Source organism: Macaca fascicularis, chromosome 15, assembly GCF_037993035.2.
Source record: "Macaca fascicularis isolate 582-1 chromosome 15, T2T-MFA8v1.1".
Taxonomy (NCBI): Eukaryota; Metazoa; Chordata; class Mammalia; order Primates; family Cercopithecidae; genus Macaca; species Macaca fascicularis.
Window position 1 is genome coordinate 63,166,622 of NC_088389.1, and position 288,358 is coordinate 63,454,979.

Genomic DNA, 288,358 nt, shown 5'->3' on the forward strand with positions numbered 1-288,358 from the left:
AAAATGTTTGGCATGTTTTGGGGACAGTGAGTAAATTAGTTGGAGTCTGAAGGGCTCAGCATGATAAATAATTGAAGGTAAATCTGGGGACAGATTCCGGAGCCCTGAAAGCAGTCCATGTTAAGGAGTCTTAATGGCAATAAGGAACTGTGGAAGTTTTCAGATAAAGGAATGTTTTGATCAACTGCTTCTTATGAGGTTAATTGGGTCCCTGGGTGCAGGATGGATGGGGCAGAGGCTGTGGGCAGAGATGTCAGGAGTGACATGATGAAGGTCTGGGCAGGGCAGAGGTATGGAACTGAGTGGGGAGCATTAATGGGAAAGCAGGTCCCAATAGGGAAGTGGCTAACTTGGTGACCGACCAGAGGTAGGGGCTGGGAAAAAGGCAAGGGGAAAGGATGGGGTCATAAATCAAGAATCTGTGAAATTGCCAGAACCATTAGTTTGAGGGCTTTAGGGGAGCTCAGGTGATTGCCAGGAGACAGAAGATTTAGGATATGTCCAGAAACTAGAAGTGTATAACCTGCCATGATCCCTGGTGGACTGAACAAAGTGGGGTGGGCAACAGGAATAAAAGACAAGAGACAAAAGAGTATATTTGGAAGAAGGGGTCAGGGCACTTTGCCTCTAGTGGACAAGTGCCCTGAGCTTTACATAGCCCTTCGTATTTATTAGGCAAAAGAGATAGTGAGAAAGGGGGGGGTGATTGTCGGGTAATTGTCAGTCGGAGGTTTGGTTCACAACAGGCTTGCGAGACTCCATCATTTGAACAATAAGTGCTATATTTCTTAGATAACTTCAAGGAGCCCTGCACCAGGGAGTGATGTCCATCAGCAAACCTTTTGGTGGCAGGTGCATCCTACATTCATGATAAACAGTTTGCTGTTTGATCATATAGCCTCCAGTGGAATGCTGAGTTGGCCATGATCCCTTTGGCCTTTTCGACTCCCAACAGAAGTGTGTACAGGAGAGAGTGGGACCACAGATGGAGACTAGAGAGGGAAGGACTGAGGCCTAAATCTTGGAGGATGGCTATATGCGAAGGAAGTAGAGGGGTGGGTCAGAGAGATTGGGGAGAGTTCAGTTAGAGCTGGGTGATGGAAGTCAAGGAGAGTTTGCAGAAGGAAGGAGTGACTAGCAGAAAGGTGAAGAATGAGAGCTGAGCAGATGCTCTTGGCCATCAAGTTCCCTGGTCACCTTGGTGAGACATATCAGTGAATGCTAGGAGTGGAAATCAGTTTGCACTAGGTTGAGGGGTGGAAGCATAGTGGACATCTGTTGGTTCTGTCTGCCTACATCCAAATTCCCTTTGTTCTGATACCAGCACTCCAACATTCCTTTGGGGAACCATTCTTCCTCATTTTCAGTTTTATGGTCTAGACTGAGCAGACCACCCCCAGGTGACCCAGGCCTGGCCAATTAGAACATCCCATTCCCTGCCCAAATGATTGGTTTGGGAATGGACAAGTGAGTCAAACTAGGCTCATGAGACTCAATTCCAGGACTGTTACTAGAATCTTAGAGAAAGAGTTACTCTTTCTGCTGGAGCTGACAAGCAGGCAAAGTGTAAGCTTGGAGCTTCTTGTGGTCATCTTGTCATCAAGAGGAGAGATTGAGAATGAGAATGAGGTCAACATGGAGGAACGCAGAGAGTGAGAAAGACAACGTCCTATTGGTATCATCGAGGACCTGGATTCAGCCATGCTTGAAGTGAAAGATCTACTTCTATACTTTTCAGCTCTGTGAACAAATAAATGCTATTTCTTTTTTCCCTTAAGACAATTTTGAGTTGGCCGGGCGCGGTGGCTCAAGCCTGTAATCCCAGCACTTTGGGAGGCCGAGACGGGCAGATCACAAGGTCAGGAGATCGAGACCATCCTGGCTAACACGGCGAAACCCCGTCTCTACTAAAAACACAAAAAATTAGCCGGGCGAGGTGGCGGCGCCTGTGGTCCCAGCTACTCGGGAGGCTGAGGCAGGAGAATGGCGTGAACCCGGGAGGCAGAGCTTGCAGTGAGCTGAGATCTGGCCACTGCACTCCAGCCTGGGCGACAGAGCGAGACTCCGTCTCAAAAAAAAAAAAAAAAAAAAAAAAAAGACAATTTTGAGTTGTGTTTCTGTCATAAAGAATTCTGCCTAATCTAAGCCAGGCACAATGGCTCACGCCTATAATCCCAGCACTTTGGGAGGCCGAGGTGGGTGGACTATTTGAGGTCAGGAGTTCGAGACCAGCTTGGACAACATTGTAAGAACCTGTCTCCACTAAAAATACAAAAATTAGCCAGACATGGTAGTGCGCACATGTAATTCCAGCTACTCAGGAGGCTGAGGTAGGAAAATCGCTTGAATCCAGGAGGTGGAGGTTGCAGTAAGCCGAGATAATGCTGCTGCACTCCAGCCTGGGTGACAGCGTGAGACTGTCTCAAAGAAAAAAAAAGAATTTTGCCTAATATAGAATGAGAAGTGAGGGCAAATTTAAATGTAGAAGACATTAGAAAAGTTTGTGGCCAGGTGCCGTGGCTCACACCTATAATCCCAACACTTTGGGAGGCTGAGGAGGGTGGATCACCTGAGGTTGGGAGTTTGAGACCAGCCTGACCAACATAAAGAAACCCTGTCTCTACTAAAAATACAAAATTAGCTGGGCGTGGTGGCGCATGCCTATAATCCCAGCTAACTTGGGAGGCTGAGGCAGGAGAATCACTTGAACCCAGGAGGCGGAGGTTATGGTGAGCCGAGATCACACCATTGCATTCCAGTCTGGGCAACAAGAGTGAAACTCTGTCTCAAAAAAAAAGTTTGCAATGAGGGCTGGACACAGTGGCTTATTCCTATAATCCCAGCACTTTGGCAGGCTGGGGCGGGCAGATCACTTGAGGCCAGGAGTTTAAGATCAGCCTGGCCAACATGGCAAAAACCCACTTTTACTAAAAATCCAAAAATTAGCCGGACATGGTGGCATGTGCCTGTAGTCCCAGCTATTGGAGAGGCTGAGGCATGAGAATTGCTTGAACCTGAGAGGTGGAGGTTGCAGTGAGCTGAGATCATCCCACTGCACTCCTGCCTGGGTAAAGAAAAAAAAGAAAGGGGAAAGGAGGAAAGGAGGGAGAGCTGTGGCTGGAGAGGGCTCTAAGGTTGGGGTTATGTTTAGGTATGAGAGACTTGAATGCTTGAACACAGTTGTATGCTGAAGATAGAAGTTGAAGTTATAGAAGAAGGAGAGATGGTGGAAAGGATGGGCTAAGGAGGAAGGATTTTAGAGGCAGAGATAAGGCTGAGGACAACTCTGAGGGACTCAATTGCTCCAGTAAAGTGAAAACCAGTAGAAAAGAGAGGAGAGGTTTAGAACCACCAAGGGGAAGCTCAATAGACAATGGCCAAGAAAAACCTAGAAGGACTGTATTGTTCTAGTCAGGGTTCTCCAGAGAAACAGAATCAATAGAAGATGCATAATATGTATACATGTATATATATTCATATGCTGGGGAACAAAATATCACGGATTGGGTGGCTTAAATAGCAGAAATTAATTTTCTCACTGTACTAGAGGTTAGAAGTTCAAGATTAAGGTTCCAGCTGATTTGGTTTCTAGTGAGGGCTCTCTTGTTGATTTGCAGATGGCCACCTTCACTCTGTCCTCACATGGCCTTTTCTCTTCTGTCTCTTATAAGGGCACTAATAGTATTGGATCAGGGCTCCACCCCATATTACCTCATTTAACTTAATTAGTTCCTTAGAGGCCTCTACTCCAAATATAGCCACACTTGGGGTTAGGGCTTCAACATGAATTTCTGAGGGGACACAAATACATAATCCATAGTAATGTGTATACCTCTGTGAAGGTGTATCTACATACATGTAGGCACACATACATGTATCTACATGCATGTAGGCACACATACGTGTATCTACATGCAAGTAGGCACATACAGTATCTACATGCATGCAGGCACATATATGTTTACACGCATACATGCAGGCACACACATGTATATACACATGTACGCACGTGTACCTACACATACACACATACATGTACACACATGTATACATGCATGCATACACATACATACATGCACATGTGCACAAACACACATGCACACATGTGTGTATGTATATGCACATACGTGTATACAAACATGCACATACACATATGCATATGCACATACATTTATATATACATGTAGTATATATGTATCTGTATATGAATACATGCATGCACATGTATATACGCATACATGTATGCATACATAGATGTACATGCATGTATGTAGACATATGTATATACACGTGCATGTATATATACATACATATATACATGCATGTATACGCACATGCATATATGCATGCATGCACACATACATACCTGTATACATACATGTATGCATGCATATGCATGCATGTATATGTATATGCATATACACGCATGTATATGTATATGCATATACATGTAGGTATATATACATACACACATGTATATATACATACACATACACATATGTATATATACATACACATACAGACATGTATATATACATACACCTACATTCACATATATGTGTATACATACACCTATGTACATATATGTATACATACATACATAGAGAGAGACTGAGAGTGAGACAGATAAAGAGGGGCACAGGCACAGAGATTTGTTTCAAGGAATTGACTCACATGATTGTGGAGCCTGGCAAGTCCAGAATCTGCAGGCTAGGCCAGCAGGCTGAAGTCCCAGGAAAGAGTCAATGTTGCAGTTCAAGTCCGAAAGCAGTCGTCTGGCAGAATTCCTTTTTTTACAGGGAAGTCAGTCTTTTTTATTTTTTTCTTCTTTTTTAAAATCAAAGCCTTTGGCTGGGTGTGGTGGTTCATGCCTGTAATCCCAGCACTTGGGAGGCCAAGGTGGGTGGATCACTTGAGGTCAGGAGTTTGAGGCCAGCCTGGGAAACATGGAGAAACTCTGTCTCCACTAAAAAATACAAAAATTAGCCGGGCACGGTGGTGGGCACCTGTGATCCCAGAGACTTTAGAGGCTGAGGCTCAAGAATCGCTTGAACTGAGGAGGCGGATTTTCAGTGAGCCGAGATCACACTATTGCCACAGAGTGAGACTCCGTCTCAAAAGAAAAAAAATTAAAGCCTTTGACTGATTGGATGAGTTCTGCTTACATTACAGAGGATGAACTGCTTTACTCAGAGTTTACTGATTTAAATGTTAATCTTTAAAAAAAAAAAACCTTTGGCCGGATGTGGTTGTTCATGCCTGTAATCCCAGCACTTTGTAGGGCTGAGGGGGGCAGATCACTTGAGGTCAGGAATTCAAGACCAGCCTGGCCAATATGGTGAAACCCTGTTTCTACTAAACATACAAAAATTAGTTGGGCGTGGTAGTGGGCGCCTGTTGGGAGACTGAGGCAGGAGAATCACTTGAACCTGGGACGCAGAGGTTGCAGTGAGCCAAGACCATGCCATTGCACTCCAGCCTGGGCAACAAAAACCAAAGTCTGTCCTCAAAAAAATTAGCCATGCATGGTGGTGAATGCCTGTAATCCCAGCTACTTGGGAGCTGAGGCAGGGAGAAATGCTTGAACCCGGGAGGCAAAGGTTGCAGTGAGCCGAAATCATGCCGCTGCACTCCAGTCTGAGTGACAGAGCGAGACTCTGTCTCAAAAATAAATAAATAAATAAATAAATAAATAAATAAATAAATAAGTCTTCATAGGAAAACCTAGAATAATGTTTAAAATTTTTAAATTTTTGGCCAGCTGCGGTGACCCAGGCCTGTAATCCCAGCAATTTGGGAGGCCGAGGCAGGCAGATCACCTGAGGTCAGGAGTTCGAGAGCAGCCTGACCAATATGGTGAAACTCCATCTCTTCTAAAAATACAAAACTTAGCTGGGCAAGGTGGTGTGCACCTGTAGTCCCAGCTACTCAGGAGGCTGAGGCAGGAGAATCGCTTGAACCTGGGAGGCAGGGGTTGAAGCGAGCCGAGATCACACCACTACACTCCAGCCTGAGCGATAGAGTGAGATTCTGTCTCAAAAATAAAAATTAAAATTAAAAAAGTAAAATTTTTAAATTTTTAATTTTAATTTCTTTGTATTTATTTATTTATTTATATTATTATTACATTTTTTTGAGATAGAGTCTCGCTCTGTCACCCAGGCTGGAGTGCAGTGGTGTGATCTAGGCTTACTGCCAGCTCTGCCTCCTGTGTTCACGCCATTCTCCCACCTCAGCCTCCCGAGTAGCTGGGACTACAGGTGCCCGCCACCACGCCCGGCTAATTTTGTTTTTGTATTTTTAGTAGAGACGGGGTTTCACCGTGTTAGCCAGGATAGTCTCGATCTCCTGACCTCGTGATCCGCCCACCTTGGCTTCCCAAAGTGCTGGGATTACAGGCGTGAGCCACTGCGCTTGGCCTGTATTTATTTTTCATTTTTGTGGGTACATATTAGATGCGTTTATTTATGGGTACATGAGGTGTTTTGATACAGGCATGCAATACATAATAATCACATCAGGGTCAATGGGGTATCCATCCCCACAAGCATTTATCCTTTGTGTTATAAACAATCCAGTTATACTTTTAGTTATTTTTAAATGTACTATTAAATTATTTTTGACTGTAGTCATACTGTTGTGCTAGCAAATACTAAGTCTTATTCATTCTTTTTTTATTTAAAAATAGAGATGGGTCTCCCTATGTTGCCCAGGCTTGTCTCAAACTCCTGGGCTCAAGCGATCCTCACCCCTTGGCCTCCCAGAGTGCTGGGATTACAGATGTGAGTCACCACACCTGGCCTACTCATTCTACTTTTTTGGTACCCATTAACCATTCCCACTTCCTCCCTTCCTCCTCCCCCTACAACCCTTCCCAGTCTCTGGTAATCATCCCTCTACTGTCTATCTCCATGAGTTCAATTGTTTTGATTTTTAGCTCCCACAAATAAGAGAAAACATGCTGTTTGTATTATTTATTTATTTATTTATTTTGAGACAGAGTCTTACTCTGTCGCCCAGGCTGGAGTACAATGTCTCAATCTTGGCTCACTGCAAACTCCGCCTCCTGGGTTCGAGCAATTTCCCTGCCTCAGCCTCTTGAGTAGCTGGGATTATAGGCATGCACCACCATACGTGGCTAATTTTTGTATTTTTAGTACAGACGGGTTTTCATCATGTTGACCAGGCTGGTCTCGAACTCCTGACCTCAGGTGATCCACCTGCCTCGTTCTCCCAAAGTGCTGGAATTACAGGCGTGAGCTACCACGCCCAGCCCAAAGTTTGTATTTCTGTGACTGCCTTTTTTAACTTAATGACCTCCAGCTCCATCTACATTGTTGCAAATGACAGGATCGCATTCTTTTTTTATGGTGAATAGTACTGCATTGTGTATATGTACCACATTCCCTTTATCCATTTGTCTGTTGATGGACACTTAGGTTGCTTCCAAGTTTTGGCTATTGTGAATAACGCTGCAATAAACAGGAGTGCAGATATTTTTTTATCTACTGATTTCTTTTCTTTTGGGTATATCAAGGAGTGGAACTGATTGATCATATGGCAGTTCTGTTTTTGCTTTTTTGAGGTACCTCCAAAGTGTTGTCTATAGAGACTGTACTAATTTACATTCCCACTAACAATGTCTCAGGGTTCCCTTTTCTCCACATCCTCACCAGTGTTTGTTTTTGTCTGTCTTTTGGATAAAAGCCATTCTGATTAGGAATTAGATGATATCTCACTGTAGTTTTGATTTGTATTTCTCTGGTGATCAATGATGTTAAGCACCTTTTCATATACCTGTTTCCCATTTGTATGTCTTCTTTTTTTTTTTTTTTTTTTTTTTTGAGATGGAGTCTCACACTATCGCCCAGGCTGGGGTGAAGTGGCATGATCTCAGCTTACTGCAACCTCCTCCTCCCAGGTTCAAGTGATTCTCCTGCCTCAGCCTCCCGAGTAGCTAGGATTATAGGCATACGCTACCATGCCTGGCTAATTTTTGTATTTTTAGTAGAGACAGGGTTTCACTATGTTGGCTAGGCTGGTCTTGAACTCCTGACCTCGTGATCCGCCTGCCTCAGCCTCCCAAAGTGCTGGGATTATAGGCGTGAGCCACCGCGCCTGGCCTGCATGTCTTCTTTTGAGAAATGTCTATTCAGATCTTTCACCCATTTTTAATTGGATTATTAGATTTTTTTCCTATAGAGTTGTTTGAGTTTCTTATATATTCTCCTTAGTCCCTTGTCAGATGGGTGGTTCTGCAAATATTTTATCCCATTCTGTGAGTTGTCTCTTCATTTCATTTTGTTGATTGTTTCCTTTGCTGTACAGAAGCTTTTTAACTTGATGTGTCCATTTTTGCTTTGGTTGCTTGTGCTTGTGGGCTTTTACTCAAGAAATCTTCGCCCAGTCCAATGTCCTGAAGAGTTTCCCCAGTGTTTTCTTGTAGTAATTTCATAGTTTGAGGCCTCAGATTTAAGTCTTTCATCCATTTTGATTTGATTTTTGTATACGGTGAGAGATAGGGATCTAGTTTCATTCTGCTGCATATGGATATCCAGTTTTCCTAGCAGTATTTATTGAAGAGACCATCCTTTCCCCAGTGTATTTTCTTGGCACTTTTGTCAAAAATGAGTTTACTGCAGATGTATGGATTTATTTCTGGGTTCTCTATTCTGTTCCACTGGTCTATGTATCTGTTTTAATGCCAGTACTATCCATTTTGGTTACATTTGGTTATAGTGTAGATTAAGTCCAATGTTTGTTGATTGGCTTTCTGTCTGGAAGATCGGTCTGGTGCTAAAAGTTGGGTGAAGTCGCCAGCTCTTATTGTATTGGGGTCTATCACTCTCTTTAACACTAGTGAATTGGTTTATATTAATTTTATCTGGGTGCTCCAGTGTTAGGTGCATACATATTTGCAATTGTTATATCCTCTTACTGAATTGACCCATTTATCATCATATAGTGGCCTTCTTTTTCTCTTCTTATAGTTTTTGTCTTGAAACCTATTTTGTCTAAGTATAGCTACTCCTGCTCTTTTCTGGGTTTCCATTGGCATGGAATATCTTTTTCCATCCCTTTATTTTCAGTCTGTGTGTGTCTTTTGCTTGTTTGTTTGTTTTAGATGGATTCTCACTCTGTTGCCCAGGCTGGAGTGTGCAGTGGCATGATCTTGGCTCACTGCAACCTCTGCCTCCCAGGCTCAACCAATTCTCATGCCTCAGCCTCCCGAGTACCTAGGATTACGGGCATGTGCCACCGTGCCTGGATAATTTTTTATATTTTTAGTAGACACGGGGTTTCACCATGTTGACCAGGCTGGTCTCAAACTCCTGACCTCAAGCAGTCCGCCCGCCTCGGCCTCCCAAAGTGCTGGGATTACAGGCGTGAGCCACCGCACCTTTTGATTGGTGATAGGGTTTGGCTCTGCGTTCCCACCCAAATCTCATGTTGAATTGTGATCTCCCATGTTGGAGGAGAGGCCCAGTGGGGGACGATTGGATCAAGGGGTGGACTTCCCCCTTGCTGTTCTCATGATAGTGAATGAGTTCTCATTAGATGGTTGTTTCAAAAGCGTGCAGCACCTTCCACTTTGTTCTTTCTCTTCCTCCTGCTCCACCATGGTCAGAAGTGCTTGTTTCCCTTTCACCTTCTGCCATGATTTTAAGTTTCCCGAGGTCTCCCAGCCATGCTTCCTGTACAGCCTGAGGAACTGTGAGTCAATTAAACCTATTTTCTTCATAAATTACCCAGTTTCAGGTAGATCTTTATAGCAGTATGAGTACAGACTAACAAAAGTGATGAGTTTAGTCCCTTAACATTCAGTGTTATGCCGGGCATGGTGGCTCACGCCTGTAATCCCAGCATTTTGGGAGTCAGAGGTGGGCAGATCACAAGGTCAGGAGCTCGAGACCATCCTGGCTAACACGGTGAAACCCTGGCTCTACTAAAAGTACAAAAAATTATCCGGGCGTGGTGGCACACACCTGTAGTCCCAGCTACTCAGGAGACTGAGGCAGGAGAATCACCTGAACCTGGGAGGCAGAGGTTGCAGTGAGCTGAGATCGTGCCCTTGCACTCCAGCCTGGGCGACAGAGACAGACTCTGTCTCAAAAAAATAAATAAATAAAAATAAAAATAAAATTCAATGTTCTTATTGATAAGTAAGGACTTACTCCTGCCTGTTTGTTATTTGTTTTCTGGTTGTTTTGTGGTCTTCTCTTCCTTCTTTTCTTCCTTCCTGTCTTCCTTTTAGTGAAGGTAATTTTCTCTATGGCATGATTTAATTTCTTGCTTTTTATTTTTTGTGTATCCGTTGTATGTTTTCTGATTTCATATTATCCCGAGGCTTGCAAATACTTTTAACCCATTATTTTAAGCTGATAACAACTTAACACTGTTTGCATAAACAAATAAACTTACAAGCAAAAAGAAAACTAATAAAAACTCTACACTTTAACTTTGTCCCGGCCGGGCGCGGTGGCTCAAGCCTGTAATCCCAGCACTTTGGGAGGCCGAGACGGGCGGATCACGAGGTCAGGAGATCGAGACCATCCTGGCGAACACGGTGAAACCCCGTCTTTACTAAAAAATACAAAAAAACTAGCCGGGCGAGGTGGCGGGCGCCTGTAGTCCCAGCTACTCGGGAGGCTGAGGCGGAAGAATGGCGTAAACCCGGGAGGCGGAGCTTGCAGTGAGCTGAGATCCGGCCACTGCACTCCAGCCTGGGCGACAGAGCCAGACTCCATCTGAAAAAAAACAAAACAAAACAAAACAAAACAAAAAAAACTTTGTCCCTCTGCTTTTTTTTTTTTTTTTTTGAGACAAAGTCTCACTCTGTCGCCCAGGCTGGAGTGCCAGTAGCACAATTCTGGCTCACTGCAACCTCAGTCTCCTGGGTTCAAGTGATTCTCCTGCCTCAGCCTCCTAAGTAGCTGGGATTACAGGCGTGCGCCACCATGCCCAGCTAATTTTTGCATTTTTAGTAGACATGAGGGTTTCACCCTATTGGCCAGGCTGGTCTCGAACTCCTGACCTCAGGTGATCTGCCTGCCTCAGCCTCCCAAAGTGCTGGGATTACAGGTATGAGCCACCGCACCTGGCCTGTCCCTCTGCTTTTTAACCTTTTTTTTTTTTTTTTTGAGACAGAGTCTCATTCTGTTGCCCGGACTGGAGTGTATTGGTGTGATTTCTGCTCATTGCAACCTCTGCCCTCTGGGTTCAAATGATTCTCCTGCCTCGGCCTCTGGAGTAGCTAGGACTACAGGCATGAGCCACTGCACCCAGCCTGTTTGGGAAAGTATTTCTCCTTCATGTGTGAAGGATATTTTCTCCAGACATTCTAGGGTAATTTTTTTTTCCCTTCAGCACTTTAGATATGTCATGCCACTCTTTCCTGTGGCCTGTAATGTTTCCACTGAAAAATCTGCTGCCAGAAGTATTGGAGCTCCCTTTTATGTTATTTGTTTTCTCTTGATGCTTTTAGGATCCTTTCTTTGTCCTTGACCTTTGGGAGTTTGATTATTAAGTGCCTTGAGGCAGTTTTCTTTGGGTTAAATCTGCTTGGTGTTCTATAACCTTCTTGTAGTTGAATATTGACATTCTCTAGGTTTGGGAAGTTCTCTGTTATTATCCCTTTGAATAAACTTTCTACCGCTTTCTCTTTCTCTACCTCCTCTTTAATGCCAATAACTGTTAGATTTGCCCTTTTGAGGCCTTTTTCTAGATCTTGTAGGTGTGCTTCAATTTTTGTTGTTGTTGTTTGTTTGAGACAGAGTTTCACTCTGCCACCTAGGCTGGAGTGCAGTGGTGCGATCTCAGCTCACTGCAACCTCCACCTCCCAGGTTCAAGTGATTCTCCTGCCTCAGCCTCCCGAGTAGCTGGGATTACAGGCATATGCTACCATGCCTGGCTAATTTTTGTATTTTTAGTAGAGACAAGATTTCACCATGTTGGCCAGGCTGGTCTTGAACTTCTGATCTCAGGTGATCTGCCCACCTCAACTTCCCAAAATGTTGGGATTATAGGCATCAGCCACTGTGCCCAGCTGTGCTTCATTTTTATTCCTTTTTTTTGTCTCCTCTGACTGTATATTTTCTTTTCTTTTTTTGAGACACTCTCTTTCTCGCCCAGGCTGGAATGCAGTGGTGCAATCTCAGCTCACTGCAAACTGCCTCCCTGGTTGAAGTGATTCTCATGCCTCAGCCTCCTGAGTAGCTGGGAGTACAGACGTGCACCACCATGCCCGGCTAATTTTTCTGTATTTTTAGTAGAGACAGGGTTTTGCCATGTTGGCCAGGCTGGTTTCAAACTCCTGGCCTCAAGTGATCTACCCGACTCGACCTCCCAAAGTGCTGGGATTACAGGCATGAGCCATTGTGCCCAGCCAAGTTTTAATTATTCTTATAATTTATTTACATTTATTGTAATTATTCTTACTTTATAATTTATTATTATAAAAGCAGAAATTCTGAAGTTGAAAAATACAATTGACAACTTAAGAATGCATCAGAGTCTATTAATAGCAGAATTGATCAAGCAGAAGAATTAGTGAGCTTCAAGACAAGCTATTTGAAAATACAGAGGCCGGGCACAGTGGTCCATGCCTATAATTCCAGCACTCTGGGAGGCCCAGGCGGGTGGATCACTTGAGGCCAGGAGTTTGAGACCAGCCTGGCCAACACGGTGAAACCCCGTCTCTACTAAAAATACAAAAAATTAGCCAGGCATGGTTGTGGGTGCCTGTAATCCCAGCTACTCAGGAGGCTGAGGCAGGAGAATTGCTTAAGTCAGGGAGGTGGAGGCTGCAGTGAGCTGAGATTGCGCCACTGCACTCCAGCCTGGGCAACAAGAGCAAAACTCCATCTCCAAAAAATAATAATAATAATAATAATAATAAAAACTTCTTTTAGGGCCGGGTGTGGTGGCTCACGCCTGTAATCCCAGCACTTTGGGAGACTGAGGCAAGCGGATTACCTGAGGCCGGGAGTTCGAGACCAGCCTGACCAACATGAAGAAACCCTGTCTCTACTAAAAATACAAAATTAGCTGGGTCTGCTGGCGCACGCCTGTAATCCCAGCTACTTGGGAGGCTGAGGCAGGAGAATCACTTGAACCTGGGAGGCAGAGGTTGCGGTGAGCTGAGATTGCGCCATTTAGATCAGCTTGTTGCTTGGGCATGGGCAGCTTGGGCAACGAGAGTGAAACTCTGTCTCAAAAAAAAAAATTCTTTTAAATTATTTTGGTCTCTGTTAAATTTATCTGATAGAATTCTGAATTCCTTCTCTATGTTATCTTGAATTTTGTTGCATTTCCTCAAAACAGCTATTTTGAATTCACTGTCTGAAAGGTCACATATCTCTGTTTCTCCAGGATTGGTCCCTGGTGCCTTAATGTTTGTTTGATGAGGTCATGTTTTCTTGGACGGTCTTGATGTTTATGGATGTTTGTCAGTGTTTGGGCATTGAAGGGTTAGGTATTTATTGCAGTGTTTGCAGTCTGGGGTTGTTTGAACCCGTTCTTCTTGGGAAGGCTTTCCAAGTCTTTGAAAGGATTTGGGTGTTGTGATCTAAGCCACATCTGCATTAGGGTGCACCCTACGCCCAGTAATGCTGTGGTTCTTGCAGACTCATAGAAATACCATCTTGGTGGTCATGGATAAGCTCTGAAAGAATTCTCTGGATTCCTAGGCAGGGGCTCTTGTTCTCTTCCCTTACCTTCCCCCAAACATATGGAGTCTCTGTGTGTTGAACTGCCTGGAGCTGGGGTGGAGTGACACAAGCATCTCTGTGGCCACCAGCACTGGAACTGCTCTGGGTCAGACCTGAAGCCAGCACAGCCCTGGGGCTTACCCAAGGCCCTCTGTAACCACTACCAAGCTACCGCCTATGTTTGTTCAAGGCCCTAGGGCTCTTCAATCAGCAGGTTGTAAAGCTAGTCAGGCTTCTGTTTTTCCCTTTAGGGCAGTGAGTTCCCCCAGGCCCTGGGTAGATCCAGAGAGGTGTCCTATTGCACTGCTGTGTCACACAGTTCTTCCCACTCTTCCCTCCCCTTTCCATAAGCAGAGGAGCCTCACCCCATAGCCACCACTACAAGCCCACAGGGAGTACTGCCAGGCTACCACTGATGTTCAGTTAAGACCCAAGTGCTCCTTTTTCTTATATATTTATTTCTTGAGACAGAGTCTCTCTCTTTGGCCCAGGCTGGAGTGCAGTGACGTGATCTCGGCTCACTGCATCCCCTGCCTCCCAGGTTCAAGCGATTCTCTTGCCTAAGCCTCCTGAGTAGCTGGGATTACAGGCAAGTGCCACCACACCCAGTTGATTTTTGTATTTTTAGTAGAGACAGGGTTTCATGATGTTGCCCAGGCTGGCCTTGAACTCCTGACCTCAAGTGATCCACTACCTTGGGCTCCCAAAGGGCTAGGATTACAGGCGTGAGCTACCGCGACCAGCCCCAAGTGCTCTTCAGTTAGCTGTGGTGAATGCTGCCAGGCCTGGCCTGGGACTCACTCTTCAGGGCAGTGGGCTTCCCTCTGGCCCAGTGTAGGTTCAGAAATGACATTTAAGAGTCAAGGCCGGGAATTGGGGAACCTAAGAGCCTGCTTGGTGCTCTACCCCGCTGTGGCCAAGCTGGTACCTAAGGTGCAGGACAAAGTCCCCTTTACTTTTCCTTCTGCTTCTCTCAAGCAGAAGGAATCTCCCCCTGGGGCCACCACAGCTGGGAATGTGCTGGGTCTCACCAGCAGCCAGTGCGTCTCTGAGTCTCACCCAAGGCGCACAGCTTACTACCTGGGTGTCGCTGCTGGCTTTTCAGGGCCCAAAGGCTCTTTAATCAGCAGGTGATGAATCCTGCCTGGATTGGATTCTTCCCTTCAAGGCAGTAGGTTCCCTTCTGGCCCAGGGTATGTCTAGAAATGTGTAAGGACTGGGGCCTGGAATGGAGGCTTTCTGACTCTGACTAGTGCCCTATCCTACTGTGGCTGAGCTGATATCCAAGATGCAAGACAGAGTCCTCTTTAGTTTTCCCTCCTGTCCCCAAGCAGAAGGAAGAGTTTTCTTTTGTAGCTGTGAGCTGTCCTGCCTGGGGTCGGAGAAGGGGTGATGCAAGCACTCCCTTAACCAGCTGGCTGGTATCTCAGTAGGTTGCATGCCCCCCAAGTCCAGTGGCTCTGAGCCCAGTTCAGCACCAGGACTCGCCTAGGAATTGTAATCTTTGTGGCCTTCAAGTTCACTCAGGGCCCCAGAGCACTGGTGAGGCTTGCCGAAACTCAAGCTGCAGCTGCTGGCTGGACAATTCCCCTCTGGCTTGGGCCAGTGCAAATGCTTCCTCTGTGGTCAGGCAGCAGCAGAGTATAGTCTGGTTCTGTGACAGGGCAGCACTGAGTTCAATGCAAAGCCTCACAATCACCGGGCTCTCCTTCCCCAAGCTCACATATAGAACTCCATGCTATGTGGCTGCTGGAGGATGCTGGCAGCATGGGTAATTCAAGATTGTCTTTCCTACCCTCTTCAGTGCCTCTTTTGGCAATATGAAGTCAAAACCAGGCACTGTGAGTGCTCACATGATTTTTGGTTCCTATGAAGGTGCTCCCCTTGTGTATATAGTTGTCGAACTTGGTTTTCCTGCAGAGGGAAGACTGGTGGAGCCCTCTATCCAGCCATCTTGCTCTGCCCCCTCAATTTATTTATTTGCGTCATTAATGGCAGGTAGAAAATAAATCAATAAAATAATAAAAAATAAAATAACAGCCGGGCACAGTGGCTTATGCCTGTAATCCCAGCAATTAAGGAGGCAGAGGCATGAGGAAAGCTTGAGCCCAGGAATTTGAGACCTGCCTGAGCAACATAGTGAGACCCCATTCTCCACAAAAAAAGAAAAAGACTAAAATAAAATAAAATACAAATTTAAAAATAGGCTGGGCACAATGGCTCACACCTGTAATCCCAGCACTTTGGGAGGCCGAGGTCAGCAGATCACTTGAGGTCAGCAATTCGAGACCAGCCTGGCCAATATAGTGAAACCCCATCTCTACTAAAAATAGAAAAATTAGCCAGGCATGGTGATGGGTCCCAGCTACTCAGGAGGCTGAAGCAGGAGAATCCTTGAACCCGGGAGGCGGAGGTTGCAGTGAGCCTGAGATCATGCCACTGCACTATAGCCTGCACTATAGTCCTGAGCAGGACTCCATCTCAAAAAAAAAAAAAAAAATTAAAAAATATGGAATAATGTCTGACTAGCTCTCTAGGTACCATGCTCTAGCCAAGTTGACACATAAAATTAACCATCACAGGCCGGGCGAGGTGGTTCACGCCTGTAATCCCAGCCCTTTGGGAGGCTGAGGCGGGAGGATCACCTGAGGTCAGGAGTTTGAGAGAGCCTAGCAAACATGGCGAAACCCCATCTCTACTAAAAGTACAAAAATTAGCCGGATGTTGTAGCGGGTGCCTGTAGTCCCAGCTACTCAGGAGGCTGAGGCAGGAGAATTGCTTGAACCCGGGAGGCAGAGGTTGCAGTGAGCCGAGATCATGTCACTGCACTCTAGCCTGGGTGACAAGAGCGAGACGCCGCCTCAAAAAAAAAAAAAAAAAAAAAAAAAAAAAAAAAAAAAAAAGAAGAAGGTCCGGGTGCAGTGGTTCACGCCTGTAATCCCAGCACTTTGGGAGGCCGAGGCAGGCGGATCATGAGGTCAGGATTCGAGACCAGCCCGGCCAACATGGTGAAAACCCGTCTCTACTAAAATACAAAAATTGGCTGGGAGTAGTAGTGCGCGTGCCTGTAGTCCCAGCTACTGGGGAGGCTAAGGCAGGAGAATGGCTTGAACCCAGGAGGCGGAGGTTGCAGTGAGCCACTGCACTCCAGCCTGGGTGACAGAGCAAGACTCTGTCTCAAAAAAAAAAAAAAAAAAAAAAGAAATTAACCATCATAAAAATGATTCCATTTGAGACCATTTGAATGCAGAGTGAGCCCCGCCAACAGGTCTGAGACTCTGAGAAGAGAAAAAGTCCAAGGGGTGTAGGTCTGGGATTGAAAAAGAGGCTAGCCAGGACTTCCAGGACAGTAGAGGCTGAGGGAGAGAATAGTGGGTAGGGAGCCCCTGGCCTGGGTGGGGTGACAGGGATGAGGAGAGCACTTGACAGCCTATCAGGAAAGAGCCCTGGATTCTCAGGGAGACAGAGATTAACCTGTGTAGAATTCCTCCTCAGCACTCTCCCAGGGCAGATCAAGGGCCACACAATTATTTCTGAAGGGTACTGGGTGAGAGATTAAGACAGAGTTCCCACCTTTTAAAGCAACAAATGCCGGGCACAGTGACTCACGCCTGTAATCCCAGCACTTTGGGAGACCGAGGTGGGAGGATTGCTTGAGCCCTGGAGTTCAAGACCAGCCTGGGAAACAAAGTGAGACCACATCACCACAAAAAATTAAAAAACAAACAAAAAAACCTCCCCACGTGTGGTGGCAAGCACCTGCAGTCCCAGCCACTCAGGAGGCCGAGGCGGGAGGATCCCTTGAGTCCAGGAGTTTGAGGTTGCAGTGAGCTATGATTTCACCACTGCCCTCCAGCCTGGATGAGAGAGTGAGATTCCATCTCAACAACAACAACATCGAAAAAGCAAAAATTGATCTGAGCTAGGAGAAAGGCAATAATCAATGCTTATAAATTACTGTATGATAGATGCTGGCGGTGATAGGGTATAGGGAGGTGGCCAGGGCAGCAGAGGGCAAGCACTGAAAAGATAGAAGAGAGGCTAGTCATATGTAATTGGGAAGCCCCAGAAAAGTGATTTTTGTTGGGATCCTAAAGGGCTACACACTAAGAATAAAGGTGGAAATAGACTAAAGCCTAATTTTGAATCATATAATGCCTCGATTGAATTAAAGCAATCCAGGCTTTCTAGTGCCCTTAGTCTAGCTGCTTGCCAAATGCAAAAGTAGATTCTTTTTTTTTTTTTTTGAGACGGAGTTTCACTCTTGTCACCTAGAATGGAGTACAGTGGCATGATCTTGGCTCACTGCAACCTCTGCCTCCCGTGTTCAAGCGATTTTCCTGCCTCTCAGCCTCCCAAGTAGCTGGGATTACAGGCATGTGCCACCATGCCCTGCTAATTTTGTATTTTTAGTGGAGACGGGGTTTCACCATGTTGGTCAGACTGGCTGGTCTCAAACTCCTGACCTTGGGTGATCCACCTGCTTCGGCCTCCCAAAATGCTGGGATTACAGGCGTGAGCCACCACCCCTGGCCTTATTATTATTTTTTACATTAGAAACGGGGTCTCACTTTATTGCCTAGACTGGCTTCAAACTCCTGGGCTCAGGTGATCCTTCTGCCTCAGTCTTCTGAAGTGTTGGGATTACAGGCATGAGCCACTGTGCCCGGCCAGGATATGTTTCTTTCTTCTCACTTTACTGGCCTCTCTTTTATCCCCAGTCCCTCAGACTCATATTCCTGGAGAAAGTTCTCAATGTAGTTGGCTTACTAGAAACAATTGTAAGGAACCTCCAACTTTCCCACAAATGAGACACAAACTACCGTAGCTGCATGGGCAAATACAGTAGCCAAGTAACCTTGCCTCCCCTGTTCCTTCTGCCTCCTTTTCTGAGCCTTGCCCAGATCACCTTTTCCTTCCTGGCCATGAGGTTCCTCTCTTAGACCTGGGACGGGTCCTCACCTGCTTTTGCGGAAGACCTGAGGGAAGCGGGTGCTGGAGGAGCTTGATGCTTCACAGCTCTGAGCAGATGTTTACCTGCTGATCTAGCAGATGCCTGAGAGGTGACCACAGGGGTACAGAATAGGGGACAGACATCGCCTTGGTCGGTGCCTGGGAGGGGCCTCAATTCCACCCACCAGGGGTTCCTTTCCAGCCCCTGTTGGATACCTCCAATGACATAGTGGCCCTGAGTTTCCACTCACTGGGAGCAGCCCTACCCTAGGATCTCCACCTTCAGGGCCAAGCATGGACTGGAACACTAAGAAGGAAACAACAGGCCATCTTCCTCTCTTTCTCTCATTAAATTGTGAATAATAATGCATTTACTTATTCTCCCACTTAAAATGTTGTTTAAATCCTTTGAAGAATCTTGCAAGGTAGCTTGGCTAGACAGCAGGCAGGACAGTCCAGTGCCTCTGGTGGGGGAGCCAGGGTCTTCCACTCGCCTGTCTTTTGGTCCAGCAAGAAGGCATTTGGATTGATGGTGTAGTCCTTTGTCTGGACATCGCTGGCAGTGGTGACACCCCCACATACAAACACCTTGCTGTCTCCAATGGAGCATATAGCATGGGACACATCCAAGGGGCAGTTGTTGGGCAAGAGAGGCACTGAGGTGGTCGTCTTGCTGGCCTTCACTTTCTGCAGATTGATTTCCACGCTCTGCCGGTGGCTGTGCACGCAGAGGATGTTGTCCTGTTGGAAAGAGAGCAGGGGCCGGTGGTTGAACTCAATGGGGAAGGTGATACATTGGACGACGTCCCCAGTGCTAGTGTCAAAGCAGTCCACCACCCCGACCCGGGAGATATAACCTTTCACCAAGCACCGTCCAGTGACAATGTACAGATGCCGGTCACCTTTGGTGATCACGGCGGTGCCATCCATGGGGATGCTCATCTTTCCTGCCAGGCACCAGACTTCCTTCCGCTCATCATAGCGATAGATGTTGGAGACATACCGCCTTGGGGCAATGCTCCCGCCCACTGAGTACACCGTCCCCCCACAGGTCACCATGGTGTGGAAGACAAGCCCGATGGGCAGGTCGGGCAACTTGGTCCAGGAGTTGTCATCCATGTCATACCGCCAGGCTGTCTTCAGCCCTGAAATCTGCTCAGTGGTGCCACCAGAAATGTAGATGTAGCGACCAGCAGAGGTGGCACTAAGTGCTGCTGCCCGATAGGGCATGTCTGAGAGCTTCATCCACAGGTTCTCCTGGATGATATAGGCAAACACTCCATCATTGAACTGGCCGTGGGCCTTCTGGCCACCAAGGATGACCACTGAATCAAGCAGGGCCCCTTTCCGCTGGTAGACCAGCAGGCTGCATGGCCGCTCCTGCTTGCGGTCCATCAGGACATTCTCAATCAGGGTTGCATGGGATGAGCTGTTCTCCATGCCCACCAGCTTGTTGCTGGCAAACACCAGTGTCTTGTTGGAGACGGCATTGAGATTGATGTAATTGAAGAACTTCTTGAAATACTTCTCCCGCTCCTCCTTCCGGAAGTACACCCAATTGATAAGTGCGCTGAGAGCCTGGTCTTCATTGAGCACGTGAAGGTTTTCATCACGGAGCAGGCGGCCGAAGATAACAGGGGGACAGCGCATGAAGTGCATGGAGCCCTCAGGACTGGCCCAGTAGTGGAAGTTGTCGCGAATGCCTGAGTAAGCTAAGTCTGATACCTCTTTGAGCTCAAACAGCTCGGCCAAGAAGAGGTAGCGCAAGCAGTTGGCACGGCGGATGGACTTAATAAGGAAGTCGTTGCAGTGAACTCGAAGGCGTGGTGTGTTGAAATACTGAGCCCCACGAAGCAGCTCCTCCACGTTTTGCTCGGAGATCACCACCTTGCCGCTATAGAAGTAGTCCAGAAGCTGGTCCACTGTGACCGGGCTCAGATAACTGGAGTCAATGGTGATGAAAAGCTCATCGGTGGTCTTCATGTCATTGCTGGAGATGAGGCTCCTCACCAGCGGGGAGACAGCAGCCAGCACGTTGCGATGTGCAAAGAAGACGTGGTGGTCCACGCTCAGGGCCATGTCCCAGTACTCTTTGCGTTTCCTCTGTCTGTTCAGGTTCTGCAGCACGAAGCTGTTGTAGTTTTTCTCGGTGAATTCCAATTTCATGGTGCTTCTTGTTGGTTGAAACAGATCAGCAGCAGGTACTGGAGAACAGACTTTCTCAGGCCTTTGGGATTCAGATTGATGGTTGTTTGCAGAGCGGTTGACCAGGGAGAAGAGAGGGTGGGTGAGAGGATGATGTCATAGAATGAATGAGGTCATCACAATGCAGGCCTCCCTGAGGCCTGTCTCAGAGGCACTGGGCCTTCCTCCCCTCTGATCTCTCCAACCTGCCAAGACCACATACCTTAGCAGGACCTAAAGCCCTGGGCCCAGAGCTCAGGAGGAACCTCAGGGATGGGCAGCAACTTGCAGCTGGGACTTTCAAACCACAGTTCAAGGCTTCTGGAATGTTAGAGCCAGTCTGGGTGGGACAGTGGGGAGCAGTTTGTGTAGGAGAGATAAGGGGAGGTGGGGAAAGGGAAGAGATATCAGACCTTCTGGAAGAATCCTCCCATTTCGAGGGAAACTGAGACCCAGAGAAGAGAAGGCACTTGTCCAAAATCACATAGCCAGTTGGAAGCAGAGCAGGGCTCAGAACTTGAGTAACCTGGCATTTTTCCTACCCTTCCGGAAGCTCCTGACTACCCAGATTTCCCCAATCTCTGACTCTCAAGTCTCCAAGCACTCTTCCTGCCGAGGCTCCTGGGCATCAGAGAAAAGCTCTGTTCTTTGGCCTCTGACCTTGGTGGCCATGGACATCATTCTCCTTCAAAATAGAGAGGTGGAGGCCGCTCCCTGGAGCAGGGACGCAGGAGTTAACCACAAACGGGGGCATGGGAGGGTCTTTAAAGCCCGGATGATTTCAGCTCCATGGCAAACTAGAATATTCCCCCCACATTTCCAGGTGTCCAGTTGGAAATTGTTGGGGGCTTCAGTGGGTCAGCTTTCTCCATCAAGGGAGGACTTGAGCGAGTTGCTCGGACTTTCTAAACCTCAGTTTCCTCCTCTGTGAGATGGAACTAATATTTGATAGTAGTACCCGCTTCAAAGATTATTATGAGTTTATTTCTATTTTTATTTTTTTGAGACAGTGTCTCGCTCTGTCACCCAGGTTGGAGGGCAGTGGTGCGATCTCAGCTTGAAACTGCCTTTGCAAAATTATGACCGAGACAGTGAAAGAGATTGAACTTAACTGACTCCATCTTGCTTCTAACCTCCAAGCTGTCCTTGTTCATTCCTTGGCAAAGGCTGAACTAACTTTGGGAGAAACCTCTATATATAGTTTATAGTTTAAACAAAGACAGCCCTTTCCCAAAGCAGACCTCCTTCTTGCCTGGGGACTAGATTGCCTTTGTAGGACTAACATTAGCCACAAGATTAGAAATTATGGTTTAGGAGTCATGTAGCTGGAGGCTACAAGATTCTAACCTTCCCTAAACTAAGACCAGTGCTTGAGATTCTTTTTTCTTTCTTTCTTTCTTTTTTTTTTTCTAGACAGAGTTTTGCTCTTGTTGCCCAGGCTAGAGTGCAATGGTGTGATCTCAGCTCACCACAACCTCCAACTCCCAGGTTCAAGCGTTTCTTTTGCCTCAGCCTCCTGAGTAGCTGAGATTACAGGCATGCACCACCACACCCGGCTAATTTTGTATTTTTAGTAGAGATGGGGTTTCTCCATATTGGTCATGCTGGTCTCGAACTCCCAACCTCAGGTGATCCACCTGCCTTGGCCTCCCAAAGTGCTGGGATTATAGGCGTGCGCCACCATGCCCGGCCAGTGCTTGAGATATTTTGCAGATCCTGCACTTGATGGATCAGCTGGCACCACTCAGATCGATAAACTGGCTCATCTGATCTTGTGGCCCCTGGACCCAAGAACTGATTCAGCCCAAAAAAACAGCTCCGACTCCCTATGATTTCATCTCTGACCAATCAGCAGCACTCCTGGCTCACTGGCTTCCCCCTACCCACCAACTTATCCTTAAAAACTCTGCTCCCCCAATGCTCCTGGAGACTGATTTGAGTAATAATAAAACTCCAGGCCAGGCGCGGTGGCTCATGCCTGTAATCCTAGCACTTTGGGAAGCCAAGGCAGGCGGATCACCTGAGGTTAGGGGTTCGAGACCAGCCTGGCCAACATGGTGAAACCCCGTCTCTACTAAAAATACAAAAATTAGCCGGGAGTGGTGGTGCATGCCTGCAATGCCTATAATCCCAGCTACTCAGGAGACTGAGGCAGCAGAATCGCTTGAACCCAGGAGTCGGAGGTTGCAGTGCGCAGAGATCGCACCATTGCACTCCAACCTGTGGGCGACAGAGTGAGACTCCATCTCAAAAAGAAAAAAAAAAAAACCAAAAAACAAAAAATAAAACCCTCTAGTCTCACGTACAGCCGGCTCTGTGTGAATTACTCTTTCTCTATTGCAATTCTCCTGTCTTTTATTACCCACCCACCCCCCACACCCTCCTGTAGCTGAGATTACAAGCGCCTGTCACCATGCCCAGCTAAGTTTTGTAATTTTAGTAGAGACGGGGTTTCACCATGTTGGCCAAGCTGGTCTCGAACCCCTGACCTCAGGTGATCCGCCCGCCTCGGCCTCTCAAAGTGTTGGGATTATAGGCGTGAACCACCGCGCCCGGCCTATTATTAGAGTTTAAATGAGAAAAGGACTGGAGAGTAATGGGCTCGTCATAAAGCTCAATGAATACTAGCTGCCGTTTTCTTACTCATATTACACGAGTTCGCCCAGCTCCGGCGTTCGTGGCTGCTACCTTCACAAAAACTTGTGGTCGTCGTGGTTCTGGTTTTGCGGTAGCTGGTGAGGCTGTGGCTCCCTCGCGTCTCTTCTGGGCCGGCCGCCCGAGTCCAGTCCAGCCACGCGGTGGCGCTGGAGGGCCGTCCCCGCCCCCGAGCGCACGGCCTCTGCGCCAGGCACCACCCCAACTCCTTTCCAGGATGGAAAAGAGGCGCGGGGCGTCCCCTTTTTCGCTTTGCCTCTACGCGCCACCGTACAGAGGCGGCAGCGCCGTGCAGTCCACCGCGACCCTGGAATTCAAACGGCAGGATCGGGGGCCTCAGCCTGGCAGGATTCATTAGATCTCCCCAGACACACACCTGTCCCCACTTTGCAGATGGGGACGCTGAGCCCCCAACGGAGTCGCGCCCTCCAGAGGCCAGCAGACTGTCTCCGAATCCCAGCAACAGCTAGGGGGATTCCTGATACCTGCGAGTCCTTTGCGGGGAGAGAGGAGGGTGCCCGCAGACTCGGACAGATTCCTGGCCGGCGTGGGGCTCCCGGAGTCCTGTGGGGCGTCTGTGGCACTGCTATTCGTGCAAGGAGGAGATAAGGGCCAGCTGGAGCGCCGCGGGCGGGAGGGAGGCTGCGGCAAAAGAGCCCATTGCCCCACCCGCACCAGTCTTTGGGAAGAGACCCTAGAGAAGGGCCTGGACTTGCATCTCGCCCAGGCATTCTCGAGAAGGTTCAGGAAGGAGTTGCCTCTCTGATCTCCCCCAATCTGGGTCCAAGCCCCACTCTAGACCCTCGGGCCGTTCTCAGCGCCCCTCCCAGGAAATTTCGGTGTCAGCCTCGGGAATCTGAGCCGTTCCAGCTCTTTCCCTCCCTGGCTTAGTCATATTCTCATTCTCATTGCCTCCCTCCCTCGTCCTTTCATTCCAGACTAGCCTTTTCCTTATTATTAGATTTGGTGACTTGAAAATTATTTGAAAATACCCCCACACAATTTTTTTTTTTTTTTTTTTTTTTTTTTTTTTTTGAGATGGTCTGGTTCTGTTCCCCAGGCTGGAGTGCAGTGGCCCGATCTCGGCTCACTGGAACCTCCACCTCCTGGGTTCAAGCAATTTCTTGCCTCAACCTCCCGAGTAGCTGGGATTACAGGCGCCCGCCACCACGCCTGTCTAACTTTTGTATTTTTAGTAGAGATGGAGTTTCACCATCTTGGCCAGGCTGGTCTTGAACTCCTGACCTCGTGATCCACCCACCTTGGCCTCCCAAAGTGCTGGGATTACAGGCGTGAGCCACCATGCCTGGCCAAAAATACCCTTTCAAACGCTCACACCTGGCCAAAAATACCCTTTTAAACTGAATTTGTCCACCTTCCCACCTGAATGGGATAGAGAGGATATGATACATGCACAAGGTGAAGAACTTGTTTTCCCCATTGGAAGAAGACTTCAATTTCAGCCTCCTCCTCCGGAGACCAGTCTCCCTGGGAGAATAATTAAGCTTGTAATGCCTCTTCAGCCCTTACCTTCTGCGAAGCAGCAGCAACTTGGGTGAAGGATGAGGCCTCTTGGTGCTGCTGCCAGACACCTTCTGGCTCCCATGGACATGCAGGCTGGCAGACCTCGCCTCCTGGGGCATCTTCACCCAGGAGCAGGGGGTGGGTGGGTCAGACCCTGCTGCTTCATACCTCCTTTGCCCTCTACCCTGCCCTCCCGCCTGCAAGCTTCAGCCTTGGGAGCATTTCAGTGGAGGAGGTGGCCATGCCTGTTTGTTTTTGTTTCGGGTTCCAGAGCACCAAGGCAGGAATGAGCTCTCTCATCAGACACTTCCAGCATTAAGTTGGGTCTGGAGGTGTCATGGGGACCTGAGAGAACTGATAGACCTAACTCCATGTGACAGACCTCGTACAGGTGGGTAAATTGAGGCCCAGGGAGAGGAAGAGGCTTGCACCCAGAGATCTTCTTCCTCCGCCCTCTGGCTACAAAGGAGAGCCGCAGTTTGGTTTGTCCTTGTTCTTTTTGGACTGTGAGGCTTGCCGTCTTCAAGAAATCCTTAAAAGTGAGATTAGTGACCACCTGCTCAGCCAGCTTCAGTGTCTGGCATTTCTTTGGCCCAGGAAAGCTCGCCGGTTCAGCTTTTTCCTTAATCCAGCCAACTGTGGGAACAAACTCCAGCCCACAGAGGCGGGCTGCATTCTGGCTTACATCACCTGGGTGTGTGTGTGTGTGTATTGGGGTGGGGGGCTGACCTGAGGAGCCACCAAGACATTCATTGGCTGGCAGCTTGCCAGGTGGGGCCAGAAAAGGATCTCAGCAGGGTCTCTTCACCCACGGTCAGCTTCCTGCCAGGATCCACATTTTCTGTTCAGTGTCTCCCGTTAGGACGAGACGATATGATTCTAATCTTTGGGTACCATCAGCTGGTATATCAGTTTATTTGGAAGCCCTGAAGAAAATGAGGGGCATACTTTAAAGATATACAGATTTGGGCTGGAGCTAGAAAACTCAGGAACATTCAAGAATATTCTCAGCATCTCCTTCTCTTTTGTACCTCCAATAACTGGCTTCTTTGCTTCTATGTATTTCCCATTCATAACTTGGCTTGCAAGTAGCTTGGTTTGCCATGGCCCTAATTCCAACTCATGGCATCCTTATTTTTTTCAGTTCCACTGGTAAATTCTCTCCACAATTCTTAGCTGAAATTCCCAGTCCATGGCCAGCCTGGTGATTGGCTGCCGTTGGATCCAGTGTCCACTCTAGTCTAATCACTTCTGTGCTGGTGGGTCACATGGCTTAAAACTTGGCCACTTAAGCAACACAGTCCACAGGGAATGGATTGCAGGTATTCTGGGATTAATCAAGAGAGGGATTCAGAGTCATGGATTGTCTCAGCCACCGAGAATCAGGTATAAATCACATTGGAGGAGGATATTACACAAAAAGATTTTATTGTCTTCCTAGTCAATATCCCCGGCGAAATTAGAGGCATAGCTTGAGACTGGTCACAGTGCAATACAGACCCTCAGGAGCTGCTTTGAGGACTGGCCTGCCCAGATGCCTGCGGTTAAGCCAGCAGCCCCCTCACTCCCGCCCCTGCCATCTTGACAGACGGAGCTGCCATGGTTTCAGGGACACTTGGCAGGGCATCTGGGTTGGTCCCTCCCACATGGACCTTGTAAAGTTGCTATTCAGGGGAACCTGGTATCGTTTCAGGCAAAACACAGAACCATATTAGCATTTCTAAGCCCCCTACCCCGGCCATCTCCCTGGAACATTTGGGCTTGTCGCACATTCCAGGAGGGAGCAGCAGCACAGCTGCAGCCACAGCTGCCAGGAACAGGCCTGGGCTCCCGCCCTGTGTGGGGGGAGGGCAGAGGGTGGAGGGCTTCCTCTGGGGGCTCTGAGTAAACTCACCCTCACTCCACCTCTCTGACTTCATCCATCCAAGGCTGCTTGGCCAAGAGCCCAGGCAGGGTGAGGGGCTGTCTCCCAGCCCAGGCCTGGGCTGCCTAGCAGAGGTGGGGGAGGGAGAGCTTCAGGCCTAGCCCAACTCTCCAGAAACCAGGGGTAGCCTGCTGAGCTCTGAAATGCCAGAAGTTTAAGAAAAGAGGGAAGGGGACAAGAGGTGGTGGTAGTGGTACTTTGCTATTTAAAGGTAGAAGAATGCAAGGAAGTAAAGCTTTTTTTCTCCATTTGTTCTTTGGCGACCCCATTGGAGAATTCCAGAAGGCACGCAGGATGACATCATGTTTTACAACTGAGAAATCTCAGTAATTCTGTAAAATGGAGCCCCTGCCTGCTCCATGTTCCTGATGGAAGCTGCTTTATATTTACGTGCTTAAAGCTGTATTTTATGTCACATTTAAATGAGGGTTTAATAATCTTAATTATCTACCAAAAGTAGATTACGGCGTATGAAGATCACATAAAATGAACTTCACTTCTCAGCATCACAAACATTTGGAATACAAAAGTCCAGGGATGGATATTAGAAGTAAGAAAAGTACAAAAGAAGTTTGCTTAAAAATAACAAAAAATTTTAAAAACGGATTCCCCCCTCCCCCCAATCCAAATAATCGTGGTCTAGGTAACGAGATCGGGATAAACGCTTCCTTTGCTCACTCCTGTAGTAAGAATGAGCTCAAGCAGAACTGTATGCCCAAGTGTGTGTACCAGAAACACTCACATGCATCACACACACAAGCACATACACCCACAGGGACAGACGCACAGCCGGGTTTTGGTTGTTCTAGGCACTTCATATCCACGTTCTTAAGTCTGCCACCTTCCCATTACATTTAACAAGTTACTTCTTTGGTGGCAGGACGTTTTCTTCGAAGAAGCCCTCGTTGACAACATTCCCTGCTGGGAAGTATCTGGCCACCACGAAGGAGGATCCGTCACTTGCGGACGCCTTTCCCACGCCCATCTTCTTTGTGTTCTTCCATACCATGGCCGTGAAGTGTCCTGCAGGGGAACGGGCAGAGGGAGAGGGACACGGCTGAATTAGCAGAGCCTGAAGAAGGATGTGGCAAGGGATTGTTGAACCCCTGTACCATCTTGCCAGGCTCAGGTTAGCATGGTCTTCACAGACCCCCTGCAGGGAAAGGAGAGGCAAAACGCTCTGACTGCCTGACTTCTTCTTTTTTTTTCTTTCCCAAGATGGAGTCTCGCTCTGTCGCCCAGGCCAGAGTGCAGTGGCGTGATCTTGGCTCACTACAATCGCCGCCTCCTGGGTTCGAGTGATTCTCCTGCCTCAGCCTCCCAAGTAGCTGGGACTAGAGGTGCATGCCACCACGCCCAGCTAATTTTTTTGTATTTTTAGTAGAGATAAGGATTCACCATGGTCTCGAACTCCTGACCTCAGGTGATTCACCTGCCTCAGTCTCCCAGTGCTGGGATTACAGGCGTGAGCCACCGTGCCTGGCCAGACTGCCTGACTTCTAAAGCAGGTCCTTTCCATCAGCCACACTGACCTTACCCACCTCACCACCTTCCAACAGTCTCCCAGAGATCATGACAAAGCCCAGTGGCCCCAACAATTAGGATGCCACTTTACCTAGTGCCTGTGTTTAACTCTGTCCCCAAGCTGCAATCTCGAAGCTCTCCGGTGATCCCCTTTTGTCTTCATCTTACTGGACACCTGATGAACACTTCCTACTCTTCTCCTTTTCAAGGCACCCCTCCCCCTTTTGGTTTCTAGGATGCCACAGTCTCTTGCCATTCCTCCTGTCTCACTGCCTCCTCTTCCTCCTCCTCACCCTCACTTATAGATATTGAAGGACCTGCACTTCCCAGGGCTTAATCCTGGGCTTTTTTCTTTTCCCTTTAAGCTCTCTTTAGGGAATTTCGTCTTTCCCTGGCTCCCAAATTTATTTCTCCAGCTCAAATCTCTGCTCTGTGTTCCAGACATAACTAATTACTGGACATTTCCACATGGATGACTCATAGGCATCTCAGATTTAACCTTTCCAAACCTCACTCCCAGTTTTTGTCCCCCTAGATTTATTCCTCTCCCAGTCCTCCCATCTCCATCAGCGGTACCTCTGTGCACACACTGCCACGGGGAGTCTGCATTCCTCCCTCTCCTTCCTTTCCCCCACAACAACCTAGCATTCAGTCTTGAAGAATCCAACTCTAAAATGCATCTCAGGTCCACCCACTCCCAAACCCTTGGTCCCAACTGCAAACTTCTCTCACATGGACCATTGCAATAGCCTCCTGACTGGTTCTATGGCGTCCACCTTGGCCCCTCAAATTCATTTTCTTTTTTTTTTTTTTTTTTGAGACGGAGTCTTACTCTGTCACCCAGGCTGGAGTGCAGTGTCATGATCTCAGCTCACTGCAACCTCTGCCTCCTGGGTTTAAGTGATCCTCCCACCTCAGCTTCCTGAGTAGCTGGGACTACAGGTATGCGCCACCACGCCCAGCTATTTTATTTTATTTTTTTTGTATTTTTAGTAGAGACAAGGTTTTACCATATTGTCCAGGCTGGTGTTGAACTCCTGACCTCAGGTGCTCTGCCCACCTCGGCCTCCCAAACTGCTGGGATTACAGGTGTGAGCCTCATTTTCTACTTAGTATTCAGAGTGACCATTTTGAGATATAAATCATATCTGTTTACTTCCCTGCTTAACAGTCCTTCACTCGAGCCCCAGTCCACCTAGAATGAAAGTGAATCCTTTGGTGCAGTGGCCTCCTCTCCATTCCTTGAACACACCAGGGTGTGTCCCACCACAGAGCCCTTGCACATTTCTTTTCTTCTCTTTTCCTTCTTTCTTCTTCTCTTTTTTCTCTCCCTCCTTCCCTCCTTCCCTTTCTCTTCTCTTTTTCTCTTCTCTTCTCTTCTTTCTGACAGGATCTCTGTCATCTAGGCTGGATGGAGTTCAGTGGCGCGATCATAGCTTACTGCAGCTTCTACCTCCAGGGCTCAGGAGACCCTCCCACCTCAGCTTCCTGAGTAGCTGGGACCACAGGCACATGCTGCCACTGCCAGATCATTTTTCAAAAATTATTTGTAAAGCCAGGCACCATGACTCATGCCTGTAATCCCAGCACTTTGGGAGGCCAAGATGGGTGGACCATCTGAGGTTGGGAGTTCGAGACCAGCCTGACCAACACGGAGAAACCCATCTCTACTAAAAATACAAAATTAGCCAGGCGCGGTGGCATGTGCCTGTAATCCCAGCAACTCAGGAAGGCTGAGGCAGGAGAATCACTTGAACCCAGGAGGCCGAGGTTATGGTGAGCCGAGATGGTGCCACTACACTCCAGCCTGGGCAACAAGAGCAAAACTAGGTCTCAAAAAAAAAAAAAAAAATATATATATATATATATATATAAAATATATATATATATACACACACACACACACATATTACATATATTTGTAGAGACAGGGTTTCCCTATGTTGCCTAGGCCGATCTTGAACTCCTGGGCTCAAGTGATCCTCCTGCCTTGGTTTCCCAAAGTGCTGAGATTACAGGTATGATCCATCACGCCTGGCCAATACACTCTTCTGATGACCAACAACTTCTTGTCCCTTGGTCTTAGCCTAAATATCACTTGTTCAAAGAAGTCATTTGCAAACACCCTTTTATTTATTTTTGAGACGGAGTCTCACTGTTGCCCAGATTGGAGTGCAGTGGTATGGTCTCAGTTCACTGCAACCTCTGCCTCCTGCGTTCAAGCAATTCTCCTGCCTCAGCCTCCCAAGTAGCTAGGATTACAGGTGCACACCACCATGCCCGGCTAATTTTTGTATTTTTAGTAGAGACAGGTTTTACCATATTGGTCAGGCTGGTCTTGAACTCCTGACCTCAGGTGATTCACCCGCCTTGGCCCAGCCAAGTTTTGGTATTACAGGTGTGAACCACCATGCCCAGCCTGTAAACACCCTTTAATTTACTGAACATCTCCCTCCCAAGACATTCTTACCACACTGTTTTTTTCCCCTACATACCATTCTTCCCATTTGTGTGATGCATTTGCTTGATTATTTGTTTACTGTTTGGCTCCTTCACCAGACTATGAGTCCATATGGGCAGAGGCCAAGTTTGTTTTAGTCACCAAAATACACCCAGTACCTTGGCATAACCTGGCACATGGAAAGTGTAAAATAAACGTTTGAAAGAATGAGTGGAATCGATGAATAAAAGTAATATAGAAGATCCATCTCGGACTCCAGTTCTGCCTTCACTGGAAGTACAGCCTTCTATGTTTTGAGCTTTTTGAGATTTCGACACATTGCAGCCTCGTTCAAATCCTTCTGCTCTGAGCCAAACATCTCAGTTCCTTTTCAAGCTACTTGCTCCAGCTCCAGACACCACCAGGTCTTGCTGAGCCCTATTAGCATCAGTCTCCCATTTCTCAGACTGCCTGTCCTTTCCTCTCTGGTCTTTTCAAGCTACGAATATAGCTTAGCTTCCAAATCTCCTCCCATTTGGGAGTCAAAGAGTTGATGCTGTAATGCATTCCTTGCTCAATGATCATAAATTTTTTTTTTTTTTTTTTTTTTTTTTTTTGAGACGGAGTCTGGCTCTGTCGCCCAGGCTGGAGTGCAGTGGCCGGATCTCAGCTCACTGCAAGCTCCGCCTCCCGGGTTTACGCCATTCTCCTGCCTCAGCCTCCCGAGTAGCTGGGACTACAGGCGCCCGCCACTGCGCCCGGCTAGTTTTTTGTATTTTTTTAATAGAGACGGGGTTTCACCGCGTTAGCCAGGATGGTCTCGATCTCCTGACCTCGTGATCCGCCCGTCTCGGCCTCCCAAAGTGCTGGGATTACAGGCTTGAGTTTTTTTTTTTTTTTTTGAGACAGAGTCTCACTCTATTGTCTAGGCTGAAGTGCAGTGGCACGATCTCAGCTCACTGCAACTTCTGCCTCCTGTGTTCAAGTGATTCTCGTGCCTCAGCCTCCTGAGTAGCTGGGACTACAGGTGAGTACCACCACGCCCAGCTAATTTTTGTATCTTTAGTAGAGATGGGGTTTTGCCATGTTGGCCAGGCTGGTCTCAAACTCCTGATCTCAAGTGATCTGCCTGCCTCAGCCTCCCAAAGTGTTGGGATTACGGGCGTGAGCCACCGTGCCTCGCATAAATTCTTATTTGTTGGGGAATAGAGGCAGGGTGTTCATCTCTTCCATCTTTATGGTTTAGCATTTACAGAGATCAATGAGACATTTGTTTTCTGTGTCACAGGATAACATTCATTTGCTAAAGCAACACTGAAGAGATTGCTCTCTCCTAAATATCTGGCTTATGATTGAGCAAGCTATGTGAGGGCAGGTGCCACATCTGTTTTACTGATCACCATACACCTAGTGTTTAGCACTGGGCCTGGCACATAGTAGATGCTCAATAAATATTTGATGAAGAAAGGAAGAAACAGAGGGAGGGAGGGAGGAGGAAAATCATGATGAGAGTAGCTAAGATTCCCATAGGGTGGTTAAGAAAGAAAAAGGGCAACCACTTCACACCCCGTAGGATGGTTATTATAAAAAACAGAAACAAAAATAATAGACTATAACAAGTTTTGGCAAGGAAGTGGAGAAACTGGAACTGTTGTGCACTGCTGATGGGAATGTAAAATGGCACAGCTGCTCTGGAAGACGGTACGGCAGTTCCTCAAAAAATTAAACATAGAATTGCAATGTGACTTAGCGATTCCACTTCTAGGTATATACCCAAAAGTACTGAAAGCAGGGATTCAGATATTTATACACCCATGCTCCCAGCAGAGAGGTTAAATGATTGGCCCAAAGTCACACAGCCCGGCCGGGCGCAGTGGCTCACGCCTGTTTTCCCAGCACTGTGGGAGGTTGAGGTGGGTGGATCACTTGAGGTCAGGAGTTCGAGACCACCCTGGCCAACGTGATGAAACCCCATCTCTACTAAAAATAGAAAAATTAGCCAGGTATGGTGGCGCACGCCTGTAATCCTAGCTCCTGGGGAGGCTGAGGCAGAAGAATTGCTTGAACCTGGGAGGCGGAGGTTGCAATGAGCCAAGACTGCGCCATTACACTCCAGCCTGGGTAACAGAGTGAGACACCATCTCAAAAAAAAAAAAAAAAAAAAAAAAAAAAAAAAACCCATAAAGTCACACAGCCCAAGTATCCATCAACAAATGAAAGGATAAGCAAAATGTGGGATATATATATATATATATATATATATGTATATATGTGTGTATATATATGTATATATGTGTGTGTGTGTATAATAGAATATTATTCAGCTTTAAAAAGGAATTCTGAGGCCGGGCATAGTGGCTCATGCCTGTAATCCTAGCACTTTGGGAAACTAAGGGGGGTGGATCACCTGGGGTCAGGAGTTTGAGACTAGCTGGGTCAATGTGGTAAAACCACGTCTCTACTAAAAATACAAAAATTAGCTGGGTGTGGTGGTGGGTGCTTGTAACCCCAGCTACTTGGGAGGCTGAGGCAGGAGAGTCGCTTGAACCTGGGAAGCAGAGGTTGCAGTGGGCCAAGACTATACCACTACACTCCAGCCTGGGCGACAGAGTGAGGCTCCATCTCAAAATAATAAAAAATAAAAAAATAAAAAGGAGGCTGAGTGTGGTGGATCACGTCTGTAATCCCAGCACTTTGAGAGGTCAAGGTGGGCAGATCAAGAGGTCAGGAGTTCGAGACCAGCCTGGCCAACATAGTGAAACCCCATCTCTACCAAAAAAAAAAAAAAAAAAAATTAGCTGGGCATGATGGCGGGTGTCTGTAATCCCAGCTACTTGGGAGGCTGAGGCAGGATAATCTCTTGAACCCGGGAGGCAGAGGTTGCAGTGAGCCAAGATGAGGCCATTACACTCCAGCCTGGGCAACAGTGTGAGACTCCTTCTCAAACAAAATAAAATAAAAAGGAATTCTGACACGTGCTCTAATATGGGTAAACCTTGAAAACATGAAGCTAAGTGAAATAAGCCAGACACAAATGGACAAATACTGTATGATTCCATTTATATGAGGTAGCTAGAATAGTTACAACCAAAAGCAGAACAATGGTTGGGGTGGGGTGGGTGGGGATGGTTTCCGGATGAAACTTATTCTCATAAGGAGTGCGCAACCTAGATCCCTTGCATGAGGAATTCATAATAGGGTTTGTGCTCCTATGAGAATCTAATGCCACTGCTGATCTGACAGGAGGCGGAGCTCAAGCAGTAATCTCACTCGCCCACTGCTCACCTCCTGCTGTGCGGCCCAGTTCTTAACAGGCCATGGGCCCATACAGGTCCACCGCCCAGGAGTTGGGGACCCCTGGTCTAAGGGTTACTGAGTTTTAATCTGTGAAGATGAAAATAATTCTAGAGCTGGATGGTGGTGATGATTGCATAACAGTGTAAATGTATTTAATGCCACTGAATCGTACACCTAAAATGGTTAAAATGGTAAATTTTCAGTTATATATGCTTTACCACAATTTCTTTTTTTTTTTCTTTTTGTTTTTTTTAATACATGGCTTCACTCTGTTGCCCAGGCTGGAGTGCAGTGGTGCAATCGTGGTTCACTGCAACCTCAACCTCCTTGGCTCAAGCAATCCTCCTACCTCCTACCTCAGCCGCCTGAGTAACCAGGACCACAGGCACATGCCACTGCACCCAGCTAGTTTTTTAATTTTTAATTTTTTTTTTTTTTTTTTTTTGAGATGGAGTCTCGCTCTGTCACCCAGGCTGGTCTTGAACTCCCAACCTCAGGTGATCCGCCCACCTCAGCCTCCCAAAGTGCTGGGATTACAGGGATGAGCCACGGTGCCCGGCCTAGTTTTTAAATTTTTTTGTAGAGACGGGATCTTGCCATATTGTCCAGGCTGGTCTTGAGCTCCTGGACTGAAGGGATCCTCTTGCCTTGGCCTCCCAAAGTACTGGAGTTACAGGCATAAGTCACCACATCTAGCCTATTTTACTAAAAAATTAAAAAACGAAAGTGGGAGAGAGAGGAAGAGACTGGTGTCCACACTCTTCTAATTCTTTAGGGAAGAGACAAAGTCGGTGCTTCCCATTGCATCCTGTATATGGTAAGGACTGAAATAAATGTTTGTGGATTAAATTCTATTTTTTCCCCTATAGTTAAACTTCTTTTAAAACTTTTTTTTTTTTTTTTTTTTTTTGAGACAGAATCTCACTCTGTTGCCCAGGCTGGAGTGCAGTGGCATGATCTCATCTCACTGCAACCTCCACCTCCTGGGTTCAAGTGATTCTCCTGCCTCAGCCTCCTGAGTAGCTGGGATTACAGGTGCACACCACCACACCCAGCTAATTTTTGTATTTTTGGTAGAGATGAGGTTTCGCCATATTGGCCTGGGTGGTCTTGAACTCCTGACCTCAAGTGATCCACCTGCCTTGGCCTCCCAAAGCACTAGGATTACAGGCATGAGCCACCATGCCTGGCCATTTAAAACATTAAAAAATTTAGCTATAATTTATTTGTCTGCATTCGCAGAGGACTGAAAGTTACTAAATTGTTTATGAAAATAATCAAATGTAAACACGAATCTAGTTGACATGATACAATTGAAGAATGAAAAGAAAACAAACCCTAAGTACAATTATGCATATTTGCCACTATCTTTAAACTTGTATTAACTGCTGTTTAATAAGCTCTGGTTTCCACCCAGAATAGAGGATAAAGACTGCTTGCCTATTTGCCCTTGGCTCTTCATACATTTGGGTCACAGCTCCAGGCTCTCGGCAGTCTGGTGTCCCTACTTCTACAGCCATTTCCAAAGGCTCAAGTCCTTTCTTACACTAGCCTGCTCTCACAGGAGACCACATGCTTGGGCCATTGACCCTCCCACTCTCTCTGTCTCCCAGAAAAGGAAGAAGCTGCCATTTATCCACTGGTTGCCAAGAAAATAATTAGGCACAAAGTGCACATCAGCAGCACAAGTGCCTGTGGCAGCCTTTTCCAAGCTGATGAGGCTAAGCAATCTTTTTTCTTGCGGGGGTGGTTTCTGTCTGCACAGAGGGAATTAAGCTATGGGTATTCAGAGATGAAGTAAATGACACAACTTCCTTAGCAACCATCAAATACACACTGGTTGCTAACTCTAGTCCACTAACGAAGGTTCCTTTTTGTTTTTCCTAAAGGGATGACATCTTCTTTCCTGCTGTGAATCAAACTTCCTAGAATATATCTTTGAAAAACACACTAAATATGTCACAGTATATCCTCGCAAGGGAATAATGTGCAGAGGTAAGAAAGAATGAACGAGCACTTTTTGTATGATATGGCACACTCTCTGACAAGCATAAAACAGGTCATATACTCTGACACCAGAGTGCAGAAAAGGGAAGAGAACATTTATACACACACGCTGGCGTAAGCACAGGATAACTCCGGAATGATTCACAGGAAACTGGTATCTCTGGTTGTCTCTTGGGAGTGAAAGTGCTAGGGGTCAGGGCTGGAAAGAAAACTTTTCACCTTCGATAGCTCCCAATGTTCATATCATATAAAAATATTATTCATCAGGAGGCTAAGTGGGAAAATTGCGTGAACCTGGAAGGTGGAGGTTGCAGTGAGCCAAGATTGCGCCACTGCACTCCAGCCTGGGCAATGGAGTGAGACTCTGTCTCAAAGGAAAAAAAAAAAAAAAAAAAAATATATATATATATATATATATATATAAAATTCATTCAGAATAAGCATACATAATAAAACATAAATAAACATAATATAATTTAAACAGAATATATCAAAGTAATGATAAGATATTATTTCTCTTCACTCAGCACACTGCAGTGACTGACCAGCATCCTTCACCAGCATCCTTCATCACAAGATGCTGGCCTGGGTGGGGTTGGATTATAGGGTATTTCTTTCTTTTTTTTTTTTTTGGAGACAGTCTCACTCTGTCACCCAGACAGGAGTGCAGTGGTGGGATCTTGGCTCACCACAACCTCCACCTCCAGGATTCAAGCAGTTCTCGTGTCTTAGCATCCCGAGTAGCTGAGATTACAGGCATGCATCACCACACTCGGCTAATTTTTGTATTTTTAGTAGAGATGGGGTTTCACCATGTTGGCCAGGCTGATCTTGAACTCCTGACCTCAAATGATCTGCTTGCCTCGGCCTCCCAAAGTGTAGGGATTACAGGTGTGAACAACTGCACCTGGCCAAAGGGTATTTCAAAGGCTCTTTCACCTACAACAAGGACTCAGGTCAGGGAATCCATGAACAGAGATGCAGCAAGGAGGAGTTGCAGACAGGGTCTGGGGGAGGCTGAGGCAGGATGGGCATGAAGATCTTTAAGGGTCTTGCAAGCCCCCAGTATGACACCACCCAAAATCTCATTCCTGTCTTAGGATCAGGCTCTGTCTGCCCCCAGGCACTGCCTGTTGGTACCTGGAACAGCACAAGGGCTGGCTGCTCTGGGATTTTCCTCTTTAGCAATGGGAGGTGTAGGGCAATGAGTGAAATGAGTAGTCAGTGATCATGGAAAGTTGGGCTCTGACTCTTGTGAGAGTCCTGTCTTGGAGTGGGAGTGGTGGAAAAAGCATCATATCAGGGACAGAAGGCATGAGAAAGGCTGCTTCCCTTTTCTAGGCCTCAGTTTCTTCCTCTCCAAAATGGGTAGAATAAAGCCCCATTTTTTTTTTTTTTTTTTTTTTTTTGAGACAGAGTCTCGTCCTTGTTGCCCAGGCTGGAGTGGGCAATCTCCACTCACGGCAACCTCTGCCTCCCAGGTTCAAGTGATTCTCCTGCCTCAGCCTCCTGAGTAGCTGGGATTACAGACACCTGCCACCACACCTGGCTTTTTTTTTTTTTTTTTTTTTGCATTTTCAGTAGAGACAGGGTTTCACCATGTTGGCCAGGCTAGTCTTGAACTTCTGACCTCAGGTGATCCACCCGCCTTGGCCTCCCAAAGTGTTAGGATTACAGGTGTGAGCCACCACGCCCGGCCTGTGGAGGCACTTTCTAATTACCACGTGGTGCACACACACACACACAGTGCTAGTTAATAACTTGCTCGGACACGTGTCCGATTGCTCAAGAATCTTGCTCATGGGAAAAGCAAACCCAGAAGCTATGAAATAAGAAGTCTTCTGGACATCATCTCTATTAAAAGAAGACAAGGTCCTGCCTACACATCCTTAATCAATAGCAGGAACTTGTTACTGGTCCCTCCCCACACTCTTAGATATCCTTGCCCTAGAATCACCTGTTCACACTCAAAGCCCTGCCAGCCCGGCCTGGAGTCCTGCAGGGGTTAATGGAGGGGAGGAATGCCTCAGCAGATGCTTCTGCCTCTGCCCCAGAGTCCCAGGAACAACGCAACACAACATGGTTGCAGAAACCCCCACCCTGAAGGGCAGGCAGCAAACCACAGGAAACGGTGACTGGCGCTGAGAACCTGTCACTTCCTGCTTCTGGAGCACCCCTCTAGAGGGTGGAAGGCCTCAAGGCTCTACTTGTGGGTGGGACAGATGGGGTAGGAGGAACGAGGTGAGCAGAGTCCCTTTCTCTGTTTTCCTGGTGCCTTCTGGTCAGAGAAACTCCCGCCCCCTTCTAACACCATCCTGGGCCCCAGGCGGCTCTGAGTCGGTTTTGAGGAAAGACAAGGAGACTGGTGAGCCCAGCAAAAGGCAGAGGGAGCCCAGGGCACAGGGCGGCTGCCCAGAGGGACCCTGGGGCACAGGGCAGCTGCCCGGAGCTTTTGTCAGGGGAGGCCTATGGGAAGGGAACATGGACGCACGGAAGGTTCCTCCCTACACTTGAATCACCAGCTCTCAGGATATCCCTTAGAAGCCACCTTCTCCCTCTCCCCTGGGAAGAGGGGACAGGAATTGACTCAAGTCCACACAGCAAAGGGTGCCAGAGCTGAGACTAGATCCAGGTTCTCTGCACCCCAAGCTCCTCAACTGCAAACTAGAGCAGAAAGGGGAAGGGAGAAAGCCAGGGAGACCGCGAGGGTGGGGGAAGGGTGTGGGGTGTGGAGGGAGGAGTGCCAGCAGCTTGAGCCTTCTCCTGATGGCCCCAGGGAGCCATGACAATTGAATCAGGAGAGCATCAGGGGCAGAGACAATTTTAGAAGTATTGAGGCTGCTGGAGAGCAGGATGGATGGCAGAAAACAAGACTAGACACAAGGTGACCAGTTCAGGAATGAAGCTCCAAGCAGCTTTGGAAATCCAGTCTCCTATGACACACTCCAGGAATGGGAAGAGCTCTGAGCTGATGGGGCAGGATTCAGCAGCTGGGGGCTCACAGAGGGAGCAGAGCACGTAGCAGGGGGAAGCTGGAGATGTAATGGGAAAAGGAGAGCTTTGGTCTGTGGTCAAGGTCAATCCAGAGAAACATGGAAGAGGTTAAACAGGAAGGAAAGGGTTGATTTTTTTAGAGGGCTGGTTCGTCTCTGAAGTCAGACACCCAACCTGCATTGCTGCCCAGGGCCAGGCCCCTGGTGAGACCCTGCCACTCACCAGTCCCCGAGGTGAAGCCAGGCTGCTGGAAGTTATAGTTCTTGATTTCACTGTACCATCTATCAGCCACCTCCTTTCCTGTGTGGAAATGACATTGTTCTAAAACTCAGCCACAAAATCCACCCACTCCCTATTGCCTGCATCTCCTCCCATTAGCCCCAAGCCACCTATCCAGCAATTAGACATCTGAGAAAGCCCCAGTCAGCTGATGCATCCTGGATGCTGCTTTGCAGACTCCTAGGGACTCCTGCCCATGAGCATGGCCAGGCTGAAGAGTGGGCCTTCTGAGGGGCTGGGAAGAGCACTGGCCTGGGGTCAGGGAACCTGCACCTATCCCCCCACAACCCACACACACTGACTTGCTGTGTAATCCTGGGCAAAGCCTTCCCTCTCTGGGTCTCAGTACAATGAAAAGTTTGAAGGCAATACACTGCAAGGGCCTTCTGATGATGCTCCGAGTTTCTAGGAGACTATACTGTTATCTCACCCCATGTGCAGCTCTTGAAACATCCATAGTTGGAAAGACAATCAGGCTGGTAAGCCAAGGATCTCCACTGTGGGCAGGAGGGCCCTCACCTGGGGCATCCACCGTTCCCACAGGTGTTCATATGGGCAGGCGTTTCCCTGGGAGCTGATGCTCTCCCGGCCAGAGCCAGGAGTGGGGACCTCAGAGCAGTCAGTCTCAAATGTGTGCAAGAATCTTGTTAACGGGCAGATTCCGATTCAGTAGGTCTAGGGAGGGACCTAGGATTCTGCATTTCTGCTCCCAGATGCTACTGCTGATCCATGTTCCACACATCAGCCTCACCTGGAGAGCATTTAACAAATACTAATGCCTGGGTCCTTCCTCAGACCAACTGTGTCTGTCTCTGGAGGACAGACTCAGGCATTTTTTTTTGTTGTTGTTTGTTTGTTTTTTCTGAGACAGAGTTTTGCTCTTGTTGCCCAGGCCAGAGTGCAACGGCATGATCTCAGCTCACAGCAACCTCCGCCTCCCGGGTTCAAGCGATTCTCCTGCCTCAGCCTCCTGAGTAGCTGGGATTACAGGCATGCGCCACCACACCCGGCTAATTTTTGTATTTTTAGTACAGATGGGGTTTCTCCATGTTGGTCATGCTGGTCTCGAACCCCTGACCTCAGGTGATCAACCTGCCTCGGCCTCCCAAAGTGCTGGGATTGCAGGCATGAGCTACTGTGCCTGGCCTGGTATTTTTTTTAAAGTTTCACAAAAGATTCCAATGTGCGGACACAGTAGGGAACCACTGGCTCAGAGACCACCTACCCAACCCCCTCTTTGTAGAGACGGGAAACTGGGGGCAGAGGAGGGAGGGACCTGCTTAAGGCTCCCAAGGGAGCCCATGCAAGGCTGGGATGGACCGTGTCTCCTGAATGCCCACCTTCCTGTCCTATGCCCTTCTCCCGAGGCCCATCAAGGGCCACAGCCTGGGCTTGGGAAGGAGCCTGCAGGCTGAGGGCGCAGCTTCGGAGGGAGGGGTGAGTAGGGGGTTCCCCAGGAGCTCACACATGCCTCCCAGTGGGGGTGCCAAGGACCATGCTGCACAGGAGCCCTGGCTTAGGCTGCCCTAGGGAAACCAAGAGCACTCGGGGGAACTCCCAGGAATGTGAGGCGGGGGAGGGAGTGAGTCATTCTCCCACTGGTGTTTGGAGAAAGCTTCAGAGATCCAGATAGCTCTCCAATATTCTTCCTAAAAAGCCACATCAGGGCTGTCAGGGTCAGAGGGTCAGAAAGCTCAAGAATGTCCGGGCGGCGCGGTGGGATCATTCCAGATTGAGACCTTGCATGGAGACGTTGTCTTTTCCATTATTTTTTTTTTTTCCAAAATGGAAAAAGCTCTATTGCTTTTCTTCTATTACAAAAGTAATACACCAGCACTACTGGTAGTGTATCACCAGTACAGTAGGAAAGTAAAATTTCTCGGGAAGAAAATAACATTTCTCGGTAGCTGGGGATGCTCTGGTGCCCACAGAATCAGGCTGAGATTCTGTACAAAAGCGGTCTGTCTCCCCAGCCCCCAATCCTTGGCCGGGGAGCTTCTCCGAAAGTGGGGGCCTGGTCAGTCTGACTCATCTCTGTGTCCCTGGCACCCGGCACAGGCCTGGCACTGAGCCAGCCATCAGAGACCTTGTGGTGAACTGAAGTCAGCCTGGGAGCAGATTCAGAGAGCTCTGGTTTTCCTTTCCTTTCCTAGGCCTGTGGCTACACCGCGAGGGTGCTGGAGCCAGGAGGCATTTGAGGAGGACTTGTCCTTCTTCCAACTCCCACAGAGAGGAGAGAAGCTGAAAATGTGACCCACCTGTCTGATCGTAGGATGCCCATGCGAGGTTCTCCCCACACTGGCCGCGGCTGGACTCTGGGCTGTGCTTGAGGATCCTCGTGCTGGCCAGGGCTTCAGAATACCTGCAGAGTCCACAGTGCCTCCTCAGAGCAGGTGCAGTTCAGAGAACCCCCAAAGTATGTGCCCCAAGCTAGTGTGGCTGAGTTTCCTTCCCTGCCCAGGGCTCGCAGAGGAGCTAGAGGAACACCACTCCTGCATGACTGCTGAGCCTCCCAGCAGTCCCATTCCACAGAGGAGCAAGTCGAGGCTCAGAGGAACAAAGGGACCTGCTCAGGAGAGTGACAGAGTGGTTATTCAAGTGTGGTTGTATCTGATCCCAAAACCTGGTCCCCGAAACCATGTGGGGCCCCCCTAACCTTTTTTTTTTTTTTTTTGAGATCTTGTCTCACTCTGTCACCCAGGCTGGAGTGCAGTGGCATGATCTTGGTTTACTTGGTTCACTTGGTTCACTGCAACCTCCACCTCCCGGGTTCAAGCGATTCTCCTGCCTCAGCCTCCCGAGTAGCTGGGACTACAGGCACCCACCACCACACCTGGCTAATTTTTGTATTTTTAGTAGAGACAGTTTCACCATGTTGGCCAGGCTGGTCTTGAACTCCTGACCTCAGGTGATCCGCCCGCTTCGGCCTCTCAAAGTGCTGAAATTACAGGTGTGAGCCACTGTGCCTGGCCACAGGGCCCCTTTGTGACTGCAGCAGTGGCACATGAAGGGCCCAAGTCACCCGGATGTGCTAGGGGACTCACTGTTGAGCCTCCCGGTTGAGCTTCTTGCAGAGCTTCAGTGGGGGGACGCCATGCTTCTGCCGATACTCATTGTGGGCCTTCAGGACCTCATTATGAAACTGTTTGGAAGCTGGAATGATTGCAAAATGGAGAATGGCTCAGTGCAGAGAAAACACTCACCAAAAGTGTAATGGCATGCTGAAAGCAACACCCAGCTCAAACCTCAGGCCATGTGGATGGGCTGCTGCTCCCCTCCAACACCTGGCACCCCAGCCAAGTGGCCCTGCTCCACGCCACTGCTCACCTTACCTGGCATTGTGCTCCATATCTCTGCACATCTAAAGCCCATGGATCATGTGGGGCCTTATGGGCCATGTTAGGGATTTGGGTCTTTATCCAAGGCAATGGGGAAGCCACTGAAAGGGAGCAGGGCAGTGAGCTCCATGTGTTTCTCAGAGACCCTGCTGGCTGCTAAGTGGAGGATGCACAGAAACACAGAGCAGATTTGGGGACCTGGACAGTCAGCAATAGGACTTCGGAAGTAAAATATCTGAAGGAGACCGGGTATCTCAGGCTGGATCTAGGGAGAGCAGAAGGGACTGGAATGGGCCAGAGCTGGGAGTCCAGAAAGAGGCCTCCTGGCTGGGGAGGAAGGCACCTATGCTGGGTGGGTGAAGCCAAGGAGACAGAGGGACAGACAAAGAGACAAGGGAAGGACAGCCCTGGGGAAGCAGAGTGTGAGGGTGAGTTTTAGGTGCCAACTTGACTGAATTAAGGAATACCTCGAGAATTGGTAAAGCATTATTTTGGGGTGTGTTTGTAGGGGTGTTTCCAGAGGAGACTGGTGTGTGAGTCTGAGTGGGGAAGATCCACTCTCAACGTGGGTGGGTGTCATCCAATCAGACAACCTGGGGACCCACACAGAAACCTACTGCAGCGGCAGAGCCACCGCAGAGTCCCCACTAGGACAGTGCCTAATGGAGCTGCAGAAGTGCAGCCACCCCAAGACCCCAGAACTGTGGAGCTACCAGCATGCAACATGGGCCTGGGAAGGCTGAAAGCATGAGGCTTCGACCTGAGAGAGCTGAAGCCGGACAGCCCTAAGCCTTGGGGGTGGGGCTGCCTGAGGCCCTGGGGCCCAACTCCCACCCAGTGTGCCCAGGAGGCAGGAGATGGAATCAGAGGGGATTATTCTCCAGCCTTAAGATTGAATGTTTTCCCTACTGTGTTGTGGACTTACTTGGGACCAGTTACCTTCTTTCCTATTTCTCCCTTTTGGAATGAGAACGTCTATCCTATGCCTGTCCCACCACTGTATTTTGGAGTAGATAAGTTGTTTTGATTTCACAGGCTCACAGCTGGAAGGAATATGTCTCTGGGTGAATTGTGCCTTAAATCTCACCTGTATCTAATTTAGATGAGACTTTGGACTTTGAGTTGGTGCCAGAACAAGTTAAGACTTGGGGCTATTGGGATGGAATGAATATATTTTGTATGTGGGGAGGACATGAGTTTTGGGGAGCCACGGGCAGAATGCTTTGGTTTGAACGTCCCCTCCAAAACTCATGCTAAAATTTAATTGTCAGTGTAACAGTGTTGAGGAGTGAGATCTTTAAGAGGTGATTAGAGGGCATTCTCACAGGACTGGGCTCCTGGTAAAAGAATGAGTTTGGCCCAGCCTTCTCCCTGTCTTGACTGCTTACTTGCCCTTCTGCTTTTCCATGGGATAATGCAGCATGAGGGCTTCATCAGATGCCAGTGTCATGCTCTTGGACTTCCCAGCCTCCAGAACTGTGGGCCAAATAAACGGTTTTTTAATAAATTACCCAGTGTGTGGTATTCTTTTATAGCAGCAGAAAATGGACTAAGACACAGAATAGGAGAAGAGTGTAGCAAAGAAAGTGGAGGTGGTGGGAGGGTGAGTGGTATGATCAGCAGGCCCAGGGCTGCAGTGGGGAAGAGGTGAAGCCCATGCCCAATTAGGTCATGATCTCAGAAAGGGCAAAGTCAAGGAGGCTGTGGTTAGGGAGAGAATAAGTAGGTGAAGCCAAAAGCAAGCCAGATCAATAGTGAACAGAAGCCATACCAATTTGGATCTGAAATGATCCCCATCCATCCATCCATCCATCCATCCATCCATCCATCCATCCACCCACCATCCTCCATCCATCCATCCAATATCTTCCATTCATCTGTCCATCCACCATTCATCCAACATCCTCCATCCATCCACCCATCCACCTAATATCTTCCATACATCTATCCATGCAACATTGTCATCCATCTAACATTACCCATTCATCCAGCATCATTCATCCATACATCTACCATTCATCCAAGGCCCATTCATCTATCCTCCATTTACCTGTTCATCTGCTCTCTGAGTGCTTCCCCTATGCCATGTCCCATATCGTGTGCTAAGGGTCCAGAGACAAGTCAGTCACATGTTGCTCTCAAAGAGCTCACATACAGAAGGCAGGCAGCCTTGTAAACAGACACTAGCCATGTGATAGGTGTCAAGATGCAGGTAAGCATAGATGCAAAAGGAACTTGGAGATTAACCTAACATGGGATCAGGAAGGAGGCAACTCCCAATATGAGGCCCCAGAAATGTCTGAACAGGGGCCAGCCAGCCAGGCTATGATGAAGACACCGAGCACCTTACTCAGGAATCTGAGAGTTCCCTTCTGTGGAAATGGGGGTGAGTTGGATGGGTTCTGAGTGAGGGCCACAGAAGGCCCTTCTGCTGAACTGGTCCCATCAGGCCACAGCCTGTCCCTCAAAGACTGGCTGTGGGTAGTGGCAGGAAGGGTGTGAACCATAAAGGAAGTGCCCCGCTCTTCCTCTACCCCAGGTCACCTTCACCAGTGCCTTTCTCCTACTCTGCTGCCTTTCACCCAAGGCTGAGGAGATGATGCAACAGGGAGTCCTCGTCCCTTTTCTCATAGCCAGATCTCCCATGTCTCCTGGGCCCTCAAGTCAAATCCCATGGAATTTCTGAGGGGACGTAAGGGAAAGAAGACCCAGGGCTTGCCTTCAGGGGGTTTGGGGGCTGCAGACCCAGGAGCTACAGACCCAGGAGGGGAAGGTAACTGCAGGTCACACCTGCATGGTGGAGCTGTCCACCGGCCTTCTGAGAAAGAGGAAGTAGACTGTTAGATAAAGAGTACGTGGACCAAGCTCTAGAACTTGGGCTCATTAAGGCTGTCCAGTGAGGTCCAGTCACAGTAATGTGGGCAGGGCAGGGATATGGGGGCTCTGAACCCCGGGATTGTGAGGTTTTGGTTACCAGGCAGAGGTGGGGAGACCTGGAGGTGGAAACTGATCATGGGGACAGGCGTTAAGGCAGAGGGCGGAGCTACAACCTGAAGTATCAGGACTTCCTGGCCAACAGGCGGACCAAGCCCTTGTCAATAGGAAAAACAAAGATTTCAGGTCTGCGGTGGAGAGGAGAAAAGCCAGAGGTGTTGTTTAACGTGTATAGAGTTTCAGTTTGGCAATATGAAAAAGCTGTGGGGCTCTGGTGCATAGCAATGTAAATATACTTAACTCTACAGAACTGCACACTTAAAAATGGTGAAGATGATACATTTTATATTATGCATTTTTACCATGATAAAAAGATTTCAGGGTTAGCATGTTAATGTGGTATTTGGGATAAGGAGTCAGAGAGGCTTTTAAAGAATATCTCACAGGGAAATGCCAGGGGCGATGGCAACTCATGGGACCCCGCTGGGGGTCTCATTGACCAGTTTAAGAAGAGTTAGCTGGGTAGCATGGCCTCCGGGAACCCAAGGGTTCTTGGGCCATGGGCTGCTTCCCCGGCCTGGTCCCTGCTTTGTGCAAGAGACAGTGGTGATTTGAGGTGTGTTGAGGCTGGAAAGGGGGTTTAACGAGGAATTGGTACAAGGATGGGGAATGTTCAGCCTGGAGAGGATCAGCATCTGGAGGACACACTGGAGGCCCCTGATGAATTCTGGGGCCCTGAGGGAAAGCTGGGGCCAGTGGGTAGAAAGGCAGGATGACAGATTTCAGCTCAGTCTAAGAAAGATCTTTCCTAGTTAAAGCTTCTGACAACCTAAAGGAGCTACCTCACAAGGTAGTGAGCTCTCTGCCACTGAAGGAATTCAAGCAGGTGAGCCCCTCTTGGAGGGTCTCAGGCCCTGAGTCAGAGGACCTTCAAGTCCCTTCCAATCCTGAGATCCTATAACATCCCGCTGGGGTAGGAGAGAGAGGAGACAAGATGAACAACTGACCCCAGACGTGCAGGAGTTTCCCAAACAAGCTTCTCTCAGGAGACACTGATCAGAACGAGTGCGTGTGCAGGCAAGGGCCCATATAGGTGACACCGCCAAGGTGACGGGGGTCCCCATCCGAGTGGCAGGGTTGTCCAGGCCCATCCTAAAGTCCCTTCTAGCTCCCATGTCCCGGACAGGCCCCGGTGGGTCTCGTGGGACACCACGGAAGATGCATGAGGCTGAGTGGCACGTGCAGTGGTGACCACAGATGCGTCAGGGAAAGGAGGGCTCCCTGGAGGAGGTGTTCCTGGCTCAGGAAGCATGAATGGAGGAGGCAAACAGCAGAGAAAGAGCCAGGGTGAAGGGACCACGTGTATCCTGGGGCTTTGAAGAGGAGGGGGAGACAGGGGAGTGGGTGGCTCGCTAAGGGGAAGCCAGTTGAAAGGCAGCCTGAGTGCTGGGGTCAGTTTGCACTGGATCCCATAGTGCTGGAGGCCCTTAAGTTTCCTTGGCAGAGAGGGACATATAAGGCTGCTAAAAACTAGGTCACTGCACTCCCAGAATGTGGGAAGTAAAAAGAAACAAAAGTGAAAGTTCCTGTGTCCAAGCAAAGCTCAGTGCCCAGAAGCTGCAGCTAGGCACTGTGTCCGCCAGTGCCAGGCCCCTGAGCCAGGGTTCTCTGGAAGCGGCCAGGAGGCCTTTCTGGTAATCGGTGGCGGGGAGCCCTCTCTCACCACTCCTGGCAACCACACCTTGGGCAGCCCCAGGAGTCCCCTCCCACCGAGGCAACCAGTCCTAGCCCAGGTGGCTCCTCTGAGAGGGCTGCCGCCCCAGGGAGGCAAAGTTATCAGTGGCAGCCACACCTAGCAAGAAGCACACCCCACCCCCACCGAGAAAAACCCAAGAATACAGATAAACATAAGGAGAAAAAAGTTAGAGAAAAGCTGTCCACCTCCCAGTTAGGCAGGGAGAGCCCTCCCAGCCACCCTACGATGGGGGATGGGCAGGGATGAAGTCCTCATTGTGTAGGAGGGTAAACTGAGGCTGGAAAGTCCACACGGCCTCAGAGTGCCAAGCCTGAGGTCGGAGGAAGTTGCAGGCCCACCCATCCCAGGCCTGCTTTCTCCCACTCTCTGGGCATGTGCTGGGCCTACGCATGATCTTATTTCTTGCCATCTTCTGTGGGAGCTGCCATGGCCTTACCCATGTTTTTTTCTTTCTAATTAGGAAACTGAGGCTTGAGAAGGGAAGTTACCCGCCCAAATTGCCACAACTAGTCCAGATCCTATGCAAAGCCCTGTCCTAAGCCCCCATCCCTCCTCAGGGTCACGGGAGACAAAGGGAATGACGGAAAGAGACGGGGTGACTGAGGAGGCCTGGGAGGGGGATCAGACTCAAGGACAGCTGAGGAAAGCAGTAGAAGAAAATAGACAGGGGTGGCAGCTGCCTTCAGATCTCTGAATTGAGCAAAGGAGAGGAAGGAAGAGAAGAGAAGAACGAAGACTTCTCAAGAGCCTCCTCCGTGCCAAGCCCTTTTCCAGCACACCTGGCTGAGGGGTCCCGGGGGAAACCAGGGACTGTGGAGTGCAGGTTACCAGGGTGCCAGACTTGGGGCTTAAAAGAAAGGTCAGAGCTGCTAAAAGGAGGCAGGAGCTGCCTGGGCCCGGCTCCCCAGGGCTGAGGGAAGGGGCTGAGCTGTCTCTGCTGGGGTGGAGGGTATAGATGTCCTAGGTGGGACTGCACTGGGTTCTGGAAGGTCCTTCTGGAGGCCAAGCCTCTACTGCTGGAGGCTCTGTAAAGATTCTGAGGACAAAACAAAAAGCCATGCGTGGTGACTCATGCCTGTGGTCCCAGACTGAGATGGGAGGATCCCTTGAGCCCAGGAGATCAAGGCTGCAGTAAGCCATGATCACACAACTGCACTCCAGCTGGGGTGACAGAGCAAGACCTTGTCTCAAAAGAAAAAAAAAAGATTCTGAGGTGTACGCCTCTCCTCTACCATTTAAACTTTTGGTTGAGACAGGCTCTTCCCTCAGCATCTTCCTCCTCTCCCGAGGCCTCCCTGAGCCCAGCCTGACTCACTCCTGGGCCCTCTCCAGGCTCCTCATGAAAGAGCCGGTGACTGTCAGGGCCCAGGGCAGGAACTGTGAACAGGCCCCTCCGCCCCCTTGGCAAAACGCTGGAAAGAAACCTGGTTCCACCTTGGGGGCAAAGCTGGTTTTGCTTGTTTATCAGGAAGAAAGAATAAAAAGTTGGCAGTTTAAGGAAAAAATAAAGAACGGATTTCAGCTGGGTAACTCCTGCTCTTTAAGCCGGTTCTGGGAATTTCAACAGCCAAATCCCCGCTCTGCCTGGTATTGGCCATGCGATCTTGGACACGCTGCTTCAACACTCTGTGCCTCCTTTCCCCATACATAAAATGGGAGCAGCAGTATTTAACCCTCACTACAGCCTAGTGTAGTGCAGTGGACAGTGTAGTGAGGGTGAAATGAGTTCATCTATGTTAATGCTTTCGAACTGTTCTGGAATATAACGAACAGTTATTAAATGCCAACTGTAATTATTATTATTACCATTGGACAGGGACAGAAAGCTTTTGGGCTTTGGCTTTGGAAGAACCTGTTCCTGCTCCTTCCGGGTCAGGTCCCCTCCTGTCCTGCCTTTACATTGACGTTTGATGGCCTTTTTCAGCCCCTCTGAGCTTGGCTATTTGCCAAGTGAATGAGTGAGTGAACAAATGAATGAGGTTCGCACTTCAGCACAGTGAAGGCGGGACAGGATTCCTCTCTTCATTACAGATGAGGAAACTGGGCTCTTTGGATGGTGGGGGACATGCGGATTGTCCAAGGCCACACAGAGTCCATATTAGAGCTGGGTGTAAGAATACCCCTCCCTTTACCCCCTCCCCCGCTCCAAATCTCCCACACTTTCCACTTTACATATTGCTTCCTCTTTCCCAAATGGCAAGAATGATGTCTATGAGGAGTTGCTCAATTGCTTACGGGAACAAGGCATCCCCTCCCCCCAAGCATTAGCCTCCCCTAGGCTGTCCCTCTCCATAGAAAGTGGTTGTAATTGAAGGGGAGGCAGCTGTTGTCCAGCCCTGCCTGCCTACTGTCACTCAGGCACATCCCTGCCCCTCTGGGCCCCAGGTTCCCCATCTGTGTGTGAAGGAAGGATGACATCTGTGGTTTTCATAATGTCTTCAAAGCAGGGAAACACTTCCTTGGAAGGAAATCTTCAATAAAAGCAACAGATGAAAATGAAACTGCTGGGGTTGGCCTGGTCCACACAGCCTCTCCCTGCAGAGGCCTGAGGGTCTTACTCAGTAGAAAACTCCTGGGCTCGTTGGTCCCTAAAGGCCTGTCTGCTCTGATTTCCTCTGGTGCTAGGTGGATGGAGGGACACTAATATTCTTAGAGCTGATGGAGGCTGCGCGGAAGTCCCCACCGGGCTAGAGTTCAGGCTGGCAGGGAGCAGGGTGTCAGGGCAAGTGGTCAGTGTGGGAGAGAGGACAGGACACAGTAGGGGAGTCAGAGAGCTGAGTTCAAATTCATTGGTTTGCTTACTGGTCAGTGTGTGAGCTTGGGCAAGGTACTGAACCTCTGTAAATCTATAGAATGAGGTGATAATAACTGCCTGGCAGTGCTGTCACAAATATGGTAACATAGAAAATACTGAGCTCTTTGCCTGGGATGCAGTTGAAGATTAATCATTGGTGTCACCAGTATTAGGGACAGGAGGCTTCCACTGAGCCCACGGTCATTGCCTTTCTCTTCCCCACCACACTTGCTGCACACCAAGTCCCAGCAGAGAAACCAGGGCTGGGAGCAGGACCCGGGAGTCTTTGAGCACTGGGTCAAGCGTCTTCTGGAATTTCAGCTGTGCCAGCTGTGTGATGATTTACAATAATGCCCGTTATGCCAGGCAGCTCTGGGGTGTATCTGAGGTTAATGATGAAAAAGAGACTGGCTTCTGGGCAGTGAGGAGGAAACTGAGGCCCAGAAGGGGCAGGGACGGATTCCTTATGATGGTCTTTACAGAAGCACACAGAGCCCCTGTGAGTGCCACCTGCCCTGTGGACACAGACAGCAGCCCTGGGCTGATGGCCTGGAACTTCAAGGTTGGGCTTGCATTGAAGGCCCATTGGGCACTGGGTCACCCAGAAAAGTCATTTTCTTTTAGGGACCCTAGGAGAGCCAGATATTAATACTATTCTGGGGGCTCTCGGCTTTCCAGTTGGGGTGGGGGAGATAAATTCAATGCACCTGACTGTGAGGGAGAAAGGCCTGGGTCAGAATTCTGCAAGGTCCCTGGGTGTATATGTGTGTATTAGAGGTGGAGGTGGCCTCTGACTCAACCAGTTCTAACCTGCTTTCTGCCACTGGCCCCCTCCTCTCCTGAGTAAAAAGTAATCTTCCTCTGAAACCTGCCCAACCCTGCATCTCCAGACATAGAAGCCATCACCCCGTCGTGCAGGCCTCTGAGCCTTCCCTCTGCTTCACAGTAAGTTGTCATCAAGTCTGCCCAAGGCCACCAAATCACAAATCCATCCCATCCTCCTCTCCAGCCTCCATCCTGCCCTGGATGCCTCTATCATCTCCTGTCTGTGTGACTGCAGCAGTCTCCCTCATTCTCCCTCCACCTTCTCTCCATCCATCCGATCCACCCTACACCCTGGCAAAGCTCTAGTCCCGCTGCTTTCAGATCAGTGCCTTTCCATGGCACCCCAGGTTCTGTAAGATGAAGTCTAAATTCCCAAGACCCTCTGGGATTTGACCACCTCCTCCAGGAACCCTCACCGGCTCCCATGCGGTGCAGTCTCCTCACCTTGAGCTCCCACCGCCCTTCACCAGCACCTATCTTGTGGTTTGGATCATTTCCCACCTCTTACTCAAGCCAGATAGTGCCTGTCTATCCCCTACATAGCTTTATGTATTCCTTTCACAATCCAAGTGGATGCACGCCCCAGCACTGGGTCCACAGCTTGATACAGAGCTGCTAGACAGTGCAAAGGAAAGATGGAGGAAGGGACGGACAGATAGAAGAATAGGCACACAGCTGAATATGAGCAGTTCTGGAAAACCATGCCTTACATAAGACACTGGAAACAACTGATTAAGATGTAGCCTAGGCTGGGCACGCTTGTAATTCCAGCACTTTGGGAGGCCGAGGTAGGCAGATCACGAGGTCAGGAGTTCGAGGCCAGCCTGACCAACATGGTGAAACCCCGTCTCTACTAAAAATACAAAAGTTAGCTGGGCGTGGTGGCACGCACCTGTAATCCCAAGCTACTCAGGAGGCTGAGGCAGAAGAATCGCTTGAACCCAGGAGGCGGAGGTTGCAGTGAGCTGAGATCGCACCATTGCACTCCAGCCTGGGCAACAGAACGAGACTCTGTCTAGGAAAGAAAAAAAAAAAAAGTAGCTTAAGGGAATTTGTGGATTTTCTCCTGAATCTACAGAGAAAGGAGTTGATTTCCCAAGTAGATATCTCGAAAGACTTGCTCTCATCTGCCATACTTTTGCCTCATCACCACCTGTCATCCTGTTAACTAAATGGCAACCCATTATATCACCTTTCCATACCGTGAAGAACCCCAGGGCTCATACGGCCACCCTCACTGTACAGACGGGGAGGACCAGAGGGAAGGAGGCTTGCTCAGAATCACACAGCCAGTGATTGACTGGGCCAGGACTGAAAGCCAGACCTGCCTCTACAGCCTAGGAAGGCTGGTTAGGACCAAGGCCAGGGAAAGCCACTTGCTCCCAGCGCTGGCATCTCCTGAGTCCAGATCTTGGAGGACAGATCCTAGAAGGGACCTAGCATTACTCATCTGAGGTGGACAATCCGGATGAAGCAGGACTTCTGAATCCCGTTCAACAGCTATTCCCTAAGAGCCTCCTGTGAGGCAGGAGCAATGCTGAGATAAACACGGCCCCCGGCAGCCAGGGGTGAGGACCCGGCGGCGGGAAGCAGGTCTGTGGCTCAACTCTTGTCCCCGGCACACTGCAGGAAGGGCTGCAGCGAGGAAAACACCAGGTTGGGCGCTCCCTCCCGGGGGAGGGGGAATCACGGATGGGCTCCAGCCCAGCAGCTGAGCCTAGTGGGGTGGGGGGGCTTTTCAGGCTGAGAGTGGGGGTGGTGAACGCCCGGCAAGGAAACCCAGGGAAAGGTACCTGTGCACCAGCCTCTGGACAGCTCTAGTGTAGGGCGCAGGTAAGGGGTGGGGACCCACTCCCAGGGGCCTGAAGGCAGGACTGGAGTGTGTCCTTTCACTGAGGACAATGGTGAGGAAGGTGTTAGGGAGCGACAGGAGGAGAGCTGCGCTGTAGAAAGTTCATCCAGACAGCCACAGTAGAGAGGATGGGGTGCCCCAGGAGAAAGGGAGCCAGACCGAGTCTAGCACACGGGGAGCCCGGTACTGCGCGGGTGCTCAGGAGAGGAGGAACAACAAACAGATGAGGGGGATGCTCAGGGTTGTCCTCGGGACAGCCGAGCGGGGCAAAATGCTTTGCAGCGAGAGCGGTTGTCACACTTTGGTGACTTTTCCAACTCTAACTCTGGCCTCCTGAAACAAAGCAGAAGCCACGCCTTGGCGGGCTGCGGCGCGCAGCCCCTCAGGGTCGGGAAGCCCTTCTTGGCGCGATCCCCGGTTCTCCGGCGGGGGCCTCCTCGGGCTCCCCTTCCCCCCCGGGTTCCCCGGAAACCGCGCCGGGGCGCTCCCCCCGCGCGCCCTCCACCCGCACCCCGGGCTCCCGCACTCCCCAGGACCTGGCTTGCGGCGGGCGAGGGAGACGGCGAGGTCCGGGAGCGCTGGGCTCCGAACCATTCCTCAGCGGGCGCGCCCGCAGGCTCACCTGACTTGCCCATGGCCGGCTCCGCGCGCTCCTCGCTCCCGGCGGCTGCGCTGCACTGCGCTCCCCCGGCCCAGCGCCGCCCCGGAGCCCAGAACCGGGCTGATGCTGCGGCCCCTCCTCCGGCGCCGCCCGGCCCCCGCCTTATAAGGAGCGACAGCTGAGGGCGGAGGCGCCCGGGGCCATCCCGCCGGCCGCCTGGAGAGCTCGCCCCGGGGAAGCAGCGCCGCGACTGTCGAGGGCTCCCCGGATGCGGCCGCAGGGTTTAAGCCTCCTGGATCCCACTTGGAGCTGTCCCCTCCTGAGGCGCGTGGGGAAGCCCGCGCCTGCTGGGCTCCGGGTGGCTGCTCTGCGCCGACGCGCGGCGAGGGCAGAGGGGCTCACGGTCGCGGCACGAGGGGCGTTCCGGCCGGCGCCACCAGGGGGCGGCCTCTCCCTGCCGCGGCCTGACCCGACACACGCAGCCCCGGGGTGTGCCCCCATCTCGGGTGTGCCCCCATCTCCGGTGACCCCGGGCTCCGGAGGGCAGCTGGTCCGGGGAGGGCGACGCTCCTCTCCCAGGACACGCCCTCTACTGCCAGTCGGGGTGGAAGCGCAGCCGCCTCTGACCTGTCCACTTGCCCCTCATTGCCTCCCAGACCAAGCCAGTTCCCCACCCCTGCAGTCTGGCCCTAGACCTGTCTCCCCAACGCCCCCACCTTTTCCCCATACTCCAGTCAAACTAGATTTCTTGTCATCCCCCAAACATGTTCTGGGATTTCCCACGTCCCTGCCTTTCCTCAGGCCGTCCCTCCGCCAGGAGTGCTGGCCCTGGAGCCACCATTCCAGTGCTGCTCATCCCTCAAGGTCGGCCGGTCTTTCCAACTGCCAGGTGCCCTGACCATGGGGGCAGCACACACCAGGTATTGGGGAGACATGGTCCCACCCATGGCCCCTGCCCCGTGGGAGAAGAGCACTTACTTGACCGCACAGCCCAAGTCACCTGTACCAGACTTCCGGCAGACGCTCCTTTCTGGGGAAGGGGCTCAATACATTCCAAATGAAGGAAGCGACTTTTAAGGCTTTTCAATCAACGGGCACTGAAGTGAACTGGCCCACTGATGATAAGGCTAGAATTTGTAATACCAACGGCTTCCGAATGCCCCGCAGGGCAATGGCTGGGCACTGTGCTCTCTATTCCTTTCCCCATGTCAGGCAAATACATCTACTGTATTTTAGTACAGTCATGAGTAATGACATTTCAGTCAATGCCAGACCACATATACCATGCTAGTCCCAAGAGAGTATGATACCATATTTTTACTATGTTTCTATGTTTAGATCTGTTTATATACGCAAATTTTTACCTTTGTGTTACAATCGCCTACAGTATTCAGTACAGTGACATACTGTGTATGTTTGTAGCCCAGGAGCAACAGGCTACACTATATAGCCTTGGCGCACAGTAAGCTACAGCATTTAGGTTTGTGTAAGTACACTCTGATGTTTGCACAACGAAATCACCCAATGACACATTGCTTTTTTTTTTTTTTTTTTTTTTTTTTTTTTTTTTTTGAGACGGAGTCTTGCTCTGTCACCCGGGCTGGAGTGCAGTGGCCGGATCTCAGCTCACTGCAAGCTCCGCCTCCCGGGTTCACGCCATTCTCCTGCCTCAGCCTCCCGAGTAGCTGGGACTACAGGCGCCCGCCACCTCGCCCGGCTAGCTTTTTGTATTTTTTAGTAGAGACGGGGTTTCACCGTGTTAGCCAGGATGGTCTCGATCTCCTGACCTTGTGATCCGCCCGTCTCAGCCTCCCAAAGTGCTGGGATTACAGGCTTGAGCCACCGCGCCCGGCTTCTTTTTGTTTTTTTTTAAATGGAGTCCTGCTCTGTCGCCCAGACTGGAGTACAGTGGTGTGATCTGGGCTCACTGAAACCTCCACCTCCTGGGTTCAAGTGATTCTCCTGCCTCAGTCTCCTGAGTAGCTGGGATTACAGGTGCTTGCCACCATGCCCAACTAATTTTTGTATTTTTAGTAGAGATGGGGTTTCACTATGTTGGCCAGGCTGGTCTTGAACTCCTGACCTCAAGTGATCCACCCACCTTGGCCTCCCAAAGTGCTGGGATTACAGGCACGAGTCACTGTGCCTGGCCTGCTCCGCTATTAATCAGATGTTTGACCTTGAAGAAGTCATTCAATTTTCTGAAGCCTCCGTTACATCAACTGTAAATGGTGTTAATATTAATAATACTATTTGCCTCACAGACAGGTTGTGAGAATTCCGTGAGATACTTCATTTAAAGCACATGGTAGTATACTTACGTGACAGAAATCCTTAGACAGTCTTGAGGAAGTGGTCCAGGAAAATTCTTGGGCATTCTTGGTCATTTGTCACAAGATAATTCTTTCAGTGGAAGCTGTCAATAAGAGTGTGATACACAAGGCTCAAGCTGTTTCAATCCCATGAGATAACAGATGTGAGATATAACAGAGCATGGGCTATTTGCTAGATTTTACGTGTTGCTGATTTGTAATATTATAGTCCTGTTAATGTATAGAGCAAATTAACCTCTCAGTGCTCCAAATGGGAAAGAAAAGCTAGTTGTTATCTCTAGCAATCTTGGATAAATAGGATGAAGATAGGAAGGTGGAAAGAAGAGAAGCAGTGACTAGGTCATGTCCATGGAGCTAAGCTGCAGGTGAGCCTCTGATTCTCTGATTGTACCCTCTTCTTCTTCTTCTTCTTTTTTTTTTTTTTTTGCTGCAGGTGAGCCTCTGATTCTCTGATTGTACCCTCTTCTTCTTCTTCTTCTTTTTTTTTTTTTTTCCTGAGACAGAGCCTTACTCTGTCCGCCCAGGCTGGAGTGCAGTGGGGTCATCTCAGCTCACTGCAACCTCTGCGCCTTGAGTTCAAGCGATTCTCCTGCCTCAGCCTCCTGAGTAAGCTAGGACTACAGGCATGGGCTACCACACCCGGCTTAATATGGTATTTTTAGTAGAGACAGGCTTTTGCCATGTTGGCTAGGCTGGTCTTGAACTCCTGACTTCAAGTGATCTGCCCGCCTTGGCCTCTCAAAGTGTTGGGATTACAGGCGTGAGCAATTGCACCCGGCCTTGTACCCCTTTCCTAAGAGGGGAATATCTGACTCTGCCCAGAGGGTTGAAACCTGTAAGGAAATAAGATTTGCCATCAAAGGACTGAGAAAAACGTATAGACAGTAACTTCTTATAACTTAATACTTCCTTGACTTGAAAATAAAGGGATTTTAATGAAAAACTCCTTCTTATTGGCCAGGCAGGATGGCTCATGCCTGTAATCCCAGTGCCATAGGAGTCCAAGGTGGGAGGATTGCTTGGGGCCAGGAGTTCAAGACCAGCCTGGACAACATGGCAAGACCTTTATCTCTACAAGAAATTAAAAATAAATAGCTGGGTGTGGTGCATACACCTGTAGTCCCTGCTACTCAGGAGGATGAAGTGGGAGGATGGCTTGAGCCCAGGAGCTCAAGCCTGCAGTGAATTCTGATCATGCTACTGCACTCCAGGCTGGGTAATGGAGTGAGACCCCCGTCTCTAAAAAAAAAAAAAAAATTTAGAAAGTCTCTCTCTCTCTCTCTTTTTTTTTTTTTTTTTTTAAATTTGAGATGGAGTCTTGCTTTGTCACCCAGGCTGGAGTGCGGTGGCATGATTTTGGCTCATTGCAACCTCTGCCTCCCTGGTTCAAGCTATTCTCCTGTCTCAGCCTCCTGAGTAGCTGGGATTACAGGTGCTCGCCACCATCCCGGGCTAATTTTTGTATTTTTCGTAGAGACAGAGTTTCACCGTATTGGTCAAGCTGGTCTCAAATTCCTGATCTCAGGTGATCTACTTGCCTTGGCCTCCCAAAGTGCTGAGATTACAGGTGTGAGCCACTGGGCCCAGTCAAAAAGTCTTTTCTTATTGACATCTTTTTCTTAGAATTCTGAATCTTATATGCATTGACTTACAAAAATAGTCTATTACCTAATTTGGAGTCTGGAGGGAGAAGATTCTCCCCTGATGTCTGATTTTAAAAATTTCCCTAAAATGGCCTGAAACATGAGAGATGGTTAATCTTTTTTTTTTTTTTTTTTTTTTTGTTTATTTATTTATTTTTGAGATGGAGTCTTTCTCTGTCTCCCAGGCTGGTGTGCAGTGGCATGGTCTCAACTCACTGCAACCTCTGCCTCCCAGGTTCAAGCGATTCTCCTGCCTCAGTCTCTCGAGTAGCTGGGATTATAGACCTTTCAGGCATGTGCCATCATGCTTGGCTAATTTTTGTATTTTTAGTAGAGACAGGGTTTCACCATGTTGGGCAGCCTGTTCTCAAACTCCTGACCTCTGGTAATACGCCTGCCTCGGCCTCCCAAAGTGCTGGGATGACAGGTGTGAGCCACTGCGCCCAGCCAGTTAGTAAATCTTAAATATTATTATGTTACTTATTTAAAAAGAGAAAAGTAAAGCACTGAACTAAAGGAGCTAGACAACAAAAAATAAATGAAAGGAGAGAAACATAAAGAAATATTGAATGAATGCTGAAGTGTTTAGGGGTAAAATGTATTGATGTTTGCAACTTACTTTGAAATCCATAAAAAATTAAATGGATTCAACTTACTTTGAAACACAGAAAAAGTAAGATGGATGGACAGAAGAATAAATGGATAAATAGAAGCAAATACAGGAAAATGTTTCTATAATAAGATTGCTATAAGATGTTTAAAATTGACTAAAGCAGTTAATGTAGATAAAAACAAAAAATTATATAGTAGAAAACAGATAAAGAGCATGATTGAGAACTATAACCTAGAGCTGGAAGCCATATCAAATAGATGTATCACTACAAAATCAAATAAATAAAAAAGTCTAAAAGAAAACTCAAATGTACCACATTAGTAATAAAAAGCGGATGTAATCTTTTTTTTTAGAAGCGTTCAGAAAAAACATATAAACAACTGTTCACTAATAATTTTCCTTAATTGGGCAATTTTCTAACAAAATACAAATTATTAATATTTAAGAAGAGGAACCACCCTGGCCGATATGGTGAAACCCCGCCTCTACTAAAAATGCAAAAAATAGCTGGGCATGGTGGCATGCACCTGTCAGTCCCAGCTACTCGGCAGGCTGAGTCAGAAGAATCGCTTGAACCCAGGAGGCGGAGATTGCAGTGAGCCGAGATCGCGCCATTGTACCCAGCCTGGACAACAAGAATAAAACTCTGTCTCAAAAACAAAACAAAACAAAACCAAAAAAAAAGAAAAAGCCCAAAACCAAAAATACAAAAAATTAGGCGGGCCTGGTGGCACACACCTGTAGTCCCAGCTATTCAGGATGCTGAGGCAGGAGAATCACTTGAACCCGGAAGGCGGAAGGTTGCAGTGAGCCAAGATCACGCCACTGCACTCCAGCCTGGGCGGCAGAGAGAGACAACGTCTCAAAAATAAATAAATAAATAACACAATAAAATAAAATAAAATAAAATGAAAACTAGCTGGGCATAGTGACATGTGCTGATAGTCCCAGCTATTTGGAAGGCTGAAGCAGGAGGATTGCTTAAGCCGGGAGTTGGAGGTTGCAGTAAGCCCAGATTGCACCACTGCACTCCAGCCAGGATGACAGAGTGAGATTGTCTCAGGGGGAAGGAAAAAAAAGAAATATATTCACAATATTAATAACTCAAAGAAAAAATATACTGTAAATGGATACTGGAATATATTTGATACAATTGAGTATTTATTACTGAGTTTTAAAAAAACTCTTATTTTCCCATAGCAGAATAAAGAGAAGTCCCTTGAAACTAACAGTAAAACATGGTATGCTGAAAGCATATGTCATGCTTCACAATAAAACAATGAAGGCATCCCCATTAAAATCCAGAACACACCAAGGTTTCTTGCAGTCCCCACTGCTGTTCAATATTGTTCTGGGAGTTCTAGCCAAAACTAGAGCAACAAGAAGAAATAAGAGGTATCTTATTTCTTTAAAAAAGAAAAAGCAAAGTTTTCATTATGACTTCTCCCTGGAAAAACCTCAGAAAATCCAATAAATATAAATTAATATTAATTTTTAAATGACAGCCGGGGGGGTACAAAAAATTTTTAAAAATCAATTGCTTTATTACATACTATCAATAACCAGTTGGAATATGTCATGGGGGAAACATTTACAATAGCAACCACAACAGCAGGTTTCAAAGTCATCCAATACGGGCTTATTTCACAAACACATGACCAAATCCACTTTATCATGAGGACTCTCTGCTCTGCTCACACATGGCCAGACTGGGCCATTGTAGGAAGAACATGAGCACTCGCCATGACGACACGTGCCTGCTTTGGGGCAGCTTCCTGATGATGAAGAAGGTGAGCTGGATCCAGGCGTCCACCTTCCCCCTACTCCCCCTCCTTTTGGGGTCAGAGCCCAGCCCTCCACTTCAGAGCCAGCAAATCCTGGGCAGAAGGAAGTTTCTACAATAGCCTGCACTAGTGCACTGCAGTTCTGCTCTAGGCTGTTGGCTAGAAGAGTGCCAGCAAGAAGGGGGACAAGAAGGGGCAGGGGGCCTGGACTGCTTTCTTGGGTTGCACAGGGCTGAGGAATTCTTAGGCAGCTGGGTGGAGGCACTGGCAAATGTGGGCTTGATAAAGGGCTGTGAGAGGAAGACGGAGAGGAATTGAGGAGGCTGAGCAAGGTCAGGAAGGAGCCTTCAGCAGAACATGGTCCAAAGGGTTAAGCCGAGAGCCCTTTCTCCAACATGGGTGATGCAACCTGCTGAGTGCTCTCCTTGGTGTCACCCAAGCCTGTTGTGCTGAGTATCTTCTTTTTGCTCCACTTCCTTCCTTATTTCCACTCTCTGCCCTGATCTCTGCCCCAGAAGGCTGACCTGTATGACTACCAGCACAGGCTCCCTGGTCCTTGGGTTTTCACTTGGGTTCCCAGTGGGAGTTGTGGGAGGAGACCCGAGGGAGAGAAGCAATGGCTTCTCCATTAGGCTTAGGGGTTAGAGGTGCTAAAAGCTCCACTTTGAGGCCCAGCGTGTTGTGCTATGCCGTGTGGTTTCCCTACATCCTGCCCACACCTTTATAAATAGCCCCTTTATTAAACTTTCCTCCAATTAATCCTAATTTGGGTGGACCATTCATTTTCCTGCTGGGACCCTGACCAATATAAATGGTTAGTCTTCTCCTTCTCCTTCTCTTTTTTTTTTTCAAATGAGACATGGTCTTACTCAGTTGCCCAGGCTGGAGTACAGCGGCATGATCTTGGCTACTGCAGCCTCGACCAGGTTCAAGTGATTCTCCCACCTCCGCCTCCCAAGTAGCTGGGACCACAGGCACATGCCACCATGCCTTTGTATTTTTTGTAGAGATGGGGTTTTGCCATGTTGCTTAGGCTTGTCTTGAACCCCTGAGCTCAAGTGATCTGCCTGCCTCAGCCTCCCAAAGTGCTGGGATTACAGGCATGAGCCATCGCGCCTGGCCTAAGTGGTTACACTTCTGTTTGGCAAAGCAACTGCTTGCATCTGCAGTGGAGTTCAGTGGGAGATTGGTCTGGAGAAGATAGGGAGGTGGTCCTTAGGAAAAGACCCAACCCCTGATTACCTGGCGGGTTCTGGCCAAGATAGGGCTTTCACCTATGAACCTTTAGGCAAGGAAGTACCACCCAGTAGACAACATCCCAAATATGAAACCCTTTCCCTGAATTTCTCCACACAGGGCAGTGAGGTAACCACCTCCTCCCCATTGCAGACAGAGGAGGGATTACATAGAGAGATAGATACGTACATAGAGAGAGAGATAGATACGTACAGAGAAGGCTCTAGAAGGATTCCGCACTCATTTGTAGAGGCAGGGAGAGGAAGGTGTGGGATTTTTTTTTCCTTTTATATTTCCAAGTACTTGGGGGAGCGTGCGTATGTAACTTTTACAAGGAAAAAACAATAGAGTGAACTTCATTTTGGAATAATGGAAGAGTGGGTGGAGCCAGGGGACAGAGTGTTAGCGTGCTTCCCCCTGTGAGGCTTCCTTCCCTACCCTCTCTACCATCAGCCTAATGCCCTGAGGCTGGGCTCTGGAATGAAACTCAGCCTTAGACTTGGCATTCGCTCTCTGTGTGAGGCATTTTGCTTTGGGCCGGGAGACATGGTGAAAAGCACTCCTTAAACTGTTCTAGAAAGTGAGCTGGTGAGCTGTGTCAGTTACTTTTATGATTCCGGGTGCTCCTTGGACCTGTTTGCTCAGACCCACCCAAGCTTGCCTGGCCTTGGGCCTGTTTCACTTTGCTCACCTTCTGGTGTCTACCTTCATGGCAACTTCCTGCACGGCCAGTTCCATTTCTGAGAAGTACAAATCCTGCCCGGCTGCCTTGTGCCAGGGAAAGCCCAGACCTGGCCTCTGGCCGTGGCTTCACCTTGACTCCCTGTGTGACCACAGCTTAGCCCCTGTGCTCTCAGTTTCCCTCTGTGTGCACTGTGGAAATCTGCCCTCCAGCCCCAAGATTGCTGGACTGCTGAAAGGACTGGCTCGTTCCTGGGAATGACCCCTCTGCCTTCACTTTCCCTCAGCTGGCAAAGTGTACAACGCAAGCCTCTTCCGCAGCTGGGAGGCAGGGAAGGAAAGGCCCCTGCAGCAGGGCCTCCTGTCCCTCTGAGAATAAGAGCACTCTCTGTGGGAGTGTGTGGGCCTGACTCTCATCAGCCCAAGGCTGAAAGAGAAGCACTGAATCAAATGAAGTAAAGTGCAGTTTCTTCAGTGACGACCAGTGTTGCTGGTGGGTTTAACTTTCTTCCCACAGTGGAGCTGAAAGAGACCCTGGCTGAACTCTAAGGGTGGGGACCAGGCCTAGGGGAACCCTGGCCCCCAGCCTGGCTCAGTTATTGTTTCCTCAGGAGAGTTCAGGATGCTCACAGGACGGAGGGAAGCACTGCCTAATAATGAGATCAGGGGATGGTCTTGAAGGTCTTGTGGCACTGAAGTTTGGGGCACACAATCCTTTGCAGGCTAGAGCTATCCGGGCTGGTCAGTGTAGCTGGAAGGGCAAGGGCAGAGCCTTAGGATGCCACTGTGGCCTGGCATTCAAGCTGGGCACGTCGGATCTGCCTTATACCTCCCCACACCACGCCCCTCGCACGTCAGCCCTGCTGTTCTACCCCTGGAACGGACCTGGACTCTGTCATTTCTGCACCTTTGCTCAAGCTGTACCTCCTACTTAGAATGCCTTTCTCAAAGCCATCTGGCAAAGCCTCCTGATTTCTTCCAGGCCTGGTGCAAACCAACCCTCTTTTCGAGGGCTTGCGTCTTCCCCCTTGTTAGATGCTCTCTCCCCCAGCTTATACCTCCCACAGCAGGTTGCCTGTACAATTTAATCACCTTCTCCAACCTGTCCTGTAAACACCTTGCATTTTTTCTTGAGATGGGTTCTTGCTATGTTGACCAGGCTGGGAACATCTACTTCTCTAATAAAAAATCTTGTCAGTCCTGGCTGTTGTCCTATCCTGAAGAGAAAAGACCTCTATGGTAGACTGTATTATTCAAAATACTTACCGTCCCTCCCCCAACACACACAAAACACCATGGGAAGACTGTACGTCCCCACCCTTTGAGCTCTGGAGTGTCCATGTGACTTGCTTTGGCCAGTAAAACGTAGGAAGAAATGACAGCATCACTTCTAAGCAGAGACTTCAGGGCCAGCTTGTGGTCCTCTATGTCTCTTTTCTCCCCTTTGTGAGGACACCGGAATGGGTCTGGAGTGAAGATAGCATCAGGCGTGGCAGCTGACCCACAATGGACATCTGAAGGGAACAAAATAGAAGCCTCTGTTGTAAGCCACTGAAGTTTTGGGGACTTAGCGTAAGCTGATTGGTACCATTTCTCTGGTCCCATCAGCAGCTCTCCACCTCCATGTTCCCATGGTCTCCCTGCCCCAAGTGTACCCTGGAACTGGAACATCAGGACCAGCACGGTGGGAAGAACTGCCTACTATGCTCCTGGGTCTTGGAAGGCCTGAAGCTCTCTCTGTCCTGAAAGCTGAAACCTGGGGTCTTTGTATTTGACTTTGTGTCACTGCCTGCCCTCTGGTCTGACCAACTGTGTCCTAACTGGCCTGCTCTCCCAGGGCCCTTGGCTTGGGATAATAGCACTCTATTACTTTTTTTTTTTTTTTTTTTTGAGACGGGGTCTCACTCTGTCTCAGGTATGAGACAAGTTGGTGTGCAGTGGTGCAATCTCGGCTCACTGCAACCTCCACCTCCCAGATTCAAGTGATTCTCCAGCCTCAGCCTCCCGAGTATATGGGACCACAGACATGTGCCACCACACCCGGCTAATTTCCATGACTTCTCATCCCAGAACAAAGGACACAGCTCACCTAAGAGTGATCAGTGGTTTCATTTTTGAATGTTGACATTGCTTAGAAGCATGCATGATCATATAAAAATTATTTTTATTAAAATAGAAAAGCTTTCCAGTATATTGCATTAAAGACATTTATACAGAAAAAAGGCAATTGCAACAGACATGCTACATCAGCACTGACATATTCTGAAAGCTTTAAGTGCCCATTTTTCAGCAACATTTGGGTATAATACACATATCCCTATGTATTGCAGAGGGTACATATAATACTGAAAAAATACTTCATGTAAAATCTAAGTTCATGTGCATACACACAAGAAGTATAACATCAAATAGCTTATTTCAAACTGTGAAACACATTCAAAGTATTCAATTTCTTAGACAACATGCAGACATTTTGATACTCAGCTTGACACTTTTAAATATATAAACCACAATTCTTTATACTTCTGTATCAAAAAAGAAAGACAGAACACTTATCTACATTGTGCATATCACAAAAAGCAAATGTGTTTTCACGAACGGAAAGTACTGGGATAACACACATGATTGTCATTTTACAAATATGGCTATTCACCTTCTTCATAATAAAATAGAAATATAATGTATTATTTACATGAACTACTCATTATTTCACTTTTTGGCAATTATATAAGTAGCAGCAATTGGTTTAAAGATTGATGTTTAAAAACTCTACATTTAACTCGGATGAATACCGATGAATATATATCTGGTTAATATAAAAATTGCATAATGCAAGATGCTTTGATACAATGTCACTTCTCCCTTTCACAAAAGTTATAGACACAAATCTGTGACCAGTGAGCCTGTCGCTTACAACACATAATTATATGAGTGTCATTTAATCAGCTTGCTTTTGCATAAGACAGTAGTTGGGGTTCTGAATTAAATTTCTGTAATTTCATGCAAATTTGCCTGATAATTTACATAAAAATTTCAAAGATGCTTTATCTATATTTCATATTCTCTAATGGCAGTGGCTCTTCACTGGGACCCCTAGCTTCTAGACAGAGTAGGTCATTATCTGTAAACAAAACAAACGCAATGGGAACCTTAATACTTCAAAAATAACTCTGAAATGAGGTTTGTGAACCTGATAGTAAAGTGAGTCATCTTTGTAAAAAGTGGTCATCTCATTTTCCAGAGATAAATTTGCTTTTGAGTGGGGGGCCCCATCTGATGAGGAAATGGAAATCATGCAGCAGTGGCCTACCAGGAAGACACGTTCTCTTTTCACTAGTATTTGGAACAACACATTTTAACATTTGTAAAAACAAAACAAAAATCCTACTGATACTGGCGAATTAAAAAAAAAAATACTGTGTGGTGAATAGAGGTGACATGTGCCTTTCCTTGGCCACTATTCAACTACAAACCAGCAGTCCTGAATGTCTTTCTCAAGGCAGGAGAGTGAGATGGAGGAGCATTCTGCACCTTCCGTGGGCAGTCAGTTATACGTCCAGAACAAGTGCAAGGCAAGGCCCAGGCTGAGGGGAAGGAGGAAGGAGTGGTAAGAAGGCCTGGCCCTGACACCAGCTGATGGCACACTGCTGGAGACCTGTACCTGGGAAATGATGAGGGCAGAGAGAGGGACATGGGACGCCAAAGTCGGACTGTCAGAGTTGATAAGGGACTCAATCTTCTCTGCTTCTTTATTGCAGGCTTCGATCTGTGAGGAGAAACAAGGTTCTTTTAATATAAAACCACAGAACATTTTCAACGTCAAGCCAGACAAATTCCACATGTATCCTAAAAGTAGCGTGGCCTCAGATGGCATTTACTTTCTCTTTGTCCTTCTGTTCTTATCCTAAGTAACATTTTATTATAGTTTTAGTTTATTACATAAATGTAGCAGCATTAATGGAAATCAAACCAGAAAAGAAATAATTGGCCGTGTGTGGTGGCTCATGCCTGTAATCCTAGCACTTTGGGAGGCCAAGGTGGGAGGATAGCTTGAGCCTCGGAGTTCGAGACCAGCCTGGGCAATGTAGCAAGACCTCATCTCAAAGAAAAGAAGAAAAAAGAAAAGAGAAAGACAAGAAATAACCCACAATGCCACTGCCCTAATCAATCAACTGTTTTCATTTTTCCACACCTGTTACTCACACCTCTTACCCACATTTAGACTTTATCCTTACATGGTTAATTAGGGTCACAGGGAATACAATTTTAATGTCCATTGAAACATGAAAAGGAAAACAATTGGACTAGATGAGTTTCTAGTGATTCACAGACTGCTTGCATTCATTCCCTTCCCTTGAGCCCTCACTGCCTTTGATGTTGAAACTTGGGTCTACATGAGTGGGGTTCTACATGTCTCTAGACTGATGAAGAAACAATGGAGCCCACAAGACCAGCTCTGATGGGATCTTCCTCCACAGTGGGCACACAGCTCTCAGGAGACTGGAGTCTATTCTGGCTTTATCACTGCATGACTTGTGCCAGTTACTTCCCTGGCTTGGGCCTCAGCTGACTCGTCTGTACAATGGGTAGATTAGAGACAGTGATTTCTCGGACCCCGTCCAGCTGTGCACACTCCCAGTCGCAGTATCTTAATCCCTCTCCTACCCTGGTGCCTCTGCATCCCACTGTCAAATGTGCACCAGGTCTCAGCCACTGGCAAAGTGCTCAGTCCTTTAAAGACTGCTTTGCTTTTCTCCCTCCTGCCCCGTTGAACTTCCCAAATGCCTCCACTCCCTCACCCATGATCCTTCCTCGGTCCTAGTTTGTAACCACCCCCTCCTAGGTGCACCAAACTTGAAAGTGACAAGATGGCTTCACAACATGTGCTGAACCCACCTGCAGAGCTTTTGGATAGTGATCGACAGGAACGATCAGGATCACAATTTCTGATTCAATGCTGAAGTATCCAAACACATCACACTGTGGGACAGACACGTGCATGCGGATTTTCTGAAGTATTTCCAGAACTGTTATTGGCTTTTTATTTGTTACCTGGAAAGAGAAAACATGCTATTACCTGAAAAAAAGAAGAATTCCTATGACTGCCTAAGCTCCCTTGCTTTGGGCTACCAGCTAAGGAGGCTCTTTTGACCACACAGCCCTCAGCGGAAGGCCCAACCACAGCTTTGCTAGGCCAAATTCTGACTCTCTAGTCCACCACAATGGGGTTTTGCTTGACCGAGAAGCTCTGTAGTGAAGATAAATACTCTCACCAGAAACACTTTTTTAAAAAGTGACTGTTCTGAGGTAGAGGTCACAGGGTTTTTAAAAATACAGGTGTAATCAAAATGGGGATAAATCTCTAGGTTGTGGCAAGTGTTGGGTGCAACACTTCTGGAGCCCTGTGATGGTGCAGAAAAGAGAAAGGGCAGAACTATGCAGGGAATGGGCATGGCTCCAGAAGGTCCCCTCAGGAGTCACGGGGACTGGTGTGAGGGGAGGCGACCTCAAAACCACCTGGGCACCCACCAGTCTCTGGCTACCTGGCTCTGCCTGCAGCCCCACCTATGCTTACTGTGCCAGCAGGGACCTTTTCTGAGAAAGGCTCAGGTTGACTGTGATGTGCACAGCCAGGGTGTAGAGGGGAGGAACATGGGCTTGGGAGTCAGCCAGCCTGGGTGCAAACCCTCGTCCTACTGATTAAGGGCTATATGGCCCTGGGAAAGTTGCTTTTCTGAAGATTAGTTTCTTTATCTATGAATGAGGACAACACATCCTACTCTCTAGGATTACTGAGAGGCTTAGCAGTAAGATTTCAATAGCATCTGCATATAAAGCAATTTACCTTGGCAATAGTATCCAGTTTTTCTTTGTCAAATAAAACTCTTAACATCCCAGCACATAATGGGCAACAAGCACCTGTATAACAGAAACCATTTTATGTGTGTTCAGAATTAGAAACAAATAGAATTGAAAATCCTTAGTGAAATGTCCAGCCCTTCATTTTGGGGAGGAGAGTTACAGTGTCCTTCCCAAAGACTGTACCTTTATATAAGTTCCTTGACCAACCTGGGGTCCTCTCATCTCTACATTTACCAAAATCCTTCCTCTACCCCTGCTTTTCATCCTTCACCACTCCTCGGAGTGAGAAGGTTGTGGTGCGGATAGCACAGAGAGAGCTGGCTTTTCAAGAGACCTGGGGACTGATCCTGCTCTACCTCAAAACTCACTATGTGATTCTGGGCAAATGCTTCTGCCGGGCCTTGCTTCCCTGTCTGCAAAACAAGGGAGTTGGTGTTTCAGGGGTTCCATGAGTGTTTGATTCAAATTTTATTTATTTATTTTTTTTTGAGACGGAGTCTTGCTCTGTCGCCCAGGCTGGAGTGCAGTGGTGCAATCTCGGCTCACTGCAAGCTCCGCCTCCTGGGTTCAAGGCATTCTCCTGCCTCAGCCTCTGGAGTAGCTGGGACTACAGGCGCCCGCCACCACACCCGGCTAATTTTTTTGCATTTTTAGTAGAGACAGGGTTTCACCATGTTAGACAGGATGGTTTGAATCTCCTGACCTCGTGATCCGCCAGCCTCAGCCTCCCAAAGTGCTGGGATTACAGGCGTGAGCCACCACACCCAGCCGATTCAAATTCAGTTTTAAAAATTATTTTAAACTGTTAAAACCCATAACAGAATATGGCATAATAAAATATAATACTATGCCATATTTTAACACAACAGAGATTTAACCAATCCATTAGGAGCCTCTCTACCCTGGGTCCCTCCAATTCCCCTTCATTTCGTGTCATCGTACTTGCTGCCATCTGGTTTAGTGCGGATTTGCATGGCAACTTGTGTTTGGTCTGTCACCTCCCTCAGAACATGGTCTCCAGGAGGAAAAGGGCTTTTTCTTACCGCTGTGTCTCCAGTGCTGAGAGGAGCATCTGGCACATAGTGAAAGCTAAGTAAACATTTGATGAATTAACGGATGGAGGAATGAAGCTGTTAGACTCCAGATTAACCTGTTCTGTGCAGACTTGGAATAAAGTCCCTTCTGCTACTTCTGTTTGACGGAAGAGTGTGAGATTGTAAGGTAAGCTGTTTTAAAAAACGTACTACTAAAAGCAGTCTGTAGGAAACGAAACTTTTCTGATTATATGCAACTAAAACAATTAAATTAGATGCTAAGGCCAATCTAAGACAACAACTGTCTTCTATTTCTCTCAATGTCAAAAGTTTGTGTTCATCAAAACTACTTTATTCATTAATTAGTAATTCATTATTCATTAATAAGTAAACTATGCATTTAATAACCCTAATTTTCATAATTGAATACTGCTTTATCTGTTTATATATTGGTGTTTGGTGTAAGATTTAGCTTGAGGCAAGGCTGCTGTATTGTTTTACAATAGCAGGACACCGGATGATATCTAAGGCAAGCCCTAGTTTTTTAAGGTCAACCCAAAGTAGTGAGTATGATCAGCATAAGAATCTCGTCAAGACTTTCTGAAAAACGTAAATGAACTAGTCAGCTCTCTTCTCAATGACTCACTCTCTGGAGGCGGATAAGCAAATCTTCCCAGTCCTCCCCTGTCCACCCCGATACTGCCAGCCTACCCGGTGGGATGATGGGTTTGCATCCAGCTGCCGAGAGCGAAGGACACTTGACAGAAGCACACTCAGCAACGGAGCTGTGCTCTGAGAGGACCCCGACGGCCTGGCAGTCCCCATAGTAATCGACCGCCACGCGATCCGAGTAGGCAGCACATACGCTGCTGTAGGTCTCACCATTGTGCCCACAAACGGGCTCAGTTGCTCTGCAAAAGGGCTGGGGCAAACAAATCACATTTAGCCTGGAAATGTCTATGGTGTACCTTTCCCAACCAAGAGTACACAGCATGCTTCCCTATTTTCAGGAAGGGAGAAAGACACAGGTATAAATTATGCGGACCTCTTAAGCTCCTGAGGTGGGCTAAATGCTGGGGTGGGGGCGGTGGGGTGGGGAGCAACATGGGTGTCTCCAGACGAACTCAAAGATTACTTTTCTCAGCCTCTCTGGGATCTGGGTGCTCATGTGAAATGATAAGAGATAAAAATCTTCTTTCCTGCCACCTCTCTCCGCTGTACCCAGACTTCTATTAGTATCCCAGAAGTGCCTCTTTGAAGACAACCAGATCAATCTTCATGCTAATGCAGAGGTCTTATCATTTCATGCTGGGTATGGGATAAGGAGAGGGAGGAGTAGAGGGAGCAGTAGGATAGACAGACTCTGGAGCCAACAGGTAGGTCAGGAATAGATCAGAGAAAAATCACAGCCAGGAGGAGGGAACAAGTAGGAGGAGAAGACTGAGAATTCAGGGTAGACGGGATCAATGCAAACGGCACAGAGGCTCTGAGAGAAAACAAGCATGTTTCAGGGAGACATTATGACGGAATTTTTCTAACCATGAAGACCAGAGAACGTGAAGCAATCATCTCAAGTGTTAGTTGGTTGTGGGCAGGAGATGCTGGGCCCAAAGCGGGGCCCCAGGGAGAGGGGCAAGCATAAAATCAGTGGTACATGTGAGAAACCTCAAAAGGAATTGTCCTTTTTTATTTTTTTTCTTTTTTTTTTTTAGACGGAGTCTTGCTCTGTTGCCCAGGCTGGAGTGCAATGGCATGATCTCAGCTCACTGCAACCTCTGCCTCCCGGGTTCAAGCAATTCTCCTGCCTCTGCCTCCTGAGTAGCTGGGATTACAGGCGTGTGCCATCATGCCCAGATAATTTTTGTATTTTTAGTAGAGATGGCATTTCACCATGTTGGTCAAGCTGGTCTTGAACTCCTGACCTTGTGATCTGCCTGCCTCAGCCTCCCAAAGTGCTGAGATTACAGGCGTGAGCCACGGCACCCGGCCCAGTTTTTTTCCTTAAAACATGAATGCAGATTCCACAAACCTAAAAGACTGAGAGATAAGCTGATGTAAAAAGACATTAAGTCTTAGAGAAAATTTCAATCACTTTTCAGTACCTTGGGAGGTGGAACCAATGTGGGAAGAATGGGAAAACTTTTCTTGGTTTTTGACTCACATTCTTCCTGCTTTGTTTCTTAGTGAGGGCCCAGAGAACTATGAGAAGAATGATGTTGACCATGCCAGGGGTGTGAAACTTTTAAGTTCTTTTCCTAGGAGTGGGCTGCAAGAAGCCATTCTCTGTTCTTGATTGTACACCAGTTGTGCAAAGGTACACACACTAGCAAGATAGCTTCCGGAGTTAGGAGAAGGAGCCAGTCTTCCTTTTTAGTGGGGTACTGGGTGCTATAGATTTGACAAGATTCACAGAAGACTCTCAGCTGGTCTTACTGTTGATTCATCTGTCAAAGATCATAAACCAATTTTATCCCTAGTGTACTTTGTTTTGTCAGCCAAAGCACTGTACCTGGCAGGGGCCTTTGTAAGAGAGGCTTTTTCCTCTTTGGTATAAAGTGCAGAGATTGTTGTGCTCCATGTGGTCTGTGTCACAAACAGGATCTTGGATCTGGTCACACGCGAGCTGTCTTGGTACACACTCATATTGGCTACATCCAAATTTATCAAAAGTCGTCAGGCAGACCTGTGGTTTGGGTATGCACCTGAAAAAGATGAATGCTGCACCATGAACCAATGTAGGGAGGGACTGTGGTGGGGCTAGCAAAGCACTAGATGAGGCATAGGAGGCTGAAGAGAGAGCAAGACATGAATTGGGGCAGTCCTGTCTCCAAAGAGCACATGTAAGTGGGAGAGTCGAGCCTGTATATAAAGTAGGCTAAAAGGTAGAAAAGATGTGCACAAAGCTCGTGGGGATGAGTCATTCTCATCTGGGGAGCCTGAAGAAAGCATGGGGAGGAGGCAGTGTTCTAGCTGGAGCCTGGGGGTGAAGGGGGCAGCACGGGCTTGCCAGGCTGAGACAGCAGCCGTGAACACAGGTGTGATGCTCAAGGAATGTGGTGCTGGAGAAATGGCAGGTGACCCAGAGGGCAGGAGCCAAGGAGGCACAGACAGACCTATAGCAGAAGGGCCATGATATGAGGCCAACAGACAGGCTAGAGCCTGAGGCTGGAGGCCTTGCATTCAATAACAAATGAAACACTTCCAGGGACTTAACTTCCTGCTTGGCTAATATGAGTCAATCTTAAGAAAAGACCTCACTCTATGTCCTAAAATAATTCAGGTTTTTGTGCCTACAAGACTGAGGAGCTGATACTGGCTGGTTGCAAATGACTGAGAGAATGCCACCATGAAGCTGGTCTTTCCTAGTAAGATGAGGACCTTGCTTCATTCTCAATTCCTGAGCTCCTTCAGAGGGGCTAGGGATGGTGACTCTTTTCTTCTTTAGGCTTTTTTCTGCTTTCCTAATTTTTATAAAGGGTTTACATAACTTTCTATAAGAAGATAAGACCCATGAAAATGTTTAGCTTTCACTGGGTATTTTAAGTACTAAGATATATAAATACTAGTTTATAAAATATAAGAGGAAGCATACAATAGCTAGTGTTATTTTAATTTCAAAGGAAATGATTTATACTCTTTTTAGGGCTAACCTCCTGCACCAAAATCACCACCACCACCACTATGCATGAAATGGTTTGAAATTACAATGCACTTAGTCATGGTTTTATGGAAATTTAAAATATTTGAAGAGAAATAATGGAAAATAATATTTAGAACTTCATTACCTATTAATATGCAAGGGATGAGAAACAGGATTATCAGGAGAAATTTGGTAATTTTGAGAGAAAAAGCTTGATCAATTTGAGTATATGGAAATAAGAGGATCATAAAAAAAGGTTGAGAATCTGGGGGCAAATAAAAGTAAACGTGAGCAGTACAGAGACTTGATCTGTCTCGCTTGTTGCTATGTCCTAATATTTAGAAAAATGCCTGGAACATCAGTAGATACTTGATGGATGAATACAATTCTTTCTTTTTTTAACTATTATTATTATTTGAGACAGAGTCTTGCTCTGTCACCCGGGCTGGAGGGCAGTGGCATGATCTCAGCTCGCTGCAACCTCTGCCTCCCGGGTTCAAGTGATTCTCCTGCCTCAGCCTCCTGAGTAGCCAGAATTACAGGTGTGTGCCACCATGTCTGGCTAATTTTTGTATTTTTAGTAGAGATGGTGCTTCATCATGTTCGCCAGGCTGGTCTTGAACTTCTGGCCTCAAGTGATCCACCCACCTCTGCCTCCCAAAATGCTGGGATTATAGGCGTGAGCCACTGTGCCCAGCCACAATTAATTATCTTTTGAACAGATAATACGAGGCCATGGTGAAACTTAAAAAGTACTAAATGGTACACAGTGAAAAATAGGCCTCCCTTCTACTCTTGTGTCCCAGACACCTAGTTCCCCTTCCTAGAGGAACCACTATTACCAATTTCTTTCTTTTAGTGTTTTTTTTTTTTTTTTGAAATGGAGTCTTGCTCTGTCACCCAGGCTGGAGTACAGTGGCACCATCTTGGCTTACTGCAGCCGCTGTCTCCTGGGTTCAAGCAATTCTACTGCCTCAGCCTCCCGAGTAGCTGGGACTACAGGGGGGAGCCACCATGTCCAGCTAATTTTTGGTAGAGACAGGGTTTCACCACATTGCCCGGGCTGGTCTCGAACTCCTGAGCTCAAGCGATCTGCCTGCCTCGGCTTCCCAAAGTGCTGGGATTTCAGGTGTGAGCTATCACTTTCTTATTTATCCTTACAGATATATCTCATGTAAGGATAAGCATTTATATGTGCTGATCCAAAGGGTATGTGCATTTAAAACTGCAAATTTGGCCAAACTACCCTCCACAGAGGATGTAGCAATCCTCCTCCAGCTCCCTCTTGTATGAAAACAGCTATTTCCCTATATTATGTTACCAAACTTTAGCTTTGCCAGTCTGACAGATGAAAAGTGGTATACAATTGTAGTTTTAATTTAATTTACATTTCTCTTAATATGAGGAGGGTTAAGCATTGTGGCAGATTGTCTAGATGTTTATCAAATTCACTTCACTTTCTTCCTGGGTATGTATCTAAATTATATCTCCCAGTCTCCCTGGAATTCATTATGGCCAACAGACTGAGTTCTAGACAATGGAATGTGGTTAGAAGTAGTGATGAATGTTACTTTTAGATGTGGCCTATTAAAGCTTCTTAAGAGCAATCCCCACTATCCCCCTTCTCTTATCTGCTGCCCAAATGCAGAAGACCCAGAAGAGGACTGTGAGGCTGTAGGAGAAGACAGAGTCACTATATGGAAGGATCCCATGTCTCTGAATGATCACACGGAAAGCCACCTGCTGAATAAACAAATGGGTTCTATGTAATTATCTACTCTGTGAAATTATTGGTATTTTGGAATTTGTATACAGTTGCTAGAATTACTTACCCTAACAAATAAAAGTACCTTTTCAAATGTTTAAGAACCATTTGGATTTCTTTTTTTATGTTTATGTCCTTGGTCCATTTTTCTATTAGGTTATTGATCTCTGTCCATTTTGATATTAGGTTGATCTTTCTCAAATTGATTTGCAGGGGCTCTTTATATTACAAGGACATCAGCGCTTTCTCTGTGATATTCCTTCCAGTGTGTCATTTGTCTGTTACCATGCAGAAAATTTTGAGGTTCATGTAACTAATTTTTCAATCTTGTATATACTCAGGAAGGCCTTCCCACTTTGACATTTATTTTTATTGTTTTATTATAAAAGCAGGACAACCTTATTCAGAAAGGCTAGCCAATGCAGAAAACAATGAACAAATATTAAAACAATCCTCAATTCTACCTCCCAACACAACCTGTATTATTCTTTCAGCTTATTTCCTATGCGTTGCATCCTATCTTCTTTCCGTAGAAACTTTCTTGGATTAGTTTCATTGTATAAACTTTGGCAGATGGATGACTAATTCTTTGCCATTTCTTTTAACACATGAGAAAATCTCCCCCTCCCTCCATATTACACCAGGGTTTTCAGGATGGAGAAGCAGCAATTGCTTAGGAAAGCACTGTGGCATTGGAATGTGTACTGTTCAGGTCATTCAGGTAAGCCAGTAAACACTCTGCTTCCAGAAGGCTGTAACCTAAGGGTCAGCAAGACTCCTGCCCTGGTGGCTGCCACATGCAGAAATCCATCATTAAGGCTGAGGCAACTGTCTTCTGAGCTCAAGTGAGGAAACAGTAGAGAAAGGAGCTCAAAACAAATACTTTCAAATAGTAGTGAAGTTGCATTTCCAGAGATATCTCATGTCCAACTTCTAAAATGGATGCATATAACTAGAAGAAAATTTCCCTTGACTATCAGGTGACAGCTACTAATAAAAATACACCCTTTCCTCTCATCTCTTCTGCTACCTCTCCTTATTTTACATTTTCTGTTTCAGTCTTACAGAACTGCTTTAGTGCCCAACAGACACCATGCTATGGAGATAACATGGAGATAACAATGTTACGGAGATAACATTTCCAGCAGCCACGACTCTTGTTAGTCTGCCTTCACCACCACCACCTTTTCTCTACTGCAAACCTTGCCTGCAATCTCTTACTCATCTTTCTAGATTCAGCTACGTATCACAATATCTAGAGGCTCCCCCAGAACCTTGCCCAGGCTGCATTAACTGCCCTACTTCTGGGCTCCCAAGAGCAGCACCTTCTCAAGCAGCTTTACATGGCTCTCTTTCCCTCCAGACTCCAAACTCTTCAGGGCAGAGATGATTTCTTAATTTACCTTTGGGTTTTCACTGTCTGGTATATGGTAGATGCTTTGTAAGTACTAGCCTTCAGTTGAATAAAATAAGAAGCCATTTGACTTACCTTTGGTTTTTTTGGCAGGGATTAGGATTACATGGATCCTTTGACATGCATGATCCAAACTCAAACTGATGGTCTTGGAGGCCCACACAGCGAGCAATGCAGGCACTGGGGTAAGTGCGCCCATTCTGCCCACATACGGGGACAAACTGATCTGCACAGTTACAGGGCAGACCTGAGGAGAGGAAACAGCCTCAAAAATATGTATGTGTATATTTCCCCTCCCCTTATATGTTCCCCTCCCCTTGTATTTCCTTGTTAAGGCAAATCATGAGCAATCATGTGAAGGTCTCATGTTAAAATAGAATTGTAAATTAAGTCAGGAAAAACCTCTCGTATCTCTGACAGTGTTTTTAAAGACAGCAATGCTCTGAATAGCTTGTCTGCAAGATGCCTTTCCTTTGTCCTTTTTATTGCCAGCTAGTTGAGGGCTTCTAGACCTTGATCCCAGATAGAGACCCCTATTAACAAGGCTAGAGGTAGGGAAAGTAAAGACTGTTTCTCCCGATTTGGCATATAAAATCTAGAATTTAGATGTTTGAAGTCTGGTGTGGGTATTTCTTGAATGCTAAAGGCTCATACCAAGCATAAGAAAGAGTGGGCTGGGCACAGTGGCTCACACCTGTAATCCCAGCACTTTAGGAGGCTGAGGTGGGTGGATCACCTGAGGTCGGGAGTTTGAGACCAGCCTGACCAACATGGAGAAATGCTGTCTCTACTAAAAATACAAAATTAGAAGGGTGTGGTGGTGCATGCCTGTAATTCTAGCTACTTGGGAGGCTGAGGCAGGAGAATCACTTGAACTGAGGAGGCGGAGGTTGCAGTGAGCCGAGATCACGCCATTGCACTCCAGCCTGGGCAACAAGAAGAAAGTTCCTTCTCAGAAAAAAAAAAAAAAAAGAAAGAGTGAAGGTTGTATGTTCCTTCCACTCTCATGTCCAAGATGGTAACTTGGAAAATTATTGTAATTTTAAGACTTACAAATTGTTATGAACATCTTTCTCTGAGTCATATTTGGAGTGGGACACTGGGTCCCAAGAAATGTGGCACAGTTATGGGTCAGTAAAATTTCCTTAGTCTGTTAGCTCAACAGTCATTGACTTATTTATCCCAGGACACCATGGGCCACACACTATAGGAAACAGGGGTCTTGCTAGTTGTAAAGCTCAACTTCTAAAAACATTTAGACATTAACAAAAAAATTAAAAAAGTCTTCCTTGTAAATCCTTTGCTTATTCTTTATCCCCATATCCCTCTATGGTTTCTCTAAGCAGAATGAATAGTCCTCGCTTGAGCAGGGCAAAGGTTAATAATAAAGGATGATGATAATAAAGCAGTGAAGGCTGGGGTAGAGTTCGTCCTACCTCTACTTCCTTACCAGTCTGCCATTCACTTCTTATTTCTGATCCCCTTTTTATTTCCAATGGGCTGGAAGTACAAGGTTGGTAAATCCTTACTCTCCTCTCCTCCACTTCTCCTCCACCCAGCCCCTACCCCTCTCCGCATGTAATACTAATTCTGGGGAAAGAAGAATCAAGTTGCCACTGCAGCAGCATGAAATGGGGGCAAGGACAACTACCTAGTAACTTTTAACCCACAACCAAAGGTATTTTAGATCTAGGAAAAAGCAGATATCAAGATAAACCAGCAGACTGTGCTGTTGCTATTGGCAACAATAGCTTCACAAGAGGAAAGCATCCCATCTCACTAGCCTTTTCACTTACTTATGTTGGTGTAAGAATAATAAGAGCAGCAAAGCATAGGAAAGTCAAGAAAGTAATATTCTGGGATATTATTGTTTGTGGGAGTCTAGAGGAAGAAGTAAGCTAAGGTAGGCTGAGGAAGAAGGTGCTAAGAAACAAACTGAGAACATGCATGGACATTTTAGATCATAGCGGTAGGGGTAAATGGGGTATTTTATCAGGTAGAAAAGTTCAGTTTAATTAAACCCATTCCAATCACTGGCTCTGTTCTTTTTGACTCATGAAATTCCAGAACATTAGTGCTAAGGACCCTAAGACACCATTTAGTATAATACCTTCAATTCATAGAGGAAGAAACTAAGATCCAGGGAGGAAAAGCATCTTGCCCTTAGATTCTGTATTGATTTTATTGTGTACACTTGCAGTTAAGACTGGAGAAGCTGCCTTGAAGGGAAAAATGTGTGCAAAGAAATGATGGACCCTGAGGACAGACTCTGGGCGATCACAGTCACCTGTGAAGGTACGACGGTCATCTTCTGAACTGTGCTCACTGAGGCAAAGGCGGGTGGAACACACCAAATTGCCAGCAAAACAAGAACAGACATTGCAGTCAATGCTAAAGGATGTTCCATGACCTGAGAGAAAGAGAAAGAAAATGTTGATCTATATCACGCATTGAGAAATAGAGCACATATTACAATTTTAATAGTTCAACAAGTTTTAAAATGGAAATTCCTTTTTTTTTTTTTTTTTGAGACAGGGTCTCATTCTATAGCCCAGGCTGGAGTGCACTGGCGTGATTCCAGCTCACTGCAACCTCTGCTTCCCAGACTCAGGTGATCCTCCCACCTCAGCTTCCCAAGCAGCTGGGACTATAGGTGTACACCACCACATCTGGATATTTTTCGTATTTTTTGTAGAGACAGGGTTTCACTATGTTGTCCAGGCTGGTCTTGAATGCCTAGGTTCATGCCATCTGCCTGCCCCGGCCTACCAAAGTTCTGGGATAACAAGCCTGAGCCACTGTGCCCAGCCAAACATTCTTGAAAGATGACTTCTGAATGTACCAACTAGAGTAAAATCTGTGGTATTTATATTTTCATACTTGCCTCCTAGTGTATTTCTCCAAGCCCCTGAAGTGCTGGTCTTACCAGGCTGCTCCCTATCCTCTAAGAATGTTTCTGGCTGCCCCTTCTGCTTTGAAAGCTTGTATCTTCAGGGCCAGACCTGATGCCATCTTTGGATCAAAGACTCTTCTGATGCCCTAGCAGGAATGCCCAGCTCCCAGAAGAGCACTTGGTCTGCAACTTTTTTTGGCTCAAATTCTCTCATCTTAACACGTAAAGCATGATCTCATCCCTCATCCCAGTTTCAGCTCCATAAGGCACGAGTATGCTCGTTTGTACGGAATAGGTATTTAGTCAGTGAAATGTTACAGAAGGAATGAATCTGTCCTGATATTTTCTGTTATACAAAGTACCTACCCTTACAGTTTAGTCGAGCAGAATATGGATTAAGAGATAAATACCTGACTTGGTCTAAGGCAGAAATTTGAGAGCTAATTTTAGCCAAGAGCACTCTTCTTTTTAATCAAATCTCACACAGCAGAGTAAACCAAATAGCATATAAAAGCTGAACTACTATGGTTGAAGGGGTAGGGGATGGGAGTAGAAATGGGGTAGCAGAGTGAGCTTGTGGGGAGGGAACAGATCCTCAAAAGTGGTGCTTTCTCACAATTGTTTGAAATCATATATTGACACGAACAGCTGTTGGGGCTACAAGCAAAAGATGGTTAAGGAAGCAGTGGAGTCTAAGATTTTTAGGGAAGGTGGTCAAAGTACTTTTTAATGTACTTTTTTCCCAAAAGGAAAGGGGGTCAAAGTACTTTTTAATGTACTTTTTTCCCAAACTCGTAACAGTGTAGTGCCTGTACCCACTTGCTTTCCATGATGTCAAAATCTGAGTTTCACTTCTGGTGAAGTGAGGGTGGGGTGGGGTATAACTGAGGAAAGGGTTGGGGGAAGATTACCTGTGTCCTTTCCTGTGAAGGGTAAGGGATCTGGAGTCAACTAGACCTGGAGCAGAATCCAGCTTTGGTCATTTACTAGCTGGGTGACCTCTTTAAGCATCAGTTTCCTCATCTATGCAGTAAGGGTAATACAGGTATTATTGCCTATATCAAAGTGTAACTTGGAGGATTTAATGAGATAATATAAGGCAAGACTTAGCTTTGTGTTTAGCACATGATTAGAATTCAATAAATATTAATTATTATTAGCCATTAGCCCCTTCTTGAAAAGACTTCTAAAGACTTCCTTAGAAGTCCTAGTGCTCTGTATAGTTTGAAAAATACTGCCCTGGAGTATCTGATATGCAGACCTTACTCTTTGGTCAGAATCTATCCAATATTCTTCCTACAAAGTAAAAATAACTAATCTCATATTAAAAACAAAACAGAGCTTAAGACTCACTTTTTCTTTTTCCTCCAACAATACAAGACTTCTGGAGGTCTATACAGTGCATTTCCATACAGTTTTCTAAGAGTCCACTTTGTCCACATGAACAGATTTTATAACAACCAACTTCCCCTGCAGATGATGGCACCTGGATTAGTGTCCCTTGACGGACAATGAAATCAGAAGCTTCTCCCAGTTTGCAACCTGTACAAACAAAAATTAGCTGAGAGAGATGGTACTGTTTTATGACATTGTTTTATAACATTAGATATACACTTGACAAAAGTCTTATAGGTACTAAATCACTATTAAAGATTATGTAATAGAATTTTCATCAAATTAAGGAATTGCTTTGGTTCATTGTCCAAAAGCATACCTCTCAAATGAAAATTCCATATTCTGGAGGATGGTGGTGATTACAGATCTGTACCCCAAAGTTACCTATCATTCAGAATAAAAGTGCTGTAAGATATGTAACTTTTTACTTTTGGGGGCTAGTAAAAAATATTTAAAAATCACAGATATTTTAAAAAATGGAATAGGGAAACTAACAGTATATATATATATATATATATTTTTTTTTTTTTTTTTTTTTGAGATGGAGTGTTGCTCTGTTGCCCAGGCTGGAGTGCAGTGGCACGATCTTGGCTCAGTGCAACTTCTGCCTCTCGGGTTCAAGTGATTCTTCTGCCTTAGCCTCCCAAGCAGCTGGGAATACAGGCGTGTGCCACCACACCCGGCTAATTTTTGTACCTGAATAATTTTTGTATTTGTAGTAGAGACAGGGTTATACCATACTGGCCAGCCTGGTTTCAAACTCCTGACCTCATGATCCTCCTACCTCAGCCTCCCAAAGTGCTGGGATTACAGGCGTGAGCCACCGCACCTGGCCAGTATTTTTACAATAATATTGTTCAGAAGAACTTTTAGTGATGGAAAATAAGTACACCTTAAATTCAAGGAAAAACTGAATATTTGGGTGGGCTTATGGAAAGCCCATTTTCTATCTTATTATATGATGGGTTTTCTGAGTTTAATGAAACAAGAGGATTCACAGTGCCCCGCCCCTGAATTGAATTCTATATTTAAATAATATGAAATACAGATGTCACCATTTTAAGTAACTATATCTTATTTTCTTGCCAAAGAAAATACTGATCAACTTATAATGTAAGGGTAAATGGACAGAAAATACTATCTTGAAATTTAAAACCGTCCAACATTTCCAATTTTGATAAGATTTATTACAACTCTATAGCCGATATATTACAGTATTACATATATATTATAGATAATACTTTGAGACATCATGCTTATTTCTTCTTTTGCTTTATTTTACTTTAAAAATATTTTAAGGCCGGGTGCGGTGGCTCATGCCTGTAATCCCAGCACTTTGGGATGCTGAGGTGGGTAGATCACCCGAGGTCAGGAGTTCGAAACCAGCCTGGACAACATGGTGAAACCTTGTCTCTACTAAAAATGCAAAAATTAGCTGGGCATGGTGGTGGGTGCCTGTAATCCTAGCTACTTGGGAGGCTGAGGCAGGAGAATTGCTTCAGTTCAGGAGGCGGAGGTTGCAGTGAGCCGAGATAGCGCCATTACACTCTAGCCTGGGTAACAAGAGTGAAACTCTGTCTCAAAAAAAAAAAAAAACTTTAAAAAAAATCTTGATTCTAACATGATAAAGAAACATTCTCAATTGGGAAATAGATAAAAAGAAGCAAAATGTTGCAAGAACTATATTCTAAAGGGATTGACAGAAAGATAGACTATCAAAATTCCATGGGATAAAAATCCTTCAGCCTTAAAGTTATAAACATTTCAACAAAACATTAATCTTTATGGAGATAGCTATACATTCTATTGAATATGCTATTCCTCTATATACTAAAACAAAGAAACGAAAAAACATGAACAACGTAGAGTATATTTTTTCAAACATTACCACATAGAAGAGAAAGTACAAAAAGCTGGTCTGAGCTTCTTTTCTTTCATAGTCTAGAACCCTGCAACTCATTATAAGAGTGAAGTTTTAGACTGTTATTATTAGTTTACAATTTAAATAACAACTGAAAATTACAAGTGTCTTTTTCTGCTTACATCAATAATGTTTAATGAGAAAATCTCAAACATTATAGAAAAACATAATATAGAACATGAAGTCCCTTATAATCTCACTCCAAAGATAACCCCTATATTACAGAAGGAGCAGGATTGAAAAAAAGAAAGATAGCTCCTATAAAAAAACACTAGCAGCACCTATCCATCCTCTTCTCACACCCACCTACCTCTTACCTTGAACACAAGAGTATGGAAGACAGGGATCTCCAGATGGACATCCTTTTCGGTTTACTTCACAGAGCTCATTGGCAGGGCAAGGATTTGGGTTACAGGGATGAGTTACTTCTTCTACAATGTTACCTAAAGTACTTGGCCCTGAAAAAACCAAAACAGATTAGTTTAACCAACCTAAAAGAGTAAGAGAGAATTGTAAATTATCTGAATTAATTATGGCTGGAATAAATGAAGAGCTCATGAGCATAAAGGCCTGATTCTACCAAGCTATTAAAACACCGAGATTCTTTCATTTGTGAAATGATAAATTTAGCATAAACATACGTTCATTCATTTTTTAAAAAAATTTATTAGGATCTACAATATTCCAGGCAAGGTTCTAGGTGCTGGAGATACAGTGATGAACAAAATAGACAAGTCTCTAACACAGAGTTTACATCTAGTAGAGAAACAGACAATAAATATACTATGTATGAGCCAGGCACAGTGGCTCACGCCTGTAATCCCAGCACTTTGGGGGCTGAGGCGGGCGGATAACCGGAGGCCAGGAGTTTGAGACCAGCCTGGCCAACATGGTGAAACCCCATCTCTACTAAAATATAAAAAGTAGCTGGGCATGGTAGCGGGTGCCTGTAATCCTAGCTACTCAGGAGGCTGAGGCAGGAGAATTGCTTGAACCCGGGAGGCAGACGTTGCAGTGGGCCGAGATCACATCACTGCACTCCGCTTGGGAGACAGAATGGGACTCTCTTAAAAAAAAAAAAATCCAAAAAAACAAAACAAAACAAAAAACCCAAATTCAGCTGGGCGTGGTGGCATGTGCCAGCTAGTTGGGAGGCTAAGGGAGGAGAGTGGCCTGAACCCAGGAAGCAGAGTCTGCAATGAGCTGAGATTGTTCTAATGCACAACAGCCTGGGCAACAGAGTCAGACTCCATCTCAAAAAAAAAAAAAAAAATATATATATATATATACACACACACACATACATATATATGCTAGGTATGTATATGTGTATATATAAACAAATAATTAAATCAGAAAATTATAAGTAATAAGTAGTGTCAGGGGATAGAAAGTGATAGGTATATTTTGGATAGGGTAGTCAAATAAGGTGTCTAAGAGGGATAATTTAGCGTGTTTTATCATAAATGAGAATTTATTATGGTAATATGTATGGACTCCAAACCATGATTATATTTAACTTTAGAAATCATGGCCAAGGAAGAGTCTCACTTGATATAAATTATGTATATTTAAACAGATATTTAATTTTCCTCCCATTGATATAGTTTCCTTCTACACAAATATTTTCCTGCTGTAATAGAATCTAGAATTATAAATAAGTGTTGCTTACTTGATTTTAGGCCAGACTCATACTCTATGACTAACAGAGGTATAAGGCCCCTTGGAGTTCATCTCATTTTGCCTAATTATTTCATAAATAGGGAAGCTGAGGCTCAAAGAAGTGATCTGCTCAAAGTCACAAAGGTCTAAATTCCAGTGTAAGGCTCTCTTTTTTGCTATATTGGTCACAAAGTTTAAGGGACACACTTTGTTGGTCTTGAGAAAATATGGCAAATACTACCAGCTACGAATCTAGCACATACTTTTCTCTCCCCAATTACTAAAAGATCTCCAATTTTACTTAGGGCAGCAATGGGCCCACAGCTAAAAAAATAATCTTTCTCAGTTTTCCTTACAAGTAGGGGTAGGCAGTGTGACTAGGGAGAAGTTGTTTGCTCTCTCCCTTTCTTTTTACCATCTGGAACTAGAATATGGTGGCCAGAACTCCAGTAGCCATGTTATGATGACAAAGTATATGAAGTAATCTTGATGATGGAAGCTAAATGCTAAGGATGGTGGAGAAGGATAAAAGGAGCCTGGATTCCTGATGATGAAGCCCTAGACTATTTGTTTCTGGGCTTTCTTTTACTTCTATTTGTTCTGCTTTTTGTTAATCCTATCTAATACAGGAAAACAAAGCAAGTAGGAGCTGACTTCACTGTCTGCCTCTGCAGCCAGCTCATGGCACAGATGCCCCCTGGTGGCAGCCTGAACACCTCCCTTATCTTAACTACTGAGTGTGTAGGAGTTCTACTTGTCATCCCCTGGTTTCCACCATGTATTTGTCTCACTGCCAAGAAGCTGAGCTCCAGCTCCCGGATCCCTCAATGAGACAGCAACATGCTCTTCTAGCTCTTGGCAGGAGTACTTGGCAGAGAAAAACTGAAGCAGTGAGATAAGTTCCATTTTTACATATTAAGCTAAACTATCTTTTTTTTTTTTTTTCTCTAGACGGAGTCTTGCTCTGTCGCCCAGGCTGGAGTGCAGTGGCGCGATCTCTGCTCACTGCAAGCTCTGCCTCCTGGGTTCACGACATTCTCCTGCCTCAGCCTCCCGAGTAGCTGGGACTACAGGTGCCCACCACCATGCCCGGCTAATTTTTTTTGCATTTTTAGTAGAGACGGTGTTTCACCGTGTTAGCCAGGATGGTCTCGATCTTCTGACCTCGTGATCCGCCTGCCTCGGCCTCCCAAAGTGCTGGGATTACAGGCTTGAACCACCGTGCCTGGCCTAGACTATCGTTTTTTATACCCTGTTGGGTGAGTAAGTCCAAGCCAATTCCTGGCTCTCATCCACTGATACTCTGATAACAAAAAGCTGATAGTCTCTGGGGGGAAATTCCACTTTCTAGTCATTATTATGGTGAGAAGTCAGCATGATATGGAGGTGGTTATCTGAGAATGCTGGCCCTCTGAGTCACTGCTTAGAATTCCTGACTGACAACAGTTCATACTTCCTCAGACTGATAGAATCACTTCTGCTTACATGTTTTAAGACAACAATTCTTTCCTGGGCCAAAAAGGCCAAGCAAACAAGAGTCTGTGATTGAGATGGTATCACTGAACCCCATGTCCTCAACAGATAAATGCTCATCCAAAACAAATAGTAAAACAAATAGTTGGAAGAGAGAAGTATTTGAAATCTAAAAACACACATACAAAAAAGTACTTACTGAGGTATGTATCCAAAGGTATACAATTCTTCAGATCATCTGTAGGTGACAGAAGCTCACAAATACTTTCAGCTGTGTGGTCTTCAGGGAATTTGTTCTGATCTCCACATTTTTTAAGAATCTCCACACAATCTGATCTTGAAAAAAAATGCACATAAATTTAGAGCTTGAGGAACCTCCTCATGTTGTCTAGTTAGCATCACTTTTTTCTGAAGCTTTCCAGAAAGTGAGTTGTCATAACTTAACATGTTTCATAATTGGTTAAGTATGGCAAAAGAGAACAGGAGTCACAGTAGAGCTCAGGTTGAATAATAAATTCAAAGCATCCCTAACTTTCTGTTGTCTGAGACCAAAGCCCTTACTCAAATTGTATACTTCTTTGTACTGTTACTACAAGCAATGTGGCTTTTCAATATCTTTGAAAGGAAATTAAACGAAGCTAGTCTGATTTACTCCCTGCAAAAATCATATATCCTCACTTCTAGGACCTTATGCTTGCTTGTTTGCTTGCTTGCCTCTTTTCTCCTTCCTTTCCTTATCTAAGTCTCTTTTTAGTTATCAACATTAGCATCTGGCCTATAACAACTGGAAAGTCCACTTACTTTAAAATGTTCTTAGTCTTCAATAGGGATTTGACTCCTACAAGTTTTCTGTGCTAAGAGTCTACATATTGCCCTCTTGTTGCCTCTTGCTTGTCATCTAATTGTTATACCTCAGTATTTCCCCATCAGGTTATCCCCAAGCCAAGTCAGAGAATAGACTGGACTCTGTTTAAGGTTGAAATTGTTGAGGTACCCAGCAGCACTGAGCCACACACCAACAGCTGAGGGACTGGATATTAACTTGGTTTTGGAAAACTTTTGGAAAAAAAGATGTGTGAGGAACCATGGGCAGATTACTATGTGTTAAATGCTTTTGGTTTCACCCACTATAGCAGCTCCCATCTTTACTTGATCCTAGATTTCCTAAGCAAAATAAACTCCTTAAGAAGAGCAAAGTTGGCTGGGCGCAGTGGCTCACGCCTGTAATCCCAGCACTTAGGGAGGCCGAGGCGGGTGGATCACGAGGTCAAGAGATCGAGACCATCCTGGCCAGCATGGTAAAACCCCATCTCTACTAAGAATACAAACATTAGCTGGGCGTGTAAGACCCAGCTACTTGGGAGGCTGAGGCAGAAGAATTGCTTGAACCTGGGAGGTGGGGGTTGCAGTGAGCTGAGATCATGCCACTGCACTCCAGCCTAGAGACAGAGTAAGACTCCATCTCAAAAAAAAAAAAAAAAAAAAAAAAAAAAAAGAGCAAAGTCTAACAGAATATAAGACAAGTACACAAATTAACATATAAAAATAGAATTGTGCATTAGAGGCATTTAATAAATGTTTCATGAACCAAGTTCCATAAGAGAAGTACAAATAAAGGTCTATAGGAATCTGTAGTAAGGATAAATTATTTTCAGCTGGAGAAATCTGGGAAGATTCTATGGGAATGTCTGGTATTTCAGAGGAGACAAGGACAGCCAGCAGGTGGTGATGAGGGGAGCAGTATTTCAACTAGAGGAGGAAAAAGTAGGAAAGCATTTGACTTATGGGGGTGACAGGCAAAGGAAGTGGAGAGAGAGAAAATTCTATGGAGAGGCTCTGGCGAGAGATCATGGAGGGTCTGAACTAAAGCTGGAGAATCATTAGGATGAAAGAAACTTACTTGCAAATAATACTTCCCCGGGATTTACTATGACAAGGTTTAATCTGCAGTGAACAAGCTATTGCTTTCCACATCTCTGGCTGGCACTTTTTAATATCGAGAACAGGTATATTGATAAATGGCATCTTGATGCTTCCTTTCTCCCACAACTTCATATCATTCATGGCTCCTTGATCTGACTGTGCATTACAACTCCTGAAAAGTTCCGTTGGCCTAAAGAGAAAAAAGTCCAGAAAGAATCAAGAGGCAATTATTTTCTAGAGAGAAGCAATGAGTAAAATCCTACTCATTTAAGCATCATAAAAATCTGGTGTTTTTAAGAAAGCACATACAACCCATGAAGGGATAGCTTTGACCGTATGAAGATTAAGTGTAGACACTAGCATTAAACTCTGATTGCATGTTTTCTTTTTAACAGATTCTTGTGAGGCAGTTTAAAACTTCACAATGCTCCAAAGAGGACTATTATCCCCAGACTGTCCCATTTCATTTCATAAAATAAATATTATGAGGCCAACTTTTTTAAATGGTGACATAATTTACAAAAACTAAATGCACTGATTTTATGGGTACAGCTTGATGTGCTTTGACAAATGTGTACATCCATAAGCACATCTAAATCAATTAAGGAACACATCCAACATTTCAGCCAGTTCCCTTGTGCCACTGTTGACTTAATGCCTCCCTGCTGACTGTAACTTAGAGGCCATAACTATTTATACTTATATCACCATACATTAATTTTGCCTATTCTAGGCTGGGTACAGTGGCTCACACCTGCAATCCTAGCACTTTGTGAGGCCAAGGCAGGAAGATAGGTTGAGCTCAGGAGTTTGAGATCAGTCTGGGCAACACAGCAAGATTTCATCTCTACTTTAAAAAAAAAAAAAATTAGCTGGTGTGATGGCATGCCTCTAGTTCCAGCTACTCAGGAGCCTGAGGCAGGAGAGCCCAGGAATTCGAGGCCAGCCTGGGCAATATGGCAATACCCCATCTTGAAAAGAGTTTAAGCAAATTTTATAGTAGTTATCAAGTTATTTAAAATTATAACAAACCCATTACATGTTAATATAAGTATTATTTTTATGAAAAATAACTCTTTTCCAAAGTAAACATTAGCGAGAAGAATAGGACTGTTTTACAGTTTTGCAAATCTCTGTAATGTCTGGCTTAATAGAACTCAGGTGGATTTTCATACCTGCTTCTGCATTCAATCTGTTGCTGTATTACATGTTGTATAGCCACTGGAAATTTGTTTGTTGTTGTTGTTTTTGAGACAGGTTCTCACTTTGTCACCCAGGCTGGAGTGCAGTGGCATGATCACAGCTCACTGCAGCCTTGACCTCCTGGGCTTAGATGATCCTCCCACCTCAGTCTCCCAAGTAGCTGGGACTACAGGCACCCACCACCACACCTGGTTAATTTTTGTATTTTCTTTATTGCCATGTTGCCTAGGCTGGTCTCAAACTCCTGGGCCCAAGCGATCTGCTCACCTTGGCCTCTCAGAGTGCTGGGATTATAGGTGTGAGCCACCGTGCCTGGCCTAGAACATTTTTATCACTCTATAAAGTACCCTTGTGCCCCCCTCTAGTCAATCCCTGATTCCAGCAGAGGAAAGGATATTCTGATCTTTATTACCATAGATTACATTTGCCTATTCTTGGATCTCATGTGTCAAGAATGTATTTTGTGTTGGGCTTTTTTTCTCAACATAAGATTCATCCATTGCTATCCCATTGTTTGGATGCACCACAATGTTATATTCTTTCATTCTCCTGATAGATGTTTTGGGTCCTCTCCCCCATTTTTCGGGCTATTATGAATAAGGGTACCAGACAGGTCTTTATTTGGACATATGTTTTCATGTCTCTGGGGTAAATGCTTCAGGATAAAATTGTTAGGTCATAGATCTAACTTTTGAAGAAACTGAACAAAAGCTCCAAAGTCCTTAAACTATCTTCTACTCCCAGTAGTAACATACTATAAGAATTCTACTTGCTTCAATATGCTTCATATGCTTACCAGTCTTTTAATTTCAGGCATTCTTGTGAGGGTGAGGAGGCATTGAATTGCTATTTTAATTTGCATTTTGCCATGACTAATAATAATGAACCCTTTAATGTACTAGATGGCTATTTCCTTTAAACTTTTTTAATGGACAAAAATTATATATGTATTGTGTGCAACATAATATATATAAATATGACACATGTGGAATGGCTAAATTAAGCTAATTAAAATATGCATTACCTCACATACTTATCTCTTTTTTTGTGGTGAGAATATTTAACATCTACTGTCTTGGCACCTTTCAAGTATACAACTCACTGCTAACTATAGTTACCATGTTGTATAATAGATCTCTTGAACTTATTCCTTTTGTCTAAATAAAATTTTGTGTCCTTTGACTAACATTTCCCCAATCCTCTCCCCTCCCTCTTCCCTCTTCCCTCTCCTCCTCCTGCACCACCCTCTCCAGCCACCCTCTGGTAACCACTATTCTATTCTCTGCTTCCATGAGTTTGATTTTTTTAGATTCCACATATAAGTGAGATCGTGCAGTATTTGTCTTTCTGCATCTGGCTTATTTTATTTAATGTCCTCCAGGTTCATTCATATTGTTGCAAAAGACAGGATTTCCTTCTTTATAAAGGCTGAATAGGATTCCACACTGTATATATACCACATATTCTTTATCCATTCATTCATTGATGAATACAGGTTTATTTCATATCTTGGCTATTGTAAATAATGTTGCAGTGAATGTGGGAGTGAAATATCTATTCAATACGCTGATTTCCTTTCCTTTAGATATGTACCTAGTAGTGGAATTGCTGGATCATATGGTACCTTCTATCTTTAATTTTTTGAGGACCCTCCATACCATTTCCCACAATGGCTGTACTAACTCACATTTCCATCAACAGTGTCCAAGACTTCCCTTTTCTCCATATCCTTGCTAACAACTGTTATCTTCCATCTTTTTGATAATAGCCATTTTAACATGTGTGAAGGGATAGCTCATTGTGGTTTTAATTTGTATTTCCCTGATAATTAGTGATGTTGAACATCTTTTCATATACTTGATTAAATGGCCATTTTGATGTCCTTCTTTGGTAAAGGGTCTGTGAAAGTTTTTTGCACAATTTTTTCTTCTTTTTTTTTTTTTTTTTTTTGAGATGGAGTCTTGCTCTGTCACCCAGGCTGGAGTGCAGTGGCATGATCTTGGCTCACTGCAACTTTCATCTCCTGGGTTCAAGCGATTCTCCTGTCTCAGCCTCCCATGCAGCTGGGACTACTGTTGCCTGCCACCACGCCAAGCTATTTTTAAAAAATATTTTTAGTAGAGACGGGGTTTCACCATGTTGGCCAGGCTGGCCTTGAACTCCTGACCTCAAGTGGTTCACCTGCCTCAGCCTCCCAGAGTTGGGATTACAGGCGTGAGCCACCGCGCTTGGCCTTTTTTTGCACAATTTTAAAATTGAGTTGTTTTACTTTTTATATGAGGTTGTAGGAGTTACTTATATATTCTGGATACAAGTTCTTTGACAAATATGTGTGTGTGTGCGCGCGTGTGTGTGTATGCACACACCTGTGCATGATATGTTGAACATTCCCTCTCAAGTCTATGACTTGCCCCTTCAAGTTTTAAATGTTGTCTTTTGGCAAACAAAAGATTTTACTGTTGAAGTCTAATTCATTTTTTTCTTCTAAAATTGTATATTTTGTGTCCTGTCTACAAAACGTTTGCCCGCACCAAGTTTGTGAAGATGTTCTTCTATGAGCTTTATATTTTTAGTTTTTATGTTTAGTTCTATGATCTGGAAGCAATTTTTGTGTAGGGTGTGAAACACACGTTGAGCTTCTTTTTTTTCCCCCTCCATAAAGATATTCAATTATTCTAGTATTATTTGTTGAAAAGATGTTTCTATTTTTTTATTTTATGTTATTTTTTCTTTTTTTGAGACGGAGATTTTGCTCTGTTGCCCAGGTGGAGTGCAGTGGCACAATCTCGACTCACTGCAACCTCCATCTCCTGGATGCAAGCGATTCTCCTGCCTCAGCCTCCCGAGTAGCTGGGATTACAGGCACCCGACACCACACCCGGCTAGTTTTTGTATTTTTAGTAGAGATGAGGTTTCACCATGTTGGCCAGGCTGGTCTTGAACTCTTGACCTCAGGTGATCCACCCACCCCTGCTTCCCAAAGTGCCATTACAGGTGTGAGCCACCATACCCAGCCTTTTTTTTTTTTTTTTTGAGACAGGGTCTCACTCCGTCACCCAGGTTGGAGTGCAGTGGCATGACCTTGGCTCACTGCAACCTCCACCTCCCAGGCTCAAGCCATCCTCCCACCTCAGACTCCTGAGCATCTGGGACTACAGGTGCGCACCACCACACCTGGCTAATTTTTTTTTTTTTTAAGACAGAGTTTAGTTCTTGTTGCCCAGACTGGAGTGCAATGATGTGATTTCAGCTCACTGCAACCTCTGCCTCCCAGGTTCAAGCGATTCTCCTGCCTCAGCCTCCCAAGTAGCCGGGATTACAGGGGCCTGCCACCATGCCTAGCTAATTTTTTTTTTTTTTTTTTGTATTTTTAGTAAAGACGGGGTTTCACCATGTTGGTCAGGCTGGTCTCGAACTCCTGACCTCAGGTGATCCACCTGCCTCGGCCTCCCAAAGTGCTAGGATTACAGGCGTGAGCCACTGTGCCCAGCCAATATTTTGTATTTTTGATTGAGATGGTGTTTCACCTTGTTGCCCAGGCTGGTCTCGAACTCCTGAGTTCAGGCATTCCAACTGCCTCAGCTTCCCAAACTGCTGGGATTATAGGTGTGAACCACCATGCCTGGTTGAAAAGATGTTTATTTTTGTATTGAATTGCCTTGCTGCTCTTGTTGAAAATAGTTTACTATACTTGAATTGAATTTCCTAATCTTTTATTGAGGATTTTGGCATCTCTGAGTGACACAAGACTATAGTTATCTTGTTTTTAATGTCCATGTCAGTTTTGGTATCAAGGTAACGCTAGCCTCATAAGAGGAGTTGGGATATGTTATCTGTTTCCTGAAAAATTATTGCATAATTTTTTCCTTATGTGTTTGGTAAGCATTACCAGTAACACCAGAAGTTTTCTTTGTGTGAAGATTTATAATTACAAATTCAATTTCTCTAACAGTTATAAGAATAGTCCTAATTTGTATTTCTTCTTGTGTTAGTTTTGGTTTTTAAGGAATGCATCCATTTCATCTAAATTGTAGGATTTACTAGCATAAAGTTGTTCATAGTATTCCTTTTTTGAGAGGGTCTCACTCTGTTGCCTAGGCTGAAGTGTGATGGTGTGATCTTGGCTTACTGCAACCTCTGCCCCCCGGGTTCAAGCATTTCCTTTGTGATTTCTTCTTTGTAGCACAGATTATTTAGAAGCATATGTTTAATTACCAAATATTTGGGAAGATTTCAATATAGTTTATTTTTATTGATTTCCAATTTGATTCTGCTGTGTTCAGAAAATACACTTTTTATGATTTTCATCTTCTGACAGTGGTTGAGACTTGCTTTTTAACCCAGCATATGTTGTTCAAATCCTCTATATCCTTACTGATTTTTTTCCATTTGTTCTATTAGTGAGGGAGAGGTGTTAACATTTCTGAATATGATTGAATATTTCTCTCTCTTTAGGGTTTACTTCTGTTTTTAAGTATTTTGAGTATATGTACCTATCTGACATTCGGTGCATATATATTTATGTTAATTGTATCTTCATGATAAATTGAACTTTTATCATTATAAGGTGATACTCTTTATCTCCAATACTATTCTTTGTCTTTCCAACAACCTCTGCCTTTCAACTGATGTTTTTAGTTCATTTACATTTATGTAATTATTGATACAGTTGGGTTTAAGTCTCTATCATTTTGCTGTGGTTTTCAATTTGTCTCCTTTTTCTTTCTGTCTTCTTTTGGATGGATCAAGTATTATTTTAGTGTTCCATTTCATATTTCCTATTAGCTTCTAAGCTATACCTCTTTGTGTTGTGTTTTAAATTAGTGGTTGCTCTACGCATAATATATGTCCATTATTTATTATAGTTTTCCTTGAATTAATACTATATAATGTCACAAATAATGTAAGAAACTTATAACGGTATAATTATTTACCTCTCTCATCCTTTTTGCTACTGTCGTATATCATATATTTTACTTCTATGTATAAATTCCACAATACAGTGTTATTATTTTTGCTTTAACCAATTACTTTTGAAAAATAAGATATAAAAGAAAAAAAGAAAAAGAAAATAAAGAAAAAATATTTTTCATGTTTACTGGCATTTACCAATCCCAGTGCTCTATAGGTCTGAGTTTTCATGTGGTATTTTCCTTCAGACTGAAGAATTTCTTGTAGTGAGAGGCTGCTGGCAGAAAATTCTGAGTTTTTTTTTTTTTTTTGGTTTGTTTTTTGGTAATATCTAGAAATACCTTTATTTTTGAAGAATATTTTCACTAAATGTAAGATTTTTTTTTTCCTGAGTACTTTAAGGATACTATTTGGGACACTACTTGATGGTCTTTGGTTCTCCACTGTTTCTAAAAGGAAGTCACTTGTCATTTTTATTGTTATTCCACCATATGTAAAGTGTCTTTTTTTCTCCCTTTGGTTGCTTTAACTATTTCTCTTTGCCTCTGGTTTTCAACAGTTTGACTATGCTGTGCTAGGTGTGTCTCTCTTTGTATTTATCTGGCTTGGGGTTTACTAACGTTTCCCAAAAAGTGGGTTAATGTATTTGATCATATTTGGAAAACTTTCAGCCAAGGTTTAATCAAATATTTTTCTGCTCCTTTCTTTCCTTTCCTTCTGGGTTACTACCAGAGATGTTATATCACTTATTCTCTCTGTGCTTTGGTTTAGATAATTTCTATTGAGCGATCTCTGAGGTCACTGACCTTTTTCTTCTGCTGTGTCTATTTTCCATTCCCTACAATAAATTTATTTTAGATATTGCATTTCTCAGTTTCAGAGTTTCCATGTGGTTTTTTTTTAGCACTTCCATATCTCACCTATATCTATCTTTACCTGTAGATCTTTCAACATATCATAATTAGATTCTTATCTGCTAATTCCAATAGTTGGGTCACCAATGGGTATGATTGTTTTTTCTCTTAACTATGGGTCATATTTCCTATTTTTCTCATTTCTAGTAATTTTTGATTGTATAATGGACATTATGCACGATACTTTGTGGGATTTAGGATTTTGTTACCTTTGGAGGAATGCTGTTTTCACACCAGCAGGCAGTTAAATTACTGACAAATACCTCCTTCTGGAGGCAGTTTCAGGTTTTGTTAAGGTTTTTCAGCTTTACCTTTAGCTCTTGGATGTTGTATGTACTCCCAAGGTTTGGCCCTTATGGGGTTTACCAGGCCCTTCTAACTTGGCATGATCTGAATTCTAAATTGTCTGCCCAGCAAATGCTAACTGCTATAATCTATGTTCACCTTCCCCTGGGTTCCTTGTAGTCTCATCCTGCAAAAGTACCATTTAGGAGTCAGCCAAGGACTTAAAGGGAGTCTGTTCATGGATTTTGGGACATTTCTTTTTGTGGTTCCCTCCCTTGTGCGATTTTTTCCCTTTAATATCTAGCCTCTCTGGCAGGACCAAACTCTGGTATCTCACTCCTTAGGCCAAGACTGCTGTTTTCTGCTTGAACTCTACTTCCCATGAAAGGAAACTGAAAGTGCCTATGAGGAAGAAGAGGACAAATGTGGCTTTTGCTCAGTGTGGTTTCTATCTTTCAAGAGATGTTGGCCGCTCGTGGTGGCTCACGCCTGTAATCCTAGCACTTTGGGAGGCCAAGGCGGGCAGATCGCTTGAGGTCAGGGGTTCGAAACCAGCCTGGCCAACATGGTGAAGCCCCATCTCTACTAAAAATACAAAAAAAAAAAAAAAAAAATTAGCTGGGCATGGTGGCAGGTGCATGTAATCCCAGGTACTTGGGAGGCTGAGGCAAGGGAATTAATTACTTGAACCCAGAGGTAGAGGTTGCAGTGAGCCAAGATCACGCCACTGGGTGATCATGCCTGGGTGACAGAGTGAGACTCTGTCTCAAAAAAAAAAAAAAAAAGAAAGAAAGATGTAGACCCTCCTGTTTTTGATCAGTCTCCAATACCTTCAAAACAACTGTTCTTTTATATTTCATAATTGGTATTGGTAGGGCTGTTATTCTCATACAAGCTACTCCACCATTACTAGAAACCAGAACAGAACTATGTGCCAAAGTTTAACTAGCAAACATTTCAGATGTACTCAATCTCTAAATCAGGTATTTACTGGCTAATACTCTATCACCAGTTTTAAAGCTATCAAAAGATAAGATGTGTGTTAGCTTGAAGTAAACACCATCTGACAAAAATATCTAGAACTTCCTTCTGGCCCAACTGAATGACTCTCTTCCCTTTTGCCCTCTTTATTTCTGGGTTGTAACTTATAAAACCAGCCACCTCTTCTTTAGTAACTCTCTCTCTCTCATTTCTATATGGAGTTCTCTCATTTTGTGCTTCCGGTGCCCTTTTCTGTTTTCTTCGGTTTCTTCAACCATTAACTGTTGATATGCTCCAAGGTTCAGTTCTTGCCCCCTTATTTTTCTAATGGTACTTGATACCCCAGGAAAACATCTATTTGAATTGCTTTTGTAAAGAAATATTTTTGTATGAAACAGGGGACTCACAGAGAAGGAACCTCAACCATTCTCAAGGTCCTTTAAAGTAAATTGTTTAAAAGTGAACATTTGGATGACCAAATCGTTCACAATAATTTATTCTACAATGAATTACTTCCACTGGTGGTACAGTAGAAGGGAGAGGGGACTGACGGCAGAAGAGATTCTTTGAATTCCAGAAGCTTGAGGTATCTCTAGATTGGAAGGGACTTTGTAATAGTGTTTCCTTTCCCAGAGGTGACTTACCAGATGGAATATTGCATTTAAAGATGAAATCATAAAGAAATATGACTTTCTTTTAACCCAACAGGAACAAAATCAGAATAAAGTGGTATTTCACTTATTTATAATTAGTGATAAAATATTTCTATTCCATGTATAATAATTTGTCCTACCTGTTGTTAAAATTAGTACAGTAAGTAAGGTTTCTACAGCCCAACTGGCAAGGTTCCCGGACATCTGCTAAACAGGTCAACATGGACACTTCCACTGGATTATATTCACAAAAGCGATCAAACTCCTGCCAACTCTGTGTATTTCCCCAGCTCATGCTGTAAAGTTTAGTGCAGAGTTCCCTGAAACAAGAGCACAAATGCAGAAGCAGACATGATCCAACCAAGTAAATATTTGATTTGCATAAAACTAAAACTCTATGAACTATATACTTTGGAATATATGTGAGAAAAAAAGTAAAAAAACCAAATGACTATTTCCTAGAAAATAGAGCCAGAAAAAATGATTGCTTTCCATGGAAAACAGGCTTCTTTTATCGTCTACCTTTTCTCTTTTTGTCAAGGTTGCTAGAAATCTCAGTGCCAAATTTAATGTTCAATTACAGTATTTGTGCATCCTTAATTGCTGGCACAATTATTTCCCCCTATATCTTTCTGATTTCTTTTTTACTTTTACTTAAAGCACATGGTTTTGCCTCCACAAAGATATATTCCCTTATATTTATGTTCAGTCACAGAAGGTAAAACTAGGACATGGTCCTCTGATTTGTTTTAAGAAGCATGATAGACTTAGGGTACATTAGTTTCTTCTTGAAAAACTATACAAAAGCCATTTATATTCCCTAAAATATTCCAAAGCCTCTATATACTATTGTAATTAATACACGATATTCTTATTTTTAGTACTCAATGATTACAAAGCAACTTAAGTATGTGTATACAGCTAAAACATTTGTACCATTTCTAAAGTGCTCTCACACATGATATTCATTCATTTCATTTATGAAATACATGTTTACAATATAATTTTCATATTATTGAAATATATAAAACTGTAAGTAAAAATTCATTCACCTTATATTTTATTTGACTGTCATATTTACCCCTATGATGAAGATATCTTTACTTTTACATTTGTTCATTCACCTCACCAATGTTTATTGAGCGTCTATCTTGTGTGAGGGCCTATTCAAAGCACTGGAAATACAACGGTGAATAAAACAGACAAGGTCCCTGCTATCAGGGAGGCTTACACATTATGGGAATAAGGAAGCTGCAATCAAGTTACATCAGGTACCTTGATCTGGAAACTTTCCTTTTTCTAGTCCTTAACTTGCTTTCTTTCTTTTTTGTTTTGTTTATGGAGACAGAGTCTCACTCTGTCACCCAGTCTGGAGTGTAGTGGCGTGATCTCGGCTGACTGCAGCCTCTGCCTCCTGGGTTCGAGTGACTCTAGTGCCTCAGCCTCCCAAGTAGCTGGGATTATAGGCATCTGTCACCACACCTGGCTAATTTGTGTGTGTGTGTGTGTGTGTGTGTGTATGTGTGTGTATTTTTAGTAGAGATGGGGTTTTGCCATGTTGACCAGGCTGGTCTGGAACTCTTGACCTCAGGTGATCCACCTGCCTCACCCTGGAATTACAGGCATGAGTCACTGCACCTGGCTAGTCCTTAACTTTCTATAGGTTAGGTATCCCTCATCTGAAATGCTTGGGACCCAAATTTTGGATTTTTTTTTTAAATTTTAGAATACTTGTATATACCTAATGAGATATTTTGGGGCTATGACCCAAGTCTAAACACGACATTAATTTATGTTCATATATACCTTATACACATAGCCTGAAGGTAATTTTATACAATATTTTAAATAATTTTGCACATGATATAAAGTTTTGACTGCATTTTGACTGCGACCCATCACATGAGGTCAGGTGTGGAATTTTCCACTTGTGGTGTCATGTCAGCACTCAAAAAATTTCAGATTTTGGAGCATTTTGGTTTTCAGATTTTTGGATTAAGGGTGGTCAATCTGTATTTGCCTTGGACAGGTTATTTAACATCTCATTGTTAGTTTCTTAAGTGTAAAAGAAAAATTACATAAATTTCTCCAATTATCTCCTAAGGTTTTATGAAGATGAAATCTGATGAAAATGAAAGCCTTCAGCAAACCATAAAACCCTGTATCAAGTTTAGAGAGAGGAAAAAGCCTTCCTTACTGAAGCTCTTTTGGGACAACACAGCCATTCCAATCTCTAGTGACTCTATGTAGGTATAAACATTTTTGTGGGCATTCAAAGAAATACTCAGCATCCCTCCCATAAATATATTTATTAACTTCTATAAGCAACCCAATTTCCTTAATTACAAGCCTAATTTAATTTCCCTTTAAGCCTTTTTGTTAATTTTCTTTGGATATTTTTCAGGTTTTTCATGTCTTTATTTATTTGGAGACAGAGTCTCGCTCTTTTTCCTGTCTTTAATTAATTAATTAATTTATTTTGAGATGGAGTCTCACTGCATCACCCAGGCTGGAGTGCAGTGGCGCAATCTCAGCTCACTGCAACCTCTGCCTCCCAGGTTCAAGTGATTCTCCTGCCTCAGCCTCTCAAGCAGCTGGAATTACAGACATGTGCCACCACGTCCGCTAATTTTTGTATGTTTTTTAGTAGAGACAGGGTTTCACCATATTGGCCAGGCTGGTCTCAAACTCCTGACCTCAGGTGATCCCCTGCCTCGGTCTCCTGAAGTGTTGGGATTACAGGCACGAGCCACTGCGCCTGACCTTCATGTCTTTAAAAAAATTTGCCAAAGTTTGATTGACAGTTACTAAAGTTTGATAAGCTATTCCAGGCAAAATTTTTTGCTAAAAGTCCATCCAATTTAGAAACCACAGGAAATATTGTTTTACTCCTGGTATTTTATATTCATTTCAGGATATCCTAGTAACATGGGGTCCCTTTTTACCCCAAATATCTCTAATAAAGCACATTTCTATTGTACCTGTGTTCGACCATGATCTTAGTTATCTCCATTTGTTTTTGTCTCTAGACTGCAATTCCTACATCCTATATTTGTATTGTTAATTTTTCATCCCTAAGTGTATCACCCAGATGAATGCCAATATGCTACCACCTAACTCTGGTTATAAGTGTTAACCCAGGTTATCCACCAATATAATAAAAAGTTCGAAGTTTCATAATTTAATAAAGAGAATGTCCCTTAGATGTCAGATCAAAACATCTTCTAAACTGTAAGTTTACTTAATGATCTCTATAAGGATAGAATTCATCTACTGCATCATCCTAAATATTTATTACCCTGACAATGCTAATCCTCCACACCCCAAAATGCTGTGCTAAAAGCACTCAATATACAGAACAATGTTTTGTATATGGTACACAATGCTCAATACACATTTCTTGGATGAAAGAATATTTTATATTTTCTAAATGCTAAGCCTATACCATGTAAGAATATAACACGTTTGCTAGGCTTAAAATCATTAATTAAAATGCCATTTTCTACTGATTTTAGTAAAGGAAAATGAAATACTAACCTACATGTTGACGTGTTTGCTTTAGAACAACAATGCAATTTAGCCCCATCAAGGCCCGTAGAGGGAGGAGGGTGTACAGTGACTCCAGGGTGAACAGATTGTGAGCTTTCAAGAAAACACTGCCAAAGAGGATCTTGAGGCAAGGGCTGGGTCTTACAACCCTCGATGAGACCATCAACAATCTCCATTTCCGTTTTCTTGGACATCAGAATTCTCTTGCAGGCATTTTGGCAAGCGTGGTCTTCAGCTCTGTCACAGCAATATAAACCTATATTTTCAGAATATAAGTGGCTTAATTAGCTGTTTGTTTTTATTATACTTTCAGTTCTGGGATACATGTGCAGAATGTGCAGATTTGTTACATAGGTATACAGGTGCCATGGTGGTTTGCTGAACCCATCAACCCGTCATCTATGTTAGGTATTTCTCCTAATGCTATCCCTCCCCTAGCCCCCCACTCCCTGACAGGCCCTGGTGTGTGATGTTCCCCTTCCTGTGTCCATGTGGTCTCATAGTTCAACTCCCACTTATGAGTGAGAACATGCAGTATTTTGTTTTCTGTTCTTGTGTTAGTTTGCTGAGAATGATAGTTTCCAGCTTCATCCATGTCCCTGCAAAGGACATGAACTCATCCTTTTTTTATGGCTGCATAGTATTCCATGGTGTGTATGTGCCACATTTTCTTTATTCAGTCTATCACTGATGGGCATTTGGGTTGGTTCTAAGTCTTTGCTACTGTGAATAGTGCTGCAACAAACATAAATGTGCGTTTTTTTTTTTTTTTTTTTGGTCATGCTCTGCTTAGCACAGAACATGGCAGTATAGTGGAAGCCATTACTACTACTCTTAGTTATATGTCAGTATTTGCAGAATACAGGCCCTACCAAATTCTCTCTCTATTACTTTGCAGTGTAGCAAAAAGGTGAGGAGCTAAAGGTGGACAAGGTATCTATTACCAGAATTCACCACTGTCCCCAGTCATGGGATCTTTAGCACCATCCTTACAAAAATGAAAGACTATCCTACACCTAAGAAGTTCTCACAGGAGAGGTATTTGACATTCTTAGAAAAGGTATTGTAGATCAAGCTGGAATTATTTCCTGCTAGAAACAATTACCTAAAAGGGATTATGTTCTTGACATGAGAGAAATGATTAATTTTTATAGCAGCAAACACAAACACCATATTGAGAGGTGAAGCCAGCTGGGCTTCTGGGTGGGGTAGGGACTTGGAGAACTTTTCTGTCTAGCTAAAGGTTTGTAAACGCACCAATCAGCGCTCTGTAAAATGGACCAAGCAGCAGGACCTGGCGGGGCCAAATAAGGAAATAAAAGCTGGCCACCTGAGCCAGCAGCAGCAACCTGCTTGGGTCCCCTTCTATGGTGTGGAATCTTTGTTCTTTCGCTCTTCACAATAAATCTTGCTGCTGCTCATACTTTGGGTCCGCACTACCTTTATGAGCTGTAACACTCACTGCGAAGGTTTGCAGCTTCACTCCTGAAGTCAGTGAGACCACAAACCCACTGGGAGGAACAAGCAACTCTAGATGCCACCTTTCAGAGCTGTAACGCTCACTGCAAAGGTCTGTGGCTTCACTCTTGAAGTCAGCGAGACCAAGAAGCCACCGGAAGGAACCAATTCCGGACACAATATTTCATCACATTCCAGGACCACATAAAGCTTTTATGTATCTTATGCTAATTAATCTATGTTATAATGTAAATAATACAGTAGCGACCTCTGACAAGGTATCAGTTTGGCTCTGCCTTTAATTTTCTCAAAGAATCGGAAATGAAAAAACACTTTCAACCATACTACAGAATTCAGAAGGGCTTCTTTGAAGTAGTTTTCTTTGACTTTGGAAGAAATCTGTGCATATCTGTTTGGCGCCTTCTTTTCCAGATTCCTCTGTATTGGCAAAGACGGAGATGATTGTTCTACCCTTAAAACCTCTTTCGGCTTTTTTATTGAGCTGCCATCTCCTTAGCTCCAGCAGTACCTCTGTATAGACTAAATGTCAGAGAGCACAGATCTGCCTTTAAAACAAATGAAGGTTATTGGGGCAATGCTTCATCCTCTGATTTTGACCACACGGCTACACCACAGGATGTCAAAAGCCATTAGAGTTCTGATTTAGATGGTGGCCAAGCAAGGCACACAGTACTGCCTTTGAGTTACAAAAAACAAGTCTTTCTTTCTTTTTGTCTTTTTTTTTTCCCACCCCCTGAGGCAGGGTCTTGCTTTTTTGCCCTGGCTGGAGTGCAGTGATGCGATGATGGCTCACTGCAACCTTGAACTCCTGGGCTCAAGCAATCCTACAGCTTCAGCCTCCTGAGGAGCTGGGTGTGCCACCACACCCAGCTAATTATTACTATTTTTTTTGTAGAGCTGGATTCTCGCTTTGTTACCTAGGCTGGTCTCAAACTCTTGGCCTCAAGTGATTCTCCTGCCTCAGCATCACAAAGCACTGAGATTACAGACGTAAGCCACAGAGTCTCTTTCAATATCCCAGTGTAAATCAAAACATTGACATCTTATATATCAGCCTTTGGTCAGTTTGGTCAATCAGTTTTTATAAATCTGATCACCTCTAGGTGAAGAAAATGGATTCCAGGATGTACAAAGCTGAGACTCTGAAGAGCCATATCAGGTGCAGTTTCATCAGGAGGCCCTGATTTTTAAAAGATATCAGGCTGTCTTCTCATTTTTATGACTTTTTAATTACAAAAGTAATAATTGCTCATTGGCAAAAATTCAAACACTATGGAAAATACATAAAGTGAAACAATTAGGTATAAACTAAAAATGTATCACACTATATTTTTAGTTCTGTGATTTACTTTTTTTTTTTTTTTTTTGAGACGGAGTCTTGCTCTGTTGCCCAGGCTGGAGTGCTGTGGTGCAATCTTGGCTCAATGCAACCTCCACCTCCAAGGTTCAATCAATTCTCCTGCCTCAGCCTCCTGAGTAGCTGGGATTATAGGCACGTGCCACTACACCTGGCTGATTTTTGTATTTTTAGTAGAGACAGGGTTTCACCACATTGGTCAGGTTGTGCTCAAACTCCTGACCTCAGGTGATCTGCCCACCTCAGCCTCCCAAAGTGCTGGGATTACAGGCATGAGCCACTGTGCCTGGCCTTTTTGTTTTGTTTTGTTTTAGAAAGGTCTCTCTCTGTCATCCAGACTGGAGTGCAGTGGCGGGATCTTGGCTCACTGCAACCTCAGCCTCGCAGATTCATGCGATTCTCCAGCCTCAGCCTCCCAAGTAGCTGGGATCACGAGTGTGTGAACCTGGCTAATTTTTGCATTTTCTGTAGAGACAGAGTTTCACCATGTTGCCCAGGCTGGTTTCAAACTCCTGAGCTCAAAACGATCTGCCTGTCTTGGCCTCCCAAAGTGTTGGGATTACAGGCGTGAGCCACCACACTCAGCCTTGGACTTCTTTCTATGTAAGAAGTCCTTTTTTCGTTGGATGCCAAGTTTTTATTATTCTATAGGTATGCCATAATTTATTTAATCAATTTTAATCAATACTGTATTGATGGATATTTGGGTTGTTTGTAATTTTTCTCTATTATACCAGCATTGTAGTGAACATCATTTATATGCATATATATATATATTTTTGCAAATTTGTATAAGTTTTCTTGTGAGATAAGTTGTGAGAAGTGGAACTGCTAGATCAAAAGCTTATGATAATTTGAAATACTCATGGTCATTACCTAACTTCTCTCCAAAAAACCCGTATCAGTGAACTCTCCCACCCTCAGAATTGAGAATTCCTGTTTCCTCATACCCTCTACGGTCTCATCTTTCTTGGCCCCTTTTGGCTGTGATGATATTCTTCAATCTGCCAAATCTAAATACCAAAGGAAGTCTGATATTTCTCAAATGACCCAGACTGCAGATATCTGCAAGAACATATCACTTCTTTGTACACTCTTTTACCAAAGATTGAAATGAGAAGAATATGTCCCTTTTACTTACTATCTGTTGGGTTCCTCATTGGATAAGATTGAGTATAATTGTTCACACAATGTATTAATTGTGGACTAATAGAGGCACAATAATTTTCCACTGCTTTGATCTGAGATGGACCAGGAGAAGAGTCTGTTCGAAAAATGGCTTGACAGTATTCTCGGCAGTTTGTGTGATGACCTGCATAACTGCAACAAACCGAGCCCACTATGGAGAAAAAAAGAGAAGGCACTGAAATGAAAACAGCTTTTTCTTAACGTTAAATCATCCTCATAATGATGGAACAATATGTCTTTCTAAATTTGAGAAATAAAACTATGCCACAGAATATGAACACTTAAAATCGGCACTTCTGTATGTTTAATCATGGGGACATTCAAGTGCTCACTAGTATAAGAAAGTCATTATTTATCAACTTACAGTCTGTAGTCCAGCGGTTCTCTACAGGAACAGTACCACACCCCACAAGGAGTTGGACTACGACTGGCATTTAGTACATGGGGGTTAGGGCTGCTAAATGTCTTGTAACGCACAGGACAGTCTCAAACAACAAACACTGTCTCTCAAAATGCCAAGAGTGCCCATGTTGAAAACCAGTGAAGCAGTGTCTTTCTGTGTTAGATTTGTAGAGGTTTATAAACACAAAGCAAAGCAAAACCAAACCAAACCAAAATAAAACAAAACCCCAAATCCCTCACATTTATAAAACAGGGCCAGTAAAAACTAAGTGATGAAAGGATCATTTAATAAATCTGACATTTATATAACTGTGTATCTTGAAACAAAATCCCAAAAGTTCTATACAGTTTGAACATCTATCTGTAAGAGTATGCCTAAATTGAGATAGACTTCATCTCACAATTGATATGACCTGCTTCAACACTGAAAAGAAAACTCATTTGAAATAAATATTACTCTGGATTTATGTATTAAAACAATTAATGGGCTGCCATTGAAGGTATTTTGGGAGACCTAGATGAGTACCTGGGGGTGCAGATGTGGGATCTGTAATGGACAAGAACAAGAACCCCTCACAGGAATCTAAGGGAGTCTGTGGGAGGCTGAAGGGAGAGGTAGAGGTATGGCAGGAAGAGGTTAAGAGAAAGCAGGGGGGTCGGGTGCTATGGCTCACACCTATAATCCCAGTACTTTGGAAGTCCAGGAGTTTGAGGCCTGCCTGGGCAAAATGTTGAAACCCCATCTATACTAAAAATACAAAAATTAGCTGGGCGCGGTGGCATGTGCTTGTGGTCCCAACTACTAGGGAGGTTGAGGTGGAAGGATGGTTTGAGCCCAGGAGGTGGAGGTTGCAGTCAGCCAAGATCTCGCCACCACACTCTAGCCTCAGTAACACAGCCAAACCTTTTCTCAAAAAGAAAAAAGGAGGGAGAGAGAGAGAGAGAGAGAGAGAGAGAGAGAAATCAGGGAGGAAATTCTTGATAATTATTAGGGATTGATGTGGAGGAACCAGAATCAGGTTTCCGGTGAATTCCAAAGACCAATGAGTAGGGAGTTCAGGTGACTTCCAGAAATAATGATAATGATAATAATAATAAAGTCATAATCGAAGAAACTGAACTTGGACTGAACTGATATACGACAAGCCTCAGTTTCCCAGACCAGGAAACTATTCCATACCTACTGTACCACCTCTTTTAAACTTGCAACTACTACCAAACTTATTATGTTTATTGCCAAAGAGTTCATTTTCTTCACAAAGAACACTTTTTTTTTTTTTTTTTTTGAGACAGAGTCTCGCTCTGTCGCCCAGGCTGGAGTGCAGTGGTGTGATCTTGGCTTACTGTAACCTCCACCTCCTGGGTTCAAGCGATTCTCCTGCCTCAGCCTCTCTAGTAGCTGGGATTACAGGCACATGCCACTACACCCAGCTAATTTTTATATTTTTAGTAGAGATGGGTTTTCACCATATCGGCCAGGCTGGTCTCGAACTCCTGACCTCAAGGGATCCACCCATCTCTGCCTCCCAAAGTGCTGGGGTTATAGGCGTGAGCCACAGCGCCTGGCCAAAGAACAATGATTAATGGCCACATTTATCACTATAAACCTCAGTGAGGATACACTGGGGGTGGTGGTGGGGAATAGTGAGGACATGTAAGAATAGACATACAGGAATAGGACAAGATGCCTATCTTCTGATTCTTCCAATCGGCTGGCTTTTTCACCAGTGTGGGAGGACATAAGATTATATGCCTGAGACCACCTGGAAAATCTTGACCTAAGCCCCAGTCAGAAAGGATAGAAGATAAAGTACAGACAGCAAATGTTTCTTATTATCCTTCAATATACTTCCCTGCTGAGCTAAAGAACTCTTTGTTCCTTACATGTGTTTTCCCATCTCTAACTGCGCTCACTATTCCCTTCACCTGTAAGCCCTTCCTCCAATCTCCATTTCCTCCATTCTCTGCTGTTCACATCTTACCCATCCTTCACGGCCTGGATCAGCTACCAACTCCATGAAGCCACCTCTAAGTACCCCTGCAAAATATGATCCCTTCTCTCTGAACTCCTGCAGCACTTTATCCAGTGACACTATTTCATATCCTACCATATCCCAGGGTTCTTTGTGTACAGGTCGTGTCCTCCACAGATGTGTGTCTGCCCCACACTGACCAAGTACTCAATCAACGTCTGCTGAATAAACTGAGACACAGCACTCGGCAAGTGCTACATTACATAGCGTGGGTGTACTTAACTTCTGAAAATGGGCCTATTTATTGGGTTGTGATCATCCTCTAGCACATAGAGCTTTAGTCTCTGCATTGCAGATCTACAGTTAGGACATGGGAATTGTTATAATACATGAATGACCTAAATACACCATGGGAAACAGTCTATCGGAATCCTGCTGTGCACATTGCTTCAGATGGCTAATTATATCTTTGGACTGCTTGTACAACCATTGACAAATATACTTACTTTCATTTCTGCTAATGCAACTGAAAAGAGCATTCTGTAAATTAAAGAAAAATAAACAGAAATTAACAACCAGACAGAATTTGTAATTTAATTCCACTTTATGGTTACATGGAAATCATGATATTAAAACTATTTATTCTCTAAATCCAAGACTGAAAACACAGAAGTTATGAAATGATAACCTGGTAAAAAGGGAAACCATCTTCCAACATATATCAGGATCAAGATGACTACTCGGAGCCATAAGCTGACCAGTTATAGCAAACCAAGTTTATATAAAGCTGTGTGTGTGTGGGGTTGGAGGCGCTACAAAGTATTAATCTTAATTATTCCTTGCAGGATATAAAAAACTTTCCAGAAAATAATCTAATAAATGACATCTAGGGAAATATATATTTCATGTAACCACTGCATTTTAGATTTGAAAGGACTTTAGACATTATCTCTACTTGTTCTCAAACATGGCTGTACACCGGAATCACCTGAGTTTCCTAGACCTTACCCTAGACTACAGATTCAGAATCTAGGGGTGAGGCACAGAAATCCAAATTTTAAACAAGACTTCAAACATGGTTTTTTTATAGCCATCCTGGGACCAGAGTTTGGGAATCTATCATTTTGCAGATGAAGAAACTGTTTCCTCAGCAGGGAAGAGACCCGACCCAGGTAACAGAAAAAGTCAAAAGCAGAGTTTGAGACTATAATTAGTGTCTCTAGAGTGCGTATTGTTCAGAAGACATACCCAGTATTAAAGTCAACGTAAAGAAAATAAAATCCAAAACAAGACAAAAATGAAAAACTTATACAAAGCCATTTGGATATTTAGGGCTTGTCAGCTATGATTAATATCAATCACAATGGGAAGATAATGACTTCCTAAAAGAAATAATATGGGCATAAATTACAGGCAGAATAAAATCAAGCACACCCTTATTGTTGAAACAAGATGATTTTGCCTTTTTTTTTTGTATTTTGTATTTTTTAGTAGAGACGGGGTTTCACCGTGTTAGCCAGGATGGTCTCGATCTCCTGACCTCGTGATCCGTCCGTCTCGGCCTCCCGATTTTGGCTTTTAATTGCAGCCAAATTGCAAGCTGTCTAGGTGATAGGGATTTGTTAAAGGATCAGCTACTGGCATTTAAAACCTAGCTTCAAAGATCCCTCTATGTAGCTTTGTGAAGCTGTATTCATTCATTGTCTCTGCTAAATAATACTCCATTGTAGGAATATGCCACACTTGATTTAACAATTTAAGGCAAAACAAAATAAAACAGAAAACCCTGGGCCTCATAGATAAGGGTTCCTGAATTCACCCAATATGAATTCTTTCTGCTGGAGACTCCATCAAGCAATATAACAGGAGTGAAAAAGTAAATATTCTTAGTGTTCATTAACGATGATCTTGTTTATATCTCTCTTCATTCATGTTTCCTTGTTTTAGTGTGACTTTTCAGTTATCCATTATCAATAACTCTCTATTTAAATGGATTCACTAGACTCAGGAACACTTATAAAATGATCTAAATCAGTATTAAAAAGTAGTCAGCTACCAGCCGGCCGAGGTGGCTCACACCTGTAATCCCAGCACTTTGGGAGGCCGAGGTGGGTGGGTCGCCTGAGGTTGGGAGTTTGAGACCAGCCTGACAAACATGGAGAAACCCTGTCTTTACTGAAAATACAAAATTATCCGGGTGTGGTGGTATACGCCTGTAATCCCAGCTACTCGGGAGGCTGAGGCAGGAGAATCGCTTGAACCCGGGAGGCGGAGGTTGCGGTGAGCCAAGATTGGGCCAATGCACTCCAGCCTGGGCAACAACAGCGAAACTCTGTCTCAAAAAAAAATAAAAAATTAAAAAAAAATAAATAAAAAAATAAAAAATAAAATAAAAAAATAAAGGCCGGGCGTGGTGGCTCAAGCCTGTAATCCCAGCACTTTGGGAGGCCGAGACAGGCGGATCACGAGGTCAGGAGATCGAGACCATCCTGGCTGACACGGTGAAACCCCATCTCTACTAAAAAATACAAAAAAACTAGCCGGGCGAGGTGGCGGGCGCCTGTAGTCCCAGCTACTCGGGAGGCTGAGGCAGGAGAATGGCATGAACCTGGGAGGCGGAGCTTGCAGTGAGCCAAGATCACACCACTGCACTCCAGCCCGGGCGGCAGAGCGAGACTCTGTCTCAAAAAAAAATAAAAAATAAAAAATAAAAAATAAAAAAATTAAAAAAAGGTAGTCGGTCATCAACTTTCTAGCCCTCTTTGACTGGATGAATACAACTCTCATTGCTCTTTTCTTTCTAATAAGATGTTTGTTCCCTTTGGTTTGGCTTTTTTTGAGCTGGTACCTGAATAAATATGTTTGATATCTTGGTGGCTGTCTTGGGTTGCATGGCCTGATTTTCTAGTATTTGACATTTTTCTAGTTATTTTTAAAGTTTCCACAGAAGTGGTTTTCAACCAGGGGTGATTTTGCTTCCCATGGTACATTTGGCAGTGCCTGAAGACATTTTTGGTTGTCACACTGAGGGGTAGGGAGTGCCAGGAGGCCAGGGACACTGCTAAGCATCCTACACTGCACAGGACAGTCTCCCTCCCCCAAAACATTATCCAGACCAAAATGCCAATGGTGCCAAGACTGATAAACTCTGCTCTAGAGACTTACACATTTGTTCAACCTGGATGTTTAAAAAACTGACCTTACAAATAAATGTCACTCAGCCTATGGATCACTTAGCTTCAGAGAGAGATACTACTAAAGGAGGCAAATCCTGCGAAATGTCAAAAATCATCTAGTACAACTTCCTTATTTAACAGAAGCCAGAGACCAAGGCCTAGAAAGGGGAAATACTTACAGACAATAGCTTTTACTTACAAACAGGGGCTGGCAAACTATAGCACACAAGCCAAATCTTGCCTGCCACCTGTTTTTGGAAATAAAGTTTTTATTGGAACACAGACATGCCCATTCATTTACATACTTTTAAAATTGTAATTTTTCATTTACATACTTTTTTAAATTAAAAAATTTTTAAGACACAGGATTTTGCTATGTTACCCAGGTTGGCCTCCACCCTGCTGCCTCCCAAGTACCTGGGACTACAGGTGCATGCCAAGCTCATTTACATATTTTATATGGCTACCTCACACGTTGAGTACACTTCTATGGCAAAGTTGCAGAGACAGAGAGTGAATGATCTCCAAGCCTAAAATATTTGCTATCTGGCCCTTTACAGAAAAAGTCTCCCAACACCTGAAGAAAAAGGAAAACAGCACAGTTGCTTCCCTTGATGTCACATCCAGAGTTCAGAGATGTTCTTCAAGCATCTCTTATTTCTCTTGATGTTCATTAATAGACCTTTCATGCCTAAGTTTACCTGAATTTGTTGAACTAAAAATCTTGTATATTTTCAGATGGCAGCATCATGTGAAAACTACCATTAACTACTAACATTTTAGTGTTAATAAATACCATCTTACCTCTTCACCCATTTTAAGGTTTAAAAGAATGTTCCTTCATTCCAGTTATCCAGCAATTGATGAATAAATTCTGTTAAACCTATCATGATTTAATAGACTGATCATATCTCCCTCTTTGCTGAATGACTCCTAAATTTACTACATGTAACTCTACCTTTTTACCGCTTTAACTACTGCTGATTAGTCTGACAGGGCTTAGGACATACACATAATGAGTTATAGGATTAACTTAATAGTTTCTTCATTTCTTAAGTCAGCCTGTCTTGAAGTCTTAGCTAGTCAATTTTTAAGTCTTTCAAAAGTCTGCCATCTGACTTTTGAAAGGTAACTTTCTGACTTTTGGAGGTAACTGAGGGTTCGTATTCACTACTAGGGAGTCTCTTTTCACCTGCTTACTAATGCCACACCCAATGTGCCCCCATATAACAGATCCCTCCCCTACTCATGTTACTCAAGAATAGGTCAAAACTATAGCGGTGTGGAGGTGAGGATCTACCATAACCTCAAAGACACAAAGAACATGCCAGCATACTGGAGTTGACAGGGTCTCAAGAGAACTTCAAATCCAAAAGCTGTCACTATCTAGTCAGAGAGCCAGATATGCACAGCAAGCAAAGGGCAGAGCCAGAACTGGAACCCAGACTGCCCTGCCAGTGCTCTTCCATGACACTGCACCGAGAATAGTCTGGATTGTTTTTCTCAATGCAACCAATGCAAGGTTGAATGTTTGTTCACAGAGTAATCTATTTAACCAGTCCCCTATTTTTAAAGTCAGTACCTTAAATTGTAACCAAAAAAGGTCACCATTTTCTTGAGGTTAATATTATTTTCCTTAAAAATATTTTGATCCTAAAAAAAAAAAACTTGTTCCTAAAATCTTTCCTGTGGTAGCTGCTCTCAATAACTAGTTCCCTGCCCTACTCTCACTATTAAATTCCTGAATATTTGACAATTAGTACTCCCAAGCTGGTAGATGTCAGCTCCAATATATTACTACATAGGGGTGTGTCAGGATGGATTCAGGAAGAGGGAATTCCAGGTAGAACAAGCCCTTTGATCCAGTGTTGGGAGCATATGAACTGTGGGCAAACCTGGCAGAAAAACAGAGTAAATCAAAGTTGAGGGAGCCCTATGTGATCCTTCATGCCATACTGGTTTTCCTTTTGGTGGGGAAGAGCCTTTGGGTGCGCCTGGGTGGTAGACTCTGCTGGTCCAACCTCTAGCCCAGAAGTTCGCTTTGCAATTTATTTTCTGCCTCTTCAGTGACCCTTTTCTACTGATTTTAAAAATAGGAAACTGGTTAAATAGATTAATCTATGAACAAACATTCAACCTTGCTTTGGCTGCATTCAGAAGAGAGAATTCCAAATAGTCCATTACAATACAGTGAGACAAGACTATTCTCACAATGCAGTGTCATGGAAGAGCACTGGTAGGGCAGTCTGGGTTCTAGCCTTGGCTCTGCCCTTTGGTGCTATGTATATTTGGCTGTCCAGTTGGATTTGGCTTTTGGACTTGAAAAAAATGGTTCATTCCTCCATTTGTCCACTTGTTTCAATCCTTTCTCTGTCCACTGCCCTTTTACTACTGGCTACTCCAGCTCTCTCTCATTTTCATCAATGATAAGGATGATGACAACAAAACACTCATCATATGAATCTTGTAAAAAAATTGCAGATTTGAATTTTGGATGATTTAGTTACTTTTGGACAAAGACCAAACAGAGAACATTTTATTAACTGTTATGTTAATGTTTTATATGCCCAGTACTTTCTACTTAACTAGGTTACTAGTTAAAAGTAAAGGGGCTACTTTGTTTCTAAGGCCTCAATAATAGAAATCTGTTTCCTTTTCACAGATGGGTTGAAATTTTTTCCAGTTTAAAGTTTTGCATTTCATACAAGAAATCTAGCTCATGAAATGCTAAGTAGGAGAGGTTAAATATAACTGATCTTTAAAAACATCAATGTTTTTAAGCCTCTACAAGGTGTGTTTTCCTTGTGGATACCATGACTGGCAAAAAGTATAGGAGACTAGAATATGTAAAGGAGTTTAATGTCATGACTTGGATATATCACTAAACAAGTGATTCTTAAATTTCTTCAGCCTTCCAAGTGATGTGTCATTTCAATAGATATGCAAATAACAATGAACACCCAAAACAGAAATGAGCTTTATAGGTCAGACTGCTCAGAAAAATTTGCTCATTATCACCACAGGGCACCCAACCAGCTGGAAGCAAATTCACTGGCAAGTAACATCTGCAGAGAAACACAAGGTCTAGAAGAGAGCCTAGCACAGAGTATGTGCTTGTGGTGAACTAACTGCAGTAATGGCCCCAATTTTTCACGTTTCCTTTTATCTGTTTCTTGTACACTAACTCTGGCCTTAGCCATGTGACTTCCCTTGCTTTGGCCTAGTGGACACTAGCAAGCTTGAAGCAAGCAGTTGCCCAAACTACACTTGCATGTTTCCACTTTCTCTCTTGGACTCCTGCCACCACCACGGGAACATGCCTGAGCTAGTCTGCTAGAGGGAGGGGAAAACATGGAGATCTGAGCTGACTTAGCCAAGGGCATCCTAAAGCAGGCAGCCCCAGGCTGACCTGCCATCTGATTGCAGATGGATGAGTGCGCCCAGCTGGAATCAGCTAAGCCTGGCCAGAGCAGAACTGCCTAGTAAGCCCTTAGATTTGTGAGAAATAATAAATTGTTACTGTTTTAAGCTATGGAGTTTTGGGATGGCTTACTATACAACATTATTGGGATAATAGATAGTACTCAGAATGACAACATTCTCCACAGTACAGTAGAGAATGAGCACTTTCTCCATGCATTCCAAGAGTATAAAACATTCACACAGGGTTTCCACATAAAGCTGATACACTGTGTTACAAAGAACCTTGAATAATTCTGTTCTCCAGAGTGGGAAAAAGTCTATAAAATTTTTCTATCTGTAAAAGTAGTGACTGCAGCACTTTGTTACAGGCAACAGCTTTCTGTTCATCATTTAAGTCTTACCTGCTCTGTGAAGGCTTCCCCATTTCCCTAGGCAGGGTTTTTTTTTCCTCCAGGCTTCAATATATTTTGTACAGACTTCTAGCAATGTACTTGTCTCACTGTATTGTAATGGACTATTTGGATTTCTCTCTTCCCATGTACTAACTATCAGCTTCTTGCAGACTAAATCCTTTCATTTTTGTACCCTGAGAACAATGCCTGATACATATTAAATATATTGGTTCACTGTGTATCAGTTCAATGAATGTTAAGTGAATGAATGACAGAGACAAAGATAATTATATGAACTCTGTCCCAGGAACTCAGGGGTTAGTATAAAAAAGAGACATGTAAATATAGTTATGCTATAGAGCGACAAATGCTATAATAAAGCATGCAAAGGGCTTAGAAGTAGTGATCGGTTTTGTGTGTGGAGAGAAGAATGGGCAGGAAAGGCTTTAAAGCGGTGCCATTTAAACCAGGATTTAAGGCAAAGGTTACTCTAGTTCAATAGAGGTAGTGATGTTCTGGGACCAGCTTTTTTTTTGTGGGGGGTAGTTGTGGAGAAAAATCTGGATTTGTAGTATTTGCTGATGTTCACGGTGCAAATACCTCCACCCACGGCTGATTTTAAGTTACAAGCTAGCTTGCAAAATCCCTGAATATTTAACAAGCAGTACTCCCTAGCAGGTAGGGAGCTGGTATTGCCAGCTCCAATATACTACACTTTTTGTTCCAAGATTCAGAAGAAGGAATTCCAGGTAGAACAAACAATTCGTACAACTACAACTATCAAATAAAACAACAGGGTCAATCTGGGAATCTATAAGCAGCATGCTGCTTAAGTGTAACAGAGAGAAGAATCAGGAGCTAGACTGAGAAAAGCTTGGGATACTGGGCTGAAGAGCATGCGCTGTGTTCTACAGGGAAGCAACTGAAGGGTTTAAGGAAGGTGGTGACATGGATCAAATTTGGTCTTTAAAGAGATGAATCTAGAAGTGGATATAGTAGATAAGAGGAGAAATTAAGACACAGGAAAACTAGTTTGGCAGCTATTATAGGCATCCAGAAAAGTGGCAGAAAGACCTGAGCTAAGGCAATACCTGAGGATCTGGAAGGGAGACTGATTTTAGGTATATTTAGAAGGCAACTCTTTAGGCTTGAGAGTCAGTAATTGGTAGGAGGTGATGAGAAAGATGAAACAGTAGACAATACCTCTTAGGCATTTAAGTTGATGTGCTTGGAAGGATCGTATTGGTACAACCAAACAAGAAATGCAAGAAAAATCATAAGTTTTATTTTGGTATGTGTGTGTATGTGTGTGTGTGCGTCTGTCTGTGTGTGTGTGTGTGTTGCTGCTTAGGGATGGAAGGGAGGGAAGGGAAGGCAGAAAAGGTGGAGGAAGTAATAATCAATTTGGTTGATTTGAAATCAATCAATTTTGGTTTGATTGTTGTTCCAAGGGAACATCAAAAGTACATGTATCCAATAGTGTTCAGGAGCTCAGAAAAACGAGTTAGCAATGAAAATTCTGAAGTTGTCAGCATATAGGAACAATTAAATCTATGGGAGATGAGACTGCTTAAGGGGAAAACCTTGGCCACTTAAGATGAGACCAGGTCACAATCTAATCTGATTTGATCAAATTTCCCTTTTGGAATGATCTCATTCAGGTGACTTCTGAAAAGAATGAACTAGAAAAGGAAATACACTAGCAGCAAGGAGACTAAATAGGAGTTACTCCCCTCCCCAAACTACAAAACAAATATGACAAACCAAAACAACATACAAAGTTTTATACTATCTTAAGCCAGTACTGCAGGACCTAATAGGTTTCGCTCTTTTTGGAGCTCATCAGCTGCAGGTAACGGCTCAAATCTACTCTGATACAGTATACCTGTATAGCATTTTACCATTTATAAAGCCTCTCATTCATAGTCTTCTATTTACTATATCCTGGCAATCTTTGAAGTTGCCTCAGCATAAACTAAAAGATGCTTTACTTTTAGGTCCTGAGGGCTTTGCTGGGGCAAAGTACCACACGATTCCTTTTGTTAAAATCCCTAAAAGCTGACTGGGCAAGGAACAAAACTGTCCATAGCCTAGGCTGTCGTCTGCCACAACCAGATGGTCTCCTCTATTCTTAGAACCACTGTAGCACAGATCCAATCATACTGAAGCTTAGGAGGCTTCTAGCTGTCCAGAGAATCCTGTTGGTCCTGACATCCCTGCTCCTCTTATCTCTAATTTGGGCTGTTTTTTCATCCCTTTTCCTTTATGCTTCTGGTAGTAAATCTAGAATCAAAGTTAATTTGAAAGAAAAAGAAACAAAATAAAATTAATAGATACACAGAAATCTTTAAGCAGAACATTTTACTGTGACATTTCCTGAGGAAACAGCATACAGTCTGGGTAGGCATACATAAATATACACCAAACACTGGCATCCAGGGACAGAACAAAGTGTATAGTAAACTACCATTTGTGGTAAAGGAGGGTAGAGGATGACTATACATATATATATTTACTTTTATATGCAGAAAATATCTCTAGTAACTTTAGGAACTGGATGGCTGTGGGAAAGATAGTTTATTATATACCATTTTGAATTTTGAACAATGTGAACATCCCCAAAATAAAATTTCACACATACCTGCACCATTCTATACATTTAGCTGTGTACTGATAGGTGGGGCTAGCAGAAGACAGAATCCTCAGAGTCTTAATTTTAGCATTCTCACAGAACCAGAGCCCCATGGCAGAACAATATTTTAGCTGTATTGGCAACTGTTTAGTTTAAAACTTAACTGCCTTAAGATTGAAAAAAAAGTTAGTCCTCACAAAAATACCCGCTACTAACTTTCCTTCATAGTTTCTCACCTTCCTTAATGAAATAACATCAAAAAAATGTATTGAAGAAAGCTAGCAAAGAAAAGAGAGACATGAAAATGACATTTCGGAAAATACAAAGAAAAGCCTAGAGAAGAATCTGAGAAAGAAGGAAGAAACAAGTAAAAGATATAAAAAGTATGATGGCAAATTTGTAGCACTGTACTTCAGTGGCTCACACAGCAAATGGAAAGCATTTATATTTATGGCCATCATGTTAAGAGAATGGCAGGCAAGGTCTGCCATTAAAGGTATAAAATGGATTTACAAACCTCAAACTAAAATTTATCTCATCAGTTTATAGCCATTGCCAGTCTCTGGGAATTTATCAGCCTCATATTACCTTAATGAAGCTTATTCTGACATTCAAGGAAGAAAATAACCATCAACAACCAAAAAAATTTTTAAATCATAATTTTGGTAGCTAGAAGAAAATGTTCACAGCCAACATGTGAACGAAGACTATGCAAAAAGAATCTACACTGTATTTCACACCCCCTGAAAAACACGAATTCGTTTTTACTTTAGTTCTAATCAGCCAGTGTGCACAAGTATGGCTATTCCTATGGTTTACAGCCAGCATCTGTTCTGACTACTGGTGCCTATGTAACTACAGTTGCTGAATACTTTGAATATCATCTCTGGTTCTATCTTCACAACACATTCACGAACCCCATGTGGCCTAACCAATACTTTCAGGTGGGTTAAAGGACAAAGCCTGTGAAAATGCAGAGAACCTAGAACTGAGCATGTCCACAATACTTGAACATGCCCATAAAGGAGTTATCAAGCTAATGGTTGATTTGGGTAGCTCCTACAGGCCAGGGTTTGGTGACCCCACAATCAAAACAAATGTGATTCTCAAAAGAAGTACTCTTAAGTAGCGAATGATGTATTATTTCTTAGGTATTCATCAGAATAAGAGAGCTATGGAGTTGGAAGAGAGATCATCAAATCTCCTATCTGTTGCAAAAATCCCCTTCATATGATGAATCCAGGTAAGTCTTTTTTTTTTTTTTTTTTGAGACGGAGTCTCGCTCTGTCGCCCAGGCTGGAGTGCAGTGGCCTGATCTCAGCTCACTGCAAGCTCCGCCTCCCGGGTTCACGCCATTCTCCTGGCTCAGCCTCCCGAGTAGCTGGGACCACAGGCGCCTGCCAGCTCGCCCAGCTAGTTTTTTGTATTTTTTAGTAGAGACGGGGTTTCACTGTGTTAGCCAGGATGGTCTCGATCTCCTGACCTTGTGATCCACCCGTCTCAGCCTCCCAAAGTGCTGGGATTACAGGCTTGAGCCACCGCGCCCGGCCCCCAGGTAAGTCTTTACTTGAACATTTCCAGTGAGAGGAAGTTCTCTGTTTCTGGAATATCTCATTCCATTTTGATCAATTTCAGATCAGTATCTGGCTCCTTCTTTTCTAGTTCCCTAAAGAAACTCCGCTCTCTAATTTTTTCAAAAGAATAGATTATTTTAGATTCTATTAGATTCTAAAAGATTATATTCTCTTTCAAAACCCAGCTTTCTATTCTTTTTATACTTTCTCTTCTATGGAGCTCTCACTCACTCCGAGGTTCAAGGGTTACTTCAAGGTTGACTGTGGGCATGATAATTCTCCTCATCTTTAGTCTGGATTCCTAATCACCTCTGAGATATGGGTCTTTACATTAAAAGACCCTAACACACCATATGCTTCAATTTCTTCAAATTCCTTTCACAACATAAATGCTACTGCTGCTATGTTTTAATTCTTTCTTAAAAATCCAGTGATACATTACTATTGTTTTAAAAATCTGTGTCCTAATTTACCCACTTTCTATTTTCACATTCTCTTTTGCATCTCAAATAATTTTCTGTCTGAAGTAGATATTTCAGAACTTCCTTTACAGAGAACTTCTAGAAAGGGTCCACTAATGGCAATTCTAGAATAGAATTGAAACAGCTTAATTTTGCCTCTTTCTTGAAATATATTTTTGCTGGATATAGAATGCTAGATTGATAGTTACTTTCTTTCAGAACCATTTAGGAATCATTCTACTGTCTTCTGGCTTCCTCTGTTGCTACTGGGAAATCAGTCGTTGGTCTTCTTTGAAGACAATGCCTTTTTTTCTGACTACTTTTAAAATCTTTGGCTATGATGTCTGTCTATAATATGTGGATTTTTTTCCCCTTTGATCCTGCTGGGTATTTGTAGGGCTTCTTTAAACCCTGCTCCTGCCCATCCTATTTATTTTTCTCCTAGTACTCCAATTAGAGAGGATTTTCTCACTCTATCCTTCCTGTGTCCTAAACTATTTTTCAGCCTCATGTCCTTCTTTCTTTTCCATATAATTTCTTTAGCTCTATCTTCCAATTTACTAACTTTCTTTGCTGTACCTAAACTATTACAACATCCATCCATTGTGTTTGTATTTCAATTATACTGTTCTGGAAATTCTCTTTGATTCTTTTTCAAGTATGCTTGCTCTTCTTCTTCTTCTTTTTTTTTTTTTGCAACCTCCACCTCCCAGGTTCAAGTGATTCTCCTGCTTCAGCCTCCCAAATACCTGGAATTACAGGTGTGCACCACCACACCTGGCTAATTTTTGCATTTTTACTAGAGACAGGGTTTCATTATGTTAGCCAAGCTGGTCTCAAACGCCTAACGTCAGGTGATCCACCCGCCTTAGCCTCCCAAAGTGCTGGGATTACACGTGTGAGCTACCGTACCTGGCCTGCTCTTCATATTTGTAAACCTATTTTATTTCTTAAACATATTAAACATTTTAGTCTGCATCTGATAATTTCTATATCTGAAGTATCTTTAGGTCTGATTCTGTTCACCATTGTTCCTGTTGGCTTTTATTTGACGAATCATGTTTTCTGGTGAGTTCTGTGACTTTTTTATTGTGAACTGCTTATTTTCCTTAGGACTTTATCTGTGGAAATCCCAAGAGGTCTGAAATACAAGATCAGTTCCTCCAGACAGAATCTGTGTTACCTTTTCTCAAGCATCTAAGGGCCACTACCATTTCAAAACCACTTGAAATAAAATTCTCAGCTTGAGGTTTTATAAACACTCACTTGATATAAATTTGGGCTGCAAACTCATGTGAAGACCAGCTTAGAGTTATGAATTTTCAATGGAGGTAAGATTAATGTTGGAGAGAAACAGTTTTCCTTGCAGACCCCCCTGGAAAGGGAGATGAGCATATTTCCTGGTCACCCTAATACTAAGTGTATAGTCCCTTTGGAATCCCAAATTTATTGGTGGGAAGGGGAGGGGATTTCAATCAGATTTTCCACCTTCAATCAGAACCCAGGATTTGTCTCCTGACTTCTGAGCCTCATGAAGCTAAAAGCTACAAAAATTGATTCAGCAAATGCCCTCAAAGCTAATGCCTTCTTTACTGCTCTTACTTCTCTGGATTCCTGCCTTCATTTAGTTTTTGGCTTGAGCATTCCATATTTTCTTTCTAGCAAATTCATCTAGCATTTTAAGTTATTTTCACCTGGAGGATTGGTCCAGGTACCAAGTCTGCTCTATTGCCAGAAAGAGAAGTTTTAACTAGTACCTTTAAGTATAGAAGAATAGTAAATGAATGCCAGGAAACTAAGCTTAAAAGATTAGATTATGTCCCTGAATATTATCTATATTCAATCCATCATAACAAATCTTGCTGATGGATTCTGCCTTTGAATCTCTGATTTATTCTTGAATATTTGACTCTATTACTATTATCCTAGTCTGGGATTTATTGTCTCTTTTTAGCTAAGCTAGAGAGGTTTGTGGGATCTAAAACCTAGCCTGCACAGGATTATGAGTTTAAGTTTTCTAAAATATTGGCTTTGTTATTTGTTATATATTGGTCTCCTTTTAAGAACCTTCATCATCACCCTCTCATTAATAATGAGTTGAGCCTCAAAATGCCATCTTTTCAGGATTTGGTCCCACTTTACCTGTCCGAGCACAGATTTGCAGACCAAAATAGGTCTGTCTTCTCTTTTCCTCCCGCATAAGCCATGTGCATTTCTGACAACATACCTTTGATCCACAGTCTTAGGTCTTTAGGTCTTTTTTTTCTGAAACGGAGTCTCGCTCTGTCTCCCAGGCTGGAGTGCAGTGGCACGAACTCGGCTCATTGCAAGCTTTGCCTCCCGGGTTCAGGCCATTCTCCTGCCTCCATCTCCGGAGTAGCTGGGACTACAGGTACCTGCCACCAAGCCCGGCTAAATTTTTTATATTTTTTAGTAGAGACGGGGTTTCACTGTGTTAGCCAGGATGGTCTCAATCTCCTGACCTCATGATCCGCCCGCCTCAGCCTCCCAAAGTGCTGGGATTACAGGCGTGAGCCACCGCGCCCGGCCAGGTCTTTAGGTCTTTACCCAAATTATACCAATCCTTTCAGGCCTCTCTCATTTGTAACTTTTTTCCTGATAACTCCAAACATTCTTGCTCTGCTTTCTTATTTCCCAGAGCACTTATGTGTGCAGTATATATTTTAATTAGCCTGACTCAATTAGATATAATTCTTTAGTATTTGGAGTTATGCTAAAAGTTGCTTAATCAGAATTCTAAACTAAGTCTGATTCCGGTTAATGCTCTAATATATAAAACTCTTGGTATTCCACAGGTACTTGTTAATTTGCATACGAAAAACATAGACTATAAAATCAGATGTAACAATGCTTTACATTAAACTGGTTTATCTTAGGTTAGCTAGAACAAGACAAAATCTTAAATGGCATTAAAATTTTAAAGCTTTATTTAAGTAAATTTCTTAGCAAATCCCCTCAAAAGGAACTCTAAAACAGCTTACCAAAAAAAAAAGAAAAACATTAGCTCCTACAAATGTAATTACTCATTATCTGAAACTCAAATCAAACTATACATAAAACCACTCTCTGGGGTAAATGCTACCCTTAAAATTGCAAGCCTATGGAAATGGCTTATACATCTACAAGTTCATCTCAGGGACCATTCCAGTGTTAAGGAAAAGATATTAAAAGCCTAGTTTATAAATTATTCTGATGTTGATAAACAACCAGTCCAGTTAAAATAGGCTATATTACACCAAATTTACCCAATTCACTTTGTAACAAATCGTTTTTATGTCTAGACTAGACTTCAACAATCATGACAGTGACTGTTATATGAGGTTTATAATGCAGAACCCTTTCTGCATTAAAGTACTCTTATCTCTACTTTCGTTTCTAAATAATGTGTAAGAAATCAAATTGAGTCTTATATTGAAGAATTTGTGGGATCAACTCTTAATATAAAAACAAAAGAACCCTTCTGCCATACAGATTTTTGGAAAATGGTTGCTTAATTCTAGGCCAAATTAGGGAAGATAGAGAAAAGTAAACTATTCTTAGTATTTCTATCATAGGACAGTTTGTCTCTCTTACCTTTCCTGTCTCGTCCTTCATCAACACATACTGGCAGACTTCCTAGGGCAATGCAGAAATCCAGACAAGAGAAGGAAGCACACTAAAATAATGGAGGACAGGCTATGGAACATGGACAGTGTCAGACATCATGTAGGAGAAAAGAAGGAATTATCACAGTTAGCCACTTTGTTCAAGAGAAACTAAAACTGGTTATTTCAAAGATAGAGAGATAAGAAAATAAAGATCTTTTACTTCTCTGTAGCAGGGCTCCTTTCAGTAAGAACAGAGGAAAGCTATAATTTGGAAATTTGTCTTCAGAGGAATAGATATAACTTAGCAAACAGTACAAAGGGAAAAAAGATAAATAAGACTGTCCAGTTTAAAAATAAGAGAGACAGGCTTTGAGAGAAAAAAAAAAAAAAACAAAAAAAAAACACTATAACCTAGTAGTTAAGAAAGTTATTCTATCTTCTTCAAGAAAACACAGCAATAGGAATCCCAATGTTTGTATATAAAAATGGTGCATGAGATATATGCACTTAAGTATCCTTAATTACACAGCCTTACACTATGAAAAACAGTAATATTGTCACATTTAAGAACAGAGTTCTAGAAAATGAACAAAGTAGCCCCAATGAGGAGGTTTTTTCATATCAGGGACAATCTTCTGCACATATTTGTATGGTGTAAAATACTTCCGCTATACCCCTGCCTTAATATCTACCCCATCTAGATACCAGTGTTAGAAATCCCACCATTGAGAGGAGAGTCCTTCAGATTTAATAGAGCTTTTGTAACTTAGTATTTTTTCCCCAAATGCAAGATTCTAGGAAAGTCTGAGCTATTCACACTAGCCCTGTGATTTTCTTTCATTACTTTTCTTTATGATTAGAGGTAGTTTATAGAAATGAATACCACCTGGATGGGTCAAGAGATAGGAGATGGGACAAAAGAGAACATGAAACCTGAGAAAAACTATTTCACAAGCTTGGATACAACTAGTTGCTTTGTTATGAAAATATTATAGGTTAAATCCTTTGTATGTGAGATTTAGGCATTTCTTTAAAATTAATACTTCATTTCAACAAAAATCAACTAAAACCAAAACATTTCCAAAAACAGTAAATGACATTTTTGTCAATGCTAAATTTTCTGTAAGGTAAAAGGGAAGTTGTATAAAAATAAATTCATTTAAAAAATTTAAGTAATTTTGTTAATTCTGATAACATCTGAATAGGCTATCTACATTTGTTAAATAAAATGCATACCTCATATTCTTTTCTGCAAACTTTGGAAATATCATTCTTTGAAGATGCCTAAAAACCAACAAATTTCTCCATTAATTTATTATACATGCTATTCAGCACAGGACAAAAAGAACACAAATTAGCATATGTTAATTACTGATACAGTATCCTTTATTTCATCAAGGAAAACCTTATGTTTGAATATTTTAAAGTCCCTAAAATACAATAAACAAATTTCATGCAATTTCTTAAAACGAACATCATCCCTAGGGCTACTCAATATTCTAGAGCTTTGCTCTAACTTTTATGGCTTTAATCTCACATAATAACACAGTCCTTTTGTTATTTCAGAAACTAGATGTCTTTGAAGGAAATTGTAAATCAGGACTTTTTTTTTTTTTTTAGCTGAATTCCACTCTGTAGCAAATTTTCTTGTGAAGTTCTGCCAGGGCACCTACATTTTGCTTTTTCTTTAACTCTTCACATTCTAAACTTTTAATCTGAACTCGCTGAGTATATGATGGAGGGGGCAACTAAATAGGGAAGAGGTACTATGCCAGGCATTTAACAAGTTATTTTTGTGTAAGTCTCTTAACAAGTTTATAAAGAAGATACTAACCCCTCTACAGATGAGGAAACTGGTGCTTAGAGAAGTAGGAAGTTATTTACCATATTTAAATATATACTTTCTATATAAAAGAAGCCAAAAAAAAAAATTCTGCTGAGGGGAGGTTGTTTTTCCACATGAGTCAGTCTCTATTCCAGAGCTGTGGGCTCTGGTTCCTTGCTCCATTCTTCCTGTTCTATCACCTAGGCCCGTGCAATTTAGAATAGGCCAGCTGATGAGGACAGGGAGAGCAAGAAGAATGGGCGAGCAACCGTTTCACAACTCACTAAACCCATTATACTTCAAATCCTCTGCAACTCAGCTTCACCTCAATGCCTGGAGGACAGCAGCAGACAGCTAGGTCATGTGCTGCCCAGACTGTTGGTCAGGCTATAGGATAGTCATCTCTGTGAAAGTGAAGGCGATACCATATCTCATATACTCTTGTCCAGAGATAAGACCCTAGAAGAAGAAAATAAGAGAAGGCTTTCCAACTGTGGTTTCAGTTCCATCTAATCATTTCTAGTTTCCCAATTAAGTTTATTCCTGCCACTTGCAGTAGAGGAAACAGGAGGCTAGTATTTCCTCTCTGAGAAACCACTACTAAAATATGCGAAGTGAGGACAAACTCAGGCACGTAATTGGGGCAGAACTATATCAAATCAAAAATAAGTAATAACTCATTGTAGGAGTCACATTCATCTTAGGAGCAGAGAAGGGATATAAGAACACACTTAGGGTAAAGCCATGATGAAACAGAGAAAAGAAGATGAAAAAATAAGCCAACTGTGTCAAATGTTCTAATCCAAGCATACCCTAAATTTACCCAGCCATTTAGAGTCACTCAGATTGACTCAGCATGATTGCAGGCAAAGTATGGAAGACTTAAAAATCATATAATATTGTTTTTTGCATGGCAGAGACAAGGAAAGATAAGAAAGAATAAAAGAAGGATGAGGCCATATGCAGCAGTCATAAATAAAACAGCAAGTCTAAAAGGAAATGGTCTATACAACAAATGCTAAATTTGCAGTTTTTGTGGGTTACCTCTGCAAAGCTAGGAGGTGGGCAAGGCCCAAGACGTATGCACAGCTAAAACCAAACTGCACTCCATGATGCTTGAGAGCCTCACTGCCCAGTGTTACCTGCTTGCATGCCTGTCGACACTCCAAGGCAATAGCCAGTTCACAGCAGCCTAAGCCAACCCAGCCATCAGACTTCTTAAACACACCTTAAAAACAAAATGTTTAAATGTTTTGGTCATAAGTAGCAATAAAAACAAATAGCATGCCAGATGTTTCATGGCTACTACTAAAAGTTAAAGCAGGTATCCATAAGAAAACTGGTTCAGACAGCAGGGCCTCAAAATTATTAAGGACCTCCCTTTACTCTTACTTCTACTATCAGTCTCTTTCAAAGTCCCTCACAGCATAATTATCAAGTCCTTTGTTTTTTCTCTTTTCCCTCCCACCCTAAATGCTCTTTAAGTCATTCTCACTCTTGAGTAGGTAACATCTTTACCAGAGGACATACAAGGGAAGAAAAGCAAGGAAGAGGGCTTTCTTACTGTTAGACTGTTGATAAGAGGCAAAGGTTTTAATTTAACTTAAGCAAACTAACAAGAAAGGGCACGAGTATTACTGTATTCAAAACAGTAAATACCTAGAATAGCATAAAATTCATGATCCTGTTTAAAAACTGATACTTAGTAAATGGGGCAATTTTTGTGAGTCAGGTATATCTGGCTTTCATGGGCACATTTAATCATGGGGCAAAATGATTATGTATTATGCTGGTTCAATTTATGTTCAGCAGTGACTCTTCCAACCAAATTATTGTGAAACTAAAAGATGATAAAATCATAAAAAGTATTCTAATTTTTTTTTGAGACAGAGTCTCACTCTGTCGCCCAGGCTGGAGTACAGTGGCGCGACCTTGGCTCACTGTAACCTCCGCCTCCCAGGTTCAAGCAATTCTTCTGCTTCAGCCTCCCGAGTAGCTGGGACTACAGGCGTTTGCCACCATGCCCAGCTAATTTTTGTATTTTTAGTAGAGATAGGGTTTCACCACATTGACCAGGCTGGTCTTGAACTCCTGACCTCAGATAATGTGCTTGCCTTGACCTCCCGAACTGCTAGGATTACAGGTGTAAGCAACCATGCCCGGGCTTCTAATTTGCTTTTGCAATCATAAATGTCAATGAATTATTCCTAAGGTAAAAGTAGGAGATACGGCCGGGCTCAGTGGCTCCTGCCTGCAATCCCAGCACTTTGGGAGGCCAAAGCGGGCAGATCACTTGAGGTCAGGAGATCAAGACCAGCCTGGCCAACATGGTGAAACCCTATCTCTACTAAAAATTCAAAAATTAGGGGGGCATAAGTAGTGCATGCCTGTAGTCCAAACTACTCGGGAGGTTGAGGTGGGAGAACTGCTTGAACCCAGGAGGTGGAGGCTGCAGCGAGCCGAGATTGCACCACTGCACTCCAGCCTGGGCAACACCAAGACTGTCTCAAAAAAACAAAAAACCAAAACAACAACAACAAAAGGCTGGGTGTGGTGGCTCACACCTGTAATCCCAGCACTTTGGGAAGCCGAGGTGGGTGGATCACTTGAGGTCAGGAGTTCGAGATCAGCCTGACCAACATAGTGAAACCTCGTCTCCACTAAAAATACAAAATTAGCCAGACATGGTGGTGCATGCCTGTAATCACAGCTACTTGGGAGGCTGAGGCAGGAGAATTGCTTGAACCCGGGAGGCAGAGGTTGCAGTGAGCTGAGATTGTACCACTGTACTCCAGCCTGGGCAACAAGAGCAAACCTCCACCTCAAAAAAAAAAAAAAAAAACAGTAGGAGATACAAGAAATAATTATGAAAAGAGAAAAGTCTTATACTTGTAGGAATGCTGCAAATTCCTCCTTATTTCTTTTAAAATTGCCTTATGCTGCTTCTATGTAATACATAAATTTGGGAATCTATATCTGAAGTAAGTTAGATTATTATTTATATTTGAAAAAAATGTCAGGGATTCAAGGCAATAAGTAACATAGTTCTGCAAATGAAACTAAGACTTCACAAAACAAATAGAAGCATTCTGCTAAAAAGTAAAACAAAGCAAATAAATGGTTCACAGATAGACAAAGCTCTCAAAATATAATCAACTACCCCAATTATAAAAATTGACTAAAAATACTGCATATTATAAACTTATCTCTATGTGTCTTAAAGGTACAAATGGTAACAAATTCACATCTAGCCTCATTGCCTAGTATAGTTTCTTTTAAATCTTTGCTGCTTGCTATTCAGGTTCCTCACACGTTGGAAAGAATTTTAAATGGAATCAACGTAGGTCATAAACTCTGTGACGTGTTATATCATAATGAAGTATGCTGCTGTATCCAGGTATCCAGTGGCCTCTTAGAAAATATTAACTTATTCAACAAGCATTTATATTTACTGAGCTCTTACTATGTACAAGGTACTCTGTTAGGTGTTATGTGGGCTATGAAATTATGAAATAAATAAAATATATGATTTATCCTATTAGGGAGATTACAGTTTGTTAGCAAGTGTGTGTGTGTGTGTGTGTGTGTGTGTGTGTGTGTGTGTGTGTGTGTAGGATGCTGGGTGCAGGGATAACTAGGAGACAGGCAAGGAGTTGGGCAATTTCAGGAAGGCAACCTGTTTGAAATACCAACTTTAAACAGTGTGATAGCCTCTAGAATTCAGAGATACATGAGGTATACTTTTTTTTTTCCCAAGAATTTGGCTCTATCCAGGGCTAGAAATGGGCTGTAATCCTGGGAGATCATGAGTGCCAGGCTAGAGAGTTTGGGCTTTATTCTGAGGGAAGTGAATATCCCCTGAGAAATTATTTTTGAAGAGGATAGGAAAGAAAGATATAATGTGTTGAAACATCAGTTATAAGGTTATTATAATATTCTATCCCAAGAGTGTAAAAATACAGACTTGAACTAGAAATAGAGAGAACAAGTGTAATTTTGCAAGGGGAGAGTCAATGGAACTAGAAAGAACAAGGAGTAAAATATAACTTGAGGGTTTCCAGTCTAGTATCATTCACAACAGGTGCAGTTATGAGTTTGAGCTTGGATTTGTGCTTCAGATGGCACCTGGATGCAGAGATCCAGGTAGAGATATCTACAAAGATATCTAGAGGTTACAAACAATGATTTAGATTTGAGAATTACCTTCTCAGAGCTGATTAGTTAACAGTTCTGGGAAGGAATGAGATTACTAAGGTGAATGTGAAGACAGAAGGGAAGAAGACCACACACAGAAATAACCATAGTCCTTATGGCTCCATCTGCAAAAAAAAAAAAAAAAAAAAAAAAAAAAAAAAAAAAAAAAAAAGGTAAAGCAGAATAGATTCTGATGCCAAAGTGGAGTCATAAGGAGGTAGTAACCAATAATATCAAGTGTTTCAAGAAAGTCAAAGAGAGTAGTACTGAGAAAGAGCCCTAAGATCTAGGAACCAAGAGATCCTGGTAATCTTTCAAATACTAGTTTCAGTAGAATGGCAGAAGTGGAGACAGGAGAACAAAGTTAAGGATTGAGTGAATGAGAATAAATTACATATTTGAAAATTTGGGCTGGACATGGTGGGTCATGCCTGTAATCTCAGCATTTTGGGAGGCTAAGGCAGGATGATCACTTGAGGCCAGGAGTTCAAGACCAGCCTGGGCAACACACTAAGAAAAAAAAAAAAAAAATTAGGTTTTGAAGGGAAGGAGAGGATAGAAACTCCAGAGTATAAATTAGGTTCCAGGACAATGACACCAATTTTACACTCACACAGTAAGTTTTTAAAATTAAGTGCTAAATTTACACTTCTTTTTTTTTTTTTTTTTTGAGACAGAGTCTCGCTCTGTCACCCAGGCTGGAGTGCAGTGGCCGGATCTCAGCTCACTGCAAGCTCCGCCTCCAGGGTTTACGCCATTCTCCTGACTCAGCCTCCCGAGTAGCTGGGACTGCAGGCGCCGGTCACCTCGCCCGGCTAGTTTTTTGTATTTTTTAGTAGAGACAGGGTTTCACCGTGTTAGCCAGGATGGTCTCGATCTCCTGACCTCATGATCCACCCGTCTTGGCCTCCTAAAGTGCTGGGATTACAGGCTTGAGCCACCGCACCCGGCCTAAATTTACACTTCTATTGCTTACCTGGCAAAGATGAATTCATACAACTCCAAATTTCAACCTAAAAGTGTAACCAACAAAAGGCTTTTATGTAGATAACCAGTTCCTAAATATGACAATTAATTTCTACAGAAATTATGTACAGCTATTTTGATTATGGCTATGTCTATATAGTCAAAGTTCTAGAACTATATGTACATCAATCAGCTATTCGGGGGGAACAAAGCTGAGATACAGAAATATTCCTTGTTCTTTTCTCATCTGAGAGCATTAAGGATGAGTCTAGTTACTCAGGATACTTATTAGAATCACTGTTTCCAAGCATATAGACAAAACTAAAGACTAAAGGGAATGTGTCAATCAGAACTATTTAATCATCAACTTATTTTCCCTTTCACATAATACAAGCCACCATATCTAAAGAGGCTCTTGCAAACAAGCTCACACTTTCTTGGTCTGGCACATGAGCATCCCAAACACTGAGGATAGCCCAAGTATTAGAGACATTTTAAGTTACCTGATTCAGACAGGTAAGCAATATATCTATAGTATGTCAGAAAATTGAAAGATAATAAATCATATATTTTCCCTTACCCCAAATTCAACTTTCCAAAATCAAAATAAATATTTAGTTATTATATTTTCATAAAATTAGTCAAACTATAATAATAAATAAAATTCTAAATTCCAGATTTTTTTTTTTTTTTTTTTTTGAGATGGAGTCTTACTCTGCTGCCCAGGCTGGAGTGCAGTGACACTGCAATGACGCTATCTTGGCTCACTGCAACCTCCGCCTCCTGGGTTCAAGCAATTCTCCTGCCTCAGCCTCCGGAGTAGCTGGGACTACAGGCGTGTGCCACCATGTCTGGCTTATTTTTGTATTTTTAGTAGAGACGGAGTTTCACCATGCTGGCCAGGCTGGTCTCGATCTCCTGACCTCAGGTGATCCACCCGCCTCAGCCTCCCAAAGTGCTGGGATTACAGGCGTGAGCCACTGCGCCCGACCCCAGATAAAATACTATAATGAAATTTAAAGACATGAACACGTTTATATTTAAGATTGTTTTTAGATCTATATCATAGGATAATAAAAGATGAAAAACAATATTCTATCTAGCAATTTACATGAAGATTTTTTTTGAAGTACTTAAGTTAAACCTAACATTTTGACCACAAATTCCAATCACATTAAAAAATTTGCTAACTCTGAAAGTAATTCATTGGATAGTTTCATTTAGACAGAAGCTTCTACAGTTAAGTTACAATAAGACTTACCATTGTCTCTGGGCAATAATCTGGGGCTCGCTGCAACAGATGTTTTAGTCGGGATTCACTTTTTGAGGAGAAAATCTATTTGGAAAAAAAAAAAAAAAAGGTTTTGTGGCATTTTTCTATAAGAAATAAGAAGAGGTAAAACTTATTATCCTCTAGATTTATCAGTTGTCTAAAATATTTTCCAACTTCCTTTTTATTTATTTTATTTATTTTTTTAAGACAGAGTCCCATTCTATTGCCCAGGCTGGGGTGCAGTGGTGTGATCTCAGCTCACTGAAACCTCCACTTCACAGGCTGAAGCGATTCTCCAGCCTCAGCCTCCCAAGTAGCTGGGACCTCGGGCATGAGCCACCAACGCCTGGCTAATTTCTGTATTTTTTTGTAGAGACAGGGTTTCACCATGTTGCCTGGGCTGGTCTCGAACTCCTGAGCTCAAAGCGATCCGCCTGCCTCAGCCTCCCAAAGTGCTGGGACCATACGCATGAGCCACCATGCCCGGCTCCTTTTATAAGTGGAAAACCTTTAGAATGATCTAAGTTAGGTAACATTTCTTAAAAAGTGTTGATTAGTTTCGAAAATAAGCAAGAAAAGTCCAAATACAGCAAGTCGAGACCCTTTTCTATTGACCAAAAAAAGTGGAGAAACCCAGGCTACCAACCTGTTTAGAGGCTGGGGGTTAGAGAGTGAGACAAGGAAGTAAAAAAAGATAAGTTTATTCTAAACTGTTCTGTAAATTGCTTTTAGTCAACTGATAACAATGAAAAACAGACTGTCATCAAACCCGTGATACTGGTGAAGATAAACTTTGTAAACAGCATTATGGCACATAAGTTCTCCATAAAATGCTGTAAGATAGAAACAAATTTTTTTTTTTTTTTTAATTGATGCTGATGAGCTGACAAAGGTTCACTCACCAAGCTAAATGGCTCACTTCCAAACAGGATGTTATGCAATTACAATATGGTGTTTCAGTAAATAATAAATCATTACACATATCAGACAGACCTTCATGATTACCTGCAAATAGCTGAGACGGTAAAATCCATGAATGCTATGGACAATGAAAAAGGATTTATCTCCAGTTAGCTTATTTATTAGCAATTTTCCTCCAAAACTACCAACTACATTTAAGAAGTGAAAAGAGATAGAATATCACTATTTTGCAACCCCTAGTGAATTAATGCATTTAGACAATTATCACAAAGACTGTTAGCATCACAAAAAGAGACATTTTGGGGGGAAGACTTAAACAAAACTAAGCCTCTGGATCTGTCTCCTAAGGTAGCTGTTAGCCACGTGTGGGTATTTAAACTTAAATCAAGTAAAATTAAATAAAATTAAAAATTAAAGTTCCTCAGTATCTTTAAGCACATTTCAAGTGTTCACCTGGCACATGTGGCTAGTGGATACCATATAGGTCTAGAATATTTTCATCATTGTAGAAAGAGCCATTGGATAGCTCTGCTCTAAATCTAACTGCGGAAACACAGAGGAAAGAGGAAAACGTTAAATGACACCGGGGGATGTGAGTAGCAAAGTTTGGACTATGGGAAACTCTATAGGACAAATGACCAAATTAATTCATCAAATACATTGCAAGGAGAAACGTACAGTTCAAAAGATATTTAAAAAACATATAACCAACTTCAATATATATATATCACTTGAATTCTGATCCAAACTAAAAAACTTTATAAAATAATTAAGAAATCTGAATAACTAGATTTTTGAATATTACCTTTTCAAAGAAGTAAAAACAGTATTGTGGTTATCTCTTTTTTAAATGACTTATCATTTGTAGCTCCAAACGGAAAATTTATGTATCAAATAATATGACAATTGAGATTTTGCTGCTACATAAATTTGCCTCAATATAGTGGGGAAAGTAAAAAGAGAGAATTAAATGAAACACAACTGGTCATGACTTAATAATGTTGAAGCTGAATATGGGGGTTTATTACACTTTTCTCTCTACCTTTGTATATACTTAAAGTTTTCTATTATAAAAAGATAAAAGGAAGAGTGAAAGAAAAGAAAAATCGATTGAAAAAGACAAAAATGAAAGATAAAGAATGAAAAAGAGAAAGAGGAAGAAAAAATGAAAGATATGGCATTGGTAGCAGACTAGGAAAAAGCACAGGGAAGGCTACGCTCTCTCACTCGTACCTTCTTTCTGCAATTCCATCTCCCCTCAACAACAACAACAACAACAAAGCGCAAAAAAACTACAAGCACTTGAAACAGGTTAGAACAATGAAAAGAATATGGAACTGAGAGTTGGAAATATACTCTGAATACCGTTGGGCAAACTACTTGGCCTCACAGTAGGTAGTTATATCCTGGTGGCTAAGGGTATGGCTTTGTAATCAGACACATTTGAGTCTGAGTCCCTGTTCCTTAAGTTATTGGCTAGGGCCTTGGTAAGTTATTTAAGTCTTCTATATTTCAATTTCTTTACTTATAATATACAAATAATGACAATACCTCTTTCAAGGGCTGGGTGTAAGAATTAAATGAAATAATGCATGTAAACAGATATAGTAAAGGGCATGACACTTAGGGAAAAGTGTAAAATAAAATTTAGGTCACAGTTTCTGGTTTCCTGAATAGCTAATAAGTAAAATTTAAAAGTTAGATAATTTATTGGGTCCCTTCTGTCTCTAAAATTATGATTCTATAAAGGCAAATGAATTAAACTGATAAACATATACTTATTAGGAATACATTTAGCTTAAAGAAACCAGCACGTACTATGTAAACTTTCAGATAATAAGGTAGACTTGAATATAAAGTAACTTTTTGTGCTAAACAACTAGTAATCACACTTAAAAAGAAAGACGAATCCTTATTCAGAATACATACTAGAATACATACTATAATTATACAAATCATCTCCGAGCAAAAAATTTAATAACCAAACTTGTATGCCACTCAAGGCAGAAGTTATCAGATCCTAGGGTTTACAATCTTGAATTTTGAGAAGTTTTTTACCCATACTTATCTCCTTTCTCTGTCATAACTCATTTTTCCTTTGTTTTCAAACAAGTAAAAATGTTTCATCTTGAAACAAATCATTACTTCCTGCACTTACTGACTTTAACAGCTTTTTCCTTTCATTGTATCCATTTCTTCACCAATCAACTCAAAAATATTAACTAATCAGTTTGCATGAGCAGGGACATGAGTACAACATAGGCAAATAAGACATGATCCCTATATTCAAGGAATTCATAATATATACAGGTAAGACATATGCAAAAACTGAATATATTTTTGTAAGTCTGAAAAATTACATAACTATAAATATTTTTATTAAAAAATTTTTAATGATTACAGTGTGACTTTTAGCTCCGCTGCTCCATTCGATCTAGAAATATTTATTGAGAGTTTTGAGTGTTAGATACTGTTCTAACTGTTCTAAGCACCAAGTAATTCATCATAAACAAAGCAAACAAAAATCCCTGCTGCAGGGAGATGTTTTTAGAATCTCCACTAACTGGCTTTTTAAAAAACAAACAAACAAACAAAAACTAAGGGTCTTTTCTCAGATCTCAAACTCCTTGACTTTTCTTTGGCATCTGACACTTGTTGACAGTTTCACTGTAAACCATCACATGTATTTTGCTGAATATTATAAGCCACCAGCCCTGACTTCTTATCTAAATTCAAATTCCAAAAGTTTTAATTCCAAATCCCTATCTTCACATAGTGGTTTTCTTTTTTTTTTTTTGAGACGAAGTCTCGCTCTGTCACCCAGGCTGGAGTGCAGTGGCCGGATCTCAGCTCACTGCAAGCTCCGCCCTCCCGGGTTCACGCCATTCTCCTGCCTCAGCCTCCCGAGTAGCTGGGACTACAGGCGCCCACCACCTCGCCCAGCTAGTTTTTTGTATTTTTTAGTAGAGACGGGGTTTCACCATGTTAGCCAGGATGGTCTCGATCTCCTGACCTCGTGATCCGCCTGTTTCGGCCTCCCAAAGTGCTGGGATTACAGGCTTGAGCCACCGCGCCCGGCCCACATAGTGGTTTTCATGATAATTCAACAGATCACCTTCTCCTCAAACCAAATCTTTTCCCTAACCTCCTAGAGTCATCAAGAATGCTGTTTACTCAGTTCAAAATCAAAATGTCATGAAGACTCCATCCTGTCTGCATTCCCTACTGGTTGAAGAAATAATGATTCCTCACTCACAGCATTTCCTTCTCTTTGAAGTGAGCTCTATGAGTTTTAACAGCCCTGGTCTCTCTCCACACCCCTGATAACACTTCTCCCATGATCAGGATGGTTGACTCAGCTGACCACTGAATTTGGTAGGAGAAAGTAAACATATGTAACACAGCCCTTACCTCTCCTCTCTGGGAGTAAGTATAATTCTGTCACTTAGTGTGTGCCTAGAGATAAAAGTCACATTCGACATCTGTGTAACTAGTAATAAAAGTAATATTTTTGGATCTATCTCCCTTATTTCTCAATTAGTTACAAACTTGGTTGGGGAAGAATGTTCTTTATTAGGGTGATTATAGTATTCAATTAATTTGCTAAGTTATAGAATTTCTAATATTCCAGATTTTAAGAAATTAGACCTTGCCTGCTGCTGGTGCCTCATTACAAGATACCTCCTAAAAATCATTCACCCTATAGAACATCAGTAGAAAAAGCAAGAAACAAAGTGAAAAGTCAGGTAAGCCATGTTTCCCAAAGTAGCAGAGCTACTTTAAAAGCTTCCTTATGATATCATCAAGGGGCCATTTTTGCTTTAAAAAGCTATTCTTCTGGCAGTAAATGTGCAGCAAACCTAATTTGCAACAGTGATTTGACATGTCACTGAATTCTCTAGTAGCCATTTAGATGAACTGAATCAGTGTCATGTCTTATAAGCAGACCATATCTTGCAAAATCTTTCTACGTCTACATTATTATTGCTTATGAGAAGTTATAGTCCCAGTTAAGTAGTTCTCTCAGTTTTAAAAATAATAAGATCCAGGTTATTACTTGAAGACTCCTCTAAAAGATGATTGAGACTATTATTTCTGGAGTGCTAAGGCTAGACATACATGACCAAGACTGAAAGAAAGGTAGGACTTTATGAATGGGTAGTGCTTCAGTGGAACTTTCATAAACAGGTTCAACCAGAAAAATTCAAACCTACAGACAACTTTTAAGAATAGTACAATGAATACCTACATGGTCTTCATCAAGATGCACCCATCCTTAACACTGTGCAACATTTGCTTTAATTCTCTCTATATATACACAAATTATTATTACACAGTATTATTTTGAAGGACTATGTTAGAATTTGTTATAGACATTATGTTCATTCATTTCTAAATCCTAGCATGTATCTCCTAAGAACAAGGACACCATCATACCCAACCACAATATAATCACCAAATTCAGAACCACAGTATTGGTATAATACTATTATTTAATATCCAATCTATATTCATATTTTACCAATTTATCCTGATAATGTCCTTTATAGCAATTTTCTTTCATTCCAGGATCCAATCCAGGATCGCATATTGCATTTTGTTGTCACATCTCTTTAGTTTCCTTTAATCTGTAACAGCTTCTTAGCCTTTATTTTTTTTTAGCATTTTATTTTATTTTATTTTGCATTTTCTTTTTATTATGCTTTAAGTTCTAGGGTACATGTGCACAATGTGTAGGTTTGTTACATATGTATACATGTGTCATGTTGGTGTGCTGCACCCATTAACTAGTCATTCTTTGTTTTTGTAACACTGACATTTTTAAAGAGTACACATTGATGTTTTGAGGAATATTCCTCAAACTGGGTTTGCCCAATTATTTCTTCATAATTCAAATTACACATTTTTGGCAGGAATTCTATAATATTTTCCTTCTCAGTGTATCACGTCAGGAGACAGTTACTTTGCCCCATTATTGGTGATGTGAACCCTGGACAATTAATTAAGGTACTATACAACAGACTTCTCCAAAAACAATTATACTTAATAAATAGTGGTATAACTAGTAGCCTCTATAATTTTATTTATTTATTTTTATTTTTTTAGAGACAGGGGTCTTGCTATGTTGTCCTGGCTGGTCCTGAACCCCTGGCCTTAAGCAATCTTCCCACCCTGGTCTCCCAAAGTGCTGGGATTACAGGCATGAACCACTGTGTCTGGTTGCCTCTGTAATTATTATGCAATCTTACCTGTTCACATACATCACGGCACATTTGGTTATCCTTTGAATGATTACAACACAATGCACCTAGGGAGAAAAAAATAAACATCAAATGTTCCACTGTTAAACAAGATGACTAAGCTAATTCAGATGGTTACACAAACCATTTATTCGGTAGATTATTATTATCATTACTCATTTTAACTCAACAAACCTTTACTGAGCACCTATTACAAGTAAAGGACAGTGTTAGGTTTGAGGACATGGTCCCTGTCCTCAAGAAGCTTGCAGTCTAACAGGGGAGACTGTCATGTAATAATAATAGCTACTATTTAGTGTGTGCTTTCTATGTCCCAGAATTTGAGTAAGTTTGTTGTATGCATTTTCTTTCTTTTTTTTTTTTTTTGAGATGGAGTCTCGCTCTGTTGCCCAGGCTGGAGTGCAGTAGCGCGATCTTGGCTCACTGCAAGCTCTGCCTCCCGGATTCACGCCATTCTCCTGCCTCAGCCTTCCAAGTAGCTGGGACTATAGGCACCCACCACCACGCCCGGCTGATTTTTTGTATTTTTAGTAGAGACACGGTTTGACCGTGTTAGCCAGGATGGTCTCGATCTCCTGACCTCGTGATCCACCCGCCTCAGCCTCCCAAAGTGCTGGAATCACACGCGTGAGCTACCGCGCCCAGCTATTTTTTCTTATCTAATCCTTACAATTACCATATGGACTAGAGCTATTATTAAACCAATAATAAAAAGTCAACTGATAAAAAGATAGTGAATTTTGTTTTGAGCATGTGAATCTGAGGTTCCTATAGAATATCCTGGTGGAAATTCCAGTAAAGTCAGAAATTCAGGCCTGGAATTCAGGTAAAGCCAAGCCTAAAGATCCAAATTTGGAACTCATCAACATAAAGGAGTATATGGAAATGAATGCTATTGTCTAGGGAGAGTTTCTAGTGAGAAGAGAATATAGCACCAGATTCTAAAGAAGAGCAACATCTGAGATATGGCAAGAAAGGAAAGAGACTGAGATGGAAGAGTCAGAAAGATAGGTTAACCATGAGAGTGGCATCAGAGGAGAAGGAATAGTGTCATGCACCACAAGAGTCAAGTTAGACGGAAGAATGAAAAAAGGAAATGGGTTTACTAATTAGCTTTACAGGCACTTTCTATGGAACTGGTAGAAGTGAATGATATTAAGGTATAAACCACAGGTGAGGAAGTACAGACATCAAAAATAGAGTCATAAGAAGTCTAGTGGCGATGGGAAGGAAAAAGAGTAGTAATTATACAAAGATGCAAGGTTACAAGTTTTCCCCCTTTTTCAGAGTGGAAAAGACTTTACCTTCTTTACAGACAGAAAAGAGCAGTAGAGAGCTAATGTTCCTCTGACAGAACAAGTCTCAAGAGGACTCCAAAGGGGGTAAAACCAAGTGTATATGAGAAGGCACTATCCCTGGAAAGAAACAGGGAATATTTCTTCTTCCAAGATATTTATTAACTTAAAAAATTTTATGAGCAACTTAAGTACTAGGCATTGATCATTCATTGAAAAAAAACATAAGTCTCTGGCCTCTTGAAGATTACATTAAAGAGCAGATATTAAACTATATATGTATCCACACACACACACATATATGGAGACAGAGAGAGAGAATATGAATGTGAAATGGTGGTAAATGTTATGGTAATAATAAAGCCGGTTAAAGAGTAAGGAGGATGTGTGTGTGGGAGTGAGTAGGTATTTTATAGGGCAGGCTAGGAAGGCTTCACTGAAAAGATGTCACTCAAGCAGATACCTTAAAGTAAGGGAACAAGCCACAATGAATTTTCCAAAAGGCGGAAACAGCAAGTGCAAAGTTTCTGGTGTGTTCAAAGAAGAGCAAAGAGTGTGGCTAGAAAAGAATGACTGAACGGTAGAGTAGGACATAATGCAATGAGAGAGGGGGACCAGATCATACAGGTCTCTATAGGCCATCGTTAAGAACTTTGGCTTTTACTCTGAGAAGGATGGAAAACCACTAACGGGTTCTGAGCAGTATGTCATAATCAGAATAACATTTTAAAAAGACCACTCTGGTTCCTGTGTTAAAAATATAATACATAGGACTAAGGGAGGAAACACTAATAAGCTATTGCAGTAGTCTTGACAAGAGACTGTAGTGTCTTCAACGAGGGTGGAAGCAGTGGAGATGGTATTAAGTAGTCCGAATCTGGATATATTATGACTATAAAGCTGACAGGATATGCTAATGGATTGGAAGTGAAACATGGAAGAAAAAGAATTAAGAACGACTCTAAGGTTTTTGGTCCAAGAAAGTGGGAAAACACAAATATCTAGAAATACCATTAACTGAAATGGAAAAGACTAAGGGAGGAGATCTCAGAGAGACAGAGAGATGATTAGAAATTCAGTTTTAGATATAATTTTGAGATGCCTATTATATATCTAAAAGAATATACTGAGTAGGGAGTTGAATATATGAGTTCGAGAAGACTCCAAACTGGAGATGGGAATTTGGGAGTCACACTATGTAGATGATATTTAAAGCCACGATGGCATCTGGGAGCGACGGGATCTGAGAACTGAGCACTGCATTCCATCCTTCAGAGACAGGTGACAGTGATCAATGTATGTGAAGATAATTAAGAGAAAGAATGGTATCCAAAAAGCCAAATAAAATGTTTCAAGAAGATGTTAACCATGTTAGACACTGCTATCAAGTAAAGAGGATTTCAAACTGATCACAGTATTTGGCAATGTGAAAGATACTGATGATGACCTTAAATAAGTGTCATCAATGTGAAATAAAGGGCAAAAGCCTGACTGAAGTGAGTTCAAGAGAGAATTCAAGAAAAGAAAATACAGACAATTCTTTTGAGGAATTCTACTTTTGAGCAGTTGTAGAACGTTGTATAATCAATAATCTGACTGGCCTTTCTCCCTGGTTCCTGGGAGGGAGACTCTAAATCATCGGAATTTCCTGAGTAATAGGAGTGCCTCTGTCATGCTAATAAGGTGACCCACGGTCTCACCTATCAAGCTTGCCCAAACGGTGGCCCATGTAGCCCAGGCCCAGCTTTGAATGTGGTTCAACACAAATTGGTAAACTTTCTTAAAACTTTTTTTTTTTTTGCAGCTCATTAGCTATCATTAGTGTTAGTGTGTTTCATGTGTGGCACAAGACAATTCTTCCAACGTGGCTCAGGGAAGCCAAAAGATTAGACACCCCTGACCTAAATAAATAGTTTCAGGATGGCTGGCAACACTAGAAAGAACAGCCACGTGTTTAAAGAGCTGGTGGGGCTTTTAGACACATGGTATCAATCTGACCTCCCAACTTCCAGGGATTGAAGGGGGACTGCAGATTGATCTCAACCATATGACCAATAATTCAATCAAGTAAGCCTATGTAATGAAACCCCAATCAAAACTCTGGACATAGAAGCTCAGTGGAGCTTTTCTGGTTGAACACATTGATGTACTGGGAAGATGATGCATCTGATTCCACAAGAGGACACAGAAGCTCTGCATTCCCTCCTAGATTTTACCCTATGACGCTCTTTATTTGGCTGGTCCTCCTGAATCGTACCCTTTATATTAAAACCATTATTTAAAGTATAGTGCTTCCCAGGGTTCTGTGAGTTGGTCTAGCAAATTATTGAACCTGAGGGGGTCATGGGAACCCTGGATTTATAGCCAGTTGGTCAAAAGTGTGGGTGGCCTGGGGACCCTTGAACTGAAACTAGTGTCTGGAGTAAGGGCAATCTTGTTGGGGGCCATGCCCTTTAACTTGAGGGATAGATGCTGATTCTGGGTGGCAGAACTGAATTATATTATATTATATCCAGTTGGAAGTAAAACAGAATATAGAGAAACGAGGTGGTTCCTAGAAGAGTATGTGGATTTTAAAAAGAGGCATTGTGTTTAGGAATAGGGATACAATAGTGAACAAAAGTTATGCTCTCTAACTTCACCCAGGTTACCATTTGGTAGTAGGACAAAATCTAGACAAGAGTAAAGAATTCAAGGACACCGATAAATTAACAGGGAAATTGACAGCATCTCATTTTCTCAGTGAAATAGTGATTAGATCTGAAAATAAATAGGGCTGAGATAAGGTTGGGGGCTTGGGTTGAAATTATAGAGATCTGAAACAGTCACTTTGGAAAACAGAGAAAGGAAACAACTATAAATATGTTTCTCAAACCTGTGTTCAAAACAACACTGCTTCATCAACTTAGAGAAAGAAATGTCAAATTAGAGAAAAGGAAAAAGGTTGCCAAGCAGCATTATGGCTCCAGAGGAATTAATAAATTGGCTATAGTGATAATCATCAGAGGCATGTAACTATTGTAGAGCGCAGAAGACTGAAAAGAGGATAGAGTTGGAATGGTCAGCAGCTGTCTAGAATTGGCAAGTCAAAAGACACAGGAGGGAAAAATACTACATTTCAGGCAGGTAGATCTGGTACAATGGTTTAAAACACCCGTTTTTATATTTATATATATTTAACCTGTGTGTCTGTGGTGTGTATGCAACATAATCCTCTCTTCAAATGAAATCTATACAACTTCAGTACACATATTAGATAAAAGTAATTGGTATTGAGGAGAAATGAATGAATAAACAAATGAATAAAAGAAGTCCTCTTCAGATCTTACCAACCAGGTTTCTAAGTTTGAAATTGGAAATCATTTTTCCATAAAACAATGACAGGGTCTAGGATGTTACTGCCATATTACTATAGTTTAGTTTCATAAAAGACTGTTGTGGGGCTGGCTTTTTTTTTTTTTTTTTTTTTGAGACTGCCTTTCTAACACTATTTCTATGTCAAAACGTGTCTTGAAGTTCTAAACATTTGGTTTACAAAATTCTGAAGAACACATAAAAATTTCACTACATTTCAGAAGGAAAAAAATGTAACTTGATTGCAGTAAGTTTGTAGTTACTTTCTATGAAGGGCTAACACAAAGGAGGACTGAAGCACTCATGAGGGTTTGTTTTCTTTTCTTTTTTTTTTGAGAGTCTCGTGCTGTCACCCAGGCTGGAGTGGTGCCATCTTGGCTCACTACAACCTCCACCTTCAAGTGATTCTTGTGCCTCAGCCTCCCAAGTATTAATCGCTGGGATTACAGGAGTGTACCACCGTGCCTGGCTAACTGTTGTATTTTTAGTAGAGATGGGGTTTTGCCATGTTGTCTGGGCTGGTCTTGAACTTCCGGCCTCAAGTGATCCGCCCGCCTTGGCCTCCCAAAGTGCTGGGATTACAGGCATGAGCCACCACACCTGGCCGAAGCTTTCTTATAACAACTCCTCTGCAATGCCACACCAAACTACATCCATCTCCTAAGACTCTGCTATGTCTCTACCCTCATTAGATTGGGAGGATAGTCAGGAAAAAAGGCTCTCCTGAGTGACACTGATGCGCTCTTTCGAAGAGCTCTAGAAGTTCGCACTTTCTACTAGTAGCCTCTAACACAAAGGTCATATGAGGGCAGAAAATCCTGCTGGTGGTAAGCAAAGACAATTCAGGATAACATATGGTCCCAATAAACAGAAAAAGGCTCAGCAAAAAGTAAACAATCAGGCAGAGAGGAGTCTGATTTGGGCCTAGGGATTTTTGAAAAACAGTTTCTCAGAGCAAAGGTCTATTTAGAACAGAAACACAAAATGTGTTATAATTAAAACGCAACTAGCAGTTTTTTTTATAGCAGAGGTTTTACTAAAATATAACTATAAAAGCCTTTTTTCCTATTTAATGGTGAAGGTCAAATTTATAGGGGAGTATCCCTCAAAGTTAAGTTTTTAAAACAATTCTTTTTTCATTTAAAAAACCTCAAAAATTTGGAAAACAAGAAGAAAAAGAAAAATTATATTTCCACTGTCCTGCCACAACATCTGTTGACATTTTGGCATATATTCCTTCTAGTCTTTCCAAAAGACTTTTTGATACTTCTGACAAAATGAGATGAAAGGGGGCAGCCTAAAGTCTTCTGGTAGTAACTCCTCTCCCTCTCCCAACCAAACGTTCTTCTATAACAGCGTATGTCTTCCCTTGAGAGGATTGCCACTCTCCCCTGCCACGAACAGGACAGGGGACCTCTGCTCCATCACATTTTCTACACTCTCTTCTTACCCTTAGCCATTATTGTATCAGCACACATTTTTCTTTCTTTGAAATAGTAAAAGCTTATTAGAATATTTAACATTGCATATTTTTCAAGAAATAAATGTCTACAAATAGGCATCCATTCATATGATTTTGTTATGAATGGGAGAAGAATTCAAATGCAATTAATGTGAAAATTAAGGGTCTATCTTTTTCAGAGCAACTAAAAGGGATTAATTGGGTCATTCAACATTACAGTACAAAAAAACAAAACAAAACAAAACTCTGCCAGGCCTAATGCGTTCTATAAGAGAAGATAATGAGTTCTAGATATATTCTGGGTTTATAATTTGATCCTAATACATTCTTCAGGAATAATAGTTTAAAACTCTGCTTATTCTCGTAAAGTGGAATTGAACAGATAAAGATGGAACAGTTCAAAATAAAATGTGACACTGCTATGATGAAAATAAAAAACACAGTGTTATCCTCATTAAAGACAACAGTATGAGTGTCGTATCTTGCATTCTTATTCCAAAAGTCTGTGATTATAAAATTAATAAAAATTAAAAATTGATTACTAAAGGCCACATTTTTTGGGCTTAAAAAGGTATTAGTGTAGCCTGAAAATAAGCAAGCAGAATTATCCAATAATTAGAAACATCAAGTTTCAGCTGCTGGTTTTGGCCATGTGTATACTAAAGACAGGCAAGTAAGCAGGAAGCACATGCTCCAGCCACATGCAGAAAAACGCAGCTTCTAAAGCCAACTAGCTTTAAAAAAACAAATATACACCCTAATCCAAAACTAAGAAACATCCATAGAATTATAAGATTTTTGAAGTTAAAAGGGATTTTGCCACAGATGTCTCACAAAAGCTATAATTCAGTTGGCTAATGAAAAGCCATTCGTGTTTCCTTAAAAAAAAAAAAAAAAAAAAAGAGATTCCCTCTAACGTCTTCCTAAAGAACAACTAAAACAGTGTGTTAAATATGTGTGTATAAATATATGTGTATAAATATATATACACACACATATACATACATAGATGTGTGTGCGTGCACATGCATTGTGTATTACACACTTCAGGAGAAAAAACTAAATCTGAGTTGATACTGGAAAAAGGTCATTCTGAATTTTAAAAATTAATTTAAAAATATTTTTTAATGTAAAATCTTATTTTTAATCAAATATTTATTTTCAAAACAACTTGGAAAACGACAATCACTTAAAAAACATTTAAATGAGAACTGCAACTTTAACTTATAAATACATTCATGCAATTGTCACATTTAACCCTTTAAAAATATACATGTGGGTATATCTGCATGTCAGATATACTGCATGGCAGATAAAGTATACAGTCAGCCGAGGAAGAGCCAAATAGTGAGAGGATTACCCACATACCCACCACCTCGATTCAACATTGCTAACTTCTTGTCATACTGCCGTATCTATCTGTATGTATGTATGGATAAATACATATTTTGTTTTTTTCCCGAATCATTTGCAAGTTACAGATATCCTTCTCCACTGCTTGCCTCATATTGCACTGCTGCATCAGCCAATTATATTAAGTCAATTGTAGTACCAATATGACTGCCAGATTACTTTTTTTAACAGACCTTTCATGACATCACTTTTCTAATCAAGGGCCTACAATGGCTTCCTGCTATTCCAATTCTAAAATTTCAAAGTCTTTCTCTAGACTTCCCTTCCCTAAACTTCTATTACTTTTAGCAAAGAAAATCTACACTTACCTAGAACACAGTCCTCTGACTGAAATGCTTGATGCCCACTTCCTGCTGACTCCAAACATATTGCAAGGCTTAACTACCGTCTTAATTCTTAGTAAGCCTTTCTTCTCCAACAACTCTAGGCCTTGTTGATGTTTTTTGTTATTTAAGGCCCTACTATTCTAGTGAGAGTTGGAAACTTTAACACTTAACTCTTCTCTAATCATTTCATGTGGGTTCTCTTGGTATCCCCAGATTGACTGTAAGCTTCTTGGTACAATTAGCACAGTGCTCAGCTCAAAAATTAGATTCATTGATTAATAAGGAATAATGGAAGTCCCAGCCAGAGCAAATAGACAAGAGAAAGAAATCAAGGGCATCCAAATTGGTAAAGAGGAAGTCAAGCTGTTGCTGTTTGTTGACTATATGTTCGTATACCTAGAAAACCCTAAAGACTCATCCAAAAAGCTCCTAGATCTGATAAATGAATTCAATAGTTTCAGGATACAAAATCAAGGTATAAAATCAGTAGCATTGCTATACACCAACAGTGACCACTCTGAGAATCAAATCAAGAACTCAACCTCTTTTATAATAGCTGCAAAAAATAAAACAAAATACTTAGGAATATACCTAACCAAGGAGGTGAAAGACTTCTACAAGGAAAACTACAAAACACTGCTGAAAGAAATCACAGACAACACAAACAAATGGAAACATATCCTATGCTCATGGATGGGTAGAATCAATATTCTCAAAATGACCATACTGCCACAAGCAATAGACAAATTCAATGCAATTCCCATCAAAATACCATCATCATTCTTCACAGAACTAGAAAAAAACAATTCTAGTTCCTAAAATTTCAATTTCAATCCTAAAATTCATATGGAAGTTTCGAATTATACTATAAGGCTGTAGTCACCAAAACAGTATGGTACTGGTATAAAAATAGGCACACAAGAACAGAATACAGAACCCAGAAATAAACCCAAATACTTACAGCCAACTGATCTTTGATAAAACAAACAAAAACGTAAAGTGGGGAAAGGGCATCCTACTCAACAAATAGTGCTGGGATAATTGGCAAACTCTATATAGAAGAATGAAACTGGATTCTCGTCTCTCACCTCATACAAAAATCAACTCAAGACTGATCAAAGACTTAATTCTAAGACATGAAACCATAAAAATTCTAGAAGATAACATCGGCAAAACCCATCTAGACATTGAATTAGGTAAAGACTTTATGACGGAGAACCCTAAAGCAAAAGCAACAAAATCAAAGATAAATACATGGGACTTAATTAAACTAAAAAGCTTCTGCACAGCAAAAGAAATAATCAGCAGAATAAACAGACAACCCACAAACTGGGAGAAAATCTTTGCAAACTATGCATCTGACAAAGGACTAACATCCAGAATCTACAAGGAACTCAGACAAATCAGCAAGAAAAAAACAATCCATTAAAAAGTGGGCTAAGGATATGAATAGGCAGTCTCAAAAGAAGATATACAAATGGCCAACAAACATGAAAAAATGCTCAACATCACTAATTACCAAGGAAATGCAAATCAAAACCTTACTCCTGCAAGAATGGTCATAATTAAAAATTAAAAAATAACAGATGTTGGAGTGGATGTGGTAAAAAGGGAACACTTTTACATTGCTGGTAGGAATGTAAACCAGTACAACCACTATGGAAAACAGTAGGGAGATTCCTTAAAGAACTAAAAATAGGCCGGGCGCGGTGGCTCAAGCCTGTAATCCCAGCACTTTGGGAGGCCGAGACGGGTGGATCACAAGGTCAGGAGATCGAGACCATCCTGGGTAACACGGTGAAACCCCGTCTCTACTAAAAAATACAAAAAACTAGCCGGGCGAGGTGGCGGGCGCCTGTAGTCCCAGCTACTCAGGAGGCTGAGACAGGAGAATGGCCCGAACCCGGGAGGCGGAGCTTGCAGTGAGCTGAGATCCGGCCACTACACTCCAGCCTGGGCGACAGAGCGAGACTCCGTCTCAAAAAAAAAAAAAAAAAAGAACTAAAAATAGATCTACCATTTGACCCAGCAATCCCACTACTAGCTATTTATCCAGAGGAAAAGAAGTCATATGAAAAAGACACTTGCACATTCATGCTTATAGCAGCACAATTAGCAACTGCAAAAATATGGAACCAGCCCAAATGCCCACAGATCAACAAGTGGATAAAGAAAATGTGGTACATGTGTGTAGCAGCACAATTAGCAACTGCAAAAATATGGAATCAGCCCAAATGCCCATTGGAAAAAGAAAATGTAGTATATGTGTGTACACACACACACACACATGCACACACACAGAGACACACACCATGGAATACTACTCAGCCATAAAAACGAATGAAATAATGGCATTTGCAGCAACCTGTATGGAGTTGGAGACCATTATTCTAAGTGAAGTAACCCACGAATGAAAAACCAAACATTGTATGTTCTTACTTATAAATGGCAGCTAAGCTATGCGGACACAAAGTCATAAGAACAATAAAATAGACTTTGGGGACTCGGTGGCGGCAGGGAAAGAGTGAGTGGGGGGTGAGGGATAAGACTACACACTGGGTACATTTTAGTGATGGGTGCACCAAAATCTCAGAAATCACCACTAAAGAACTTATTCATGTAACCAAACAACACCTGTTCCCCTAAAACCTATTTTTAAAAAGTAGTAATATCCTGTAGTTATACAATGCCTTTTTAACAGGAAAAAAGTACAAAAAATTTTCTCTTACTATATTAATACTACTTCAGTACCATATTTCATATGGTAACTCACCTATAATTTAGAAAACATCATATGATTTTTAAATCAAAAGATAAATTGGACTAAATCATACACTCAGGTAAGAGGCAGGCAGCCAGTTGGTGGTGGGCTCTGCAGCTACAAGGTCAAGAAGAAGAGCTGGGGCTGGGAAGCTGACATTTTATGAGAGTGTGGAAACCATGTGCAAAAAAAAAAAAAAAAAAAAAAAGGAAGCTGATTGAGGGAGAGAGGAAACTGGAAGAGATGCACAGAGAGAAGCTATGTGAGATACAGACTGTCTCTAAAAAAACACATAGGAAGTCTAATTTCCTCTCAGTCTTGGTTCCTGTCAACTTTCTAGTTCCTGTAGCAGTCCCTGAGGTAGAGATGTGCTGAATTTCCTACCCTTGGCTTTCCATGTGATTTCCTGTTAAATGCTATATAACCAGCTCCCTAACCCTGACTTATTTGGGGTTTTGTTCCTTAGAGTCAAAAGAGCCGTAACCTAGACATTCATCATTATGAAACAACTAAAGCAAATGACTCTTCTGAAGTCCTCTTCCCAGACGCTAACAGTCAGTACTCTTAGATAATTCTCTTCCCCACTCTGCGGCAGGGCTCCCATCTCTAAACAAAGGATCTAAAAGTGTAGCTCTCAATTATCTCATGGTCAGAACACATCTCTTAATACTCCACTTACAGTATTGTTCGAGTTATCTATGTGCTTTACAGCATCCATCATACTATGTGCTATATACCTGATGAAACCACATGCCTTTTCCTCAAATATATTCTTCAGATTTAGGATATAAATAGGTATGTACTAATATAACCACATATTAGCAATGTAGGTATTATACATTTTGGGGTGATATTTCCTGTCTGAATTTCCCACTAAACTTAAGCCCTTATTTTTGCTTACCACTTTATACCTCTTCCTATCACAGTGTCTGTCAGTATTAATAACTTAATAAATATTTGCTGAATGGATTACTCACAGGTATGGAACTTGGCTTAATAAGCAATGGACCTAGTGTAATTATTACTAATATTCACCCTAAACGTACAAAATAGAACTTTTTATTCTCTCCTTTCCTTACCTTCAGACCCTCCTCCAAAATGCTTTTCCTCCATCTTCCCTACTTCAGTAAATGGCATCAACTTTTATTAAATTACGACAAAGAAAACCTATGAGTAATCCTTAATTCCTTCTTCCCTCACTTCCCACATCCAATCCATCAGCAATATATTTTAAATATCCCCTCTCCTATCTCCACACCACTCTACTCTTGAGTCAACCCTTAACTCCTGCTTGAACTAGTGCAATGGCCTTCCAGACATCCTGCTTATACTCTTACTCACTACGATAATTTTTTTTCATTCAGCAGCAAGAGTGACCTAAAATAGAAATAAAATCATACCAGTTTTACTTAAAACTCTATTGGTTTCTATCTGTGCACAGAATAAAATCCATAATCCTTATGCAGTTTTTTGCAAGGCTCCGCACCATCTAGCCCTAGCACACTCTGTTGGTCACTATATTCCAACCATATAACCTTCTGTTCCTTATGCCTTAAGGCTTCTGCACTTCCTGGACCTCACCCCTGTCTTTCATAAGAATGTCCACCACCTTCTCAGCCTTCAGATCTCAGTTCTAAACTTCACCTTCTCAAAGAGGCAGCTCTTACAAACTCTTTTGAAGTTCTTTTACATAAAGAACTACTCCCACTCCACTCACACAATTCTCTGTTAGCCATTTGGGTTTAGTTCCTTCATAGCATCCTTATCATACCTAGAAATCATTTTGTTATGTATTTATCTATTTATGGTCTATCACCTCTCTCCTAGAATGTAAGCTCCTTGGAGCAGCAGCTCTGCACCTGGAACAGTGCCTGACACATAATAAGTACTCATATAGTAGTCTTTGGATAAACAAACCTCATAGTATCTCTTTTGTTCTTTTAAAGACCACATTTATAATATGTAAAAATAAACTCCTTGACCTCTTCCCCCTTTCTTCTGTAAGTGGCACAGGGTGAAAAGTATGATTAATGAAAGATTGCTTAAATTTATGGATGCCAGACAGAAACTTTTAGCTGCATACCAGAATAAACTGTCATGTCTGGTCTATCACCAATTCTAGCTCTTTCTACAGTGTGGGCCAAGATACTTCTTTGGTAGGAGAATTTATTTCTTACTACTTAGCTCCAGATAGGCGTTTGCTTTTTCTAACTTAAAATTCATTACATTCTTCTTCTGGATTCTAGGCTTGCTATTACACAATTCCTTAAATGTCAATTTACTGAAACCTGGCCCTTAAGGTTATATCCTTCCCTCTTTTGTACTATTACAAAGCAACTTACATAAAAATAGAGCCATTATCAGGTGCCATGACACACAATGCTGATACTGCAGGATAGGGTCCCTTCTCATCCTCCAAAGAGAAAATCATTTCACTTTCACACTTTCCATCCCCCAGGAGCAGGAATAATCAAGGTACATAAGATTTGCAAAGCTGTATAGTAGAGAGGGTCAATAACCTGCAATGCCTTATACCACGGGAGCCAGAAGTACCCAGTCTTGGATGTGGTTAAGGAGAGGGGTAGGAAGACTGAGCAGGAATACAAGCAAAGCCTTCACTGAAATAAAATTTTATATTCTGTTCTTAATTCTGTTTAGGATTGAAAAGCATTTTCTATGCTTTCTACAATTCACAGTGGAAACCTCTGTCCATTATATTACTCAATGTCCTTTATGTAAGGAACCAGGCAATATATGCTTCCTAGAATTTAGTATAAGGAACATGTCTCACTTGTAGATCAAACTTGGAATCTTTTTTTTCTTTTTATCAAACAATGCAAACTATATGTTGTCATGAACTTACTTAGAAGGGCCTTTAGAAATCAACTAACCCACTATTTTCTGAAGTGTGCTTTAGGTGTTATGAAGAAAAAAAGAATTTTATGAGCAAACAAGTTTCTTTCTGTAACAATTTTATTGAGATACAATTTGTATACCATGAAATTAACCCTTTTAATGTGTACAATTCAGTTGTTTTTAGTATATTCACAGAGTTGTGTAGCTATCACCACTAGCTAATTTTAGAACATTTTCATTATTCCCAAAAGAAACTTCATACTCATTAGCAATTACTGCCATTCCCCTGGCAAAAAAGTTTCTTGTTTTGTTTGTTTGTTTGTTTGTTTTACCATAGGAATCCTTGGACCCTTTATTGTGAATCTAATGTGTTTTGTGAATTTATAAGACAGGGTACCATGTGCAGTATTTCCCAAACATACTTAATAGCTAACATTTCAGTGCTTACTATGCTAAATGCTGGACATGTATTAACTCGATTAATTCTCATAACAAAATCTGTGAGGTACCATTTATAATAATGTGGCTATTTGAGCACAAAGAGATTAAAGCTAAGTAATTTGCTCAATGTTCTTAACCACTCCACTGTACTACCTCCTGCAGAACTGGCTGGTTGTGGGAGGAGAATGGACAACTAGTATTTCATAATTTTGTAAGTGTTTCAGTTCAATCTCTTTTAACTTAACAGAGAGAAAAATGGGGCCCAGAAAAGTAATCTGATTTAGCCAAGAATACACAGCATTTTCTCTTTTTTTCTTTGGGATAGTTTACAGCTAAATTTGAAGCCCAGCTATAGTTAACACCCTTGTTGGAAGTGACTTTGTTGTTTTTTTTTTTTTTTTTTTGAGACAGGGTCTCACTCCCGAGGCTGGAGGGCAGTGGCATATCACTGCAGCCTCAACTTCCCAGGGCTCAAGCCATCCTCCCATCTCAGCCTCGCGGGTAGCTGGAACGACAGGCATAGACCACGACGCCCGGCTAATTTTTGTATTTTCAGCAGAAACGGAACGGGGTTTCACTATGTTAAGCAGGCTGGTCTCGAACTCCTGGGCTCAAGGGATCCGCCCGCCTCCACCTCCCAAAGTGCTGGGATTACAGGCGTGAGCCGCCGCGCCCGGCTGACTTTGCTTTTTTTTTTTTTTTTCTTTTCAGGTGTCTCTCCCTGTAAGCAATGCACTTCACCACTTTTGCATGCACACATCCTAGCCATCTTTTAATGTCTAGTACAGCTAGGGGGAATCACTCCACTTTCCACTCATCCTAGGTGGATGTCCTCTCTCTCCCTCCGTGCCCTCATACATGGCCCTTCATTTCCTCCAGACATTTCTGCCTTGAATTCGAGTTACTTCAAGCTCCTGCTGTACCCCATCTCCTACCCAGAGAGCTTTTGGAGGGAAGGAGACGGGGTACACTCAAAAGGCCAGCAAGTGGAAAGCAATCAATAGGCACCTAACAGTTTCCTATCCATCCTTGGTTTAATTCTTGTAGAGCAAGAATTCCTCTCCTCAAGCCTGCCAGCCCCCGGGGGGCAGGGTTTACTGATTCTTAATGTCTCCTGCCCGAGTCCAGTCCTGTCTGAGAGACAGGACACCGACCAGGCGGGCCGTGGGGACCGTCAGTGCTCACCGCCAGCAAGGTCGTTCTGAACCAAGTGCGGGTCAAGCAACAAGTAACAATAACTAACTGAGGCCGCGGTAGGGCGGCTGCGTATCCAAAATCCCATCCAAACCTCGCGACGATCCTGGGAAGGGGCGTCGCACCCTTTTCTGACAAGCACCAGAGGCAAGCGAAGGGGTCAGTGCCGAATAGGGGGCCCGTGTCGGTGGGTGACAGACCAAGGCCTCGAACCCTGGTCACCGCTCAGAAGATCTTGGGGCGGAGAGAGTTCCTCACTCGCCCCGCCTCGGCACCCGCCTCTGGAGCGCTGAGACCTCAGGTCCCGGGGTCATCGGACGTCGGCCGGGTCTGGGGGTCGCGCGCACCCCCGCCCCCTGCCCCGCGCCATCTTGGAGCGCTGAGGCGGCCGCTCCCGACAGCTTCGAACCGTTGCTCCGGAGGTTACTCACCCGCACTGCCCGGGGCCAGGCCCCCTGCCACCTCTGCGACCCCCGCCACGGCCAGCAGAAGGAGCAGCGCGCCTCGCAGAGAGACCCGGACGGTCGCCATGTCCGGGCCGGGCGGGTCCAGAGCCGCGGGATGCTCGGACCCAGCTTGGCCGCAGCCGCCGCCGCCGCCACCGCCGCTCGCGCGAGGCCCTGCCCCCAGCGCCCCAGTCCTTTGGTGATTGGCTGCGACGCGCTCAAGCCCCGCCCCCTGTCTCACAGTGTTTCCAAAACCTCCTGGGGGCGGGAACGTGCCCCTTACCCAGGCTCTTTGTTATGGCCCAGCTGTGTGTCGGCTTTTGCCCGGAGTCCACCAGCCCACATTCTCCCAGAGTGAAGTCAGAGGATGTCAGAGCTGGGAGAGTCCTTAGAAAGCCTCTGCCAGCTCCTGAGGTTTGGGGCCACTGAGGCTGAGAGAGGAGACTGACAAGATGACACTGCAAGTTCACCTGAGAACGAGGGCTTAGTCCAAGGCCGAACCGAAGGGGCTTCTCTCCTTCACGTACACTCAGTAATACTCGCAATATTCTTTCTGCCGAGACGCTGCCTCGCACCCAAAGAAGGCGTGTCACCCGGGATCCTTCGGCCTCCTGCAGACTCGGCCCCCTGACAAGGGTTCACCACTAAAGCTCTTTGGCACATATAGCCTCAATGTGTCTTTGATGTACTTTAAAAATTATGTATTTATTTATTTAGACAAGAGTCGCTGTGTCACCCAGGCTGGGGTGCAGTGGCGCGATCTCAGCTCACTGCAACCTCCACCTCCCAGGCTCAAGCGATCCTCCCACCTCAGCCTCCTGAATAGCTGGCACCACAGGCGCAGGCCACCAAGCCTGGCTAATTTTTATATTTTTTTTTGAAGAAAAGGGGTTTCACCATATTTCTCAAGCTGATCTCGAACTCCTCGCCTCAAGCAACCCCCCCGCCTCCTCCTCCCAAAGTACTGGGATTGCAGGCGTGAGCTACTGCGCCTGGCCTTCATGTTACTATTAAGCACCTATTCCTGCTAGGAAAAGAGGATAGGAGAACGCTTGTATATCTAGATGTGGAGAGCCTTGAATATCCGGCTGAGAAGTATAGACTTTGTCCAAGAGACAAATTAGAAGTGGGTCCCACCCCATCCATCAGCCCAGCAGCTACTGTGAAGAATGTATAAGATGACTCACTGGCTAGCAAAACTAATTCATTGTCTCTCTCTTTTTTTTCTCTGTGTGTTCCTGAATTAAACCCTTTTTCCTCCTTTTTTGAAAAAGCATAACCACGGTTTTAAATTCTCATGAACACACCTTGGGCTAAATTACTCAAAACACTTTTAAAAATTCCTTAATAGTATTAAATATCCAGTCATTATTTATATTTTTCTTATTGTCTCATGATTTCTTTTTACAATTTTTCAAGTTATAAACAAAATCCATATATTAAAGTTGGGTTTTATGTCTTTGGGCTCTTACATTTATTCTCTCTTTTGAGTTTACAAAAGGAAAACATGAATATGTTAAAATATCTCTAAAACATCTGCTCTGATGACTCTCTTGCTTCCGCGTATAAGGTAAACTGAGGCACAATAAAATTTTTAAAGTTTATTTCAGCACACGGTGATTCATGAATTGAGAAGTTGCAAACCAGAAGTGGCTCTGGGGCTCAGCTCTGTTGAAGAGGCAGATTTTTACAGAGTGAATGGGAAAGTAATAAAAAGAAAATATTTGATTGGTTACAGTTATAAAGTTGCCTTATTTGGTCTATCCCATTAAAAAGCCTCTAGTTATACAAGTTTGTGGACTACTTCTGATTGGTTGAGCTTGTTCTGTTTTTCTTTAATATATTCATTTACAAGATATAGCTCAGATTAACTCAAGTAAGTTTAAGGTCACTTATGAGGACTAAATTGACTATCTGCTCAGGAATTCTGCAGACTTGGTCTTCATTTTAATTTATTTTAACAAGTCCCCTCTGAGAGTAATAGTACTACTATTGACACAGTCACTGGGCCAAAGAGTCATGATGCTATCATTATTAACAGTTGCGGCTGGGCACAGTTGCTCATGCCTGTAATTCTAGCACTTTGGGAGGCCAAGGTGGGAGGATAACTTGAGCCCAGGAGTTTGAGACCAGCCCAGGCAACATTGTCAGACCCCCATCTCAATTAAAAGAAAAAAAAAATAAGTAAATAGTTACATTGAGATGTAGAATCGCATGTAGGCTCTAGCAGTTGGGGTAAGTTCTTCAAGTTGTCTAATCCTGATGGCAATCATTTGATGTGTGGCTGCTGGAAAGCATTAAAACTCTTGAGAGGGGCTGGGCACGGTGGCTCACGCCTGTAATCCCAGCACTTTGGAAGGCCAAGGCGGGTGGATCATGAGGTCAGGAGTTCAAGACTAGCCTGGCCAATGTGGTGAAACCCCATCTCTACTAAAAATACAAAAATTAGCCAGCTGTAGTGGCTCGCACCTATAATCCCAGCTACTCAGGAGGCTGAGGCAGGAGAATCACTTGAACCTGAGAGGCGGAGGTTGCAGTGAGCCAAGATCGTGTCATTGCACTGCAGCCTGGGTGACAGAGCGAGACTCCATCTCAAAAAAAAAAACAAAAAAAAGTAGACTTTATTTTTTAGAGCAGTTTTAAGTTGACAGCAAAACTGAGTGGAAAGTACAGAGAGTAGACAGTCCCTGCCCCCACATATGTATAACCTCCTCCCACTGTCAGCATCCTGCACCAGAATGGTACATTTATTACAACTGATGAGCCCACATTGACACATCATCAACCGAAGTCCATAGTTTACATTAGGATTCACCCTTGGTGTTGTACATTCTGTGGGTTTCGACAAAGGTATAAAAACATGTATCTACTCTTATTCTTTTTTACTTTTTAAGATGTAGCCATCGGAAAACTTAAAATTACATATGTGAGCCCAAAGTGAACCACAAATGTAATTTTGTTTTTCCTGAGACAGGGTGTCCTTCTGTTGCCCAGGATGGAGAGCAGTGGCACAACCACGGGGCACTGCAGCCTCAAACTCCTGGGCTTCAGTAATCCTCCCACCTCAGCTGCCTGAATAGCTGGAACTACACGTGCATGCCATCATGCTCAGCTAATTATTTTATTTTATTTTTTGTAGAGATGTGGTCTTGCTATGTTTGCCAGTCCTGTCAAACTCCTGGACTCAAGCAATCCTCCAACCTGGGCCGCTCAAGCTGTTGGGACTACAGGCATGAGCCACCATGCCCAGCCCAAATATGCAATTTTAGGCACTATAAGAGTAATTATCTTTCATTCTAAAAAAAGGTTAATGCTTAGAGATGAGTAAGACGTTTTAAAAATGTTACTTACCAATGATTTTGTTTTGAGCCAAAAAACCATGGTTCTCAAGGTCTTGCACCTTTCCTCCTCTTTTTATATCTCTGACTTCATTTCCTACTTTTCTGTCTTGTCCAGCCATCACCTCCAGCCAATCTTGCTCAGGGCCTTTCCCTAACTGCTCCCTGTAACGCCTGCCTCAGGACCCCTGTGCTTGGAGTTCTTTCTGCTTGGAATTAATTTCTCCCAGATAGTTTTATACTCTCCCTTTTCTTTTTTAGGTCTTAACTCAAGTGGCCTTCCTTAATTGCCTTTCTTAAAAATCACAACTCAACCCCACCTCTGAACTTCTTCTCCCCTTTCACACTTTACATTTTTAAAAGCCATGATTACCTTCTAATATATTAATAGGTTCTAATATACAATATTATAAAATATACTACTTACTTTCCCAAAGTGTTGCTCGTTTATTATTTGTTTCCCTACTTCATGAGGGCAGAGATTTTTGTCTGAGACTATAGACTATGCTTATTTCTTTTATACACACACACACACACACACACACACACACTTTTTTTTTATGAGATAGGGTCTTGCTGTGTCACCCAGGCTGCAGTGCAATGGCATGATCATGGTTCACTGAAGCCTCAACCTCCCAGGTTTAAGTGATCCTCTTGCCTCAGCCTCTTGAGTAGCTGGGACAACAGGCGTGTGCCACCATGCCCGGCTAATTTTTTAAATTTTTTGTAGAGACAAGGTCTCACTATGTTACCCAGGCTGGTCTCAAACTCCTGGGCTCAAGAGATCTTCCAGCCTCAGCTTCCCAAAGTGCTGGGATTGTAGCTGTGAGCCACCGTTCCTGGCCAACTATCCTCATTTCTTAATTGCTTCCTGCAGCAGAGCCTGAATCTGTTTCAGAAAGAGAAACTTCTTAAATTAAGAATATGGCAGATTTTTAAGTAATTTTAATTAAATAGGAGTATTGTTTTTTAGAACTTGTGCATAGTAAATTTCTAAAGCCAATCTTTAATGGAAATACTTTTTCTGACTTTGCTTAGCCTGAACATATTTGATCATAATGAATTGACCTAGCTTAATAAGGAAGAGGTCCATTTTGAGTCAGTTAACTAAGACTTTACGGCATCTGATTCCATATATGTACAATAGGACAATTTCATGAAATATTAATGTATTTTCTGTTCCCAGTAATTCCTTCATTAGAACTAAAACATGAGGTAAGGCATTCATATCTTCAGAGATGATCGTTAGAGTAGAAAAATAGTCAAAGAGGACAATTCCTAGCTCTTGGTTTTAAAAAACATACACTTAAAATTTCAGGCAGACAATGGCTTTAAAGAGAAAAAGCCTTTGAAATATCAGAACCTCGTCTATCTTATAGCTGAGAGCTTAAAATATTTGTATGAAGAACAGACACGGAAGAATACTATGATTAGTCAGACATAGTCCCTCCTACCCCCTCAGTCCCCAGCAATTTGATTCCCTCTGATGTGGGAGAAGGAGAGCCACTGGAGGAGAAGAAGGGGTCTCTGGTCTCCTTCTTCTGATGCAGTGGGGTGGGACATAGAACCCCCAGAAAGTCTTGAGACTATGAGATAAGAGGGGATCTGATTCTCCTTACCATGTGGAGCTCAGGAAATGACAGACCTCATAAAATTCCTCTGCACTTAATACGATGTGGGTATAGAGTAGAAATCGTTGCAAATGTGTCCTGTTTCATGCTCCACACAGAAGAGCAGCCAAATGTTTTCTGTGCCCCTCAAGAAATGTAAGGTAGGAGACAGCTGAGAGCCTGAAGCGACCTCAAGATTGGGATGAGGAGGCTGCATCTGTTATTTGAATCGTCTGTATAAATGGATACCAGATGAGAATGCAGATGTCAACAGGGATTGATGATAATGACTGAGGACCAGATGTCCTGTCTTCTTCTCCAGTCCCAGTTGCTGGCTTTGGCTCTATATAGACCTCTCAAAGCTGGGGAGGGGTTTGTGAGAGGCCTTGACTAAACTGAGATCCCACTGAACTTACTGAGATTTAGTTTTAGTCATTCGGCAGGAAGGGGATGTGCAGAGTCAACTAACTGTCCATTGAAGATTTGATCAACCCTTCTAGAAGTGGTTGCTTGAAAGCAACTACCAACCAGAGACATTTTCCAATTGCTAGTGTGTCATGTTCACGGTTAATTTAATAACTGGGAGTAAGGCCTTGGAGAACGAAGGGTCCCTGTGCCTTGGAGCAGAATTGGCATATCTAACATCCTCATTGATCCCTACAGTAAGATCTAAGAGGAGGAAAAGAAGCCCTAGGCATCCAACACCCACATGTTATGAAATTCACCATTGAGACCCCAGCTTATGATGCTGGTACAATATCCTGCCAGCTTCCAATAAGCCCTCTAAAGACATGAGCCTGTGAATATAAAATACGCGCCCCCCCCACCCCCCGCCATTCTTTACTCTCTTTGGCTGTTTATTTTAGCAATTTTTGAACTTAAAACTATTATTTTATTTTATTTTATTTATTTATTTTTTTGAGACGGAGTCTCGCTCTGTCGCCCATGCTGGAGTGCAGTGGCCTGATCTCAGCTCACTGCAAGCTCCGCCTCCCGGGTTCACGCCATTCTCCTGCCTCAGCCTCCCGAGTAGCTGGGACCACAGGCGCCCGCCAGCTCGCCCGGCTAGTTTTTTGTATTTTTTAGTAGAGACGGGGTTTCACTGTGTTAGCCAGGATGGTCTCGATCTCCTGACCTTGTGATCCACCCGTCTCGGCCTCCCAAAGTGCTGGGATTACAGGCTTGAGCCACCGCGCCCGGCCCTATTTGTTATTTTTTTAACTATAGAATCATTTTTTCCCAACAAAATCTTAGAGTTCTGCTGTATAAACCAGAAAAAAGTTGTGTTATATTGCTATACTTATTTTATAAGTTCAAATTTATAGCAATTATTTAGTTCAAAGACAGTGAATGACAGTTCAAAGACAATGAATGAGAATTCAAAGACAATGAGTAAGATTTTGATAAATATAAAAACTTGAATTCTGGAATTATGGATGACTGTTGCAGTCACACAAGTTTCAGTTTCCAATTTATTTATGCATTTTCTCTTTGGTTGCCTGCCATAGAGAAAATCCTGATTCATAGAGATGAGTACCTTGCAAATGGTCACAGTTTTTGAAATAACTTACCTTGCAATCCCACACAACTCTTTATTTAAATTAAGATGGTATCTTGAAAATGAAGCGCTGATAAATATCTGTTTAAATATTGGTTCATGAAAACTTATGTCCACATAAAAACTTGCACACAGATGTTTGTAGCAGCTTTAGTCCTAATTGCCAAAATTTAGAAGCCACCAAGATGTCCTTCAGCAGGTGAATGGAGGAAAAAAAGACAACAACTTTGGTGCATGCAGACTATGGGATATTATTCAGTGCTAAAAAGCTATTAAGTCATGAAAAGACATGAAGGAACTTTAAATGCATATTACTATGTGAAAGAAGCCAGTCTGAAAAGCCTCCATACTTTATGATTTCAACTATATGACATTCTGGAAAAAGTAAAACAGTGAAGATGGTAAAATGATTAGTGGTTGCCAGGGGTTGGGGGAAGGGAAGGATGAAAGGCAGAACACAGAGGATTTTTAGGGCAGTGAAACTAATCTGCATGATACTGTAATGGTAGATATATGTCATTATACACTTGTCAAAACCCATAGAATGTATAACACCAAACCCATAGAATGTATAACACCCAGAGTAAACCCTAATGCAAATGAGGGATTTGGGGTGATGATGTGTTGATATAGGTTAACCAATGGAAACAAATGTACCACTCTGTTGCAGAAGGTTGATAGTGGGGGAGGTTGTGCATATGTGAGGACAGAGGATATGTGGGAACTCCCTGTACTTTCCACTCAGTGTGAACCCAAGTGTGCTAAAAAAGTTTATTAATTTAAAAAATGCTAGATGTTAAAAATCTGAAAAACCTGATTCACTAATAAGATATGATAGCTGCTCGAATTCCTTATCACACATTTAAAAGAATCAAAGATGTAGCAACCAAAACTCACTTTTAATCTTGATGCTATTTATAAGGTAGTAGCAACCAAAATTTGTGGTTAATCCTGATACTATTTATAATGCGTATTATTTTTGTGTGACGTGTTCACTTGCTATTGTGCAGTTGGCCATGATGCCATAAAAAGAACATACACCAAGCAGATGATTATAGCCTTGCCCAACACTTAATTGAGAACAGCACATATTTGTACTTCTTTGCATAATTTTACGTGAGCTCTGTGCATAGGCTTGGATTAAAGAAAGATCATTTCACGTCTGAATCTGTTCTGGTAATAAACAGAAAAAAGAGAAAAGATAAGTGCAGAGCCACACTTTTTTCGAATCAAGGACTTTTAAAGAAGATTGCACAGAGATGGCAGGAAAATAATTATTCCAAGTTCTAATCAAAAGTGAGTCAATTCGACAGAACAAATGTTAATGTGGTAGTAGCCTCTAGTATGTCAAAAATTGAAAAATAGAACACATTTGTGTATGTCCATTGTCTTGCATATTAAATGTTATTTAGAATATCTGTATTTTTAAAGAAACTCAAATTAACTACTTGTGGGATGTGACAAACCTCCATTGGGGAAAAGTTAGATTTTTGTTTAATCAGGTTGTATTATTCCAGAGTTTTGTATAATGTATGTTTGAACATATCTATTTTAATTCTGATACCCTTTTTCTCTCCCAGAATAATGAATCACACTCTGTTCCACAGCTGGTTTAAATATGTCATTGTGTTCTTTTTTAGCTTTTTGTAATCATAACAGCATTTGTTGTTTAATCCAGCTGAAATTTATGGAAGTGTATAGTGTGATGTACGGATCAAAGGCAACCTTCATTCAATTGAATGTTGTTGCTGTTCCACTATTTATTAAAACATGATTCCTTCTTTAAGCTATTAATTTTGGTCTGATGTATATGTATTAAATTCTTACAGTTTGGATTCATTTTCTGGTATCATGAATATGAATGATTTTGCAAAACAAAAATCCAATGGTGTATAGTTCAATAATTGTTACCTCGTACATAACTTCAAATCTGGTAGGAAGAATCTGACATTGTGATCTTCAGAAGGTCCTTGTATTGTTCCATTATTCTTCACTAGCAATTTATGGTGTTCAGTAGAGTCTTTTGGATCATTTAAAACACCAAATAACTGTGCTTATAAGGCCAGATTTCCTATAAGCCCTACTTCAAACATAGTGGAATTTGAATCTTTGGGGACAGCGCCCAGCAATATGTATATTAAAGACATTCGTTTTTGTTTTTGTTTATGTTTTTGTTTTTTTTTTTGAGTCAGAGTCTTGCTGTGTCACCCAGGCTGGGGTGCAGTGGTGTGATCTCTGCTCACTACAACTTCTGCCTCTCTTGTTCAAGCGATTTTTCTGCTTTAGCCTCCTGAGTAGCTGGGATTACAGGCATATGCCACCACACTCGGCTAAGTTTTATATATATATATATATATATATATATATATATATATATATATATATATATATATATTTTTTTTTTTTTTTTTTTTTTTAGTAGAGATGGGTTTCACCATGTTGGGCAGGCTGGTCTTGAACTCCTTACCTTAAGTGATCTGCCCACCTCGGCCTCCCAAAGTGCTGAGATTACAGGTGTGAGCCACCAAGCCCAGCCATATTAAAGAAGCTTTTTGTTTGTTACAATTTGAGAACTTCTACTTTAGGAATAAAGGTCACTTTTATTGTAATTCTTTCCCCAAATCCCTGGCCAATCCCCCTGCTTTCCTTTATACTCTTATACTAGTCTTGATTGGGTGCAGTGGCTCACACCTGCAATCCCAATACTTTGGAAGGTCCAGGCGGGAGGATTGCTTGAGGCCAGGAGTTTGAGACCAGCCTGGGCAATATAGCAAGATCCTAACTCTACCAAATATATATATGTATGTGTGTGTGTGTGTGTGTGTGTGTGTGTGTGTGTATGCCTAACTTTACCAAATCTATCTATCTGTCTGTCTCTGTCTGTCTGTCTATCTATCTATACCAGGCATAGTGTGTGTGTGCCTGTGGTCTTAGCTGAGGGAGGCTGAGGCCAGAGGATAGCTTGAGCCTCAGGAGTTCAAAGTTGCAGTGAGCTGCGATGGTACCACTGTGCTCCATCCAGGCTGGGCAACACAACAAGATTCTGTCTCTAAAAAAAAATAAATAAAAACAAAAAGAAAACAGTCTTATGCTTTTATTCTTGACTCGATCTGTCATGTCTGGAATTATGATTATTCTCAATGATTTGATATTTGTAATTATTATGAATACAATAGTATTCCTTGTTTTGTTTTGGTTTTTTTTTTTTTTTAGTTCTTGGTTTGTGTTGTTGTGTATTGAACACAGGAACATATATGTAGGTATGTGGGAATACAATAGATTTTGGGGAACTTATTTCTATTTTCTAACTTTTCTGAACTCATATTACTGCTAATAGTTTTCCGGTTAATTTTTAGAAATACTGTAATGGGTTTTCTGCAAAAACTGACCTATATTTCTTTCTCCACTATATTTATGTCTCTTATTTTGCACTTGACCACATTTTTATATCTATTTGCACTTGGCTACATTTTAGAACTATTTGAAATGAGAATTAGGGTGGGGACAGTGTATAAGCTAAAGAAAATTACTAGTTCAGTCAGCTAAAAAATTACACATAACAATTCAGATAAGAATGAGAACTGAAGAAAGAAGTTGCTTCTTTTTTAAAAAATTGACTGTACTGAGGTATAATTTGCACACAATAAAATGTACCCATTCTAGGCCAGGTGCAGTGGCTCCCGCCTGTAATCCCAGCACTTTGGGAGGCCGAGGCAGGAGAATCACGACATCAGGAGATCAAGACCATCCTGGCTAACATGGTGAAACCCCGTCTCTACTAAAAAATACAAAAATCAGCTGGGTGTGCAGGCGGGCGCCTGTAGTCCCAGCTACTCGGGGGGCTGAGGCAGGAGAATGGTGTGAACCCAGGAGGTGGAGCTTGCAGTGAGCCGAGATCGTGCCATCGCACTCCAGCCTGGGCGACAGTGAGACGCTGTCTCAAATAATAATAATAATAATAATAATAGTAAAAGTACCCATTCTAAGACTCAGTTCTATGGGTCTTAAGAAATGTATGCACTTGTGTGACTACCATCACAAAATCAAGATATAAAATATTCCCACCACTCCCCAAAGCTTCTTCATACCCTTGCAATCAACCCCACCACCTCCCGAGGCTCCAGGCAACAACTGGTATGATTTTTGTCACCATATATTAGCTATGACGTTTCTAGAATTCCAGTTATACACCATGGACTCTTCTGTGTCTGGCCTCTTTCACTTAGTGCAATGTTTTTGAGATAATCCCATGTCTTAGCAATTTTTGGGTATTTTGTTCCTTTTTATTGCTGGGTAGTATTCCATTGTATGGATGTACCTCAATTGGTTTTTTTTTTGTTTGGTTTTTTTTTTTTTTTTTTTTTTTTTTGAGACTGAGTCTGGCTCTGTCGCCCAGGCTGGAGTGCAGTGGCCGGATCTCAGCTCACTGCAAGCTCCTCCTCTCGGGTTCACGCCATTCTCCTGCCTCAGCCTCCTGAGTAGCTGGGACTACAGGCGCCCGCCACTTCGCCCGGCTAGTTTTTTGTATTTTTTAGTAGAGATGGGGTTTCACTGTGTTAGCCAGGATGGTCTCGATCTCCTGACCTCGTGATCCGCCCGTCTCAGCCTCCCAAAGTGCTGGGATTACAGGCTTGAGCCACCACGCCCGGCCCTCAATTTGTTTATCTTTTGACTTATTGATGGATATTTGAGTTATTTTCAATGTGGGGCTATTATGAATAAAGATTCTATGAGGATTTGTATACACATCTTTGTGTGGATGTATTTTTATTTCTTTTGTGTAAACACTCATGTCTCAAGATGTACTCAAGGCATCTTAATTTATGTAGATGAACGAGTGGAGATACATGGAGGCCAATGCCTTTGAAAGAAGATTTTTATTACTTACATTTCCCAAGAGGAGAGGTCACACCATACCATGCTGGGGCCATATGGGGAAGCACCAAGGTTTTTTCAGGAGGCAGAAGCAAGAGTGAGGGGAAAGCCTAGGCCAGAGACTCTATTAGAGTTTCCATGGGAAAGACAGGGCAGGTGTGGGTAGACAGCATAGGACTGAAAAATATGTGGGCTCTGGGCTATGAGGGTGGTCTCTGGTTGTCCAATACATGGCCCTGGGTGGTTTAGGGCAGGGAAATATTGGTTGGTATGTGAGTTAGATAAGGAGGTGATTCAGAGTATAGGCTCTGGATCTCAGAGGAAATGTAAACAACTTTGGTTGTTAGTTTGGCCCTGAAATTAACGGATGTCAAATAGACAAATACAGAATCTAAGAAAACACAGAACAACTGAAGACTTGAACTACTGTCTCAAGGAAGTGTATATTTAACTTCATAAGAAACCAGTAGCTGTTTTCCAAAGGATTGTACCTTATTACATTCTCATCAGCAATGTATGAGAGTTCTAGCAGCTACATATCCTCCATAACACTTGGTGTTGTCAGTCTTTAAAATTTTAGACATTCCAATGAGTGTATGGTGAAATCTCATTGTGGTTTTAATTTCATTTTCCATAGTGACAAATGATGTTGAACAATTTTCATGTGCTTCTTGGACATTTATAAATCTTTTGTGAAACTCTTTTGTGAAGCATCGGTTCAAATCTTTCCCTCATTTTGGGGGACTGTCATATTATTGCATTGTAAAAGTTCTTTACATATTATGGATACAAGTCCTTTACCAGATATATGCATTGCAGCTATTGTCTGTCAATCTGTTGCTTACCCATTCATTTTCTTAATGGTATTGTCTGAAGAGCAAAAGTTTTAAACTTTGGTGAAGTCCACTTTGGCACTTATTTCCTTTAGGGTTCATGCTTTTTTGCATCTTAAGAAACTTTTGCCTATTCTGAGGTCACAAAGATTTTCTCCTATGTTTTCTTCTAGACTTTCTATAGTTCTAGCTTAAGCATTTAGGTCTATGATTGATTTCAAGTGAAGTTTTGTGAATGGTGTGAAGTAAAGGTCAAGGTTCATTTTTTCCCCATATGACTCTCCAGTTGCTCCAGAAACATCAACGCCCAACTGGCTTGGGCCTGCCTTGACTCTGCTGATACAATGGACCCCTGAAGATGTGCCTAATATTCCCATTTGTTCTAAATCTTTCCATTCAATGACCTTGACCCATTAAATGGAAAGATTTAGTGATGGGGTCACTCCATCATTCACCATGGTGATCCTGTTGACAACAGGTGGAGTGCATTGGTGCAATCAAGGTGCACTCTGTGCAGCCTTGAACCTCTGGCTCAAGTGGTCCTCCTGCCCCAGCCTTCCAAGTAGCTGGGACTACAGGCATGTGCCATCATACCCAGCTAGTTTTAAAATTTTTTGTAGAGATGGGGTCTCGCCATGTTGCCCAGGCTGGTCTGAAACTCTTGGCCTCAAGCGATCCTGCTGCCTTTGCCTGCCAAAGTGCTGGGATTACAGGTATGAGCCACCATGCCTAGCCAGAAAGCCCAATTTTTAAGATTATTGTCTAACTTGACACTCTACGAGAAAACCAAATGTTTTATTCTAGGGAGTCTTTGTTCATCCCCATGAATTAATGAAACTATTGATTGAATAGGGGGAACAACTGGGCAACTTGATTTTGGGAATATAAAACCACACTGGTCAAGGGTGCCTCTTCTGGCAGCATGAACAATTAGATTCTCTGAGTATTCTCATCTTGCTGAGTGTGGAACATAACTGAACATGCTGAATAAAATCTAAAAACATTTTTTTAAAAGGTATTGATGAGCTTTCCAGAAACTAAGGGATACTCAAAGGCCAAAAACTAAGTGAAATCTGCCCCCCCCCCCCCCAGAGACTTAAAAGCATTGACATTTTAGGCTTTTGCTGTGAGGGAATTTGCCAGGCTGGTGAACACCTCACAGGCTTGGTGATGCCCAAGGGCTTGGCCCACAGGAGGAGACTTGTGCGACGAAGTCTTCCTAGCCTGCCTCTTCCTTCAACCCCTCTGCCCTGGTCCCAAATCTTCTAGGGCCTTGCTTCTCAAAACGTGGCCTGCAGAGTTCAGCAGCATAGACATTACCTGGAAATCTGTTAGAGATGTAGAATCTCAGACCCTACCTCAGACTCACCGAATCCTTATCCACATTTTCAGATGAGTCATGAAAACATTCAAGTTTGAGAAGCACCCATCTCAGGAGCTTGCAGAAATTTCAATTGTCAGCTTCAGCAGTGTCCACCAGGTGGCAGGTTTGCAATAGGCACAGGTAGCTAGAGCTGCAACCGGCCACCCAAGTCTCTAAGTGGCACTAGAAGTTAGGAACAATTGCTCATGAACTGTGGAGGAATGAATGGAGGAGTGACTCCAGAGGAGATCCCTAATCAAAGAGTGGCGGGTGGGGGGTGTGAGCCACAAGTTCCTCCTGTCTGGGCAGTCTCCAGTTGTATTGTCTAGTGAGAGGCATAGGCTATACCCTCTCATTTTACAGACAAAGAAATCAAGGCCCAGAGAGGGAGGGAGACTTAGCCAAGTGCTCCAGCAGCAGGAAGTAGTATCAGGGTTGGACTTGGAAGGCAGGTGTCAGGCTGCCTGGCCTGGGCTGAGAGCACTCTACGGTCTAAGCTGACCTGAGCAGCTGCCTCTCCACTCCCTCCCCTCAGATGCTCTTTGAACAGCTATCTAATTTTCTCTGGCAGTGCTAGAAGCTGCTGTTATAATAATTCAATTTGGATGGCCAGTGGTATTTCCACATAATATAGTTTGGATATTTGTCCTCGCTCAAATCTCATGCTGAATTGTAATCCCCAGTGCTGGAGCTGGGGACTGGTGGGAGATGTTTGGATCATGGGCAGATTCCTTATGGCTTGGTGCTATCTTCGTGATAGTGAGTTCTCCCAAGATTCAGTTGTTGTAAAGTGTGGCACCTCCTGCCTGCTCTGTCTCTCCCTTTGTCTTTCTCTCTCTCTCACTCACTCCTGCTTTGACCATGTGAAGTGCCTGCTCCCACTTCACCTTCTGCCATGAGTAAAAACTCCCTGAGGCCTCCCCAGAAGCTGAGCAGATGCTGGAGCCATGCTTGTATAGTCGCAGAACCATGAGCCAGTTAAACCTCTTCTCTTTATAAATTACCCAGTCTCAGGTATTTCTTTATAGTAGTACAAGAATGGCCTAATACACCACAATACTCAAGGTCCTGTGGCTAGAATCACTGCCTAGGAAGGTCAACTTTGAAAGGACCTCAAAGCCATGAAGCCTAAAACTAGCTTCCAGCAAGGGAGAGAGACAGCTGAGGCCACAGAGGGGCTCCAACAGCCAGCCCACTGCCCCCACACTGCCATGTCTTGCCATTAGTTCATTTGGGTTTTTTGTTTGCTGCTTCATTGCTTTGTTTCTTTGGTTCCAATTAGGCCTACTCTCATGTCTAAAGGATTTGTAGTAACCCAAAAATGTATTCAAGGCCAAAAAATTAAAAATAGATAGGTGAGGAAATGGGGCAATGGGAAACTAAAAGTACAGATGTAGAGGCACTTTCCCTCCAGGTCCTTTGATAGAAGCTTCCATTACCTGTGACACAACAGGGAAACTCAGTTTACTTGTTCGTCCTAGTCCCATGGTTCACGGCCTGGACCTTGGGAAAGTCCCTTCTTTCCTCGGAGTTATCATTTCTCCATGAGCACAGTGAGGCGCTTAGAGATCATATGTTCTGGCCACCTGGGATCTTGACAGTCACTCACTCGGTTAGGGGTTTCTGAAATACCAGGTTCCTCACAGCAGCCTTCAGGCCCTTGTTCCTCAGGCTGTAGATGATGGTGTTCAGCATGGGGGTGGCCACTCCATAGGAGAGGGAGATGAGTTTGTCTGCAAAATCCTGCTTGTCTGCCCCCAGTGGGTCCTTCAATTTGGGTTTCCCATACGTGAAGAGGGTGGTCCTGTAGAAGACAACCACAACTGTATGTGGGCAGAGCAGGTGGAGAAGGCCTTTTGCCTGATCACGTTGATAGAGATGTCAGCACAGGCCAACTTCAGGACAGCCAGGACCTCACAGGTCAAGTGGTTGATGATATTGTCCCCATAGAAGGGCAGGCAACTGACCACGTTTAGTCTCTTCCCTTCCCTCAGGGCAGATGGGCCAAGAACTCCTCTGCTGTGGTGATATCAGCCAGGAGTTAGTCCCAGGTACCCTGTAACTCTAGTGCCAAGACCTTAAACTTTTACTGACCTTTAAGTAAATTTCACTTCACCAGCGAGCCTCTATGACTGGATAGCAAGGGGCCTCCTGCACGTTCTGGCCAAGTTGAAGTTCATTTCTCTCTGAACCTCCCTCCTCCCCATTTCCCATCAGCTCTCACGAAAGACACTGACTTGCTTCTGAGGCTGGTCCTGAGGTTTCCCTTGCTTTTTTCAGGGAATTAAAAAATCTCTGTTTGGGACTTCTAGGTGCTCACACGTGATTTATCCTGGGTTATCATAAGCTTGTTGACAATCCAGGGGTTTTGCAGTTGGCTTTATTTTACCCTGTGCCTGAAAACCATACAAACTCTCTAGAAATCCATCTCCTCCGAGCTCTGCTTTGTGACCTGACCCCTTTCCAGGTTGTTACAGGAGCACTTCCTGCCAGGAGCTCTAAGACTCTCCTGTACTTCCACGAGCACACAGTGTCTGTGCCATGGCCATTTGACTCAAGTCAACAGATGGCTACTGAGCACACCTTCTGTGCCAGGCATGATTCTCAGCACTGGGGACTCAGAGATGAAAATCAAAGTTTCTACTTTAAAGAGCTCAATATTTAGGAGAAGACAGACATGCCAAGAAATCAGTGCAAGGGCTATAACAGCAACAACAGCAGCTGTAGAAGCAGTGGTAGGAGCTATTATCAATTGAATATGTTTTGTACTAGGAGGTCAGATGCGGTGATTCACCTTTGTAATCCCAGCACTTTGGGAGGCTGAGGCAGGCGGATTGCTTGAGCTCAGGAGTTCAAAACCGGCTTGAGTAACACAATGAGACCCCATCTCTACAATTTTTTTTTTTTAAAGAAATTAGCTGGGTTTGGGGGCATGCACCTGTAGTCCCAGCTATAATCAAGCAGCTTAGCAGTTAAGCCTCAAAAGGCATTTTAAAACTCTTTTTACTTTCCCCTTTCTTCCTCCTCCCACCCCCAGTCTCAAGATACAACTTTGAGACAGACTGCATATGTGTTACCTTTCATCTTGAAATACAGCCTCGGAACGGGCTGTGAACCTCCACTCCCTTTCTTTTCCCACTCTGTGCTCCCATGCCTTATGCACATTTATTTACCTAGATGCTTGTTAAGCACACACCACACTCACTTATCTGGTCATATGCTTCCTTTGATGCTGCAGGGTCAGATCCTGATAGGGACCAGACACCTCCAGAATTCTCTCTCCAACAAAAGGTTACCTCAGGGTTGGAACCCACTCTCAGCTGAAGAGTGACCACAAGATTGACTGTGATTAATTTATAACCTGGTAGGATCCACGATGGCACCAGCCCCTTCACCAAATGGAACAATAATTCAAGATGAGCCATTGGAGTGTCAAGGAACCTGGTACCTCCTAGCCCCCCTTGCCTCTTCCACATTCCAAAATGTTTTCTTTAAAAACCCCTGCATTCCCTCCACAAATTGAAGAGTGGAATTTGCTGTCTACTTTTCCCCTTGCTGGCATAGATAATAAAGGAATATTACTCTTCCTTATCATAACTCATTATTATTTTGACTTCTTTCTACAAGCAGTGAGCAACCAGATCCTTTTGCTAGTGCCACAGCTACTCAGGAGGCTGAGGTGGGAGGATTGCTTGAGCCCAGGAGGTTGAGGATGCAGTGAACCAAGATCATACTGCTGCACTCCAGAATGGGTGAGAGAGCAAGACCTTGTCTCAAAAAAAATTAAAAAAAAGAAAGATTATATACTAGGCACCTTATCTACTGTCATTCTCATAACATCCTCAGAAGGAAAGAGCTATCATTCCTGTTCTCAGATGAAGAGAGAAAGCGCAATAAAATCCAAAACATGTGGCTAAAGAATGGGGGCAGATGTTCTCAATCCACTGGTAGGCTTTTAAGCTGGATCTGAGTCCCAGCCATATAACTGCCCTGTTTTCCTCTCTGCTTTTAAATGTAAAGGTCAGACTAAAAGACTGAATGAATATCCATCTACCCCTGACATCTTCCATACACAGGTCAGGATCTGTAGGAACTCTGTCTAGGCCCCATGTCTCCAAGGTCAGATTCCTCTCTGACCCAGGGCTGGATGTCTTGATTTCCCTTGAGGAACTCCTCTTCTGTCTTAGGGAGAAAGCCATTTGGTTTATTCCACAAATGGAATCATGGTTCAAACCTTCATTCTCTTGTAAGAATAAAGATAAGAAATGTTTCTATTTTGGGATCACTTAAGCCTAATTAATTTGATTTGGAAGTATTCATGTTTGGAGTGTTTGCCAGTGTTTTTCTTTCAGTGGTCATGCAAAATAGTCATAGAAACAGCCATGGGATAGATGCTGTCTGCTTAATTGGGGTTCCCTAAAACACACCACCATACAGGCCAGTCTTCAATTCTGGCTTTTGTTTTGCTCATTGACAATGGTAGGTCCAAGCTTAGAAGGGGCCTTAGGGACTAATCAGGCCAACTCCTATGCAAAGCATACAGGCCCTACTACTTCTTGATCATGGTCCTCCAGGCTCAGCTGGAATACAAATGCCCCTTGACTTACAATGGCGCAATGTAGTGATAAACCATCATAAATGGAAAATATTGTAAGTTGAAAATGCATTGAATACCCTTAACTTGCTGAGTGTCATGGCTTAGCCTTGCCTATCCTAAATGTGCTCAAAACACTTATAGCAGTCTACAGTTGGGCAAAATCATCTAGGACAAAGTCAATTTTATAAGACAGTGTTGAATATCTCATGTAATTTATTGACTACTATACTGAAGGTGAAAAGAAATGGTTGTATGAGTACTCGAAGTACAGTTTCTACTGAATGCATATCATTTTTGCACCATTGTAAAGTTGAAAAATTGTCAGCCAGCTTTCTTCCAGCACCCTGTGCTGAGAAGAGCTCTATGTACATAGGATACATTTGTTTATAATTTATGTGTACTTGGGTAATCCTAACCATTAATTTTTCCAGAAGTAAATACCTTGGGGATGAGGAGAGCCATCAAACCTCCATTTTTCTTTCTGGGGTCTGGCTTTGTCACCCAGGCTGGAATGCAGTGGCACAATCAGCTCACCAAAGCTTTGAACTTCTGGGCTCAAGTGATCCCTTTGCCTCAGTCCCGAGTATTTTGGACTACGTATGCACCACTACACCTGGCTAACTTTAAAAAATGTTTTTGTAGAGATGGAGTGGGGGGTCTCACTCTGTTGCCCACGCTGGTCTCAAACTCTTGGCCTGAAGAGATCTTTCTGCCTCACCCTCCCAAAGTGCTAGGATTACAGGCATGAGCCACCATGCCCAGCCAAGAACTCCATCTTTCTTTTTTCTTTTTTGAGATGGAGTCTCACACTGTCACGTGGGCTGGAGTGCAATGGTGTGATCTCAGCTGACTGCAACCTCCGCCTCCTGGGTTCAAGCGATTCTCCTGCCTCAGCCTTCTGAGTAGCTGGGATTACGGGTGCCTGCCACCACATCCAACTAATTTTTTGTATTTTTAGTAGAGATAGCATTTCACTATGTTGGCCAGGTGGGTCTCGAACTCCCAACCTCAGGTGATCCACCCACCTTGGCCTCCCAAAGTGCTGGGATTACAAGCATGAACCACGGCGCCCGGACTTCAGAACTCCATTTTTCTACTGACACCTCCTCTGGTTCCTGTCCTCACCCATGCCAATTGCTTCCAATTATATTCAGTTGCTCAAATGGTCAGTTGCTCCATTTATATCATCATTGGCTGCCTTTATTCCCTTCTGTCTTCAGACATTCCCAGGCATTTCAGACCTATAATGATGCATAAAAGGTGCCCACTCACTTTTGTACAAATAACATTGGTGTTATTTCCTTCTGAATATGCCTGGAACTAGAATTTACGTTATCTGGTGTCAGAGTCACAGAAATGCCTCATGTCTTGTGAAATAAGGCTTCTCTATCTTTTGTGCCTAAATTCATATTGAACCTATGCTATTTCTAAGGAGATGAGAGTGGATGTATGCCAGGAATCACAATTTTTTCAAATTGCTCCTTGAAAGGGACTTCTTTAAAAGTCATCAGGCCATCACGGCCCCCACAGAGGAATACGCTGCTGCTCTGCTGGCCACTGCTTTAGAGAGAGTGTCTGGCAACCAAGAGATCCTTCAGGTTGGGATGGCTCCTGGAAACATCAAACTGCCTTGGCAGAGTGTAGAGGAAGGAGCCAAAAGGCTCAAAGAATTTGGTATGCTAAATGGACTTTTAAATTAGACCTACCAGATGGCTATGTTCCCTAGGAAGGCTAGGGGACACTCTCTTCACTAAGTTAATAAGAAAATGCACTAGTGAGGTACATTATCGAGAAGTTCAGCAGTGTTTATCCTCTGTTAGCTGAGGCTGACTGTAGGAGGTGCTGTTTTGGAAGTGGGGTCTCCTATTTAATGGAGATGATAATTTTCTAGAATAGTAGATGCCTAATGACAGCACTTAACTATTAGGGGCAAGAAGATTAATTGCTGTAATAGACAGCAAGGTCAGAATAGCAACCAGAGGACCAGACCCACAGGAATGTATGGTGATGAGTATGAAACTGTGATGTTCCTAGGAGCAAGACAGGTAGGCAATTTAAAACGTTGTAAATGTATGTAATTAAAAAAAAAATCAAGCATGGATGAGCAGAAGCCTGACAACAGCTTCTCTGTTGAAAAATTATGATTATTCACTCAATTCCAGACCTAAATTAATTCTCAGATCCAAAATACCTCAATTGAAGGAGAGGCTGGTCTCTGAGGAGGAATCCTGCAATGCCCTTGCATGTATATAGTAGTGATTTTCTCTATATTTCCCTTCAGGGACTTGTGACTATTTCCCTGAGTAGCTATACACTGGGGAAAATGGAATACCCCAATATTTTGAGGGCTGTTTGTTATGAATCTTAACTGACACTAATACCAAGGAACCCAAAAGAGCATCACAGATCCCTTTTACTGTAGGAGTATATGGAAATCAGATGATAAATGGGGTCTAGACCCAAGTTTGTTTCCTGATAGGACAAATGGATTTTTATGGAACTAACCACTGGTAGTCATTCTCCAGGTTTCCAAATGTGTAACTGGCACAGACATACATAATAGCTGTTCTCACATTTGCAGTAGGGGTGAGTCCTGCCTAGAGTGGGATCTGCGACATCCACTTCTCCCCTGCCTCTGGAAGGAATCTCTCCTCCTTCCTGTTTTCATGTCTGCTCCTTCTTCTTCCCCTTCTGGACACCTAAATGTGTCTCTTTAATGGGCTTAGGCTTTTTAAAAAGTGAAGGGAACTAGTGAATTCCAGCTGTTTTAATTATCTAGGCCACCCTCTCTATGTCCTCATTACACTCCCACCAGTAAAAACGCATTTAGGGCAAAGACCTGAGTCTTATTTCACATGGGGATGAGGAAGAAAAAAAGAGAAAAGAAAAGGAGAAAACAACCTAGTATGTACTGGCATGGCTAAAGGACCAAAGTTTGGTAATAACTGACAGCTATGGTCTGAATGGTTCCCCTAAATTCATATGTTGAAACTTAATTATCGATGTAATAGTATTAAAAGGTACAACCCCATGAATGGGATTAGTAACCTTATAAAAAGGCTGGAGGGAACCAGCTAGCCCCGTTTTTGCTTTTTCATCCCTTCTGCCATGTGAGGACATAGTGTTCGAGGTATCATCTTGGAAGCAGAGACTGGACTGTCACCAGACATCAAACATGCTGGTGCCTTGATCTTGGACCTCCCAGCCTCTAGAACTGTGAGAAATAAATTTGTACTATTTATACATTACCTAGTCTCAGGTATATTGTTAAAGCAGCAAAAATGGATGAAGACGCTGACATTTACAAATATAAAGTGGACTGAAAATAGTCACTATAATACATTAAGTTTCACTCCTATCTCAGTCTGTTTCTTGAGTGTAGGAGGAAGTCATGGACTTAGAGCTCTTAGGGCTGCAAAGGACACATAGCCAATCTCACTGGTGTGTGATGACTGTTATTGCTGGCCTGTTATTAGTTGTAGGATTGAGAATTATTTTTGCATTTGCTTCTTCACAGTCTTTTTGGTGTTTCAGAACAATGTGGGCATACTCATGGAATGTGTGCTATGTGTAACTGCTATGTGTCATGTTGGTTGCATGGACAAAAGTTTGGAAGCTGCTGGCACCCAGTCATACAGTACTTAGTTACTGCTGCAGTCAGGTGGCAAGTTTGCCTCTGAATTCCCCTGTGGTGACAATAAATAGATGAATGTTGTGAATGACAAGATTCTTAGTGTCCATGAGATCAAAACAAAGCAGCTGCTCAGGTCTCACTATTTCTAGTGCTAAGATGTGAAAAGAATTCCTGCCGTAGTACTAATACTCACCATTACATGTTGGGGTAGATGACATTTTCCAATTTATCCCTACATGAGAAAGAGCAAAGGTCTCTGGGGTGACACCAAATCAGAGTAAAGTAAGTAGCAGTTTTACATAGGACAAAACAACATTGTATTAGTCCATTTGTGCAATGATATAAAGAAATACCTGAAACTGGGTAATTTACAAAGAAAAGAGTTCTAATTGGCTTGTGATTCCAGAGGCTGTACAGGAAGCATGGCTGGGGAGGCTTCAGGAAACTTACAATCACGGCAGAAGGTAAAGGGGAAACGATCATATCCCACATGGATGGAGTAGGAGGAAGAGGGTGAAGCAGGAGGTGCTACACAGTTTTAAACATCTAGATCTCATGGGAACTGACTCACTATCATGAGAACAGCAAGGGGGAAATCTGCCCCCATGATCCAATCACCTCTTACCAGGCCCCTCCTCCAACACTGGGGATTACCATTTGACAGGAGATTTGGGCAGGGACACAGAGCCACACCATATCCTGTATCCTCCAAGATCCCAAATTTTTGTTTGTTTGTCTCTTTTGACCACCTCTATAACTCTTATGGATATTCATCAAATTCTGTATCAAAGAATTTAAGATTTAGTCAGTAAAATATAGCTACACTATGACACAGTATAGTTCTGTGTAAAGCCAACAAACTAACCAGCAGCCTCAGAAATTTTATGGCTCTTTCCACTGACAGTCTAAGGTCCTCCCTGGTTACTATTTCCCCAAGAGAACAATGAGGAATTTGGAGGTTGTGCATTCTGGCAGTCTGGGAATCTGTGACAGTCACTCTGTTAGGTGTTTTTGAGCCACGAGGTTCCTCACAGCAGCCTTCACATCCTTGTTCCTCAGGCTGTAGATGATGGGGTTGAGCATGGGGGTCACCACCCCATAGAAGAGGGAGATGAGTTTGTCTGCAAGGTCCTGTTTGTCTGCCCTCAGCGGGTCCTCAGACTTGGGCTTCCCATACATGAAAAGGATGGTCCCATAGAAGACAATCACGACAGTGAGATGGGCAGAGCAGGTGGAGAAGGCCTTTCTCCTCCCCTCAGCTGAGGGGATCCTCAGGATGGTGGCAATGATGAAGACGTATGAGACAAAAATAAACAGGACTGGGAGTGCAAGGAAGATCATGTTGGCCACAACCATGCTGATCACGTTGATGGAGATGTCAGCACAGGCCAACTTTAGAACTGCCAGGATCTCACAGGTGAAGTGATTGATGACATTGTCCCCACAGAAGGGCAGTCGCATTGCTAGGGATGTCTGTACTACAGAGTTGGTGATACCAGCTGTCCAGGAGCCGACAGCCATGGGCACATAAGCAGCCTTGCTCATGACCACAGGGTACCTAAGTGGGTTGCAGATGGCCACGTAGCGATCAAACGCCATCAAGCTCAAGAGAACACACTCTGTGGCTCCCATGGCAAAGGAGAGGAACATCTGCACTACACAGGCTGAGAAGGAGATGGTTTTCCTGGGGGTCAGGAAGCTGTCAAGGATAAGGGGGACTGAGGAGGTTGTATAGCAGATGTCCAGGAAGGACAGGTTCCTGAGGAAGAAGTACATGGGTGTGTCAAGGCGGGAGTCAAGGATAGTCACCAGGATAAGGACCCCATTGCCCAACAGGATCACCAGGTACATCAGCAAGATAAGCACGAAGAATGTCTTCTCCAGCTTTGGGTGGGCAGAGAGGCCCAGAAGAATGAACCCCAACATAGGGGAGGTCTCATTGGACCTGTTCATGGTGCATCTGCTCTGTCACCTGGAGGAACTCAGAGGTCAACCTCAGCATTCTCTTACTCCGAAAGTACCTGGAAGGCCAGGCACAAATCCTTGCCCTGCTGAACAACTGGGGAATAACGCTGATGATTTGTTCATCTCTATGGGGTTCTAGGAACAGTGTAGTACAGGTCAATATTTAACTTCTGCTTCCAGTAAGAACAAACAGGCTAATTTGGACTAACTGTCTTGCAGATGACAATTAGACAAACTGGAAAAAATATATAAAACATTGGAGAAGTAATAAGACAATGAGGAACATAGGGTTTTGATTCTGAGGAAAAGCAAGGACCTAGAGATGTAAGTCTAGCACTTGTGGCTGTGATTCAACTCCAGCATTTGCAGCTTCTGGAGAGAGCCATGGAGAGACTGGGAAACATTACTGACAGCCTCATGGAGATGGAGAATAGGTTTTGTTGTGAAAGACTCACCTTGAAAGGCCCCTCACTAAATGTTCTCCCTTTGGGATGGACTGTTAAAGGGCAGCACCATAAGAATAAGGGCAAATCAGAAGGAAACAGACATTTACCAATGCTGTAGTTCAGCTTCATATCTTCTCAAGCTCTGAAATTGAATTGAGGTGATACCAGAGTTTTGGTGCTCCCAAATGCCTCACAGAAGCAAACACAGATCCACTTTGGAGGAAGATAATATCACCCCAGTCTCTAAATCATTTCTACAAATAATTTTGCAAACACAACATCTGGCACACACTAAAAAAGAATAAGGCACACAAGGAGACAAGAAAACAAATCAAAACTAACAGAAAAAAAGTGACAATAGAAAATAAAGTGTCTCTTGGGGCATGTAGCAGCCAAGAGGATAGCTCTAGTGACACTTGCCGAGAGAATAAGCCCAGGCCACCTTCACACCTCTGGTGCCAAGGTCTCAACATTTGGTTGATCCTTTTATGCATCTGTGGCAGCAAGTAGTCCCCTATGCCCCATGGCCAAGTTGAATGAGAGTTCCGACTGAACCTCCCCTGTTCTTTTCATTCTCCATTGCCTGCGGCCAAGGCATTAACTTGTTCCTGAGACTCTTCACAGAACGTTGGGTCCTGCTCTGCTAGCTTTTTTTTTTTTTTTTTTTTTTTTAATGGAAAGGTTAAATCACTCTTGATAAAAGATTCTCGGATTTTCCAAACTTTGGCCAGGCACCTGAACCTTCTTCTAGGTCCATCTGTGTACTTGCTTATAAAATTCAGTTTCAGCAAAAAGCCCTGCCAAGTCAGTTCAGCAAGAACCCCCCCTCCTCAATATCTGATCATCCTCAATATTTGATGAGGTTCCTCATCCTCCACCATCCCCAGGTAATGTCTGATTACCGTGTCCTCTCTTCAGCAAGAATTCTGTTAGGTACATTTAGCCAGAATCCCCTTTACCCCCGATGTTTCTTCTTAGTAATTTTCCATCCACTGACCTCCAGCCCCCTCCTTGGCTAAAAATTCCCACTTGTGCCTGCTGTATTTGGAGTTGAGCCCAATTTCTCTCCCTTACTGAAAATTCCCATGGCAGTGGTCTCTATACCTTTTGAGATAGTCCTTAATAAAGTTGGATTTGCCATGCTTTAACAAGTGTTGATGAATCATTGTTTCCTCAACACTCCTCAGACTTCAAAGTGCTCCTCAAACTACTCGAACTATGATTTGTTCTGGACCAGTAAAAAACTTGTAGGCAACTGAGCAATATGGTTTTATTAGCATTGTATCTAAAATACTTACGAACCTCCCAGATATCCATCTCTCCAAGAACACTCAGTAATCCAGCCCCCTCCTCTGCTGTTGCAGGGATGCTTCCTGCCTAATGAGCTCTGAGATACTCCTATGTTGGTGGTTAGCACATTACAGCTGTGACCAAGTCAGTGCCCTAATAATTCAGGTCAGGTTAACATTTATCTATTGAGCATCTACTTTGGGCCAGGCATAATTCTAGGTGCTGATAAAAAAGAAAAAAAGAGCTCAAATTCTAGTGGGGAAATAGTCATGCAAACAAATACTTTCATCATCATCATTATCATCATCATCATCATCACTATCATCATCATCATCAACCATAACAATTACTTGAATGCTAAGGATAACAGGTCTTAGGGTCTATTTAGTAATTGCTCCCTTTCTAATGCAGAAAGCCCCTTTCACGTTCCTGATAGTCCTAAAACCTAGATTTGACTATCTGAATAATGTGAGGTTCTTTATCTTCTGGTAAAGCTCACTTCATTTTGAAGTAGTTACTCTGTGATATTGAGCTGAAATCTGCCTCCATGCAACTTCTACCTGACCTTGTCTTCTGGAGCCCCTAAAGGCAGTTAATCTCTCTTCCACAAAACTGCCTAAATATAGAGAAATAGCACGGCTTCAGCATGAAGATAAATAAGAATCAATCTCCCTTTCTCTCTTAAGGTCTTAAAAAAGTAGATATATCTCCTAGAGGCAAAAGAATCATCCAGGAGCTCACTACAAAGGCTGACACTGAGAATGGTCCCTACGCTTGAGAATGACTGAGGTGTCCAAGACACACTGCCACTGCGACGTGTATGTTGGGCAGTGCATCTGTCCCCAGCTGGGTTTCTCACTGTAGGTTGATCAGCCAACACTCAAGAACTTGCATCAGATCATATGAAGAAAATATTCCCTCTACATCATCATTATCAGATCCAGAAACATGCTTATTATTATTGCCAGACTTTGTATCTAACTCTGAAGTGAGAAAGAGCCCAACAGTTTTTATCAAGAAAGGACAACCAATTGTGAGAAGAAGACTACTAGCTGTATGGTCCCTGGCAAGCGCCTATTTCCTCAGCATGATGACAGGGTGAGGCCAGATGAGCTCAGACATTCTTGCAGGTTGAGGAGGTCTATTTGATTTTGTGAGAATAATATCATACCAATGAAATGGCTTCACATCAGCCATCCTCAAGCCCCCATTCCATTACAATCAAGTCTGATGATAGAAATGTAACCAAGCTGTTGATTAATGGGTGAAAATATATGGTTGGATCAAAGGAATAAGACCTAGTGTTCAATAGATCAGGAGGGTGACTATAGTTTACAATAAGCTACTATACCTTTCAAGATAGCTAGAAGAGAATAATTCAAATATTTCTAGCATAAAGACAAATGTTTAAAGTGATGGATATCCCAACTACACTGACTTGATCCTTGCAAATTATATGAATGTATTAAATTATCACATGTACCTTAAAACCATGTATATCTATTATATATCAATAAGAAACTGTTTTTTAAAAAATAAATGTAGCCAATGCTAATGAAAATTGTGGAATTCCTTTCACCAAAACTTGCCCTTACCTTTATAAAAAAACATCGTGAGCAAGAAGGATCAATTTTCCAACGGTTGGAAAGAGGCTATGTGTCAGAAACAGAAACACTGGGTCTGAACGCCAGGGTGAGGGCCCAGGGTGAGGGCCCGGGGTGAGGGCCCGGGGTGAGGGCTCAGGACATGCGACAGGTGAAGGGTTCTTTCTGCTTCTCCTGCCTCATGTGCTTGGGACACAATCTCCAAAGGACTGGCCATCACCCTTAGAAGATAATTTAAATTGCAATTTATTCTTTGGGACCACTGTAGTCCCTGAAGTCATTTAAAGTTTGGAAAGTGAGTTGTACTCAGTTTAGAAACTTTTTATCCTTCTGGGATAACATCCCCAAGGACCAATTATGTTGGCAGCACTGGAGGAAGTCAGCTGTCTGCTTCTTCTCCCCCTCCTTCTCTCCCTTCCTCTTTCTCTTCCTTCCTTGTCTCCTTTCTTTCTTTCTGAACATCATAATCCCATTAACAGGGTCCAACAACCTGTGGGTCAGTGATTCCGGGATTCATTCAAACCCCAAGTGCTTTCTCCTGTGCTGCAGCCAAGCCCCGTCATCCTCAGTCTATGCTTACGCAGTGGTTTGGGGCATCTGGGTGAAAGACCTATACTCTCCCTCTAAATGTTCATCTCATTGGATTAAACACCTTGAAGCAACCTGCTGTGTTCTGCCTCAATTCTTAGTGGGCACCCAAGTCACTGTCCTTTCAGCTTCTTGTCATCTGTGCATGTGCTCCCAGCCCTCATACGAGTCATGGACAGAATGTAACCCAGGACAGGGTTGAGTCTAGAGAATGGGCACATTCCTTTATTCAGCAAACAATTATTGAGCGTATGCTCCTTAAAAGGCAGAAATGTGTAGAGTAACCCAGGGTACCTGCCTTCTGGGAGTGCACCCTCTAGCGGCAAGAGGGAGGCACATAAAAAAATACAGTTGACTCTCGAACAGCTCAGGAATTAGGGTGCCGATCCCCATTGCAGTTGAAAATCCATGTGTAACTGTTAACTCCTCCAAAACAACTACTAATAGCCTATTGTTAGACTGAACCCCTAACCGATAACATAAACAGTCGATAAACACATATTTTGTATGTTAAAGGTATTTTTATAGCGTATTCTTATAATAAAGTAAGCTAGAGAAAAGAAAATATTAAGAAAATCATACTGGGTGCAGTGGCTCATGCCTGTAATCCAGAACTTTGGGAAGCCGAGGTGGGCGGATCGCCTGAGTTCGGGAGTTGGAGACTAGCCTGGACAACAAAGTGAGACCCCGCCTCTATGAAAAATACAAAAATTATCCGGGTGTGGTGGCACGTGCCTGTGTCCCAGCTACTTTAGAGGCTGAGGACGGAGGATGGCTTAAGCCTGGGTGGCAGAGGTTGCAGTGAAACAAGATGATGCCACTGCACTCCAGCCTGGATGACAGAGCCAGACCCTGCCTGTCTCTCTCTCTCTCTCTCTCTCTCTCTCTCTCTCTCTCTCTCTCTCTCTCTCACACACACACACACACACACACACACACACACACACACAAATCACAAGAAAGACAAAACATGTTTACTGTTGGTTAAGTGGAGTGGGTCATCATAAAGGTGTTCATCCTCCTTGTCTTCACATTGAATAGGCTGAGGAGAAGGAGAAGGAGGAGGGGTTGGTCTTGCTGTCTGAGGAGGAAGAGGAGGAAGAGGTGGAGGAGGTAAAAGGGAGGCAGGACAGGCAGGCACACTCAGTGTAACTTTATAGAAATACATGGTAATTTCTGTCTGATGTTTTAGCTTTTTCATTTCTCTAAAAATGTTTCTATCAGTACCAATTCTTCTACCATTTGCTTTAGTTTTAGTTTTATCAGAGAAGGGCCCATATCACAGAATAAGTCAACAGCAGCCTTGAATACTCAGAGCCCTTCTGCGCGATTGTCTAATGCCAATTCATTTCCTGGCACTGCTTCTTCTATGTCTTCTTCCTCATTGTCTGGCACTGGTTCTGAAGCACTCATGCCCGTCAAGTCATCTTCTGTTAATTTCTCCAATGTGGTGTCTATTAGATCTTGAATTTCTCCAAGATCCATATATTAAAACCTATCACTCCTGGCCTTTCTTCTGCCATCATCGCAATCTCTTTCATGATATCCTTGATTGGCTCTGTGAAGTCATGCACATCTGGACACAGTTTTTTTCCAGCATGAAATAATTGTTTTGGACTTGATGGCCTTCACAGCTTTTTCTGAAGTAACAATGACATCTTCCATGGTGCCTTTATGATGTTCTCTCTATTGGGGTTCTCTTCCACAGTGTTGACAATCCTTTTCATAGAGCACCATGTGTAATGAGCCTTACAGGTCCTTATGACCCCAGGAGCTAGAGGCTGAATTAGAGATGTGGGGGCGGGGGGGACGAGTAGACACTTCATTGCCTTCAGTGTTGAACTCGTGGGATTCTGGGTGGCCGGAGGCATCATCCAGTATCAAAAGAAATTAACCCTTACAGCTCCTCATGCTGTAGAGACATTGCTACAAAGTGCTTCTGGCAAATGCATGTCAAACGCTCGCATCCTGCAGTATCAGAGTTTACTGTTAGATCAACCTCGTTTAACTCTCTCTCCCACAAGGTGTTTAAATCCAGCTACTTTACTCCCTGATCCAGACTTCACTACACCTGTCCATGACTGCCAGGCACTGCTAGAGACTACGGAAACTGGCCAACCTGATCTCCAAGATGTGCCTTTAAAGGAAATGGACGCCACCGTGTTTCCAGATGGTAGCAGCTTCCTTGAACAAGGAATACGAAAGGCTGGTGCAGCTGTTACAACAGAGACAGAAATACTGTGGACTCAGGCATTGCCGGCAGATACCTCAGCACAAAAGGCTGAATTGGTTGCTGTCACTCAGGCTCTCCGATGGGGTAAGGACAAACGTATTAACATCTACACTGACAGCAGATATGCTTTTGCTACTGTACATGTACACGGAGCCATCTACCAAGAGCGAGGACTACTCACCTCAGCAGGAAAGAGTATTAAAAACAAAGGAGAAATTCTGGCCCTGCTTGAAGCTGTTTGGCTTCCTCAACAGGTAGCTGTAATTTACTGCAAAGGACATCAAAAAGAAGACATGGCCGTTTCTCGTGCTAACCAAAGAGCAGACTCTGCAGCTCGGGGAGGCAGCTCGGCTTCCAGTCGCGCCTCTGACCCTGCTGCCTGCAGTGTCCTTTCCGCAACCTGACTTACCAGACCACCCAGAATACTCCCCAGAGGAAGAAAAACAAGCTTCAGATCTTCAGGTTAATAAAAATCAGGAAGGCTGGTGAATTCTTCCTGATTCCAGAATCTTCATGCCCCGGGCCCTCGGGGAAACTTCAGTCAGTCGTCTGCATTCTACCACCCATTTAGGAGGAGTAAAACTGTCCCAGCTTCTAAGGAGCTGTTTCAAGATCCCCCACCTTCAAGACTTAGCTAACCAAGCAGCTCTCCGGTGCACGGCTTGTGCTCAGGTAAATGCCAAGCAAGGTCCTAAACCCAGCCCAGGTCACCACCTCTGGGGAGGCTTGCCAGGAGAAAGGTGGGACATTGACTTTACAGAGGTAAAAATCACACCAGGCAGGGTATAAATACGTCCTGGTACTAGTAGACACCTTTTCCAGATGGACTGAGGCATTTGCCACCAAAAACGAGACTGCCACCATGGTAGTTAAACTTTTACTCAATGAAATCATCCCTCAACATGGGCTGCCTGCTGCCCATAGGGTCTGATAATGGACCGGCCTTCACCTCATCCACAGCTCAGTCAGTCAATAAGGCACTAAACGTTCAATGGAAACTCCATTGTGCCTAACCACCCCAGAGCTCTGGGCAGGTAAAACACATGAACCGCACCCTAAAAAGTACTCTTACAAAATTAATCCTAGAAACCGGTGAAAACTGGATTAAGCTCCTTCCTCTAGCCCTTCTGAAAGTAAGATGCACCCCTTACCGGGCTGGGTTTTCACCTTTTGAACCATGTATGGGAGGGCTCCGCCTATCTTGCCTAAGCTAAGGGATACCCATTTAGCAGAAATCTCACAAGCTAATTTATTATAGTACCTGCAGTCTCTCCAACAGGTACAAGACATCATCCAGCCACTGATCCGGGGAGCTCATCCCAACCCAGTTCCTGACCAGATGGGGCCGTGCCACTCTTTCCAGCCAGGTGACCTGGTGTATGTTAAAAATTTCCAGAAAGAAGGACTCACTCCTGCCTGAAAAGGACCTCATACTGTCATCCTTACCACACCAACGGCCCTGAAAGTGGACAGCATTCCGACTTGGATTCATCACTCTCGCATCAAAAAGGTCAACAGAGCCCAGCAAGAAACACGGGTCCCCAGGCCTGGGCCAGGCCCCTTAAAACAGAGCCTACGTCGAGTGAAGCCATCAGATTAATTCTTTTTATTTACCTCTGTTGTTTGTTTCTGCCTATTATGCCCTCTGCTCCATCCTACTCTTTCCCCCTCACCTCTTTCATGACAGGACGTGTGTTTGCAAACACTACTTGGAGGGCAGGAACCTCCAAGGAAGTCTCTTTTGCAGTCGATTAATGTGCTTTGTTCCCAGAGCCTTCCTGTGCCCATGAAGAACAATGCAATCTGCCGGTCATGGGAGCGGGGAGTGTCGACCTTGCTGTGGGATTTGGACACTCCGGAAGCCAGACTGGATGTAGAAACTCCAAAGGTGCAGAACAAGAACTTCAGAATGTTGACTTTTACCTCCTGGAAATCACCCTGACCCTAGTTGTGGAGATTCTTACCAGTTTTTCTGCCCTGACTGGACATGTGTAATCTTGGCCACCTACTCTGGGGGATCAACCCGATGTTCTACCCTTTCCACAGCTCGTGCTTCCTGACCTAAACTGTGTATTAAGAGAAATTGTAATCCCCTTACTATAACTATCCATAACCCTAATTTAGCTCAATGGTATTACATCATGTCATGGGGATTAAGGCTTTATATCTCAGGATTTGATGTCAGAACTATGTTCACCATCCAGAAGAAAATCCTGGTCTCATGGAGCCCTCCTAAGACAATCGGACCTTTAACTGATTTAGGTGACCCTATGTTCCAAAAACACCCAGACAGGGTCGATTTAACTGTCCTGCTACCATTCCTGGTTCCCAAACCTCAGCTGCAATGACAGCACCTCCAACCCAGCCTGCTGTCCATTCTGGGCGGGGTACATCACCTCCTCAATCTTACCCAGCCTAAACTAGCCCAAGATTGTTGGTTGTGCCTAAAGGCCAAACCCCCATGTTATGTTGGATTAGGAGTAAAAGCCGCACTTAAAATTGGCTCTCTTTCTTGTTGTACACGCGCCCATGTCCTCACATTAGGAGACGTGTCCGGAAATGCTTCTTGTTTAATTAGCACCAGATATAACGTATCTGCTTCTCCCTTTCAGGCTACCTGTAATCAGTCTCTACTTACTTCCTTAAGTGCCGCAGTCTCCTACCAGGCACCTAACAATACCTGGTTAGCCTGCACTTCAGGTCTCACACGCTGCATCAGTGGGACTGAACCAGAACCTCTCCTGTGTGTGTTGGTTCATGTGCTCCCCCAGGTCAACGTGTATAGTGGGCCAGAAGGACAACTTCTCATCGCTCCCCCTGAATTACATTCCAGGTTTCGCCGAGCCGCCCCACTCCTCGTACCCCTTCTGACCAGCCTTAGCATAGCCGGATCACAGCCGCCCTGGTTCAGGGAGAAACTGGGCTAATGTCCCTGTCTCAACAAGTAGATGCTGATTTAAGCAATCTCTGATCAGCCATAAATATACTACATACCCAAGTAGAGTCTCTAGCTGAAGTAGCTCTTCAAAACCGCCAAGGCTTAGATCTGCTATTTCTCTCCCAAGGAAGGTTATGTGCCACTCTGGGAGAGAGTTGTTGCTTCTACGCCAATCAGTCTGGGGTCATAAAAAATTCTCTCCAAAAAATTCAAAAAATCTAGATAGACGCCAACAGGAATGGGAAAATAACACCCCCTGGTACCAAAGCATGTTTAACTGGAATCCGTGGCTAACTACTCTAATCACTGGGTTAGCTGGACCCCTTCCCCTCCTATTGTTAGGCTTAGTCTTTGGGCCTTGTATATTAAATTGGTTTCTTAACTTTATAAAGCAATTCTGTCAAGCTTATGTATCTTAAAACCCAATATAACCCCCTTGTTATAACTGAGGAATCAATGATTTTATTCCCCAAAAACACAAGTGGGGAATGTGGTACCTTACCTTGTTTTAACCTGAACTGACTCTCCTTTAGCTAAGATAGCCAGACAGACTCCATATTGGCTCCTTCACTCGCAGCTCCCTACCCACTCCCCTTCCTCAAGGACTTGTGCAAGCTGACTCCCAGCACATCCAAGAATGTAATTAACTGATAAGATACTGTGGCAAGCTATATCAGCAGTTCCCAGGAATTCGCCCAGTTAGTAGCGCCCAGAGCCCCTGCGTTTGTGTCCGTGTTTGTGTCTGGTTGATAACGCCCAAAGCCCGGCGCCTATCACCTGGTGACAGATTTAAAGCCTCTGCACCTGGAACTGTTTGCTTTCCTGTAACCATTTATCCTTTTAACTTTTTGCCTGCTTTACTTCTGTAAGACTGTTTTAACTAGACTCCCCCGCTCCCCTTTCTAAACCAAAGCATAAAAGAAAATCTAGCCCCTTCCTCAGGGCCGAGAGAATTTTGAGTGCTAGCCATCTCTCAGTCACCAGCTAATAAAGGACTCCTGAGTTTGTCTCAGAGTGTGGCGTTTCTCTGTAACTCACTCGGTTACAACACACTTAGATTCCTTGAAAGGAATAACTGGAACTCCAATCTTAAGAAAAGTCTGGTTAGATCAGTGCTTCCCAGATGTTAGTATGCCTCAGAATCTTCTGGAGGACTTATTAAAACAGACCGAACACACACACACACAACACACACACATATACACTCACATGCACATATACACACACATACACATACATACACACACACACACACTGCATTGCCGGGCCCCATCCCAGTAGGTCTAGAGTGGGGCCCAATAATCTGCATAACTAACCAGTTTCCAAGTGATGCTGATGCTGATGCTGATGCTGATGCTGATGCTGATGCTGATGCTGCCTGTCTGTGGGTCACGTTTGAGTAGCTCGGGGCCGGATTTCTCACTCACTGTGTGAGGACTCCGGGTTTTGAGATTTGAGGTACTGCTAAAAATGTCTCTTCTTCTTTCTCCTCACTGCCTAGTGAAGTGAAGCCTCAGAGAGATCAGCCGTGGCATATTTGAGTTTTAATTGGTCAAGACAAAGCTTTGTGTGTCAGAAATCTCCGTATTCCGTGTGTGTGAGTGTTGGTATGTAAATGTGAGTCTGCCAAGGATGAGTGGAGCTGACCAAAGGTGTAGTCTGCACCCCAGCAACCCCAGCACATCCTGCAGAGACATCTGTGTTAATTGTGGCTTCCTCAGGTCAAATGTGGACCGCAGAATTCACACAGTCTTTGACCAGGTCCCTGGTCTAGGAGCTTTGACCCTCCTCAAAGACTTAGACATTCTGTTGGGAATCATGGGAAACAGACTGTCCTCAGTGGAGGAGGAAAAGAACCACCCCCATTTTGAGATGAAACCAGCACAGGAATCAGGTACTATAAGATCAGAGAAGCAGAACTTCTCTGAAGAGGGAAGAGGAAAGAGGAGGGAAGGAGCGGTTTTCTCCTGGCAAGGCGAGGAGGCCAAGCTTTGCCTCCTGGCGGGGAGACCGCTCCTGCAGGCAAGGAGTGAGTATAATTCCTGAAGTCCGAATGCTGGGCTGTCCAGACAAGCTGGTTTGTGGCTTCATTTCAGGAAGCCTCACTTACCTGATATCCCCACATTCTCCTTCTGAGAAGTTCTGGACATTGTTTCCATGCTCTGTACCACGAGGCACCCTGGTCACGAGGACCCACCTGACTGAGCCAGGTGGATGCCTGACCCAGGGGTAGTCAACACACAGGTTAGCCAGTGCCACGAGGTGGCCTGTGGACTTACCAAACCCCTCAGAGCTGCCTCTCAGTGAGCGTGAACTCATAACAGGGGGACACAGTCAGCAGTTGGTGTGAGGAGAGAAGGGAAGGAAAGAGAAGGCAGAGTAACATGAGGACAGAAGGCAGTGAGCAGAAGCCTGATCTGTGGTGGCTGAGGCCGCAGCATAAACAGGAAAGGAAGCAAGGCCAAGGTGGCTGAGTCTCCAAAATGGCAAAGCCCCTGAGATGGGGACACAAAGCCTTGCCACAGAGGGGCCAACAGGAGCCACTTGGATCCTGACTGACATTCCAGGGCCCGTTCAACTGTGCCGAGGCCCGACTGTACCGTTGTTCTTCCATGAACCCCACAGTATCCCCCAACTCTTAAGGAAATGTGGGTGCGATGGAAGGGAGCTGCCTGGCACATAGAGGGCAGAGGTCAAAGATGGTAGACATCATGAATGCTAGGTGCTCTAGCCCAGTGTGGGAGGTCACACAGTTGCTCACAATCCAAGTATCCTTCTACTTCTAGGATCTGTTTTTGCTCACAACACTTCTGACATGGAATGTGTGGGGTTTTCCCCACACCAATTAATTCTCCAACACTCCAGACCCCAGTTGGGTATCCTATAATTTAATTCTGATGCTAACTACCTAGAATTAGCACAGACCCCACAGGTTAAGGGCTCAGTTCCACAAGACTCCCCAACTTCCGATGCCCATCACAAGTCCAGGCCACCCATACTTTTGACCAACCAGCTATGAAGTTAGAGGTGTTCCCACAACCCCTCCCTTGGGTTCAATAATTTACTGAAAAGGCTAAAAAAACTTGGGAAAACACTTTACTTTCATTTACTTGTTTATTATTATATATACTGTTATTATATTACAATTCAGGAACAGCCAAATGGAGGAGCTGCAAAGGGCAAGGAGTAGGGGAGGGGCGTGGAGCTTCCAGAGCCTCTCTGGGGTGCCACTCTCCCAGTGTTCACCAACTTGGAAGCTCCCTGTACCCCTTTAGTTTTGGGCTTTTTATAGTAGTTCCATTATGTAGGCACGATTGATTCAATCACTGACCATTGGTGATTGAATGCAATCTCCAGCCCTCTGTCTCCCCTCCCTGAAGATTAGGGGTGAGGCTGAATGTTCCATCCCTTTAATCACATGATTGATTCCTCTAGTAACCAACCCCTATCCTGAGCTATCTAGGCACCCACCAAGAGTCACTTCATTTGCATACATTCAAGTATGATTGAAAGCGGCTTATGATGAGTAGTGAAAGATGCTCCCCTCACTCCTAGGAATAAGGAAATTCCAAGGGTTTTAGGAGCTCTGTGCTGGGAACTGAGAATGAAGACCAAATATATATATATATGTTCTATTGTATCACAATATCACACCCTCATACTTACGTCAGAGTTGTTGGGAGCCTTAGATAAGACAAGATTCGGAAAAGAGTTATTAATTAATGGCAACTCTTATTAATATTAATCCCTCACCATTATCTCAAATACAATAAATCCAATTGACTGTAAACTCCTCAACAGAAACTGTTTCTTAGTCATATCTTTATTCCTAGTAACCAGCCTAGAGCTAGGCATGATAGATGTACAGGAACTGTACAGTGAAATGTCAGAAACAACCCCCTAGTCCCCCGACCCTGGCCCCGACAGGCTCCCCTCCTTACTCCATCACTGACTTTCTCCTAGCTTAAGATTTGGTGTGTAAGGGAGGAAAAATGTCTTTTCCTTCTACCCATCTTATTAGGTTCATTGGCTGGGGACCCTGTAAGAAAAGACAGATGAAGAAGAGAAAAGCAAACAAATGTATTCAATATAAGTTTTTCATGACACAGGAGCCTCCATAAGGAAATGTGGACCTGAAGAAAGTTAAATCTGAGTAATTTTTTTATTAGTGGGTTTGAATGGAAAGTAGTGAAGGATGTTAGGGCAGAAGAATGAGCTAAATGTAGCAAATGGAGGGAAATAGCCAGGCCTGTTGTTCAGATTGCTCTTGGCCTCCCTGTCTTTGGAGATAGGGATGGTTCCTTTGCTCTGGGTAGAGGGAGGGTGCCTCTCACATGAGGGTCTTATGACCTGCATCAGGGGAAGGTCAGAAAATCCTTCCTAGGTTTTATAACTTGCCTCAGGGGAGGAAAACAGGAAAGGTCAGAGAGACCTCCCTGCACATACTGTTTCCCAAATTCCTTCAGCTTAAAATGTTCAATATGCCGGCCGAGCGCGGTGGCTCATGCCTGTAATCCTAGCACTTTGGGAGGGCAAGGCGGGCGGATCACAAGGTCAGGAGATCAAGACCATCCTGGCTAACATGGTGAAACCCTATCTCTACTAAAAATACAAAAAATGAGCCGGGCAGGGTGGTGAGCGCCTATAGTCCCAGCTATTTGGGAGGCTGAGGCAGGAGAATGGCGTGAACCCCAGAGGCGGAGCTTGTAGTGAGCGGAGATTGTGCCACTGCCCTCCAGCCTGGACGACAGAGTAAGACTCCGTCTCAAAAAAAAAAACAAAAACAAAAACAAACAACAACAACAACAACAAACACCAAGGTGCTATATTTTCAGGTAGCATGCCCTGAATCCATCAGGTATCTTGGCCATTGTTGATTCTTCTCCCTCCTGTGTCTCCCACCTGAGATCTCTCTCTAAATCCTACAATTTCTTCCTTTTTCTTTTCTTTCTTCTTTCTTTCTTTTCCTTCCTTCCTTTCTTCTTTTTCCTTTCCTTTCCTTTCCTTCCTTTCTTTTTCTTTCTTTCCTGTCTCTCTCCCTTCCTTCCTTCCTTCTTTCCTTCCTTCCTTCCTTCCTTTCCCTCTCTCTCTATCTATCTCTCTCTCTCTCTCTCTCTCTCTCTCTGTCTCTCTCTCTCTCTCTCGACTTGACAGAGTCTCACTCTTTTGCCCAGGCTGGAGGGTAGTGGCGTGATCTTGGCTCACTGCAACCTCTGCCTCCTGGGTTCAAGCAATTCTTCTGCCTCAGCCTCCCAAATAGCTGGGATTACAGGCGCGTGCCACCATGCCCAGCTAATTTTTGTATTTTTAGTAGAGACGGGGTTTCACCATATTGGCCAGGCTGGTCTTGAACTCCTGACCTTGTGATCTGCCTGCCTCGGCCTCCCAAAGTGCTGGGATTATTACCAGCATGAGCCATTGCGCCTGGCCAATTCCTTCCTTCTAAATGTCTCCCAGTGCCACTCTCTTCTTCATTCCTGTTATTTTCATCCTGGGCTAGTTCTGTACACTCCTCCAGTACCCAGCCTCCAGGGTGGCTTTGTGGCATTCTTAGTCCCGCCTTAGACTACAGACAGTTCCATTCTTCCTGGTATTCTCTGAAGACAAGCACCCATTTCTGGTCATTGTGTCCTCCCCATCCAACCACTCTTTGGTGCCTGGCACATGTGACATGTTTGTAGCATAGAGAGATTCAGAGTGAGGGGCAAGCCAGTAGCAGTGAGACAGAGAGAGAGGAGAGAGAGCTGTGTTACTGGGTGAAGGGGAGGAGATACCTGAGTGGCTGGGGAATCTATGTGACCTGAAGTTTCTGGGAATATCTGGATCACTGAGGCACAGCTCTTCTTGCCTTCTAGGCTCTTTGAGGGTCAGTGACAGTTACCTTGAACTAACTGCTGTGATCAAAGCCCAGGAGAATGCTGAGTACCTTCCATCAGCAAATGTTTTGAGCTGAGGTTTCCTGATAGAGGAGAATTTCGGGTAGATTTCCACAGTGTTGCCTAATTGGGTCTATCGGGTGAAGTCTAAACTCTGAGCCTCTTGCCAAACTTTAAATTGCTTCTGGGATAGGACCTGGCCCCAAAGCAACTGGTCCTAAATTCTCAAGACAGTCTCTATGGGACTCTCTGGAGAGAGTGTGGTGTACAGAGAAGAGAGGGAGCTGGGCCTGGTGCCTGGGCATGGCTTCCCAGCCCGCCCTGGGGTGCAGCCCCTCCAGGCTGGGGCTCCTGGCTGAGCCTCCAGTTTGAGAGCCAGCCTGTATCTCCTTGTCTCACTGAGTCCCAAGGTCAGGCAAAGACTTCTGGGGCTGCAGTTGCACCTTAGAGCCCTCTACACCCAGGGCCATTTCGAGACACCAGGACAGGAAACAGCAGTTAAAGAGTACATGCCCAAGTCGAGAGTGTGCACCTGTGCTGCCAGGGCAGCTCTGAGAGACATGGCCTCTTGGCCTGCTTGGTTTTTGGCAGGGTAGCACTCAGAAGGACAGGTGAAACCAGAGCCAGTGACATGTCCTGACCTCGGTAAACTGGCAACCTCCCCACTCCACCGGCCTGCCTTCCTGCAAACAATAGATGCAGCCCAATAGGATCCCAGACTGGACCCTAAACTGGGTAAGTGCTAGGGGACCTCTATGGCCAGTTCTTCACCAGCTGGGGGAAAGAGGCATGTACAAAGAGGTCTGTGCAAGGGGAGGGCTAGGGGTAGAATTGGGTTTGGGGATGAAGCAACTAATTCCAAAGCTCTGAAGGCTGCAAGTGTGTCAAGGAAGCAGGCAAGTCTAACAAGAAGAGCCCATAAGGTAGGCTTAGGATTAGTGGAGGAAGGGAAAAGTTAGAAAAAGGCAGATTTCAGGTCCCTGAAGAGCTCTAACAACCTGGGCTTTCTGACAATGACATTACCTTGAGCCCCTTGTTGTCCTAAATGTTTAAGCAGAGGCTGAGAAATCACGTATTGAAGAGAGGATCCTATGGCAGGTGGCTCAGGGGTGGGGACTGGATTGGTTTAATATCTGAAGATTCTGTCAAGCCTCAGATTCTGCACTTCCTGATACCGAATGGAGTTTTTCTCTAAAAATAGTTCCCCGTCCCTTAATTCCTAATATCCTGAGATAATCTTTTTTGGACATTGTATCATTACCATTTAGAACAAAGCACCCCCACTCCCCTTCTTCAGAGGCGTGTGCTGCTCACAAACATCTTCCCTGACCTCAGCTTCTCCACTTTTGAACTGAGAAGGGTTGAAACAGATTAGTGATTCCCAAGACCGGTATACATCAGAAGTACATGGGGGAGCTTTTATTTGAAAAGCAAAGCAATGAACAAAAACAGATTGCTAAGACAATCTGCCAAGGTATGATCCAGAAATCTGTATTTTTAACCAGCACTTGGGTAGCTATGAGGCAGTTGGCTTTTTGTCATTTTGGGCACCCTGTGTCAGGACCTGATGACATCTGGTGTTCCAGATCTCTTTGGAGATGAAATTGTGGTGATAATCCACAGTGCAGATTTTTGTATTCTAGAAGCTGGAGTAGGTTTGTGTGTGAGCATATCTGCAGATCTTCCAAATGGCATTAATGGGATGGCGTTTCTCATTGAACTTGATGTGGGTGTGATTCAAGGCTTCACCCAACCCAGGCTGGGGGTGTGAATTATGAGTGGTTTCCCACAATCAGGCAAGGCAATATGCCACCAGTCTAGTCCTGGAACAGCAAAGAGGCAGGCAGGTCAGACATGGTTACTGGAGGAAACACATGATTCCTTCTCCCCAAACCAGAATTCTGAAGCCTTCGGAGGGGACTCCATGTTATAGGTTCCAGAAACTCTGTTTTGTCAGATTTTGTAGATCTGGTCAAGATCAGATGAATTGATTTATGCTAACTAAACTCACAAAAGATGGAACTGCAAAAAGATACTGAGTAACAAATAAAACTGTTAAGGAAATAAGAAGTTTTATGTTTTGAAGCCAGCACATTTTCTCCCTGTAAGACTGTCTGTATGAGAAGTTAAATTATAATAGAAACTTGCTGGGTGAGGGGGAGCCAGACACAGAGGAATGGGTCATGTGACCTCAAGGGCCAGGGTCACCAAGCCATGACAGCCTGAGGTCTCCAATTATATGGCAGAGGCAGAGTTGCTCAGAAGCCCCTGATTTCCTACAAAGTGCTACAGACAGCACATGCAGTCGTGTGATATTGCTTTTGGTATATTAATATCATTGTTTAGGCAGAAATGTCCTTCATTTTTTTCATTCAAAGTTTTATTAGATTTCCAAGGTCTATTCTTCCAAGGCCTGCTACACAGCCTGGCTTTTAGATAACTTGGTTTTTTACAGTTGAGTCTAACAGGATAAGTTTGTTTATAATTTTAGAGACATCATACTGTAATTCCCATGAATTGACTCAAGCGAGCTGTCAAAAAATAAAGATGTATTTTCTGCCTTCATTATTCCTAGGGATGAAAGAGAGAGTTTGAAATGGAAGTATCTAACCAGTCTTCTGTGACAGAATTTGTCTTGCTCGGCCTCTCTGCCCATCCAAAACTAGAGAAAACGTTCTCTGTGCTTATCCTGCTGACGTACCTGGTGATCCTGCTGGGCAACGGGGTCCTCATTCTGGTGACTGTGTCCGACTCCTGCCTGCACACGCCCATGTACTTCTTCATTGGGAACCTCTCCTTCCTGGACATCTGCTACACAACTTCTTCAGTCCCTCTGGTCCTGGACGGTTTCCTCACTCCCAGGAAAACCATCTCCTTCTCAGGCTGTGCAGTGCAGATGTTCCTCTCCTTTGCCATAGGAGCCACAGAGTGTGTTCTCCTGGGCATGATGGCGTTTGATCACTACATGGCCATCTGCAACCCCCTTAGGTACCCAGTAGTCATGAGCAAGGCTGCCTATGTGCCCATGGCTGCCAGCTCCTGGGTGGCTGGTGGAGCCAACTCCTTGGTGCAGATCTCTCTTGCAGTACAGTTACCCTTCTGTGGGGACAATGTCATCAACCATTTCATCTGTGAGATCCTGGCAGTTTTAAAGTTGGCTTGTGCTGACATCTCCATCAATGTGATCAGCATGGGGGTGGCCAACGTGATCTTCCTGGGGGTCCCAGTCCTGTTCATCTTTGTCTCCTACATCTTCATACTCACCACTATTTTAAAGATTCCCTCAGCTGAGGGGAGGAAAAAGGCTTTCTCCACCTGCTCTGCCCACGTTACTGTGGTGATTATCTTCTATGGAACCATCCTCTCAATGTATGGGAAGCCCAAATCCAAGGATTCCCTAGGGGCAGACAAACAGACCTTTCAGACAAACTCATCTCCCTCTTCTATGGACTTTTGACTCCCATGCTGAACCCCATCATTTACAGTCTGAGCAACAAGGATGTTAAGACTGCTGTGAGAAGCCTGGTGGCTCAGAAATGCTTGACTCAGTGAGGAGTTATATCCCATGATCCATGCACTCTGATGGCTCTCACTTGAGAATCTCAATTCCAAGCAAAGCTAGGTGAGGGGCAAGCTCAGTTTAGAGCCATGCTACTCACAATGTGGTCCATGGATCAGCAGTATCAGCATCACCTGGAAGCTTATGAGATGTACAGAGTCTTGGGACCCATTGCAGAACTCCTGAATTGAAATTTGCATTTTAACAAGTTCCCCCAGGTGATTTGTACGGATGTTAAACTTTGAGAAGTATCGGTTAAGGGTCTGTAGTGGATGCTGTGGTGTGCTGCCCGGATTCCTGTTCACTCCACCTAGCACTGAAGCACTCATGAGCCCTGTGAGTACTGATGGTCAACAGCATTCAATGGAGTCTCTCTGCAGGGTTGCCTTTGACTAAAGAGTACTACCTCACCCAAAGTCACATGCCCTTCTCAAGGTCAACTCATACACAATGATATCAATGTCAGTATAAAGACCCAGTCCTCCTTGCCTCAATGGGGTTATCTCTAAAGGGTCATCCCAGCTGGAGAGCTTTCCCATGGTAGTTCCAGCTCTCCCTCTGCCTATCCCTGCTTCTTCTATCTGCTCACATCCTGTACAGGTGTCGATCTTTTAAAATTTTTATTTATTTTAATTTTTATGAGTACATGGTAGGTGTAGATATTTATGGGGTACATGTGATATTTTGATACAGGTATACAATGCGTAATAATCACATCAGGGTAAATGGGGCACCCATCACCTCAAGCATTTATCTTTTCTTTGTGTTACAAACAATCCAATTATACTCTTCTAGTTATTTTTAAATGTATAATAAATTATTGTTGACTGTAGTCACCTTGTTGTGCTATCACATACTAGACCTAGTATCACATACTAGATCTTATTACTATATTTGTGTACCCATTAGCCATCCTCACTTCTCCTCCCCACCAACCTTCCCAGCCTCTGGTAACCAGTGTTCTACTCTCTATCTCCATGAGTTCAATCGTTTTGATTTTTTGCTCCCACAAATCAGTGAGAACATGCAAAGTTTGTCTTTCTGTTCCTGGCTTATTTCACCTTCATAATGACCTCCGGTTCCATCTATGTTGTTGTAAATGGCAGGATCTCATTTTTTTGATGATGAATAGTACTCTATTGTATATATGTGCTACATTTTCTTTATCCATTTGTCTGCTGATGGACATTTAGGTTGTGTCAAAATCTTGGCTACTGTGAATAATGCTGTAGTAATCATGGGAGTGTACATATCTCGAATATGCTGATTTCCTTTCTTTTGGGTATATACCTAGCACTGGGATTGCTGGATCATATGGTAGCTTTATTTTTAGTTGTTTTGAGGAACCTCCAAACTTCTCCATAATAGTTGTACTAACTTACATTTCCACCAACAGTGTACCAGGGTTCCCTTTTCTCCACATCTCCACCAGAATTTGTTATTGACTGCCTTTTGAATAAAAGCCATTTTAACTGGAGTGAGGTTGTATCTTATTGTAGTTTTTATTTGCATTTCTCTGATGATCAGTGATGTTGAACACCTTTTCATACACCTGTTTACCATTTGTATGTATTCTTTTGAGAAATGTCTAGTCAGATCTTTTGCCCATTTTTTCAGTCAGATTATAAAGCTTCTTTCCTATAGAGTTGTTTAAGCTCCTCATATATTCTGGTAATCAGTCCCTTGTCAGACAGGTAGTTTGCAAATATTTTCTTCCATTCTTTGGGTTGTATCCTCACTTTGTTGATTGTTTCTTTTGCTGAGCAGAAGCTTTTTAACTAGATGTGATCCATTTGTCCATTTTTGCTTTGATCCTGTGCTTGTGGGGTATTACTCAAGAAATCGTTACCCAGTCCAATGTCCTAGAGAGTTTTTGCAATGTTTTCGTTGAGTAGTTTCATAGCTTGAGGTCTTTGATTTAAGTCTTTCATTTTGATTTGATTTTTGCAGAGGGTGAGAGATAGGGGTCTAGTTTCCTTCTGTATATGGATATTCCGTTTTCTAAGCACAGAGGTTTTGATCTTAAAAGCACTTCTCAGTAAATGTTCTGCATGAAAATCTTCCCATCAGCACCAGCTTCCAGGGAACCCAACCAGTGACAGATAACAGTCAATCTCAGCACAGGTGTGTGAACAGTATGTATATACACGCCCTTCTCAGGTGTTTTCTGTACTTCCAAGGACAGTAACTTCTTGAATTCTTTTTGTTTAAAAATACCAGTTGTTCCCTAAAATGTTTTTCATAAATTAAATTCCTCTAATTTTCATTTATATACATAAACTTGATTTGTGTTTACTATGTAAGTATTTTTACTCCTGAACAGAGGGTGCAGAGAGTAAACAGAACTGTTTTAGCTACAGGGCAGGAGGGCTCAGTAGCCACGTCTTTGACATTTTAATCAAGGACAAAGATGTTTGAGCTCTGGAAAACATGTTAGTCCCTGACTACAACAAAACAAAACAAAACCTAAAAAAAAAATCTTAATTAATTATTTACATAAGAGAGAACATAATGTTCTCTCTACAGAAGGGAACATTATGTAATCTTCAATAATAAGTAAACTCTTTTATTCATGCATCATTATTTTAAAACAATCTGTGGATTAGACACTTCTACTTTGCAAGAATTCCTGCATTTTCATAGTTATTGTTGAGAAATCATAGAATTGTAAATTAAATGAGCCACTTATAAGACAAATAATTTTTAGAAGTAGAAAAATCATCTCAAATTTACCACAAAATTATACATAAAGTGGAATACATGTTCATTTTGACATGATGTGGGCTACGACCTCTAAAAGTAAGAGTGCCCAGGCCTGGAACAGCCATGAGGGGTACGCGATAGTTACAGATCATATTTGTCTGCAGCACCTGGAGAAGTCATTAGCATACAAGTGCTTAAAAAGACACACAACTGTCTTTCCCCTAGTGTCTTTCAATCTGTCTTGCTCCTACTCTTGTGCTCAGAGACTTGTGGCATGTGTGACTGGTAGACTTCTACGGAGGGCTTAAGTGAGGGCTCAGATGGGTGAAACTTTTTCCTAAGAGAAAATCCAAAATATGCCAGTCTCTAGCTTAAGGTCTGGGGTAGTCTGTGGGCATGGGGACTCCAAACCAGGGAGCTTCAGAGCTTCTTTTCCTCAGTCTTCAGGGAAATGACAAAAGCATCAGTGGAGATGGCCACACCCACACATCGTAATGAGAACTCTGTGCATGTCCCCCTGCAGTGACGTGTGCAATGACATCTATAAGGATGCCAAAGATGGTCAAAGAACTCTGATACCAACTTCCTTTTCCTTCTTACCAAGGCATAAGTAGTACCCAGAGTCTTTTATTAGCAAATCATTCTGTATCGCTACATGGCCATCTGCAACCCCCTTATATACCCCAGGGTCAAAAGCAAGGCTGCCTACTGCCCATGGCTGTTGGCTCCTGGGTGGCTGGCAAAGCCAACTCCTTATTGCAGATCTCACTAGCCATACAATTACCCTTCTGTGGGGACAACATCGACTTCACTTTATTTATTTATTTTGAGATGGAGTTTTGCTCTTGTTGCCTAGGCTGGAGTGCAGTGGCACGATCTCAGCTCACTGCAACTTCTGCCTCCTGGGTTCAAGCGATTCTTCTGCCTCAGCCTCCCAAGTAGCTGGGATGACAGGTGCCTGCCACCACGCCCAGCTAACTTTTTGTATTTTTAGTAAAGATGGGGTTTCACCACATTGGCCAGGCTGGTCTCAAACTCCTGACCTCAGGTGATCCACCCACCTCGGCCTGCCAAAGTGCTGGGATTACAAGCATGAGCCACTGTAGCTGGCCTCAATTTCCCTTTAACACTAGTCTTTATTTTATGTTTTATTTTGTTTTTAATTGACATATAATAATTTTACATATTATATTCATATACTGGGGTACAGTGTAATGTTTCAATACATATATACATTATGTAATGATCAAATCAGGATGATTAACATATCTATCATGTTAAACACTTGTCATTTCTTTGTGGTAATAACATTCAAAAATTATCTTTTCTACACAATATATCCATTAACAAAATTACACTCGTACCCCACAAATTTATACAAAAAACGAACAACCACCCCAAATCCTCCCTTCCAACTATTCTGAAGTATACAATGCATTATTGTTGGCTATTGTCACTCTACTGTGTAATAGAACACCAGAACTTATTCTTCCTATCTGTAACTTTGTAACCATTCACCAACCACTCCCCATCCCTGGTGACCCCACTCTCCCCGCTAGCCTCTGGTAACCACTATTCTATTTTCTACTTCTATGAGATCAACTTTTTTAGATTTCACATATGAGTGACATTATGTGGGATTTTTTCTTCTGTGTTTGGCTTATTTCATTTAACATAATATCCTCTAGGTTTATCAATGCTGTCAAAAATGATAGGATTTCATTTTTTAAAGAGCTGAATGGGATTTCATCGTGTAAATATATCACATTTTCTTTATTCATTCATCCATTAATGAACACTCAGATTGATTCCATATCTTGGCTATTGTGAATAGTGCTGTGATAAACGTGGAAATGCTTTTATCGCTTTTAACATACTCATTTCGTTTCCTTTGGCTAAATGGCCAGTAGTGGGGTTGCTGGATCATATGGTAATTCTATTTTTAGTTTTTTGAGGAACCTCCACACTGCTGTCCATCATGACTGGACTACTTTGCATTCCCACCGACAGTATATTAAAGTTCTCTTTTCACCACATCCACACCAGCATTTGATATTTTTTATCTTTTTGATAATAGCCATCCTAACTGGGGTGAGATGATATCTCATTGTGGTTTTGATTTTCATTTTCCTGATGATTAGTGATGTTGAGCTTTTTTTCATATACCTGTTAGCCATTTGTATGTCTTTCTTGAGGAATGTCTATTCAGATCTTTTGCCCATTTTTAAATCAGATTATTTGTGTTTTCTGGCTCTAGTGTAGTGTGAGTTTCCTATATATTCTGGATATTAACCCCTTGTCAGATGCTTTGTTTGCAAATATATTGATTGCTTTTGATAGAAATTAAGTTTCAACCCAAGGCTCATCACTTACACCCTCTCCCCTCATCCATCCTAAGAAAAACTTCACATCCTCAGGCCCTGCTAAGCAGGCACAGCCATATTCCATATTAACTGATTCTCATATCCCTGGCCCTATTTGAGGTGACTTGAAAGATTCTCTGCCCCTTGTTGTCGAAGATTCCTAACCAAACAGGCCTTAGCAAAATGCTAGTTACCTGCCTTGCCCGTGATACCAGAGCTGCTTCTATCTAAGGCTTGACCATGTTGCTCCCTCACCAACCCCAGAGCTCTCTCTTGTCCTCATTTCCTCTGCTTCAATCTCTATGCTATCCTTTTGTAATAGGGAGGGTAGTGTCAATACCTCTGGCAGAAAGAGTCCCTTCCTAATTGGGATCCAAGCTGCAAATAAATTCCCCATCATCTAAAATTATGGATACCATGACACTTACTATAGGATACCATTTAATGTCCTCTCTGGTCGCACTGGCACAGGGCCTGGCCCTGTTTAATTAATTTGATTAGTTAATTAATTTGATTATTATTTGATGAATAATTTTTTAGTTGTAAGTGGTAAAAACCCAAAGTCGAACCAGCTTAGGCAAAAGGTTGAATTTATTGATTTATGTGACCAAACATTGGGAGGTAAGAGAGGAAGTAAGGTATAACAAGGGACTTGAATGCTGCCCAGACATTCTCTATATTCTCTTTTGTGTGTGTGTGAGCAGAAATTATTTATCCAGTTTTTTTTTTTTTTTTTTTTTTTTTTTTTGAGACGGAGTCTCACTCTGTCACCCAGGCTGGAGTGCAATGGTACAATCTCCGCTCACTGCAACTTTTGCCTCCCAGGTTCAAGCGATTCTCCTGCCTCAGTCTCCTGAGTAGCTGGGATTACAGGTGCGTGCCACCACATCTGGCTAATTTTTAATAGAGATGGGGTTTCGCCATGTTGGCCAGGCTGGTCTCGAACTCCTGACCTCATGATCTGCCCACCTCGGCCTCCCAAAGTGCTGGGATTACAGGTGTGAGCCACCGTGCCCGGCCAGATACTTTTAAAAAGACATCACAAGAGTAACCTTTAAATTTTTTTAATTGACAGGTAAATATTCTATGTATTTATGTTGTATAACATTGTATTTTTGTTTTCTTTTTTAAAGATAGAGTCTCGCTCTGTCACCCAGGCTGGAGTGCAGTGGGGCAATCATGGTTCACTGCAGCCTTGACCTCCCAGGTTCAAGTGACTCTCCTACCTCAGCCTCCTGAGTAGCTGGAACTATAGACACATGCCACCATGCCCAACTAATTTTTTAAAATTTTTATGTAGAGATGGGGTCTCGCTGTGTTGCCCAGGCTGGCCTCAAACTCCCGGGCTCAAGCAATCCTCCTGTATTGGCCTCCCAAAGAGTCAGGATTATAGACGTGAGCCAGTGTGCCCAGCTATAACACTATGTTTTGATATATGTATACATTGTGGAATGGCTAAATCAAGCTATTTAACATATGCATTACTTCACATACTTATTATTTTTTGTGGTGAGAACCCTTAAAATCTACTCTCTTAGCAACTTTTAAATATGTAATATATTATTATTAACTATAGTCACCATGTTGTACAATAGATCTCTTGAACTTGTTCCTTCTGTATAACTGAAATTTTGTGTCCTTTGACTAATATTTTCCTATTTCCCTCACCCCCTCCAGGCTCTGGTAACTACCACTCTCCTCTCTGTTTCTATAACAGAGTTTGACTTTTTTAGATTCCACATATAAGTGAGATGATGCAGTATTTGTCTTTCTGTGCCTGGCTTATTTCACTTAACATAATGTCCTCCAGTTTCACCCATGTTGTTGCAAATTTAGTATCTCATCTTCTGTTTCTTGCCTCCGTTTTGTTTTCTCATATAGGCATCTTCCACAAGGCTGGCAGTATGGTCTCCAACAATTTTGAAGCTCACCTGTTTTGCTTCAGTCCTGTCTACTTTCCAATGGATTTATAGAATTCCAAGTTAATAAATCCCAGAGGAGGTGTGTGATTGACTTGGCTTAGGATAGTTTCCAATCCTGGTCAATTAGAGTTACTGCAGGTTTTGGAGCAGTGGTATCTATTTAGGAAGTTACCTTCCATTTGTATAGCATAGTTTAAATAAGGGAAGGAGCATTTCCTGAAAGAAGTACATATTTCACTGGGCACAATTGTGCACACCTGTAGTCTCAGCTACTTGGGAGGCTGAGGAAGGAGGATCGCTTGAGCCTTGGGCAACATAACTAGACTCCATCTCTAAAAAATGAGTAAAAATTATTTTTGCCTGGGCACAGTGGCTCACACCTGTAAACCTAGCACTTTGGGAGGCCCAGGCAGGTGGATCACTTGAGGCCAGGAGTTGAGACCAGCCTGGCCAATATAGCCAAACCCTGTCTCTACTAAAAAGAAAATACAAAAATTAGCCAGGTGAGGTCGTGCATGCCTGCACTCCCAACTACTCAGGAGGCTGAAGCATGAGAATTGCTTGAGCCTGGGAAGTGGATGATGCCGTGAATCAAGATTACGCCACTGCACTCCAGCCTGGGTGACAGAGCGAGACTCCATCTCAAAAAAAGAAAAAAAAGATTTTTTTTTAAAGTAAGTACATATTTCAAAAGCAGAAGAGTCCTTAGAGAGGAGAAAATATGTCTCTTACACGTTTTAGACCTAATGTCATTTACCCTGTCTGTATTTATATATATGGTCATTGCAACAATGGTTTCAAATCCCTCCCTGTGTCCAAACCACTGTCATGGAACTCTGCACTGCCCTCCCGTTTGGACTCTGGCTCAGCCAAGAGGCTTGCTTCAGGTCAATGAAATAATGGTGAGTGTGACACAACCAGAACCCATATTGGTGGTTGCTAGGGGCTGGGGGTGAGGAGAAATGGGCAAAAACTTCTTCCGGGTGCAGAGTTTGATTCTGGAGTAATGGAAAGGTCTGAAACTAGATAGAGATGGTAGTCACCCAACATCATCAATGTACAAAATGCCACTGAAGTATTCACTTCCGTGAATTTTATGTTATGTCAATAAAACCTCAATCATTTTTTAAAGAATCTAAAAAACAACCCAATTAAAAATGGGCAAAATGTTTGAATAGACATTTCTCCAAAGAAGATATTCAAATGCCCAATAAGCACATGAAAATATGCTCAATAACATTAGTCATAAGGAAAATGCAAATCGAAACTACAGTTAGATGCCACTGATACCACTCCATTCTGATGAGAATGACTGTAATACAAAAGATGAACAATAACAAGTGTTGGCAAAGGTGTGAAGAGATGGGAACCTTTCTAAACTGCTGGTGGGAATGTAAAATGATGCAGCCACTTTGGAAGACAGTTTGGCAGTTTCTCAAAAAGTTAAACATAGAGTTAACCATATGATCCAGCAATTTCATTCATATATACATATACACACACATATACATCCAAGACAATTAAAAACACATAGTCACACAAAAACTTGCACACAAATGCTCATAGCAGCACTATACATAAAAGCCAAAAATGTAAACAGCTCAAATGTCCATTGACTTGTGAATGGATAAACAAAATGTGTGTGGTACAATGGAATACTATTCAGTAATGGAAAGAAATTAAGTACTGATACATGCATGGAGGAACTTTGAAAATGTTATGCTAAGTGAAAGGAGACATACACAAAGGACCATATATTGTATGATTCTGTTTGTATGAAATGTCTAGAATGGGCAAATCCATTGACAGTAGATTAGTGGCTACTGAGGACTGAAAGGAGGGGGAGTAAAAGGGAACAGTTGCTAGCTGGTACAGTGTTTGAAATTTGTTCAGATATTTTAAAATCCTGGAATTAGATTGTGGTGATGGTTGCATAACCTTGTGAATATACTAGAACCACCAATTGTCTATTTATTTTTATTTTTTATTTTTTAGTGATACAGTCTTGCTCTGTCACCCAGGCTGGAGTGCAGTGGGACAATCATAGCTTACATATCATAGCCTCAAATCCCTGGGCTCAAGCAATCCTCTAACTTCAGCTAGATTACAGGTATGCACCACTAAGCCCAACTAATTGATTTTTGTTTTTTGCTTTGTAGAGATGGGGTCTCGCTCTATTTCCCAGCTTGGTCTTGAACTCCCTGGCCCAGCTGATCCTCCCGCCTCAGCCTCTCAAAACACTGGGATTACAAGTGTGTGCCACCATGCCCAGCCACTAACTGTATATTTTAAGAGTTAATTTTATGGTATTGAATTACATCTCACTTTTTTTTCAGTTCAAAACATTACAATGAGCTTGTTTTTAAGGTTTATTGAAGTATAATTCACATACGCATACACCCTTGGAGTGTAAAAGAAACCCACCTTTTTAAGGTATACAATTCAATGAGTTTTGATACATACTACAGTCATGTAACCATCACTGAAATCAAAAAATAAAATATTTCCTTTATCCTAAATATTCCTACATGCCCTTTTGCAGTCAGTTCCCTCTCTACCTCTAGCTCCTGGAAACCACTAATCTGAATTCCACTCTTATAGTTTTCTCTTTTCCAGAAAGCCACATAATGAGTCATTCAGTATGTAGGCTTTTCTAAGTATCTTACAATGGACTTGGTTTTAATGGGACTTACCTTGACTACCATCCAGACCCAGCAGTCAAACAACAGGGCTAATTCTCTCTAGAATCCAAGGTTGCCTACAAATAACAATCAAATCAAAGCACTTACTTTACAGAAGGCAATCTATCATAGCAGTTAAAATCACAGTATGTAGAATTAGACCAACCTGGGTATATTAGTCTGTTTTCACACTGCTAATAAAGACATATATGACTGGGTAATTTATACAGGAAAAAGGTTTAATGGACTTATAGTTCCACATGGCTGGACAATCATGGCGGAAGGCCTCACAATCATGGTGGAAGGCCTCACAATCATGGCAGAAGGCCTCACGATCATGACAGAAGGTCTCACAATTATGGTGGAAGGCAAGGAGGAGCAAGTCACGTCTTACGTGTATGGCAGCAGGCAAAGAGAAAGCTTGTGCTGGGAAACTCCCCCTTATAAAATAATCAGATCAGCTGGGTATGGCGGCTCATGCGTGTAATCCCAGCACTTGGGGAGGCCGAGGTGGGCAGATTATCTGAGGTCAGGAGTTCAAGACCAGCCTGGCCAACTTGGTGAAACCCCATCTGTACTAAAAATATGAAAATTAGTTGGGCATGGTGGCACGCATCTGTAATCCCAGCTACTCAGGAGGCTGAGGCAGAAGAATTGCTTGAACCCGGGAGACGGAGGTTACAGTGAGCTGAGATTGTGCCACTGCACTCCAACCTGGGCAACAGAGCAAGACTCCTGTCAAAAAAAAAAAATCATCAGATCTCATGAGACTTATTCACTGTCATGAGAACAGCATGAGAAAGACCTGCCCCCATGATTCAGTTTTCTCCCACTGGGTCCTTCCCACAACATGTGCAAATTCAAGATGAGATTTGGGTGGGGACACAGCCAAACCATATCACTGGGTTTGAATCACAGTTCTAAAATTTCCTGTTGTGATAAACTTCAAAAGTTTACTTAAACTCTCTAAGCCTTTTCCTGATTTCTACAATGTGAATAAAAATACCTATTTCATTGGGTTCTTGAGAAGATTCAATTAAAAAGAGAGAATGAATGTCCACACAATGCTCAGAACATAATAGGCAACTAACAAATAATATCTATTATTACTTTATTACTATTATGATTATTACTGATTGGCAGAAGGCATATGACCTGTAAGGACACTTAATTCCTTATTTTCACACAGTTGTCATGCCTTAGAGACTTCCCTAACTATCCCTCCAGCTTCAACTCGCCTGAGTACATGATTTTTGTTCTAGTCTTGTATATCTCATAGCTTCTAGGTTATTTCTATTTCACTAGAGACCTTGGGAAAGTTTATTAATCTCTCTAAGTTTTAGATTCCACATCTAAAACAAGGGATTGATAATATTACTTACCACATAAGGTTGTTGTGAGGTTTGAAAGAGGAAATGTACTTTACCTAGTGCTTGCTACTTAAGTAGAAGAGAAGCCCTCTTACCTGCTGTAGTCAGGGCCAACATTTGGATAGTTAATTTAATTAGTTTTTTCAAAGTTGATGAAGAGGGGGCAGTATTATCTATGTTTACATCCAGTCTTAAACCAATAGTTCTTAAAATGTGATCTAGGGACTCTGGAGAGTCCCTGACACACTTTGATGGCTCCATGAGGTCACAGCTATTTTTCTAATAATACTAAGATTTTATCTGCCTTTTTCACTGTCATTCTCCCACAAGAGTACAGTGGAGTTTCCCAGAAGCTACATGACAAGTGACAATGAAGCAGATTGACTGCAGAAGCAGATGTGAGAATCCAACTGTCTTCTCTTAAACCAGACATTAAAGAGACTGCAAAAAGTGTAAAACAATGCCACTCTTCTCACTAAATGTTTTGGAAAATATAGTTATTTTTAAAATATTTAAATGTTTTAATTTATATTAACGTTTAATGTGTTTATTATTGTTAATTTGAAACATAATAACAAATAATTTATCAGTTTTAATTTCTAACATGGTAAATATTGACAGATATAATCCACATAAATAAAAGTTCTTTGGAATGCTCAATAATTTCTAAGAAAGTAAAGGGGGGGTCTTTTGGTTTCTGGTCTGGCATGTCAGGAGCTTGAAAGTTGTCATTCCATTCTAATAACAAGTGAAAAGCTGAATCAACTGAAAAATCAACAACTCTTCTTAGATCTGTCAGGCAGACACAGAGAATTACAATTTACTGGAGCAGAGACCCACAGGCAAAACCTCCATTGGACAGTACCAGGGTGGGAAAACATGAACTGCAACTAACAAATTGCTGGAGGCTCAGTGTGGACAAGTCTCAGAGTTCAAAAGCCCTTGTGGGGGGGGGGGGTGCTCCCCATACTTTATAGTAACCATTTTGAAATACAACAAAGCTTTTTTTTTTTTTTTTTTTTGAGACAGTGTCGCTCTGTTGCCCAGGCTGTAGTGCAGTGGCACTATCTCTGCTCACTTCAACCTCTGCCCCTGCCTACTGGGTTCAAGTGATTCTCCTGCCTCAGCCTCCTGAGTAGCTGGGACTACAGGCATGTGCTACCACATCCAGCTAATATTTTGTATTTTGAGATGGGGTTTCACCATGTTGGTCAGGCTTGTTAAATACAGTAAAGTTCCTCTTCAAAGACACAGTATGTACAACTTTCTTGTTCTTTGTTCTGCAAGTAATCTTTCCTGCCTTTGCCGTGCTCAGACATGTCCACGCATGCCTTAGCTTTAGTCAGTCTATAACTCACGTCACCTTCTTTATTTGGGAATGTGTTAGCTTCCTAGTTCCCCCAAAAGTGACCTCCTCCTTTCCTTTGTTCCTCCATTGCGCGTTTACCTATTTAGGAAAAGTTTAAGATCCTGGCCAGTTGGGATCAGTTTAGCATGTGTGGTCCAGTTCCAGCCAATGGAAGCAGGACACAGAAGTAGGGACAGTGTCAGGAATAAATACCCCTGCTTTCCTTTGTTCCTTGTGCTCTTGCAGCAACCAAGAGCATGAGCAGCACCCTTCAGCAGAAGTAAATTTGCCTTGTTGAGAAATCCTTTGTTTGAGTGCTCATTTTCTTTGTGACTCCAAGCAATTGTTTGCAACAGGCTGATCACGAACTCCTGACCTCAAGTGATCCACCTGTCTCAGCCTCCCAAAGTGCTGGGATTACAGGTGTGAGCATTCTTTTACCAAGGTCTAATCTACTGGGGTTTTATCAGAGCCTAACTGACCCAGCATAAGAGAAATGCCTAACTCTAGCAAGCTCCAGACCTTCTGTCCCATCTAAAGGGGAGAAAAAAACTAAGAGGCACTTGTACTGATCACATTCCAGTGACACAGGCTTCCTAAAAGACTGAGACCCAATCATGGGGTTATAGAACACTTCCCACCACCCATCTCTCCCCACCCTACCCTCTACCGCCACATTACTAAAGGCCCATTTACTGCGGGTCCTTTTACCCACTACCTCATGTCTGGCTTTCAACAAAAACTCACAAGGCATATTATAAGGCAAAAAACATAGTTTGATGACAGAACAAACATCAGAACCAGACTCAGATATGGCAGAGATGTTGGAATTATCAGACTAGGAATTTAAATAACTATTATTAATATGCTAATGATTCTCATGGAAAAAGCAGACAACATGCAAAAACCGATGGGTAATCTAAGCAGAGAGATGGAAATTCTGAGAGAGAATAAAAAAGGAATGCTAGGTATCAAAACCACTGTAACCGCAATGCAGAATGCTTTTGATGGGCACATTAATAGACCACATATGGCTGAACAAAGAATGTCTGAGCTTGAGAATCTGCAATAGTAACTCTCAAAACTGAAAGGCAAAGAGAAAAAAGACTGTGGGAAAAAAACCCAGAAAGAATATCCCAGAAGTGTGAGACAAATACAAAAACTGTAACATACGCAAAAGAAGAATAGAGAAAGGGACAAGAGAAATATCTGAAAAAAAAGGAGTCTTGAGATTAAGAAAAAGTTTGAGAATCACTACTTTAAACATTTTCGAGAAAACATACAACTGTATTTATTTTCCAATCTTTTGACACAGAGAGAGGATATTTTCTTGTGTGTGAGTCCACTAATTGGACTCTTAAATAAATCACACCCATGGCACATTGTCTACAATTTTCAATTTAAATTTCTTAAAGCAGAGTAAGAATTTGAAGATTTTTGCAGAAGAATTGTGGTGCAGGATCTGTCTCGATTTTAACAATTTTCTCCCTGACATCTAATATGACAGCAATTTATTTTACTATGAATCTATCCAAAGCATTCAACTTAATTTTCATGAAGACAACACTTTCCACTCTCTTTTTAGGTCAGTTTGTGTAATTTAAATTAACTTAATACAACTACAAGATTAACAATTGGCTTGTGTAACTCCCAGCTACAGGGAGCAGGCATTTTGGGCAGCCAGGAACCTGACATGGGTGCTGGTCCCCACATTTTGCAGTGGGAATGGAGAGTATAAGTTAATCTCGGTAGCCAGGTAAAGGGAGATTGATTAAAAGCATTTTGCAAAACGTGGAAACCACTATTAATATTAGTGCCCGACTATTAACTCAAACCCTCCTTGCCCACTAATCCATAATCCTCAATTATAAGAAAGACTTCTTATTTTCATCCTTATCTTCAGTAACCATCACAGTGGGGATAACTTGGGGAATATTTTGATACCAAGTCTAAACAGCCCTTCAGTCCCCAGTCCCCTATGCTAGTTTAAATATCCTCTCCTTTGTATCTCCTCTGTTTTTTTATTGTTGTTTTTGTTTTGTTCTGTCTTATTTCATTTTCTTTCTCTTTCTTGGTTTTAAAACCCTGCCCTTTGCTCAACCTTTCTCTTTATCCCTGATCTGTCCCTAAGCCCTGCAATGTCTTCTGCTGACAGGTCTCTTACACTGGACCCCCCTCATGCCCTTTTCCCTGACTTTCTTCCTCTGACTCTTCCCTGCCCCCAGGCTCTCATATAAGTTAAGGGCACTTGGCAATTATCTCACAGAATGTAGCTGTCACCAGGAACTTTCTGGAGGCCAGAGGCCCTATCCTTGTCATTTCGCTCTCTTTCTAGCATCTGGTGCTGGCCCATGGCACATGTCCCTTGCTTCCTGATTTCAAGGGCAGGGGCCAGGGCTGGTCAGCTCTGGATGTGTGCTGAGGGGCTGCAGGGGAGGCCGTGCTCAGGGCACATGTAGATGACCAGTGTGTCTGTCTCAGCAGAGGCAAAGTTTTTCCCTCTTGTTTTGACAGTTAGGGTTGCAAAGGCAAGTGGCACAGCCTCCTCAGACAGACATAACATTGTGGCCAAAGCATGGTCAGAACTTAGTTATTGCCTCTACTTGCAGGAATGCCAACAAGGACAGGATAAAAACTTTTTAATCCAAGGAACATTTCTTTTTTTTTTTTTTTTTTTTTTTTTTTTTTTTGAGACGGAGTCTCGCTCTGTCGCCCAGGCTGGAGTGCAGTGGCGTGATCTCGGCTCACTGCAAGCTCCGCCTCCCGGGTTCAGGAATCCAAGGAACATTTCTTTGCAGCGAGAGTTAAGATTTACATAGAACTGTCCGCAACTTGTATAATTGGGTCTGTGGGACGCACACCCTAAACTCCTGTGAGGCCCTTCACCAAACTTTAAATTGCTTCTGGGATTAAAACTGGCTCCCAAACAACCAAGGCTCTAAACTGCTCCATGGCTCCCTGACAGAATCTCTGGAGAGCAGGTCTGGGTGAAGGCACAGGGTGCCCGCCCTGAGCATGCAGGCAGGGCATGACTGCAGAATCAGCGGGAAGCAGCTCCTCGAGCTGTCCTTCCTCTTGGCATCTCACCAGGCATGGAGGTGAGGAAAGTTAGCAGGAAAGTTAGCAGCTAGAGCCCCTTCAGCTATGGCCAACCCCACATTCCCTTTACCTTGCTGTGAAATTTGAAGAAATTGTTTAGTTCCAAGACAGCTAAATAGAATTTGCTATATGCTTCCAGGCACAGCCCCAACCGATGGGGCTAGCTGGAGATGGTCAATGTGGGCAGCTGGAGATGGTCAATGTGGGCAGCTGGAACAATCACTTCTCAAGCCTGGAGACCTTCCAGCATCATCCCCTGCTATGAGACCTTTTGTCCAGGTAAGTGCCTGTCTCCATCATGGACTTATCTCCACACTGGATGTAGACTGGGTTCTCTCTGTGGCTAAACCTTCTTCAGGTAGGTGAGCAGAAGAGCAAAGGTTGTGAGTGGGAACTTGGCCATAGCTTCCATAGGGTCTTTTATAAGGGAAAGGGAGCAGGCATGTTCTGGGAGTCTAGGCCTGTGTGGGGATGGGGCAGAGTAGGGGGAAGAATGGGGGATAACATTAGAAGGAAGCTTCTGCCCAGTGTAAGGAAAACCTTTCTAGCAATGGAGGCCATCCGACAAAGGAATGGGAGGTATGAGCTCTACCTACCTTAAGGTGTTCCAAACAAAAATTGGAAAATTGTGTTGCATGGAAGGTATTCGTGCAATGGAGGGAAGCGAGACAAGACCAGTTACTTTACAATATCTCCGCCAAGTCTAAGATTTTCCAGTCAGCAGTGCTAGTAACTCTAAAGACGGATCTCTTTTCCCCACATATTCCTGATGTTCACAGTCAATCTCCTCTGATAACTGCATGAGGATGGCTTCAAACTGGGCCCAGTTTCTCCCACCAGATCTTTCGCAGCCAGCAACAGTGTGATAGTTACAGATGGAATGTGTGGCTCCCAGGGACACCATCCACCCCCACCCAAGCCCTGACATGAGGCAGAGATCTCGGAGAAAGGTGTGATACCTCTACTCTTCATGAATATCCTAGGGAGAGAGAGGATAATCAAGACTTCATAGTCGATTCTTTAGTGCTTGGTAGTTCTACTCTGGCACAAATGGACCAGCAAGGATCTAATCAGAGTGGTAAGGGAAGGAGCCTTGGGGAGAAGGTGAGGAGCCACCTGGCCCTGTCCTTGCTGCCTGTGCTCCTTTCTGAGCCTCAGCTTCCTCATCTTAACATGAGAAGTCAAGGCTTGAGGTTTTCTTTCTTTCTTTTTTTTTTTTCTTTTTGAGACAGAGTCTCGCTCTGTCACCCAGGCTGGAGTGCAGTGGCACGATCTTGGCTCACTGCAAGCTCCGCCTCCTGGGTTCACGTGATTCTCCTGCCTCAGCCACTCCAGTAGCTGGGACCACATGCGCCTGCCACCATGCCTGGCTAATTTTTTTGTATTTTTAGTAGAAACGGGGTTTCACCGTATTAGCCAGAATGGTCTCGATCTCCTGACCTCATGATCTGCCCACCTCGGCCTCCCAAAGTGCTGGGATTACAAGCATGAGCCACTGCGCCCAGCCAAGGCTTGAGGTTTTCTCTAGTGTGCTGGATCTATAGGTCTGCGGTGCCATTTTCAGCCTCCTTTGAGCGATCCCTCTGTAAGCCTGGGTGGAATTGTCTGCTCTTCCGTGGAGAAACCATTACCATGACATTGCAGTGGTTTAATGGTCAGCTTGGATATAGAAAGCCCTGAGTTACGAGCTGTGACATAAAACTGCTCCCAAAGCACAGAATCTACCCACAAACTCACACTGGGAGGCATGAGGGACACTTGTCCTTGGATTCTATTCCTGCTCCTTCATGGGTCTGGAGCAGACTGGGAAACAGCAGTACTGGGAACAAAGGCTGGTTAGAGGGGATATGGAAGTGCTTCTGTTAGTGTCTCCAAGCTCTCTTGCTCAGAAAATCCTCATTGACAGGGCAGCCAAGGGAGATCCCCAACCAAACTCACGAGAAATGAACTAGAAACCAGGAATCAAGTAACAAATGTAAATGCTGGATAGACCCTAGTTTTCCCGATCTCTGCTCATCACATACTCCCTGGGAAGGACTGTATTTGGAGCTGAATTATCATCAGAGAATTAGAGCCAGGGGAGTGGGTGGGGTGATGTCAGTGGCCAGCATCACTGAGTGTGACAACCTGAAGCCTCCAAGGACACTGCAGGGACAATTCAGGGACAAGCAGGGCTGGCCAGAGGAGCCCACTTCCCTGGTCAGTGTTGGAACCATGCAGCATGCCCTCAAAGGTCCTCTTTTATGGAGCTTATGCAGATCCTTCCTTGCATATCCATTCCTTCAAGTGTGTTAATACCACTGATCTGATGAAAATTCTTTCATTTATCATGGTTTGATTAGATTTCCAGGGTCTGCTTCTCCTACTTTTGATCTGACATGTCCTGACTTTTAAGGTAACTTCAGTAGGCAGTGAATTTTATCTGTTAGCTGCTGATATTACAGTTTGGCATCTCAAAGGGTAAATTTGATTATATGTTCTAGAAGCGTCTCATTATAAATACCACATACTGATCTTTATAAACATGTTTGCTGTTCTCAGTTTCCCTAAATGGGGAAGAGAGAATTTAAAATGGAAGTGGCCAACCAATCCATTGTGGCAGAATTTGTCTTGCTCGGCCTGTCAGATCAGCCAAGGCTGGAGAAAACATTCTTTGTGCTCATCCTGCTGATGTACCTGGTGATCCTGCTGGGCAACGGGGTCCTCATTCTGGTGACTGTGTCCGACTCCCACCTACACATGCCCATGTACTTCTTCCTCGGGAACCTCTCCTTCCTGGACATCTGCTACACAACCTCCTCCATTCCTCTGGTCCTGGACGGTTTCCTCACTCCCAGGAAAACCATCTCCTTCTCAGGCTGTGCAGTGCAGATGTTCCTCTCCTTTGCCATGGGAGCCACAGAGTGTGTGCTCCTGGGCATGATGGCGTTTGATCGCTATGTGGCCATCTGCAACCCCCTTAGGTACCCAGTAGTCATGAGCAAGGCTGCCTATGTGCCCATGGCTGCCAGCTCCTGGGTGGCTGGTGGAGCCAACTCCTTGGTGCAGATCTCTCTTGCAGTACAGTTACCCTTCTGTGGGGATAACATCGTTAATCATTTCACCTGTGAGATCCTGGCAGTTCTGAAGTTGGCCTGTGCTGACATCTCCATCAATGTGATCAGCATGGGGGTGGCCAACGTGATCTTCCTGGGGGTCCCAGTCCTGTTCATCTTTGTCTCCTACATCTTCATACTCACCACCATCCTGAGGATCCCCTCAGCTGAGGGACGGCGAAAGGCCTTCTCCACTTGCTCTGCACATCTTACTGTAGTGGTGATTTTCTATGGGACTATTCTTTTCATGTATGCAAAGCCCAAGTCTAAGGACCCCCTGGGGGCGGACAAACAGGGTGTTTCAGACAAGCTTATCTCCCTCTTTTATGGAGTGTTGATCCCCATGCTCAACCCCATCATCTACAGCCTGAGGAACAAGGACGTGAAGGCTGCTGTGAGGAGCCTGGTAAGTCAGAAATGCTTCACCCAGCGATAGTGAGAGGAAGCGGTGTGTCTTTTGGTTCTGTTTACACAAGGGGTCTACTCAGTAAGCACAGACTTGCTTAATGGTCCCACACAACAGTTTCCAAACTGATGTTCATTGAGATGGGGCTTTCTTCGTGATGGAAGATGGAACACTAACTCTTTAGAATGTGCTAAATTACCTAGAACCGAGAGTAAGTGACTATTAAATTTTCTTTGTATTTTTATTCTGAAAAAATAAGCAATAAAAATTAGAACTTTGTAAAACAAACACTTATTTCTTTGTTCATGTGCAGACCAGTTTCAATTTGTATGTGACAATTACGTTGTTTTCTGTTGTATTGTGTAATGGGGAGCATGACAGTGAGGAAAAGTCACTTTTTTTTTGAGAAAACCATTTTTATTATCATCACCACCCAGGTTATCTGTGCTAAGTTATGTGCCAAATGGCCAGATCTTCTAAAGAACAGCTACATAACATTTCTTTCATGTTTCAAGAGATGAAAATAACTGTACAAGATCAAGTACAAAAGTACACAAGACAGTAGACACGAAAAAGATCCATGTGTGAGATTTTTATCCCACCTACAGCTTTTATGTATTGAAAAGTAGAATTCATGATCTAAAAAATATTGTCCTTCTATAGTCCTGTCAAGTTTAGTGTAAGTGGGTTTAACCTGATTACAACACTAACACCAGTGTCACTTATCTGATATTTATAAAAATTCATATTTTTCAATAAATGAAAGTCAGTGTAACACCCATGCAAGCTAGAATGCTAGCTGTTTGGTGAACAAGGACCTGATATCAGAACAAGAAGTATATAAAGTCCCAAACTTTAAAGTATGATCTTTTTCAAACTGCATCCATTCCTCACATTGAAGATGTGAAACCCAAACCCATTCCTCTTTGTGTGTGGATTTGTGATCTTGCCTTTTCATACGGAGCATCTAAACTTCTAAATACTTCTTCCTATTGCTTCAGAGTCTTGTAACTTTCTTCATCAACTGAGCTACATCGAGCTTCATCTTCACTCTTAATACCCATCAATTTCCTAAATTTGACATTTTGGTCCTTGTTTCCAAAATTCAATTTTTCGCGTATTTCAGTAGATTAAGATTTGTCCTCTTCTTTCTTGCCCTGCCAAAGCATTTTCCTTTTTTTCTCTTGTTCAGCAAATTTCAATGGATTCACATAGAAATTCTGCTGGGTTATAGTAGCTAGGTACAGCTATTCCTGTCTCTGCCAAAGCTTTAGCTTGCAGGGCTGCCATTTGAGCTGTCATGGCTATCTGAGGTATTACTTGCATTCCTGATGCCAACAGGGCAGCAACATTGAGAACAGAACCCCCAGTAGCTGCAGCTGCTGCAGTTATTTCTTGTTGTTTTTGTTTTTCAACCATTTTCTTGTATCGCTGTTCTTATAATTTCTTTGCCCTTTCCAACCTCCTAGCTAAAGCTTCTTGTGTGTCTATTGCTGTGTTTCTGCTTCTGAAGGGAAGTGGACTCGGAGTCCAGCTTTAACTTCTGCTAAATCTTCTCGGTTTTTCAATTCTCTTTTTTCTATCTCGACTTCTACTCTTTGTTCTACTCCTGCTTCTAGTCCTATGCCTGTGTCTCGATCTTGAGCAGGAATGAGATCTGATATGCCCTTTTCTTTCCCTGCTTCTGGATCTTGATTTCTTCCCCTCTCTGCTTCTAGGTTGAGACTTCTTCCACTCCCCACTCCTGGATCGAGACTTCTGCTCCAGCCTGCTTCTACTACGATGGCGTCTTTCACGAGACCTAGATCTTGAGTGACTTCTGCCTCTTGATGACTTTCATTTTTTGCATTTGTGCTTGTCCTCACTATTTTCAGATTAATTTAGTTGCTCTCTTTCTTTATCAGAGGAATGTTCTTTGTCATTATGTTCCTCAGATTTGTGTTTCTTAGAGGATTTTTCTTTGGATTCATGTCTTCTTGCCTCTTTGCTTCTGTTCCAGCTCCTGTGTTTTCTTCCTTTATTACTTGACTTTCATTTTCTTTCTCTTGACCTTGATCGTGATCTTGAATAATGATGTTTTGAGGCTCCAGGAGGAACAGATACATCTGACTACTCTTTTTTCTTATCTCTATCTGGTGATGTCCTTTGTGGGGTTAGTCCATCTCATTCTGTATCACTAGCTGCCACAGTTCAGAGTCCTGGCCGCTAGGGCCGCACCTCCACTTGCTGCTTTCAGCAGTTGGAAAAGTCACTTCTTAATTGGCATCCAAATTGAAAACCAATCTGCTATTTTAGAAAATTGCCAATATCAAGATGCATCCTGAATGACATCATTTAACCCCTCTTTGACTATAGGAGCTCAGAGTGTTGTCTGTTTAATTATTTCCTGCTTAATATCCTAGAGAAAATTTTGGGTAACTCTTTTTCCTCTTAATATACATAGAGCATGTCTATTTTCTACCCAAAGTCACTGAAGAGTTTGCTGCAACACCACCAAACTAGATAATACAGCCCAAGAAGAGAATCTTTAGCAGTCTTCCTCTAGATAAATCATTACTACAATATGAAGTTTATATTCACAGTCCATTTCATTTCTTTATGATTTTAGATTGGATGCTGGCAATAATTTCCAAGCCTACTAATAATTACCCTTCTGGCTAAGAGCATAGACTTTGCAACCAGACTAACATGGAGTACCTCTGCCTGCACACTTCAGACCTGTTTAGAAAGAACTATTTAATCTTGTGGACCCTTAGTTTCCTCATTTGTAAGATGGAAATAATTAAACCAACTCCATAGAGGTGTTGTGAAGATCAGTATGTGTATATGTTAAAAATGCATAGCGGGATGGGGCGCCCAAGATGGCTGAATAGGAACAGCTCCAGCCTCCAGCTCCCAGTGTGAGCAACACAGAATATGGGTGATTTCTACATTTTCAACTGAGATACTGGGTTAATCTCACTGGGGTGTGTTGGACAGTCAGTGCTGGTCAGTGGGTGCAGCCTGACCAGTGAGACCTGAAGCAGGGCAAGGCGTCGCCTCACCTGGGAAGTGCAAGGGGGAAGGGAATTCCTTTTCCTAGCTAAAGGAAACTGAGACACACAACACCTGGAAAATCAGGTAACTCCCACCCTAATACTGCACTTTACCAAGGATCTTAGCAAACGGCACACCAGGAGATTATATCCCACACCTGGCCCAGAGGGTCCCACGCCCACGGAGCCTCCCTCATTGCTAGCACAGCAGTCTGAGATCTAACTGCAAGGTGGCAGCGAGTCTGGGGGAGGGGAGCCCGCCATTGCTGAGGCTTAAGTAGGTAAACAAAGCCTCCAGGAAACTCGAATTGGGTGGAGCCCACTGCAGCTCAAGGAGGCCTGCCTGCCTCTGTAGACTTCACCTCTGGGGACAGGGCATAGTTAAACAAAAAGCAGCAGAAACCTCTGCAGATGTAAATATCCCTGTCTGACAGCTTTGAAGAGAGCAGTGGTTCTCCCAGCACAGAGGTTGAGATCTGAGAACGGACAGACTGCCTGCTCAAGACTGCCTGCTCAGACTGCCTGAGTAGCCTAACTGGGAGACATCCCCTACTAGGTGCAGACCGACACCTCACACCTCACACGGCTGGGTACACCTCTGAGACGAAGCTTCCAGAGCAAGAATCAGACAGCAACATTTGCTGTTCAGCAATATTCTATCTTCTGCAGCCTCTGCTGCTGATACCCAGGCAAACAGCGTCTGGAGTGGACCTCAAGAAAACTCCAACAGACCTGCAGCTGAGGGTCCTGACTGTTAGAAGGAAAACTAACAAACAAAAAGGACACCCACACCAAAACCCCATCAGTACATCACCATCATAAAAGACCAAAGGCAGATAAAACCACAAAGATGGGGAAAAAGCAGTGCAGAAAAGCTGGAAATTCAAAAAATCAGAGTGCATCTCCCCCTCCAAAGGAATGCAGCTCTTCGCCAGCAATAGAACAAAGCTGGATGGAGAATGACTTTCACGAGTTAAGAGAAGAAGGCTTCAGTCGATCAAACTTCTCAGAGCTAACAGAGGAACTACATACCCAGTGCAAAGAAACTAAAAGCCTTGAAAAAAGAATGGATGAATGGATAACTAGAATAATCAATGCAGAGAAGACCATAAACGAGCTGACGGAGATGAAAACCATGACACAAGAACTACGTGACAAATGCACAAGCTTCAGTAACCAACTTGATCAACTGGAAGAAAGAGTATCAGCGATTGAAGATCAAATGAATGAAATGAAGCAAGAAGAGAAGTGTAGAGAAAAAAGAGTAAAAAGAAATGAACAAAGCCTCCAAGAAATATAAGATTATGTGAAAAGACCAAAACTACGTCTGATTGGTGTGCCTGAAAGTGACAGGGAAAATGGAACCAAGTTGGAAAACACTCTGCAGGATATCATCCAGGAGAACTTCCCCAACCTAGTAGGGCAGGCGAACATTCAAATCCAGGAAATACAGAGAATGCCACAAAGATATTCCTTGAGAAGAGCAACTCCAAGACAAATAATTGTCAGATTCACCAAAGTTGAAATGAAGGAAAAAATGTTAAGGGCAGCCAGACAGAAAAGTTGGGTTACCCACAAAGAGAAACCCATCTGACTAACAGCAGATCTCTCAGCAGAAACTCTACAAGCCAGAAGAGAGTTGGGGCCAATATTCAACATTCTTAAAGAAAAGAATTTTCAACCCAGAATTTCATATCCAGCCAAACTAAGTTTCATAAGTGAAGGAGAAATAAAATCCTTTACAGACAAGCAAATGCTTAGAGATTTTGTCATCACCAGGCCTGTGCTACAAGAGATCCTGAAGGAAGCACTAAACATGGAAAGGAACAACAGGTACCAGTCACTGCAAAAACATGCCAAAACGTAAAGTCCATTGATGCTAGGAAGAAACTGCATCAACTAACAAGCAAAATAACGAGCTAATATCATAATTACAGGATTAAGTTCACACATAACAATATTAACCTTAAATGTAAATGGACTAAATTGGCCAATTAAAAGACACAGACTGGCAAATTGGATAAAGAGTCAAGACCCATCAGTTTGCTGTATTCAGGAGATCCATCTCACATTCAGAGACACACATAGGCTCAAAATAAAGGGATGGAGGAAGATCTACCAAGCAAATGGAAAACAAAAAAAGCAGGAGTTGCAATCCTAGTCTCTGATAAAATAGACTTTAAACCATCAAAGATCAAAAGAGACAAAGAAGGCCATTATATAATGGTAAAGGGATCAATTAATCAGGAAGAGCTAGCTATCCTAAATATATGCACCCAATACAGGAGAATCCAGATTCATAAAGCAAGTCCTTAGAGACTTACAAAGAGACTTAGACTCCCATACAATAATAATGGGAGACTTTAACACCCCACTGTCAACATTAGACAGATCAATGAGACAGAAAGTTGACAAGGATATCCAGGAATTGAACTGAACTCTGCACCAAGTGGACCTAATAGACATCTACAGAACTCTCCACTCCAAATCAACAGAATATACATTGTTCTCAGCACCACATTGCACTTATTCCAAAATTGACCACGTAGTTGGAAGTAAAGCACTCCTCAGCAAATGTAAAAGAACAGAAATTATAACAAACTGTCTCTCAGAGCACAGTGCAATCAAACTAGAACTCAGGACTAAGAAACTCAATCAAAACTGCTCAACTACATGGAAACTGAACAACCTGCTCCTGAATGACTACTGGGTACATAACGAAATGAAGGCAGAAATAAAGATGCTCTTTGAAACCAATGAGAACAAAGACACAACATACCAGAATCTGTGGGATACATTTAAAGCAGTGTGTAGGGGGAAATTTATAGCACTAAATGCCCACAAGAGAAAGCAGGAAAGATCTAAAATTGACACCCTAACATCACAATTAAAAGAACTAGAGAAGCAAGAGCAAACACATTCAAAAGCTAGCAGAAGGCAAGAAATAACTAAGATCAGAGCAGAACTGAAGGAGATAGAGACACCAAAAACCCTCCAAAAAATCAATGAATCCAGGAGCTGGTTTTTTGAAAAGATCAAAAAAATTGATAGACCACTAGCAAGACTAATAAAGAAGAAAAGAGAGAAGAATCAAATAGACACAATAAAAAATGATAAAGGGGATATCACCACCGACCCCACAGAAATACAAACTACCATCAGAGAATACTATAAACACCTCTATGCAAATAAACTAAAAAACCTAGAAGAAATGGATAATTTCCTGGACACTTACACTCTCCAAAGACTAAACCAGGAAGAAGTTAAATCCCTGAATAGACCAATAGCAGGCTCTGAAATTGAGGCAATAATTAATAGCCTAGCAACCAAAAAAAGTCCAGGACCAGACGAGTTCACAGCTGAATTCTACCAGAGGTACAAGGAGGAGCTGGTACCATTCCTTCTGAAACTATTCCAATCAATAGAAAAAGAGGGAATCCTCCTTAACTCATTTCATGAGGCCAACATCATCCTGATACCAAAGCCTGGCAGAGACACAACAAAAAAAGAGAATTTAAGACCAATATCCCTTATGAACATCGATGCTAAACTCCTCAATAAAATACTGGCAAACCGAATCCAGCAGCACATCAAAAAGCTTATCCACCACGATCAAGTGGGCTTCATCCCTGGGATGCAAGGCTGGTTCAACATACACAAATCAATAAATGTAATCCAACATATAAACAGAACCAAAGACAAAAACCACATGATTATCTCAATAGATACAGAAAAGGCCTTTGACAAAATTCAACAGCCCTTCATGCTAAAAACTCTCAATAAATTCGGTATTGATGGAACATATCTCAAAATAATAAGAGCTATTTATGACAAACCCACAGCCAATATCATACTGAATGGGCAAAAACTGGAAACATTCCCTTTGAAAACTGGCACAAGACAGGGGTGCCCTCTCTCACCACTCCTATTCAACATAGTGTTGGAAGTTCTGGCTAGGGCAATCAGGCAAGAGAAAGAAATAAAGGGTATTCAGTTAGGAAAAGAAGAAGTCAAATTGTCCCTGTTTGCAGATGACATGATTGTATATTTAGAAAACCCCATCGTCTCAGCCCCAAATCTCCTTAAGCTGAGAAGCAACTTCAGTAAAGTCTCAGGATACAAAATAAACATGCAAAAATCACAAGCATTCTTATACACCAGTAACAGACAAACAGAGAGCCAAATCATGAATGAACTCCCATTCACAATAGCTTCAAAGAGAATAAAATACCTAGGAATTCAACTTACAAGGGTTGTAAAGGACCTCTTCAAGGAGAACTACAGACCACTGCTCAGTGAAATAAAAGAGGACACAAACAAATGAAAGAACATACCATGCTCATGGATAGGAAGAATCAATATCGTGAAAATGGCCATACTGCCCAAGGTAATTTATAGATTCAATGTCATCCCCATTAAGCTACCAATGACTTTCTTCACAGAATTGGAAAAAACTGCTTTAAAGTTCATACGGAACCAAAAAAGAGCCTGCATTGCCAAGACAATCCTAAGCCAAAAGAACAAAGCTGGAGGCATCACGCTACCTGACTTCAAACTATACTACAAGGCTACAGTAACCAAAACAGCATGGTACTGGTATCAAAACAGGGATATAGACCAATGGAACAGAACAGAGCCCTCAGAAATAATACCACACATTTACAGCCATCTGATCATTGACAAACCTGACAAAAACAAGAAATGGGGAAAGGATTCCCTATTTAATAAATGGTGCTGGGAAAATTGGCTAGCCATAAGTAGAAAGCTGAAACTGGATCCTTTCCTTACTCCTTATACGAAAATTAATTCAAGATGGATTACAGACTTAAATGTTAGACCTAAAACCATAAAAACCCTAGAAGAAAACCTAGGTAATACCATTCAGGACATAGGCATGGGCAAGGACTTCATGTCTAAAACACCAAAAGCAACGGCAACAAAAGCCACAATTGACAAATGGGATCTAATTAAACTAAAGAGCTTCTGCACAGCAAAAGAAACTACCATCAGAGTGAACAGGCAACCTACAGAATGGGAGAAAATTTTTGCAATCTACTCATCTGACAAAGGGCTAATATCCAGAACCTACAAAGAACTCAAACAAATTTGCAAGAAAAAAACAAACAACCCCATCAAAAAGTGGGCAAAGGATATGAACAGACATTTCTCAAAAGAAGACATTCATACAGCCAACAGACACATGAAAAAATGCTCATCATCACTCGCCATCAGAGAAATGCAAATCGAAACCACAATGAGATACCATCTCACACCAGTTAGAATGCAATCATTAAAAAGGTCACGAAACAACAGGTGCTGGAGAGGATGTGGAGAAATAGGAACACTTTTACACTGTTGGTGGGACTGTAAACTAGTTTAATCATTGTGGAAGACAGTGTGGCAATTCCTCAAGGATCTAGAACTAGAAATACCATTTGACCCAGCCATCCCATTACTGGGTATATACCCAAAGGATTATAAATCATGCTGCTATAAAGACACATGCACACGTATGTTTATTGCAGCACTATTCACAATAGAAAAGACTTGGAATCAACCCAAATGTCCATGAGTGACAGACTGGATTAAGAAAATGTGGCACATATACACCATGGAATACTATGCAGCCATAAAAAAGGATGAGTTCGTGTCCTTGGATGCAGCTGGAAACCATCATTCTCAGCAAACCACCGCAAGATGGAAAACCAAACACTGCATGTTCTCACTCATAGGTGGGAATGGAACAATGAGATCACTTGGACACAGGAAGGGGAACATCACATACCAGGGCCTATTGTGAAGAGAGGGGAGGAGGGAGGGATAGCATTAGGAGATATACCTAATGTAAATGACGAGTTAATGGGTGCAGCACACCAACATGACACATGTATACATACGTAACAAACTTGCACGTTGTGCACATGTACCCTAGAACTTAAAGTATAACAATAAAAAAAAATGCACAGTGACTATCAAAAAGTAACCTCCCAATTAATACATTAACATTTTTATTATTAATGAAATATGTTAAACAACTCCCCAAAGGAAGCCTCATGACACTTGAAGACAGACTATAACACCACACTTAACTGAGTTAGTTCAGATTTATCACTGTAGCACATTCGGGGTGGCTTTCCAGTTTATGACCTAACCATCTGATTTCTCTGAGCATTTTCTCCAGCCATCCTTCTTCCCCATCCACAGAGCAAGTCACTCATGTTTGCTCTGAGTGACACTGACTCTCCCTAGAGCAATCAGATTCTTTCTGCCAGGTTTCAAGAATTGTCATTAGTACCAGGGAGTGAGTCATTGGATCCATAGCATGCAAACTTGGGAGCTGTGAGGTAATCATGTTTGACTATGTGGACTGGAGAGGTCAAGAGTAACCATGTCTGCAAAGAGAAAAGAGTAGCCAAAGAGAGAGAGGAGCAAAGTTGAGAGATGGTTAAGAGTACGGACTTTGCAGCCAGACTAACATGGAGTGCCTCTGCCTGTGTAACTTCAGGCCTGTTTTAAAAAAAACTGTTTAATCTTGTGGACCCTTAGTTTAGAGAATCCTCATGTGTTCCTATTTTTTCATTTCCATTTTTCCTAAAACCTGGCTACATTCACATTCCTGAACTTTTGTTTCTAATGGACAACCCTTTATAGTAGATTCTGGTTTTTGCTAATCTAAATTAAGTTGCTTTCTTAGGAGGGGGAGCAACAAAAGTCACAACTAATATAATTACTATCTACTAGCTTACGTAAAATATATATTCCTTTTCATAAGCCTCATGCACACAGTACCACGTTATCATGCCTGGCACAAGTCTTGGAGAAATCAGTTCTGAAACAATTATTCTGGACTCAACATGTAGTGCTTCTTGTAATCAAAAACTCCCTTCCTGCTACTGGGACTTTGCCATTTGTGGTTTCTATCACCTGTAAATCTGGAACATGTCCAGGGATTGATGTTATTCAAGAGGTCTAGTGTTCAAGTCCCTGCCCTCCCAACATAATGTTACAGGATCATTGAGGTGTTGCTTCACCAGGCAGCAACCTCTGTGGCCAGTGTTGCCTTTGCCCAAGTTTTGCTCAGGCCCACTGGGCCCACTTGGCCAGGCAGGCTGCACTCAGCTTACACTACCTGCCTGGATCCCCTGCCTGCCAGTGAGCCAAGTGGTGAGGGGTGAGCGAGCCGAGTGTAGGGTATGGCCTCTGTGTACATCCAGGCACGCTGACTGTGGCAGGGCAGACAGCTCCAGGTGCCAGCATGGGTGCCAGCTCCCTGCAAGTCTGCAGCTGGACCAGGCATACTGCAAGCAGCTTCCATGGCTGGCATTGGGGAACACGGTGGTGCCTGGAAGCTTGAAGATGCCAGGAATCACAGAACCCTAAAAAGGGTGTCACAGCCCTGGCTTGGGGAGCTCCTAAGTCTGGGTTCCCTGAAGGGCTGCAGCTCTTCTCTCCTTCTTGTCATTTGCAATGTGGCAAGCAAGGGGCATGTTTCAGCCCCTCCATTTGGTAGGTCTTGAGTTCTTGTCCTGCACCCTGGAAGAATGAGCTACATGGACAAGTGAAAGGTGAGCAAGGTGAAGAGGGGCTTTATTGAGTGATATAACAGCTCAGAGGAGACTCACAGTGGATAGCTCCTCTCCACAGTGAGGGTGTCCTGACAAGTGTTCATCCTCCAGCAGAGAGGAGACCCTGGAGTGGGTAGCTCCTCTCCATAGCCAGTTGTCCCGACATTTGCTCAGCTCTCAGCAGAGAGGAGACCCTGGAGTGGGTAGCTCCTCTCCACAGCTGGTCATCCCAACTTCTTCTCAGCTCTCAGAAGAGATGAGGCACTGGAGTGGGTAACTCCTCTCCACAGACAGGTCCTCCCATAGTCTTCTTGAGTCTGGCTGAGTCCTGGGTTTTTCTGGGTTTCAGAGGGGAGGAAGTGCATGCTGATTCGTCCATGGCTGGCTATGGCTGGGCCCAGAAAAAGCACCATAAGTTCCCATTCTGGTCTGTCAACCTGGCTCCCCAGTTTCAGGTTGTCCCTAACTTGAAGATGGGGCTTCACTGGGGACCTACCCTTTCTGCCCAGGAACATCTCTGGCTCCTGCCATTACCCAGCCTGTTTGTGCTGAGGGATGCCTGCAGGCAAGCCCTGAGCTGCTTTCAGTGCTCCCACCTCAGCCTCCATCCTATGCTCATTGGTGCCTCAAGTCCAGAGAGGTGGCAGGAAGCTGGCATGTTGGTGCTGCCCCAAGTGTGTACACACCCAGATGGGTCACAACAGCACCCTGGCTCAGCCTCAACTCTGCTCCAAGACTGGAGTGGGCACCAGCAGAGGAGAGAGGCCAGGTAGTGGGAGCACACACCTCTAAGCCAGTGGGGGACAGATGCCGGGGTCCACAGCAAAATAGGTGTAACTGTGAGCTCACAGTCCTTCAATATACTGCACCATCCAGAAGCAACTGGCCCAAGAGAGTGACATAATGGCCGTTTGATAGCACAGCTAAGCCACCAGCTTAGAAATAATGCCAGGTGAGAAGGGGGCACCTTCCTCCAGAATGCAGTATGTACTCTAAATCAGTGATCATTTTATGGTGCTGTGCCCCAAATAAGTAAAATACAGGGTGGTAGCAAGAGTCACTCTGATTACCATCACTTCCAGGGACCTATTTGGGAAATGTGTGCTTCCCATCCCTGCAACTCTATCTAGGCTTTGCAGGTCTAAGGGTCCTATTTCAGTTCCCAGAGAACTGACTATATCAAGGGGACACAGAAAGAATCCAAATAAACATTTTTAGCATTTTATTGAGGTATATCTTATATACCCAAAAATTCATCCCTTGTACAAATCAATTATTTTTAATAAATGTATACAGTTATGCAATCATTACCACCAAATGATTTTAGAACATTTACATCACTTCAAAAACTTCCCCCATGCCCAATTGCAGCCAATCCCCACCAGAAGGCCTGGACAACTACCAACTTACTTATTTCTAGAAAGATTTGCTCTTTTACAAACTTCACATGTTCCCACTTATTTGTGGGAGCTAAAAGTTAAAACAATTGAACTCATGGAGATAGAGAACAGAATGATGGTTACCAGAAGCTGGGAAGGGTAGCCTTGGTGACCAGCCTCAACACCACCCGTAGGGCACCCAAAGTCCGGTGGTGACGAAGGAATCAGAAGAGACAGGTTAAGATTGCATAAAGAGTGGGGGCCAGGGGGCCAATTGCAAAATGGAGGCTGCAAAAGGCTCAGAGTCCTGGTCTCCACACTTTATTAAGTATAATCACTTAGATTTAAGAAGCAGACGTTCAGAGCAAAACGATGAAAGGAAGGCAGTACGTCATACGCGTAACCTATAGCAACAGCGGTTTAAATGAATCTCCTTTGTGCTTAAACAGCATGTCTTTAACTTATTGGAGAGTAGCTGGTGGGAGCGGGCTTAACTAGGAGCCTGCACATCTGTCCACATTCCAATGCTTCAAAGGAGTATCTTTCTCCTTGAACACAGCGTTTACAGATAAGAGAGCAGTTCTTGCTCTGAGAATGGGAACATAATGGCGATAAGAAGGCTTTCCTCCCCAGAGGCCTGTTGTGGCTTTTCACAACTTACTGTCCCATATTTTTATGACCAGTTTATTTAGACCTAAATAAATAAGGCACCCCATAAGCCTTTTTCCCAACAGGGAGTGGGTAGCGGGGTTGGGGGGAAGTAGGAATAGTTAATGGATACAAAAAATAGTTAGAAAGAATGAATAAGATCCAATATTTGATAGCACAACAGGGTGATTGTAGTCAATAATAATTTAATTGTACATTTAAAAATAACTAAAAAGGTATAATGGGATTGTTTGTAATATAAAGGATAAAGGCTTGAGGTGATGGATACCCCATTTACCCTGATGTGATTATTACACATTGTGTGCCTGTATCAAAATATCCTATGGAATATTTTGGTATATATTATGGTATATAGCCATAAATATATACACCTACTGAGTACTCACAAAAATTATAAAATAAATAATGTTTTTGGAAAGGTTTGGTCTTTCTAGAGATTTCAAATAAATGGAATCCTATGCTATCTTTTCATCTGGTTTCTTTCGCTTGGTATATTTTTGAGTCTCATCCAGTGGTAACATGTATCAGTAGCTTGCACTTTTTTTATTGTGAAACAATATTTATTTCATTGTATGGATATACCACTTTGTGCACATTGTGTTTATCTATTCACCCACTAATGGACATTTGTATTGTTCCCAGTTTGGGGTTATTATGGATAATGCTGCTATAAACATGCATGTACACAGTTTTGTATGGAGTTGGTGGGTCATATAGTAAGAATGTGTTTAACTCTAAGAAACTGCCAAACTGGTTTCCAAAGTGGCTGTATCATTTTTAATTCCCACAAGCATGTATGATAGTTTCTCCACATCCTCCCCAACCCTTGTATTATTAGTCTTTTAAATATAGCTCTTCTAGTGGATGCATAGTAGTATCTCATTGTAGTTTTAACTTGCATTTTTATGATGGCTATTTATATTGATTATCTTTACATGCTCTTATTAACCATTCATATATGTTTTATGGTGACAATATTTTAATTGTGTTGTCTTTTTGTTATTTAATTGCTTAGAAGAATTCTTTATGTATGATGGATACAAGCCCTTTATCATATATACAGTTTGCAAATACTTTCCCACAGTCCCTTTTTTTTTTTAATTTTCTTACAGTGCCATTTGAGGAACAAAATTTAAAATTTTATTGTCAAATTTATCAATTTTTCCTTTGATGAATTTTGCTTTTGGTGTCTTATCTAAGAAATCTTTATCTAAGCCAGAGTCACAAAGATTCCGTCCCATGTTTTTTCCTAGAAGTTGTATGGCTTTAGATTTTACATTTAGGTTTGTGTTCCTTTTTGACTTTTTTTTTTTTTTTTTTTGAGACGGAGTCTCGCTCTGTCGCCCAGGCTGGAGTGCAGTGGCGCGATCTCGGCTCACTGCAAGCTCCGCCTCCCGGGTTCACGCCATTCTCCTGCCTCAGCCTCCCGAGTAGCTGGGACTACAGGCGCCTGCCACCTCGCCCGGCTAGTTTTTTGTATTTTTAGTAGAGATGGGGTTTCACAGTGTTAGCCAGGATGGTCTGGATCTCCTGAAGTCCTGATCTGCCTGCCTCGGCCTCCCAAAGTGCTTGGATTACAGGCGTGAGCCACTGCACCTGGCCCACTTTTTTTTTTTTTTTTTTTTTTTGTATGGTATGAGGTAAGGGTCTCATTTTCTTTACACATAAATATCCAATTGTTTTTAGCATATTTATGATAAAGTAAAGATAAAATACTTAGGAGTAAATTAAGTACGTACAAGTCCTCTACATTGAAAAGTACATATATTTAGACCTAAATAAATAAGAGATATATCATGTTCATTGATTGAAAGACTCTATAGGGACACATCATAGTAAAACTGCTGAACCCCCCCTTTTAATCTATAGATTCAATGTAATGTTAATCATAATCCCAGTAGGCTTTTTTTTTGCAGAAAATAAAAATCTGATTCTAAAATTTACACAGAAATGTAAAAGAAATACAAAACAGTCTTAGAAAAGAAGAACAAAGTTGTACCTAACTTCAAGACTTAATATAAAGCTATAAGAATCAAGCCTGTATGATACTAGCAAAATAATGCAAACAGATCAAAGGAATGGAATAGATAAATAGATCTACATTTATACGGTCGTTTGACTTTTTGACAAAGGTACTAAAGCAATTCAATGGGGGAAAAGAAGTTCTTTTCAATAAATGACACTAAGACACCTAGATAACCACATTGGAAAAGATAATTTTTAATTGCATAAACAAAAATTAATTTACTGTAGATTGTAGACCTAAATAAAAGCTAAAACTATGAAACTTTTATAATAAAACACAGAAAAATATCTTTGTGACTGGGGGTAGGCAAAAGTTTCTTAGGGAGGATTTGGAAAATAATAACTAAAAAAGAAGGAAATTGATAGAGTTGATCAAAATTTAAAATCATCTGTTTAGCTCTCTCGCTGTGCCCCCCTCCGCTCATCATAAGAGGACACAGCAAAAGGCAGCTGTCCATAGCCTGGAAGATAGTGCCCACCAGGACCCGAACTGGCTGGCAGCTTGGACTTCCTAGCCTTCAGAACTGTGAAAAATAAATCTCTGCTTTTTTTAAATCTGCTTAGCAGAAAACACTATTAAGAAAATGAATATGCAAGCCATGGACTGGAAGAATATTCACAACATAATACCTGACAAAAGACTTGAATCCAAAATATATAATGAACTGCTACAACTCAATATTGAAAAAAATAAATAATAATAAATAATTTGAACAGATAATTCACAAAGAAGATAGATGAATGGTCAATGGGCATATGAAATAAAAGCATTCAATATCATTAGTTATCAGGAAAATACAAATTAAAACCACAATGAGAAACCACTACACATCAACCAGTGACTAAAATGAAAAAGACTGACGATATCAAATGTTGACAAGGATGTAGTGCAACTAGAGCTCTCACACATCATTGGCCATAGTGTAAAATGATACAAACATTTGGCAAAAAATCTGTCAGCTTCTTATAAAACTAAGCAAAACCTACGGCATGACCCAGCAATCAAATTCTCAGATTATTTAGCCAAGAAAAATGGAAATATACGTCTACAAAAAGACTTGTATGAGACTATTCATAATAGCTTTATTTATATCAGCCAAAACTGAAAAGAGCCCAGACGTTCATTAATAAGGAAAATGGATAAACAAACAGGATGTTCATACAATGGAATACTACTTAGTAATGAAAAGGAATTGTAGTGAATTCTTATAATTTTATGTTGCCTCAGCACCTGTTTTGAATATATATTTATCTTTTTCATACAAGAAACAGGGCTTAGCTCCTTAAAACACAGTTTCCAATTCTCTGCCTCCTCCCAGTTCTTTAATGTGGTCAATCCAGATATCTTCTTTATACAAATGCCTGCTAGTGACCACCTTCCTATGGGATAACTAGATATAGTCTACTTGACTTGCCCTACTGCCCCCCACACCCTGCGTGTACTACATAGAAATGCCACAGTGATCACATCTCAGTCACAGTGTGACTCCGTAGAACTTATGCTTGCTTTCTCTAAACCCATCAATTAGAATTCCGCGTGGGAAAACTGCATGGGAATAACCTGGATACCAACAGATCCCTCGCTTGGTCTCTCTTGCTTTCCACCCACTGGTTCAGTGTGCATGTCCCGGATGGCTGTCTCTCTTCCTGTTCACCTTGTGAGGCTTGCTGCCATCTCCTCTTTAGATCTGTAAGTAATACACTGCTTCTATTATTTCATGTGTTTTGCTGAGTTGCCTCCTCTGTGTCTCACCTTACCAACACACCCAAACCTAATTTCTTTCTAGGTCAAGACTCTCCTAAAGAATGGCTATCTTGGTAGGAACAAACTGGACATGGGTAAGACAAAACCCATAAAAATCTGCCAGTATAAACAAGTTTCCTGTGAGAGGGACACTTGGTCACAGGTTGGACACTTAGGCTTTAGGCTATCGGCCAGGATAAAGAAGTATCCCATGAAAGGTGCACTGTAAACATTCATGACTAAATCCCTAGAGCTAGGGCTATAGTTTATACCCTCACTCCTAAGAGAGACCTCAAGACCAAACTGGAGGAAAATACAACAGGGATATTCTGCTAAATCATGTAACAACATGGATGAATCTCAAAAACATTCTGAATCAAGACTCGCATGAAAGAATATGAATGATTCTATTAATATGATGTTTCTGAAAAGGTAGACATATATGAAGGTGAAAATATTATAACAATGGGGATGCTCTGGGCAGAGTGGTATTGGGGATGAACTGGGAAGGCACATGAGAAAACTCTTTGTGGTGATAGAAATATTCTGCGGCTGGATTGGGTTTGGATTACGTGGGTCTGTATATTTGTCTAAACTCATTGTATGATGCACTTAAGAATTGTGCATTTCACTGTAAGTAAATTTTATCCAAAATGTGAGTATCTATATGTCTATCTAAATGCAAAAACTTGTCATAATAACTGCCATTGGCAAGCCATACATTTGTCTAGTAAAATTTCTAGCAGTCTCAATACAAAATACAAAAGGACTTTTTTTTGCTTGTTGCCTGTTCTTATATACGGTTACCTTGCTCCTAAATAGTAAACAGCTCCTCTCTCCAGTAGGTCACCTGAGGGTCCAAGATTCTTTGTGCCTCTTGGACTCATGGCAGAGATTGTTTTTCCAGGATGGCATCCAGTCATGATTTTATCATATATTTATTGTTACTATTTATATGTGCCACTGTCTCAATTGCTTTGAGAATTGATTAGCAATCATGACAGACAGTCTAAACTAGTACACAAGGGTAAAGAATATTTCCCAAAGTGTGTTTGGTCATTGGGATGTGCTTGAGTGGTGATGTGGCAGAACTTGGAGGACTCTTCATACTCCCTAGTGTACACCAGGCAGATGTCAAACACTGAATTCAGGAGGGAAGTCAATGAACCTGCTGCCCTGAAGGAAATGTTTCAGAGTTGGTAGAGTGTTCTAAGATTTCTGAGGCCAAATACAAAAGTAAAGATATAAAACTTCTTTGTGTAAAAGATAAGCAAAACTCCAGCTGATCTGTCAATATCTGACATACCTGTCCTAATTGGAACAAGCTTTTTACCAACTGAGGAAGCTTGCAGAGAACAATGATTTCTATAACTGTGGCTCCTAAGTGGAGAGAGAGAACACACAAGGATGTTTCTCAAAGCTCCATTATTCTGCAGGGATCATCTAAGACATTAGAATTTACTGTGGACCCAAGGGGTATGATTCTAGAGACTCCCATGAGTAGCCACAGAATGAAAAAATGAAGTAAGGAAGAAGCTAACCATGACAACAAAGTGTTTTCAGTTCAAGAATGAGATACGGGGTAAGTCCGGGAAACTGAGCTCACTAGTCATCATTTTGATTCCTGCTCTTTGCCACTATGATCATAAGTCTAACTCTACTATGGAGAAATGAGGAACATAGTTGAAAGAACTATTGACAAATAATGTCACCACTGAGTTTCCATCCAGAATGAAAATAATGAATGCAGGTGAGTTCTGGAACATCAATTAGACAAACCAAGGGGGATTCAAACATCAAGATTCAAGTTCATGATTCACCAGGAAGCCTATTAGCATTTCATCTTGGAAATGGATACCACCAGATCCTTGAGGCTGAAGAGAAAAAGAGTTACAAAACCACCTATATGTGCATACACACATTAAGCATATGGATGTGTGAATAGAGCTATGCATATGGACACACCCACAGAAAATGAATTATACAAGTTAATTTCCAGAGTTCAGAACAAAACTGGACATCCCAGGGAAGGAAGCTTTTAAAGTTTAGAGGAGAGAGAGTTCTGTGGGCAGAAATTGCCGTGGGAAATTTCCTGGAGAAGATGATTCTTTGCCAAGGTAAGCCAAAGGGATCTCTGACACATTGACAGAAACAGTGTTCATAGCAGGCAGTAGAAGGAGTAGTGTGCCTAGTTCAGGGCCGTATCTTCCGTGTAGCTGCACATATCTACAGTGATTTATTGTCCTTTTGTCTCTGAAGGGCTGATACACAAAAGAGGAAGTGATTATGTCCCATGTAGCCAAAGGCTAAGTTAACACCCAGGATAGAGGTGCAGGGAGATAAGCAGACTTTGACCCAGGATGAGAAAAAACTTGCTGAACACTGATGTCCTCTGGCAATAGGAAAGACTTTTGAGGAAGTAGAGGGCTCCCTTTCACTGAACCACTGTTTTCTAGATATTTTGCCTCTTTCTTTCCTTGGCTTCTTCCTCATAGTTCATAACCATCCTCTACATAATAGTTATTTATTATTGTGTAACAAACAACTTCAAAACTAAATGGCTTAAAATAACACATGTGTTGTCTCACAATTTCTGTGGGTCAAGATATGATTATAGATTAACTGGATCCTTTGCTTCAGGGTCTTTCACAAGGCTATAACTAAGGTTTTGACTAGGGGTGGGATCTCATTTGAAGGTTCAACTGGGGAAAAGTTTACTTCCAAGCTCACTTAAGTAGTTGGCAAGATTCAGTGCCTTGAGAGTTGTTGGGCTGAGGTCCTGAGTAAGTTGGCCAGAGACCTCTCTCGGTTCCTTGCCACATTTGTCTCTCCAATCTGGAAGTTGGTTTCACTAAAGCCAGCAAGTGAGTGTATTCTTTTGAAAATCAAGTTACTCCAGAGGAGAGGACGACACAAAGCCATGAATACTAGGAGACGAGAATCACTAAAGCCAAATTATATGCTGCTTGTCCTACTCCAGATTCTACCAACATAGAATGTCTTCCCTGGACTCTATGCTATCCCTCCTGTTCCATGAAGCTGTTCAAACAAATGCTTTGTTGAGGTTGTAGAAGAAAAAAGCAAGCCCAAGAGCTGTGCCAAGGTCTGTCTCCAAGATGGTCTTCTCCTTCCTCCCATCCCTTGCCTGTCTCTTCATGTGTAAATTCTCCCCCATTGTTCAAGGACTTTCCAGAGACTGAATCCCCAGTTCTCCCCAGGGCTTTATATAGAAGTTGCCCCAAAATGTCCACAGCCATGCCCCCGAGCACTTGATTTGGAATCATTGTGCCCACACCTGCTGGTCCCATAGTGCATGAACAGAAGGCATTCCTAAATAACATTTAGCTCTCCAGTTTCTTTTCAAGAATTTTTAGCATTTCAAAGTTTGCAGAAATTCAAAAAGGACATGAAAATGCTTTTTCTAACATCCCTCAATAGTCTAAGTGTGGAAAGTTCCAACAGGAAGAAAGGAAGGAGGAAAATAAGTCTTCCTAGAGTGCTTTTGGCATAATTGGATCTTGGGGACATTGTCTCAGAAGTATAAAAAGTTTCCTGACTTTGTACAATTCTACTTTCAAACTTTTAATCACTTCAGGGAGCATAATTGTCCCAATTGCAGCACTGATTTCAAATTGCCTTTTTCATGTTCTGGTTATTCATTTGGAAATTTTGCTTAAAACATAAAAACAAGACTGAGTAGGAAGAACTAGCTTTCACTCTTTTCTTCAAATCAGAGGTGGCCATCTCAACCTGAGTCTTTCAAGCTAGTGCTGCTATTTCTGGCCCACACACTATTCCTAAGCCATGGGCACATTTTCTTAGTAGGCTCCTGACAAAGGTAAGTGAGGGTTCTTATAAGAGTAATACTTAACCTTTTTATTAGCACAGTAACATTTCTAACTTCTGACTTGATATTTCAAAGGGGTTGGGACTTGAGAAGGGAAGGAATGAAGCGATTTCAGCGCTATCACAAAGATTGAGGCCCATGCAAAACTCTTTCTTCATGGGACAGAAAATCTAGATGGCAAGGAGCCTATGAAACTTTTCAGTCTTAGGTCATGGACTTGCCTAACTTTAGAGACTCCCCCAGAAATAAGATAGTCCTATGGTTTCAGAGCTTCTTCTGTTGACTTCACAAACTCAGGCAATTCCAGAAGGAGGTGAAACCACCATCACATGAATGAGAGAAACTCAGAAGGCTGCTGGCTTGGTTTAGAATAAAGAATGTTCTGACACTTCAGAGCTCTGTAAACAGGAAGCAAGCTGTTTGGGAATGTAGTGAGCTCTTCATCACTAGAAAAGATCAAGCTGAAAACCCATACATCAGTGTTCTGCAGAAGAAGATCTAGAATTGGACAGAGGGTGGGACTAGATTTATTTGGGGGGCATAATCAGTGTCAGGGTCTACATCTGGTTGACATATTTAGGTTCAAGAACTCTTGATTCCTGTGTAGACACTCACCCCGACTGCCTTAGTTACCAAAGAAAACTAGAGTTCCAGAAATTGTGAGCCACTATGCATTTCTGGGGCCAGCCTTCTATTTATCTTCATGAAATATCAGATTCAAATATTAGAGACATATTGAAATTTCCAGAGCATGAAGTTATCTTGGAACCATCTCCCCTTTCCCTTGCATCTCTCCATGTCCAGTCTCCTCTTTTCCTGAAAGACCCAGCTAGGGCTGGGGTTTCCCATGAGAAAGATCTCAGGCAACAACCAGAGTTTGTTTTACATAAAAATTGTCTAATGAGAAGAAATCGTTATAAGGTGAGGATTCAGAAGTAATCAAGTCACTAGTATTTGGCACAAAGTTGGGGGACCATAGAGCAAACTTTTTAAGTCACTTTTCTGATCAAAGTTTAACGAGGTAAATTGCCTTGTAGGATATAGCCCCCCTAAATGAATGCGTTATGTGTTTTTGTCACTGATCACATGTTACATTATCAGAGTCATCATTTTAAACCTTGTGCATTTGGTGCCCTGTGTCCCTCAAATAATTTTTTATTTTGTTGTCTCTTTTTTCTTGGAAATAAATAAATATTGTGGACTTTCAAAACTATTTTCTAATCTCTTAACCAGACTGGAACCCCAGTCCAGATGCACTGTTCCTATGCAAGGCAAGGAATGTTGAGTTTGGACCTCTAAGTATTTCCTTCAGTTGACAGAGGAGATACACCATGGTAAGTGCCAACCAGACAGCCTCTGTGACAGAGTTTGTTCTCCTGGGCTTCTCTGCCTATCCAAACCTGGAGAAAACATTCTTTGTGCTCATCCTGCTGATGTATGTGGCAATCCTACTAGGCAATGGGGTTCTCATCCTGGTGACTGTGTCCAACTCCCACCTGCACACACCCATGTACTTCTTCCTGGGGAACCTCTCCTTCCTAGACATCTGCTATACAACATCCTCAGTCCCCCTCATCCTTGACAGCTTCTTGACTCCCAGGAAAACCATCTGCTTCTCAGCCTGTACAGTGCAGATGTTCCTCTCCTTTGCCATGGGAGCCACAGAGTGTGTCCTCCTGAGCTTGATGGCATTTGATCGCTACGTGGCCATCTGCAACCCCCTTAGGTACCCTGTGGTCATGAGCAAGGCTGCCTACGTGCCCATGGCTGCCGGCTCCTGGGTAGCTGGAAGCACTGCTTCCATGGTGCAGACATCCCTTGCAATGAGGCTGCCCTTCTGTGGAGACAACATCATCAACCACTTCACCTGTGAGATTCTGGCTGTCCTGAAGTTGACCTGTGCTGATATCTCTGTCAATGTGATCAGTATGGGAGTGACCAATGTGATCTTCCTGGGGGTCCCGGTTCTGTTCATCTCTTTCTCCTATGTCTTCATCATTGCCACCATCCTGAGGATCCCCTCAGCTGAGGGGAGGAAAAAGGCCTTCTCCACCTGCTCTGCCCACCTCACTGTCGTGATCATCTTCTACGGGACCATCCTCTTCATGTATGGGAAGCCCAAGTCTAAGGCCCCTCTGGGGGAAGACAAGGAAGACCTTGCTGACAAACTCATTTCCCTTTTCTATGGAGTGGTGACCCCCATGCTCAACCCCATCATCTACAGCCTGAGGAACAAGGATGTGAAGGCTGCTGTGAGGAACCTGGTGTTTCAGAAACGCTTTGCCTTTTGATGTTTTGGGGGAACAGATGTCCCTGTAACTCTTTGCCTCTTGGCTGCTTTTACCCACAAATCTCAGAAGAGAATGTTCCCTAAAGAAGATACATGTGAAGAATGACTACCGGAAAATTGAAGTACTTATGTAACAGAGCACTTCAGCTGTGATTGGACCCAATTAAAATGTTGAAACCTAGAACCCAGGGGAAGTGTGGCTTGAGGGGATGGAAGCAGAATGCTGCTGAATATACGAGGAATGATTTTTCTGTTTCTCCATTGTTCAAGTCTGAATTCACCTTTGTGTGCAGATGTTTCCTCTGTTTTGGGAAAAACACCCTAGGGTACCTCTGTGTTACAAAAATGTAAAGCCAAGATTCTACTCTTGAAAGGAGGCACTGAAGACACCATGGGACAGAACTTCATGACCCTGCCCATCTCCCTAGCACAGTGCTTCCCAACCTATGTCTTGCCTTGGAGCACATAGAAAATAATGGGATGTGTAGGCACCCTGGGGTGAGTGGATGAATCTTTTCATGGCTGAAGGCAATTCACCTGGGGGCTTAGGTCACCACAGGTTCTGCTTAGTAATCCCAGGAGGATTCCGACCTTCGTACGTCCGTAGCCTGTGGCACATTCGCTGAAATGTTCTGCCTGAAGCAGAATGTGTCTTCCCTTAGCCCCTGCTGAGAGGACAGTCATGCTCTCTCCTTTGGCTACAGATAATTGGCGAGTTGACCCAAACTGGGCAAATCATATTTTCTCTCCAGGGAATTTGCAATTTGGACATAGAGACAGCTCATAGTTGGCACAAAGCTCTTGAACTGTTAGACCATGTAAAGAGGGCACGAATGTGGCCCTGTGTCTAGCAAAGAAGAGAAAGCTGGTCTGCAGAGAGAGATGATAAAGCAAATGCACAAAGAGGACCAGACCTACATGAAACAGAAATAAAGGCTGCAATATTTAGGCTAGGTATTGGAGAAGGTTTTTCTTTTATTTTATGGGAAAATTTAATCCTGTAGAAAGAATAACAGGTATTCATCTTCCAGATCCAAAGATGATCTGCTCATGGCTGGTGTGTGTGTGTGTGTGTGTGTGTGTGTGTGTGTGTGTGTGTGCAATTTTTAATTTTTTAAATTTTCCTGGGTACACAGTAGCTATATATATTTATGGAGTATATGGGATGTTTTTATACAGGCATGCAATGTGTAATAATCACATCAGGGTAAATGGGGTATCCATCACTTCAAGCATTTATCCTTTGTGTTACAAACAATCCAATTATACTCTTTTAATTATTTTTAAATGTACAAGTAAATTATTTTTGACTATAGTCACCCTGTTGTGCTATCAAATACTAGTTCTTATTTATTCTATTTTTTGTACCCATAAGCCATCTCCACTTCCCCTCTACCCTCTCATCACCATTACCAGCCTCTGATAACCATCATTCTACTCTCCATCTCCATGGGTTCAATTGTTCTTTTAGCTTCCACAAATAAGTGAGAATATGCAGTTTTTCTTTCTGTGCTGCTTATGGCCAATCTTGTTCTTCTGATAGCCCTGTGGATTATTTCTCCCTCTCCTCAATTATTCTAAAGCAAATCCCAGATGGTAATAACATTCCATCTTGAAATATTTTGGTATTTATATCCATAAAAGATTAGTACTTTTTGTAAAACTATAAAGTACCATTTAATATTTAACATATAAATCACCTAAAACTCAATAATTCCTTGATATCATCAATTATCCAGCATTTATATTTCCAGAAATGCCTTATAAGTTATTTATTTCAATTTTTAAATTGAACCAGGATCCAAATAACAACATACATTGTGATTTGTCTCTGATATGGTTTGGCTGTGTCCCCACCCAAATCTCACCTTGAACTGTAGTTCACATAATCTCCACGTGTTGTGGGATATCATGGGAGGGACCTGGTGTGAGGTAATTTAATCATGGGGGTGGTTACCCTCCTGCTGTTCTCATGATAGTGAATGAGTTCTCATGAGATCTGATTGTTTTATAAGGGCCTTTTCCCCCTTTTGCTTGGCACTTCTCCTTATTGCTGCCATGTGAAGAAGAACATGTTTGCTTCCCCTTCTGCCATGATTGTAAGTTTCCTGAAGTCTCCCCAGCCATGCTGAACTGTGAGTCAATTAAACCTCTTTCCTTTATAAATCACCCAGTCTCAGGTATGTCTTTATTAGCAGTGTGAGAATGGACCAGGACAGTCTCTTTCAATCTTCATTTCCCCCTCCCTTTTTCTATATTTCCCTCTATCTCTGTTCCTACCACCAGCACCCTGCTTTTAGGCTATATTTTTTTGGGAAGGAATAGTTTCTCATTATAGGAAACTATAAAGTTTACCACAGTCTGATTTTGCTGATTGCAGTTCTGTGGTGTCTGTCTTTGTGTTTCCCATATATTGGTGATTAGATCTAGTTACTTAAGTTTTTTTCTTTTTTTTTTTTTGGTGGAGTTATGAGCTCATGGCTCCTGAGACCTTTTGCATGACACTAGTATCTTTGATGACTTCCTGCTATCTGTATGTCAAGATATTACAAGCTCAATATTCACACTTCCTTCCCAGACCTGAAACAACTATTTTGTCTAAGGAGCTCCTTTTTTCCTTTAATGGGGAATGGTATTTAGAAGTCATAATCTGAGTGCTAGGGTTACTATTGAGTTTCCCATGGTTTCTAAATGTTTCAGTGGAAAGAGCTATGAAAAATATATATATAATAATTGAATTATATGTATGCATGATATATAAATATATATTTAGATTTAGATCAAATACATAAATCATATATACATACAATTCAAATTAAGAGCTATAGATTTTTTACCTAGCTTCATTGATTTTATACCTATATCGCCTTCTTCTATATACTGTCTCCTCATTCCAGAAATGTTTGGAGATGCCTTGAAATTATACACACATAATGATGTCAGGAGTTAACATTGAGCACAGCTTCTGTAAAGGGCAGAATTCAATCAAGCTGTCCAGTGGTGTGTGTCTGGGAGTACTGGGGCTGATCATAACAGTTGAGGTGATGATGTGGGCTGTGGGCCCTTTTCTCTTGCTTGTTCCTGAGCTTCCTGCAGGAGATCTGAGTCTGAGAGTGAGGCACTGGGTGGCGGTGGGCTAGGAAATAGTTGCAAGATAAATTCAAGCCTGGAAAGAAAGATTCCAGACTGGAACCTCAGGGCATCTTGCAGCTTGGGAATAACTTTCCTAAATCGTGATGAGGGCGGTCACAGGGCCCTGCTCACCAGGAGACTTTGGCAAAGAAGGGCACATGATGCAGTCAAGAAGGAAGCTGGCAGATCACCTCTAAATGGGGTCCAAAGTCCTGAATTCTGCATGCCTGCTCTGCTCGAAATAGACGTTTCCAATATGTAAGAGCCACTTAGAAAAAAGAAGTTTGTTAAACATTTGGAAGGATGGAGTCACAGTCAAAAACTACGTATCTGGGGTCCATGGTCTCCAAGATTTTAATATCATGCTTCCTTACAATTTAAACTGTATTTGTTTATTGATTTATAAAGTATATAGGTATTCTACTGTACCAATATGTTATGGACATTTACAACGTTTACAAAAATAGAAGTTCAAAAAGATAGGACAAATATAAAGTAATTTTTTTTTTAAAAAAGAGCAAACATTGGACAAAATCAGAGGAAAATGAGAGTAGGCCACACATCCATTCATTCATTTATTCAGCATCTATGTATTGAGAGTCAGTTGTGAGTGAGGCCCTATTTTTATACTAAGGAGACATCTGTGAATAATACAGAAAAAAACTTACCTCTGTAAAACTTATATTCTAACAGGAGAGAAATAAGCAATAAACAATTATGAAAATAAATAGGATGTTAGAAATTTTATGGACTCAAGACTGCATAAAGGATAACTGAACACATGCATCTAATTTCATTCCTCCTAAAACCCATAAAAACTATAGTCTTTCTTTCTTTCCAATAAAATCCACAAGGTTAGGAGAAGAAGTAAGACATCAACAGTGAGAACACTGTGAAAGTAGGAATTGTGCTAATTGCCATAGCAGATCTGACAGAGCCAAATCCCAAGCCAGAAACTTGGAAAGGTAAGTGTCTTACTCCATTTTCTGCTGCTTTAATGGAATATCTGAGACTGGGTAATTTATAAATAATAGACATTTATTTGGCTCACAGTTCTGGAGGCTGTGAAATCCAAGAGCATGACACTGGCATCTAGTGAAGGCCTTCATGTTGCATCATCCCACAGCAGAAGGTGAAAGAACAAGCAAGTATATGAAACAAGGAGAGAAAGGAGGCCAAACTCCTGCAGTAACTCACTCCTACAATAATGGCATTAATCCATTCATGAAGGCTGAGCCCTCTTGGCTTAATCACCTCTTAAAGGTCCCATCTCTCAGCCCTGTTACCATGGCAATTAAATTTCACCATGAGTTTTTGAGGGGGCATTCAAACCATAATAATTGGCAACAACTAGATTTGTAGCACAGAGAAACTCACTGCACCAAGTACCTCTAGGACCGGGGTGAAGGAAGCACTGCTAAAAAAGGAAGACTAGGTGACAAATATGTAAGAAACAGAGTCCCTACACCCCTTCATTCATTCCATGACATTAGTCAACTATCTCTTGCCCACCCCAACAAAAGTTTTATTCTCTATAGAGGGTAAAATCATGGCTCTCTGGACTGGCAGAAAACAGCCACAGTTGAGAGCATGGATTCTTTACTTTTTCATGGAGTAAAAAAAAATTAGCATAAAAGATCAAGAATCAAAATGGCTTCTGATTGCACCAGAATTACCTTCAAATTCAGAAGGAAGATGATTTCCAATAAGTTCCTAGAATTCCACACACTACTGTGATGATTAATTTCATGTGTCAACTTGACTGGGTCATGGGGTGCCCAGATATTTGGTCAAATATTATTCTGGATATGTCTGTGAGGGAGCACCTGGATGAGATTAACATTTAAATGCATAGATTGAGTAAAGCAGATTGTCCTCCCTAATGTACTAAGCCTCATTAAATCAGTGAAAGGCTTGAATAGAACAAAAAGGATGAGTAAGAGGGAACTTTTCCTGCCTTTGAGCTGGGACATTAGTGTTTTCATCAGCTCTCCTGGCCAACCAGCCTGCTGACTACAAATCTTGGGACTTGTCAACCTCCATAATCAGATAAGCCAGTTCCTTACAACAAACACACACATACACACACACACACACACACACACTATTAATACGATTCCTCTCGAGAACCCTGGTTAAGACACCCACCAAATTATCGGTCAGGAGGTTAAATAAAAATATGTTCAGACACATAAGATTTCAAAAATGTGTATACAATACACTTTTTCTCAAGAAGTTATTCAAGGCTTGGTGAGTGGCTCATGCTTGTAATCCCAGCACTTTGGGAGGCTGAGGTGGGTGGATCTTCTGAGGTCAGGAGTTCAGAACCAGCCTGGCGCCCATGGCAAAATCCCGTCTCTACTAAAAATACAAAACTTAGCCGGGTGTGGTGGCATGCATCTGTAATCCCAGCTACTCAGAAGGCTGAGGCAGGAGAATCACTTGAACCAGGGAGGCAGAGGTTGCAGTGAGCCAAGACTGTGCCACTGCACTCCAGCCTGGGTGACAGAATGAGATTCCATTTCAAAAAAGAAAAAGAAAAAGAAGTTATTCAAGAAAGTGCTCTATCAAAATAAGAGATTAAACCAAGAAATAGAAAGAAATTGACAAAGGAAACAGAAGTTCCAACCCATAAGAGAGGTGTAAGGAGTCCCCGGGACAGTAAAAGGAGATCCTGGCATGACAGTTGTACACCCTGCAGAGAATGCATCCAGCCCAGAGGGCAGCCCTACGACTCCAGAGACTGGTATGTCAAGGACTCTCATTCATAGACCCCTGCTGCCTATGGTGATTAACTTGAGGACAGAATGCCCCAGTCAGCCTGGCCCACATTCTTTCCTGCACTGGCCTTATCTTGGCCATGCATGTATAAAATGCCCTCTTCTCTCTCCGTGTCTCGCTGACTGGGTTAGCGGAGGACACTCATTCCACTCCAGAGAGTATTCTGCTTTGATCTATTCCCAAGAGTGGGAAGAGGGCCATACTCAGAGCTTAGAAGCAGGAAACATAAAACAATCCACTCTCTCTGATGATATTTCTGCCAGATGTCTGGTACCTGGCCACACTACAGTACTGTCTGACTTACGCAGAAGGGACTATTGAAACTGACAGCTTAGATTCTCCGGTGAGTCTTCCCCAAAATAGTGGCAATATTTTTTTCAATCAAAAAGCTAGATTTGTCAGCCAGAATGACTATTATTAAAAAGTCAAAAAATAACAGATGTTAGTGAGGATGTGAAAAAAGGGAAATATTTATATATTGTTGGTGGGAAGGCAAGTCAGTACAACCTCAATGGAAAACAGTATCGAGACTTCTCAAAGAACTAAAAATAGAACTACTGTTCAATCTACTTTTTTACACAATGATTTTTTTTTTTTTTTGAGACAGAGTTTCGCTTTTATTGCCCAGGCTGTAGTGCAATGGTGCAATCTCGACTCACCGCAACCTCTGCCTCCTGGGTTCAAGTGATTCTCCTGCCTTAGTCTCCCGAGTAGCTGGGATTACAGGCATGCACCACCACACTCAGCTAATTTTTGTGTTTTTAGTAGAGATGGGGTTTCGCCATTACATAATTAATTATTTTCCTTTATGTAGATAATTAATTCTTTTCCTTTATGTATCTACATAAAGGAAAGGAATTAATTATGTAAAAAAGATACCCGCATTGGTATATTTATTGCAGCATTATTCACAACAGCAAAGATGGAATCAATCTAAGCATCTATAGACAGATGATTGGATAAAGAAAATGTCATCTATATACAAAATGGAGTACTCTTTAGACATAGAAAAGAAGGAAACCATGTGTTTTGCACAACATGGATGGAACTGGCCATGTTGGATGGCCAGTCTTTTAAGTTATGCAGCCCGGAAACAGAAAGTCAAATACCAGTGTGTCCACATGGACATGAAGTGTGGAATAATTGACACTGAAGACTTGGAAGTGTGGGATGGTGACGGGGGCTGAGGGAGGAGAAATTACTTAACTGGCATAATGTACATTATTTTGGGTGATGGTTGCACTAAAAACCCAGACTTCACCATATTCAGTATATCTGTGTAACAAAACTTCACTTGTACCCCTTAAATGTATTGTTTTAAAAGCTAGGTTTGTAATTGTTACTCCATTTTTCAAAATGGAACAATCCATTGTATACTAGTACATTGTAGAAGGTCAAACTGTGAAGGAAATGAAGGGAATACATATTAGCTTTCTCTTGCTGCATAACAAACCACCCCACTATCAGCAGCGTGAAACACCTCATTAGTAGCTCACAGTTCCGGAAGTGAGAAGGTTGGGTGAGTTAGGCTGCGCTCTGAGAAAATGTCAGCTTTCAAGCTCATTGCTATTGGTGGCAAAATTCAATTCCTTGTGTTTTTTAGACTATGGTCCCGGTTTCCTTACTGGCCTTCGCCAGGGGTCATGCTTAGCTCCTTGTGGCAGCTCTCTGGTTCTTGTTCGAGGCTCCCTCCATCTCACAATCAAGAAACAGCATGTGGAATCCTTCCCACACTTTGAATCTGGCTTCTCCTTCTGCTACTAACCAGAGAAAATTATTTTTAAAGGGCTCACTTGATTAGGTCAGACCTCGCTGGACAATCTTCTAATCTTAAAGACAACTGATTTGGAACTTTAGTTACATTGACAAAATCCCTTCACAGCAGTACCTAGGTTAGTATTTGATCACCGCACGAAGGGAATTGTGTGATCATGTGGGGGATCATTAAGATTCTGCCTACCACAAAATGATTTCCATAGAAGTCAAAATAATGGTCACTTCTGGAAGGGAGGGAATAAGGAAATATAATTGGATAAGAAAATAAGAGGGGCTTCTGAGGTTCTGGAACATCCTAATTTTAACCTGAGTGCAGGAGGGGGACATGGTAGTATATTTTCTTATTTTTTCTTGAATGGTTTACATATGCTTTTTACTCTCTTTTGTATGTATATCTCACAAAAAGAAAAAAATTCAATGCAAGACAAAATGGCTTATGACTATGAATGTGGCATGTACTTGATTCTAGGAGTTTTAGAGCTGGAGTATAAGGCAGGCATGTTCATTTGTGAAAGAGGTGGTCAGGATTGCCCAAGCATTTTTGCTAAACTGGGCAGGCTCTTCTTGCACACCAAGAACATCTGTGGAATGAGAGCTCATCACATGTGCCACCTACCATCTCCGGTATTAGAATTAAATGGGAAAGGGAAAACTGGAATGTGATTAAGAAACTATAGTGTATCAGGAAACAGTGATCCACATTGAAGATGCTTCTGGTTGCTGCCTGGGCAGTCACAGCTCTCAGTTTTGGATCTCAGAAGTGGAGGTTACTAGATCCCAGTGATAAATCAGCACTGCTCTCACAAATGCACAGATATAGTATACTCATGCACACACACACACACACAGGAAAGGACTGAGCTGTTCGCAACAGGACACCACTTCTGTGATCAACTGCTTTTTTTCAAGTCCACAGCTGCCTTGCCTCTGAAACTGTCTGGTAGAAGCCATGACCAGATTCACTTATGACCCTTTAAAGGTCTGGTCTGGGTAGGAACTGCCTAACAGAACCTATTTGGTGGGATGCAGACAAGAGATCTTCTAGGTCACTGGCTTTCATCCAAACCTGAGATCCTAAACCCTTTGAATTTGTAAATGGCCAAGGGGACTAACCCACAGGGATTTGTCCTGTGTGGTTTCACATTCCCCCAGATCTATCATGGACTCTGGTGACAGTTCTCATGGACTGGGGGTTCTTGTTAATTTGGGGAGGGCTAGGGTGATCCTTTCTCTCTAATACTTTCCAATAGCCCAGCAAAATGGGTAGGAAGAGAGGGAAGAGAGAAGAAAGTATTTCTGGAGAAACTTCAGAGTAATTGGATCACAGGGACATAATCCCAGATGTATAAGAAGTTTCTTGACTTGGTAACTTGAATTTCCAAACTTTAAATGACTTCAGGGACTAGAATAATCCCAATAGCAGGATGGGATTTAAGTGGCTTTGTATGAGCAATGAATGGTTTCTGTGGATTTTACCAAAACACAGAACAAAGACAAGAAAACATTCACCCATTTCAGGCACTAACTCATCTGGCTGCTGCTTTCTGACCAGATTGGCTATGTCTGGCTTTTGGACTACTCTCAGAGCCCAGAGAAGTAAATTCGAATCAACACATTTGTTGAAAAGGTAAGTGAGCACTTTTAAAACAATATAGAAACTCTTGTGGGCCCAGCTCCATCCCCGGTGGCATACCTGGTGACTAAGTGGCACAGGGGGAGTTTTGAAGGAAATAGAAAAGGATGTCTCCATGGTGCAGCAGTCCAAGAATGAGAAATCCATGAGACCATTTAGTCCCTGGGATGGAATATCTCTGATAATAATCTATTCCAAAGTAAGCGTCGGGAAATGAAGTTCCAGAGAAGAAAAAGAACTTCACGATTCCCGTGCATTGATTGGTTGGCAAATGCCAGTCCTGTTAATACGTGCTCCAGAAGAGTCTGGCAAGTGAGTGAGTGAATGGACAAATAGCCCAGGGCTCCGTAGATCTCGGAAGCGATCTAGAAAAGAGGAGGCAGAGAGCATCTTAAAGTGCTCACAGGCCGGGTGCCGTGGTTCACGCCTGTAATCCCAGCACTTTGGAGGCCAGGGTGGCAGGATTGCTTGAGTCCAGGAATTTAAGCCCAGCCTGGGCAACAAAGTGACACCTCGTCTTGACAAAAAATTAAAAATTAGCCAGGTGTGGTGGCACAGGCATGTGGTCCCAGCTACCTGGGAGATTGAGGCAGGAGGATCGCTTGAGCCTGGAGGTTGTGGCTGCAATGAGCTGTATTTGCCCTACTGCACTCCAGCCTAGGTAATGGAGTGAGACTCTGTCTCAAATAATAATAATAATTTTAAAAAGTGCTCACAGAGCAGAATGGTCAGGGATTGGGGATGAGGCGTACCAGTTTTTTCTACCAGTCCTAGGTCTCAAGGGGAAAAAACGTACAAATTGAATATAACATTTCTTGCCAAAATTGAGCAAAGTGAATCATCCACACCTGTAACTTGAAGTAAATGTGTGATGCCTGTCTTAAATATGATGAGGAAAATTAAATCTAATCAGGTGACATTTGAAACCTCTCTATGGGGTGGCCAAATACCACCAAGTAGATTTTGATCAAATTTCCTGCATTTTATTTAAAGCAATATAGAAAACCCTTTGAATTGTCAGAGATGTTCTCCAATTGCTCAGCAAGTCTGGGCTTCCTCACTGGCTGTCTGGGCACTTTAGGCATCAGAGAATCATGGAGCTGGCCCTCTGAGTTTGTGCAAGTGACATAGAGACACCATGGTCAGTTCCAATCAGACCTCCCCTCTGATGGCGTTTGTTCTCCTGGGCCTCTCTGCCCATCCAAAGTTGGAGAAGACATTCTTCATGCTCATCCTGCTGATGTACCTGGTGATCCTGCTGGGCAATGGGGTCCTCATCCTGGTGACCATCCTTGACTCCCGCCTGGACACACCCATGTACTTCTTCCTGGGGAACCTCTCCTTCCTGGACATCTGCTATACAACCTCCTCAGTCCCACTCACCCTTAATAGCTTCCTGACTCCCAGGAAAACCATCTCCTTCTCAGCCTGTGCAGTGCAGATGTTCCTCTCCTTTGCCATGGGAGCCACAGAGTGTGTTCTCCTGAGCGTGATGGCATTTGATCGCTACGTGGCCATCTGCAACCCCCTTAGGTACTCTGAAGTCATGAGCAAAGCTACTTATGTGCCCATGGCTGCCAGCTCCTGGGTAGCTGGAAGCCTCACTGCCATGGTGCAGACATCCCTTGCAATGAGGCTGCCCTTCTGTGGAGACAACATCATCAACCACTTCACCTGTGAGATTCTGGCTGTCCTGAAGTTGACCTGTGCTGATATCTCTGTCAATGTGATCAGTATGGGAGTGACCAATGTGATCTTCCTGGGAGTCCCGGTTCTGCTCATCACTTTCTCCTATGTCTTCATCATTGCCACCATCCTGAGGATCCCCTCAGCTGAGGGGAGGAGAAAGGCCTTCTCCACCTGCTCTGCCCACCTCACTGTCGTGATCGTCTTCTATGGGACCATCCTCTTCATGTATGGGAAGCCCAAGTCTAAGGACCTGCTGGGAGCAGACAAACAGGACCTTGCAGACAAACTCATTTCCCTTTTCTGTGGGGTGGTGACCCCCATGCTCAACCCCATCATCTACAGCCTGAGGAACAAGGACGTGAAGGGTGCTGTGAGAAGCCTGGTATTTCAGAAACGCTTCCCACAGTGATGGTGGAGGGGTCCTGATGACTCTGTGCTTTCTGATTGCTCCCACCTGAGAGTCTCAGAGGACAAGGTGAAAGACCAAGTAGATCAAAGGTTACATAGGTAACCTCATTACACAGAATCTCATTACATAGAAGGGCTCTGTAGGAACAGGAAACATTTAATGCATCTCCACCAAAGTATGTTCTTGTTTGTCTAATCTTGTAGTTCTCATTCTCCGTGATAGATACTGAACGAATTGATGTCAAGCAAAAGTAACTCTTCACATTTTTATTGTTGGATGAATGAAAAGCTCTAGTCTGTAGGTCTTTGATTCAATTGCTCCATGGCTTCTTTCTTTGAACATATTTGAACATATTTGGCTGCTGCTTTCTGACCAGATTGGCTATTTTTGGCTTCTGGACTACTCCCAGATCCCAGAGAAGTAATTTGAATCAACACATTTGTTGAAAAGATAAGCGAGCACTTTTAAAAGAATATAGAAACTCTTGTGGGTCCTTACTTTTATGTTACCTTTCAAGCTCTTCCTACTCCATATTAAATAATAGTTTTATTTTTCTCTTCATTGTTTTTTGTTTTTTTTTTCTCCTTGTCATATAAATTCTTTAAACTGTTTGCTGAATTTTTCTGTCTCTGTATCTTCATAAATTAACCTGTAGCTTTGTCTCTCTCTCATCCTCACTCAGAGTCCTCACCAGAAAATCATTCATGGTCTTGGAGAAGAGAGGGGAGTAAGGAAGGTGTGGCAAAATTGATGCAAGGGTCAAGGGCACAGGCCTCTTTTCTTTTTCCTTTTGGAAGATATCGTTCATCCCTGGGCTCTGTCCTAGATACCAGTGGCCTCTCATGAGCCATCAGAGTAATGCAAAAACCGAAAAAAGTCCAGGAGGATCAAATAAATTGTATTAACCACCTGACTTGGCTTAACCAAGCATGCAGCCAAGTGGCAGCCATCACTTGTTTTTCACTGAAGAATCCCTGAAGCCACATAGTAGTCAGAGGAAGATAGAAACAATGCCCACCAGGGGCATCTAAGAGTCACCCACATGATTGTGAGGAATTCCAAGTCGGCTCCAAATAGTGATCAGTCTAGAAGTCCAGTTAAAAGGATCAGCAGAACAGAAAATTTCTGACATAAACTTTTAACCCCATAGAAACAAACTGACAATTAAAATAAAGATCCTAGCACTTTGGGATGCCAAGGCGGGCAGATCATCTGAGGTCAGGAGTTCGAGACCAGCCTGGTCAACATGGTGAAACCCCTATCTCTACTAAAAATACAAAAATTAGCCGGGCGTGGTGGCGCATGCCTGTGATCTCAGCTACCTGGGAGGCTGAGACAGGAGAATCGCTGGAACCCGGGAGGCAGAGGCTGCAGTGAGCTGAGATCATGCCACTGCACTCCAGCCTGGGTGGCAGAGTGAGACTCCATCTCAAAAACATAAAAAAATAAACAGCCTTGGCTGGGCGCAGTGGCTCACGCCTGTAATCCTAGCACTTTGGGAGGCCGAGGAGGGCAGATCACGAGGTCAGGAGATTGAGACCATCCTGGCTAACACAGTGAAACCTCGTCTCTACTAAAAATACAAAAAATGAGCCAGGCGTGGTAGCGGGCGCCTGTGGTCCCAGCTACTCGGGAGGCTGAGGCAGGAGAATGGTGTAAACCTGGGGGGGACGGAGTTTGCAGTGAGCCAAGATTGCCCCACTGCACTCCAGCCTGGGCGACAGTGTGAGACTCCATCTCAAAAAAATAAATAAAATAAATAAATAAATAAATAAATAAATAAACAAACGGCCTTTGCTGGAAATCAGTTAACGTGGGGAGATGGTGAAAATGTTAAAGAAAATTTTCAGTAGTTTTATCAATGGAATTAAAGAGGCTTTTGAATCAATAAAACAAGAGTTGTCTATAAAAAAAAGAGGCTAGGAGAAAAGATATCTGAGCAATAAGAACATTTTCTTGGAAAAAAAAGTTCACAATTATTGAACAAATACAATTCAATAGATAGTATTTAAGACAAATCTTTTTTTTTTTAATTTATTTATTATTATTATACTTTAAGTTGTAGGGTACATGTGCATAACATGCGGGTTTGTTACATATGTATACTTGTGCCTTGTTGGTGTGCTGCACCCATCAACTCGTCATTTACATCAGGTATAACTCCCAATGCAATCCCTCCCCCCTCCCCCCTCCCCCCCCCCATGATAGGCCCCGGTGTGTGATGTTCCCCTTCCTGAGTCCAAGTGATCTCATTGTTCAGTTCCCACCTATGAGTGAGAACATGCGGTGTTTGGTTTTCTGTTCTTGTGATAGTTTGCTAAGAATGATGGTTTCCAGCTGCATCCATGTCCCTACAAAGGACACAAACTCATCCTTTTTTATCGCTGCATAGTATTCCATGGTGTATATGTGCCACATTTTCTTAATCCAATCTGTCACTGATGGACATTTGGGTTGATTCCAAGACTTTGCTATTGTGAATAGTGCCGCAATAAACATACGTGTGCATGTGTCTTTATAGCAGCATAATTTATAATCCTTTGGGTATATACCCAGTAATGGGATGGCTGGGTCATATGGTACATCTAGTTCTAGATCCTTGAGGAATCGCCATACTGTTTTCCATAATGGTTGAACTAGTTTACAATCCCACCAACAGTGTAAAAGTGTTCCTATTTCTCCACATCCTCTCCAGCACCTGTTGTTTCCTGACTTTTTAATGATCGCCATTCTAACTGGTGTGAGATGGTATCTCATTGTGGTTTTGATTTGCATTTCTCTGATGGCCAGTGATGATGAGCATTTTTTCATGTGTCTGTTGGCTGTATGAATGTCTTCTTTTGAGAAATGTCTGTTCATATCCTTTGCCCACTTTTTGATGGGGTTGTTTGTTTTTTTCTTGTAAATTTGTTTGAGTTCTTTGTAGGTTCTGGATATTAGCCCTTTGTCAGATGAGTAGATTGCAAAAATGTTCTCCCATTCTGTAGGTTGCCTGTTCACTCTGATGGTAGTTTCTTTTGCTGTGCAGAAGCTCTTTAGTTTAATGAGATCCCATTTGTCAATTTTGGCTTTTGCTGCTGTTGCTTTTGGTGTTTTAGACATGAAGTCTTTGCCCATGCCTATGTCCTGAATGGTACTACCTAGGTTTTCCTCTAGGGTTTTTATGGTATTAGGTTAAGACAAATCTTAAAAGGAATTTTTAAATTAAAAATAACTTTTTGGCGGGGCCCGGTGGCTCAAGCCTGTAATCCCAGCACTTCGGGAGGCGGAGGCCGGAGGATCACGAGGTCAAGAGATCGAGACCATCCTGGCTAACACAGTGAAACCCCATCTCTGCTAAAAATACAAAAACTTAGCCGGGCGAGGTGGCGGGCGCCTGTAGTCCCAGCTACTCAGGAGTCTGAGGCAGGAGAATGGCGTGAACTCGGGAGGCAGAGCTTGCAGTGAGCCGAGATCGCGCCATTGTACTCCAGCCTGGGCAACAGAGCGAGATTTCATCTAAAAAAAAATTAAAATAAAAAAACAACTTTTTAAAAAGCTTTTATTTTAAGTTCAGGGGTACGTGTGCAGGATGTGCAAGTTTGTTACATAGGCTGCTCTCCTAGACTTAAAGGGGAAAAAAGGACAAGGAGGTTTAAATTCAGAAAAAATTAGAGGCATGGAAGACAGACCAGAGGAACCCATTATGAAATTCATAAGAAGAAAACAGAGCAGATGAAAACAAATAATGTTTAAAACCAAAAAAGAAACATTTCCTCAAACAGATGTTTTAGGTCAAAGATACTTGCACACGCATGATTATAGCAGCACAATTCGCAATTGCAAAATTGTGGAACCAACCCAAATGCCCATCAATCAACGAGTGGATAAAGAAACTGTGATATATATACAATGGAATACTACTCGGCCATAAAAAGGAATGATTTAACGACATTCACAGCTACCTGGATGAGATTGGAGACTATTATTCTAAGTAAAGTAACTGGAAAACCAAACATCGTATGTTCTCACTGATATGTGGGAACTAAGCTATGAGGATGCAGAGGTATAAGAATGATACGATGGACTTTGGGGACTTGGGGGGAAGGGTGGGAGTGGGGTGAGGGATAAAAGACTACTAATAGGGTGCAGTGTCTACTGCTTTGGTGATGGGTGCACCAAAATCTCACAAATCACTAAAGAACTTACTCATGTAACCAAACGCCACCTGTACCCCAATAAACTATGGAAAAATTAAAGAAAAAAAGAGAAGTTTTAGGTCTTTTGTTCATAAACGGTTCACCACCAGGTAAGAACTGTGGCAAAATAGATACCTTATCTAGATCCAAGGATATGTTTTGATTTCCATATGTAGCAGGATATTTCTAGACTTTTCCATAGAAGAAAACAGATTACCTAACAAGGAATAAGGATCTGACTGCCACTGGCCTTCTGCTCTGCAGTCCTGTATGTAGAAGTCAGTGGAACAATGTTCACAGAGCTCTGAGGGAAATGGGTTAAGGGTCAGAAGTTCTACACACAGACGACCATTGCACAGGCCTGAAGGTTAAAAAGACATTTGCCATTATGTGAAAACGAAGAAAGTACACACCTCTCTAATTTTGTTTTGAACAAGAAATTTGATTTAAGAAATTCAACAAAGAGTTAAAAATAAATGACTGCAAGAATGAGGGAGACACAGTGTATGTATACAATGCAGTGAAAAATAATGAACCGCAAAGACCCATAAAGTCTAATTAATTCTTGATGCTGAATTGCTGATTCCATTACCCATGGAAAGTTGAAAAAATGGTCAAAAACATGACCCCAAACTTTCAAAGAATGGATGATTTCTGTGTTATCTGTGGTTTTCATAGGATAAAATAATATGGAGACCTTGCCAAATCATTTTCTGCATAACAGCTCCTTGAGGACAGTAATTACATCTGTCCTATTTATTTTTCTACTCTTCATAGCAATTACAGTGCTGGGTACACACTAAATACTCAGTAGGTATTTGCTGAGTATGGAATGAGTATTCTGACACCAAAATTTAATAAAGACAATGCAAAAAAATGATATAAATGAAAACATTTTTAATGTGTATTAGCTGATGAAAGCCAATGTGTATTAAACAAATAACATACATTACCCACCGGCGTATTCTTAGGAATAGCAACATGGCACAACATTAGAAGAAGTCTTATTTTTAATGTTTTTATAATGGAGAAGTTCAAACCTCTATATGAAAATTAGAAAGAATAGATCATTAACTTCAGGTATTTTTATCCAGATTCAGTAATCACCTCGTGGTATATCTTGTTCAGCCATGCACCTCCTCACTTCTCCTCACTTGCTTGAATTATGTTGAAGCAAATCCCAGATCACGATAGCATTTCTTTTTTTTTTTTTTTTTTTTCCGAGATGGAGTCTCACCCTGTTGCCCAGACTGGAGGGCAATGGCGTGATCTCGGCTCACTGCAACCTCCACCTCCCAGGTTCAAACGATTCTCCTGTCTCAGCATCCCAAGTAGCTGGGATTACAGGTGCACACCACCATGCCAAGCTCATTTTTGTGTTTTTAGTGGAGACGGGGTTTCAACATGTTGGCCAGGCTGGTCTCAAACTCCTGACCTTGTGATTCGCCCGACTCGGCCTCCCAAAGTGTTGCGATTACAGGCGTGAGCCACCACAGCCAGCAGCATTTCATTTTTAAATAGTTTAGTGTGTATCTATAATAAATGGTAGACACTCTCTTTTTCTCTTTTTTTCAAGATAAGGTCTCACTCAGTCACCCAGGCTGAAGCTTAGTGGCATGACCACAGCTAACTGCAGCCTCAAATTCCTTGGGCTCAGGTGATCCTCCCACCTCAGCCTCCCAAGTGGCTGGGACTACAGGTGTGCACTACCACACCCAGCAAATTTTAAAGTTTTTTTATAGAGACCAGATTTTGCTGTGGTGCCCAGGCTGGTCTCAAACTCCTGGACTTGAATGATCTGCCCACCTCAGCCTCCCACAGTGCTAGGATTACAGGCATGGTCTTTTAAGCAAATTAAATTACCAGCATCACACCTTTTAAATATTATGTTAATATCATACCACCAACTCTTCACTCACTATTCACATTTATCCAAATGTCCTTTTTTTTTTTTTTTTTTTTTTTGAGACAGAGTTTCACTCTGGGCAATAGCCCAGGTTAAAGTGTAATGACGTGATCTCAGCTCACTGCAACCTCCACCTCCTGGTTCAAGCGATTCTCCTGCCTCAGTCTCCCAAGTGGCTGGAATTACAGGTATGCGCCACCATGCCCAGTTGCTTTTTTTGTATTTTTAGCAGAGGCGGGGTTTCACCATGTTGGCCAGTCTGGTCTTGAACTTTTGACCTCAGGTGATCCACCCGCCATGGCCTCCCAAAGTGCTGGGATTACAGGCGAGAGAGCCTCTGTGCCTGGCCCCAAATGTCTTTTAAATATATTTCTTTTTCAATTTGTTTAACTTAAGATCTATAAAAGGTCCATTATAATTAGTGGATAAATCTCTTTTAATCTATTTTTCCCTTTATTGCCTTTGTTTCCTTACTGTGTGTGTCTGTGTAAGAAACTGAGTTGTTTGTGCTGGGGAATTCCCCACGGCCTGCATTTTACTGATTGCTTTCCTGTGATATGTGTCTCCTTTTCCTGCATACCAGAGGTTAGATGGAGAAACTTAACAGTTTTTTGTTTTGTTTTGAGACAGAGTCTCACTCTGTGACCCAGGCTGGAGTGCAATGCCACAATCTCAGCTCACTGCAACCTCCACCTGCTGGGTTCAAGTGGTTCTCCTGCCTCAGCCCCCCACGTAGCTGGGATTACAGGTGTGCACCACCACACCTGCTAATTTTTGTGTTTTTAGTAGAGATGGGGTTTCACCATGTTGGCCAGGCTGGTCTCAAACTCCTGGTCTCAAGGGATCCACCCTCCTTCCTCTCAAAGTGCTGGGATTACACGTGTGAGCCACCACACCTGGCCAAATGTTTTCTTTTAGCTGTAGCTAATGACTCATGATTCCTAAGTCCTTTTCACATGCCGCTAATAGTCTTTGATGGCTTCCTTGCTTTCTGGGATAAGAAGATGATTCAGGTTCAACTTTTCTGTTTCCTGTGCCAGCCTGGGAATCAGCGATTTCTCCAAGAGCTCTGGTTCTTTTATTGGAAAATGATGTTTAGATACCATAATCTGAGTTCTAGAGGTGTTCCTTGCTACTGAATTTGTCATCATTTCTAATCCCTTTTCATGGAAAATGTCAGAAAATATAGTTTTGTTCTTTTTTTTTTTTTTTTAAGGTAAACTATGACAATTTACACTGATACTTCCACCTTATATTCAGGTCTATAGTTTCCAGATAACCTCAATAAATATACATTTGTAGCTTCTCAATGTATCAAAAATCTTGATACTCAGTGACACTAACATAATTGATCATTTGATGTACTCCACAAATATATACACAAAATAATTTTGGAATAACAATACTAATACTACCTTCATCAATAGGAATACTAAAAAAAAAAAGAAAAAGCTTAAGATTCTAAAGAACTTTTCCTCTTATTCTTGTTTTTTATTTTTTGTTTTGTTTTATATTCCTTTTCTCCTTAGGGTAGTTCCTGCTAGATATGTACAAATTATTGATTTTTAAAGTTAGTTGGGATAATTCCTCTCTTATAGTTATTTGGTTTATGTATTTCATTTTGCTTTTGAATTTTGCTTTTTTCCATCTTCTAATTATAAAAATGCATGGCTCTAAAGTCAAATCTAGTCGAGTGCGGAAGCTCATGCCAGTAATGGCAGCACTTTGGGAGGCTAGGTGGGAGGACCACTTGAGCCCAGAAGTTCAAACTCAGCCTGGGAAATATAGTGAGACTTTATCTGCATAAAAATTTAAAACTTAAGAAAAAATTCCTCAAGCATGGTGGCACATGCCTGTAGTCCCAGCTACTTGGGAGGCTGAGGTGGTAGGATTGCTTGAGTCCAGGAAGTGGAGGTTGCAGTGAGCCAAGATTGTACCACTGCACTCCAGCCTGGGCAACAGAGTAAAATCCTGTTTCCAAAAAAAAAAAGAAAGAAAGAAAAGAAAGAAATAAAAAGAAAAAATAATTTTAAAAAATCAAAGTCAAATCTACAAGAGAAGGTATATTTAATGAAATCTAACATTTATCCTTGTCCCCTTTGTCCCGTTACCTTCCTCACTTACAGATAACCACTTCTCAAATTTAGTGGTTTATCTTTCCATGTAAAAAATATAATATATGGATATATTCATATTCTCCCACTTAAAAGATAGCACACAATACATGCTTTCTCCACATTGCCTTCTTCACTCAATGGTAATTCCTAATGATTACTCCATAGTTGTACATAGAGATGGAGAAGTCACATTTGAGTAAGTTTGGGGAATGTAATTACTACAATATATTATTCACCAACTCACTTTCTCTGCCCCAGCCCTTTTCACTTCAGTAGATTTGCTCCAGACTTCTAACATTAATAAATTGTGAATAGGTCCAAGATTTTATGAGAGGCAATATCAGAATAATTACGTTAGAAGTTAAGTTTGGATGCTGAGCCTGGCTCTTCCTCAAATGCCCTGCATTGTCCAGGGCAAGACCCTTCCTCCCTGACTCACAGTCTCCACAATTGTACAGTGATCTCAGATTATTCTCAGCTCTTAAATTATCTGATTCTCATACAATATCAATATTCTCTTCAACCATGGGAGAATCACCAAGCAGCAAGGGGTGGGGCTAAAGGAATTTGAGCCAAGTAATGTCTCGCTGTAAAACTGCAGCACAGACCACGCCTTCCTCCTCAACAGTCTATTTGCACACTGCACACTTTCCAGCAAGTCTGAGGTGTATCTTTGCCGACACTATGGCCACCACGGTGCTTACTTGGGCACAGACAAAACTGGGTTCTTGATGGTCTCATTATATTTGAAACAGGCAAAAGATGTAACTTCTGTCATCCGAAGTACTCACCCTCAGGGCCTCTGGAGGGAAACCTAGAGTCTTTAGCTGAACCTTTAAGATCTTCCAAAATCTTCATAGACCACTAAATTCCTTCTTACATCCTGTCCTCTAATTATACTACCCCAGACCTTATTATCTACATCAATGACCAACCATACATTTTCAAACACCTTGCCTTTGAGCTGTTTTGAGTTTAGAATGTCCTCTCCTTCTCCATTTATTACCAGTGAAAATGCTACTATTTGGAGATCAGCTTAAATATCACTTTTTCTGAGAAGACTTCCTTGACTCTAAGTGAGGGCTAATGACTCCTTCCTTTGCCTGCCTATAACATGTTGCTTCTAATGCAAAGTTAGCACTGACCTTACTCAGCCTTATTTGAATTATGGACATACCAGTCTCCTCCTCTAAACTATGAGCTCCTTAAAGACAGGCTACATGTCTGGTATACATCTATGCAATCGCCCCAGTTGCCCACCATAGAGCTTGGCACACAGTAAGAGCTCAACAAATGCTTATTAAAATGAAAGAAATGTATCTCAGAAATCCCAGTTCTTGCTATATAAGCAAGCGACATAAGGGTAAATTTCTACCAAAAAACACATACAAGAATGTTTATAACAGCTTTACTAATAGCCAGAAAATGGAAATAGCACAAAAGTCTATCAACAGTAGAATGAATACATAAATTCTATTATACTTATTTAATGGGATGCTGCACTACAATTAAAAAAACAAGCTACTGATTTCTGCAGCAAAACTTGCAGTACATATGAAAATGTGATACATCAACAACGTGAATGTATCTCACGTTATGATGTATAAAAAGATACACACAAAGGATTATATACTATATAATTCCATTCATATAAAATTTTAAAAAAGCAAAACTAATAGATGTTAACAGATGTCAGAATAGTGTTTTCCTCTAGGAGAGAGGGAAGAGAGGGGAATGTAATTGAGGAGGGAAGTAAGAGGGGTTTCTAAGGTACTAGAACATTCTAATTTTTGACCTGGGTAAGGGGTGCATGGTGTGTATTTTCATATTTTTCCTTGAATGGTATGCATATGCTTTTTTTTTTTTTTTTTTTTTTTTTTTTTTTGACAGTCTTGCTCTGCTGCCAGGTTGGAGTGCGGTGGTGCGATCTTGGCTCACTGTAACCTTCACCTCCCGAGTTCAAGCAATTCTCCTGCTTCAGCCTCCTGAGTAGTTGGGATTACAGGCATGCGCCACCACACCCAGCTAATTTTGTATTTTTACAAAACACAAACCATTCTGTTGGCCAGGATGGTCTCTATCTCTTGACCTTGTGATTCCGCCCGCCTCAGCCTCCCAAAGTGCTGGGATTACAGGCGTGAGCCATCGTGCCTGGCCTGCATATGCTTTTTATACTCTTGTATATATAATATATCTTACAAAAAGAAAAAATTCAATGCAAGGCATAATGGCTTATGACCATGAATGTGGCATGTATTTGATTCTAGGACTTTTAGAGCTGGTGTACAAGGCAGGTGTATTCATTTGTGGAAGAGGTGGAAAGGATTGCCCAACTCTTATTTCTTGCTGACACTGGGCAGGCTCCTCTTGTACACCAAGGACATCTGTGGAATGAGAGCTCATCACAACAGCACCAGTATTAGAATTAAATGGGAAAAGGAAAACTGAAATGTAATTAAGAAACTATAGTGTATCAGAAAACAGTGATCCACATTGAAGATGCTTCTGGCTGCTGCCTGGGCAGTCACAGCTCTCAGCTTTGGATCTTAGAAGTGGAGGTTACCAGATCCCAGTGGTAAACCAGCAATACTCTCGTGAATGCACAGATAGAGGATACTCACGCACACACACACAGGAGAAGACTCAGCTGTGCACAACAGGATGCCACTTCTGTGACTGACTGCTCTTTTTGAAGTCCACAGCTGCTGTGCCTCTGAAACTCTCTGGTAGGAGCCATGACCAGGTTTATTTATGACCCTTTAAAAGGCTGGCCTGGGTAACAGCTGCCTAATAGAACCTATTTGGTGGGATACAGACAAGAGATCATCTAGGTTGCTGGCTTTCATCCAACCCTAGGATCCTGAATTTGGAAATGGTCAAAGGGACTGAGCTACAAGGATTTTTCCTGTGTGGTGGGCTTCACAGTCTCCCAGATCTATCATGGACTCTAGTGAGAGTTCTCATTGACGGGGGTTCATGTTAATTTGGGCAAGGCCAGGATGATCCTTTCTCTCTAATGTTTTCCAACAGTACCACAGAATTGGTAGGAAGAGAGGGAGGGAGGGAAGAAACTATTTCTGGAGAGACTTCAGAATAATTGGATCATGGGGACATGATCCCAGATGTATAGGAAGTTTCTTAACTTTGTGACTTGAATTTATAAGCTTTAAATCACTTCAGAGACTAGAAAAGACCCCATTACAGAGTGGAATTTAAATTGCTTCATATATGCAATGTGTGGTCCTTTGTGGCTTTTGCCCAAACACAGAACAAAGACAAGAAATGTAACTTTCACCCATTTCAGGTGCTAACTCATCTGACTGCTGCTTTCAGACAAGATTGGATATTTATAGCCCCTTATCAACATGTTTAATGATAAAAACAAAGGGGGCAACTTTTTAAAGATTTGTAACTCTTTTTTGCTCACAATTCGAACTCTTCTTGACTCAGCCCCATCCCTGGCCTCAGATACAGTGGCACACGAGGAAGGACAAGAAAAAAAACACTTCTCAGTGTTGCAAAAGGAAGTCCAAGAGAGAAATGTATGAGAACATTTAGTTCCTGGGATGGAATATTCTGTAAAATAATCTATCCCAAAGTGAGCAATGTGGAAATTGGGGCCCAGAGAGGAAAAGGGACTTAATGATTTCCATGCATTGAGTGATTGGCAAATGCCAGTTTCCCCAGTGCCTAAGTCTGATATCTTCCTATTAACTTATAATCCTTGAGTGAAGCTGAACCATCATCACATTCACAAGGGCAAACCTAGAGATTTCCCTGCCTGTGTCAATATGAGGAAGCACTTTCTGGCAGTCAGAACTGTGCAAAGAGAAAAGATGAACCTGGGCAGGCAATGAGATGCCTTCTCAGAAAGAGATCAAACAGATAATAGGAAGGCAAGTGGTGACAAGCTGGGATGTAGTCAGAGAGTCAGAATAAATGACAGGAGGTGCCTTCCCTGCAGATAAGACATGAGAAACAACTAGAAATAAATGAAAAGACATAAAGACAGATAAGTTCTCCTGGGAAAGAGCCAGCTCCAGGAACAGGTGACCAACATACTCGATTTACCCTGGATGAGAGGTGAGAAAAAACATTGCTCCAGGCACACAGAGGGCCAGACTCTCCCAAGTTGAGCTTTGCTGTCTTCTCAGGTGAGGCTACACATTATTATTACTCAGGCAGACCAACTCCAAACTGACAAGAATGGCACCTGTGGTTCCAGGAGATGACGGCAGCTTCCCATTCTTGTTTCCTCCCGTATAGCCCTTCCTGTCCTTCAAGTCATTCCCTGAAAAGACTTCCTGATCCCGTTCACCACCCAAGTCACTGTATATAATCTTTTGGGTCACCCATCTCCCTCCCCAAGCACCTAGGAGCCTCCCACACTCTGGCCAGGTTGAAGCCATCTCAGTCCCTTACAAACACTGTCATGGCTCCACACACCAAGTGCTTCAGAAGAGTTGGCTGGTGAATAGACAAATGCTTAAATACTGCTGGGTTCTGTCTATATTGTGAGAGAGAACTGAGGAAGAAGAATAGTTCAGTATCTAAAAGTAACTGGAGCTAGTTGCAGTGGCTCATGCCTGTAATCCCAGCACTTTGGAAGGCCAAGGCAGGAGGATTGCTTGAGGTCAGGAGTTTGAGACCAGCCTGGGCAACATAGTGAGACCTCATCTCTACAAAAAATAAAAAATTAGGCAGGCACAGTGGCATGTGCCTATAGTCCCAGATACTCTGAAAGCTGAGGTGGGAGGATCACTTGAGCCCAGGAGGTCAAGGCTGCAGTGAGCTATGGTCTCACCACTCTACTCCATTCTGGGTGACAGAGTGAGACCCTGTCTATAAAAAATGAATGAATAAGTAAATAAATAAATAAGAAAAAAATAAAATCTCCTATTGAATGATAAAAGACAATTGATAGATGCTATTACTTAGAATTATCTGAAAATGATTTTTAAAGGAGTATAATAGAAATTCCTCAACAAACAATTATAAACATGTTTGGGACAAAAGAAAAAAAGAGAAAGTCTCAGCAAATAAATAGAAGATATAAAGAAAAAAGCAAATGGACATTTTAGAATTGAAAAAAATGCAACAACTTATTTTTAAAACTTAATAGATAGGCTCAACAACAGAATGGAGGGAAAGGATTAAAGAACCAGTGAACTTGAAGACAAAACTTTGGAAATTACCCCAATCCCAACAACACTGAAAAAATCCACTGATAAAAAAATGAAAGGAGCCATGAGACCTGTAGGATTATAACAAAAGATCTAATACATGTGTCATCATAATATGGAAAGGAGATGAGAAAAGTGGAGCTAAAACAGTATTTGAAAAAATAATGGCTGAAAATTTACCAAATTTTTCAAAATACATAAACCTCCCAGTCCAAACTCCAAATTGGATAAACCCAAAAAATCCACATCAAGATACATCACAGTCAAACTTCTGAAAACTAAAAGACAAAGAAAAAATATTGAAGCAGTGGAAGAGAAAGAACACTTCATCCACAGGGAAAAAACAATTTGAAGAACAATGAATTTCTCACAAGAAACGAAACAGGCTCAAAAGGAGTGGTGCAACATTTTTCAAGTACCGAAAATAAAGAACTGTCAACCCATAATTCTATGTCTAGTGATGTAAGAATTCAGTCCTTCAGGAATGAAAATGTAATGAAGACATTCTGTGATGAGGGAAAAGTAAGAGAATTTGTAATCAGCAACTCTACCCTAAACTAATGGCTAAACAAGTTCTCTAATAGAAAAAAAATTATAAAATAAAGTAACCTGAAGCACCAGGAAGAAAGAACAATGGAAAGAATAAAATATGAGTAAATGAAAATGAAATCAGTAAAGGAGCAGGATACAAAAATTAATACCCCAAAATCAGTAGTGTTTCTATAACACCAGTAACAAACTAGCTGAAAAAGAAATCAAGAATGCAATTTTATTTACAATAGTCATACCAAAAATACCTAGAAATAAATTTAACTGAGTATGTAAAAGACCTCTACAAGGAAAATTATAAAATTACCACACTTACTCAACGTTGTACTGAAAGTCCTAGCCAGAACAAGCAGGTAAGAGAAAGAAATAAAGGACATTCAAGTTAGACAGGAGGAAGTAAAATTATTCTTGTTTATAGAAGAAGACATGACCTTATACAGAGAGAAACCTAAAGACTCCACCAGAAAAAAGCCCACTTAGAACCAAAAAATGAAATCAGTAAAGTAGCAGGATACAAAAATTAACACACAAAAATCAGTAGTGTTTATATACGCCAATAACAACTAGCTGAAAAAGAAATCAAGAATGCAATTTTATTTACAATAGTCACACCAAAAATACCTAGAAAAAAAATTTAACTGAGGATGTAAAAGACCTCTACAAGGAAAATTATAAAATTCTGATGAAAGAAATTAAAGTGGGTCCAAAACAATAAAAAGACATCCCATGTTTATGGATTGGAAGAATTCATACTGTTAAAATGAATGATCATACTACCAAAAACAAACTACAGCTTCAATGAAATTCCTATCAAAATATCAATGACATTCTTCACAGAAATTTTTAAAAGTCCTAAAATTCTTATGGAGCTACAAAAGGCCCTGAATAGCCAAAGTAATCCTGAGCAAAAAAAAAAAGTTGGAGATATCACACTATGTGACCTCCTACTGCAGCTATTGTGGCCAAAACAGCATGGCACTGGTGTAAGAAAAAATATATAGAACAATGAAACCAGCTGGGTGGGGTGGCTCACGCCTGTAATCCCAGCACTTTGGAAGGCCAAGGCAGGAGGATCACCTGAGGTCAGGAGTTTGAGACCAGACTGGCCAATATGGTAAAAACCTGTCTCTACTAAAAATATGATAATTAGCCAGTTATGGTGGTGGGTGCCTGTAATCCCAGCTTCTCAGGAGGCTGAGGCAGGAGAATTGCTTGAACCCAGGAGGCGGAGGTTGCAGTGAGCTGAGATCACTCCATTGCACTCCAGGCTGGGTGACACAGTGAAACTCTATCTCAAAAAAAAAAAAAAAGGGGGAGGGCCAGGTGTGGTGGCTCACGCCTGTAATCCCAGCACTTTGGGAGGCCGAGGTGGGTGGATCATGAGGTCATGAGATCGAGACCATCCTGGCCAACATGGTTAAACCCCATCTCTACTAAAAATACAAAAATTAGCTGAGCGTGGTGGTGCATGCCTGTAGTCATAGCTACTTGGGAAGCTGAGGCAGGAGAATTGCTTGAACCCAGGAGGCGCTGGTTGCAGTGAGTCAAGATTGCACCACTGCACTACAGCCTGGTGACAGAGCAAGGCTCTGTCTAAAAAAAACAAAAAAACAAACAAAAAAAAAACAGTGAAACAGAATACAGAACTCAGAAATAAATTCACATATTTATGGCCAACTGATTTTTGACAGAGATGCCAAAAACATTCATTGGGGAAAGGACGGTCTCTTCAAAAAATGGTGTTGGTAAAACTGGATACCTATATGCAGAACAATGAAACTAAGATACCCATCTCTCATCATATACAAAAATAAACTAAAGATGAATTAAAGACCCAAAGTTATGAAACTACTGGAAGAAAACATAGGGAAAACACTTTAGGACACTGGTCTGGGCAAATATTTTTATGAAGAATGCAGAGACAACAAAACCAAATGCACAGGCAACAAAACCAAAAATAAACAAAGAGGATTATATTACACTAAAAAGCTACTGCACTGCACAGGAAATGATCAACAGAGTGAAGAGACAATCTGCAGAATGGGAGAACATATTTATCTGACAAGGGATTAATATCCAGAATATACAAATAACTCAGTGGCCAAAAACAACAACAACAAAAACACAGTTGGCCCTTGAACAGCAGTTTGAACTGTACAGGTTCACTTATACATAATCTTTCTTCTATCTCTGCCACCTCTGAGACAGCAAGACAAACCCTCCCTTCTCTACTTCCGCCTCCGCCTACTCAACATGAAGACAATAAGGATGAAAACCTTTATGATGATCCACTTCTACTTAATGAATAGCAAATATATTTTCTCTTCCTCATGATTTTCTTAATAGCATTTTCTTTTTCTAACTTACTTTATTGTAAGAATAGAGTATATAATACATATAACATACAAAATATGTGTTAATTGAATGCTTATGACATTGGTAAAGCTTCCAGTCAAGAGTAGCCTATTAAGTTTTTGAGGAGTCAAAAGGTGTCATGGATTTTCAATTGTGCTGGGGGTTGAAGTCCCTAACCCTCACATTGTTCAAAGGTCAACTATAATATGATTTAAAAATTGACAGATGATCTGAATAGACATTTCTCAAAAGAAGACATGCAAATGACCAATGGGTATATGAAAAATGCTCAATATCAGTAATCATCAGGGAAATGCAAATTGAAATTGCAATGAGACATCATCTCACCCTGGTTAGAATGACTATTATCAAAAGAGAAAAATAACAAATGTTAGCAAGGATGCAGAAAAAAAGAGAATGCACACATTGTTGTTGAAAATATAAATTACTGCAACTATTATGGAAAAGAGTATGGAGGTTCCTCAAAAAACTAAAAATAGAATTACCACATGATTCAGCAATCCCACTATTGGTTATATATCCAAAGGAAAAGAAATCAGCATGTTGAGGAGATATCTGCATGCCCATGTTTACTGCAGCACTATTGACAATAGCAAAGATATAGAATCAACCTAAGTGTCCATCAAGAGATGAATGGATGAAAAAAATGTGGTTTATATACAAAATAGAATACTATTTGTCCATAAAAAAGCATAAAACCTGTTATTTGCAGCAACATGAATGAGCCTGGAGGACATGTTAAGTGAAATAAGCCAGGCACAGAAAGATAGATATGACATGTTTTCACTAATATGTAGAAGTGAAATAAGTTGATCTCATAGAAGTAGAGAATAGAGTAGTGATGACTAGAGGCTGGGAAGTGGGGGTTGGGGAGGAGGGAGAATTCGGCTAACGCATGCAAAATTATAGCTAGAGAAAAGGAGTAAGTTCTAGTGCTCTTTAGCCCTGTAGGGTAACTATAGTTATTAATAATTTATGCTATATTTTCAAATAACCAGAAGAGGGGTATTTTGAATGTTTCCAACAGAAAGAAATGCTCAATGTTCAAGTTGATGGATATGCTAAAAAAAAAAAACCTTGATTTTATCATTGTACATTGCATACAGATATTGAAATGTCACCTTGTACCCCAAGTGACAAATAAAAATTAACTCACAATGGATCACAGACTTAAATTTAAAGTGTAAAACTATAACTCTCCTAGCAAAAAATATAGGAGTGAAATCTTTGAAACATATAGCATGGTGGAGAGTTCTTAGGCATAACAACAAAAAAGCAAAATTCATAAAAAAAGATAAATTTGGATGTCACTAAAACAACTTTTAAAATCTGACAGTATAAAACAACAATAATAATAATTCCATTAGAAAATGGGCAAAAGACATGAAGAGACATCTTGTCCAAACAGGATATACAGTGGCAAATAGCAACGAAAAGACGTTCAACATCACAAACCTTTATGGAAATGCAAATTAAGACCATAAAGTATCACTTCACACCTATTGGAACAGGTAGAATAAAACATGTTCACAGCACTGAAGTTGGCAAGGATTCAGAGAAACTAGATCTCTCACACATTATTGGTGGGAGGTGTATATGACACACCTACTCTGGAAAACAGGCAGTTCCTAAAAATCTAAACGTATGCTTACCATATAACTCAGCAATTACACTAAACTAAATAACGCTCTGGCATTTATCCCAGGAAATCAACATTTATGTCCACACACACACAAAAAGCTACTATACAATTGTTCACGGTAGCTTTATTTGCAATAGCCAAAAATTGGGACAACCAAAATGTCCTAAAATGGGTGAATGAATAAACAAACTTTGGTACATCCATGCCACAGAATATTACTCAGCAATAAACAGAAATTAACTACTGATACATTCAGCAACATGAATAGACCTCACAGCATTACACTGAGTGAGAGAAAGTCAGTATCAAAAGATTACATAGTGTATGATTCCATTTCTATAACATTCTCAAATGACCGAAGTTTGGGGATAGAAAACAAATTAGTGGCTGCCAGGGGTTATAGATGGTGTGGGAGGGAGTAGGGATGACTAAAAAGGGATAGCATAGGGGAGACCTTTGTGGTGACAGAATAATACCGTGTCTTGATTGCACTGGTGGTCGTATGAATCCACACATGCAATAAAATGAAATAGAACTATACACATACACATTGCACCAATGTTAATCTCCTGGTATGCTATTGCATATTGAATATTGTGTATTTACGTAAGGTGTAACAAGCAGACGAAACTAGCAGAAGGATGCAAGAGACATATTTGTACTATCTTTGCCACTTTCTATGGATCTATAATTATTTCAAAGTTTAGAGGTTTTTAAAACAGGTAACAATAATTCAATGCCTTTTCATAATAAATATTCTTACCCAACAAGGAACAAAAGGGGAATATTCTTTTGAATGTTATCTATGAAAACCTCTGGCAAATATCATACTAAATGGTGAAAATAGTGAAAGTATTCTCTCTGAGATGGGAATGAGGTAAGGATGTTTGCTATTGCCACTTTTCATTCGGCGTTGAACTGGAGGAACCAGCTTGTGCAGCAAAGCAAGAAAAAGAGACAAGAAGTCTAAACTTCATGAAGCAAGAAAAACTGTCATTATTCACAGATGATATTACTGTGACCTACGAGAAAATTTAAAATAATTTACAGATATATTATAAGAATTGAAAAGAGTTTATGAGAATATATTGTGAGGACAGATTTTTTTAAATGAAAATAAATTTTAAAAGAAATAGAAAATAAAAATTTCATTTTTTAAAAAATAGAAAAGAGAGTTTAGCCAGGTCACTAGACCCTAAATTAATAGTAAAAAGAAATCTACTGCATTTCTACATTCCAGCAAGAGATAATGACATTTTTTTAAAAGATACCAAGAAATATACACTAACTAAGGGTAAGCCTGGCAAACTGCTCCAAGATCTTTAGGCATGAAAGTATAAATTATAAAAAATTTTGAATAAATATTAAAATAAAGCAAGAACTAATTTATCAATCACAGGTGAGAAAACTCAATGTTATAAAGATGTTAGTTCTCTTCAGCTTCATCTATAGAGTCAATGCTATCCCAATTTTATTTATTTATTTATTTATTTATTTATTTTAAGACAGAGTCTCACTCTGTTGCCCAGGCTGGAGTATAGTGGCGCAATTTCAGCTCATTGCAGCCTCCACCTCCTGGGTTCAAGCGATTCTCCTGACTCAGCCACCTGAGTAGCTGGCATTACAGGCACACACCACCATGCCTGGCTAATTTTTATATTTCTAGTAGATGGGGTTTCACCATGTTGGCCAGGCTTGTCTCGAACCCCTAACATCAAGTGATCCACCCGCCATGGCCTCCCAAACTGTTGGGATTACAGGTGTGAGCCACCGCCCTCAGCTCTATCCCAATTTTTAAATCATAGAAAGAAATATTGTAGAATTTAATAAGCTGGTTGTATAGTTTATGTAGAAGAACAAAAGGACTAACAACAGCTACGACATATTTGAAGAAGTATTGGGTGGAGATGAAAGGATGTACCCTACGAGAAATGAACACATACTGTAAAGCAATCAATGAGGGCAGTGTAGTGATGACACAGGAATAGACAAGTAAACCAATTGAAACAATTAGAAACGCCACACACAGATCCATTCCTATTAGGAGACCTGATGCATGGCAGAGATGGTATTGCAGATCAGTGGAGAAAGGATGGGTTGTAAATTCAATTAGGAAAATCAGGAATATGTATGTATACCAGGAGAAATGTACAACCCAATTATTCATCAAAGTAGAATGTATACATAAGCTGTGCTGCATTCATTTAATGGATTTTAACAATATAAATTAACAAAGTTAGCTACGTTCATAAACATAGACGAATCTCACAAACATAACAATATTGAGTGAAGAAACAAGTCAAAAACAATACCTACGACTGATACCATTTATCCAGAGTTTAGAAAGAGGCAAGCAAGCCTAAATTATACTGTTTAAGGATGCATACATAGATGACAAAATTTAATAAAAGCAAGGAAATGGTTATAACTAAAACCAGGAGTGTAGTTATCTCTGGAAGGAGGGAAAGAGGACTAGGATCAGAAAGGGATACCCAGGGAGCCTCAAAGGTACTGGCAATGTTCTATCTCTTAAATTAGGTGGTAATTGCTAATATTCTCTAGATTAAAAATATGTTTTATATACTCATATTAATGTGTATATGTGTGCTATATTTCACATTTTAAATTATTACAAATACCAAAAGTTTCAAGTACCAAGTTTTAGATACTATAATGCCATATAATTTCCCACCTATCAGATTGGCTAAGACCAAAAAGCCCCAAAGGCCAACACACTATGTTGGCAGAGTGTGCAAAGGGAGCAACGTGTGAATTTGACAATCTCTATCAAAATTACAACTGAGCATAAAACAGATATATTTTCACCACATGTGCTAAATTATGACTATGCGATGGTATTTGTTGTAGCATTGATTGTAATAGCCCAAGGCTGGAAAATCAATGACCATCAGTGGCTGGGTGCCGTGGCTCAGCCTGTAATACCAGCACTTTGGGAGGCCAAGGCAGGTGGATCACTTGAGGTCAGGGGTTCAAGACCAGCCTGGCCAACATGGTGAAACTCCATCTCTACTAAAAAATACAAAAAATTAGCCGTGCATGGTGGCACATTCCTGTAATCCCAGCTACTTGGGAGGCTGAGGTGGGAGAATCACTGGAACCCAGGAGGCAGCAGTTGCAGTGAGCCAAGATTGCACCACTGCACTCCAGCCTCGGTGACAGAGTGAGACTCTGTCAAAAAAAATAAAATAAAATTAGCTGGCGTGGTAGTGCACATTGGTAATCTTGTAGACTGAGGCACGAGAAACGCTTGAACCCAGGAGGCAGAGGTTGCTGTGAGCCAAGATCTGTACTCCAGCCTGGGTGACAGACCAAGACTCCGTCTAAAACAACAACAAAAAAGGCCACCAGTAGCCAACTGGCTAATTAAAGGATGGCACACCCATCCTTTAACATATACAATGGAGTATATGTAGCCATTTAAAAGAATGGGGCAGCAATATTTTTTTTTTTCAGGAAAACTCTCCAATGTATATTTTTAAATGAGAAAAGGAAGATAGTAAAACAAAGTATATTTCTGCTTAGTTTGTCTCAAAAATATCTATTAGTATAGAATATCTCTGGGGAAAAAAAAAATCACAAGAAATTGCTAATATTGCTTGCCACAAGACAGAATGACTGGGTAATTGGAGAGTGAGGCTTAATTTTTAATATTTCCACTTCTGTATCTTAATTTTGTTCCAAGTCAAGTAATACCTACTAATAATGATGACAGTCGTGGTGATGACGATGATGACTACAAGTGATGAAAAAGAAAATCAGGTGTATCCAGACTGAAATCCCAGCTCTGCCACTCAGGAGTGATCATTGGTAAATTGCTTAACTTTTTGAAGACTGTCCCTCAAATGAAAACATCGGGGGATAATACGAATCTTCTGGGCCGACTGAAAGTAGGCGCTCAACACACATGCGTCACATGCATACCATATATGTACGGTGTTTGTCGTGTGCCCAGCACATGGTGACACTCCATAGATGGAGCTTGCGCTGCTGCTGCTGCGGTTGGAAGGCATCTGTCTTGTCAACCATTCTGGATCTCTAGGACTTCAACTTGGGGACAAGGTGCTCTTCCCTGAAGCGAGCACCGTCTTTGCTCCTCTGACACCTGAGGGAAAGCTCAGGGGGGAGTCAGCATTTTTGAGGTCTCCTCTCCATGTCCAGTAGTCTGGGCCCCTGTCACCACCTCTAATTGGAATGGGGTGTGGTCCCTGGAGCTCCCAGGTATGCATCGACCTGTGTCCTGTGCACATGTGGCACTCCAAACTTTAAATTACTTGTGGGATTAGCAGGGCCCTGGAGTAACTAAGGTGTCAGGGGCCCCCTGGAGTCCGCGGTGCGGCTTGAGAATTTCTTCGGCTGCTGGGGAAAACCAACCTTCGGGATTTCTGGGCCTCAGGCCAGGATGCCAGATCCTCTTCATGAAGAGTCTGGAGCTGGGACACTAGCACAGCTGAAAGGAATGAAGTGTGAGAAACACCACCAGAGGCTAAAGTCCCCACACGATTTAGGAGGAAAAAGAAGAAAGAAGGTCTCCCAGGTAAGGCAGGGGCGTGACGGGGGTCTTTCTCTGGCACAGTGTCTGGCCGGAGGCTCAGGGAGGAACTGAGAATTGCGTGTGGGATCAGAAGACTCAGAAGCGGCCATCGCACAGGAGGCAGATGGGGAGAGCTGGGCTGGGGCGGTGGCAGAGATGGGGCCTTGCCTCTTGCAGGACGTTTCCCTCAGATGCGCTTTCCTCCTCACCCGCCTCTGCTCCCAGAAACCTCCCAGCTGCCACTGGTCCTAAACAGCTGCTGCTGGCGCAGAGACGAGCTGCTGGGCTCCCAGTGCCCTCCAGGGACCCCTTGAACCAAGTCCCCTCCCTGTCCTTGCTGCTCTGTCCCCACACAAGCCGCAAGGGAGGCTGGCAGGGCTTCCATCCCACTCCACAGGTGAGGAAGGGAGGCTCAGAGGAAAAGCGGACTCCCTCAGGGTCAGGGGGCGAGAGGCAGGTGGGCCAGCACCAGCCCTGTCTCTAAGCCCACTCTGCGGCTAGCGTTTTCCGTTTTTCTCACCCTCCTCTGAGAAATGTTGAGATTTTTTCTGAATACAAAACAACTCGTACCATGGTATTCAGAGAAAATTTGGGAAGTACTGAAGAGACACCGAGGAAAGCCCTGCCCCTGTGGATTTTGCTATCTTTTCTTTCCAGTACCTTTTTTTTTTTTTTTTTTTTTTTTTTTTTGAGATGGAGTCTCTCTCTGTCACCCAGGCTGGAGTGCAGTGGCGCGATCTTGGCTCACTGCGACCTCCGCCTCCCGGGTTCAAATGATTCTCTCACTTCAGCCTCCCAAGTAGCTGGGAATACAGGCACGCGCCACCATGCCCTGCTAACTTTTTTTGTATTTTTAGTAGAGACAGGGTTTCACCATGTTAACCAGGCTGGTCTTGAAATCCAGACATCAAGTGATCTGCCTGCCTCGGCCTCCCAAAGTGCTGGGATTACAAGCATGAACCACTGCGCCCGGCCTCCAGTCACTTTCTATCCACATGACTGTTTGCCTAATTGACATCATAATAGTGTGTGCAAGTTTGACCTTGCCCTTTTAATTTATCATTATGCTATAGTAATATTAGCATGGAGAAAATTACCAATAGGACTATAAGGTCTGTCTAATATTCCATTATGTGAAAAGCATGATTTACTTAAGCATTTATTGGTGGAGAGCTGTATTGTTTCCTATTTTCATTCACAAATACTGCTGTGATAAGTACCTTTATTGAGAGATCTTGGCCTCCAAGCTCACTGATTCTTTAAAACATTTCCTTGAGGGAGAATGGCTGAGGTGAGGAGTAGGCAGGCTTTCTGAATTTTTCCTTTTTCTAGGCAAAGTCTCCTCCAGAAAGGCTGCCTGACAGTGCATGGGGCTCTTTCTACAGCACCACGTTGCTTCCTGCTTCTCATCTGCCTTCTGGCTCCAGAACAGGTAGAGACAAGCCCATGAGCCAAGCCAGGTCCCTGGGACAAACTGAGGCTCCATGCCTGCAGGAAGCGGCCACCAAGCCCAAAGCTTCCCCTCTTCCGCTTGCTCTCCCTGGCTGTCTCCCACCTCCCCGCTTCTCTCCCTCCTCTTACGGGGCTGCAGGTACCAGACCTCTTTGTTTGCTTTCATTCTGAATCCCTTCCAAAACCTGGCATAGCTCGACTAACTGTTGAATGTTTCTTGATGGACAACCAGGAATTCAGATCTCCCCTTCACACAGACACACACAGACACATACAGACACATGCACATACACACACACACACACCTCACATTCATCACTGTGGGCAGCCACCTTCACCAAGGACTGCTCCCGGCTTGCAGAGGTTGGCGCTGGAGAGTCCATGACAACCCTCAGAGCTGGGATGCCCTGGGAAGCAATTATTCAGCCTTCTCATGGAGCACATGGGGAAACTGAGGCCAAGGGAGGCGAAGAGACTTGCTCCAGCTTGAGAGAATATCCATCACCCAGGTAGGGGTAGTTCTACTAGCTCTGATCTCAGAGTGCAGTCTTCCCAGCTCTACAGTTCATTTCAATTAAACAAGTGTACTCAGCAACTTTTCATGAAAGACAGAGGCTTCCACAGAGGCAGCTGTCAAGGAGGCCAAATCCCACGCATCATTCATGCCCACAGGATGTTATTCATAGATAGAAACTTCTGTGTGCATAGATTTATCTTGTGGGAATGGGCAGTGTGGCTTCCCTAACAGAAATCATTTTCCTTGGCCTCTGCAACCACAGCATCTGCTTGAATCTGGTTTGTGGCACTGAATGTAATGTTTGCTTTTCTTCATTTTCTGGAGTGGGTGACAGGTGCACTAGGAGGAACAGGAGATAAGCTGGGGTGGAAGTTCAGGGTGGGGCACTCAGAGGGTGTTGGCTTGCACTGAGCAACCAGGAACACCCTCCTGTGCGTGTGAAGGAATGGGAAGAGGGGAATTGGATTGCACAGGAAATACCTTGAGACCCATGGTTGTGTAATGGGGAAAGCTGCTCCTGGGTTAGACCAATGGTTCCCTCCTGAGTACAATTTTTCGCTGCCCCCCCAACCCCTGCCCTCCCCCCCCCCCCCCCACCGTCTTTCCCCTGGAAGCATGTGGCAGCATCTGGAAACATTTTGGTTGTTACAACTCAGGGTAGAAGATGTTATTGGCAACTGATCAGTGGAGGCCAGAGACTCTGCTAAACATCCTACAATGCACAGGACAGCCCTCACACCAAAGGATTATCCAGCACAAAATGTCAATCGTAAAGAGTTTGAGAAACCCTGAGTTCCATTTAGGATGGGAGCTGCACTGCCTGACAACACATCTGACGTAAACCCTCCCCATGACTGAAGAGAGCATTGGACAGACGGTGAGACTGGCCAGAGAATACACAGTGCTGACTGAGATCAAAGCAGTGTACAAGTTTGACTTTGTCCTTTTAATTTATCATTATGCTATAGTAATATTAGCACAGAGAAAATTATAAATAGGACTATCAAGTCTGTCTGATATTGGAGGGACAGAATCTTTTGCAAAGCTGTGCACCAAAAGAGAAAAGCAGCTGTTTCATGAAAGAAATCAGTACTAGGGCTTGGGATCCAACTCCAGCTCTGCCATTCAACCCCAAGGAGCAAATTTATCTTCTGAGCTCCAGTTACTTCACCTGTAAAACCTGAATGATAATATCTTCTCCATGAGCTGTTTCAAGGAATATGGCACAGGGTAGATTCTCACTAATGTTAATATTAACCACTCATCTTCCATCATCCACCCACTCTTATACACACCCATAGAGCCACTGTCATTAAGAAGGAGCTATCAAAATATTATATATGAGTACTTTGAATTTAGAGTCAGGGAAATTGCAAGTAAGAGACTAGATATCCTCTACACAAAGGCATATAGGTCTTCCTAAAAGCCAACTGCTTGCATAGAACTCAAGAATGGAGTCAGAGAGTCAGAAGATAACACAAGAATAAAATGCAAACATAAAAGGACAAAGAAAAAATGTTCTTAGTCAATCACGGTTAGGAATTTCACAAGCATCCTAATGAGATGGGATCAGAAGTTAATGCCATATACTCTACTATCGATAACTGTAGTTAGAGTGTGGTTGTTAATATTGCATTAACTAATTGGTAAGCTGCACAGTGTTGTGAGTTCAGTCACTCCAACAAATCCATTTGTTGGCTTCATAAATTTCCCAGCTATAGGACCTCCCCATGTATAGAAATAAATCCATATTTCAAATAGGCAGATCTATTCTGTCAATGCTCAAGCCTGTGTCACTAGACTGAAGAAGTAATCCTCTTTATGGTTGAGTATTAACTAGGCTGGTTTCTGTGTGAATGCAGTTGAACAATTTTGCACAATTTCCTCTCACGTGTAATCAAAGTTCAAAGAAACTTAATCACTTTCTAGGTCCAAGAATTGCATCTTCTTGGGAATTTTCCTCTCTGAGAATCTAAGAAAGCCCAGATCAAATGAAATTGTTGTGGATTTACATTAAAGAGAAATAATTCATAGCATTTCCTAGTACTTAATTATAATGCAGAGGAAAAACCCACCTTGGGCCAGGGATATGCTCTGCTGGGTTCAAGTCTTGTCTCTGTCACCAACTTGCTCAGAAGATTTGGACAGGTCACTTCTCCTCCCTAGGCCTCTATTACCTTTGTGGACACCGAGAGGGTGCAGCAACATCAGAAAAATCCCTCAGGCACAACTGGACATTTGAGGCCCTCACCCACTACCTGTTCAGCTCTGACCTTCTGTCTTCTAAGATACCCCCTACTGTCTCTTTTCATCATTTTTCTCTTGCACAGGTATGTTCTTCTATTATGCAGTGGAACTTGACCACATATCAGATGCCTAGGACTCTTTCCAAAAAGCCTGATGTGCTGCTCAGTACTTTGCTGATGGCAGAGGGGATATCACATGGAAAAAGCCAATGAGACCTCCCCTGTGATGGGGTTCACTCTCCTGGGGCTCTCTGCCCACCCAGAGCTGGAAAAGACATTCTTCGTGCTCATCCTGCTAATGTACCTGGTGATCCTGCTGGGCAACGGGGTCCTCATCCTGGTGACCATCCTTGACTCCCGCCTGCACACACCCATGTACTTCTTCCTGGGGAACCTTTCCTTCCTGGACATCTGCTTCACTACCTCCTCAGTCCCACTGGTCCTGGACAGCTTTTTGACTCCCCAGGAAACCATCTCCTTCTCAGCCTGTGCTGTGCAGATGGCACTCTCCTTTGCCATGGCAGGAACAGAGTGCTTGCTCCTGAGTGTGATGGCGTTTGATCGCTATGTGGCCATCTGCAATCCCCTTAGGTACCCTGTGATCATGAGCAAGGCTGCCTATGTGCCCATGGCTGCCAGCTCCTGGGCTATTGGTGGTGCTGCTTCCGTGGTACACACATCCTTGGCAATTCAGCTGCCCTTCTGTGGGAACAACATCATCAACCACTTCACCTGTGAGATTCTGGCTGTTCTCAAGTTGGCCTGTGCTGACATTTCCATCAATGTGATCAGCATGGAGGTGACAAATGTGATCTTCCTGGGAGTCCCGGTTCTGTTCATCTCTTTCTCCTATGTCTTCATCATCGCCACCATCCTGAGGATCCCCTCAGCTGAGGGGAGGAGAAAGGCCTTCTCCACCTGCTCTGCCCACCTCACTGTGGTGATTGTCTTCTACGGGACCTTATTCTTCATGTATGGGAAGCCCAAGTCTAAGGACTCCATGGGAGCAGACAAAGAGGATCTTTCAGACAAACTCATCCCTCTTTTCTATGGGGTGGTGACCCCCATGCTCAACCTCATCATCTACAGCCTAAGGAACAAGGACGTGAAGGCCGCTGTGAGGAGCCTGCTGAGACCAAAAGGCTTCACTCAGTGATGGTGGAGGGGTCCTCTGTGATTGTCACCCACATAGAAGTAAGGAATCACAATCACATCAGCTGCCATTCAAAAGCCAAGTCATGTGGCATATAATGGTCTCTCACCCTAAGTCCATTTGCAGGGAATGTTAAACTTTTCAGATGATATCTCCTGAGTTTTAGTCCTGTGTCTGACAGCTTCAGCAGACACCAGACTCAATAAATAATCAACTGTGATGAAGGCACTCTGAACACATGGTAAAACCACACAAGAGAGCAGCCACGAAAGCATGATGCATGGCCCTTAGAGTGTCTCAGCTCTAGATTTAGAACAGGGACGTGGGAAGGTTCTCACAGCAACTTACCAGCCCTACTGGATTCATCAGGGAAATCAGAGGAATAAGGAAGGAGTGGAAATTTTCATTGAGGCTTTAGTTTAATGCACTCAGTTTGCCTGAATGGCTAAGAAAAGATAAGTTCTTCACTTAGAGAGCTTCTGGTTGTGAATAATCTATTTTAATGACTGGATATCTTTTTAGCTATGAGAAAATTTAGGCTATTTTTTCTTGATGCACTGCAGATCATTAAACACCGCCTAGTAAATTAAATAAACTTCAAGGAGTAATGAGTTCAAATTTGACATTCTTACAGAATTTCACAACAGGAAAGCTTGTATTCTGATAGATGCCAAGTCATGTTCTACAAAAAAGATGATGATAAATAGATAGATATAGATAGAAGTAGACAGATGGTGGCTATACATGTTTTGAAGACTTTGGGTCTAATTTTTTTTTTTTTTTTTTTTTTTGAGACAGAGTCTTGCTGTGTCGCCCAGACTAGAGTACAGTGGTGCAATCTCAGCTCGCTGCAACCTCTGCCTCCCAGGTTCAAGCAAGTCTCGTCCCTCAGCTTCCTGAGTAGCTGGGACAAAGGCATACACCACCATGCCTGGCTAATTCTTGTATTTTTAGTAGAGACAGGGTTTCACCATTTTGGCCAGGCTGGTCTCAAACTGCTGGCCTCAAGTGATCCATCCGACTCAGCCTCCCAAAGTGCTGGGATTACAAGCGTGAGCCACAGTGTCCTAGTCTATGGGGCTAAATTTTCATAGGTTTCTTTGTTCTAAGACTTCTCAGAGCTTTTATTATGCAAAGGTCCACTGTGAATGTTCAACAGGGTATAAAGTTGTAGCATTTCCTGAGCCTCCAAAATTCAGCACAATAAAAATTGGGAAGCTTTTTTTTTTTTTTTTTTTTGAGACAGAGTCTTGCTCTGTCACCCAGGCTGGAGTGCAATGGTATGATCTCGGCTCACTGCAACCTCCGCCTCCCAGGTTCAAGCGATTCTCCCACCTCAGCCTCCCGAGTAGCTGGGATTACAGGCACCCGCCATCATTCCTGGCTAATTTCTGTATTTTTGTAGAGGTGGGGTTTCACCATGTTGGCCAGGCTGGTCTTGAACTCCTGACCAAGTCCAAGGTGAACTCCTGACCAGGCAGAGGTGATCCGCCCACCTCAGCCTCCCAAAGTGCTGGGATTACAGGCGTGAGCCACTGCACCCAGCCAGCATTTTTTTTACTTAAGGGTTTGGACAAATTCCTTAACCTCTTTTGCCTGTCTATTCATAGACACAGAAGACAGACAAGAGGTTCAGAAATTGCTGTGGATGAAAAGCAGCAGTTTTATGGCAAGTTATATCAAAGTCTGAGAATATCGAAAGACTTATTTAAAAGGAAACTTTAGAAAGTGAATCCGATTTTAAGAATAGTTCTTGGAATATTTTTGCTTCAAGTGATATATTTAAGTTTTCTTATACTTGTTAAAAATGAATTGGATCACTCGAGCTCAGGAGTTCGAGACCAACCTGCGCAACGTAGTGAGACCTTATCTCTATTTAAAAAAAAAAACATTGAATTGCATAAGATAAGGATATATATTTTGCTAATAAAATTTCACTGTATTGTGTTAGTCTAAGGTTCTGATTTTTTTTTTTTTTTTTTTTTTTTCTTTTTTGAGACGGAGTCTCGCTCTGTCGCCCAGGCTGGAGTACAGTGGCCGGATCTTGGCTCACTGCAAGCTCCGCCTCCCGGGTTCACACCATTCTCCTGCCTCAGCCTCCCGAGTAGCTGGGACTACAGGCGCCCGCCACCTCGCCCGGCTAGTTTTTTGTATTTTTTAGTAGAGATGGGGTTTCACCGTGTTAGCCAGGATGGTCTCGATCTCCTGACCTCGTGATCCACCCGTCTCGGCCTCCCAAAGTGCTGGGATTACAGGCTTGAGCCACCACGGCCGGCCTAAGGTTCTGATTTCTACTTGCCCTGGAAGAGAAACAATCTTGCTACTGCAGATACACAGAGTGACATCTAGTGGCCACACAAGCCAACTTCAGACATTTACAAGCCGGGCGGTGTTTTTAGAAGCAGCTGTACAGGTCTCTTTCTTCATCCCTAACTGCATAGTTCATAGTTCCTCTCCAATATCCCTGACCCCACTCATCCAGCATCTGCTTGGATACCTCCAGTGATAGAAAATTAACACTTCCAGGTTCTAGCTGTTTCATTCAGCCCTACTAGCAAATTATTCCTTGAATTGTGCTAACATTAACATCTGTCTCTGAGAGCATCTTCCAGTCCTCATTCAGCTTCGTGCCTTTACATGAAATACACCTTTTCTCTTCTTTCTTCTGATATATAAAATTGATCTCCTGGTTCCTGGGTCTTTTTCCCTCAAGCATAAACAGCCCCCATACTTCCACCTGTGCCAAAATCACCCAGTTTACCCAACTGACAGGTACTAAATTGTGTCCGCAGTATCATCTGTTTAATTCCAGTGTGATATTTCTTTAAATACCTTGGGAATAATAATGATGGTGCTAAGCTAACTCTGTTTCCCCCGGGCAGTGGAGATCTGTCTGGCAGAGAGAGATGCTTGAACAAGTCTGTCTTCTTGTGAGGTGTCCTCTACTCACTTTCTCTTCCTTGAGGGATGGCAGTCATATGCACTTATATTACAGATTACATTATTATAGTGTAACTGTTGAGTCAGAAATTACATCGCTTCCTCTAGGAACAGTGGCACCTTTCACTCCCACTCTCTTTTGGGTGTCAAGGGGAGACAAAACTATTATATTATTATACTTAATCATACAGACAAATGTATTACTTTTAAAATCACAGTTCTGGGTTAGTGGGTGCTTTAGGCTTTTGTTCTAGTGACCAAATCCTCTATGAAATCTTTAAGTTAAAACTCCAAATATAAAGTATATCTACTTTGGTTTAAATGGAGGTGGGGAGCAGAATAGATGTGGGGGGCAGGGAAGGGAGTTGGGCTCCCTCTGCTCAGCCCAGCCTTCATCCCCATCCCCAGGGTCCCCAGTCCACAGGCACCACCAAACACTAATCTGATCCAAACCACTGGTGCCAAGAAAAGTAGACATTTTGTAAGGATATTTTGTTCCACTCCCAGAAAGAAATGTGAAAATTTTGGGGGGAAATTTATATTCTAAGAAAAAATAGATTACCCAATTAACCATTAAAAAGATAGACAACTTAAAATACCAATTACCTAAGAAGTTGAGAACTTGTCAGTTACCACCTTAAGATGTTCTGGGCCACCTGTTTCCACAGATGAGTGGTAATAAACATTCAAGGAACAAAAGGTTTTTAATACTGTTTAAACAATTTCAGAGAATAAAGTGAGAAAGAAATCTTCCAAATTGCTTTAACCAAGCCAGCATAACATTGATACCATATCATTAAAAACATAACAAGGAAGTACAGGAAAGGAAAATACCACCTTTTCCTTTCCTATCTCACCTATTTACATATGTGTGTGTGTATGTAGATGCATGCATACATATGAAATAGAATTCAGCAGCACATAGAAAGAATACTAAACCATAGCCTAATGGACTTATTTTTTAAAAATAAAGCTAGAATAATTTAAGGATATTTATTGGTATCATTCACTACGTTTATAGGTTAAAAGGGGAAAAATGATCATCTCAATAGATCCTCAAAATTATTTGAAAAAGTTGAAAATCAATTTCTTAGTTTTAAATTCCTTCTAATAAAATAGGAATGGATGTGTTCTTTAATAAAATTAAATTTATGTCTCTAATGAAAAGTATGTGTCATGCCTAATGATGAACTGAATCAAATCTGTTACACTTTAACACTTTTCTGGATATACCAACCATTTAATTAGAGAGTAGAGATAAATGAATAAAAGGTGAAACTAGAAGAAAGGTAAGGAATAATATTATTATTGTTACCTGATACACTCATAATTTTATACCTGGACAAAACAGTAAAATCAATCAAAAGGTAATTTTGCAAAACAGAAGGAGAATTCAAGACGGAAGCTGCATGCAAAATGAATATGCAAAACTCCAGGTTCTCGAGGGGAAAGGGGGTGAAAGAGGGAGAGGAGAGAGAGGGGAAGAGAAAAAAGACAGAGGAAGAGAGAGAGAGAGAAGGAGAAAGAGAGGGGAGGAGATTTGGGGGAAGAAAAAGGAGGAGAGAGAGGGAGAGACAAGGAAAGAAGAGAGGGCGAGGGAGAGAGAAGGAGAAAGAGAGGGGAGGAGATTTGGGGGAAGAAAAAGGAGGAGAGAGGGAGAGACAAGGAAAGAAGAGAGGGCGAGGGAGAGAGAAGGAGAGAGACAGAGAACCCGGTTGTCTTGGACTCTTGAGCCTTCGGCAGCAGCCATCACCTTCCTCCCTACCAGCTAAACAGGGCCTTTTCTCATCTTCTGGCTTGAGGCAAAATCTGCCTTTTTCTCCACAGTGATGTCATAAGAAAAGATCACAGTCACAAAACTAGTCCCCTTTCCAGCAATAAGAACCTGCATATTTCTTTCGGGGGAAAGATATGGAAGAATTTTTATAGAGACTACGCAGCAAGATTTTGAAATAGAGATTTCAAGTGGTTTATCATAGACGGTATCTAGAACACAATCCTATAGGGATTTCATGGATCATTATCAATTCTCTCTCCGTCACTAATCAGATTAAACTGTGCTGTTGAGAGAAGGGGCGTATGGGTTATGCCACAGTATTTTGACAAAAGAAAATAAACAGGCACAAATTTATACTATTCCAAGTAATTCAATTAGAATGGGAAGAAATGGAAAAGAAACGAAACAGGAGCTCAAGGTTGGTTGATAACACTGATTGCTCTTGGTATAACTGAGATGGAGCAGGGTCTCCTCCTAGGGACTTGAGGGCACCAAAGCATAGAAATAAAATAAAATCTTGAGTTCCTTTGAAGGAAATTCCAGGGACCTAGCTAGCCTTAAGAAGTGAATGAGCAACTCGATAAGCTAGAAGGTAATAGTAGCTTAAAACAATAGCCAAGGAAGTTAGAGTCAGGAGAACGTAGAGATAACATCTTAACATATGTCCCTGAGTTGTTTTTTTGAAACCCAGATTCTTACCAAAGGAATCCTGTGGCACACAGACCTCTGATAAGGTGGAACTGAGGACTGAACTCTACTGGCTGTCCTTTGTTCTAGATTTCTTCCTGAGAGGCCTGGAAGAGGTCAGACCCATGAGCCAGGGCTAACATTCTTTTCTGTTGATAACAAATTTTTAGACAAAGCCTCACTTCCTTAACCAAGTCAGAAAATCTGCAAATCGGCAGAACGCGGTGGCTCATGCCTGTAATCCCAGCACTTTGGGAGGCCAAGGCTGCAGGCAGAATCACCTCTGAGGTCAGGAGATAGAGACCAGGCTGGCTAACATGACAAAGCCCCGTCTCTACTAAAAATACAAAAATTAGCTGGGCGTGTTGGCACATGCCTATAATCCCAGTCACTCAGGAGGCTGAGACAGGAGAATCGCTTGAACTTGGGAGATGGAGGTTGCAGTGAGCAGAGATTGCACCACTGCACTCCAGCCTGGGTGACAAAGGGAGACTCTGTTTCAAAAAAAACACAAACAAAAAAGAAAATCTTCTAATCCTCCTATGACCTGTGGGCCCCTCCTAATCACCCCCTAACACACATACACAAGCTTTGAGATGTCCTGCCTTTTTAGGTTAAACCAATATATTGATTTATGACTTACCTGTAACCTGTGCCTCCTCACCTTTATTTTTTATTTTTTTATTTTTTTGAGATGTAGTTTCAGTCTTTTTGCCCAGGCTGAAGTATAGTGGCGCAATCTTGGCTCACTGCAACCTCTGCCTCCTGGGTTCAGGCGATTCTTCTGCCTCAGCTTCCCTAGTAGCCGGGATTACAGGTGCATGCCACCACACCTGGCTAATTTTTGTATTTTTAGTAGAAACAGGGTTTCACCATGTTGGCTAGGCTGGTTTTGAACTTCTGAGCTCAAGTGATCCGCCCGCCTTGGCCTCCCAAAGTGCTGGGATTACAGGTGTGAGCCAACGTACTCGGGTGGAAAAGGTTTTATTATTACAGTTTGGATGGTGCACATTTGAAAATGATCAATTTCCCTGCTTTCTTAAACAGAGCTTATTTGTTATAATGTTACATTGTGAGTGAGTCACAGTCAGTATTTATGATTACTGTAAGGTAATTGTGCAGGATAAAAGTGGCATCTCCCAAGGGACACACTCGGGGTCCAAAAGAGGCTACCTGGAATTGGCACCACCGGGGGTCAGGATGGCTAAGACGAACCTGTCTCAGTTCAGATGGTGGCTCTAGTTATACCAGCCTAGAACAGGATGGAGGAGAGGCTCCTCAGTGCCATCCTGCTGAAAAACAGAGTCCAAGAGTTAGCTCCCCTTCTCTGGGACAAGATAGTGTTTTGTCCTAAATAATAATAATAATTGCTTTGGAGAGATGTGCTTGCTCACAGATAACTTGAACGGTTACGATTCTTGCTGGTGGAATTGGGATCTATTCCTCACACTTCAGAGTTGACAGACTTGGGCAGAGGGGAGTCTCCATTAACTTTTGGGCAAAGCCTGAGCTCTGGAGTTTTCCACTGAGAGGCGGAAAGGATAGAGTTCCCAAAGTAAGGGATGTGTGGCTTCTGGGCATGTGACCTGCAGAGGAGCTGTTAGGAGCAGAAAGGGTGTGAGGAGGAGATAGAAAGAGGTCAGGAGAGAGGGAGCCTCCAAATGTCTCAGCCTGGAGTTTCCTCTCCTTAGCTGCTAAGACCAAGGTTCTCGTCCTTCCACTGCTGTGCTCTGAGACACCCACCTGGCCCTTCTGTAATTCAGCTGGTCTAGGGAGACTGGGAAGCTTGAGACAGGAAGGTATTTGCCTCCTGATTGCCACAGGCTGAAATGGAATTCAGCATCAACCACCTTCTCTCCCCTCCTCCACTCACATTTTTAAAATATCTGTGGCAGTGCCACCCCTGAGCACTAGTGGCCATGGACAGGTGACATTCCAGGCCTATAAGACTGAGTGGCTTGTTCTTGATGGTTCTCAACCTCCCTGCTCTACACATTCACCCTACGACCTAGTAAAGATCACTTCCCAGGGCTGCGAGGGAGGGACTCACCTCCACGCCCACACTAGAGTACTATCTGTTCTCCGTTTCTGGTCTCCTCCCTCATTGTCAAGCTGTCAGCAGTACATTCCAACCTGTTTTTATTAAAAAGGAATGGGGACACTTATGTGGTTATTTTAGCCAAGATGCATATTCTAAATCTAATCATGATGAGACATTGCACAAACCCCAATTTTATAAAACACCTGGCCTGTATTCCTCAAAAATGTCAATATTATGAAAGACAAAGTATGGCTGAGGAACTGTTCCAGATTAAAGGAATCAAAGAGATGTGATGAAAACATGCAACATATCATCCTGGGCTGGATACTGTACTGGAAAGTGTTGCTATAACTATATTGACTATAATTGTGGCAACCAATGTGAACTGTAGATAAGATAATCGTATTGTAATGACGCTGAATTTCCCGAGTTTGATCATTGTAGTGGAGTACAGTGAGAGAATATACTTGTTTTTATGGAATACACATGAGATACACAACCTACCTTGAAATCGTTCAGAAAAACTATGTATACATACACACAGAGAATAATAAAGCAAAGCAAATGTAGTAAAATGTTAACAAGTTGATAGACTGCATATGGGTTTTTTATATGATTATTGCAACTTTTCTTTAAGTTTGGAATTCTTTCAAAGAAAATGAATCTCAAAAAGAAAGTGAAGAAGAACTCCAAAAAAATCGTGGAAGGACTATTTAAATATCAGCAATTCAAATAAACATGAAAAAGCTCAACATCACTAATAACCCAAGTGGTGCAAAATGGTCCTATTAAAAATCAAATCCTATTAACCTACTGCAGAAAAGGATAATATAATATCCATCATGGATCAGTGACACAGGAGCCCTTGTCCTTGCTAGTAAGTGGACACTGTTTTTGAAAAACCATTTCAGACTTTAAAATGCTCTTATCAGACCAAGTATGGTGGCTCACACCTGTAATCCCAATGCTTTATAAGGAGGTCAAGGTGGGAGGATCATTTGAAGCCAGGAGTTGGAGACCAGCCTGGGCAATATAGCAAGATGCCATCTCTTTAAAAAAAAATTTTTTTTTTAGGGCCGGGTGCAGTGGCTCATGCCTGTAATCCCAGCACTTTGGGAGGCAGAGGCAGGCAGTTCACTGGAGCCCAGGAGTTTAAGACAGCCTGGGCAACATGGCAAAACCCTGTCTCTACAAGAAAAAATAAAAGAAAAAAAATTAGCCAGATGTGATGGCAAGCACCTTTAGTTCCAGCTATTCAAGGGCCTGAAGTGGGAGGATCACTTGAACCCAGGAGTCTGAGGCTGCAGTGAGCCGTGATCATGTCACTGCATTCCAGCCTGGGTGACAGAGTGAGACTCTGTCTCATGAAAAAATAAATAAAATGTTATTTTTCTTCTTCTTTTTGAGACAGGGTCTGGCTCTGTTGCCCAGGCTGGAGTCCATTGGTATGATAATGGCTCACAGCAGCTTTGACCTCCTGTGCTCAAGCAATCCTTCCACCTCAGCCTCTGGAGTAGTTGTAACTACAGGCGCACACCACCACGCCTGGCTAATAAAGTGCTCTTATACTTAGACCTCATAATGGAATTCTTAAAAATTTACCCTAAAGAAAAAAAAATCAGAGATGGAGATAGAGATTTTATGGCCAGGCGCGGTGGCTCAGCCCTGTGATCCCAGCACTTTGGAAGGCTGAGGCGGGCAGATCACAAGGTCAGGAGATCAAGACCATCCTGGCTAACACGGTGAAACCCCATCTCTACTAAAACATACAAAAAAATAGCTGGGCGTGGTGGCAGGTGCCTGTAGTCCCAGCTACTCAGGAGGCTGGGGCAGGAGAATGGCATGAACCCGGAGGCAGAGCTTGCAGTGAGCCGAGATCACACCACTGCACTCCAGCCTGGGCGACAGAGCGAGACTCCGTCTCCAAAAAAAAAAAAAGAATAATCTCTATGATGTGACTTACCATGGAGAAAAACAGCATAATCTAAATGTCCCAAAATAGCATAATGGTTAAATAGATGATAGTATACCTATACATGAAAAAAGCCAGTTTTTCATACAGACCCTTACCAAGAAGAAAATATAATAAGGAAAAAAGTGTTCCTCTATATTAGCAATAAAATGGAGGGAAAATGCCTTAGAATAAAGTTAAGAGTCCACAGTATGTACATAAATAAGAACTTAATACTCTATTGTGATAACTCGAAGAAATATTTTAACAAATTGAAAGATATAACCTGGATAAGAAATCTCAAGGCCAGGCATTGTGGCTCATGCCTGTAATCCCAGCACTTTGGGAGGCTGAGGTGGGCAGATCACTTGAGGCCAGGAGTTTGAGACCAGCCTGGACAAGATGATGAAACCCTGTCTCTACTAAAATTACAAAAATTAGCCGGATGTGGTGGCACGTGCTTGTAATCCCAGCTACTTGGGAGGCTGAGGCAGGAGAATTGCTTGAACCTGGAAGGCAGAAGTTCCAGTGAGCTGAGATCGCCATCTGGGTGACAGAGCAAGACTCTGTCTCCAGAAAGACAAAAAAAAAAAAAAAAAGAAAGAAAGCAAGAAAAGAAATCTCAAAAATGTAAACTTTTCAAGTCCTCTAAATTAATAGATAAATTCAATGCAAACTCAATCACTAACAAGTTAATCCTAATTCACATAAACAATTATATATAAATTAATTAATATAGAAAACTTGTTTTGGAAAATTATCAGGAGGGGAAAACTAGTCCCACTAGATATCAACATGTACAAAAGGTACAGTGATAAAAAGTTTGGTACTGGTAAAGAATAAATAGATCAATCATTGGTACAGAATAAAGTCTAGAACTAGACCCAAGGACATATGGCCATTTAATTTGTGATAAAGTTAATGCGCTAATCATTAAGCTATTGTCCCCACCCACTTCTGAAGTATGCCTCTACACTCAATTCGTGACTTGACTGAGACTCAAAATCCATTTCTACTTTGACTCCCTGTAGACCGACCCACAGGGGGCGCAAGAGGGAGCGGGGAGGACCAGACGAGGGAAAACATTCCTTTTTTCTCTCTCTCTTGGGAAAAGAGGGACGAGCTTCTTGCTCCTTCCGGTTTGCTTCCTGTTCCTGTCTGCTTAGCCCCGCAGTGTTCGTTGGTTGGTCCTCTATTCTGCTTTCTCCACACTCTCAGAACCAGGCTCATTGTTCAGGATCTCAGTTCCAGAATGCCCTTTCTCAAACACCAAAATGAATTCCAGAGAGACCAAAGATTAAAATATTAAAAAATATATTACAGATTCTAGACGAGAGGGGTAAGGAGGAGTCTGGGAAAATGGCAGTTTGTTCTGTGACATCCACGATGCATCCCAACCCAGCTGCAGCCCAGCTGCTCTGTTCTCCTAAGCTAGGGAGCTGCTAAGGCTGAAAGGTGAGGGCAGTGCCAGTGGCTCGGGTGGGGGCATATAAGACAGGAGTGGAACAGGAATTTCTACCTCTGTGCCAGAGGAGATCCTGGAAACAAGCCTCAAAAAGTCTTGGGGCAAGAAAAAGGAGGAATACTGTGGTATCTAGGAGTCAATTTGAACAGGCCATGGGCCACAGAGGGGCAGGTCTGTGACTTCCATGTCAGTGTTGCTGAAAGAGCTGGAGGTCTGGGAGGATTCTCCCTGTCCTCAAGGAGGAGCTGAGTTGTCTCTGTCCCCCAGCAGGGAATGTCCTAGGTGTTAACAGCCCTTGCAACTTGGGGCCTATTAAAGAATTGATAACTGGCCAGTGGCTCACACCCCTATCCCCATGGACAGACTATGGTGTCTGCCTCTCTCTCAGGATAGCCGCTCCCTAAAGACCTCTAGCAGCTGGGAACCCAGCAGCCAGACACAAGAGCAAACAGAACCAGAGAAACATGTCTCCTAGTGTAATTGAACTGCTGGAGGAACCAAAACATGCTGAGAGCACTCAAGGAGCTCTAAGTCCAGTACAAAAAAAAAAAAGGCTCTCTGATAAGACAGCAGGTTGAACACTTGCATATAGTGAAGTTAGCTAAGAAGAGAAGACACTATGTGATGCAGTTCAAGGGGAATGCGAGGGCAGACGAGGACTTTCTTTGGGAAGTAGTCGTGCAGATAAGAAAGGCTTAAAAGTGTTCAGAGAAGAAAATGTGGGGATTTGAATCCAACTCTAACTCCAAAGCCCATGCCCTTTTGTCTCTGACAGCACTTTGCTAGGACCTGGTAGGGCCCAGAAACAAGTAAGAATAGAGCTTGCGCGGCTGGTATTTTAGAACAAACAGAGACAGAGCAAGCAGGTGAAGGTCAGTTATCCCATTCTTCTCCCAGAGGGGCTTTCACTGCCCAACACAGCTCAGGTCCTCCTTTCACAAAACAAACTCTCAGGTGGACTCTGGCTGGCAGAGGTATATCTCAGTCCTGTTCTTTAAAAGTCACTAAGTCAATAGCATTTCGGTAATACCTACAGCAACTTCGTGGAAGTACTAAAACTCTTCTCTACCCACACCCCATGTCCCTCAAGTCTGACTGAAAGAAAACAAGAGAGATTTGAGGCCCTGGGGCCCTTGGCAAAAAGCCTATGTGTGGCAGAGGTTTGTCTGCAGCTTCCCTGACTTTCGCCACACCTACTTCATAAAGACTTAACTCACTGTCTCAGAGTAAGACCCTAAGAAGAGAATTTGAGGTGTTGACTCTTTCTGACCCCTGTCATCTCAACTACATACTTATTCACATAATAACAGCTCAGTGACAACTTCTTGCCATTAGGGCTTTGAAAGCTTCTACTACATCCCAGACAAGGACTCCTTTTTCTCCCCCAAGTGTAACAATGTTTTTACCCAATGACATATGCTACAAGAATATTCTGACTTTCTGATTTCAGGCAAAGACACACTCACCAACTTATTACTTGACATAGCAAGTCCCAGTCAGAGAATATCATATGAAACAAATAGGAATTATTTGCAAGAATCCAAAACATAGGCTGCATCCCCAGCCCACCACCATGGCCACCTACAAGTTAGTATTGATCAGGTGTGGTGACAGCACGTGGAACCTGGAGAATCACTTCAGCAGCTGGTATGATGCCAACCTAATCCCGGTAGGCCATGAGGAGGCAAAGCGCGGTGGGCAGGCTCTGCGAGATGCTAGCTATGAGTTTGACATCTGCTTTCCCTCTAGGGAAGAGAGCGATCAAACCCTTAGGACGGTGCTAGATGCCATTGATCAGATGCGGCTACCAGTATTGAGGACTTGGTGCCTCAAGGAGTGGCATTATGAGGGTCTGACTGGCCTCAATAAAGCAGAAACTGCTGCGAAGCATGGCGAGGCCCAGGTGAAGATCTGGAGGCGCTCCTATGATGTCCCACCACCTCCGATGGAGCCCAACCATCTTTTCTACAGCAACAACAGTAAGAATTGCAGGTATGCAGACCTCACTGAAGATCAGCTATCCTCCGGTGAGAGTCTGAAGGAAATAGTTCCTCAGATCAAAGAGGGGAAATGGGTACTGACTGCAGGCCATGGCAACAGCCTTTGGGGCATTGTCAAGCATCTGGAGGGTCTCTCTGAAGAGGCTATCATGGAGGTGAACCTGCCGACTGGTATTCGCATTGTCTATGAACTGGAAAAGAACTTGAAGCCCATCAAGCCCATGCAATTCCTGGGGGATGAAGCTACTGTGCATAAAGCCATGGAAGCTGTGGCTGCCCAGGGCAAGGCTAAGAAGTGAAGGCCAGCAGGCATGCTACTGTCCCTGGGAACACCCTCCCTGGCCATCCCTTCCTCTGCCCCCTGCACATGTCACACTGACCACATCTGTAGGCATCTTAAGTTGTAGCTGCAGATGGGGACCAGTGGCTCACATTTTCATTTTAGCCATTTGTCTCCTGCACCCACTCCTTTCATACGATCTAGTCAGAATAGCACTTCTAGGGCACAGGTTCTCAGTCCAAGCTGAGGAAAAGCTCCCCTTGTCCAAGAGAGTTGAAAGGTAGTGACTTGGGTTTTTGCCAGTGCTTTGTTTACTAAGGACTTGTGGGGAGGAACCATGCTAAACCATGACCAGTAAGGAGACACAAGAGCGCCTATCTGCCCCCAGGAGCCAGTTCTCTGCTCTTCTGCAGTCAGACCACTGCCTGGGGGCTCTAGTCATTCCAGTGGAAGATGAATGTAACTTGCACGGTGATGTGACAAACAACGTTTCCTCCCTGACCCCAGAGGAGCTGGCTCTAGAAGGTTGGGATCAGTCCTGAATTTAGTTTATGTGTTACATTTACTTTTACCAAAAAAAAAAAGTATAGTATATGTAAATAATACAAAACAATAACCCTTGTGGTGTTTCTTGTGGTGGTTGAAATAGTCCCACATGTGGTCCACAGAAAATAAGCCATCCCTCACACCAAGATGGAATAAGCTCTGAGGGGTAGGAGTGCCTCCTGCTGTGTGTTTTAGAATCCTTCACCTGCCTTGTTTCATGGCAGTGAAATGCCTCTTCGTCCTATCCAAGTGTGTCTTTCACTGACTGATTTCTAAATCATGTTCTAGTTGCTTGGCCCTGCCACAACAGCCTAGTGTTCATTTAAGCATAACTGTACTAAATCCTTTTTCTGCGCATGCCTGTAATTCCAGCTACTGGGGAGGCTGAGGCAGGAGAAACGCTTGAACCCAGGAGGCGGAGGTTGCAGTGAGCCAAGATTGCACCATTGCCCTCCAGCTTAGGCAACAAGAGCGAAACTCCGTCTTCCAAAAATAAAAATAAAAAATAAAGGAGTGATGT

At 42.8% G+C, this 288,358-nt stretch overlaps 9 protein-coding genes, 1 long non-coding RNA gene and 2 pseudogenes across 17 annotated transcripts; 7 read left to right on the forward strand and 5 right to left on the reverse strand.

The window, feature by feature from the left end:
- Positions 1-18,933: 18,933 nt before the first annotated feature.
- Positions 18,934-21,246, reverse strand: CCIN (calicin). Its single transcript, XM_074017096.1, has one exon. It carries the CDS (start codon positions 20,827-20,829, stop codon positions 19,063-19,065), a length of 1,767 nt encoding a protein of 588 aa, XP_073873197.1. The 5' UTR covers positions 20,830-21,246; the 3' UTR covers positions 18,934-19,062.
- A 5,191-nt stretch (positions 21,247-26,437) lies between these two features.
- Positions 26,438-53,679, reverse strand: GLIPR2 (GLI pathogenesis related 2). 2 transcript variants are annotated; one of them, XM_005581329.5, is made up of 5 exons: positions 53,613-53,679; positions 42,536-42,644; positions 41,750-41,853; positions 39,435-39,512; positions 26,438-27,973 (listed from the first exon to the last, which is right to left on the reverse strand). In XM_005581329.5, exons 1-5 carry the CDS (start codon positions 53,623-53,625, stop codon positions 27,813-27,815), a joined length of 465 nt encoding a protein of 154 aa, XP_005581386.1. In that variant the 5' UTR covers positions 53,626-53,679; the 3' UTR covers positions 26,438-27,812. The 2 variants fall into 2 exon arrangements, with proteins under 2 accessions (XP_005581386.1, XP_045230393.1); XM_045374458.2 differs by lacking the exon at positions 39,435-39,512.
- A 6,024-nt stretch (positions 53,680-59,703) lies between these two features.
- On the reverse strand, positions 59,704-151,180 carry RECK (reversion inducing cysteine rich protein with kazal motifs). Of its 7 annotated transcripts, none has more exons than XM_074017101.1 (23): positions 150,998-151,180; positions 135,453-135,511; positions 129,271-129,345; positions 128,020-128,056; positions 123,992-124,077; positions 122,261-122,308; positions 121,011-121,112; positions 106,265-106,298; positions 103,337-103,534; positions 99,348-99,615; positions 95,951-96,130; positions 86,841-87,053; positions 85,140-85,276; positions 82,123-82,263; positions 79,843-80,031; positions 77,884-78,006; positions 75,672-75,843; positions 71,287-71,479; positions 69,489-69,699; positions 67,727-67,800; positions 66,778-66,933; positions 65,543-65,647; positions 59,704-63,395 (listed from the first exon to the last, which is right to left on the reverse strand). In XM_074017101.1, exons 7-23 carry the CDS (start codon positions 121,029-121,031, stop codon positions 63,306-63,308), a joined length of 2,505 nt encoding a protein of 834 aa, XP_073873202.1. In that variant the 5' UTR covers positions 121,032-121,112; positions 122,261-122,308; positions 123,992-124,077; positions 128,020-128,056; positions 129,271-129,345; positions 135,453-135,511; positions 150,998-151,180; the 3' UTR covers positions 59,704-63,305. The 7 variants fall into 7 exon arrangements, with proteins under 7 accessions (XP_073873202.1, XP_073873199.1, XP_065386443.1 ...); XM_065530371.2 differs by lacking the exon at positions 59,704-63,395 and adding an exon at positions 130,288-130,321 and having other exon boundaries at positions 64,026-65,647; XM_074017098.1 differs by lacking the exon at positions 121,011-121,112.
- A 15,014-nt stretch (positions 151,181-166,194) lies between these two features.
- On the reverse strand, positions 166,195-174,773 carry LOC102126182 (olfactory receptor 13C7-like). The gene is made up of 2 exons (XM_005582365.4): positions 173,818-174,773; positions 166,195-166,393 (listed from the first exon to the last, which is right to left on the reverse strand). Exons 1-2 carry the CDS (start codon positions 174,771-174,773, stop codon positions 166,195-166,197), a joined length of 1,155 nt encoding a protein of 384 aa, XP_005582422.4.
- A 5,832-nt stretch (positions 174,774-180,605) lies between these two features.
- On the forward strand, positions 180,606-184,893 carry LOC123569149 (uncharacterized). The gene is made up of 2 exons (XR_010581729.1): positions 180,606-181,618; positions 182,214-184,893. It is a non-coding gene; the product is annotated as an uncharacterized lncRNA (long non-coding RNA).
- A 7,463-nt stretch (positions 184,894-192,356) lies between these two features.
- LOC102130391 (olfactory receptor 13C7-like) lies at positions 192,357-193,449 on the forward strand (annotated as a pseudogene).
- A 17,927-nt stretch (positions 193,450-211,376) lies between these two features.
- LOC102126582 (olfactory receptor 13C7-like) lies at positions 211,377-212,336 on the forward strand. Its single transcript, XM_005582366.4, has one exon. The coding sequence runs from the start codon at positions 211,377-211,379 to the stop codon at positions 212,334-212,336; it is 960 nt and encodes a 319-aa protein (XP_005582423.3).
- A 943-nt stretch (positions 212,337-213,279) lies between these two features.
- Positions 213,280-231,980, reverse strand: LOC102126943 (arginine/serine-rich coiled-coil protein 2 pseudogene; annotated as a pseudogene).
- A 500-nt stretch (positions 231,981-232,480) lies between these two features.
- On the forward strand, positions 232,481-234,861 carry LOC102130791 (olfactory receptor 13C7). The gene has a single exon (XM_015436748.4). It carries the CDS (start codon positions 233,902-233,904, stop codon positions 234,859-234,861), a length of 960 nt encoding a protein of 319 aa, XP_015292234.2. The 5' UTR covers positions 232,481-233,901.
- Positions 234,862-245,320: 10,459 nt separating this feature from the next.
- Positions 245,321-246,280, forward strand: LOC102131160 (olfactory receptor 13C7-like). Its single transcript, XM_005581332.4, has one exon. It carries the CDS (start codon positions 245,321-245,323, stop codon positions 246,278-246,280), a length of 960 nt encoding a protein of 319 aa, XP_005581389.3.
- A 26,866-nt stretch (positions 246,281-273,146) lies between these two features.
- OR2S2 (olfactory receptor family 2 subfamily S member 2) lies at positions 273,147-274,288 on the forward strand. Its single transcript, XM_015436749.3, has one exon. The coding sequence runs from the start codon at positions 273,195-273,197 to the stop codon at positions 274,152-274,154; it is 960 nt and encodes a 319-aa protein (XP_015292235.3). The 5' UTR covers positions 273,147-273,194; the 3' UTR covers positions 274,155-274,288.
- A 12,297-nt stretch (positions 274,289-286,585) lies between these two features.
- On the forward strand, positions 286,586-287,311 carry LOC102131932 (phosphoglycerate mutase 1-like). Its single transcript, XM_005581333.4, has one exon. It carries the CDS (start codon positions 286,586-286,588, stop codon positions 287,309-287,311), a length of 726 nt encoding a protein of 241 aa, XP_005581390.3.
- The last annotated feature ends 1,047 nt before the right edge of the window (positions 287,312-288,358 follow it).

Coding starts and splice junctions, on each gene's coding strand:
- LOC102131160 (XM_005581332.4), top strand. CDS start 245,321: ATGGTCAGTTCCAATCAGACCTCCCCTCTGATGGCGTTTGTTCTCCTG.
- GLIPR2 (XM_005581329.5), bottom strand. Junction 39,513..41,749: donor GGCATCCTACGATCAGACAG/GTGGGTCACATT, acceptor ATTTCCACACAG/GAAAGGAGGTGGCTGATAGA. Junction 27,974..39,434: donor TGGCTTCACCTCGGGGACTG/GTGAGTGGCAGG, acceptor GTTCCCCTGCAG/GACACTTCACGGCCATGGTA.
- LOC102130791 (XM_015436748.4), top strand. CDS start 233,902: ATGGTAAGTGCCAACCAGACAGCCTCTGTGACAGAGTTTGTTCTCCTG.
- LOC102126582 (XM_005582366.4), top strand. CDS start 211,377: ATGGAAGTGGCCAACCAATCCATTGTGGCAGAATTTGTCTTGCTCGGC.
- LOC102126182 (XM_005582365.4), bottom strand. CDS start 174,773: ATGAACAGGTCCAATGAGACCTCCCCTATGTTGGGGTTCATTCTTCTG. Junction 166,394..173,817: donor GCTCAAAAACACCTAACAGA/GTGACTGTCACA, acceptor TGTCTTCTACAG/GACCACCCTCTTCACGTATG.
- CCIN (XM_074017096.1), bottom strand. CDS start 20,829: ATGAAATTGGAATTCACCGAGAAAAACTACAACAGCTTCGTGCTGCAG.
- OR2S2 (XM_015436749.3), top strand. CDS start 273,195: ATGGAAAAAGCCAATGAGACCTCCCCTGTGATGGGGTTCACTCTCCTG.
- LOC102131932 (XM_005581333.4), top strand. CDS start 286,586: ATGGCCACCTACAAGTTAGTATTGATCAGGTGTGGTGACAGCACGTGG.
- RECK (XM_074017097.1), bottom strand. CDS start 151,097: ATGGCGACCGTCCGGGTCTCTCTGCGAGGCGCGCTGCTCCTTCTGCTG. Junction 106,299..122,260: donor TTTGCAGAAAAGAATATGAG/GTATGCATTTTA, acceptor TTTAATTTACAG/AATGCTCTTTTCAGTTGCAT. Junction 67,801..69,488: donor CAAACCCATCATCCCACCGG/GTAGGCTGGCAG, acceptor TCTGTTATACAG/GTGCTTGTTGCCCATTATGT.